The sequence below is a fragment of the Topomyia yanbarensis genome, chromosome 2, assembly GCF_030247195.1.
Source record: "Topomyia yanbarensis strain Yona2022 chromosome 2, ASM3024719v1, whole genome shotgun sequence".
NCBI lineage: Eukaryota > Metazoa > Arthropoda > Insecta > Diptera > Culicidae > Topomyia > Topomyia yanbarensis.
This window is the reverse complement of record NC_080671.1, coordinates 348,513,596-348,801,953: the sequence shown is the minus strand read 5'-3', so window position 1 is coordinate 348,801,953 and position 288,358 is coordinate 348,513,596. Positions and strand designations below refer to the sequence as shown.

Below are 288,358 nucleotides of genomic sequence, written 5' to 3'. Positions count from 1 at the left end.
ACGTTACGTCGAAGGATGAGGATAAATGATTCCCGATTTTAACAGACATTTTACGGCCTGACAAGTAAGATCGAAGCCATTGGTTGATTTTATTGAAGGCGGCCGACAGATCGGTGTATATTGCATCAGCCTGCAATCGATCCTGTAGCGAGCGAGCGATAAATGAGGTGTAGGCTACTAAATTAGTGCAAGTAGATCGCCTGGGAATGAAACCGTGTTGAGTTTCTGATATGTATCTAGAACAACAATGTGTCAAAAACTCGAGAACGATGAGCTCCAATAATTTCGATAGTGCACATAAAGATGCGATTCCTCGGTGATTGGGAACTTCGCTTTTGGATCCTTTTTTATAAACCGGAAAAACGTAAGATGATTTCCAGATGGTAGGAAACACTCCGGAACTTAACGATATATTGAAAACGACGGACAGAGGTAGGCAAAGCGACGACGAGCATTTTTTAATGATAGATGATGGGATTCCGTCAGGTCCAGGAGTGTTAGAACACTTGAGTTTTGTGCAAGCTTTTTGTACAATATCGGAAGATATCGTGAAATGAGGTCCAATACTAGTCCTACGGGGAATGTTGTCGGCTGCTGCGGAGACTTGTTGATTATTAAGAGTATCATTGGTAAAAACACTGCTGAATTGTTGGCGAAATAACTCACAGATGTCCGGCAATGAAGTCGCTTCTAAATCACCCAGCGACATAGAAGTGGGTAAACCTGACTCACGCCTCTGTTCATTAACGTAATTCCAAAACTTTTTTGGATTGTTACGAAGGTGGCTCTGAATACGATGAAGGTAGGAATTGAAGAGAGACTTATTAAGTTTCTTGTAACAATGATTTAAGAAGATTCTGATTCTTTAGCATATCGGTTCGGTATTTCGAAAACTTTTTTAGAGCTGACCTTTTGGCCAACTTAAACTTTTTTAGTGTACGATTCGACCATGGAGGATATTCACAGCCATGATTGAGTTTTTTAGGAGTAAACTGGTCGATAGCATAAATCAGTACGTTCGAAACAATTTCAGCCGCTGCGTTTGAATCAGATTGTGGCAAGATTTCATTCCAATTGATACGAGACAAGAAAAGGTGCATTCCTCGAAAATCTGTCTTGCGATAGGCATATGTCAGTTTCTCAGTGGTATCTTCGAATGTACAAGGTACACATTTTCGGAGAAAACAATGAAGAGCTGGGTGGTGTTGGCATAGTTTAACGAGATGAGCTGGAGCACGACAAACGGCAAAGTGATCGGAGAGCTTCCAAAGTAAAGATCCAAAATACAGTTGTTGTCATTAGTGACGTCACATAGTTGAACTAGCCCCGCGGTGCTGTAACCGTCGAGTAGCTGAGTGATACACGTGTTAGTTGATGAGTGTGATGAGTCTGGGTACAGAAATGATGTATTATTGCGAACCCAATTAATGCCGCTAAAGTTGAAGTAGTTGATTGTAATATATTTGCAGTGTCGACAGAAACAATAAACTTCATCAATTAAATTAAAATAAATTTAATTCAGTTAAAAATGCGGGCCCCAAAATAGACCCGGGCCCCAGGGTAGTTGCCCCCCCTGACCCCCCCTCTCGTCGGGCCTGTACCCTTCACGCGCAAGCGTAGTTTTAAACTATCTACTCCTTAGTAGAGTAAAAATAGCACTTCACTCATTGTACATTAGTCCTATCAATATTTCTGATGACTCATCATGGCATGCACATATTGTTATCGTGAAATCCTTTTTGCCTTTCTCATATAGAAAGGTTATGCAATCACTCTGAAAAACGTCAACCTAATCCCGGAGGGCCGAGTGTCATATCCCATTCGACTCAGTTCGTCGAGATCGGAAAAAGTCTGTATGTGTGTGTATGTTTTTTTTTACAATGGAGAAGACCTTTATGTCCTAGCCCAGTACACGTGCTATTGGTAGGGTCCAATCTACCACACGGGGTGCACTGGGGGCGTGTCGGACTCGAATGGTGACCAGCCATTAATACCGACTAAACTCCATTGGGCTCCGCCATCATTCCTCCCAGGAACTACCTCTCGGTATTACTTCTGGGGGGATGGCTGTACTAAATGTACTCATTCACTCTCACTCACGCGATCATACATCCTGTATGAGGCTTACTTGGGTGCTCTCTCAATCGCACTTTGATTCACTCTCAAACACTCCCACATGAGGCTGACTTTTGTGCTCACCTTTTACATTCCATGCGAGGCTGACTTGTGTGCTCACCTTACTCATTCCTTGCTAGGCTTACTTTTGTGCTCGCCCTACCCATACCATGTGAGGCTGACTTGGGTGCTCACCCTATCACCTGATTCACTCTCAATCGTGTCACTCTATTGTACCTTTGTCACTCCCCCTGGCATCCCATGTGGGACATTTTTCTTAGGCCCCACTTCTGACATACCATGCGAGGCTGACTTGTGTGCTCACCTTTTTCATTCCTTGCTAGGCTGACTTTTGTGCTAGCCTCTACCATACCTGTGAAGCTGACTTTTGTGCTCACCCTTAACATACCGTGTGAGACTGACTTGGATGCTCACCCTTTCACTCCTCTGCCACGCCATGAGACATCGATAGCTAAGTTCCAACATACTATGCTACGACCCTCCCGTCTTGGCATGAGGCAGTCCACTTATACGCCTATACACTCACTCTTCTGTCTTGCTTCGGGGTGACTGGGTTTACCCCTTACGCGGTTGCCATTCGCTGCGCCAAACCTGCCTCGGCATGAACAGACCATTCACTCCCTTTTTTGCGCTTGGCCTTTTTCGCTCCAGCTAACCAATCACTAGTTAGCCGTGCCCGTCGTCTGTTGCTCGGTTCGCCAGTACCTGTAGCCTACTGGCAATCTGGATGGTAGCAGCCGAGACTGCGTTCCACTTCTCCACCGATTGACACATCCGCTGAATAAGGGTATCAGGGGTTGTGTCCCAGCCACAGACGTCAAGCATTGCTCTTCTTTCGACGTCGAACCGATGACATACGAAAAGTATGTGTTCGGCAGTTTCATCTACACCTGGGCAGTCCGGGCAGACTGGGACCTCCGCGTGCCCGAACCTGTGGAGGTACTGACGGAAACAGCCATGGTCTGACAGGAAATGTGTCAGGTGGAAGTGAACTTCCCCATGGGGTCTTCCCACCCAGCTCAATATGCTAGGTATCAGCCGGTGGGTCCACCTACCTTTCGAGGAGTTGTCCCACTCACGCTGCCATCTAGCGACCGAGGTCACCCTGGTGCGCTCGCGGGCTCCCCTATTTCCACGTAGCTCAAAACACTCCTCATCTTCCCGAATGACCAGCCCGACTGGCATCATGCTCGCTATCACGCAGGATGCATCGTGTGATACCGTGCGGTAGGCAGATATCACTCTGAGGCACATCACGCGGTAGGTGCTCTCCAGTTTCTGTAGGTAACTGGTTACCCTCAGTGCTCTTGACCATGACGGGCCGCCGTACCTGAGGATAGATACGGCAACGCCTGCCAGTATCCTACGTCTACTGGCGCACACCTTTGAGCTGTTGGACATCATTCTCGATAGAGCCGCAACAGCAGTCGACGCTCTCTTGCATGTATAGTCGACATGGCTGCCGAAGGTCAGCTTGTCGTCTATAATGACTCCGAGAGACTTCAGACTTCGCTGTGAAGTGATCGTGACTTCTCCCACATGGATAACTGCATGTTGTGCCGACTTGCGGATGTTGACGATAACTACCTCCGTCTTATGATGAGCGTGCTCCAGGCCTCTCGCGCTCATCCATTCCTCCACCGTGCTAATCGCGTGTTCTGCGGTTAGTTCTACCTCAGGAATTGACTACCCGTAGACCTCCAAGGTTACGTCGTCGGCAAAGCCAACGATCTTGACCCCAGGAGGGAACTTCAGTCTCAGAACCCCGTCATACATGAGGTTCCATAGCATCGGGCCTAGGATCGAGCCCTGCGGGACTCCGGCGGTAATCGGAACCCTTTTCTGACCGGCATCGGTCTCGTATAGCAGTACGCGGTTCTGGAAGTAACTTTCCAAGATCCGGTACAGAGCCACCGGTAGGCTAAGCCGGTGTAACGAGAGCGCGATGGCATCCCTGCTTGCGCTATTGAATGCGTTCTTCACGTCAAGTGTCACTAACGCACAGTATCGAATACCTCGCCTTTTTCGTTGGATCGCTATCTCGGCAGTATTTATCACTGAGTTGAGAGCGTCCACTGTGGACTTACCCTTCCGAAAGCCAAACTGGTTGCTTGACAGACCGTCCGTACCTTCCGCGTACGGGGTTAGCCTGTTGAGGATGATCCTCTCAAGCAGTTTGCCAGTCGTGTCGATCAGACAGATTGGTCTGTACGCCGATGGGTCGCCTGGCGGCTTCCCGGGCTTCGACAACAGCACCAATTTCTGCCTTTTCCATCTATCGGGGAAACGGCACTCGTCAAGGCATCTCTGCATAGCTAGCCTGAATATGTTCGGGTTCGCTATGATCGCTGCCTTGAGAGCGTTGTTTGGAACTCCATCCGGCCCTGGAGCTTTGTTCATTGCTAGGGATTTAGCTACTGCGAGTAGTTCTTCATTCGTCACTGGAGCCACCATTTCGACCGTGCCCGCACTGTCTCGTAGTGCAGGTGGCCAGGGGCTTGTGGCTCGAGACGGGAAGAGTACTTCGATAATCGTTGCCAACCGGTCCGAAGACCGTTCTGGGGGTGAGGAGCCCCCTTTGGTCTTGGCCATCACAATCCGGTAGGCGTCACCCCACGGATCCGCGTTGGCACTCTCACACAGGTTGTCGAAACACGCTCTCTTGCTGCTTTTAATAGCCTTGTTAAGGGCCAATTTCGCAGCTCGAAACACTTCACGGCGGTTCTCTCTTGCATCCTCGGTGCGAGCTCTTTGCATCCTACGTCTAGCTCTGAGACAGGCTGACCGTAGAGCTGCAATCTCGGCACTCCACCAGTATACCGGGCATCTACCGTTTCTTGGCAGTGTTTTTCTCGGCATAGTGGCGTCGCACGCGCGTGATAGAACAGCTACCAGCTCATCCCCGCTTAGACTGTCGGTGTTGGCCTCCAGTCCCAGGGCCGCGGTGAAAGCTTCACTGTCGAAGTGATTGGACTTCCACCCGCGTACCTGACAGGGATCTCCCGCCCTCGGATGCTGCACACCATAGTTGATCTTAAAGCGGATTGCTAAATGATCGCTATGGGTGTAGCCTTCGTCTACCCTCCATTCCATGCCTGGAGCCAGACTCGGGCTGGCAAATGTTAGGTCAATCCACGCCTCCACTCCGTTTCTACGGAATGTACTAGCGGAGCCATTATTAGCTAGCACAGTATCGAGTTTCGCAAGCGCTTCCATTAGCGCTTGACCCCTGCTATTTGTACAGCGGCTGCCCCAATCCACTGCCCAAGCGTTAAAGTCTCCCGCTATTACTACCGGTTTCCGGCCCACTAGGTCCGACGAGAGCCTGTCGATCATCTGGTAGAACTGTTCTATTGGCCACCTTGGCGGGGCGTAGCAGCTGCAATAGAACACACCATTGATCTTGGCAATCGCCACACCCTCGGCGGAGGGGTGTATTAGCTCTTGAACCGGGAACCGTCCCGTTGTACAGATTGCCACCATTCCAGACCCGTCCGACACCCAATTGCCGTTGCCGGCAGGGATGCTGTACGGGTCTGATAAGAGGGCGACATCTGTCCTCGACTCCGAGACCGACTGCCACAGCAGCTGTTAGGCTGCTGCACAATGGTTAAGATTTAGCTGTGTGACGTTCACGGCTTCTTCTTATTTAACTCACCGTAGGGACACGAAGGTCCGCCCATAGCATGTTTATGGGCTTGCTTCTTAGCGGTGCAGATAAGGCACTTGTGTGCCTTAGTGCACCCCCGCTCTTTATGTCCCTCCTCGCCGCAGCGACGACATAGTTTGCTCCTATCTATGCCTTTGCACTCGTATGCTTTGTGGCCGGACTCAAGGCACCGATAGCACCTATCCACTGAAGGCGGCTGGGGTATACTAATAGGGCATACCGACCAGCCGATCTTCAGCTTCCCTTTCTCGGTTACCTTTTTGGCATCCGCCTTCAGTAGCCTGAGGTAGGCTACTTGGGTGCCAGAGGGTCCATCTCTCAATCGCACAGAGGCCCGCTCGATTGTGACGTCGCAATGCTCCTTAACGGCTGCGACGACGTCTTCTGCGGTCGTGAACTCGTCCAAGTGCTTGCACTGGAGAGTCGTTTCCGCACCTAGCGACCTGATTTGGGCGCCCTCATAAAGGACCTCTTGGGCCAAGGCCTTGTATACTGCACTAGATTGTGCGCCTCGCTTCAGCACCAGAAGCATCTCTCCCGTGTTGGTGCGTCTTACGCTACGCACATCCTGCCCAAGGGCCGAGAGGCTTTCGGCCGCCTTCATCGATTTTAGGACATCGGCGTATTTGTCCTTGTCGGTCTTTAACCACAAGGCTTCGCCTCTGTCCTTGGCCTTCTTCGCAGGCCGCGGTACCTCCGGTGTCGGTGCCGGCTTTTTCTTGGTGACCAGCGTCCAGGGGTTTGAGCCCCCCTGCCCCGGTCGTGCCGGGTTGCTGGTACCATCGCTCTCCACAGCGAGGTCACTCTCGCCCTCGCTTACCTCGGCCAAACGGCGTTTGGCCTTAACGGTTGCACGCCGAGTGGTGTCGGTTTTGGCACCCTCGCCTGGCGACTTCCTAGGGCGCTTCGCGTTCGATGACGTCTTGCGATTGCCCTTGCCTTTTCCCTTCGAGGGGAACTCAGTCGCCACTCCGATCGACGTGGCTGCTCCATAGAAGGTGAAGGCCACTGTCTGTGAACCTCTATCGACCTTCTCTCTTTCCTCCCTATTGGAGGCCACTGTCTGGGTTTCTCTGTCGGGCCTCTCCCGACATTCCACCCTCTTAGCATAGGCCTGCTGTTCCTGTCTTGCGACACGAACAGCTTTCCGGAGCTCCAGGAGGCTCAACTTCAACTCCTTGGCTATATTCTGCTTTGCGCTAGTGAACTCGATTATTGAATCGAGTTGCTTCGCTACTTTGCGCATCGCAGATAGTGGCCCCTCCGGTGCATTGGTAGGGCTATTTCCTACCGCTGCTGGGGAGTCACTGGTGCTTTCAGATGCAGCACTCATCGCTCCACTACTCTCCCCACGGGGGGGAGACCTCGCCAAACCACCTCTAGCGAAGGGGTTTGGCACCTCCGTCTGTTTGTTTTTATTTTTTGTTAACTCCATGTAAAGTCCCACGAGTCGCGCGAGAAATAAATGTCCGCCACGCCAGAGCTCCGCATTAGCGTGGTAAGGGACGCTTACTGTGGGGGTTGCCCAGGTACCCCACAGGCTCCGTTAACGATCGAGCATCTTTTTCACCCCCTCGATCACTCATCCCTCGGCACGGGTCGCTTCACGCCTTGGAATTGGGGTTATGCCCTACCTTGCTTTACGTGGTGATCTCGGCCCGGATCATCACAACCATCCTCCTTTACCAAGGCTTTGGACCTGTAGCTCTGGTTCTCAATAGTTCCATGTACGTATGTTATTACAGACATGCTACTATTGAGATCCGTCATTCGCTAGCGAAGTTGTGTGTGTATGTGTGTGTATGTGTGTGTATGTGTGTGTGTATGTGTGTATGTATGTGCGTATGTGTCAAATAATGTCACTCATTTTTCTCAGAGATGGCTGGACCGATTTGCCCAAACTTAGTTTCAAATGAAAGGTGCAACCTTCCCATCGGCTGCTATTGAATTTTGGATCGATCGGAATTCTGGTTCCGGAATTACGGGTTTCAGAGTGCGGCCACACAGAAATTTCTCATATAAACTATAGGAAAAATTAAAAATAGAATTTTTATTTTTGATGCTAAATGTGTTCAAGGTGCATGAAACGTCGAGATTTGATGCAAACTCGAAAAAAAATTTGACGACGATTCACTTTTTTGGATTTTGGCACATTTTTGCCTTTCTCATATAGAAAGGTAATGCAATCACTCTGAAAAACGTCAACCTAATCCCGGCCTAATTTTTTTTTCGACTCGCATAGGGTTTCTGGATTTTAACATGGGCGTAGTTGATGGATTACGGAGAGGGGTTACACCCCCCTCTACTGTTCGCTCCCCTCCTTTAAAAATATCCTTAAATCACCCCTCAGACCACCACCCCATCCAGCCCTCATACCCCTCCCTTTCAACCCCATCATCTTTAAACCACCACTATATCACAAAGCATACCAATTTAAGCTGGGGAGTCGTTCGTTCATGGGACTTTCGCCCTCTTCACATACCCACCCCCGCATGACAAAATGAGTTAGCAAGCAGATAACATTGATCTAATGCTGATTAGGCTAATGGAGTATGATATTTTTTTGTTTCAAGTGTTTCACCGTCGACACGTAGCTCATCGAACTCGTGGCTGGCATGCCATTGTGTATAAGTGCAAAGTGTACTAAGAATGTAATGGACATTTCCACGATTATGTTGAACATAAAAAGCCTCCGTGCCATAGTTTAGAGAAATGAGAAAGGCACAATTGCACCGCTAGGTGGATTGAAACAGGTTTTTCCCAACAAATTAGTCTACATACTCCCACTACTCCGAACGCACTAGAAACTCATCTCAGTTCAATTTGTGCCTGTATTTAATTGTGCGAAAATCACGTGCAAGGTGAACTGAGTCGCGTTGCCGACGTATCCTTTGCAATTGAGCAACATATAGTTCTGCACTGTGCGTGGTATCCGTCGTCCCGATTCCCAACCTTTTTTCATAATCAACAAACGCCAAAATAATATAAATTGAAACATTTCACGTGCGTTTGACTTTTATCGCGATTACTGAAACTTCAACAATTACTAAGAATGAAATAGAAATTTGTTGAACAGGGTCCCTAACAGCTGCCGCCCAGGGCGGCTGCCCCTTTTGCTCCCTCTAGCGCCGCCACTGCTTTCCTCTTTACCTAAAGGTGCATTCATATACCACGTGGACAATTTAGGGGAGGGTAGGGGTCGCGAGAACCACGCTTGTCCACGGGGACGGGGGTATGGGAAATGTCCACGTGAACATTTTTAATTTTTTTTAAAAAAAAAGGGAAACAAATTTGCATCGTCATTGGTGTGAGCGATTACCATCAAATTTTTTCAAGTTTTTGAAATAGTCAAAATGCTTATAACACCATAGTATGCATGAATGTTTGAAAATTGAAAACATCTATGGCAACTATCATAAAAAATCATAAGAAGTCACACAAAAAAAATCGCGAAAAGAATTTCTGTCTGAATTACTTGATGCAATCTTCTGTAACTTAGGCAAATCCTGGTTTTGGATTTCAAAGCTTGTGATTGAAATTACGAACCGATCAAAGCATCCATGGCTTACTTCAATTTTGTATTATTTTTATGAATATTTAAAACGTAAATATAAAAGATCACAAGTAGTCCAGAAATAAAAAAATTTCCATAGACATTTCACAGATGAGTGAAGAAGTGTATAACATTCCCAGATTGAAGATTGAACATTTTTCATCAAGTCCTTCTGCATCATAGTAGTCTGACACATTGATAAATTTTCTAAAAACTCATTTTTATGAAATAACCTGAAATTTTTTTTGAAAGTCCACGTGGACATCGTAGGGAGGGGGGTAGGGGTACAAGAATTGTCCACGCTTGTAGCTGGAGGGGAAGGAGAGAGTCAAAAACGAAGGTTTTATTGCCCACGTGGTAATTGGTTTTCACAGGATATGTCTGAGTCTTTGCTTGCGTAATGTTCTATTATCTCGGTTCCTAATACGTTCATTTAAATATCTATTCTAAAAATTGTACTTGACAGGTGATTTGCTGAACCCGTTTTGTAAATTTTTTGACGAGGTTCGGTAATGCTGGTACAATTTTGCCGAACAATCAGTCAGAATTTAACTGGATAATGTTAATGTACCGAAAAAATCAGGAGTACTGATAAATTCAGTGAAAATACTGCGGGTTTCAGCACATTATTCGAAAATTGACTGAAAATCGCTAAAAAATGAAAACTTTACCGCAATTTTTCAAACAATTTGTTGACAGCTCCGTAAAAATATCATTTTACTGTGCATGTCGTCAAAATGGCTTAGTGTGTTCAAATGGTTCACAATATTGCCTTGATGTCAAAGGGAAGTTAGGAAATTTAAAGGCCTTTTGAAAAACGTATTGTTCTTAATAGAAAAACGCGAATAACCTTTGAAAAGGCCGTAATAAAACAAAATAATTGAGTTGTTTAAATAAAATTTAAAATATCTCGAGAACTGCAACATCTCAGAATTTTTTTGTTATGAGCATAGTGATTTGAAATGGCGTTTAGAAATATTTGAAAAGAAAATGGTATTTTTCACTTCAAATAGTTTGAATTAAAAATATGTCAAAAGTTGTTGTTAGGACAACTTTTTTTGTTTCTCCATGATCCAAATACACTGAAAAACATTATTTTACATCTTTGAACCGATAAACATTAAACTGTTGACGTTTTATGATAGGGAAACATGAATAACTTTTAAAAAGGACATAATTAAACAAATTATTTCTTCCTTGGCTGGAATTTTTTGTTAAATGTAAGGGAATGTAGTCTAGGGCAAAATATGTGTGATTTCCAGCGTAGAGCAGAATGGTTATTAAGAATAGGGACATTTTTCGAGAGTTGTCCTACTGGAGCTGTAGAGCTAGGTTCTCAGAAGGGCTCCTCACACACTACAATTGGAGACGAGACGGGAAATGTCACCCACTAAACCACTGACTAATGCCAATTGCATCGGTTCAGATATGTACGGGTGTAGAGACTTCGCGATCGCGTGTATCATGGTGCGGGGCTTGAGTGATTGTATGTTAATTTGTTCGATCGCGTGTGCGCATGCGCCATGGAACGTGTTGTCCAGTAGATAGGAGGTGTTGCTTTTTTATTGGTCCAACTTAATATGTGAACCTAAGTTACTAGGACGGAGGGTAAAGATTTCCGGACGCGACCGATTCATAATCGCGCGAACACGGGCGATTGTGGCTTCGCGTTTGAGACCACGTTTATAACTTTGTAAGTAGTAAAACGTTCACCTTATTACCGGGGTGCTTGCACGATCGCGGCCGAAGTTGTGCGTGGATAATCGAGAAGGGCTTAATCGTTCGTATGTTAACGTATTTGTGGCGTGTGCTCGCATGTATGTGCTTGTCGCCAGTGCTCGCATGGTTTTTAGTCATGAAATGGTGGAATTTTTCATGAAAGATAGCAATTTTTATTTCAAATGAGTGAAAATTCTTAATTGAAAAATTATATTCAAAACTCACGTAGGGATTACGCATCTTGTACATAGAATGTGCATGCAAAATTCGAAATAAATCGGTTAAGTAGTTTTTGAATGGCAGTTAACACCGCAAATCGTGTTTTTTTTCAGAAACGTTCTACATACAAAAAGTTTCATCGCCGAGTCGCTTGTCGATAATTTTGCATGAAAAAATTACAGAATGTTGTAATAATGGTGCATTATAATACACAAAAGTGTTGGTCAATCCGCTTCACCAAAAATTAAAAAAAAAAATCACAAAAAAAGTGTTTTTTCTACTACTGAAAACCTTACCTCCCCCTCTTTAAGCTGTGGAATAATGTTTGCAAGCACAGCCAACAGAAAAAGTCAATCCACGGCGGTCCACCTTTCAGGCAGGCCAGGGTGGACAGGCTATTGGCTGACCATTGGTTTGAGCTGGTGCAGAGAATAAAAAAACACAAAACATGAAAAAGGCCCATAAATTTCGCGTTCTCCTCGATGTACCACTATCGAGGAGTAATGCAATAACCATCCAATTACCTGGCAGTGATTAAACTGAAGCATAAATATGTTTAATGATGTTTGCTATATCGTCAACCTAATGAAGGAAATTAAGCCCAAATCCTTAAATTTGGATCAATAACGTCGAAGGAGGGATTTGTGGACATTAAAAGCCCTTGCATATGGTATTGTTATTTCAATGATGAATATCCCTAAAAGTGAGAAATATATCTATCAACTTTCCTGCAAGTGTAGACTGCCCAGAAAAATGATGAATTTTTGAAAACTCAATCGGCCCACCCCTGAGTTGATTCCTAGTCCCACCAGGAGTACTTGCACCAAATTTAAAGCAAATCGGTCAACTATAATTACCGGACCAATGAAGTTTGTATGGGATTTTTCAACACTTTACATGGAGAAAACCCAACCGCTCGCATTTTCGCCGCTAGGTGGCACTGTATGCATCGTTTTATCACTGTAAGTGAAAATAAGAAAGGTAATTTAATTGTCTAAAACTTTGTCGAAGACTGCTATTAAATCCGGATTTGTTAAAAGAAGTTATTAAACTTTTAACGAAGTGATGTCTGAGTCAGTTTTGCATGGGACTTAGCAGTGCATGGTTGTGTATCAGTACTCGAGTCCCGCGAACTATACATTTTTGTGAAATAATGGTTAGATTTAGCTGAATAGTATGTTTACAAGGATTGTGGTAAATAATACGAGTTATAATTTGGTTAGAAAATTTTAGTTCCACCTGTGACCGCATAGAGGGCGCCACCACTAACTTTTCATTGAAGAGAGATAGAGTATCAAGATGTTCGGAAGAAATACTGAAATATACCTGTTCTATAACTCTGTAGAAGACACTAAATTTCTATCTCTCTCCGTTGAAAAGTTAATGTTGGCGTCCTCTATGCGGTAATATGTGGTACTAAAATTTTCCAATCAAAGCATGACTCGTATTATTTACTATAATTCTGCTGAACATACCATTGAGCTAAACCTAACGATTATTTCACAAAAATGTTTAGTTCGTGTGAATCGAGTACTGATACACAACCATGCACTGCTAGGCCCCATGCAAAACTGACTCAGACATCACTTCGTTAAAAGTTTAATAACTTCTTTTAACAAAGCCGGATTTACTATCAGTCTTCGACAAAGTTGTAGACTGAAGGAATAATTCTTCACAGTTACCTTTTTCAACACAGTTTTATTATAATCACCTCGAATAGTATGACTAGTTTTAATTTTCCACAGAGGCTGACTTCCGCGCGCGCCTGCTACGCGCGAACACTAACTGACTTATCACGACTGCCCCTTTTCGATTTGACACAAAAGACTTTTATCATGTCATCTTTGTAGACTTTACTCTGAGAGAGTCTCAGACCTAAACAAAACATTCTTTCCACGCTCGCGAGAGTAAAGACCCCGGTGGATGAATCAGTAGTTCATTATGACTCATACTCGGAGGCCTTTACTTTCTATAATAGCGTCGCCGTCTGCTGCTAGCAGCAACAAACTGTGTTTAATTAAACAAAGTGTTTATTCGTTTTCCGTAAGCATATGGCTTGGAAAGCGCGAGTGCATCAAAATATCAGCTTAGCTTAAGGCTGTAGCTGGTGATGTAACCCAGGAAATTAGCTTCCAAGGTGCACCACTTGGAGAAATTTTCCAGGGTTGATGCTGGCCGAAAACTATGGGCGCTGCATGCCCCCTTACTTACTGAGCTTGATGTTGCCTCGGAGAGACGCATCATCAAGACGATTGCGCGGGTCATTAGAAAAATTTGTGTCAAAAAGTCTTTTGTGTCCTAACTCCTAAGATTGCCATTACAAAAATCATATTTGTTATTACTTTTGTCAAAACCAAATATTTACAATTTTCTTATTTGACATTTTCTTAACATCCTAACTTTACGATGGTCCTAGTGTGCACCCCTGCTGTCCTTCTTGCGGCTCGTCCAATGCTTTCACCGGTGTTTTCACCAGTGTCTAAAATTATCTTTCTTATTTTCACTTACAGTGATAATACGATGCATACAGTGCCACCTAGCGGCGAAATTGCGAGCTGGTGGGTTTTCTCCATGTAAATTGTCGAAAAATCTCATACAAACTTCAGGCACGTTGGTCCGGTAGTTAGACTTGTCCGATTTGCTTCAAATTTGGTGCAAGTACTCCTGGTGGGACTAGGAATCGACTCAGAGGTGGGCCGATAGGGGTAATTTTTTTCCTGTCACTCTAGTGTACATGTATATTGAAATTATATCCTCGGTCAACAACTTTGCTGAAGATACACATTCCAATCGCAAGTGAGAATTGAGATTTTATAGCACGCTACAAGTGCACAAGTTTATGATTGGCTATAAAACTACCATAAAACCTCAATTATTACTAAGGATTTTACAACAATGGCTTATCTTGTGTATTTTCCAAGAAAATTTGGCAATTTTTGAAAAATAAAGTGTTTCAAACGAAACGGAAACGGCTGAGTTTACGTCAATAATCATTAATCACGAAAATCACGTAAGCTATGATTTTCATGATTAATTCTCCTATAAATGAGATTTTCATACTATTTTTTTTTGGAACGAAATAAGCTAACGTAATCGACTAATATGTAATCACATTTTCTTTTTTACATTTTAACGAGATTCAATTAGCCAGAGATTACTAAGTAGAGTAAGTTATGAAAATATCTAAGCCATAGTACTCAAGTGAGAGCAAGTATGTGAAGTATACAGATCGGAAAACTGAAAGTGGCAAGGTCACTAGAAACAGACTTAAAATCCTACATACTAATCTTTTGTTTTCTGCTGGCAGGAGTCGAGCTTAGGCAGCATTACTACGAATCACTCAAGTCTACCAACATGGCTCACGGCAAATACAGGCTTGTCCCTCTTTACCATGACAACGATTCGGTTTTATGGTAAAGCTGTATTGTTATATTCAAGAAGTTATGTTGAATAAAATGTTTTAAGGGGTCACTACAAACAAAAAAATCCGATTCTAACGAACTAGAGAAAAACGTTTTTGTTTTATTTTCCGAGAAACAATGTGCGGTCTTAGCACACTCAAGTTGGGCTTTTGTCGCACAATTTTGGTGTGATGGGGGTTTGAAACCCCAAACACCCCCTTCCCCTGGCTACACCTCTTCTATGGCCAAATTTTTTAGATCACACCTGATATTCTAATCGATGGCGAGGTTGACCTCGATTAACTGGAACGATACAAAAAGGTTCGCTACACAGTATTTATGAGAAACAGAGACAACGGCAGGAGAGGTAGATTATCTAAAGATGAGAGAGACTAAAGAAATGTGACCACCTATTTTCAAGAAAGATGTCTTTTAACTAACTATGCGCCACTCTCTACTAGAGTGACAGGAAAAAAATGACCCCTATCGGCCCACCCCTGAGTCGATTCCTAGTCCCACCAGGAGTACTTGCACCAAATTTGAAGCAAATCGGACAGGTCTAACTACCAAACCAACATGCCTGAAGTTTGTATGGGATTTTTCAACAATTTACATGGAGAAACCCCACTAGCGCGCATTTTCACCGCTAGGTGACACTGTATGCATCGTATTATCACTGTAAGTGAAAATAAGAAAGATAATTTAATTGTCTACAACTTTGTCGAAGACTGCTAGTAAATTCGGCGTTGCTAAAAGAAGTTATTAAACTTTTAACGAAGTGATGTTTGAGTCAGTTTTGCATGGGGCCTAACAGTGCATGGTTGTGTATCAGTACTCGATTCACACGAACTAAACATTTTTGTGAAATAATCGTTTGGTTTAGCTCAATGATATGTTCAGACGAATTATACTAATTAATACGAGTCATGCTTTGATTAGAAAATTTTAGTTCCACATGTTACCGCATAGAGGGCGCCAACACTAACTTTTCAACGAAGAGAGATAGAAACTTGGTGTCTTCTACAAAGTTGTAGAACAGGCATTTTTGAGTATTTTTTCCGAACATCTTGATACTCTATCTCTCTTCTATGAAAAGTTAGTGGTGGCGCCCTTTATGCGGTCACAGGTGGAACTAAAATTTTATAACCAAAGCATAACTCGTATTATTTACTACAATTCTTGTAAGCATACTATTCAGCTAAATCTAACCATTATTTCACAAAAATGTATAGTTTGCGGAACTCGAGCACTGATACACAACCATGCAGGGCCGTCGAGAGCCTCGCCGGGCCCCGGGGTTCGAAGTACTGACGGGCCGTACCATGTATGACTTCTTATTTCAACATCGATTAGAGGAACTATACAAATGCAACCGTTTCAATTAAACTATTTTTTATGAAAATTGTTTATTTGATACGATTCAATGCGTTAGCTTACCAGAGTCGTCAGTATTTTAAATAAGTAATAGATGAAAAAAATAAAAATAATAAAGGAATATTTGTTTGTGGCTGGCCATTAGAATGACTTGCGTCCGATTTTCCATTGCAATTGGAAACCTTTTTTGCGACATTGCCATACAGTCCATATCGCCATCGTTCATGCTCCCTTGACGCACGTTAATGCTACCATCGTTAATGCTGCTCAGAATCCGAGCTTAGAAAAATTGACATCCCTTCGTGAGCTTGAAAGAGAAATAAAATTCTATTTATGCCCGCCGTGATGAATCGAAGGTTTGTTTGTTTTCTTCGTCCGTCCGCTCTGAGATCATCAAGCAAAAGTGCACCAGATATAGATTATGCAGTTCAGTTATGCTCGAAAATGTAAAAGAACTTCTGCCTTCAAACTGTCCACATAATAACAAATGAATGCTTTGGTTTGTGAATGAATTTATATTTCCTCTGCACTCAACCATTCGATTCTGCATAAAATTTCAGTCAGTTTGGAAGTGAATGAATGAGAGAAGCATTGAAACTGAATATTGAATTCAGCAAATTAATCAGAAATAGGCAACTGAATGTAAAATTTCGCACCACTGATGCTGCCTTGTTTCTTATTGTTGGTACATGTTGATGATTTTGAGGCACTGGATGCAGCTATTGCAGTTGTCACTATGACCTGAACGAATTTTCTTTATTGGTTTCTGAACATGGTAAAATCGGTTTTGGAATCAGTTGTTACATTTGCGCTAACATTCAGAGAGAAAACATTCCGAATGCGATGAATGGGATCCAACAGCAAAGTCTGCTGTTAGAAAGACTGAGACAGAGAGTTGTGAGAGAAAGAGTTTCAACTTTTGGTGAATACTAATAGGTAGAATAAGTATCTAGTTCAATTCCCACATTTTTCTGCATCAAATGTGTACACTGGAACCTCTATTTACGAACCAAGCCAAGGGTTCGTAAATTGAATTAGTTCGTTTTTTGGGATTTAGATCGTAAAAAATTCGCTTCCCATTCTTATCAAAATTCGTTGGTTGAGCAACATTATCGATAATCCTAACAATATGGGTATTTCCGGAACGGGCTTGACAAGTACATGATGAAAATGGATATTTGGCACCTTTTTGAAATCCAGGATGGAGACTTTCGATTGAACAATAATCTCGATAACCCTAACAATTTGGGAATTTTTGAAACAGGCTTAATGAGTAGATGATAGAAATGGTACCTTGGAGCTATTTCAAACAATATCTGTATAAACTATGAGGGTATTTTTAAGCGGGTTTGCCGAGTAGATGAGCGATGCCTTTTTGAAGGCCAATATAGCGTCTTCTGGTGCAGAGAAGTTTTCTATAATCATATCATCCGCATCACAAATCAATATACCTATATCTATTCTATGATTATCTTTTTTCGAAAATGTCAATATTTTAGGTTATAGAGATGTCTTAACTGGAATTCGCCATCTTGGTTTTCAAAGTGGCTTCATTCATTGATTTTCGTCATCTACTCGTCAACCCCATTCCGAAAATATCCAACTTTTATTAGTAACATTAGCTAAGAATATGATAAATTGTAAACAACTTCATACTGTACACTTTGACAAACACTTGCGATAAATGAAACCAGAATGGTTCTATTGCACTGTTAAATGAATCTAATTGGGTTACGTTCACGTACTTCAGAAAACCATTGGAACGATTGGAACGTAGTTATTATTATTGAGAGGGAAAAAGCCGCGGGAGTGGATTTTCAAAAGCTCCTTCTCCCGTAGGCACAAAACCTCTATCTTTTAGGTATCAACATTTAACAAACAAACCAAATGATACAATGACTAACACTAAACACTGCTTAAAATAAACACTTCTTAAACTCTATCTTACATAGGTAAAGTATTAACATTAACATAAAAAATTGGCTAACACTATCAGGTTTGGGAAAGGGTGCGCGAAAACAATTTTTTTAAAGAAGTGCGAGACAAATTGAAGTCTACACATGCTACTGACGGGTTCATTTTTGCCATAATTAGTACGAGACACTGGAAGACGGACAAAAGAGTAGGAACGAAGGTTTCGGAGGCGAATATCAATGTTGAGAAGACGGAGTAAATCAGGGCAGTCAATGCGAGACAATAAAAGATCAGAGACAAAAGACGCTTTGGTCACATTGCGGCGCAAAGACAGTGTTTCAAGACCAAAGAGGTTGCAACGATCTTCGTATCTGGGCAGATTGTAGGGATCGCTCCAAGGCAGGTGGCGCAGCGCAAAACGCACAAATTTACGCTCAATACTCTCGATGCGTTGAATGTTGTTCTTGTAGAAAGGAGCCCAAACAACGGCGGCGTATTCCAGTGTGGAACGAACGAGCGAGCAGTACAACGTTTTTAAGCACTGTACGTTAGTGAAATGCTTAGTAACCCTAAAAATAACTCCTAGATTACGCGAAGCCTTAGACGAGATAAAAGCAATGTGATCCTTAAATGTAAGCTTTGAATCCACAAGAACCACTAAATCTTTCACTGTAGTTTCTCTTTTTAATTTGTTTTGCAAGATAGTGTAGTCGAATGTTACGATGGAGCGTTTTCGTGCAAACGTAATCACAGAACACTTCGAGGCATTCAAAACCATCCTGCTAGTCATGCACCAATTAGCGAAAATGTCTAACTGAGATTGCAAAAATAAAGCATCAGAGTAACTTTTAACTATATGGAATAACTTATAATCATTGGCATAAGACACCTTGAAGCACTTAATCAATGAATCCAGATCGTTTATGTATAGAAGGAAAATATAAGGGCCGATATGGCTGCCTTGAGGTACGCCGGACGTTACGTCGAAGGATGAGGATAAATGATTCCCGATTTTAACAGACATTTTACGGCCTGACAAGTAAGATCGAAGCCATTGGTTGATTTTATTGAAGGCGGCCGACAGATCGGTGTATATTGCATCAGCCTACAATCGATCCTGTAGCGAGCGAGCGATAAATGAGGTGTAGGCTACTAAATTAGTGCAAGTAGATCGCCTGGGAATGAAACCGTGTTGAGTTTCTGAGATGTATCTAGAACAACAATGTGTCAAAAACTCGAGAACGATGAGCTCCAATAATTTCGATAGTGCACATAAAGATGCGATTCCTCGGTAATTGGGAACTTCGCTTTTGGATCCTTTTTTATAAACCGGAAAAACGTAAGATGATTTCCAGATGGTAGGAAACACTCCGGAACTTAACGACATATTGAAAACGACGGACAGAGGTAGGTAAAGCGACGACGAGCATTTTTTAATGATAGATGATGGGATTCCGTTAGGTCCAGGAGTGTTAGAACACTTGAGTTTTGTGCAAGCTTTTTGTACAATATCGGAAGATATCGTGAAATGAGGTCCAATACTAGTCCTACGGGGAATGTTGTCGGTTGCTGCGGAGACTTGTTGATTATTAAGAGTATCATTGGTAAAAACACTGCTGAATTGTTGGCGAAATAACTCACAGATGTCCGGCAATGAAGTCGCTTCTAAATCACCCAGCGATATAGAAGTGGGTAAACCTGACTCACGCCTCTGTTCATTAACGTAATTCCAAAACTTTTTTGGATTGTTACGAAGGTGGCTCTGAATACGATGAAGGTAGGAATTGAAGAGAGACTTATTAAGTCTCTTGTAACAATGATTTAAGAAGATTCTGATTCTTTAGCATATCGGTTCGGTATTTCGAAAACTTTTTTAGAGCTGACCTTTTGGCCGATTTAAACTTTTTTAGTGTACGATTCGACCATGGAGGATATTCACAGCCATGATTGAGTTTTTTAGGAGTAAACTGGTCGATAGCATAAATCAGTACGTTCGAAACAATTTCAGCCGCTGCGTTTGCATCAGATTGTGGCAAGATTTCATTCCTCGAAAATCTGTCTTGCGATAGGCATATGTCAGTTTCTCAGTGGTATCTTCGAATGTACAAGGTACACATTTTCGGAGAAAACAATGAAGAGCAGGGTGGTGTTGGCATAGTTTAACGAGAGGAGCTGGAGCACGACAAACGGAAAAGTGATCGGAGAGCTCCTGGCTTCCAAAGCAAAGATCCAAAATACAGTTGTTGTCATTAGTGACGTCACATAGTTGAACTAGCCCCGCGGTGCTGTAACCGTCGAGTAGCTGAGTGATACACGTGTTATTTGATGAGTGTGATGAGTCTGGGTACAGAAATGATGCATTATTGCGAACCCAATTAATGCCGCTAAAGTTGAAGTAGTTGATTGTAATATATTTGCAGTGTCGACAGAAACAATAAACTTCATCAATTAAATTAAAATAAATTTAATTCAGTTAAAAATGCGGGCCCCCAAAACAGACCCGGGCCCCAGGGTAGTTGCCCCCCCTGACCCCCCCTCTCGTCGGGCCTGCAACCATGCACTGCTAAGCCCCATGCAAAACTGACTCAGACATCACTTCGTTAAAAGTTTAATAACTTCTTTTAACAAAGCCGGATTTACTAGCAGTCTTCGACAATGTTGTAGACAATTAAATTATCTTTCTTATTTTCACTTACAGTGATAATACGATGCATATAGTGCCACCTAGTGACGAAAATACGAACTAGTGAGTGTTCTCCATGTAAATTGTTGAGAAATCCCATACAAACTTCAGGCACGTTGGTCCGGTAGTTAGACTTGTCCGATTTGCTTCAAATTTGGGGCAAGTACTCTTGGTGGGACTAGGAATCGACTCAGGGGTGGGCCGATTGAGTTTTCAAAAATTCATCATTTTTCTGGGCAGTCTACTCTCTACATATGAGTTCCAAAACCAAAATACCACACTCTACCCTACGCCTCCTAAAGTGCGGACTGTTTGTTATCTGTTCCGGGGCGCTTGTTTTCACTTCGAACTGGACAGGCGCACTCGATATAAAACGATACGTGGATGTCGGACATGCAAGGCCACATTTCTGCTGAGACTGCGACCGGCGAACGGCTCATAATGCGCTAACGGTAGGCAGTCCGGACTATCTGTTAACTAACAGGTTGAGTAAGGCTGAGGTAGCAATAGCGTGTTTGTCGGCAGTTTACACACTCTCAGCGACACCGATTATGGGCTTCCCTCGGTTTAGCTGTTCAATGCTTCGCTCAGTGATTATTGGTTTGTCCCTACAAAGCGGAGTTCCAAAATTGTCGAAAGTAGCACTCAGTTACTGCAATCTGAGACGACCGCAACGCTGGGCGATTTCTGGTAATCGATCGACTTCGTTAATCTCCGTAACAGTAATGCATCGCCCCAAGCATCAATAACAATAATTTAGTGGTTAAATTTACTGAAATAACAAGCCTCGAGAAAAGATCGTAATCAGACTGAAAAAGTACGGTCAAAGTTGAATTAACATACAGCTCGGCGGCACCGTCTGACAGGGCGCCACAATTTCACGCTGCATCCATCGAATGGGGGGCGACCAAAACGGTAAGGATCAGACCGGTCAGCAGTGCCAGATGCTGTAAATAAACGCGCCCAAGTTGACCTCTCCGTGCACAGCATAAATAACTGACATGGGGGGCAGATTGGTGCCCAAATTAAGCGTCAAATTGGTAGGTAGCTTATCGGCCTTTAGGTTTGCCGGATAATCAAGAGTTTATTTAATTCGATGTCGCTTGAAATGGGAGCCGATTTAGGTCAAAAGTAATCTCGAAAATTGACCCTTTCGATTGCTATCTGCAGAAAAATAAATAGAGTGAATAAAACGATCATGCACAATGTTTACGGTTGCTTTAAACTTGGAGGTAAGTTTTCCCTGGAAAATAAAAGGCGAGTCTAGCAGATAATTTATTATTTATATATAACCTATTTGTATATAACCTAAATGCATACCTGGTACACACATTTGGAGAACATGACATCGCTGAAGTTGTTTGCGGAGTAGTGAAAAGGTGTTTGTACCTTTTAAAAAGGAGGTTGCGAGAATCGCACTGACTAACTAACTCTGACTAGACAACGTTTATAAGTAGCCGGTAGAGAGCAAGTAAGTATATATGGTCGGTGTTAAGTCAGACCGGACTAAGTGACATTGTATTGATTTCTAGAAAAACGAGTTTAAAGTTTTAATCGTAGCATCCTTTACATGATAATTCGAAAATAATGTTTGCCATAGTTCATGCTTATTGTAACATATTACAATTCTGGCAACAGTGGAATGTAGCCGAAGAAATTCTTTATCCAGTTCTATTATTATCTCACTTTTTGATATTTTACGACTTAGTCCGGTCTGACTTAACACCGACCATATGTAGATGCAATGTTTGCCAGGGCCGGCGAAACACTTCTTTCCCGAGTGGGTAGTAAGATTCGGAGTGATTTCTACTAGCAGTGACGGAAGTTCAGACATAGTGTATGTAAGTGAAAGTTAAAATTTCCAGATAATACCTGGTGGCTATTTGGAAATACACTTTGTTAACGGGCTATGTGACCGACGGCTCGGCGAAAATGTGTTTGTTGATTACTGATACTACAAATGTTCCACAGCAAAGTGCCAATCACTCTATTCTTTTAAATTTCGTTGCATCAATTTTCTGTTTCCTCTGATAAAACCTTTGCGCGGGTACTGCAGCCCGCATGAGAGTGTTGACTAATGGGAAGGTATCTCCGACAATAGACGGCCCCTCTGGCTATTAAATTCATCTAATACAACAGGCCCCTGGAAGGTCTACTTCCGGATCAAATATAACCCATTTAACATCATCGATATATCGCGTAAACCAACTAAATAACACTCGGCAGTGTACGAAAAAGTATCTTGTCTACGTACCCGCCTAGAAAGTAGAGATTGGTGGTGTAGTCTCCGACAGGGGCCTTAATTGCAAAATATGGAGTTGGCTCCTTCCAGAACCCTTTGCTTCAGTGATTAAAGGTCAGACGAAACGAGATCCGGCGCAAACAACAGTGGACCACTTCGTGGTGGGTAGAGAGCACTCAGAATTGTACGCGAAAAGGTCCTATAAGGACTTTTTGAATGACGGATCGCCCGATTTTTTCCGAATATACGCAACGTTAGAAACGCAAATGAAAAACTTAATGAATGCTGAAAACGCTGGTATTGGAATCGGTTTGTCGACGGATTAACGAGAGAAATAATGTTTCATCCGGTGGCTAGGTCCTACGTTGTGTACTCTATTCAACAGTTGATCGGAAGACACGGAACCAAGAATCCTTTTTCGGTGACAACAGCTTTCCAAATAGATCTACACTCAATCAATTTTTCGCGATGAAATGATAATACTTTATTTAAACGTAATTATTGCTCTTTGAACGCACAAATTTACCTGACAGCCAAGATGCTCGCGCTAAGCATTTTAGTGCGCATATCAATGTAGCGTTCGTTAGATGATGAGAGCTATGCATCGCTTCTATTTAAATATTATTATGGGTGTCCGACTATTAGTGAGAAGGCCGGTATTATTTTATTATTCCATCCTTTCTCAAAATCACCCAAATTTTCTCTAACTTAATTAAAAAAAATGAATTTAAATCATTGATTTTTTATCCTTCTCTTTAATATGAGCTGTTCTTTCAAATTATATACTATGCATTTTACGACTTCTTTTACTAACTTTTACTAAAAATCATTCTCTTTATTCCGATTAGGTTAGTTAAAGCGGAAAACTTATTTTACATGCCAGTAAATAAGACGCCAAATTTTTTTTAAGCGGTTTACATACATGAACAAAAACGCTGTCGGGTCAAATATTTCGCCAGAAACACGCAAATTCATTTGTCTACTTTTTGAATTTTCTACCGCTTGCAGCGAAGCCAGTGTAATACGGCTTTGCCGCACAGCCGAGGCCAAGGATCCGAAGCAGCGTAAAGCTGCTGATGATCCGCCGGACGAGGTTGCCACCGACCCGCCGTCGGAAACGGTAGCCTCTCGCAAGCAAACCTGTGATCCACTCGTTTGCTCGGATTATTCAAACATATGGGCTATCAAGTAGTTTAAGTCCTAGGCGTCAATCTTATTTTTTATCCCATGCAGTCAGTAAATATGTAGCGAGAAATGGGTTATAAATATGCTAAACATAATAATTATAAGTTTAAAAAAAACTAAAAAAATCACCTTTCATTGAAAACTGATAATTCTTTTTATTGCCAACAACTTCATCTATAACTCGGCCGTAATACCTTTACGGTAATAAGGAAAAATTGCTTTAATAGCAAGACGTTTCATGCTAAAACGGTCCCAACAAAAAATTCCCCAAACGGCAATACCAACACATTCAAATCTCTGCGTCGCACTCATGTTTCATCAATTCTTATTCAATAAATATTAACGCGTCGGATAGTCTGGAAGTGTGTAGCACTTCACTTGTCATTGTATTGCGCATCAAGCGAAGTGAACATAATGGGGATAAAGACGAGGTTCGATTTTTTCTACATGATACATTTCGTATTTGAAGATCGGCTCACAATCGGCTAGCTTCAAAACACAGTCAGAAAAAAAACGACTCGGAGTAGTGGTGGGGTACTTCAGCCGGTGTTAAATTGAAATTTCTTTTCTATCACGGACGTTAACAGCAAGTAGCGACTGCACAAAACATGAACAGTCCTTCCCGTCATGTGCGGGAAGCAAGACCTATGGTTTGGATCCACGTATCCGAACCGAGGGTCCGGATCCAGACACTTGTCTGGATCTAAGCACCAAGTCTGGGCCTGGTTGAGGTCCGGACTTGGAAAGGGGAAAAAGGGATGGGCTAGATCCGGGTACTGGTTCAGATCCGGATCTGGGTACTGGTCAGGATCCGGTTACTGGTCCAGATCCGGGAACTGGTCCGGATTTGGAAACTGGTCCAGATCCGAGAACTGGTCCGGATCGGGAAATGTGCCGCATCTGGCAACTAGGCCGGATCCGGAAACAGTCTAAAATTTTTATTTCGCTATCCAACCTACCCAGTAAAAAATCCGTAATTCCGTCTGGTTTCTGCCAATATTGGGCCAGATTCCAGCCTGAATTTGGTTGGATATCCGCCAGGATTCCGGTTGGTTTGACTCGGTACTAATACTATCATAGAAATCGATCGAATTATCCTACCTGCGAACAGATCCGAGGTTGACACATACTGAAAAAGCATTTGTTTGTGTGATGCACATACATGAACAGCAACCGAAATTCGTCATTCCACCGTTTACTACCTTTGCGGGAATATGAATTTAATACCGCAAAGCACAATTGCGTGGTCTGTTACCGAGAAGACAAAAGAATCTTACCCAAAAGTAATAGAAACATACCCGTCGGATTTTGGGTGTAATGACCATTCAGACTTTTGCCTTCGGATGAATGCACAATGGAAGTTCAGAAATCCCAAAGGCACAAACAAGCCTTGGTTCAAGGGGATGGATATGGTTCGTGACTTCATTCGGATGATATCTCGGGTCAAGTCCAGTCATTATACGTTGGATGAGCATCTCTGGTGTTGTGGGATCGTGGAGAGTGCTCTCTGCGCGTATGGTGACGATTATCGCAACATTAAACATGTTGTCTGGTCGTGCGCCTAGTGCCCCTTGCGCCAGTTCTCCGTTAAACGAATTCCTTCGGCATCGTTACAGTCCGAGATGTGCTAGCTATCCTCGATCTCCCTATATGTCTCTCATATACAGATTTTTAAACACGAAAGATAACCAAATTGAGTTATCTCTTCTCATTTGATTGATATACTAACAACTACGTGGAAATCTGGTCCCAAAACAGTTTACAGCGGGTCCAAGAAGAGCAGTCGGCGATAAACAACAAATTGTATGTCTCGTCTTGGAAAATATTTCTACCTGCATCCTTTAGCCCGAATAAAAAGCACTAATTTTCTTGCTGCATATTGATGTGAATTCCTTGTTTTAAGATGTAGATGTGTCAAAATATATTCCCCTTAGTATTACTAAAAATAAGTTTAAATTAAAAAAAAAATCCTGATTATTATACCACATTTTCGAAAAATTTAAATAGTAAGCCAAAATAAATTTGTATCTCAATAAAAAATGCAATAATTATGCATCGAGAATTTCAGACGCATGCATTTAGTACGCAAGACAAGTATAATTTTAGGTTTTAGTTTATTCCAAACATTCGAGTGGGTATTTCCCCTCTCGGTTATTTTCCAGTGGGTAGTACTACCCATACTACCCACGGTATCCGCCGGCACTGATGTGTGCTAAGAATTTAATGTAACAATATAATACATTCCCACAGTAATATGGATTTGGCTTGATGGGGAAAACATAACCTCTTACCACACACCCTTTGCTACGCCCCTGGATCAAAAACGAAAATATAGGGTTTAGTTTGACGATTTTCAGAGTGATGGCATAACCGTTCTATGTGAGAAACGTAAAACATCGCGAAACATCTAAATGTTCTAACTATTCTCAATCAATATAACCTCCGAAGAGAGAGTTATAAGAAATGTTTCGTCAAACTGCTAGGTGGAGTAGAAGCGGTTTGCATAAGGAGAATACTTTTTGATAACCGCACTTAGCCTTCTAAATAGCAATCGAGTAAAATCGCGTTTTTAAACTTTATTCCAGTGTACACTATGCATTTCACCTGCTGTGATATTCGGGTGTACCCGATTAGGCATAAATACGTTAGGCATACGGACGTTTGGCATACGTACGTTAGACATAATGGACGTTAAGTATAAAGCCGTTAGACATACATACTGTTAGACATAAAGACATTAGGCACAATGGACGTTACGCATAATGGACGATTGGCATAATGGACGAGAGGCATAAATTACCACTTTGAAGTATCACTTAACGGAACTTAAGCGACCTTTGGTGGTTAGAGCATGAATGTTTTGACTTGTTTTTAAGTTCTGCCAGATCTTCAACAACGTTTATCATCTTCACCCAACGAGAGGTGGTTTGAACAGACCTTCGAGTCATTGAGTGAAACATTAAACAATTTAAAAAAGTTTTGAAATAAATAGAATAAATTAAATGGATTCAAACTAACAAATTCATGTTCATGATCAATAAAATTAATAAAACGAAAAAACTGAATAAAATGAATGAACTGGAAAAAATACTAAAATAATAAAATAATAAAGCCAATCAAATTTAAAAATTAACAAAATTAATAAAAGGAGTAAAATGAACAAAATGAATAAAATGAGTAAAACTAGTTAAATAAAAAAATGCATAAAACGAATAAAATGAATGAAATGAAGAAAGTGAATGGAATAAAGTGAATCACATGAATACAATGAATAAAAGGAACAAAGTGAACACAAATAAAATAAATAAAATAAATAAAATAAATAAAATAAATAAAATAAATAAAATAAATAAAATAAATAAAATAAATAAAATAAATAAAATAAATAAAATAAATAAAATAAATAAATGAAACAAATAAACTAAATAAAATAAAATAAGCATAAAAATAATATAGATTAAATTATTAAAATCTATAAAATGAAGGAAATAAACATTGGTAAAATAGTAAAATCAAAAAAGAATAAAAATAAACAGAATAAATTGTATTCAATGATTAAAATGAAAAACTAAGCGATTTTAAACCATGAGATGTTTATGCGAAGAAATCTAACCTCAAAGTTATAGCTGTTCGAAAACTTTGTTGCTTATAAACACTATAGACAAGCAGGGGTTAATAAAACCAGTAATAGAATGAATAAAATAACCAAAATGAAAGAAAATGATCAAGTCAATAAAAAGAAAAACGGACGTCCGTATCCTACATCAAACGAATCATGTCGCAATAGTAGAATCTATTACGAATGACACCTGGAGAAATTTTTTCACCGGCATTCCCAACGGCGTTCGTATTGTGAGGATGCGAGTGACTAAACCAATACCTTCTTACATGACTAACGAATGCAAATCACCGAAGGAAGGCGTGACCTATAAGCAAACAACGCTAATCACATATCCCGGGCAGACCCCAACATGCCAATTCTCTAACCATACAGCCCACTACGGAAAAACATGCGCCGAAGCATCTCGTCAAAACTCATCTACTACAGCCAACTCTAACAAGCAGCCACCGACACCTTCAGATTACCCAAAAACAACGATCCAATTAACTAATAATGCAGGTACAACGACCACGACAACCGTTCCCATACCAACAACTAGCATCGCCAATAAAGAAGCAAATACCGATGAAAACGGATTTACAGCAGCGACCCGTAAGAACAAGAAACAAATAAGAACCTCTGATCGTGAACAGCAAGAAAGCAGTACCGACGATGACATGGGCAGGAACGATAACGCGGGAGAAGGCAGACTGAATGACCCCCAAGCGGCTTCACCGCCAAGGAAAAGGATCTCACCACGCAGCAGCAAACTGCGTCAACGAGGTCTGGCATACCCACATTCTTAGATTTTTTTTAAATTTTTACTTGTTGTAAAAAAAAAATAAAAGACCCACGGCTCAGTTGTGCTAACGCATTGAGCCATTTCAAATAAATCATTAGATAAAAAAAGAATAAAAAGCGATATAAAAAGTTATAAAATTAACAGAATAAATTAATTTGTGTCAAATAAATTATTTGGATGAAATGAATAAACTGAATGACTGAAAAAATAGTCAGATTATGAAAATTAAAATGCTGTATAAAATGTATGAACTGGAAAAAATGATTGAAATGCATAAAATGAGAACAGTAAATAAAATAAGTAAAATGACTTATACAGGGTGTTTGGTTCATGGTTAAGAACCTCTCGGGGGTGATAGACTGATATTTGGAGAAAAAAATTGTTCTACACATACCATCAAAACTCAACCGATACAGAGTTATTCAACTTTTCGTGTAAAAAACTTATTTGTTTTAAAATATCTCTCACTTTAAAAGTATACTTTGTATTTCAAATCTTTTTATTCCATTCGAAAGGTGAGAAAATTTCCTATTGAATGGTGTTCTCATATCTTTTTATTAATTAGTTATAATTGCCTTTTAGCTACAAAGTAGTTAAAAGTTAGTGATTTTGAGGAGATTTTTGCTAATTTTCTCGAAATAATGCAGTATGATTATAGCAATATACATTATCCAAAAGTTAGGTTTTTGGACGATTTATAATTTGTTCTTGGACATCATATTCTTATCTTTTCTCATTTCTTTGTAATTTCATTACTATACTTTTCCTGTAACCGACTTGCAAGTGCTTAAAAGACTCTAATCTAAAAAATATGCTTTATATAGTTATTTACAAGATTTCATTGGAAAGCTGAGAAAATGTCCTATCAGTGGATGTACAAATATCCTTTAGTTAAGGATACTAAATGATTTTTTACTAACGAAATTACTCAAAATTTGCGTTTTTGGAGTGTTTTGTAATTATTCTAAGATTAATCCACAAAATTTATCGTTACTATTGTTCATCCCTTGCCCTTTAATGTTCTCTATAACTTTTTATTTGAAACTTTGTCTATACCTCTTTTCATTTTGCTGCTATTTAATAATTAACACAACATGACCTGATCACAATTGTAGTGGGTTCGAAATCGTTATTTTTGCATATGAAACGATGTGATAAAAACGATTTTGCGTCGAAACTAAAAGAAATAATTGAATGGAGTTAAAGAAAGAACTGTAGAACTTGCTGAGATGCATTATTTCCATGGTAATAATGGTGATGTTTATTATTTACGATTTTAAGAAAATTAACGAAAATACTAATAGTAGCACTAACTTTAAACTAATTTACTTCTAAAAGAATACTAAACTCACTTAACTGAAAGGTATTAATACATTTTTCTCTGCAAAATTTTCCTGGCTTTCGAATGAAAAGAAGCAAAGGTACAATAAGTGCCATATTTTTTCAATTAGAGCTAGTATTAGTGAAAATGATATAAAAATATCCAAGTTCAATAACCCAAACACATGAAAACAAAAAAAAGATAAGTGTATCATGTCAAAGAACGAATTATGCATCTCTTGAAGGCTAACAATCTGAATTATTAAAATGATGATGTTAACTATTAAGATTTTCGAGAAATAAATAAAAAATCGTTAAAAATTGTTAAATTTTAAATAAATTACTTTGAAAAGGTTACTTAACCTCATTATCTGAGACATACGAGGATATCATTCAATGGGAAATTTTTTCACCTATCCAATGAACCCAAAAGATATGAAATACAAAGTATACTTTTTGAGTTACAGGTATTTTAAGATAACTAAGTTTTTAACACAAAAAGTTCAATAACTTAGTAACGGTTGAGATTTGATGGTATGTGTAGAACGATTTTTTTCTCCAGATATGACAGTCAATCACCCCTCGAGAGGTTCTGAACTATAAACCAAACACCCTGTATGAATCAAATGCACGAAATGAATAAACTGATCAGATTTAATCCAAAGGACGAAACGAACAAAATAGATGAAATGAACTCAAATGAACAAAGTAAATAAAAAGAATGCTGAATTAAATAAATCCATCAAATGAATATACTGAAAAAAATGTATATAGTATAGAGAACGAAATTAAAAAAAGGACTTAAATCAAGTAAACGAATAAAATGAATTGTACAAATTTGAGAACCATTATTTTAGAAAGTTCTGAAATGTTTGGTAAAATCCCTTTTCACCTTTTCGTTTTTTTCTTTTCTCGACGATGTCGTTTAAGATTATCTGGTATTTTCATTTTATTTATAGACATCAATTACTTATCAGGGAATAGGAGCGTTCAATTTGTTTTGCATTACAAAAAAAATTCAGGGTGTCTTTGGGAGACTTTTTTTCGAATCTAATTTGTGGATTTTTTTTTTGACTTTGATCCGTTATTTTTTATACAAGGTCATACCAATACAGTAAATATGCATATTCATAAATATCATCTCAAAACAGGTAATTATAGTTTTCAGATGACATATTTGAATATATGTTTCATTCAAAATTCAATAGAAATACGAAATGTTAAAAAACGCACGTGGAATGTATGCTTTCAAAAATTTTTATCTTCAAGCATCCGTATTACCCATTTGAGTCGAATATTTTTCTATCATACGCAATGGTTTTCTTGATTATAGTATATATAAACACTTAGTATAGAATTAAATTGAGTTGATATAGTTTTCGGTCACATGTCTTCCCATAGTGCAACGTTTCGATGGCAAATCCCTTCCTCTTCAGGGAAAAGCAGGGTTTGAACATAAATTAGTTAGTTTTCTCCTAATACAAACATTTTGCAAATTGTCGCAGGACTACAAATATTTTGTTTCCCAGGTAAGATGTAATTTTAAATTTGTTTCCGTGATTGGCTTTGTTGTATTCAAAAATGCAGAAACTATTTATAGGGAAAAATGCAGACGAAATAGTTTTGTCTTCATAAACCTTGGGCATTAAAAATATTTCAGATTAGTAGAAGATTTTATGACACAACTCAGAAATGGCTACAGAAATATCAAGATAGATATGACTCGTGACAGTTGCCACGAACACGAAGAGTAAGAGATAGAGAAGGGGTGTGTGAGGAATGGTAACTAATAATTAATGCCATAAATTTATTTCTATTTATTATAAGGGAACATGGGGAAACTTGACCAAGCGCGAGATTCAACAATTATAAATAACTTGTTCTATTTGGTTGTTAAAATCTTTAAAAAAATATTTTTTATAATTTTTTCGATACCATAAGGTAATTTTTAAAGGTTGGAGTGAAAATCCTATCCACATAGAAAATATTCCGTAAATATTGCGTTAAATGAGTACGTTTTTATCACACTTTGTATGGACATAATCTACTAATTAATTTGTTTTAGAACTCATATACCATGTTAATCCTTATGAAGTAGTGAATTGATTTTACATTAGTCGGAATATTGGAATAGTTATTTATAAAATTAGGACAACATTGAACGTAAGAACTAATGTTGGGGAGACTTGACCAAGATTTTATGGGGAGACTTGACCAAGTGACAATAAGCTGAAGAAATAAGGTAACCCCTAAGTAACGAATTTTTTTACGAACTAACTAAAATTAATATTTCCCGGTTTGGTTCATATATAAAGGTTTTAGTATAATTTTATTCTCAGAATATTTATAGTTGAATATCAACTAAAAAATTCAACAGAAAAAGAATATTGAAAAAATTGATTTCTTTTGAATTTTAAATTCTTTAACCACTCTCCACATACCTATCGCATAAATGCCTTCGCAAAAATACAACCCATCCAAAGATTTTCAGCTCAATTGCCCACTGAATGTCTACCCACAACCTGGTGCTGGTTCGATCAGCCGATATATCACCGCGGCGACGCCGCACTAAATTTGTATCTTTAACGATTCGTTAATTACGCCTCTCAGAGGTCTAATTTAAATTCGCACCCTCCCATTTTTTTAATGATGACCCAGCTCCGTGCGGCGACTGTAGAGGCTGCCAAATTTACGATTGCATCGCGATCAAAACAACGCCAAACAGATTTTAATGGTGAACTGATTTGCTTCGATATTTTCGCCCTGCTCAGTCCAGTTCGCCCTTACACCGCCGATCGTCAATTTATGCCCGCAAGGACTTTCGTCCTTCCTATGCAAATTTGTGGATCATGTTCCACCCCTTAAAGTTATTTTTCTTTGGAAGTCTTACACATATACATAAATATTAAATATGGCGAAATCAATCCCTATAGTTATACGACGAAAAAATGCGAAAACAAACAACCCGGCCCTCATGGGCTAAATGAGCGACCCAGCAATTTAATGTCGACCGACGGCGGCGGCAGCAGCTGCTACAATTTATCGCTTCTTAATAATCGTCGCAACTGGCCCCAAAAAGAAACCAAATCGCAATATGGCACCCCCGGGAGATAGTGCAGACTGCCGGACCAGAGTTGCATCCGTTGCGGACCGACCGTAGAGCAATTAGCGTTTCACTGGAATTCCTCCGGAGACATGCCAAGCATCCGTGGACTGCTGTTTGTTCGTTTGGAAAAACATTTAATAAGCACTACCGCCGTGGAATTGGAGCAGCGCTGAGCGTGATAATGGGCCTCGAGAAGGTGGAATGCAACGCGGCGCCAAGAGCTAACTGTTGCGTGGGTACGACTTTTCGGCGATAGCTGATTGTTTTATTGCCGTCTGGCGATCAGTATGGGTGTTGGAAGTCAGCATTGAAAAGTTAGGGTCATATCGAACTATCGTTTGGTTAATCGACGGTGCAGTTCAATGACTTGCTGGGTAGCAATGCACTTTCCAAGACCCATTGATATGTTACCGCTGTCGTCACAAACTTGAAGATCGGTTTGTTAATAATTATTTTTGTTTTGTGCATCTGTGTCTTTCAGAACGTTTCTCGTCCAAATAGTTGACGTACATTTCGCCTCAATCAAACTAATGTGTGGGGTATAATAGCTAACAGATGAAAGTAATTTCTGAACTAGACGATCAAACTATTTATGATTGAGCAATTAATTTGTTCATCAACCGCTCCATCTGCCACGCTACAAATATGAAATTATGCTGTTGAGTGTTAGTTGACCCAACACCCATGGCTCTCCAATTAGATTCAACAATGCTTCTCGAAAATCGATTCCTTTTCAAAGTGCTGGACGTAGGTTGTCGATTTGTGCGTGTGCTGTCAAGCGATGATTGAGTTCGATTATATTGCAGCGATGCCCCAATGTTAGACTGATTAATTCAATTATCGAAGGACGTAATGACGATGATTGGCGTGAGAAATATAACTCACTTTATCTTTCATTTATGAGCTGGTGTCATGTGATGCTAGAATATTCACGGAGAAACTATTTTATCTGCTAGTTCGATGTTGAGCACCAAGTTCAAGATAAGAAGAGGCTAAATGGCAGAACAAGTGAGAGTACACTGTAATACATCAAGTTCTTTTTTCATTTTTTATTTCGACTAATACGTAGTCACATTTTCTTTTTTTACTTTTTAACGACATTCAATTAGCAAGAGATTAGATTAGGAATCAGGAATCAGATTATATTGACTTCAATGGCACATTCCCCGTATGTAGTCGGCGATTTATGCCTAATATACAGATTGGAAAACTAGAAGTGACAGGGTCGTTAGAAACAAGCCTAAAATCTTACGGACTAATATTTTGTCTTCTGATAGCAGGAGTCGAGCTAACGCAGCATTACTACGAATCTACAAATATGTCTCACCGCAAAAACAGACTTTTCCTTCTTTACCATGGGAACTGACTAAATCGAGTTCTCTTAACATTTTTTTGTAATTTCTTTCTAACTCTTTCGGCCAAATGGCCAATGACCCAGCACCATCTATTTTCGGAGTGATTGCATAACCTTTCCATATAAGAAAGGCAAAAAAGCTTCAAGCGATTTCATGTGTGTTCTCATGCTTTCACTCAGAAACTAGAACTCCGATTCAAATAAAATTCGACAACAGTAAATAAGGATACTACACCTTTCATTTGAGCGAAGGAAAATAAAAGTCGCAAAGGCAGAAACGAAATATTAAAATGTAAAAGGCGGATATAAACTACAAGCGAAAATATCGAACTGATATGCTTCAGCATAAGAAACGTTATAAGTTCTCCCCCGAAAAAATCGGCGATGATGAACCTGCAGTATAAAAACTAGTTATTTGCAGCATAATGAACCACTGTGACAGAAATGGGTTTCCTCTCATAATCGGCAGTGATGCAAATTCCCACCACATAATCCTTTTTGAACAGCTCAGATATCAAATTGAGAGGCACCGAATCGATGAAACTCTTCAGTAGTATAAATCTGCATATACTTAGAGGTATATTAGATATACTAGATATAACTCTCTGCTCTGACGGTATTACGCATGAGTTGGCAAACTGGCTCGTACCAAACGAGCTCGAACCATCATTTTCTGATCATAAGTAAATCGTCTTTCATCACTCAATCCTCTCGCTAGAGATCGACACATATCGTAATCAGAAATCTACGAACTGCGACATGTCATACCAAGAGGCTTGTCCGCTGCGAGTTATGCGGGTTTCTAGATGCACCCGTTGGTGGAATACCGAACTTGTTAGACTCAATAAGATATGTGAAAGGTGCTTGGAATCATGACACAGAGACGAACTGGAGGTATTTAAGTTGGCTCGTAAAGGAAACAAAAATACCCTTCGACCCTCTGCGCGAAGCGATTGGAAAAGCCTCTGCATAATGTCCAAAGTCCCAATGAGATTAGTAGTAGAAGTAGTACTCAACTGTCTTGTTGACACACGTACTTTCCAGGTTATACGAAGCCATTACCGATGACTGCCCCTGAGTTCATTCCAGGTAGTTCTGATTCTTGGACATTTGCTCGTAGAATTGTGACAACCGAATCTAGCAAATGAGCGATTAAAGGTTTTGCTCTGTATAAGTCTCCTGGAAAAGATCGAATCATTCCAATTCTACTTCAAAGAGGATATCAACACTTCAGGCATATTTTGAAGAAAGTTCTAACTTGTAGTCTTGCAACAGAATACATTCTATTAGCGTGGCGCGAAAGAATTGTAAAATTCGTCTATCCTTCTCAAATCGATCACAGTACATTCGGGATGTTAGTTTCTCTATGTTACATAATGTAGTCTACAACATTGCAAATTTTTTTTCGCGAAAGCAATCATACTTAAGGGTTTATCTTGATATTGAAAGTGCTTTTGACAACGTGTCTTTCGAATCGATTTTGAAAGCAGCACGAGGCCATGGAGTATCTTTATATATCACGAACTGGATACACGGAATGCTTAGCAATCGACATCTGTGCTCATCGTCAACACAAGTAGAGATAAGGAAACTGAGTGTCTGCGAATGTCCTTAAGGTGGTGTGCTGTCACCATATTTATGGAACCTTGTCGCCGATGGCTTGTTGAGGAAACTAAATGAGCTTGGTTTTGCGACATCATTGATGATTATCATTGTGATTAATCGGTTTTCGGTGATACATTATCATGAATATTTATGAACATAATTCATTGGATCTTCCGAAAGGTAAAAACAAAAAAAAATCGGTAATATACTGTATTACGATCTCCTTTCTAGTATTTGATCAAAGAAATTAGCCAGTGTAATTTTTTACATAATGACAACTTAAATATTTTTCGATTTGAAATCTTGGCCTTATGATCTCTATGACAGAAAATACATAACGCCGAGATAAGTGCTTCGATCAATCACTGAAAAACCTGTTTTAATCCAACTAATGGGGCAATTGTGCCTTTCTCATTTGTCGAAACTACGATTCCATGGCTGGGCATGTTTAATATAATGGTGGAAATGTATATTACATACATAGAAATTTTAAACTAGTAATAATTTCAAAGTAGCAACCCCTTACTGCATACTCCTACCTAAGCTTACACAAGCCAAAAAAAATTTTGGCCCTTTTGGCGGGGATAGGGTTGACGATTTTTAGAGCGATTGCATAACCTTTCTATATGAGAAAGAAAAAAATGTTATTAAATTTTCAGACGAAACGTTCTGAGACGTTTACGAAAATGCAAATGATTTTTAATACTCTTCCTGCATACAACTCCTATAACAAATATTTTCACTATTCGCGCAAACAAGTTTTGAAAAATATTCAATCATAACAACTATTTCATTTTTCAATATTAGAACAAATCCCTCTTAGTAATATTTCTGGGGGAAAACGTAACATTTAAATCATCTTCAGCAAACGATTTTCTTATAACATTCTTTACAACTTTGTCGAAAAAATTAAATTTGTATGACGAAACAAAAGCTTAATTCCCACATTATCGGCAATGAATTACACTGTTCAACACAAGATCGGCACGAAAAAAATGGCAAAAGTTGAGGTCTCAGGAAAGCCCTGGTGAAAAAAATTTTGAAAAAAATTGGAACGGGGCTTCACAGTTTAAAACCAGAGCTACTTCTACCATACACATACTTGTTGTTCCACCGAATGTTTCCAAAGTGGTCAATTTGGGTTTGATTAGACATCAGTGAGCTAACAGGGCATCATTATCACTATAAATCTAAGCTTTTTTTATTTTGATTATAGAGCTTTTATAATCTTAGGGCCATTTGCCTCTTTTCGAATTAAAGAAATTTCTTTTGGAAAAATCTCTAACCCTATGTGCGGGTTTGGGAATCGAACCCTGGTAAGCTGCGTACAAGGCAATCGATTTACCAACTACGCTGTGCCCGCCCCCTGTATCTAAGCAATTTAAAGCATATTTTTTTTAAGTTTTGCAACTTTTAAAGAACATTCTGATACCAATTTACATGGGAAATTCATGCGTGATCGCTCTCTTCTGCCCCTAACTTCGTAACCGGAAGTCAGAGAATCAGATCGATTAGTTTTTGGTTGATTGTTCAATGCAAACGCAACAAAAACAGACTTTCAAAAAAATACTTAAAAAATCACGAAAAACCATTAATACTTACTCCTTAATATTTGATTTTGATTTAGTAAAAACTACAAGGGGCAGCCCTATGGGGTTGCACGAACTGTAGACGTAGGACTATACTACTTAATGTAAAATATTTATTTTCTTAGTACTTAGTGTGTGGGAAAAAACACCCGGACCGGTGAAGAAAAATCAAATTTTAGACAATATAATCACATCTCATGTATAGAACAAGCTTTCTAGTTGCTCTCAAACAGATCCTAAAAGTTCAAACACCCATGGATAACCCCAAGTTTGTAGATGTGTTTCGATGCCGCAGGATTGTAAAATGGTTAATATTACGTCATGAAAACTCAATTCTTCCGTGACAATTTTTTTTTTGCCTGCAAAATGCCCTGTGTGTATGCAAAGCTCATGATTTGTTGGAATATTAGCATTGATCGGAAAATACTTTCCAACGCTGCGCATTGCATACATACAGGACATTTTGCAGGCCACCAGAAGCTGTTCATTTTACCACCGCCACATGTTCATTTTACCCACTCGCTATAAACATCTCATTTTTGGACATGTTTAGAAATCAAGAATCATGTTTGAAAAAATGTGTTTATGACGAAGTATTTTTACCAGATATGTACAAAACATGTCTAACAACAAACATAAGGAGATTGTAATATCTCATTCACTTATTAGTTAGAAAATAATGACTTTGCTTAACGTGTTCATTTTACCGCCAGTTCCCCTACCTACCAACACATTCGCACCAAACATTGAACCCAAGCGTACAATGCAAAATGAGTCAACGCTGATGATGATGGGTAGAGCGAAAGAGACAACTAGTACCACCACGACACTATTAGCGCATTTCACCAAAATTCCACGCGGCCTTTCCCGATTGAAAGGAACGGCCGCGCTTAGCCCATCTGTCATAATATCGTGATATTGCATAGCGAAGGGCTGAATGATAACACATTTTGTTCCAAAAACAGCCCTGCGTTATACAACACTTTGTGCAGGTTGATTATACCAGTTGCAAGTGGGGCCAAATTCACCAAGTTCCGTAAAATTCCTTTTAATTTACAGAATTGATAAAATTGCTTAGATGAGCTAAACTAATTAATCAAATCCTGTTTTAAAACTGCCCTTGCGTTTAAACCAAAATCGAAAGCTTATTACTACCACTACATTACTTAATTTCAAGCGCAAATAGCAAATACATGTGCTAGTTAAACCAAAAATTTACTGGCAATATTAAAGCGGAATTTAGGAAGCAGTTGGAGCGGTCGCCTGTTGGACGACACAGACTAGCGTCCCTCCACAGCCAGTGTAACGGACTTCTAGCTCAGCTACACTGGCTGTAAAGAACACAGCGCAGTGATCTGCTTCACCAGCCGTTCAACAGGGAACTGAGCGTGTCTGGCCAAGTCCGTTCTTTAAATAGTCGATGATGACGTCATTCTTAGAAGCGTTGCGCGCTAGGTACACCAATCTGTCGTACAGGGCTTGGGAAGCGCTGTCTTCTGTGTGTAAATGCGCGATATTTTGACAAGGTTGTATATTATTTAATTTTTTAATGCCATGATATCAAAAATCTTTGGGTTTATCTATTGGAACCTATTCTTAGAAGTATTTCGGGGCGATTTGTGCAAAAAATTTGAAAATTTATCGTGAGATGGTTGAATTATATGCGTTTAAAATTGGACCACTTTTCGTTACATACCATTTTTGTAGAATTTGCAGAGTGCACCCCCATATCGAAAACAAAGACGTAGTCCTACGTCAAAAAGTAACAATTTTAATAACTTACATGAGAAACAATCCGCCAGTTACAACAATTTGAATGCGTCTAAACTAAATAAATAAATGTGAAACCATTTGTGGAATAGCAGTTATCACACAAAATGTTAAACAAGCTTCTCTAGTGTATGTGTATCTATGTATACGACCTATCTCCAACCGACAGGCAGTATTCTTACAAAAGGAATTTATTTATTTATTTGGGAACGGTTCAGAATGAATGATACTCCTTGTGCATCTGTCCGTAGAGTAAATTTTCGACCCAATAAGAAATACGAAAAGTGTTCTACTGCCCAGATCGCAGCGAGAGCCTCTCTTTGGTTTTGGGCGTACTTCTTTTCAGTGGTGGTTAACGATGGTGGTTAAGTGATGCGAAGCTTATTATTCTCGATGATCCAGTTCTCTCCTCTTGGACTAAAACTGCACCCAGTGCGATAGCGGAAGCGTCGGTGTATAAAATCGTTTTATCACTCTCACAGAAGAATCCGAGAGTAACACAGTTCTGTAGAATTTGCTTTTTGATCGTTTGAAATGCTCGACTTTGCTCACACCCCCCTGTCCATGATTTAGTAGTTGTGATGGCCCACAGGGGGCTGGTGATCTCAGCGAAGTTCTTTACGTGTGCGCTTATGAAGGAAACCAAACCTAGAAAACTTCGCAGCTCAGAAATGGTTGTTGGTTCTCGGAATTGCCGGATGCTTCAAATTTTCTCTTCATCTACATGAAAGCCTTGTTCGTCAAGCTGGTGGCCGAGAAATTACAGCTGCGTTTTATCATATTCGCACTTACTTGTATTCAATGTTAGGTTGTTGGATCGTAGTATGTGTAGTATGTGTGATTTCGTGTAGCTCTTGCAGATTTTTTCCAAAGATAAGAATGTCACCGATATAGATGATAACATTTTCGACATCTTTAAGAATTCGAGTCATCTCTCGATGAAAAATTTCCGGTGCACAATTCACCCCGAACATTAACCTTGTAAAGCGGTACATGCCACTTTCTGTGAGGAAAGTTGTAAGGTCCCGGGACTCGTTGTTAAGTTCGAGGTGATAGAAAGCGTTGCTCAAGTCTAGTTTTGCAAAGTATTTGGAGCCATGAAGCTTCACTTTCATTTCTTCCAATAGGGGCAAGCGGAAATATTCGCGGTTGATAGCCTTGTTTGGAGCCCTCATGTTGACTACCAAAAGGAAATCATCTTTGCCTTTTGCAGCAGCGGACATTCCGCTTATCCAGCTGGGTGCCGATGTAACCTTTTCGATAGTTCCACGCTTTTCCATGTCTTCTAATCTCGATCTTGCAGCTTCACGATAGGCCGCAGGTACGTTATAGTAGGCGTTCTTGACTGGAGGTACTGTATTATCGACACTGGATTTCACTTTTACTTTCGGCATTTTTGGGAATTCCGCCACCTTCAGTGCAACTTCCATATTATTAAGGTTTAGTCCTACTTGTAGTAGTCCCATGTCGCTCGCCGTGGATCGACCGAGGAGCAATCTCAGTCCTCTTGGAACAACATGGAAGATCGCATTAACTAGTGATTTGCACCCTGGCACTATAACCTCCGCTTCCACTAGGCATTCCACAACCATGGGTGATGGTGCGCCGTATGCATGCAATCCTTTTGAGTTAGTGCTATCAAGAATCTTGATCTTCGCGATACCTGATTTTAAATCCTTTTTCAGATGGATCCAATCCTCCCCACCGATGACGTTGGCATCTCGACCAGGAATTGGATAGGGCTAGATGCTCCTAACCGGCAGTTGACCAGTACGTCTGCTACAGAGAGTGTGCACACTGTCTACAATAGGAGAAACGGAATTTTCTATGTGAAAAGCAAAATAAAAAATATATTTACGAGATACATTTAGAACAAAAATGTTACAGCGAACAAAATAAAATCTTGTTATACCTGATTATCGTCTAATTCATTTTCTCGTTTAGAAGGCTCATCCTTCGTCGTTCCAAGTTGCCATATAATTGTTTTACGACGCGCGACTGCATAGTGTCCAAACTCTTGACATGAGTTACACTTTCTCATCAACGCCGGGCAAGGGTAGTTTACGTGAGGGAATCAGTTGCATCTTGCGCAACGGTTTCGACGACCACGATCCTTCAGCTAACGTCGATAGTTTTGTTCATCATCGTGTGGTCGCTTGGCTGGTTTTCGATTATTCCGATTATTGGTCCATGCACGTTTTTTGTTGTCTCGTTGATCTTGCGATTATGGGCGGCCATGGTATACTGCACATACTTCTGACGAATCCGTGATCGCTACTTCGGCTTGGTATGCTTCGTCACGAGTCGCAGCCTGTACGATGTATTGCGTTACGTACCCGTATGTACGAGCGGCTTTCACTAACTCCTTGTTCCTCAGGCCTTTCAAGAGCTGTGCTCGAACGAACCTTTCTTGATCTGCTGGACTGTACTCGCACAAGCGGACTTTGCCCATTAAACGAGCATGAAATGCAATTGCCGACTCAGACTTTTCCTGTCTCATGTTTGAGAATGCCTCGTGCTCAGCCGCTGAATCAGTCATCGACTGAAGATAGTTTTTGATGTTGTTTACGAAGGTATTGTAACAATTTGCATCGGTTAGACTTGGTTTTAAGTTCGCTGCTCTGATGATCTCTTGTAATTCTTCGCCAACCGATAAGAATAAGAGTTGTGACCTTCGGACTGGATCGTTAGCGTTATTGAGGGTAGCAGCAATCTCGAAATTCTCGATATAGCGGTTCCACGCCTCCCACATTTTGTTAGCTGCTACATCATTTGGGAAAGGTTCAATACTGTCCCAGCGGATGCTTGGCGCGACGGTGTCGGATGTGTGGGTGAGGACGGTTGGGGCTCTCCAACCCTAGTCGTTGTCCTTGGTCGAGTTCGAGGTTTGAAAGAAATTCATTGCTTTCGTGATATCAGCCAGTACATTTTCCATTCTCTGGAGACGGTCATTGGTGCTGGTCGGTTTAGGGCTGCTTATAGTGTCGACGGGGGCTTCGCTACTATTGCTACTGGTCGCTCGGCAAGAACTCACTAGTTCATCAACCGAATTAACACCGCTGGTGGACTCATATTGGTCGCGTTGGTGACTACTGTCGTCAGCCTCATCGCTCGAAAAAACTACTGTTTTCCACTCCAGAAACTTCGTCAGGGAGCTGGTCACTCGTAACTTCCTGAGTACGTTCTTCATCACTGTTCTCACACGCAGGTTTCCGTCACTCGCCAATTTTTTAAAAACTTTGTCGCTATCTGGAATGTGGGATATATTCGGAACATGTAAAACAATATTCGCAATTCAATCGGGTGGTATTTATAAACTACAATTGTTACCATAAAAGATCTATCAACTAAAAAAAATGTTGCAATGGTCAAAGAACTACGTTCTGTTCCATTATTGACTGCCTAAATATTTTAAGTAAATTTCCGCGAACGTTTTGTTCCGCTAGTACAGTGTGGTCTTACTGTGCCACTTGGATTGAATGACCATTTTGTTTTGCAGACGTCCCGTTCCACCGGAACACTGTGGTCTTACTGTGCCACTGAATACAAGTACATTTTTCGTTTTTCACTTTCACATGAATAACTTGGTCCTTGCAATTGCTTATTTCAATTAGAACACTAGAACATCAACGTACTTCTTCACCAAGCAACTAACTAATTTTATCTTACTAATTTGCCACCTTAAATTTAGGGAGTGGGGTTCACTTTAAGCTCCTGATTGATTCCTCTTGCTTTTGTAATCTAAGCCAGGTATTTGGATATGGAAATAATTTTGAGAGACTGGCAGGATCGCCAATATGGTTTTCTACGCCATGAGGAATCAATCAGTGCGCCGATTACACATCTTACCTCTTCAGCGTCAAGGATCCAAAAGCCGCGAATAATGGCGGTATGCTGCTTTCTCGGCGGATGTCGCTGAGTGTTGACTCAATTATGTCGACGCCAAACAGTGTACATGCGGTTTAATAATTGGGTTGCTGCTACACTATCTTATGCGGAAATTAGACACCACACACCAACGACACCGAAGATCGCCACCCCTTCATCGGTTCCAGTCCAGAACGGGAGTTCGACAGTAGGAGAATAAGGTGGTGAAGCAACAAAAAAGGTCAGATAGAATTAAGAAGTGAAAAGAGGAAGAGATAGAAGAAAGAGTTTGTGAAAGTGAGGAGAATAAAAGTAGAATTTGCATCAACTAATCGGGCATTTCCTTGCTACCCGCGAAACTCCAGGATAAGCGTGCCGACCCTGAGGTCTTTGTTTCAGAGAGTCTCAGCAGTGCTCACGGTTAGGGCTGGCCGACACTTACACAGAACTGGAACGTACTAGTTTGCCTTTGATATGTGCAAAGAATACTATGTGTAATTGTACTATCGCATTATGTTTTGTACTGCGTTTTTCCCATATGTGATATATATCTACAGGTAAGCGGTATCCGATCTTGTAACCGAACATTGATTCTCTCATCGTCCATTTATATGAAGATCTTAATTACAGCATTGTCACACACAACCATTAAAATTTAATGGCTTTAAATCATTCAAAACCAATGATTTCGCCTGATCCAATTTGATGAACGCTACGAGCGCAGAATACCTGAGGTGGTAGAACTCAATGAAAGTGGCCATCGTAAATATAGCCGCCATTTTCACCTTCAGAAAATGTTCCTCATCACAAATACTCGGTCTTATGCGAATCACGACTAATTACAGTATTTGGTCGGTGCACCACTTCTTGCTTCTGCGACTCACTCATCTCGACAGATTATTAGGGTATAGTATAGTAGGAGTTTCCTTTGTTCTACACTACAAGCTAAAGTCGCTGATAATAATGTTTTTGAAATTTATTTTCGAAACATGTTGGGGGGCTTTAGCCACCTAGCCTACCCTCTAGCTACGTGCCTGCTACGGAGTGTATACCCAATAATTAATATATTTCCACCCAATGCTAAATTGTTACCCTGACGGGTTACAATATGCACAGGATATTTTTTAGTTTTATTACTAAGACATTTTAGCCCCAAAAATTGAAAGATAACTCAAACGGTTCAGAACTGACTTTTTTTTATTTTTGTTAATAGTAATTTAAGAAATTATTTCGATTTTTTTGTTATTATTGATCCATATTAACCGTACAGTTAATCCCAGTACTAGAAGACATTTCGCTTTCCTGTTTCTGTAAAAGAAAAATGAAAAATGTGGCTAGCCATTTGAATAATTATTTCCGAATTTTATCCGCATTGCTTAGATTATAAAGTACTTCATTGATAGACTTCTAAAGTAGCAATTTTTGCCCATCTGTCAACGATGTTTTCTATCCAGTAATATAAAATAATCTCCAAAATCCTCTCACATGAAATATTTAAGAAATTAGAAATCGCAGAGGGGTAAATTTACGATTTAACAACCTTAAACATTATTTTATATTTCTCCTTAGTGGAAAAAAATGGTAGAAACTGAATTTTCTCCATTAAGGAAAAAAATCTTTAAAACCATTTTTGCGCGTGAAGAGCACAAACCCGTAACTAAATTTGTTATGGAATTTGCGTTTCAGCTTCGTCTCACCAGAATCTGTCACTAAATTAGTGACAGAAGTAAGCTAGTGCCGGATTGACACTAGTTCCAATCCAGCTCTCGCTTTTTCCTGTCACTAAGTTAGTGTTGAATTCTGATGAGACGAATTCGAAACGCAAATTCCCTAACAAATTTGACTACAATTAAACTACTGGTATAAATTAAGGTTTTAAACAAAATTCTTTGTAAGCTGGAATACCTCAAATTGTGGTATCCTTCCAAAAAAGGAATAGTTTGAAACTAAACCTTGAATAATATTTCCTAAATTATTCTATTCTCCCGTTAAAGTTAGATTAAAACGTTACCAACCGAATCATCAAATCGGGTTACGGCATCGCGTGTAGCAATTTGTAGTAAATTGATCGACTTCGCATGTATGCCCAACTCAATTAGGCTTCTGTTACTCATTCGTAAAAAGGCGTTGCCTGCTTGGGCTATGAACATGCACTATTAGGATAGGACAGACTCTGCCAAACAGTCGGGTAGAGAAGACCCGGCAAGTGAAATGCAGTACGGGTGGCAAGGTGGAGAAAAAAACGAGCTTCGAAAAGAAACACGTAAAATAGTAATAATTGCAATCGCGAACAGATCTCACGAATGCGCTATGTGAGTTTTGTTTTTTTTTGTTCCCCTCATGTCTATAGATTCCGGTAGACCGGCGATGGTGGAAGATGGATGCGGTCACGCGAATAGAGGTGGAATCTTGCGGGCAAGTATCGGGACTTCGTGCGGGTGTGGCCTGCTGTGTGGCCCCGCGGCCAGCGATCTGCCCGGCCGGCGCTCTCGGTCAGCGAATTACAAGAAGCCGAGTTAAGATATAAATCAAATCTGATGTCAATTCATGTTCTTACAATTATTAATATAATTCAATTTAGAAAACGATTTACTTGGACGGTTGACCGGACGGTTGATTCGTTTCGTGTGTTTCGAAAGGGCAGATGCGGTGTACCTTAATGGCCAATTTGCATGAATGTGCACAATTAAAGCAGTACATGCCGCATGTTGCCTTAATTGACAGATACGTGCGTTTTATTTAAACGATTCATCACGGTTTGGACTTATTGACTTATGGGCAGTTGTGTTGCCGCATAGATTAAGGTGCTCGCCGTGGGATGGTATGAAGAAAGTGCCCCGTCATGTGCGGCCTTCATTGAGCAATTCGATGCGGAATGGACAATATCATTAACCGCCCTAAACCGCAACACTGTTGTCAGCTGTGAAATGGAACTCTTCATGGTCAACTCGTTTTCTTTTTTCCATATCGACTTAATGGTATTGGTAGTTTGTGATACGCTGATACGTAATATTTACACACTTAACGCAAATTTAACCGTGTCACCAATAGCGAACAATTAGCTTAAAATTCGTAAAATTTTGTTGCAATTGAATTTCCTCCTCATTTGTATTATTTTACAAGCTCGTTAAAATTCCATTATAGCTGTCGGCAGCCATCGCGTCCACTCGATTTTTATCGATTTATATGTTACACCATTTTCCAGGCACTTGCCGAACTGTGCGATGCAAACCCCGTTGCCTTCTCCCTTATCAATAGCTCATTATAATCGGCGAAAACATGGTCCCGAAGCAGAACCAACATGGGCGAAGCGTGAAAACACGACGCAAGAAATCCGATTACCTATACATACCCCTAACGATCTCTAATGGCCTTTCGATCGGACGCATAACCACGGAGTTTATATGTACATGTTGGCTTATTGGATCTTATCATAATCACTTATCATGCAATATATGCATTGCCCTCATCCCGCAAAGTCTGCAAAGCTGTTAACTAAAACTGATGCAATTAAGCAGCACCTTCTCGAGGGGAGTAAGCCAGCAGTGTAGAGAACAACGTGTACTAAGTATGGCTAATTGAGTGGAATAATGGTTTTAATGATATGTCCATTACTGTATATATACCTAGCTTCACAGTGCCAGTGCGACGATGCACGATGCCGGCCAGTATTGAACGATCGAAAGATGTCCAACTGTTAGCTACTGATCAGTAAGCTGATCCCCGATAGCGAGTGTCTATGACAGCGTACACCTAGGCTTCGGGGGAAGTTTATCAAGTCATTGGCACCTCCGAACACACACACATGACATTAATGGTGTCAGTTTTGCTTACGTGATATCATAACCTGATTCGATTAACATGAGAATGTTGATAGGCGAATGAATTGTTATCATTTTTAGCAAAGTAATTTTTGATACATTTTCAATTTTGCGAATCCTTTTTTTCGGTGAATTAATCTGCTAAGTATTGTAAAGATATTGAAAGAACTAAAGCAGACATATTCAACAGTGATAGATATTCGAAAGGTCGTTCAGATAAGTTCACAATTGTGATATTCTGTCTAAAGCAAGCAAATGACGCGGTGTATGAAGGACTACCGCGTCTAAATATCAGCTTACAAAGTTGAGATCGATGGTGGGGTCACCGATTCGAAATTGTGCGTGGATCTACTGAAGCAAGGGGCTGACGGTTTCAAGGTCCCTTTGCTTTTTGGATGAAAATGGCACTGGATGGGACAAAACTCTTATCGGGTGAACTTTGGTGTTTAATTATGTCTTCTTCAACAAGAATCGCCTGCCTGTTCGGCTGTTGTACCGAGTATTGTGAGGATGACTCTTGCATGAAGAATGCTGAACAATAGGTATGAGGCCTATTATGAGAGAGTCCATATGATCTAGGATGCTAGGAATTTAGAGCGTTCCATTTAAAGACGAGCTCAGCACTCTTGCATAAAAAATGAAAAGAGCTAAACCACTCACCACGACAAATCATTATGCTCTTTTGGAAGAGTATCAATCTGATGCTCCCCAGGTGGGGATCAGTCGAGTAAAACAGCGTTTGGAGTAAGAGCCGGACTCAGTTTATCCTCGAGCAAAAATTGCATTAATTTTGCAACACTTTGGTGTTTACAGTCCCCTTTTTTACGGTGTTCACTTGAAAATGGTACTTATTTCATGATTTATCCTCACAAAAATTAAAAAGCCCGTCATGATTTCAGCGCTCCTCTGAGACTGGCACCGAAGGCTACGGTTCTGGCTGTTCCACCGGGGAAGAATAGAAATGTTAGTTCGACACTTGCTGTTGATAGAGACCGAGACTATACCTCTGCATCTCCACGAGCAAGACACTAAAGGAACTGAAAAGAGTGGGAGACATTCTAGCAAAGTCCACGCATTTAAATCCAATTTTGTAGTACTACTTATTCAAAATTGAATTATTACACAGAAAAACCGCGAAATGGTGCTACATCTAGAAGCTTAAATAATCAAATTAGAAGTACTTATGATCAGATAACAACGTTTCGCGCTGGTTGGATGCGAGACAGTTTGCCAACTCATGCGTAATACTGTCAGAGCAGAAAGTTACATCTAATACCTCTTTTCTGCCAGATCGTGCAAATGTTGAGCGATTTCCTGTATTAAGAGCACACACTTCGAAATAATTATTTTTACGCGTAACCTATTTCTTGAAGCATATAAAATATCGAACAAGTAATTCTATGCTTAGAAAAATGCACATAACTGGAACATATTTTGACATACAAATAAAAATTTTCATTTCATGCTTTAAAGAGTCTCCTTCAAATTTTCGATTTGTGCAAAAAGTTCGCATGAACTCAAATGTAAATTACTCGAGCAACATAAAACTCAACGAAGAGGCTCCCCAAGAACAACAAAGTATCATGGCTGCCATTAAGTATTCTTTTTCAAGCGAAGACAAACATGCAAAAGTATGTCCGTGGATTTTATTCGCAAAAATTGTGCTATCGGCTTCGCCGAGGTTGAGTCATTTCTTTTACCTTCGCGAGTGCATAAGATCACATTTCCGAGGGACAGCCATTTATCTGTCCATACCAATGCCGTACTAGGAAACCATTCGCTACCCCCAACAGCCTGCGGATCCATTTTATGTATTTCCACAGACTTGAAATTGCAAGCAACGCTGTCCATCATAATCCTTCATCTTCATTAGAAAATTTAGGACATTCGCAGGATTATTCAGATTTGTAGATTTCAGAAATAGCACACGCAGGACCAATAGCGGAACTTATTAATTCGTATCAACTTATTTTTGGAAGTCTGTTTCTAAAACTTCTCTCGAAAAATCACGTCACTGACACGGCGATACAGGAAGTTGTGGAAGCATTTTCCGAAGCTCTTTCCACGCAGAAAAAACTAATTAATCAGAGGTTTGACACAGCCATGGAAGAACTCGACTTTCCCGATGCTAAAAAAGCACACATCAGCAAACATAATGTGCGACGAAAGTATTTTTGGCCGAAGTTTCGGATCTGGTGGAACATTTCGTTCAGCATATACAAGAAAAAAGTTTTGTAGAGAACACTTTTCATTTGTTGCTCCAGATAAAAAAAAATTGCAAATGAATAATGACCATAAGAAATGTTTTTACTATTATGTTCCTGTTCTACAAAAATTATCAGCTCTCCTAAAAGATAAATACATTTATGACGCTATTATTCGAGAAAAATCTGATATTCCTGATTATTTGGTGGATTATACAGATGGACTAAAATTCAAAAACAGCAAATTCTTCAAACACTTCACATTTTTTTATATCAAGACGCAGCAGAAGTTGTAGCCAATGTTATCGGGAACTGGTGTTATTATGCAAAACAAGAAGATTTCCGAAGATTTTTCATTTTTTGAAGCCAACCAAATCTTCCGAAGATTAGTTGCAGATTTGAAGAGCCTAGAAACGGAAGGTATAGTTATTTCCAATAACGGCGTAGATGAGAAGACTTTTGGATCCATAATAACTCTCAACGATAATTTAGAGGCTCATCAATTGGCAGGACTTCCTGAAAGTTTCTCCAGAAGCTCTTACTTCTGTCGAGCTTACTATATTCAACAGCAGCAGTTTCAAAATGACTAGCTGTGCCGGGCAGAACTCAGGACTACCGAAACGTATGAAGACGACCTCCGCGAATGTCAGAGAATATATATATATATATATATATATATATATATATATATATATATATATATATATATATATATATATATATATATATATATATATATATATATATATATATATATATATATATATATATATATATATATATATATATATATATATATATATATATATATATATATATATATATAAATATATATATATATATATATATATATATATACATATATATATATATATATATATATATATATATATATATATATATATATATATATATATATATATATATATATATATATATATATATATATATATATATATATATATATATATATATATATATATATATATATATATATATATATATATATATATATATATATATACAGGGTGTTTGGTTCATGGTTAAGAACCTCTCGAGGGATGATTGACTGTCATATTTGGAGAAAAAAATCGTTCTACACATACCATTAAATCTCAACCGTTACTAAGTTATTGAACTTTTTGTGTTAAAAACTTAATTGTCTTAAAATAACTCTAACTCAAAAAATATACTTTGTATTTCAAATCTTCTAGATCCATTGGATAGGTGAGAAAATTTTCCACTGAAAAATGTCCTCAAATGTTTCAGCTAATGAGGTTAAGTAAACTTTTCACAGTAATTTTTTAAAATTTAACAATTTTGATCGATTTTTCGTTCACTTCGCGAAATTCTTAATAGTTAACATCACTATTTTAATAATTCAAATTGTTAGTCTTGAACAGTTGTATAATTTGTTCTTTGACATGATACACTTATGTTGTCTTGTTTTCATGTGTTTGGGTTATTGAGCTTGGATATTTTTATCTCATATTCACTAATACTAGCTCTTATTGAAAAAATATGGCACTTATTGTACCTTTTTTATTTTTATTAGAAAGCCAGGAAAATTTTGCAGAGAAAAATGTTTTAATACCTTACAGTTAAGTGAATTTAGTATTCTTTTAGAAGTTAATTAGTTTAAAGTTAGTGTTATTATTTGCATTTTCGTTATTTTATTAAAATAGTAAATAATAAACTTCACCATTATTATCATGGAATTAATGCATCTCAAAAAGTTCTACAATTCTTCCTTTGACTCCATTCAATTATCTCTTTTAGTTTCGAAGCAAAATCATTTTTATCTTCTCGTTTCATATGCAAAACAACAATTTCGAACCCACTGCATTTGTGATGAGGCCATGCTGTGTTAACTATTAAATTGCAGCGAAATGAAAAGCGATAGGGATAAAGTGTCAAATAACAAGTTGTAGAGAATATCAAGGGGCATCAAATGAACAATAGTGACGATAAATTTAGTTGATTAATAATTAGAATAATTACAAAAATCACCAAAAAACGCAAATTTTGAGTTATTTTACTAGTAAAAAGTCATGTAGTACACTTAACTAAAAGATATCTGTACATACATCGAAAGGAAATTTTCTCAGCTTTCCAATGAAGCCCTGATAAAAGCGATATAAAGCATATTTTTTAGATTAGAGTCATTTAAGAACTTGCAAGTCAATTAAAGGAAAAGTTTAGAAGTCAAATTACAAGGAAACGAGAAGAGATAGGAGTATTATGCTGAAGAACAAATTATGAATCGTCCTCAAACCCAACTTTTGGATAATAAATATTGCTATAATCATAATTCATTATTTTGAGAAAATTAACAAAAACCTCATCAAAAACACTAACTTTTAACTACTTTACAACTAAAAGGTAGCTTAAACTAATTATCTGAGAGATATGAGAACATTATTCAATAGAAAATTTTTTCACCTTTCCAATGGCACTAAAAGATTTGAAATACGAGGTATACTCTTTGAGTTAGAGGTATTTTAAGATAAACCAGTTTGTTACACAAAAAGTTCAATAACTCTGTAACGGTTGAGATTTGATGGTATGTGTAGAACGATTTTTTGCTCCAATTATGACAGTAAATCACCCCTCGAGAGATTCTTACTCATGAACCAAACACCCTATATATGATTGTATAGTAGCTAGTTTTCTTATAACTGTTAACTAACAATTGAGTAGGCTCAAAGCTGTAAGGAATAAATTTTATTATTTCATTTTGGTTTAAATTTTATATCCCTACATTTTAGTCTCCAAATTCACTTTCCTATCGACATCAACTCTATCGATAACAATTCCAATTTAAGATCTGAAAGTCAACATAGTTATTAATATTCAAACCTTAATTTAATTTTAATTTACTTTTCTATTCACGTGTATACCTTTCAATGCTATCTTTCTTACATTTCTAACTTCTTCTTTCTCCTATACGTAACCAATAACCATAGTGACTTTTCGTTTCATCTTCCTTCATTTCACAGCAGGGTTACCATATTCACAGATTTTTCTGTAATGTCACAGATTTTTTTCATAATTTTTGATCACAGATTCTTTTTCACAGATGACATATTTTTGCCATTTTGATGAAAATTTCACAGATTTTCACAGATTTTTGTAATTCTACTGTGATTTTTCACAGATTTTTTAGAAATTTATCACAGATTTCCACAGATTTTTTTCCATTTTTAGTCATCACAGATGGTAAAAAGATTTTTTTGACCGAAACACAGATTTCAATGTGGCATCCCTGTTTCACAGTGAGAGCCCGAGTAAAATAGATTCCCCTAATACCAACGTTTTCCTCAGTAATCACAATCATAACACTGCAAAAACATGAAAAATATGTTACATGTTTGCGTTTCGGCTTCGCCTCATCAGAAACTGATACTAACTTTTTGTCGGAATAGATTAGCGCCGGCTTGACGCAACTCCTTAAAAACTAAAACACACTTTGTGTTTCAATCGAACGACTGATCAAACGTGATGTCCCGTCCGAGCAGAAGTTCTGTTTATGCCGAATTGAATAATATTCATTTTTTTTAAATCATTCAAAATTACCTTTTGAAAAAGAAGCGGGGCAAAATGCACTACAACAACGGGACATAATGCACCGCAACAACGCACAGTGTCGCCTTGCCGGACAAAACCTCAAAATTTTATTTTAGATTTTCCGTGATTTAACATTTTTCTCTGTTTCTTAGCAGGTTGAATAGAGTTTTCTCAAAATATTAAGTCCCGAAGACGAGAGTTCAATTTTTTACAGAACTTCAAAGGTGTAATAGTTGATGAATTCTGAGGAAAACTATTTTCAAACCTAAGTTATCCAAATGATTATATCTTTTTAGTTAAGATTTCGATTGGGGTCAAACTGATTTCATTTGAAAGGTTATTTGCTGAACTTATAGCTGCCATTCGATTTAGTCGATACAAGTCTTTCTTCTCGCTCAGACATGAAAAACAAATAATAAATCGAGCAATAGTTTAAAGTTATAATGTTCAAAGTGGCTGTAATTTTTTTGGAAACGGTTCGGAAAGATCGCTTGTTGTTCATTATACTTAAAAATTAGTGTGCTTTCCGAAAATGAATATCTTATTTTGCTCTTTTCTGCCCCGAGGTATGAAAAAGGTGATTTTCATGATACGTCTACTACCCAGGGTTCGCAATATAATTTATAGATGTGTCTTATCATTATCAACAATTGAAAAAATGTGTTTTCTGCTAAAAAAATCACCGAACATAATTTTTTGAAAATGAATTTTCGGAAATAGTGCACTTTATATTCGTAAATGTTGAATTTTCGAACCACCCTAAGTGCCAAAATTTTGAGGATTTAAAAAACAAAAAAATAAACATCAAATATGAATTCAGCGTCACAAAATTACCCTAATGTGAAGTTTTCATCAAATTCGGGCCACTTTTGAGGTTTTGTCCGACTTTTATATGGAAGGTGATCACTGTGCAACGGGGCAGAATCCTCGGTGAACAAGCAAATAGTTTTGTTTTCTGACGGGATATCACAAAAGTGTGCCATTAAATAGCCTTAGGTTATGCAATTAGTATGTTTTCAGAACGATTTTTTTTTGTTTTCGATTAAAAAATCATCAAAATCACAGAAGAGGGCATTTTGCCCCCAATGGAGCAGAGATATAAATTTTAAAAAAGCGAGGTTGGTAAGTTTTTCATATATAGTGCGACAGAATAATGAGCTACGGTATAAATAGAACTGAAATGCACTGATATAATAGTAAAACAGCATTTATAAGAGCTGAAAATCCTTATTGCATGAGCCACAATAATTACATCAGAAGAGCACGTTGATGTACGATTATCAAACTTTTGCAGCGTATCTTTACTATGGCAGACTTCCGACTGGTGTTACCCTTTTCTATAAATTTTCAGCAGTTTTCGATATAAGCAAGGGGTGCATTTTGTCCCGGGGGTGCGCTTTACCCCATCTTCCCCTATACCTATAAGTCGTGTGTGAACTCTTATAGAAATCGGTGATCTTTTGTAGATTTTGATGTTTCCTTGGCAATAAGATCTCTCGAGTGATTTTTTTAATAAAATGTAAATAACAAAATTGAATAGAGATTACCACCTCAGCTGTTCAAGGAAATGAGAGTTGCTATCAATGTTCTTCAAGAACAGGCTGAAATATCATCTATTATGAACAACTAAACGAACATAATACACGGTGTGTTTGGTAGAACAATTTTATTCGAAAAAAAATCGGCATTGTTAAAACTTCAGCCTGTGACAGAATGGGCTTTTCTCTTTCATTTGAAAGTAAAATTAAAATTTTCTGTCCGGGGCTCCAGAACAACTTTTTTTTCGAGCAAAAAAACTGGTTTTTCAATGAAACTGGTTCGCATTTTTGCCCTTAGGTAGTTTAGTACTTTAGACATTCAAATATTACCAAAATTGAAAATCTGATGGACAATTTCATTGTGTACAACTTTGTAGAAAACTACATTGCGATCTAAAATCGCCAGAGAAGGCTATTAAATTTTTATCAAAGTTTCTAGATTCGCACGGGGTCTATTGGTTAAGAAGCTTTATTCCAAAAACATTTTTATTTGTAAAAAAATGGATTGCCTTATTTTAACAGTGTGCTCAGAAGAACCTGAATGCTAACAAAGTCCCACCTTTAAGCGTAAAAACATAATTCCAGATTCCACCGCTTTATGCGCACCAATGATATTTTAGGAGCACGGAAATATAGAGAAGAGTAGGGGAAGATGAGGCAAAACGCACCCCCTAAGGAAATATGATCATAACTAAGCTATAGAACATCAATTGGGAGAATTTAATTAATGATATCGTTTAGCCAACATTCTCCTATGTAATCAAAATCATAACGCTTTGCAAAATATTCAAAACCATGAAAATAATTCAATTCTTCAAAATCATTAAAAATAACCTTTTGAAAAATAAACGGGGCAAAACGCACCTGAGCGGGGGCAAAATGCACTACAACAACGGGGTAGAATGCGCCGCAACAACGGGGCAGAATGCTCGGCGAACAAGCAAGTAGTTTTGTTTTCTGACGAGATTTCACAAAAGTGTGCCATTAAATATTTTCAGAACGATTTTTCTGCTTTCGATTAAAAAACAGCAATATCAGAGAAAAGGGCATTTTGCCCCCGATGGAGCTGAGATATAAATTTAGAAAAAAGTGAATTATTTAGTAGATTTTTCATATATAGTGCGACAGAATAATGAACAACAGTATAAATAGAACTGGAATGCTCAAATATAATAGTAAAACAGTATTTATAAGAGCGGAAAATCCTTATTGCACGAGCCACAATAATTACATGAGAAGAGTACGTTATTGTTACATTTCTTATAAAAGAAATGTATAGAATTCGCTCAAACCTTCAAGATTTTTTCCGAGGCCCGGAGGGCCGAGTCTTATATACCAATCGGCTCAGCTCGACGATTTGGGACAATGTCTGTGTGTGTGTGTGTGTGTCTGTGTGTGTGTATGTAACGGACAAATTCTCATTCGTGTTTCTCAGCAATGGCTGAACCGATCTTATCCAAACCAATTTTAAATGAAAGAACTAAAAAACAGTATGAACGCTATTAATTTGTTTTTGATTCTGATGTTTAGTTTCCAAGATATGAATGTTTGAATGCGAAAAAATGGCATTTTTTGCAGTTTTTTTGAATTATCTGTCGAAATAGACAATATAGATTAACAATTTATATGTTTTTGGACAGCTTTAACGAATACCTTTCGAACAAGCCATAGATTGTTGAAATCGGACTATTATCAAAAGAGATATTTAACATTAAATGCAGACGAAAGATTTTTATCATTTCCCATTGCCAGAAATATGACCAAAAACATGTAATCTATTATTAACGCCAAAACGGCTTATTTTAGGTCAATAGTATCTTCGGAGAATATAATGGAGGCAATATGCCCTTTCTTTTGGTGTTGTGCTTTTGCAGATTAATCCTCCTATGAGTGAGATATTTTCATAAATTTTCTTGGAAGTGATTATATCGAAATGATGCCTTCAGCAAATTTGTAGCTCTTACTTTTTCGAATAACTTTAGTGAAGACTTCAAATATCTATTTTGAATACTTTAAAAGTTATGGCTTGTTGTTTGTGGATTACTCTTTGTCGCCTATTTTTTTGTTCATAGTAATATGTAATGCATTGAAATAAGCCAAACATTATTACGATAAAACGAATTTTGTATTTCATTTTTCTATCTACAACCGCTAGAAATAATCACCGAACACTTCCAAGTTGTCTGGAAGGAACTTGATAACTTATCAGTGCAAAAATGTTCATTTGTACGAACCTTCTGACTGCAATTTTTCAAACTTATAACCATCGGATCGATCTGAAACATATCGGAAAATGAAAGCGAAGTAAATAACTCCAAGAAACGGCGTAGCCAAGAGAAGCTTTTGGGGTTTAACACCATACAACGCCCCCCCCCCCCCCTCCACCACACCAAAAAAAATTGGATTGAACTTGAAAATTTATTGATGCTGACTGATTTAATTCAATATTACAATAACAAATATCTGATCCGTAGATTGATAACCTGCTGTTGTAAACTTCATGAGGACTTTTGATAAATTGTCGTTATGGGATCCTGATATGTAACTGATCTATTGGTCTTGATTTCACAATTGTCTAATAGCATCAATATCAAATTCCTGCCTGAAAACATTCCAATAGAAAATTCCAGAGTTCTGTAATCAATGATAATCCTCAGATTTATTTTCAAATCGAGCTCGTTTTTGTAGAGATGTACTGTAATAAGGGTCTTTATTTAATAGGAAGCGAAGTTAAAATTGACTTAATGTCTATGAAACATAGAACTGCTCACCAAAAAAATGCATAACTTTCAACATTTGCTAAAAATATTTTTGCCTTTCTCATTCACTCTAAAATTCGTCAATCTAATCCCGACCGGGAGGGCCGAGTGTCATATGCCAATCGACTCAGTTCGTCGATATCGGAAAATGTCTGTTTGTGTATGTATGTGTGTGTATGTGGAAAAAACCTATGTTAATCAGTGATGGCAGGATCGATGTTCACAACTGAAATGAAAAATTTTCAGAATCAAATTTGTATTTTTGATGCCAAATGACTTTATAATGCATGAAACATTGAGATTTGATGTAAACTCGAAAAAAAAATGTTTGACAAAAATTGACTTTTTTGGACTTTGAGACATTTTTGCCTTTCTCATATAGAAAGGTTATGCAATCACTCTAAAAATCGTCAATCATACCGGCCCGGAGGGAGTATGCAGTGAGGGGTTGCTACTTTAAAATTAAAACTAGTTTAAAATTTCTTAACAAGTTGAAAATTTTCGGCAGGACCCGGACCTTCCGGATCTTTCTCCATGATCCGCCGCTAGTTTTAAGCGATGTTTCAGTATCACATAGTATCTCAAGATCGTGGCTGTCGATCCATTGTACGTATGTGCAAATCGTACTGAGCATGTAATATTCATTTCCACCATTGTATTGAACATAACCAGCCATGGAATCGTAGTCTGGACAAATGAGAAAAGCACAATTGCACCACTAGGTGGATTAAAACAGGTTTTTATTTTGGGAATGCGTCGAGTTGAGACGAAAACGTAATATGATTAATAACGAGGATAACACTTTCCGAATGTAGAGAGAAATTTATGAAAAATGACGATTTCCATTCGACTCTAGCAGGTCCTGATCGATTTTGATGAACATTTGATTTTTGTTGTATGACCAATTATATGTATAGGTCAAATGTTCAAAAACAGTAATTTAAGGTCAAGATAACATCATTTTGAAACCGCCAATTTCAGAGGTTTAGTATCTTCGATGAGTTTTACAAACGTTAAACAGCGCATCATTTGATAAAATAATTTTGACGGTATACCATCCAAGAAGTATTTATGGTGAATTTTCTCAGGTTAATATTCATGACTACAATAAAGTCTCAACAAATTCGCTAAAGACACGAACTCTGTTACTATTTTCTGAAAAATAATTCTGCATAAATTTAAAACTTCAAAAATTACGGTTTCGGAATTATGCCGTTTGGACAGTAAGATCGATTTTCACCAAACCCCCACCAATTGTAAAATTGGTATTGTAAAAAAAACGTAAGGGCGATACTTCAATGCTGATAGGTGGGACCGAAAAAGTAAACAATCGCCAAAGGGGCGATACTATCATTTTGTCAATTTCAATAGCAAACACAAATTTTAATTTAATAATTTCAAATACTTCATGAAGTTTTGGGTTTCGATCACTGAATCATGCAATCTAGGATGTTAACACAATAGTTCTTAAATAGGAAATAAAACCAAGTCTGGAAATATTCACTGTTGATTTTCGTTGAATGGTATTACTGCTAGTATCGCTTTTTTCAAGAAAAAGCGTTGATTTCTTAGTTCTCAGTCGCGTTAGAAATTTGAGTAAAGTATAAATTTCAAATCGATTCAAAGAAAAATTCGATTTTTTTGGCTCAGTACAATATACATAACCCCTTTAGGAAAATTCAGTTTTCCCACCACAATGCATTGATTGAGGAATTTAGACATTTTATTAACAGAGCATTAGCAATAATTCGTTTGTATGTCTATTTTATGGGGCATTTTTTCGCTATCCCATTGATTTGGTTTGAGATTTCTAGCACTGATGCTGTCATATGCTGATTTGAACGATTCTCTGAGTCCTGCCACTATCCCATGTAGTATGTGTTATCAAAAACATCGCGAAGCATCATGTTCTAAATGTTCTCAAACGATATAATATCCGAAGAGTTATAAGAAATGTCTCATCACACTGTTAGGTGGATTAAAAGCGTTTTTTTTATTCATTTCTCGCGCTGCTATTGATGAACGGTTATCAAACTTTGATAGTGTATTTAGACTATGGCGTACTTCCGACTGGTGTTACCGTTTTCTAGAAATTTTTAACTGTTTTCCATATAAGCAAAGGATGCATTTTGCCCCGGGGTGCGTTTTACCCCATCTTCCCCTACATAAAATTTGAACGAAATTAAAACTCTTTTGAAAGATGCTGGGTAATGCGGGAAAATGAAACAGTTTTTTTCTGTCACAGATATATTTGTTTCTTCTTTTTTATTTCTTCACTCATTCTGTAGTATGCTTGATGTAATCTTGAATCAACCTTTTTGCTCGTTAGCATCTTGTGGGATATATTTGGTCTAAGCTTTAACTTTATATTTGATCAACCTCGATGAAATATTCAGTCATTCGATTTGATTTCGATTGAGAATCCTGATTGATAGTTTCATGAAGGATAGAAAATTAGTTCGATGAGATTTATGTTCAAGTTTGTTAACTTTTGGGAACCGCTATACATTGGACAGAAATCGCAATAGTAAATGAGAAGTAAAGGTTTTGTCTATTGTACGAAGATAGCGATCTATCAATCTAAAAGTAGATATAGAAAGTATCACCTTTACCCGAAAGACGTGTTGCTGTTAATGTCTCCAGATTCTGAAATGAACTGGCACCTCTGTCTTCTTGATATGTTGTCTTTGCTCTTATCCCATGTTATGAGGGAAATCTTCAACAAACAGACTTGTATTACTTTGAGAATTTACTGAATGTGTGGTCCAGCCTGATATTTTCTTGTTCGTTTTCTGTTATGATCCGTGTACAACGAATAACGACTCCGGAATTTCTTCTTAAAGGAAATTATGAAACATGGTTTTCTTCTTTTTTCTAAAATTGTGTGAAGTGTGCTCGATTTGGAAATGAAATTTCAGGACAAACAAAAATCTGCATCTATAAATTCTGATGAAATGAAGATAACAAACATGGATCCAAAACTCGGAGAGCTTTTTTCTCTTTCAATCATCTTTCTTTTAATGTTGATAAGGACAAACAGGATTCTCAACCCAAAATTGCAATAAAATCCGTCGTTTATTACAATGACTCGAACCGTTTACTTTAGTTAATTCAAATATAAAGCTTTGAATTTAAGGCAATTTTATTTTACCAGGCAGGATAGGATCAGGAAGAAGGGTCATTCTAGTTTACATTAGCTATCCGCTAGAGCGAGAATAGTAATGAAAAAGGCATGATAAAATCCGCTACTACATTAATCAACATCTTGAAAAGGTATAAGATTATCGAATAAATTTGGTCAACCCCTTTCCACACCTCCTTGTTCATAAAGAGTCATTTTCGCCCAAGACGCGGAGAAATCTGAAAATATATTTTTCTGCTAAGAATGGGACTTTGCATACTTTGAAATTTATCTGAATTTACTGTTCATTTAAACCCAACATATTTTTGTAAGTCCTTGTTAATCGATTTCTTAATCCATAGGCCCCGCGCATACCTAAAAACTGAAAAATTTTTAATAACTTTCTCGGATGATTTTATATCGATTTATAGCATTCTACGAAGTTGTAGACAGTGGGATTGTTCATCAGATTCTCACTTTTAGTATTTCTTGAATGTCTATAGTACCTAGTAGTAGCAAAAATGCGAATTAATTTCATTAAAAAACTTAAGTTGTCAATCAATAAACTTTAAAGTTGTTCTAGACCCCCCGACAGAATATTTTAATTTTACTTTCAAATGAAAGGGAAAAGTCCATTCTTTCATATCCCGAAGTTTTACAGATGCCGAATTTTTTCGAATAAAGTTGTTCGACAAAGACACCGTGAATAAGGTATTGAAGTTTTTTGACCTGACAGTTTTTATATAAAGTTTATGTAGCTTTTGCGTTGATTTGATATACATAGAAAAATAATGTGAATCTAAAATAAATCGGTTATGCGCATATCAGTTCAATTTATTCGTAGTGTCAATAGTGTTGTTACTCTACCAAGCTGTCGAAATATAAGAAAGGAATCCCATTGGAACCTCATAAATTATTTCTACGAACTTCGGATATTAATGTATACGACAACTGCAAAGAAAGTGAAATTATGTTATTCATGTTTATGTTATGTTATTTACTCGCCATGTCAAAGTTGTATTGTATGTTCAGGTAACTAGCGACTAAATATACCGAACAAAAAGTTTTTTTACTCAATTGTATTTGTGGTATGTGGAGTCCCTTTATGTAGCTGATTTCCAAGTAAATTAGTGCAAAACATTCCTTGGGCAATTGGCTTTCATCGACAAAAAAATTTGGTTGAATCTTTATTGTATCGATGGAGATACGTATTTTTCGAAGATATGTAAAGTGGACAGTTGTGAACCACCATTAGTAGGAAATTGTGAACCATAGGGGAATTATGGTTAAAACCGACACCTTAAGCTTAACAATTTTTCTAAGTTGCCACCAAACCAATAAAATTATAGTTTTTATGCAGAATTCTTCTTCAGAAAATTCTTAACAAGACTTAATTTTTTCAGCGCTTCAAAAAATTAATTTCATTAAAAATTATTGGTTGTAAAACTTGGAAAACAAAGTGACTTTTTGTAGGCACTGCGGGTAAAACCGACAGCCTATAGGGGTAAGATCGACACCCCCTTTAATTTATTTTCTCTCCACTTTATTAAAATCTTTATGTTTATTAAACATGAGATATATGCGTGAATAATAAAGTGTGAGTATGTATGATGCTAATATGTGCTTTTTATTGCTTCATCATGTAGTGAGGGGAAGAAAGTTCGAAAGCGTAGTACTATAAATAAGAGTATTTTATGCTATAGGATTATTTATTGATATGAGTATTTCCAAATAATCCTTGCGCACATCATTGCAACCTCCAGTGTCACTTTATTTCGTAAGAGAAGATTTGCAAGCGTTCTACATTCTGCTAATTGGATTCATTCACTTATAAGTGACACACACACACTTCGTAGTAAAACTATCTTTTTCAGATTTGATTTTTCGGACCCTGATCATCAACGATCTATTGGGGTATATATAAGATCATTGTCTCATTGTGATAAAGTTCGTCTATGACAAACCAAGAGAACACTAGAAATTCGGTTTGATGAGCTTTTTGCAGAAATAGCAACAGCTTCGATAGAATCAGATAAGCAAAAATTCCAATTTTCGATTTTTAAAGAGACTTACAAGAAATAAACACAATAAGAGTATTTCTGTGCATTTCTGTTGATACTATAGTGTTCTAATAGGCTAATTGAAGTGTCACAAAGATCCCCAGTATTTTGAAATGAATCGCAAATATACACAACCATCTTAACAGCGTGTCGGTTTTACCCTAACCATAGGGTGTCGGTTTTACCCCAACAGCGCACATTTTTTTATAAAAGCGATTAAAAATATTGAATTTCTCAAACTCGTCTTCAATGCACCTAGTTGATCATAGGACAGGCCGATAATAATAGGTAGTGAAAAATGTGGTGATTTGAAAAGCTTTTGTTCGGTTAAAACCTTAAAATCTACCAACGAAATTTAACATCCAGATGAGTATGAACGCTGCTGTCGTATGTTTTGTTTATTTTTATTACATTCGGCGTACTAACATAAATCCAATTTTTCTTCAAATGCTCTAAATAAACGTACTAATAATAATGTATCATTATGAAATGAATAAAAAATTGATTTCTAGGAAATGTTGTGGGGTGTCGGTTTTACCCACAGTGTCGGTTTTTCCCACAATTCCCCTACATTTCACTGGGTTATAGTTTTTTCAAAGAACAGTATCATAATTCGAAAATCATGGATGAATCATGCATATTATGATCGGATATTAATGTATACGACAACTGCAAGGAAAGTGAAATTATGTTATTGATGCTAATAACTCGCCATGTCGAAGTTGTATAGGTACTTCTTATTTATTGTCTAACGAAATCAGCACCCTCGAACAGGAAATGAATGGTAAAATATATACGTCGTCATTACTTGTGACACTTCAAATTACCGGCTGTCGTTCTGATATCTTTTTAAAATATTGTGAGCGACTCTACTAAGAATGTGTGATTATAACTCGGGGAAAAAGTGTTCTGCTTCAATTCTACCATACTATAAAAAACTGAAATGAACTTTAATGTAATGCAACAGAAAGTGAAGAATTTAAAGTTCAATGCAGTTTAAGTCGAATTAAAGCGGAATGCTTTATTCCAATATCTATTTAAACTAAGTCGTTTTTTTTGTCTTAGATTTAGATTCAATAGAAAAACATACATTACGTGTTCGAAATAGTTGGCGCTAATTTTCTGTAGTGCTACGCATAACAGCAATACCCAAATTTGGAGACATAATTTTAAGCCTTCACTAGATGGATTTTTGCTCATCGCAGCCCATAGCCTAAGCTTTAGTCAGGTGATTTGACATGTCGATGGTCAAAGGAGCGAATCTTTGTTAAACTCAGAGAATCAGCCCACTAATAGGATTTTCACTCAACAGATGCTACTAATGGACGATAAAGGGGTGTCTCCAATGGAATGTATGGAAAATATTGAAGGTGGGTATCTTTCTTCTTATTGAAATCTTAGATAACGGTCTAATTTTCCGTGGAAAATAAACTAATTGATGGTGAGAGTGTTGAATTTTTGAAGTTTAATAATCGAATTAGATAATAATCACTAAAGGGAGAAGGGGTGGGTTGCTACTCTAATCTTCCGGCCATCACATCGCTTGACTTGATATACTTAGTATGTATAACAAACATAAAGATGTGGCATAAGGTGGCAAAAGTGCACAAAAATCCTGTCAATCCTATTTTTCATTGGATTGTCTACTCTAAAGATATCATCAAGGGGCCATTCACAAATAATGTCGCGTATTGATAGTTGGGGAAGAGGGTCACGTAACATGAATTACCAAGATGAAAACATAGACTGAATTTGAGACGCACTAGTGTAATAACTGGAAGAATAGTTGCACGCAAATAAGTGTTCGTGGACATTACGGCTAGAAGCGCTCTCTGATTTACTTAGTAGTCGATTGATCCGCTTCAGACCTAGGAGACCCAAGACGAGATCAGGAACAAGACAAAAGCTGAGATCAGGATGAAGACACGCGTTGTAAGGAGCATGATATATTGGACTAGATAAAATAGAGGACTTGAAGTTACACACTACGAGTCAAACAGGCGCAAAACTTAATCCTCCCGAGGACGGTTGTTTACTTGGCAGTTCGATTTTGCAAATCTTTCGCAGGACGCAGGACGGACCGAGATCCCCTTAGCTATAATGCCATTTTTGACTGCTAATTAATCCTTTCATGTCTAACTTTTTTTCTAGTGCATGTAGGGTTTCAAAACTATTTTTCGTTGAAAACGGTGGGATCAAGAAACCCGAAAACCCTTTTTTCATAAAAATAGGTGCTTCCCTTGCAGTGCTAGAAACTGCTCTATTTTTACCTTACAATGCTCAATACAATTCGATGGAAATATTTACAATAGTGAAATTGTGCGGAAAACGTAGCCAAAGACAGTCTAAATTGATAAGTTTTATCAGTTTTCAATAATATTGCATCAGAACAAAGATATTTGTAAAATTCATTTTCCGTCGTCAACGTAACTGTCCCTGGTAGCACTGCTCCATCGGAATCCAATCAAACTATTTGCAATAACTTCAGTTCTAGGGCTGATCTTTGTAACCGTTATTGCTTAAATGAAAGGCAATAGTCACATTTATTAGCCTTACTTGCTTTTGTGAGCAAATGTTGCCTCAATCAAATGTTATAGCTGTTTAAAAACGTTGTTGTCCACAAACAACATGGTCATGAAGGGGTTAAAACAGTCAAGCATACTATGTGCTAATACACTATTTTGTAGAAAAACTGAAGAGCGCTACACCATTCACCATAACAAAATAATGTCATCTCTTGGCTCAGGAAAAGTGCGACTGTGATATCCCCTTGTTTCTGCACCTAAAAACTATAGACAGATGAGGTTCCTTGAAAAGGCTGACAGCTTGAGGAAATACTGATACAAAATCTAAGAAAACCTGATGGTGATTATTCTAGATGAAACGAGAAATTTCTGGCGTTTCCAAAAACACCAAAAATCTTGCCTTCTGTTTAAGAAAAAATACTATATACTTTTCTATATAAAAATCCAGTTGACAAATCTTCTATTGCGATTAGAACTGTGAACATAGTTAAAACATGTTAAGATATATCTGAGGAACAACCTTTGATGATATGTGGCCATGTAGGGCGTATTAAATCAGGGTGTAAGTGATCTTACTATGAAAACATTGCAAAAACACGATTTTTGATTGGAGATACCTCTAAATCATGTCCAAGTTAAGTCATTTTTGACGAAAGTTTTTAAATTCACACCTAGAACAAAAATATTAGCTGATCCATGTATATTTCAAAACTTTTTCAAAATGTGTAGAGGTCTAATGAAGCTATATCCAGGGAGTAAAGAAGAATATTTTAAGAGCTTTATTTAAAAGATATTAAAAGGAAATGTCAATGCCCCCGTTTTATTAGGCTAAAATTCACCAAGAGGCTGATAAAAACGGGTTTTCACTGTGTATAACTAATAGAACTTTCACATGTGGCGGAAAATATTACCTAACATAATAGTTTTCTTGCTCTGAATCAGATTCTCAAAAATGTATCCTTCTTGAAAAATGAACAAAATCATTCTTTCCAGCAACTTTATTTTTCCTCCTGTTGTTCCATTTGGCCTTATGTCCTTCGGCCTAATATCCCTCGGGCTAATTGCTATTCGGCCCAAAGACCATTCGAACTATTGACCTTCGACCTAACGACCCAGCATTACTCTACTAAACGGCCATTCGGCCTAGCAACGCCTTGGTGGGCAACTCGCAACACCTTTAGCGAGCGGTGAAAGCGAACATCGACAGCGACAAGTGGTCCGATTATGATCAGATAGATGTCTTTCAGAGATACTCATTTTATATGTTAATTAATGTTGCATAATCAATGCGCAATAGTTGTATTTCACAGGATGGTGATGGGGACAGAGGACCTCGGGAACATGCCCCTGAGCGTCTAATGTGTTATTTTACTAGCTTCCTTCTGCTGCTATGTACTGACCAAATGGATGGGCAATGGCTGTCCCATTACTTAGCGAGCTGGCTCAGTAGCTTCCAGGCGCAGACCAGATCGAATCGTGGTGCAAGCATCCCAGAGAAAGAAAGAGTGGTAACCTGTGATAATAACTACTTCTGGCGGTAAAATTGTTCAGTTGCCATGAATAATGTGAAACAAGTTCCTTCATGTTTTTGCATAAATGTATATAAGCCTCTTATCGTGGAAATTCAATCGGGAGATACAGCAATCAGCACCAACCGGACAAGCAGTAAAATCGATCACCCGGTACAGATTGTTACTTTGAATCCTATCTATGCGTTCGTTGGTCGAATTCCAACGTGTTCCAGTTGTGTTCCGATAGCCGAAGAATTGAAAAAGCAAGGTATATGGACTGGATTGTCGAATTGAAAAAAAAATCTGCTTCCGGTCAATTTCAGCCTAGGACTACGGTAGTTAATAGAAAACTAACTGAGTGAGCCCACCAATTTGAAGCGCTGACAAATGAGAATAGGTGCTGGCTATAATCGTTGGTAGAAGGTTTATTTGAGTAAAGATCAGTACTTTGCGGTTGTATTTTTCGATTATGAGATCTTATCTTTTCAATCTATGACATCAATATAACGAATCCAAAAAATTTTAAATATGCCTATTCAAAACCAATCCTGAATTTTTATGCTTTCCCTACCGGAATGAAAACTCTGAAGAATCACCGATGGAAGCAATCATTCAACCCAAGTCAGTTAGTACATATGTTATCGGCGAAAATTTCTTTCGGAAACCTGAGCACCTTCTCGCGCGCACATTTCAGGTCAACCTGTACTCGTCATAAAACATGCCAACGAATGCTTACGCCTCTGGGGGCAGTTATTTATTTTTCGCGATATCAACAATTTATCGTGAGTGCTAATGCGGTGGCGGCGGCGACGATGTCCATTGTCGGTAATCAAATCCTTTCATTCGATTTCGGTTGGTCATCGTGAGTGGTTTGCCGGTTATTACTCGGAACGTTTCCAGCCCTTCTTTCCTGGTGAAGTATTATTTCCGAAAGACGGACCGAAAGTGCAAGGAATAACATTGTTAAAAAGCAACCTTTTTTCTGAATAATATTGCACATCATTCAGTTTAATTTAAATCCCTAAATGCTCAATGAAAACTACAAGCTCAAAATAACAGTATTCTTTCATTCGCAGGGCTTTCATCATCAGCTGTAACGGATTGGCAATTTTTGAACAAAACTCTTACTATTCTCTACCGCATAACACTAACTCTAGCCTCTGCCGTAGACTGATATCATATTTATCGATTTCAGCAAGGAAAGTGCAAGTTCAATCCACATTTTGCCATCGCCAGCATCAGTGATTGGGCCATCATGCCGAAGAATGAGGAGGCGCTGGCATTTGCCGTGTGGAAGATCGGTCCAATTGCGGTCAGTTTGAACGCAGCTCCGAAGTCGTTTCAGCTCTACACGTAAGTGATATGTACATTTGCAACAACTTCGTCTGTATTACTTAATAGCTTGTTCTAAGGCATATTTTCCTAATCACCCGTGGCCGTATTTTACCGATTTTATGATTGAAAATAGTTTCTAAAACGTTTTTAACCCTCCGGAAGTCGCGCCAATGGCCCACTGCAAGAGCAGCCGCTGGTGCACTAAGACGATTTCGCTAGATTTTCAGAGCGGCGTGCACTCAGTGCACTAGCGTGACTTCCGGAAGGTTAATACACTTAAGGGTGTAAACAACTGGGAAAGTAAGAGAGGTGTATAGAGAGTTTCTCATGTTCAGGCAGTGGCGTAGCCAGAAACTCGGTCAGAAGGAGGATTGATGAAAAACGTTTATTTCTCTAAAATTTAGTATATGTTGGAAAAATTATTGAAAATTTAGAAACATAAGAAGTCTAACAGATGCCATTCCTGTTTACAAATAAGAAGAATCTACATGGAACAGTTTTCCAATATCCATAGATTATTTTCTTCTGTAATATGTCAATGAAGTCAAAAAATGTGCACTTTCGAAGTGGAATAAATGTTCGAAAAGCTTTCCAACGGTCAAGATTACATAATTTCGAAACCATCAACTTTGAAGATTTTTAAAGACTGTTTTACAGCGATTTTTTTAGGAAAAACGCTTTTAATCCACCTAACAGTGTGATGAGACATTTCTTATAACTCTTATCACTCTCTTCGGATATTATATCGTTTGAGAACATTTAGAACTTGATGCTTCGCGATGTTTTTGATAACACATACTACATGGGATAGTGGCAGGACTCAGAGAATCGCTCAAATTAGCATAGGACAACATCAGTGCTAGAAATCTCAAACCAAATCAATGGGAAAGCGACAAAATTGTCCATAAAATAGACATATAAACGAATTATTGCTAATGCTCTGTTAATAAAATATTTAAATTCATCAATCAATGCATTGTGGTGGGAAAACTGAATTTTCCTAAAGGGGTTATATATTGTACTGAGCCAAAAAAATCGAAAAAAATTTTGAATCGATTTAAAGTTTATACTTTACTCAAATTTTCAACGCGACTGAGAACTAAGAAATCAACGCTTTTTCTTGAAAAGGGCGATACTAGCAGTGATACCATTCAAAGAAAATCAACAGTGAATATTTCCATACTTGGTTTTATTTCCTATTTAAGAACTATTGTGTTTTTTTACGTCCTAGATTGCATGATTCAGTGATCGAAACCCAAAACTTCATAAAGTATTTGAAATTATTAAATTAAAATTTGTTTTTGCTATTGAAATTGACAAAATGATAGTATCGCCCCTTTGGCGATTGTTTACTTTTTCGGTCCCACCTATCAGCATTGAAGTATCGCCCTTACGTTTTTTTTACAATAAGCACCGTTTTACATCACCGATTTCGTCCGGGTTTTTTCAATAGCGATCATTGTTACTATTTACAGCTGGTATCAGCTTGATAATCCTAAAAAATACGAAAAAACAGTTTCGCCTCTAAACTGCTAGCAAAAAAAGCATCGCCCTGTTTGTTTGCATGGAGCGTGGAGGGCGAAACTTTAAATAAACAAACAAAAATACAGTTTCGCCCGTTGTATTTTTTGCTGTAGTATAGGAAAGCAATATCGTAGAATCCAAATTTTTAGGTTAATTTGTTGCGTTTCAAAGCCCTCATTCGCATGTATAAAAAAGCCTTATGTTTACATTTGTAAGTATCGCCCTTTTCACAAAAAAACGTTGAAATGAAATCGCAGCTCCTGATATCACGCTATCTCTGAAGTGCATGCGTGCATAGTTCCAAATTTTACTTCGACATCGACTTTTTCTAAAGGTGACTTCCCAGTAGTATCCTTGATTTGAATTATTATCGCTAATCCTAATGCCAAAGAACAAATAAAAAAACTCACGAAAACGAACCGTTTGGGAAAATCATCATCATTACTGGAATTTCCATTTTCACGAAACTTTTCGATAACCTTCCGTCACTTGCGTTAATGCACTGGGTGCACAGTGCTCTGAAAATCTAGCGAAATCGTCTTAGGGCACCAGCGGGTCTAATTCAGAGCTATCTGCGCGGCGAGTTAAATCTGTAGAGAATACTAAAAATTAATTTCTATTCCATAATTTTCAGTTCAGCAATTCGAGAGATCGTGCTCACCGCAAGCCATGAAAAATAGACTACGTTGTGAAGTGATGGTCACTATTTATTAAAAAATCACGGTTAAATAAAAAATAAAACTATTAAAAAATTTCAAATAGTTTATAATTTTCACAAACTTATTAGGAAAAATTGTTTAATAAGCTTTCGTAATATTGTGTAGGAAAAAGCTGAAAATTTCAGCAATTTCTCTATCTGCAACAAATAAACCCTTAAGTATATCAATTAATTGGTATACGAATTGGAATAGGTTCGCCAAATTTTGGAAGAAGTCTATAAAATAACCCCTTGAAAACTACCTAAAAATTGTTGTAGTTCGATGCAATAAAAAAATCTCCAAAAAAGAAATGTACCTATTAATGTGAAATACAGCGAATAATACATACAATAAAGATTCATTTTTATCAGTCTCATGGTGTATTTTAGGCTGACAAAATGGGGACATAGACCAAATCGGGCTTTTTTTTTTCTTTATAATAAACTGAAGTTGTAAAAATATTCTTCCCGTCCCTTGATGTAGTCTGATAACTATTTCTGAATATGATGAACTTTTTATTTTCGCATATTTCGCATATCTTCATGATAAGGAAAACATGCTCAAGAAATTCGTCTTTAAAGTTTATACTTTACTCAAATTTTCAACGCGACTGAGAACTAAGAAATCAACGCTTTTCCTTGAAAAGGGCGATACTAGCAGTGATACCATTCAAAGAAAATCAACAGTGAATATTTCCATACTTGGTTTTATTTCCTATTTAAGAACTATTGTGTTTTTTTACATCCTAGATTGCATGATTCAGTGATCGAAACCCAAAACTTCATAAAGTATTTGAAATTATTAAATTAAAATTTGTTTTTGCTATTGAAATTGACAAAATGATAGTATACTCGCCAATACTCGAATTCAGTCTTATTCGTCTGCTAGAGCTCATCAAACATATGTTCATATTTGGCTGATAAAATCGGGATTTCAATGTGTTATAATAGATATTCAGCATTCGAAGTTTCTTTTGAACGAGTGTAGAACGACTTTGTTTCTACTTATATGAAATCAGCGGCGTAGCCAGAAATTCGGTTTGGTGAAAATCGATCATTCTGTCCAAACGGCATAATTCCGAAACCGTAATTTTTGAAGTTTTAAAATTATGCAGAATTCATTTTTCAGAAAATAGTAACAGAGTTCGTATCTTTGGCGAATTTGTTGAGACTTTATTGTAGTCATGAATATTAACCTGAGAAAATTCACCATAAATACTTCTTGGACGATATACCGTCAAAATTATTTTATCAAATGATGCTCTTTTTGACGTTTGTAAAACTCATCGAAGATACTAACCCTCCGAAATTGGCGGTTTCAAAATGATGCTATCTTGACCTTAAATTACTGTTTTTAAACATTTGACCTATACATATAATTGGTCATACTACAAAAATCAAATGCTCATCAAAATCGATCAGAACCTGCTAGAATCGAATGGAAATCGTCATTTTTCATAAATTTCTCTCTACATTCGGAAAGTGTTATCCTCGTTATTAATCATATTACGTTTTCGTCTTAACTCGACGCATTCCCAAAATAAAAACCTGTTTTAATCCACCTAGGGGTGCAATTGTGCTTGTCTCATTTGTCCAGACTACGATTCCAATACAATGTTCAATACAATGGTGGAAATGAATATTACATGTTCAGTACGATTTGCACATACATACAATGGATCGACAGCCACGATCTTGAGATACTATGTGATACTGAAACATCGCTTAAAACCAGCGGCGGATCATGGAGAAAGATCCGGGAGGTCCAGGTCCTGCCGAAAATTTTCAACTTGTTAAGAAATTTTAAACTAGTTTTGATTTTAAAGTAGCAACCCCTCACTGCATACTCCCTCCGGGCCGGTATGATTGACGATTTTTGGAGTGATTGCATAACGTTTCTATATGAGAATGGCAAAAATTTACCAAAGTCAATTTTTGTCAAACATCTCAATATTTCATGCATTTTAAAGTCATTTGTCATCAAAAATACAAATTTGATTTTGAAAATTTTTCATTTCAGTTTATATCGGAATTTACTGTGTGATTGCACTCTTCAACTCGTAACTCCGGAACCAATAAAAAATTCAATAGCAGCCGATGGGAAGGTGTTGTATGGTGTTAAACTCCAAAACCTTCTCTTGGCTACGCCGTTGCTTGGAGTTATTTATTTCGCTTTTCATTTTCCGATATGTTTCAGATCGATCCGATGGTTGTAATTTAGAAAAATTGCAGTCAGAAGGTTCGCACAAATGAACATTTTTGTACTGATAAGTTATCAAGTTCCTTCCAGACAATTTGGAAGTGTTCGGTGATTATTTCTAGCAGTTGTAGATAGTAAAATGAAATACAAAATTCGTTTTATCGAAATAATGTTTAGCTTATTTCAATGGATTATTACTATATTGAACAATAAATAGGCGACAAAGAGTAATCAACAAACAACAAGCCATAACTTTTAAAGTATTCAAAATAGATATTTGAAGTCTTCAGTAAAGTTATTCGCAAAAGTAAGAGCTACAAATTTGCTGAAGACATCATTTCGATATAACCACTTCCAAGAAAATTTGTGAAAATATCTCACTCATAGGGGGATTAATCAGCAAAAGCACAATACCAAAAGAAGAGGCATATTACCTCCATTAAATTCTCCGAAGATACTATTGACCTAAAATAAGCCGTTTTGGCGCTAATAATAGATTACATGTTTTTGGTCATATTTCTGGCAATGGGAACTGATAAAAATCTTTCGTCCGCATTTAATGTTAAATATCTCTTTTGATAATAGTCCGATTTCAACAATCTATAGCTTGTTCGAAAGGTCTAAAAACATATAAATTGTTAATCTCTATTGTCAATTTCGGCAGATAATTTAAAAAAACTGCAAAAAACGCCATTTTTACGCATTCAAACATTCATATTTTGGAAACTAAACATCAGAATCAAAAAAAATTAATAGCATTCATACTGTTTTTTAGTTCTTTCATTTAAAATTGGTTTAGATAAGATCGGTTCAGCCATTGCTGAGAAACACGAATGAGAATTTGTCTGTTACATACACACACAGACACACAATTATACACACCGACATTGTCCCAAATCGTCGAGCTGAGTCGATTGGTATATAAGACTCGGCCCTCCGGGCCTCGGAAAAAATCTTTGAAAGTTTGAGCGAATTCTATACATTTCTTTTATAAGAAATGTAAAATTATGTACGTTATATCGAGGAAAAATGTATATTATATCGAATGACGCTATATCGAGGGTACGTTGTATCGAAGATTACCTGTACCTACAATCCTGCAAATTAATGGACAGATAGAAAAACCTTTGATATCAACTATCGTATTTGGTTAAAACTAACATGACCGAAAACATTATTGTACAGTTACTACAACCAAAGTACACACTATTCGAAACAAAAATATGTGACATTGCATTCAATTGTATATTGTTCCCAGACCCGATGAGAGGGGGAGGCAGCCAGGGCAATTGCCCTGGGGCCCGGGTCGTATTTGGGGGCCCGCGTTTTGACCTGGAAGAAGGAGTGAAGACCCGTTTTTATCAGCCCCTTGACGAATTTTAAGCTGATAAAATAGGGACATTGATAAAAACGGGGCACATATTTTTCTGTCATTTTAATAAACCGAAGCTCTTATAATATTTGGTTCTTAGATATAGCCTCGCAACCTTTTCTGATTATTTTCTTTAAGTTCCTCTTAACGGGGTCTGACAGCGCAAAATTTAAAAAAATGACATTTTTATTTTTGCATTTTTGGATCTCTAAGATAAGAAATATATGCCCAAGAAAGGATTTACTCGAATTCAACTTGCTTCGTCTGCTAGAGCCCATCAAACTACCAACTATCAATTTTCATTTGAAGCTGATAAAATCGGGTCAAAAAGCTGATAAAATCGTGGGTAGATAAAATCAGGGGTAGATAAAATCTGGTCTCCACTGTAGTAATTTCTTTATAATCATTCGCTTTATTAAATTGTTATATGATAAAAGTATAAAAAATGCAAACTTTTTGCCTTTCTCAATAGAAAGGTATTGCAATTGCTCTGAAAACCGACTTTTTAACGGAGGCCCGGAGGGCCGAGTGACATATACCATTCGATTCAGTTCGTCGAGTTCGGCAAATGTCTGTGTGTATGTATGTGTGTGTGTATGTATGTGTGTGTGTGTATGTGCGTCTGTGTGTGTGTACGCGAACACAATCTCACTCACTTTTCTCAGAGATGGATGAACCGATTTTTACAAACTTAGTCCCAAATGAAAGGTGCAACGTTCCCATAGGCTGCTATTGAATTTCTAATGGATCCGACTTCCGGTTCCGGAATTACAGGGTGATGAGTACGATCACGCAGAAAACGTCGATTTTAAGAAATTCTGCAATGAATGTATAATGGTGAAAATTTTTCCAAAATGTGACCACAACTGCTTCGATTTGTAGTACTAGGTCATTAACAGCCATTCAAAGTCTCTTTGGTCACATTGGCCACCATCATCGGTTCCGGAAGCCCCGGCGGAAGTATCCAAATTCAGAGTAACAGTCACATCGGTTTCTCGGAGATGGCTAGACCGATTCAACAAAACTTAGTCTCAAATGAAAGATGTTGCGTCCCCGTAAATGGCTATTAAATTTTGTCCCCAACCGACTTCCGGTTCCGGAGTTACTGGTTGTGGCGTGCGATCACATAGCAAATTGTGATTCAAACCGATACTCCGATGAAAGCAAAAAAGGTAAAAATTTCGCTAAAATGTCTCTCAAATAACTTAACTTTGCAGTTCTAGGTCACCGACGGCCAAACAAACTTTCGTTGACTACATTGACCACCATAGACGGTTCCGGAAGTGCCCGGGAAAAGCGGCCATCTTTCAAAATTTACGAACTCACATCAGTTTCCCTGAAACGGTTGGGCCGATTTTCACAAACTTAGTCCCAAATGATAGCTATAGTCTATAAAATTTCGTACGGATCGCTTATATGGGTCCGGAAATATAGACTAAATCGTCCGGTCACATATGAAATTCCCATATAAGCCGGAACTCAAATTTTTTTCCAAAGGGAGGACCCCATGAAATTTCAGAAATCGAATTCGTATTTTTGATTCCAAACATCTTTAAAATGCATGAAACGTCGAGATTTTATGTTATATCGAAAAAAAATTTTTTTATAAAAATCGACTTTTTGAGACTGCCGATTTCGCACCTTTTTTCAGTTCAATATTACCGTGGCTGTTTTTTCTTTTTCAAAATTTTAGAACTCGAATAATGATTTATTTTCCTGTATATGGTTGTCATGTGATGTATAATAATAAAATGTAATATATGCATTTAAAAGTTTTTAATGAATATAAACAACGCACACATTCTCGTGATTCATGATTGAGAAAGGCACAATTGCACCGCTAGGTGGATTAAAATAGGTTTTTTGATAGTTGACATTTGTTAAAACTAACGTTTTTGAAGGATTTGCCTACTTTGTGTACAAGTTAAAAAAACGAGTTTTATTGCTTGAATTGATGGAATACACTACAAAATATTGTGAAGCAAATTCAAAGTATTTTCAAAGAAAGTAATAGAGCGTCAAACAAAAATGCGAGCGTACGGACAAACGCATCCGTCCTCTTCTACGTTCGCTTCTTTGCTGGTGGTGCCGGTTGTTGGCTTAGAGACACTGGTCGTCAGTGATGGCATTTCACCCTAGTGATGCACTGGCGCGCAAGTGTGATGCCTACACAGAGGATACAATGATCACACACCACAGAAAAAAGCAGAACGCTCTTTCTTTCGGAGCTGTAAAGACCGATTTCAAGTGTGCGCTGGTGTTGAGGTAGTTGGGTGCGAGATAACCGTGCTCTCTTGCTCTTTAAATTCTCTGTGGCACGCTCAGATAAAGTCACCACCGCGCGCGCCCCAGAGTCGCTGTGGTGTATTCACTGGCGTGGTTTCACTGGCGTGTGATCTTTGGTTTGTTTTCGTCTTACAAGCGGCATTGCGAGATTGATTTGATTTGCACAGGTTGTTGCATTGTGTTGTGTGGATGGTGGTGGCTTATTTCAAGCTTATATTATTTTCTACTGAAGATTTCATACAAGTTGCTTGGTAAAGCGAACGAGCTTATAAAGTATTGTTACACTACCTGCAAAACTAAAAGTACTCGGTCCTCGGAGCAAATTGGGAAAACTTTTTACGTATCATCGTATAGAGAGTTTTATAATGACCAGAGACACCTGATATGCAAACTCGTGTTATAAGTATTAATAGTTTTATTATAACTTAATCCTACAAGTTTAAAACGAAATCTTAGATTTCGTCGACAGGCTTGACATATTCAGTAAAATTAGGTATACGCTTGTGACGATAATTAATTTACATACAACATCACAATTGAGCGTACACCCGTTATTCATTTGTTTATTTGTCTATTATTTTGCGTGGAAATCGTTTAAACAGCAGGCGAAAGCGAATGTTTCAAGAGCATGGGAGCTAGGACCGGGATTCTGCGCGTCAATGAACGAAATAAATTGGCTCAGTTTCGGGGTCAAGAAAAAAGGCCACTAGTGTTCACGCTTATTTTAAATGAACAATGAATCTTGTGTTCCATAAAAGGATGTTATAAATGGGTCAGCAGCAACAATGTTTATTATACGTATTCTAGATTTTTGCGTCAGTTAGTATTTTAGACTGTAATTATAATGCACGGATTCATTGCACGTAATATCAAGAGCAAAACAAAGTATTAGGTATCTGGTAGTATCTGTCGGAATCTCTGTCAATCTCTATGAAATTTTCGTATTTTCAAGTAACAAGTAAGGTGTTTCCTCAAGTTTAAACAAGCGATTTTTATGTGATAAATTATTCCTCATTATAACTTTCTTGAATGAGGTGTTTTATCAAAAAGGTAGTGTTGGGAAAATATCAAAATATCAATGTTCACAACAGAATCTTTTCATCGCCGATTTTCTAATAAAAAGTTCACTTATATAAAATATCACTACGGAAAAAATCGTCAGTGAACTTCAAGAGTGCCGATGTTTGGGAACATTATTCGGTTCAAGCAAATATCGGAAGAAGAAAAGATCGCTTGCGAACGTTTATGTCAACGAAAATATAGAAAAAAGTTCGCCTTATGAAAACATCTTGCACGATCTTCGAACAGGGGATTTCCGAGGGATTTCCAAAGATTTCAAAAACCTGTAGATAAACATGATATAAAAAAAACTACGTTCTATAATATTACGGCGATAGCTCAATAGGATAAAGCGTCAGGCTACTTTAGTGTCAACGAAGCTTTCTTCAGAAGCCATCGTGTAAAAAAAAATCATCAATCGACAGAATTAAAATGGGAAAGAATTAAAATGGTGCTTGAATGGTATGTTGTCAAAATATATATATGGAAAAAAGCAAATTCTGGTATGGTGGCCGGTTCTTAACAACCCGTTGTTTGCATGACCGAGTATGAAAGTTATATATAGTTGAGCTAATGTATCTATAGTTGCATGTCCCATAGGAGCCGTAATTAGCAATGGTTATATTAATGATGCATGGTAGTGGTAATGGTACAAGAAGTTTCACATACATAAATTGGTTAATAAACAATCTTAACATTTTTTTTATCATTTTTGGGATTAAATGCTTTCGTTTAATATATTGACATCGCCCATAGAACTTTTCATCGATTTTTTAGCAGAATTTTCACTCAAATATTCTAGTTCTCTGCACACATACCAAAGATACGTTGAACAATTTCCCATATTTGCAATTAAAATTCTAGGGCAGTTCATAAGACACGTAGAACAACTTTCAACATTCTGCTTTTATTGCACTATATTATTAGTCTAACTAATGCTATCGTTGTAATGCAGTACAAGTGTAGATTTTCAAAAAAATTATATTAGAATTAGAACGAAATATTTTTTGTATCGCTTCGTCGCTCGAGAATAGCCAAAAAAGCGTAAAATATTTGGCTTTTACTGACCCAAGCATGACTAAAATGCGACTCACACCTTAAGTGCGGAACTATTAAACTATTATGTATTTACTTTGTTAGCATTACTAGAGCATTCGAAATTGATAAATTTTGAATGGAATATGTTGAGGATAATTAGTATTGTCTGATATAATATTACTAAATATCCATAAAAACTTATTTCATCAGGAATCAAATCCTATATTTCTGTTTATCAAAAAATTTGAATCACCTAATTGGACTAAGAATAAAAATCACGGAAGTGTACTCGATTCGAAGTGTATGCATGAATACTTACAGGTGAATTGATTAATATATGTATAGAATACGAAGTTTACGTTAATTTTTGGGATAAACGTAGATCGTATTCCTTTTTCGGATCGAAATGAAAACAAAAGCACATCCTCACGTCACGAAATCAACTATAGGTTCAAGGTTTACACAAGAAGATTTTTATTCGGTGAGGTCATAATCATCCTCTGATACATAAACTTAATATTAAAAGTTTTACAAATTATAAAATTACGGTAAACAGATAAACGTTCTTTGGAACAATTTAGTATGTACTGCAAAGACGGTGGATTTGCCATTTTGAACTTCTTTGCTATACTCGTACCTGAACATGTTAGGTTTTAATTTTAATTCTCTCTCTTATTATTCCATCGCATGGAAATTCGAGAGAAAACCAGCTAATTTATTTAAATGATGGCACAGAAGGAAAATGCCGTCAAAAGATTCCAGAACTAATTATTGAGGGGTTACACCACTATAGAGCACGGAAAATAGGCATATTTCGGGAATTTATCTTGACGCAATAATGAGATGAATCGAGATCTTGTTTAACTTTCCGGCAGTGCACGCTGCTCTGAAAATCTAGCGAACCCGTCTTAAAGCATCAGCGGCTGCTCGTTCAGTGGGCCATAAGCGCGACTTCCAGAGGGTTAATGAGATATATAACATTACTTCATTGCAAAAAAATGATTTATTCGAGTAATTTCGTCACAAGATGGCGGCTGTGCAGCACTTTCCCGTCGGGGAGTTTTTTTTTTTGGAAGGGGTCTACGGCCGGAACTCTATGTCCCGTAATTTTTGATCCAGAGCCAAAAACCAAAGCTTTTTAAACTTCTTAGAACGACAGCAAGCAGCATACGTAAGATTTTTTCTATGCCTTGATTTTACATTTTTTAGTCAAAAACGCTGAAAATGTGTTAAAAATCGACACAAAATTTGCTTATTAAAAATTATGCAATGAAAAAATTAAATCCCACGTACATCGCTGGAGAAAGTAATCTTGAACATGCTGTAAAAATTTTAGGCTGATCAAAAATCATTTGTTCGAGTTACATTTCCGGCCATTTTTTGGAATATCATTTTCAGCATCCTAAAGCACCAGTAAACAAAATTCAACCAATAAATAAAAATTAAATGTTTTAAAAAATCTACAGTGCTGTAACCCCTTGAAAGCACTGTACCGGTCAAATAGAAGCGCTTCTAATTGGCACGCCATTATTTTTAGTAACGCGCTACAGAAAAAACAAGCAACAATGTGAATTCTCGTGAACGTTATCTTGTTTTATGTGGACTTTATCTCGGAAAAGTTGGACATCGGATAAGCCTCTTCTCGCGTGAGTGAGAGAGAATTACAATGCCTGCGTATGATAATAATCGATAACGTGTGTAATACCAGGACATTACTTGTAATGGTTCACTTTACTTTTTGGCGTCGCCAAATTCGCAATCAAAATAAGTTAACTTACCATTGAGTTATTCAGTCGAACAAAAAATAGGCCGTTCCTAATGTGGATGTACAAATCCCGTCTTACATCTGATACACGATTAATCTGATACTACAGATCATTATAAAACTTTGTTTATACCAGCCGATACATTGATACGTAAAACGTTTTCCTTGTTTGCCCCTAGGCTCGAATACTTCAGGTTTCCCACGGTAGTGTAACAACACTCTATAAACTCGCAAACTTTACCAAGCAACTATGCAATCTTCAGTAGAAAATCATATAAGCTTGAAATAAGCCACCGCCATCCACACAACACAACGCAACAACCTGTGCAAATTTAATTAATCTCACCCGCAATGCCGCTTGTAAGACGAAAACAAACCAAAGATCACACGCCAGTGAATACACGCCAGTGAAACCACGCCAGTGAATACACCACAGCGACTCTGGGGCGCGCGGTGGCGAATTTATCTGAGCGCGCCACAGAGAATTTCAAGAGCTCTTCTCCACACTCTAGATCGTTCCAGTGTTGGGTGTATGAAAATTTACCTCTGCCATCAACGTGCGCTTACACATATCAAATACGGTGGTGTATATGAACGAAAGAGAAGCGCTCTCGTTTTGCTTGCCAGAGTGTGGGGAGTAATTTCAATTTCTCTTTACTGCACAGAGGATAGGGACATCACTGCTGGTCGTGATTGTTTTTGAGTGAATATTTGTTCGTGTCAGATCCATAGATATTGGTTTTGTAGCCGTTTGTAGTTTAGCATAAGATAACGGTGTGCTGTTTGCGGTTATAATAGGTGGGCTGTTCTTAGTTGGTTTTTCACAAAGTTTTCCGTGGCTCTGTGTCTTTTTGTAGAATTCGCGTATAGGAATCTATCATGGTTGCATAACCAGTATTATCTGATGAAACGTCCCATTTTCGGTTGATCCGCATAAAATGGTTACGTATGAAAAAGTTGGATTTTGCCGTGCATCTATAGCGGGACGATTTTTAGTTTCTACTCTGGGCGAGATGAGAAGGTAGACTGACCTTAATTAACCGGCGATTAAAATGGATAATTGTTGTATTTATATAGCACGTTCGGTGATTTTGGCCTCGGCCAAGTAACCACGAAGCATTATGTAATGGCTTTAGATATGTTCTAAATTTTCATACAAAACATCTGCTTTACGGCTTCATAGTTCTATAGAGATCATTAAAGCACACTTAGTGTGCCAGAATAGAGCTAGTTCAGAAGCACCTTAATGGCTGTCAATATTAATATAGAGCCGTTTAAAAATAACTTTTTCTTCTTTATCGATAGAGCAACAGAAAATATAAACTTTCGATAACACACTCATCCTTCCGCTCTTCTTTCGTTTCATGTGCCGACTATTTAAATTGACGATTTAGTACCTATAGAAATGGGGTATACACGTTTGATCACTGATCTGTGCGAAGATTTGCTTGTATATTCGGTTTATTCCAATCTCTACCTAGACGTTTAGTTGATTTTTTTTTCGAAGAATCGTGCAGAATTTGCATTTTGAATTTACGTTTTTTACGTATTTTTTACAGACACAAAATGAGAGTGAACGGAGATTTTGATAAAATAGTGCAGTTACGCCAATCGTAGTCCAATTCTAAATGTATGTCTAATTTAAACGTTAATTACAACGAGTGGGTCTAACAGCCCTACTGATAAATTATAGTGTGACAGCTAGATTGTTTATCATGAACAAAACGACAACAGAACACACAAAAATTCTCGTTCCTTGAAAAAGGTCCAATAAGGACCGAAACGTTGGAGAAAGAGAGCAACGAGTGTTCTTGAAACTGAAACGCCGATCTTCAAATCATAAATTGTCACAATAACAGTCGAAAGTACACTAATTTGCGTTTATTGCATTATCATTTATTACAGGAATGCATACGACTTTAGGTGATTATTGGAATGCATAGGTATATTTGTTATTGTTCGGTGTCTCAAAGCACTATAAGAAGATTACTTATTTGCACTTAAACATTTCTATAAAATTTCATAGCATTTATCTTAAAAAGCTTTTTAGTGCGATGTATATGTTCTGTATGTCGATATAGTGCTAGATTTAATGCTTCAAATTTTAGGTGCATTGAAGCATTCAAAATACTTGTATATGGCTAGTTAGCAATAAGAATGATAACTTAGGCTGTGAACCATTTGGTGAAATTTTTAACTTTTAGTTAAAATCTGACACTTCGAAAGTTATTTGCAAAATAACCCTACTCTGGAGCATGGTTAAAATTGACAGAGCGATAGTTAAATTTGACAGCTCGATGGTTAAAATGTTGCCCATGATGCATAATAAAAAGGTGGAAACATTTTCTGTACCTAATTGAGGTTGTCAATATGTTTCAATACAAAATTAAGGGATAAAGATGGAAACGATAACGTGTTGTGTTAAGATTTGTTTGGGTTATTTCATGATGTGGATGTTTACTTTTCGAGGCTATGACTGTCATACTTAATGTAATAAGAAAAGAACTAATTTTCAAAATATCGACAAATGTTCACACCTCTACCATCTTGTGGTTATCGCAGCTGTCAATTCTAAATAACTATCCATATGTTGACTTTTGAAACGGTTCGCTCCTCGGTTAAATTTTTCCATTCAAGAGAAAATAACTTTCGAACTGTCAAATTTTAACTAAAGGTTAAAAAAATCGCCAAATGGTTCACAGCCTTAGAGTCAATCTAGAGCTTTAAATTAGTGCTTATGGTTACTTGGATGATCAAACGCGTATATCACATTGAGACGAGGTTTTCGACTACGGATGGAATCCCATCCCAGACACTAAATCGTTAATTTAATCAGTCGGCTTGTCAAACAAAAGAAAGAAAAGAAAAGAAGAAGGGTACGAAAGGGAATTTTTTCTTTTGCTGTGTCGATAAAGAAGCGAAATTATTTTAAAAAAAACAGCTCTATTTTAACATTGCTGATAACCATTAAGGTGCTTCTGAATTAGCTCTATTCTGGCACATTATTTCGTCTTTTCCGACACTAAGTGTACTTTAATGAGCTTTATATAATTTTAAAGCCGCAAAGAATATGTTTTGTATGCGAATATAGAACATAGGGGAAGATGGGGTAAAACGCACCCCCGGGGCAAAATGCATCCCTTGCTTATATCGAAAACAGCTGAAAATTTCTAGAAAACGGTAACACCAGTCGGAAGTCAGCCATAGTAAACATACTTTGTCAAAGTTTGATAACCGTACATCAATAGCAGCTCGAGAAATAAATAAAAAACAATTACGTGCTCTTCTCATGTAATTATTGTGGCTCGTACAACAAGGATTTTTCGCTCTTATAAATACTGTTTTACTATTATATTTGAGCATTCCAGTTCTTTTTATACCGCTGTTCATTATTCTGTCGCACTACATATGAAAAATCTACAAAATAATTCACTTTTTGCTAAATTTATATCTCAGCTCCATCGGAGGCAAAATGCCCTCTTCTTTGTTTTTTCTGATTTTTAATCGAAAGCAGAAAAATCGTTCTGAAAACCTACCAATTGCATAACCTAACCCAAGTAGCAGTTCTAGTTTTATAGCTATACTACAAGTGCAATCTAAGTTTTAAGTGAGCCTTCAAGAGTACCATAAAACTTTAATTGTTACTAGGGAAGGCTATTTAATGGCACGCTTTTGTGAAATCTTGTCAGAAAACAAAACTACTTGCTTGTTCGCCGAGCATTATGCCCCGTTGTTGCAGTGCATTCTACCCCGTTGTTGTAGGGCATTATGCCCCGTTGTTGTGGTGCATTTTGCCCCCGCACAGGAGCGTTTTGCCCCGCTTATTTTTCAAAAGGTGATTTTTATTGATTTTGAAGAATTGAATTATTTTCATGTTTTTGAATATTTTGCAAAGCGTTATGATTTTGATTACAGAGGAAAATGTTGGCTAAACGATATCATTAATAAAATTCTCCCAATTGATGTTCTATAGCTTAGTTATGAGCATATTTCTTTAGGGGGTGCGTTTTACCCCATCTTCCCCTATCTAAAGCCATTAAATAATGCTTCGTGGTCTCTTGGGTATATTCCTTACCACTAACCTTACCGCTTCCCCAATCCTTTCCTCCAGGAAAATCATGAAAAGATGATTCATGGCAAGTCACAAATCTCCGATCAACATGCGGAACGTGCTATTTGAGTTAGAGGCTACTGATTTCTATTTCCTGAGTACCCGCAAATTGAAAAACTCGTAGCTAATAGGAACAGGAAGCTGTCGAAATTCACCTGTCTGACACGCTATCTGTGGATGTGGCAATTTGAGTCAACCAAAGACTAATAGAAACTACGGACTCACGAGTTTCTCATGGCTGAAGAGGTACTAACTCATACTAAATTAGAGGGCTCAGGTTGTAAAGGGCCCGGCAGTAATACAAGCCTTGGGGCCCGACGCGGCTGTCGACGGCCCTGTGTTCCTTCCACTTCTAAATTTGATTGATAAAGTTTTTTTTACATTCTTTCATTTCTTTCAACATACCTTTCTTTTTTCATTGCAGAGCCGGAATCTACGACGATGCGGTGTCCTGTGACAGCACAAAGGTCAACCATGCAATGCTGCTGATAGGCTACACGCCCACCTATTGGATACTGAAAAATTGGTGGGGCGGTTGGGGCGAAGGTGGCTTCATGAAACTGGCTCGCGGCAAAAACATGTGCGGTATCAGTAACTTTGCCGCGTACGTCACTATCAAATAAAACAAACGACAAAAATGACAATAATCTTGTCTCTCCACTCTTGCCGAATATGATACCCTTATTCACTATACTGCTGGTGCATACATTCATACAAAGTTGTGGATCGTCGATCGATGGGCTCTCTAATTGGTTGTCGAGCCGCTTGTCAATTCGTATAAATATGCCGCCGCTTAAAACACTCTCATTTCCCCGTTTTCCTGGCAGTAATTAATGCGGTTGCGTCTCGCTGTTGGGAAATCAAGTTGACATTACCTCCAACAAGGCGATCAACGCATCAGTCAGAATTTCGGGGCAAGTTATTCGACTACTCTTCGGTTCAGATAAATGCATGGCAGATAAAGTGCGTCATCCGACGGGAAGGTATAAATTAAAATCTTATCCATCATTTGGACCTTCGTCGGCTCCGACGGACCACCGCCAAAGAGAATGTCTTTCGGTTGGACGGGTTACAGTCTTGAAAGCCATAACGGTGCGGTGCATTGGACCGTGCGTCGCACTTACTTAGGCCGCGGTAGAAGTGATAAGTTCACGCATTCGGCTTACTGGACGGTTGTCACCCGAGACCCATTTTACGATAACGCGGCAATCCACATTTAAAAGGAGGGAAGAAAAAAAAACATTCACAACTTCGCGATATCTTGCCAATCTGATTTGTAGCAGTCGAAGTGGGATCAGTATCACGCGATACAAGGCCACCTCGAAGGAGGTAAATTGAAAGTGATAGTTTCGCGTGTAGTTACAACACAAACCGTCCGGATTCGGGCCCATATTTAGATTCACGCTAGTGATTTGCTTTAGTCTACAGTTTTCTACCTTTGGCTGATCCTAATTCGAAACATATATCACGTCAGGTTGAAGTCTAGCTTCGTACACTCCTTTCCCATGCTGAGTTGCAATCGTAAATGTTATCGTTTTGTTTAGATCCGTATCGTTTTGATTCATGGCTGCGTGCGTTCGGAGTTTATCGCACTTTTGGCAGTTTAAAGCATACTGGTGGTGCTACTTTCTATCATATGTAAAAGGATTAGAAAATCATAAAGTCATACCATTTGTATAAGTATGGTAACATAGTAATAGTTACTAGTGCTTGGGGAATTTTTTCAGGATGAATTCTATTTTATTCAATAAGTAACTTTGATTAAATCCCGTTTTTATTTGATGTTATCTACTTATTCATGAATTTAAAACAACTTTATCGTTTTCAACCTGTTTTAATACAACTCAAACCGTATCTGTCCCGAAAATCGATTGTCCAATCAACGCATATTAATGTACAAATCAATCTGATCAAAAAGATACACTAGAAATTGCTGGAGAAGTTCAACATCAAAACCCAGTAAACTATCAATCGTATATGAATGTAGAAAACAACTCGTTAAAATGTCTACAAAAAATCAAAATCGTTATGGCAGTCCATTTTAGTCCGTAGAAATTGATATATTATCGCATATTACTAGTAGGGAGCCCTGGGCACTGCTGAGCTAATGGGCTCCTATAATTGAATAGGTATAAACTGCTGCAGAGTAGGATGATAAAAAAAATAATCCCCAGCATTCAGCCATTCCTACTCCATGCCACGATATGGGGATCAAAACTGGCTGATGTCCAAAAGGGACTAACCCACATCTTTTCTGAAAATACTTCACAAAATTATGAAAGATTATTCATGGATTCATGAACTAGTTCATGATTCATAGTACATAATTTACGATATATTTTGTGTGCTTGTAATATTTAAAATATATTTCTTATCATTTTCAATTTCATGCAACATGATAATGAAATGACATTTGGGGTGGAATCATTGTTGTTCCATGCACTTTTTCATGAAATGTTCAGCTGCTAGCGGCCAGTAATAGATACGAGCAGTAGATATAAGAAAACGTTTAGGGCCTCGAACATCGTTATTCATTTGTTAAAATTCAGTGTGGTGTCGTGACAGAAAACAAAAACTGCGTTGAGCACCACAAATCGAGTTGGTGACATACTTCACATAATAAAACTGCTGATATCTTGAACATGAGTCACATTACGCCGCCTGTCAAATTGAAAAGTAAGCTCTTTTATAAAATATCAGGATAACGTGAACAAAAACTACGAAAATCGTGACTAAGATCTTGAAATCATGAACATAAACCACACAAAAATGTCAAAAATTGTAACTAAGATCCTGAAATCAAGAACATAAATTAACATAAATCTCTACTCGCGACTAAAATATCACGACAACGTAAATAGAAATCACGAAAATCATGACAGTTTCTGAAATCATGAACATAAATCACATTACTCGTGATCAGGGCCGTCGAGAGCCGCGTCACGCCCCAAGGCTTGTATTACTGCCAGGCCCTTGTAACCTAAGCCTTCTAGTTCAGTATGTGAGTCCGTGGTTTCCATTAGTCTCCGGTTGACTCATATTGCCACATCCACATATAGCGTGCCAGACATGCGAATTTCGATAGCCTCTTATTCCGTGGTATGAAAATCAAGTAAAATAGCCATAGCTACGAGTTTTTCAATTTGTGGGTATTTAGGAATCAGGAATCAGTAGCATCTAGCTCAAATGGTAGGTTCCCCATGTTGATCGGAGATTTGTACCTTGTCATGAATCATCTTTTCACGATTTCCCTGATGGGAAGGATTGAGGAAGTGTTAAGGTTAGGGGTACGGAATATACCCAAGTGACCACGAAGCATTATTCAATGGCTTTAGAAAGTTGTAAATTCGCATACTAAACATATTCTTTACGGCTTCATAGTTCTATAGAGATCATTAAAGCACACTTATACTGATTTCGGTTTTAGATCAGAGTCGCCCTAGGTTCGCTCTAATATTTACAAAATCCATACAAAAGTGACAGCTCAGAGCGAACCTAGAGCGACTCGGCTCTAAAAACGAAATCAGCATTAGTGATCAAAAAGGCGAATCAGTGTGCCAGAATAGAACTAGTTCAGTGTTAAAAAAAAACTTCCCTTCTTTATCGACACAACAAAAGAAAAAATTAACTTTCAATAAAGTACGCACCCTTCCTCTCTTCTTTCGTTTGACATGCCCACTATTTAAATTGACGATTAAGTGCCTATAGAAATGGGATTCGATCTGCAGTCGAAAACCGCGTCTCAATTTGGTATACGCGTTTGATCACTGATCTGTGAGAAGATTTGCATGTATACTTGGTTTAATCCTAAATGTTTGGTTGAAATTACGCAAACGTCTATTGTGGATTATATTTGCAATCGCATTTTTTTTTCGAAAAATCGTGCAGAATTTGCATTTTGATTTTAAGTTTATTGCATCATCATTTACTAAATTAAGGCATACGAGTTTATGTAACTATTGGAACGCATACGTATATTTGGACGGCGCCGGTGGTTGAGTGGTAAGCGTGACCGCCACTCATTCTAGTTGGCCTGGGTTCAATCCCAGCCGATGTCGTTGAGATTTTTCTGAGGTGAAAAAATCTGTGGTCCCGTCGTCCTTCAGAAGGATGGATCGATATCTAGTCCAGATAGTGGAGTCACCTCTCTGGCGTCGATAACGAAGAAGTAGAATATACTTGCGGAGTGCGCAGTAGAAAAAGCAAGTATCGGACTAATATCCCTTTCCTTTCCTTTCGCGATCTACGTTCGGGCCTGGCCGGCACCGGTATTGATCAATAAACACGTTAGAATTTCCAGGAGTTGCACATTGAAAGATGTTTTGCTACTCCTAGGCATTAATTAACTACTGATTCCCTGTGCAACTTCGGCTAGTTAGAAATGAAAATGCTAATCCCCGGAGGGATTTAGAATTTTTATTTTAACGGCGAGCGGATGTATTCCGTTTTCTGCTCGATTGATGGTCTGGAACATAATCAGCACTCTAAGTCTAACATGGTGAAATTGTAGGGTGTAAACATTGGCCATCTTTAGCTACTTTTAACAATAGATCTTAAGGAACGTCTCTAAAAGTAAACAAGACTACAGTTTGACCACAATAGGCCACTTTCTGCTTGTAATCGTCACTCATTTTTTCGACATAGTGGCTTGGAATACGATATTTATTTACATACTGTGCAGACAAAACGACACACGGATTGATTTATTTGCTGGTAGCAATGGAGCAGTTTCTAGGATTTGTTGTAAGCAAAATGAGAAGGTAGAAATTCTCGTTTAAAATTATGAAATCAAAAAGATTTTCAATTTACATAAGTTTATCCCATATTAAATCCAAAAAATTCGTTTCTAATCGTAGATTTGATACAGGTTTAATTAATAATCAATGTGATATGTCTAACGTAGGAGCCGGTTTTGATATGCTGTGAGAATATGTAGGACACGACAGCAATATAGACACAGAACGCAATAATAAGACGCAACAACTTAAACAACTGCGAGTACAGTGGGCAACGGAGTACTGCTGCTGTTGGATGAACTGAACTGATTTAATTTTTCTTATTTCGCACATTATAATTAGGTTCTTAAACACACATCTTTGGCGAGGCTTCCTATAAAAATACAAAAATGCAAAAATTATGCATTTAATCACCGGTTAATTAAGGTCAGTCTACCTTCTCATCTCGTCCAGAGTAGAAACTAAAAATCGTTCCGCTATAGATACACGGCAAAAACGACTGCAGACGAATTGTGTTGCTATTGGTTTTTGGAAATATCCTGTAAGACCAGCTACTCGGGAAGTGAAATAATTACGAAATGTGCAGATTGTGCTAAATCTAGGAGAAGTTAACGCCCTGCAAACGTACCATCAGGGATGCCAAAGGTACTGGTAAACTACATTTTTTTTCGGTATATTTACATTTGCACAAGCCGTATAGCCCTCTACAGCGACGCATCGCTACAGCTCTTGCCAGAACGGTAGCCAAACTGAGTACATTTTCCTGTAGAGCAGTAGAATACATTTTTGTTTTGCTTGCTCGGTGAGAGTGTGGCGTAGTAAAGTTTGTTCTCTCGCTTTGTACACTTTTCACTGCGTAGTCAAAGGGAGAGGCCCGCACACGAAAGCGATAATGCCGGTCGTGGCGTAAACGAATCGCATTTATTGCCGTAGTTTGTTATTGAAAATATTGAATAGATTAAAAATATTAAAAAGTGTAAAATAAGGAAAGAGAAGCTGTACCGCTCGCGTCTGGTGGCTGTACTGGGGGCAGTATTTCTTTGTCATGCTACCGCTTTGTTTACAGACTGCCGTACAGCGCTGGGCGTCCTGCAATAGCAAACGACGGCACTTCAAAAGAGAAATGAGAATGTAGACAGAAAAAATACAGCCGCAGAAAAGGTAGGCATTTTGCATCCTTGCGTACCATATCAAACAATCAACACAGTCGTTTGTTTCGCGGAACAACGTGCAGAACACCAACGAAGGCTGCCACGTTAACAACATCATCTCCGCAAGGCTCTAGAGAGATGTGCTTACACGAATTATCTCCATACGCCCCTGACATCGTGATTAACAAATATATGTCAAGATACGTCTCAAGATAGTGGCTTCCATAAGAGCTGTAACTTCGGGTGTTCCAAACGTTGTTATGGTGGTGAGAATGCTTCCGTAAAAACCAACTTTTTCATACGCAACCATTTTATGCGAATCAACCGAAAATGAAACGTTTCATCAGACAATACTGGTTATGCAACCATGGTAGATTCCTATGCGCGAATTCTAGAAAAAGATACTGCACAACAGAAAACTTTGTGCAAAAGCAGCTTAGAAAAGCCCACCTACTATAAGCGTAAACAGCACGCCGTTATCTTATGCCAAACCACAAAAGCCTACAAAATCAATATCTACGGATCTGACAGGAACAAATATTCAATCAGCAACAACCACACCCAGTGTCTCCAAGCCAACAACCGGCACAATCAGCAAAGAAGCGAACGTAGAAGAGGACGGATGCGTTTGTCCGTGCCCTCGCATTTCTGTTTGACGCTTTCTTCGAAAATACTTTGAATTGGCTTCTCAATATTTTGTAGTGTATCCCGTCGAGACAAGCATAAAACTCGTTTTATAAACTTGTACACAAATTAGACAACTCCCTTGAGAACGTTTGTTTTATCAAATGTCAACTATCAAATAAAGTTTTCATTTTTCTACGCTTTCATCAAATATCAATTTAATAAGGTGAATTATTACAAAGAAATTACTATTTGGGACTACATAGTCGACAGTCAAACGATGTTCATGATTTCAGGAGTTTATTCGCGATTTTTGTGATTTCTCATCACGTTACCGTGCTATTTTATTCATGAGTTTTCTATCGGATTTTTCTGTCGGACTGCACGGTGGCTCAAAACAGCGTTTTGAGGTACTTAATTAATTGGAGTCAAAACTGTCCATATTAGCGATTTAACATATTCTACGGTGTGTGTGTGTGTGTGTATGTAAAAAGCGCCATCTTTTGGCAATATTACTTTTTATTAAAATTGATCATAGTAGGCTACAGAAAATTTAACTTTTGAACCGAAAGAGATAGCGCTTGGCTGTCTTCGACAAAGTTGTAGAGGAGAGTATTTTTGTAAATTTTGCAGACGACATGCTGTCTCTGTCACTCATAGTAATCGAGTTATGAGAAGTTCTCTATGGTGAACTGCTTTATTTCCTATTTTTACTTATAACTTTTGTATTTCTGATTTTTCGCATTATCAATGTTCTAAGGTATTTTTTATCATCACAAAACACACAACTTTTCCGAAGAAACCAGATAGCTGTGAATGCTGTGTAAAGACTTATAGCTGGTTTTGATTTAATTTTGGCCTGTTTTCGAACCCGTGTAACTTCACTATCGGCAAAAATTGTAATTATACTAGCAATTATTATAATAGGACAGGGTTTCACCTACAAAACGAAGGTAAAATTGTTTGTCCATAATAACCCGTTCAAAAGTTATATACTTTTGAAAACTTTATGTCTGGCCGTTTTGAAGTCGAGCGTATGGCTCACTGAACGAGTAGTGGTGTTCAAAGACGCTTTCGCTTGATTTCCTGAGTGACGCGCACTCTGTGTACTAGCGCGTCTGCCGGAAGGTTAACACTGATTTTGAATGATTTTCGAATGGGTGATATACAATTTCATCTCGGTCCGATTTACCGCATGAATTTTAGTTTCAGGATATGGATAAAGAAGTAAAAGATACACATTTTCCAAATAATTGCTGCCTTAACCTGCTGGATATTTTCAAATATTTCAGACTGTGGTGAAGGCAGCAATTTTATGCATCATCTTTTTGCCCTGAAGCTAACATTCATACGATAATCTGGACCGAGATGAAATTGTATATCACCCGTTGGAAAATCATTCAAAATCAGTGTTAAACTTCCGGCAGACGCGCTAGTACACAGAGTGCGCGTCACTCAGGAAATCAAGCGAAAGCGTCTTTGAACACCAGCGCCTACTCGTTCAGTGAGCCATACGCTCGACTTCAAAACGGCCAGACATAAAGTTTTCAAAAGTGTATAACTTTTGAACGGGTGATTATGGACAAACAATATTACCTTCATTTAGTAGGTGAAACCTAGTTCTATCAGAATAATTGATGGTATAATTGCAATTTTTGTCGATAGTGAAGTTACACGGGTTCGAAAACAGGCCAAAATTAAATCAAAATCAGCTATAAGTTTTTACACAGCATTCACAGCTATCTGGTTTCTTCGGAAAAGTTGTGTGTTTTGTGATGATAAAAAATACCTTAGAATATTATTAATGCGAAAAATCAGAAATACAAAAGTTATAAGTAAAAATAGGAAATAAAGCAGTTCACCATAGAGAACTTCTCATAACACGATTACTATGAGTGACAGAGACAACATGTCTTCTGCAAAATTTATAAGAATACTCTCCTCTACAACTTTGTCGAAGACAGCCAAGCGCTATCTCTTTCGGTTCAAAAGTTAAATTTTCTGTAGCCTACTATGATCAATTTAAAAAAAAAAAAAAGTATTGCCAGAAGATGGCGCTTTTTACATACACAAACATTGTAGAATATGAGAAATCGATAATATGGACAGTTTTGACTCCAATGAATTAAGTACCTCAAAACGCTGTTTTGAGCCACTGTGGACTGGCGGGATTTACGTTCGTGATTTCAGGATCATAGTCGCGCATTTCGTAATTACTATTCACGTTACCGTCATATTTTAGTCATGAGTAGAGTGATTCATGTTCATGATCTCAGGATCTTAGTCACGATTTTTTATAGTTTTATCACGAGCAGGCCCGATGAGAGGGGGAGGCAGCCAGGGCTATTGCCCCCAAATACGATCCTGGGGCCCGGGTCGACACCCACGAACTTGAGATGATATGTGTCGACGCTGAAACACTTGAAACCAGTGACGGATCCAGAAGGAGGGTTCGAGGGTTCCGGACCCCACCAAAACTGTTCAACTTGTTAGGAAATTTTGAATTAGTTTCAATTTTGAAAAATTTTCAAACTCAAAATCATTTCAAACCAAATCTTTCACTGGTTTTTATTAAATGCGGTTATTGCGTATTAAGTAATGTGATCATTTCAAAATACAAGTTTATTCTAGAGGCACTAGGAAATTTTATTGGAGGGCTTGCTGGGAGGGGACTTGATTGGGAAAGGGTGGTTTAGTAGAAGGGTGTTATATGATATGTATTGATTGTATTAACCTACTGCTGGCCCTATTATTTACGAACAACAACGTTTTCAAAAAGCTACAGCTTTGAGGTTAGACAAGATTTCCTTACAAAAGCCAGGGCAATTGCCCCCAAATACGACGAAAAATGCAAACATCTTCAAAATATTTATCGTCTTTCCAAGTATTTTAAACATAAAAATAATTTAACAAGACTCTGTAGTTCCCTCAAAAAAAAATTGCGAGAATAGCCCTACGGCATGGGGCAAAATGAGCAGCACACAAATCTCATATGAGTTCATGCATTAAATTCCGTAAAGTTATCCAAATGTAAACGTTTTATACCTGAAGCTACTACGAGCGATGAAGAATAATATTTGCTTGAGAAAATTACTCGCAAAAATATGAATTAAGCAAAATGGAAATTTGATTCTAATAGTTACGAAAATGATGTTAAAAAACTATAAGATGAATTTCATAGGCAACTAAATGTTACTAAATCAATGGAAAATATGATTCTTAATAATTAAAAGTGAAATAAATTTGAAATTTTGTAATAAAATATAATATTTTGTGACATGACCATATTTCCCCTTAAGATTGCTCATATTGCCCCACAAGCTTTTTACCAAGCCAAAAATCGATCATTACAAAAAACGATTATTTTCAAAGATTTTTAATTTTCTTCAGCATGTTTAGTAACTGCGTGTGAAGAATATGTTTTACTGTACCAGTAAAGGGCAATTTGGGATTATTTGATTGTTTTGCTGCAGATATATTTGCCTTCAACCTTAACGTGCTCATATTGCCTTCTTTCCCCTATGTGTAAAAAATGTCTCATCTCACTGATAGGTGGATTAAATCGGTTTTTGTTTAATTTTAAAAAATATTCTAGTGTATTTGAAAAAACTGTTTGCACCTCCGTTCATCAGTTAAAAATTAGAACTTCAATACCACCGAGTCATCAGTCCCAACCAGTTGTTTCAACCGTATCGGTAAGTTGAGTGTCATTTAGTGTCTAGCTAGCGCACGGTGTGTTTGGTAGAACAATTTTATTCGAAAAAAATCGGCATCGCTAAAACTTCAGCATGTGATAGAATGGGCTTTTCTCTTTCATTCGAAAGTAAAATTAAAATATTCTGTCGGGGGCTCCAGAACTTTCTATTTTAAAGTTTTTTTGTTTGAAAACTTAGGTTTTTCAATAAAACTGGTTCACATTTTTGCTCCTAGGTAGTACTTTAGACATTCAAATATTGCCAAAAGTGAGAATCTGGTACACAATTTCATTGTGTGCAATTTTGTAGAAAACTACATCGCGATCTAAAATCGCCAGAGAAAGCTATTAAATTTTTATCGAAGTTTCTAGATTCACACGGGGCCTATTGGTTAAGACGCTTTATTTCAAAAACATTTTTATTTGTAAAAAAATAGATTGCCTTATTCTAACAATGTGCTCAGAAGAACCTGAATGCTAGCAAAGTCCCACCTTTAAGGGTAAAAACATAATTCCAGATTCCACCGTTTTATGCGGTATGATATTTTAGGAGCATGGAGATATAGAAAAGAGTAGATGAAATTTGAACGAAATTAGTATTCTTTTGATAGATGCTGGGTAATACAGCAAAATGAAACAGTTTTTTTCAGTCACATATATATTTGTTTCTTCTTTTTTATTTGTTCACTCATTCTGGAGTATGCTTGATGTAATCTTGAATCAACCTTTTTGTTCGTTAGCATCTTGTGGCCTAAACTTTTACTTTATATTTGACCAAACTCGATTAGATATTCAGTCATTTGATTTCGATTGAGAATCCTGATTGACAGTTACATGAAGGATTGAAAAATAATTCGATGAGATTTATATTCAAGTTTGTTAACTTTTGGGAATCGCTTTACATTGAACAGAAATCGCAATAGTAAATGAGAAATAAGGGTTTTGTCTATTGTACGAAGATAGCGATCTCAATATAAAAGTAGATATAGAAAGTATCACCTTTACCCGAAAGACGTGTTGCTGTTAATGTCTTCAGTTTAGGGTTGCCACCCCTCCGGGTTTGATCCGGAGACTCTGGTTTTCGGGAGTGATCTCCGGGTTTTACTTCAATTTCTCCGGGTTTGGTGGGAAGAAGCATAGGTTCATTTTTTTGGAATTAATTGATTCTTTACAAAATATTTAAAAAGTCTAAATTAACTATTACTCTGGTTCAGATTTATTTTTCCCGACTAACCCTTCGTTTCAAGGTGGCGAAGAGTTCACCAAATATTGCTAATTTCTTTCACAAAGCAATGAAAATGAAAAACAAATAAAATTTACTCGGTTACCTTCCGGAAGTCGCGCTAGTGCACTGAGTGCACGCTGCTCTGAGAATCTAGCGAAATCGTCTTAGGGGACCAGCGGATGCTCGTTCGGTAAGCCATATGCGCGACTTCCGGAGGGTTGAGGAAAGTAATATTTCGCTATGTGCTACAATTGAAATGTTGCATTCCACTAAGTCGCTAAAAACTGATAAAATTTTAATAACTTTCTCGGGTCATTTTATATCGATTTAAAGCATTCTACGAAGTTGTAGACAATGGGATTGTTCATCAGAATCTCACTTTTAGTATTTTTTGAATGTCTATAGTACCAATTAGTAGCAAAAATGCGAAAAAATTTCATTAAAAAACTTAAGTTTTCAATCAAAACACTTTAAAAGTTGTTCTAGACCCCCCGACAGAATATTTTAAATTTTACTTTCAAATGAAAGGGGAAAGTCCATTCTTTCATATCCCAAAGTTTTACAGATGCCGATTTTTTTTTGAATAAAGTTGTTCGACAAAGACACCGTGAGCGGTCAAGTCAGTTATACTAACAAAGAGAATTTGCATAAAATCCGGGGTTAATCCTTTTCATGCAAAATATGTGAATTGTTCTACTTTTTCCAAAGGAATTGCGCCGATAGGTGCACGGTACCGCATGCACTCAGATCGGCATGAAAATTTCAGTAAAGACGATATGTACCTACTCCAAGTATTTGCAATAAATTTATTTTCACTTTCTTGGCCAGCACAACATAACTGTATTAAACCAGATTTGCGCGTTAAGTGCGCAAAACTTATGACCAAAGACAGACAGATATGCGGCCCACTTTCCTTGCATGCAAGATTCCAGCATAAAGCTTTAAAGAAGCTACAAAAGCTTCGATAAACTTTTTATAGCACATATCTAACTTCTCATAACACAAACGCTGATGATCGGAGAGCTTATTCATATGTTTACCCAGCTGTTCTTGATGGCCTCACCAACCGCCCGAGGTTGAGCTGTGCTCATCTCACCACCACCATTCTGACAGTAGCCGCTCATCATATCAGTTTCATTCTTTGTGCGATTCGGGGGAAAATTCAGTGCGCTCAAGTGAAAATCGGTGAAAAAATCTGCACAAATTGCAACCTGCATGGCCGAAAACAGTGCTAGTGAGCTGAAATCGAACGGAATGAGGACGAACGGTTCCGAAAACGGCGTCAAAACGCCGTTTCTTATCGGAGTGGCCGGTGGAACTGCAAGCGGAAAGGTATAACCACGAACTTATATTTACCATAAGCTGAATGTGTTTACGACGTGATTGGCCTTGGAAAAGGGTTCCATATGCGACAAAATGTTCATTCATAGTGGGATAAATTGCCGAAAAAATAAGGTGAATGGCTTAATGTGCATTATTGATTTCAGTCTACGGTCTGCAAACGGATCATGGAACAACTCGGTCAAGCCGATATGGATCACGCACAGCGACAAGTGAGTGCAAAATTTTTCATTCTAGGTTATAAGTAAACTTTTTTACGTAATGATGACGATCGGGAGCATTGACGCTGCGTTTGTTTACTTATGACGTGCTGTATTCCGTAGGTGGTCACTATCAGCCAGGATAGCTTCTATCGGGAACTTACGGCAGCGGAGAAGGCCCGCGCCGAAAGGGGACAGTTCAACTTCGATCATCCGGATGCGTTCAACGAGAAACTGATGCTCCAAACGTTGCAAGCGGTGCTTCAGGGGCAGAAGGTGGAAATCAATGAATACGACTATCGGACGAATTCTGTTTGTCCGGATCGGAAGCTGGTCATCTATCCGGCCGATGTGGTGCTGTTCGAAGGAATACTAGTGTTTTACTTTCCGGAAATTCGGGATCTGTTCCATATGAAGCTGTTCGTGGACACGGATTCGGATACCAGACTCGCCAGAAGAGGTACGTAACTTTTACGGTTGACTATAGAGCAATAGTTGGCGAATGGAGAGCAACAAATGGGGATCACTTTCAAGCTTCACTTGACAATTACACTTAAAGCAAACAATACTGCGACGTGTTTTTCAGTTGAATAATAGAATTACAGATCAAAAATAATATTGCTCTATTTGTATTGTAGACTTCTGCTGAATAAGCTGAAAAATTGTGAGCGACAAATAATTTTACATGTTCCATAATGTAAATTATAACGTTCCTTTTATGTACATCTTGCGAGACGTAAATATTTCTAAGAGTGTAATTAAGCAATTAATTCACTGGGTCATTGCGAGATGAGGTTTTGTTCGATTTATGGATTTAATCAAGAATTGGGTCATTTCTCTGTTTTAGCTATTTTCCGATGCAGTCAAGGTTAACGATCCATAGCCAAACTTTTTTCACATTTTTTTGTAACATGAACATACCTGAAAGGCTATAATGAAGAAGCAGTTGGTATTTGAATATTATAAGAATAGCTTGCGTCCAAAAGAAGGTGGGGGGGGGGGGAAGGGGAGGAGTTGCTTCTCTAATCTTCCGGTCATCACATCGCATGCTTTGGTATACTTAGTATGTATAACAAACATGAAGATGTGACACAAGGTGCCAAGAGCGCACTAAAATCCTGTCAATCCTATTTCTCATTGGATTGTCTGCTCTAAATATATCACCAGGGGACCATTCATAAATGATGTTGGATATTGACAATAGGGAAGAGCGTCACGTAACGAGATAAAAAAAAACTAAAAATGAATTTTAAACGTATCAGCGGATCAGGGATAAAAAAAACGCACAACATTGTTTATGAAGGGCCCCCAAACAAAGAATATTCCATAACGAATATCACGTAACATCGGTGACAGAGCATTGGGATCAAGGCCAAGTCCCCCCTGGGTCGTGCAAAACTGAGAAGCAACATCAATTTAGGCACAGATAGCAGACGTCCATTTATTTTCATTTTGTTTTGTTTTGTCTTTTCATTTGTTTCTCCTGCTACGATGTATGCGGGAGAGCGGGACGGCCAAGGAAACGGAAAGCCAGTGGCCCAAACAGATCAGGAATAGGAGGGAGGACTGCGAACAGGGAAACCGACAACAGAGGAGAAATCGTTTATTTATTTATTATAGCTACGATACTAATCACAATTGTTTTGCTTTTCTTGTTTCGTTTCAGCAAACCAAAATCTATACGGACTAGCACATACGAACAGTTAGGCTTTGTAGGTTCTCATCTTGAGAAATGACAATGACACTGTACGAGATGGCGCTGGGCCTGTGGCCTTCGACTGGCATGGTCCATTCTCATTGATTCGGAAGTCTTCTTGGCTGGTTGGTAGATATGTGCTCCTACTTGCAAGTTGATCAATTCGCTTGGGTGGGGGACATGTGGATCCTACTAGTGGTCGACTCTTTTGATCGTGAGTATGAGGCTAGTTCAGGAAAGGAGTGCAGGACTGGCACCTAAGAGATAGTTAATTATTCAGGACTTGTTCTTATGATTACTAAACTCGACCAAGCACACCGGCTCTCAGAAATGATAAGCAACCCTTTCGGGTCGGTGTGGTCTATTCGAGTCGAACCAGGCGGACATTCGGTTCGAGCAAACTTTATGGTTAATAGTGGATAAATATTTCTTACGCCTTTATTGGCAGAGATTCTTTTTGCGAAATCCTAAAATACCTTCACTGGTATAGCTACTCAGGAAAATAATAATAGAAAAATTAAGGGTTTGCCTGGTCCATACTGTAATGAATATGTATATTGACTAGAACAGGGATAATCGAGTTATGTTATAAGATAGAGAAGAAACAGCACAGTTGAAGGAAAAGTATTCGCGAGTAAGGACTAATACTGCTAGTATGTTTACCGTTTCAATTAATAGTCGATTGATCTGCTTCGGAACTAGCAGACAAAAAGGAGATTAGGAAGAGACAGAAGCGGATTCAATGCAAAACGACGTTACACGCTCTGAACTTGCGCCAAATAGTTTGTATGTATGTATGAAATTCGCGGACATCACGGCTGACTGCGATCTCTAATTTACTTAACAGTCGATTGATCCGCTTCTGATCTAGGGGACCCATGAGGAGATCAGGAAGAAAATAGAAGCGGAATCAATGCGAAGTTTTAATTGCATCACTGACGACTTAGCACGCGTTGTTAGGAGCAGGATACATTGGACCAGACAAAATAGAGAACTTGACGTTACGTTAAGCTGCAGTCCCATCTGCTCGATAAAAAAAAACTAATCACAATTATTTTGCTTTTCTTGACTCGTTTCAGCAAACCAAAATCTCTTTACTATCTCTTCATTTTCTGTCTCCAACTATCCTCTATGTAATGTATCTGAAACTTGTGGGACTGGTTAACAGCCGGCGCCTGCTTGTGGAAGAAACTGGTGTGCTATACGGACTAGCACATACGAACAGTTAGGCTTTGTAGGTCCTCATCTTGACAGAGTCTAGATGGGCGGATGAACGTCTGCCAGGGTGTGGGCTGAGAAATGACAATGACAATAGCTTGCGTCCAAAAGAAGGTAACACCACGTTGTGTCTTATGGAAATTCGAGCTTTCTCGTTTGGTTTCCGAGATTTTAAGAAATAGTAGTCTATCAAGTCGCCATCTTTCGTCATAGAGTTATGTTGTTTTCGGAAAAGTTACTGTATGACACCTAGCGTTTTATTTGGTTGCATCATACTAGTTCGGAATTATTTCGCTAGGGTGGCTTATTTAATAAAGATAGATAGAAATATGGTGTCTTCGAGAAAGTTGTAGGTCCTATCATTTTAAATACTTCTACTGAAGATGCAAACTTTGAAGGTCCTGTACGTTTCCAGATAGAGCATGTTTGGGTAAAAATTAAACATACCGATTATGTTTCCAAAAATGTGCCACACTTAAAAACTTGCAGGACCTACAAAGTTAGTATCTTCAGAAGATGTACTTATAATCTACAACTCTGTCGTAGACATAGACACCATCTTTCTATCTCGTTCTATTAAAATGTTGATAACTAGCGACTGAATTCTTAACTGATATGAAATGATCAAATAAAGCACTAGATGCTATGCAGTAACTTTGCCAGACACCCTAACTCCAAAACGAAAGATAAGGAAAGGATGTGTGAAGTGTGGGTTACCCCTTTTTGGACGCCAGCCAATCATATGTGCCACAGCTTTTCTCAAAGCCTAACGTGTGTAAGATGTAGAGCAGAACACACGTGCGTGGTAGGTGTGCTACCAATTGAGAAGATGCATCGGAATAATTTGATCCGTGCGAGTTGGTAGGAAATGCTGTTACCGAATCATTTGCCTGTGCCGTGCTAGCTAACAAGTTTACCTATTCTGAAAGTTTAGCGGTGGTCAACCAACTTATCATTCCGTTTATATCACCCCAGTTACCGATAGCAACAGTAAAAATTTGAATTGCATTCGATTGCAAAATTTATGCTCGCTAGTTGAACTGTAAGCCACCAGTGATCAAATCACAGCTAATAGCTTCTTTAGCAAATAATTTTTATCGTAATTTATGGTAATCGTATTCACTACGAAATTATTACATAATCGTTGAGAATATTTCCTATCAGATCGCGCAAAAATTTGGGAAATTATATATAATAAACCCGGTGCATTAGAATTTATTTTCCAAAATACAAAATGAAAATATCAATTCAAATTCCTACAAGTATGGTTTTGTGGTCCTAATAGTGCGTGAATGGAGAACAGTGAGTCTAGTTATGTAATGTATGCAAACTAGGCTGGATGGAACTATCCAAGTCAGTCTTGGATATCACATACATTTGGAGCAGCATCAGATGTTGCTTCAAGCTGTTCTTAACTCCTATTCGGCAGTTTTTATGCTAAACTGTTGTCGAAGGGGGTCAATTGAGGTTGTCTGACGTATTCTTGATGGTTACATCATTAGCGTTTCTGCGCTAGAATCGACAGACAGCTTTAGTTGATTATAAGTTAGGGACTTATATTTAATGTGGTAAATAATGTCTTTTCGCTTCAGATAGTTGATATTCGAGCCAGTAGAACTCCTTGAGCGTCTGACATACGAGTTCCGACGAAAATTGAGGATCCGATAGAGATCCTTTCTATGAGATGGTCGACCGACGGCGTCGAAATGCCGGGAAAGATGAGCAGCGGCAAGCGAGTTTAACATGAGAGAATGAAACTACCATTGAAATGAAATCTGTAAGTAGCACTAACAAAATTCTTAATTTCAGGAACAGTACGAGATGGTGCTGGGCCTGTGGCCTTCGACTGGCATGGTCCATTCTCATTGATTCGGACGTCTTCTTGGCTGGTTGGTAGATATGTGCTCCTACTTGCAAGTTGATCAGTTCGCTTGGGTGGGGGACATGTGGATCCTACTAGTTTTCGACTCTTTTGATCGTGGGTAGAAGGCTAGTTCAGGAAAGGAGTGCAAGACTGGCACCTAAGAGATAGTTAATTATTCAGGACTTGTTCTTATGATTATTAAACTCAACCAAGCACACCGGCTCTCAGAAATTATAAGCAACCCTTTCGAGTCGGTGTGGTCTATTCGAGTCGAACCAGGCGGACATTCGGTTCGAGCAAACATTATGGGGAATAGTGGATAAATATTTATGGGCAGAGATTCTTTTTGTGAAATCCTAAAATACCTTCACAGGTCTAGCTACTCAGGATAATAATAATAGAAAAAATTGAGGGTTTGCCTGGTCCATAATGTAATGAATACATATATTGACTAGAACAGGAATAATCGAAATATGTTATAAGATAGAGATGAAACAGCATAGTTGTAGGAAAAGTATTCGCGAGTAAGGACTAATACTGCTAGTATGTTTACCGTTTCAATTAATAGTCGCTTGATCCGCTTCGGACCTAGGCGACAAAAAGGAGATTATGAAGAGACAGAAGCGGATTCAATGCGAAATTTGCCAATATGACGTTGACCCCAAGGCGATGGTAGGATGATTTTCCATAGGATGGCAGAATAGATGACACGACGTTACACGCTCTAAACTTGCGCCAAATGGTATGTATGAATGTAAGCCCGTATGTATGCTGTATGCATTAATGTGTATAGGAGCAATGTATCCCTGAGCAACATGATAGGACAGCCTCTGAGCCGCCAAAACGCTCATGGGAAGCCGGGTGCGCGGTCGTAAGTGTGACCATAAAGCACTGGTTTACAGTTAATACACATAGGTTGCAGAAGTAGGTTGTCGAGACAGCCCGATTGCACACTGATAAATAACAATAATAAGAATGGTTTTGTGGTCCTAATATGGATCGTTTGTTGTGGATGCGGTTACCTAGCACATCTCGTAGCGGATCCAATTTTGAGAGCGCTTTTCGTTGGCTACAGCTAGTGGAGAGCGTTCCTTCTACATGGTGTCTACTTCCGGAAAAAACCGGGAAAAACATGGAAAACCGGGCATTCTCAGGGAAATTAATTTTACATTAAAAAACCGGGAATCCTCTGGGAATTTTGAAAGTTGACCATGATGATATTTAAATTGTAGCAATTGTCACGAACAACGTCATCCGCAAAAGACTTTAGTCCTTCAATACCACCGAACTTTTTCTAGAATATTAACTAATCTGCACTGAATTTTGATAGAATAGAATAATTATTTCGAAAAGCGAGAAGATGTAGATTTATAAATTCATACATTTCTTCAATCAGCTATCATTTCACTTCACTTGTATCGACTGCTACAAAAAACAAATATTTGGGTTTACTTGCCAATAAAACAATCATTTAATTGAATAGTAATATTAGATTTTTCTTACATTTTAATACTGTCAGTGGGAGAGAGGAACGTCATAAGTATCCAACTGACCAAATCAAATAATAAACGAGTGGAAAAAGATTGTAATAATCAATTGCAAATGCAATTTCCGTTTACAGATTTTGTTGAAATATTCGGTAGTTTTCCACTTTATTCTGAATCTTTGGACATCAGTTAGAGTATCTACTGATATAAAAATATAGAGCACCTACACTAATGAAAATTAATATTAACAAATTTCCTTTAATGTTGGGTTACATAAAAAGTCACTTATTCGTCTGATAGCTCTGGAATGCTGGCCATGTTACATGGTGGAATAAATCCAAATGGCTGGTAGTAGTCAGTTAAGCGCTTTAGAGTGTGTTTGTTTACTTACGACACTTTACATAATTGGGATCGTACATTCGTATTATGAAAGTACACTCAGGTTTTTTCCACGAGGTTTTTTTGCACGGTATTTTGTTTACGCGGTTTTCATTTACGCGGATTTTGAAATTTACACGGCTTTCATTTACACTGATTTTGAAATTTACGCCGTTTTTCATTTACGCGGCCTGTAATCCAGCGTAAAAAACCTGAGTGTATTAAGGCTCAAGTTACCTCAAGGCTTGGTAGTATGCGTAAGAAAAATTGTGTTCAGCTTTGCCACCAGATTATTAATTTAAACCTTTTCAAAACTCTAAAAGAAGAATATCAGTCGATTTATTAGATCATCACGATTCAATTCATGCAAAATACCATTGGCTTAGCTAAATGGTGCTTTTGAAAAAGTGGCTGTGATTTTTTATCACACTACCACACCGAGCTGGGGTACGCAACACAACTGCGCAATGAAAAAACCACAGCCACTTTTTCAAAAGCACCATTTAGCTAAGCCGATGATTTTTCCAGCAGGTATTTTGCATGAATAGAATCGTGATGATCTAATAAATCGACTGATATTCTTCTTTTAGAGTTTTAAAAAGGTTTAAATAGATAATCCGGTGGCAAAGCTGAACACAAATTTTCCTACGAACACTTCCAAGCGTTCAATTCTAACACATGCTTAAAAAAATAACTTGAACCTTAAATTAACATTGCATTCAAATTTCTCCCTCCCCTAGGTTGACGGGTTTGACGGTATTGCAAACACCTTCAAGCATATTTCAGAGTCAGTTTTGAAGAAGCTCTGGCAGACAACTGCTTTAAGATGGTTATTGAATTACGCCTCGATAGTGGTGCATCGAAGAGACCGAGAGGGCTTATGGGCCTTTTTCATGTTTTGTGTTTTTTCATACTCTGCACCAGCCCAAACTAACAGTCAACCAAGAGCCTGTGCACACTGGCGTGGCCGATTGGCGAGTCGCCGTGGATTGACTTTTTCTGTGGGCTGTGTTTGCAGACATTGTTCAACAGATTAACGGCAGTCTTTGTGAGCACGACTCGCAGTGGAAGTCATTGTGTGTCGATTTATCGGTCGACCTCGTCAACGTGCACAGGCGCATTAAAAAAACAGTAGAACCCTATTAGATGAGTTGATGGGTTCATTTTCCGTTCTCCGCGTTGTCCCACTCTTGCTGCCACTAAGCCAACGAGTCCGCTCTGACTCTCCTTGCATTTCGTGTATTACTCCGCGGATAGCAGTGGCAGTGACGCATACCGCCTCCGATGATATCGCTCTGTACGCACTCACGACACGAACAGCAATTAGGCGAAACGTGCTAGTTAACTTCGTCCAGTTGCGCGTTGAGTTCAGCGCCGCAGCTCAGGCTGTTACGGCATACCTCAGTATGGAAGATGTGACACCCACCAAGAGACGTATCGTGCTGCATCTTGCTGGTCTGATGTTCGACATGATCCTTGCCAATGCGTTAGTTGTGTTCACAACCTTCTCACATACATAGGCGACGTCGCTGTTAATATCGTATGTTAAATTCCAAGTGATCATGGCCGACCCAACTTGAAGCATTGTCGTACGTTTACAACGCGGTAGTTTGGCACCTATCATTTTTAGAAATCGTTGTCTGGACTCGTAGGATTTCTTCACCAGAGGGACGCCAGCCTCAGAGGGGCGTCAGCCTCAGAGGGGCGCCAGCCTCAGAGGGGCGCTATAATCATGACCAGCTTTTGATTTTTTTTTTTTGAGGATAGATCACGGAATAAGTCAAGATAGTGTGCCACTTCCAAGTAATCAGAATATTGAAAAAGAATGTAATCACCAAAGAGTTGCAAAACTAATGCAGTTTTTGCTTAAGGGGAAACTGAGTCAGGTTCTAACCCCATCTGCTGTTTAAATTGACTGATTCCCACATGGGGATCGTCAGAGTGCTAGTCTTCCTACATAATGATTTGTCGTGGTGGGTGGCGTACTTTTTTTAAGTTTTTCTGCAAGAGTACTTACAGCGTCTTTAAAGGCAACGCTACAGGGGGGAGGGGGGGCACTGTTTGTACACGGGCCATGCGAATAGATCATATGGACTCTCCTCACAATAGCCATACCTATTTTTCAGCATTCTCAATGCAAGAGTCATCCTCATGATTATCGGTACAATCAACGGAACAGGCACATGATTCTTGTCAAAGACCAAATTAAACACGAAATATCACCCGAGACGAGTTTGAAGGGACACACAATTTTGTCCCATCCAGTGCGATTCCCATCCAAAAGCCCTCGCTCAATGAAGTAAAGGAACCTTGAAACAGTTCACCCCGTGCTTCAGTAGATTCAGGCACGATTTCGAATCTGTGACACCACCATCGATTTCAACTTTGTGAGTAGGCATGTAGACACGGCAGAATTTCATACAAACCTTGTCGCCTCTAACTGCATTTTCTTGCTTTATACAGAATATCACAATTTTAAAATTATGTGGACGAGCTTTCGGAATGGCTATCGCTGTTGAATATGTATATGTTAGTTCTTTCAAAAATTTTAGAATGCTTAGAGGATTATTTTCGATCCGAAAGAAGCTCAGATACCGACCGAGTTCAATCAATGTTGTTTTACGGGGAGTTTTTCCGGATAGTTTATTCATGCCTGGGCCAAAGGCCAGCGCAAAGTGAAAATCAGCTAAACTTTTCATGTTATTATCTATAAATGAGGAAACATCCCACGGTGTCTTTGTCGAACAATTTTATTCAAAAAAATTCGGCATCCGTAAAGAAATATGAAGGATATGAAAGAATGGACATTTCCCTTTCATTTGAAAGTAAAATTAAAATATTCTGTCGGGGGGTCTAGAACAACTTTCTATTTTAAAGTTTTTTGATTGAAAACATAAGTTTTTTAATGAAACTAATTCGCATTTTTGCCACTAATTGGCACTACAGACGTTCAAAAAATACTAAAAGTAAGAATCTGATGAACAATTTCATTGTCTACAACTTCGTAGAATGCTATAAATCGATGTCAAATCACCCGAGAAAGTTATTAAAATTTTATCAGTTTTTAGGTGTGTGCGGGGCCTATGGGTTAAGAAGTCGATTACAAAAAATGTTGAGTTTAAATGAACAGTAAATTCAGATAAATTTCAATCTATAGAAAGTCCCATTCTCAGCAGAAAAAATATATTTTCAGATTCCTCCGGGTCTTGGGCGAAAATGACACTTTATGAACTATGAGGTGTGGAAAGGTGTAGACCAAATTCATTCGATAATCGTATACCTTTTCAAGATGTTGATTAATGTAGTAACGGATTTTATCATGCCTTTTCCATTGCGAGATAGCTAATGTAAACTAGAATGACCCTTCTTCCTGATCCTATCCTGCCTGGTAAAATACGATTGGCTTAAATTCAAAGCTTTATATTTGAATAAACTAAAGTTAACAGTTCAAGTCATTGTAATAAACGACGGATTTTATTGCAAATTTGGGTTGGAAATCCTGTTTGTCCTTATCAACATTAAAAGAAAGATGATTGAAAGAGAACAAAACTCTTCGAGTTTTGGATCCATGTTTGTTATCTTTTGGGGTAAATTCATTTCATCAGAATTTATAGATATAGAGTTTTGCTTGTCCTCAAATTTTATTTCCAAATCGAACACACTTCACACAATCTTCAGAAAAAAAGAACAAAACCAAATTTCATAATTTCCTTTGAGAAGAAATTCCGAAGTCGTTACTGGTAACACGGATCACAAAAGGAAATAATATGGGATAAGAGCAAAGACAACATATCAAGAAGACAGAGTTGCCAGTTCAGTTCTGAATCTGGAGTCATTAATAGCAACACGTCTTTCGGGTAAAGGTGACACTTTCTATATCTACTTTTATATTGAGATCGCTATCTTCGTACAATAGACAAAACGTTTATTTCTCATTTACTATTGCGATTTCTGTTCAATGTACAGCGATTCTCAAAAACATAAGTCTCATCGAATTATTTTTCTATTATTCATGAAACTGTCAATCAGGATTCTCAATCGAAATAAAATTAAATGACTGAATATCTAATCGAGTTGATAAAATATAAAGTAAAGATTTAGGCCAAATATATCCCACAAGATGCTAACGAGCAAAAAAGTTGATTCAAGATTATATCAAGCATACTCCAGAATAAGTGAAGAAATAAAAAAGAAGATACAAATATATCTGTGACAGAAAAAAACGGTTTCATTTTGCTGCATTACCCAGCATCTTTCAAAAGAGTCTTAATTTCGTTCAAATTTTATCTACTCTTCTCTATATCTCCTTGCTCCTAAAATACCATTGGTGCTCATAAAACGGTGGATTCTGGATTTATATTTTTTCAGCTTAAAGGTGGGACTTTGCTAGCATTCAGGTTCCTCTGCGCACACTGTTAAAATAAAGCGATCCATTTTTTTGCAAATGAAAATGTTTTTTGAATAAAGCTTCTTTACCAATAGGCTCCGTGCGAATCTAGAAACTTTGGTAAAAATTGAATAGCTTTCTCTGGCGATTTTAGATCGCGATGTAGTTTCCTACAAAGTTTTACACAATGAAATTATCCATTAGATTCTCACTTTTGGTAATATTTGAATGTCTAAAGTACTACCAAGGTGCAAAAATGTGAAATAGTTTCATTGAAAACCCTATGTTTTCAAACAAAAAAACTTTAAAATAAAAAGTTGTTCTGGAGTCCCGACAGAATATTTTAATTTTACTTTCAAATGGAAGAGAAAAGCCGATTCTATCACATGCTGAAGTTTTGGCGATGCCGATTTTTTTCGAACAAATTTCTTCTGCCAAACACACCGTGATCCGACTGCATTGTGCCATTACTTTGACCCTTCAAATTTACGAAAGAACTTTTCTAACTGAAACACCTGCTCCTCGAATTTGTGTAACATTCCAAATACGATGTAAGTTATGTTGTTTTAACATGTTTATGTGAAATTCTTTAAATCTTTACACCTGAAGTCTTTCTTCGGGGGACTTCATATTCACCGTGGCTTATTCGCAGACAATACTGCTAGCATTGGCAAATGCTTTTGTGGTCACCGCGTTAGGAGAGCGGAACCATTTCCACGTTCATACGAAATTATTGTTTGAAAGTCGAACTAAAAAGAATGACAAAGTTCACACAAAAAACGCAAAACTGAGACTTCGCCAAGGCGCCAGAAGGTCACGCTACGGCTCTGGGTGATATTTAGAGAAGATATCTCAAATCATTTTCAATTTCATGCAACATGGTTCACGTAAACTATTTTACAAAATTTGGAGTATTATCCGTGGAATCATTTTCGTTTTATGCGTTATTTCATGAAATGTTCAGCGTACCTCTTACTGGTCACGAGCAGTAGATAAAATAAAACTATTGGGACCTCAAACATTGTCACTCATTCGATAAGGTTCAATGTGATGTTTGGACAGAAATCAAAAACTGCGCTGAGCACCACAAATCGTGTTCACACTTTTATGTTCCAGCTGATATTGTCACGTTACTCCGAGTAAAAAACTGATGGTAACCAAAAAATAACGGATCGCGATAAGGCGAAGAGAAATTACGAATACCATGATAGAACTGCTGATATCATGAACATGAGTCACATTATTCCACGTGCAAATTCGAAAGTAAGTTCCAGAATAAAAAATATCCAAGATTGTGAAAATCGTGACTAAGATCCTGAACTCATGAACACAAACCACATAAATCGTCACAAAAAGATCAAAACTCGTGAATAAGCTCATGAAATCATGAACATCGTTTGACTATCGGCTGTGTATTCCCAAATCATGAATCATAACGAGAACTAAACATGTCCAGCAATCAACAACAGTAACCCAACCAAACATTCGATTGTAACGCCTTGTATATACAGTGGAGCCCCGATTTTGTCTACCACCGATTTTATCAGTTTTTTTACCCAATTTTGTCAGCTTCATAAGAAAACTGATAGTTGGTAATTTGATACGCTCCAGCAAACGAACCAAGTTGAATTCGAGTAAATCCTTTCTTGAACATATGTTTTTATCTTAGATATCCAAAACATGTAAAAAGGTCAGATCCCCTAAAGGAAAATTTAAACTAAATAATCAGAAAGGGCTTTGAGGCTATAACTAGAAACTAAAGAAGAATATTTTAAGAGCATCGGTTTATTAAAAAGAAAAGAAAATATATGTCCCGATTTTGTCAATGAACCCGTTTTATCAGCCAAAAATTCACCAAGGGGCTGATAAAAATGGGTTTTCACTGTATTCGGGGCAAACAAGTCTTGAAAATACAAATAGTTTCATGACTACGAGGTTTATTATTCTTAATTTCAGAAACTTGGTCAGGATGAACGATTTTTTCCGCGTGGTTCGCATGCCTTATTCAAATGATCGGAAGCAAATTTACACGTATTGTCACCCAATGCCGACTTTATCCAGGCTTGGAAATGGTACAGTTGCTGCACAAATATTAATCCCTTCTTGTCTTATCGTTAAACATTAGCTGCTTCCTACAAATTTGGCGAAATAGGATGATGATAATGATACCTCTGACACCTACTTTACACATTACCACCATAGTCATTATTCGCGATAATAATCTTTCAATTTAAATTCTTCATAATCGTATTTTTTTATTTACAGTTCCAAGGGATATCAACGAAAGAGGACGTGATTTGGACCAGGTTCTGAATGCCTACATGTCATTTGTTAAGCCAGCTTTCGAAGAGTTTTGCTCGCCAGTAAGTTCAAAATGCATCAGTTGAGTGACCTAACCGAATGATAATATTTTGCCTTTTCCAGACCAAAAAGTTCGCAGATGTGATCATTCCACGCGGAGCTGATAATACAGGTATGAATATTTTTTTTATTTTTCTTTTCAACACTGTTACTTCTACTGTATCGTGAGTTGGATTCTATGAGCGAGTTGCTTTTATATAGCAAGAAGGGATGCTGTTGTTCACGAAATAGTCTGCACAAATATTTATCATAAATTGAATGCACCTGACTGAGTATTCGTTTGTTTTTATACTTTGGTTAAACTGTCGATTTGTGGTACTTCATCATAATTTCGGATTATTAGTTTTCCTAATCATTGCTCGATTCTATTCCTAACTAGTATTATATAGGGGACTTTCGCCAATCGCTTTCAATCTCTATCTATTACTATCAACTACCCTCTGCTACCGATTTGCTTTATTATGATATCATTTTTACAGTTGCGATTGACCTAATAGTACACCACATTAGCGAGATTATGCATATTAATGCCGGCAACGGAACTACCACAGGAACACAAAAAACTCACTTTGCACATGGCTTTGCAAACGATGAGACACACGCTTAGGGATGTGCTTTGCTTACATTCTCGGTTTATCTTTTTCGTTGTAGTCTTTAACAGCTGATCCTCGAAGAGGTGTCCTAAGATAATGATTTAAGTACACACGAACATCCATAAACATAGATAGTAGTGTCTAACGCACCACACGGTAGCACACAAATTGCAGCTATTATCAATCACCTGCAAGGTTTAGTTCGATAAGTTTTCTATAACGTATCAAGTATCTACCACTTACAATAGTTCAATTAAGGTTTTTGGAAAGTATTATTAAGAGATAGCAAACGGTCTCATTCATTGTTTTGCAACCCAACCGGTATTTTGGAACATTTAGTGCATTTAAACATCACATTCCCTACCCTCACAAAATTTCCGGAATAATTCTGCCAAAACAAAAAAATAATTGTAAATTTAAAGTCCCTGCTAAGAAAAATGTCAATGCTCAGTTCTAATTAGGCAAAACTTTCTGAGAAAAAATCGAATTATACTTGTAAGGAAAAAATGAGCTTAAGTATGCATACCACATCCTCTTTGGGAAATCAATAAAAAGGACGATCAAAACACGCATGGTTTCTTTTCATTTCATCCAACCAAATTCCTTTGCATCCGATAGCGTTGAGAACCCATCTCAATTAGCTATGATTCGAAAGAAAAATTATCTGAAAGAAACTCATGTGTGTTAATAATTCTACGACTTGTCCTTCCGCTTTTCGAGCGCAAATCCCCCTAAAATCGGTTCCATTAAAACATTTCAAATGCTGCTAATTTGCAAATCGACCAACAGTATTATAGTGACGATTGTTTTCTATTAGAGTTAATTCTACTGCAGCCGAAAGTTTTCTTTTTATTTTTAGTGACTGCTTTGGATTACTTTACCTTACTCCTATCACATTAACACATTGCGTGAACATTGCATTGATGCGTCCGATTTATATAGTTACCGAACTTGATTGTAGACCGCTGTCAGCCGAAATGTGTTCATTTGTTGGCTTTCATTCCAGTGGCCATCGATCTGATCGTGCAGCACATCCGCGAGTTTTTGAACAACCGAACCCGGCAAGACCACAGTCCCCATCTGGCAACCGGTGGTACCAGTGCGTTGAACCTTTCCCGTGGCCGAGGTAAGACAACAACCGTCGACAATGATCCACACTATCGGCCACACTAGACAGACAGCAAGTTAGCCTATAGCACCATCCCCATCTTGGACCGCGTTCTAGTAGAAGAATGTACGGGGCTTTTTCATGAGTGATCATCATCATGTGCGTTTTGCGTTTGTTCGTGTCGTGTCGCATTAACCGTTTCATCGTGTCGTATCGTATCGTGTTGTATCGCACTGCGACAGCGCAATGACTGACACCATAGGATTGTGAAATCACGTGTAAAATGTCATTAGGAATTTCATCTAATTGTCACCACATGTCTAGGTCTAACACATTAACGCTTCAAAACGTATAGCCGTAAGTTTAAAATGTTAGCAACTGATTCATCTAACTTTTTACATATTCAAACATATACACACATCCTCATAACTTGTTTCAATAGTTTTTTGGAATATTTAAGATTGTTTATCTTTTGTAGATTAGATGTGTTGCAAGTGTCATGTTTAAAAATTAAGTTTTTAATGGCTATGCATATCATGTTATTTTACTATTTGTTTAGTCTTTATATAAACGTAAGAACGAAGGATGTTGTTCTACAATGTAAATATTTCGACAACAATTTTGGTATTTCATCAGAATGACACTAACCTAATATCCATTATGACTAAAATATTGCTGCGTTGGAGATGAGCCGCATTGACATTCGAATTTGCATAAAAAACCAATCGTTTATAAGAGAAATTTGCAATGTTGCTCCAGATAAACTTTTAGAATTTGACGGAAAATGAGTTTTGGGTTTGGTATCGAGTAAAAGGTGGGATCTCAACGAGCCTTAAAAAAGTAATCATAAATACACCGTCAAATTTAGGGATAATTCTGTCTAACTATAGAATATGTCTTATCCGTTATTACATTGAATAACATTACCTTGAATAGTCGTATATGACTTTAAAAACCCACAAATAGTCTCTCTGTCCATTAATATTAATTAGATAACACTAGTTTACAAACTTTTAAAAATCCTTGTTTTTTTTCCTTTTTAAACGTTTCTTTAAAAACAACGGAAAATAAACAGAGAAAGAATGACAGGAACGGTGAAAAATAGAATTCACCTTTTCACTGAACATATTTAGAAAAGATATGTCCTCCAGCAGGAACCGAACTTGCGATTACCAAATCTCTAGTTAGGTGCGTTAACCACTCCGCCATCGAGGAAGTGTAACGAAGTTCTGGGATGGCCCACCTCACACCAATACACATCTTTTGTAGTGTAGATAGTTTACGAGCAGATATCTTTCACTCAAGCGAGATTCCTTCAATCTTACTTCACTTCCGTGTATGCCCATCCTTTTCTCTTGTAAATCCAAAGGCCTCTGTTTCACAAATATCTTTTCATTTATTTATTTCATATCTTCGGTATACACCGTACAGACACTTTTCAAAACTATATATTTCTTATTAATAACTTATATCTATGCATGGAAATATTAAAATCGAAGAAGTTTCGTTAAATATGAGGTATCATCATTCGAGTTGATTATGTTGTGCATATGAAGTACGGTGTCTAGGGATCTAGAACAGAGTGGGGTTACGTAGAACACGGGGAGGCGCATACAAATTAATGCCTGGAGATCTGAACTGTCGATATTACCTGATAGCAAGTCGAAAACAAAAACTCTTTGCAGGAAGATTCGGCGAGTCGCCAGAGCCTGCATACCGAGTAGCATACATCTATCGTCATAAGGAGACAATACAACTGGATCATTCCATGGAAGTGAGCGCGAATCGCACAAACATATTGGTATACGTTCTAATCGGTCACTTTCTGATCAAAGCACAGTAAAGTGCTTTTAGTGAGTAGAAATCATCCAAGCCCGCCATGTTCCGCTTTAAGAAGCCCAGCATTCCGAAAGCTTTAGCAGTTATCGCTAGGGACGTTTCGATAATAAAATACATCGATACTTAGAATCGATACTGGTATCGAATGCAAGTACTGATACTTTCGATATAATCGTAGTCGTAGTATCGATACTTGAAAGTATCGCCATTCGATTCCGCTCTTTTACCACAGACTAACAGACATAACACTATGAGTGAATTCCCACAAAAACATCGATCCGGCAATTTTCCCAGAACACTAGCTCCACCTTTTATGCACAGTCCCAAACACTCATTTGCTGATGGGTTACTACTCAGGTTTGGGAACAATTTTTCACTAGTGGTCTATCCCCCATCTGCTTGTTCATAGGTCAGTGGCGCCGTAATTTCAAATGTGGACACAGTCCCAACTACAAATATATTTAAAATGACCGTTAAAGCGGGCGAAGCATTGTTTTCGAGTGTTATGTCTGTTAGTCTGTGCTTTTACAGTAGCTTAATTCCCTGAATTAGGTTATCTGCAGACCGTTGTTTGGAAATTCAGTAGTGGGTTTTGTCAGTTAACGTTTTGCTCTGCTCCTGGGAACAGAAAAACCCATTCGACAAATATATTTTATTGATCTGATTCGTTTGATGTTGGATCCAGTCGACGATTATGTCAGACGTCGAATGTCAGAAAAGATAAACAATAAATAATTTGGCTGATCAGAAAGTCTCATGGACTGTCAAATAATGGGCAATGTTCGGAATCGATGTTTTCATCAAATGCGATTGGTGCTCCAGTTATTGTAGCAACTCAAATGTAACAACCGATTCCGCAATGGTTTAGCCTGAATAGGTTATCACATTCCACTCGGAAATAATTCCAAAATCGTTCATAATTCCGAATCGAATACTTCCAACTACTGGTTCATTCGATTCTTTTCGATATCGTGAAGATTGTATCGATATCAGTAAAGTATCGTGATTGAAGTATCGATACCAAAAAATCGAGCATCGGAAACAGAAGTATCGATTCCGTACTAGTATCGAAAATATCGCAACGTCCCTAGTTATCGCTGTGATATGGTCGGAAAAGCTCAACTTCCTATCGAAGAGCACTTCCAAGTCAAGGATCGAGTCGACGCTTTCAATTGTACTTCCGTGTAAGCTGTATTCATAATGTCCTGGAGTAAGCAAGCGTCCGAAACTAATTATTTTGCATTTATTAACGTTGACTTCCATTCCGTCAAATGTGCACCATTCTTGAATAATACAGATATCTTCTTGAAGCACTATGCCGTCAAGTGCCGAAGCGATAGTTCGGAAGATTTTGAGATCGCGTACAGCAATTTCCCAGACTTGATCCGACTACAGGTATCGTTAATAAACATAATAAATGATGACCCAAATGACTGCCTTGCGGGACACTTGTGGGTGTTCTGAATGTGCGTGTTTTTTTATACCCACGAATACCGAGCGATCGGAAAGATAAGACTACAACCAGTTTGTCAGTCAGGTGGGAAATTCTAAACGCTTCAATTTCAGGATTGCGACGTTGTGCTGTACTTTGTCGAAAGCTTTTGAAAAATCGATATAAATTGCGTCCACATGATGGCGCTTCTCGACGGCGGGAAACAGCTTAGAAGACTCTTAGACTCCGTCACAGCTATTTATTGTTCAGATGAGGCATTAATAGGTAGGTCACATTTTAGACTGTTACCGAGTGACCGTTGAAGGCGTGGAAGATTGTAGTCCCCAAAGACGAGAACAGTGTCGGTGTGTCAGCATTGTCTAAAATTGTTTGAACGGCATTAGCGTGCGCGAGATACAAATCCGGATCACTATTTGGCCTAAGATAAGCACAGCTAATATATACAGATTGATTCGGGAAGGCGATACGCACGGCGTTTTGCTCCAAGCGTTCAATTCCTGACAACCTTAGCTGCGAACCTGAGAGGTTGTTCTTTACCGCTATTAGGACGCCACCGCCTCGGCGCAGATGACTGGTTGTGGAGTTACGGTCGCAGCGGTATATTACGTAGTTCGACGAGAGTTCAGCTTTAATATGCCTTTGTGCAGCCAGGTTTCCGTTAGTACAATGACGTCGTAATCACTAGAACAAAGCGCTAGATGAATTCCCGTGTTTTCGTTCTCATTCCGCTCACGTTCTGGTAGTAAAAGGAAGAAACTGCTCGAAATGTGCAACAACAATACAGAAATACAGAAAATAAAACAGGCGATGTAACTAGTTGTGAGGAGGGCGAAGCGCAGTGGAGGTCATCGTTGCTGAGTCGGTCGCATTCGGTTTCCAAAAAACCTTTCTGGAATCCGACTTCTCTTCGAACTAACGATAAGCAATCCCAACTGGTCATGTAGACGACGTCATTTAGTCCACAGCACAACGACGAAGAGCAAAAACCGCCACATTTTACAGCATTACGACCATCAGCAAAAATTATCAGTGCAACTCTCACGAAATCCAGGCATTTTACAATATGCGGTAGTGTAAGGGTTACTAGTTTGAGTTCTCAGTAACAGATGGCGCCCCTTACACCTCACAAGCTATATCAGTTATATTTTTAGGTACGAAATTCACGTAGGTACAAGATCGAAGGGGCGCAAGAAAGAATTGATCAAAACAAACACGCACAACCAAGGATGCGAAATGCCTACGTTTTCTACGGCTGTAATTTTTCTGCCTACATTCTCCTTTCTCATGCGACGCTGCTGTCGTTCGCTAGTGCAGGACGCCCAGCGCTGTACGGCAGCCTGTAAGCAAAGTAGTAACTTTTTAATATTTTTAATTTATTCAATATTTTAATCACAAACGACGACAATGAATGCAGTTCATTTACGCCACGACCGGCATCAACGCTTTCGTGTGCGGGCCTCTCCCTTTGACTATGCAGAGAAAACTGTACAAAGCGAGAGAACAAACTTTACTACGCCACACTCTCACCGAGCAGTCGAAGTACAACTGTGTACGGAAAAGTGTACTCGGTTTGGCTACCGTTCTGGCAAGCGCAGTAGTGATGCGTAGCTGTAGCGGGCTGTACGGCTTGTGCAAATGTAAATGTACCGGAAAAATGTAGTTTATCGGTACCGTTCGCATCCCTGCACACAACTTCTCGCCTTTCTCGTTCTGGCACACGGAGATCAGGAAGGCGGATGACAACTGATAGATGCAGATGTTTATGGTTGGTGGCTCTTTCGGTTGGCAGAAGTAAAACACAGCAGCGGCGATTATGTTTATTTCTGCTGAGTGATGAACAACTTTGCTGTGCATCAGCTATGGGTGCTTACTGAATTGAGAGACGGTATGTGGTCGTATGTGCAGATGTGGATATGTTGTGCAGAATGGTAATATTTATATATATTGCGAGTGGAAGCGATGGTGGCGAGACGAACATGTACGATGATAAAAACAAAAATTTAAGAGCGCAGAAAAATAGCGTAAACAGTCACAAACAGGGTTGCCATTCTCGCAGATGTAATTTGAAATGAAGTCACCACAAATTCCCAACAGTGCCGTGATCACCGCTGCAGCCCCAATAACAACTAATGGACTTATCGACCCCCAGGAATCAGGAATCAGAATATATTGGCTTAAATGGCACGTTCCCCGTATGTAGTCGGGGATTTGTGCCTTGCCGTGTGTTTTCATCATTTCCTGAGCGGAAGGAAAGGATAAGGAGGTGTGGGGAAGTAGAATTGGAAGGGTGGGAAAAATAACAGCACAAAAACAAAAATAAACAACAGGTAAGTTAAACTCACAAGTAGTTCAACTTGCCTGCGAATAAGCCTAAAGCTCTTTACCACCTTGCATTGGATAAGAAACTTTAGTATGTCTCTGAGTTTCAGTCGTCCAAACATGGTTTCGTCTATATAAGGACGGCCGAAGACTTGAAATCGCAATTGCGCTACCACTGGACAGTTGCATATCAGATGATATGAGGTTCCGTAGTCGGATTCACAAAGATCACATGAAAAAGACTCAGCGCGCTGAATAGTTGCCATGTGATAATTGAGTTTGCAGTGACCGGTTGGTCAGCATGCCGCAGTGGAGCTTCGAAAAATGTAGGAGATTTTTCGAAATCACTGGGCACGGTTGTTCTAGAAACGCCTTTGTTTGGCGACACGTTTGTAGATTTCTCCAATAATTGCGGTGCTCGGACAAAGCCCAGGACCGTATTTTTTCCCTTATCCATTTTGTCGAAATTGGCAGCGCGGGCTCAGGACCAACGAAGTCAATCGCTGAACCTGCCCTGGCCAATTCGTCAGCCCATTCATTTCCAGTAATACCAGAACTCAGAAAGGTAGATAGTGTTGACAATGCTTAGTTATTCGATTTGGGTTCGGCACGCGATCACTAGCTTGGACCAGGATTTGTCTGAGCTAAGGGCCTTGATTGCAGCCTGACTATCGGAGCAGAAGTTTATAACTCTGCCGGACAAACTCAGTTGAAGGGCCGATTGCACCCCGCACATAATCGCAAAGATTTCTGCTTGGAATACAGTACAGTATCTACCTAGTGAGTGAGATTGTTCCAATCTCATTTCACGGCAGTAGACACCAGCACCAGCACGTCCCTCCATCGGAGAACCGTCAGCGTAACAAACCACTTGCGTTTGTTGTTGTCTTTCCATAAAGCCAGACAACCACTCCTCTTGAGAGGGAATCTTCACATGGAATGTCCTGTAAGGAAAACTACATGTGAGTGTAATATCGCTGGGAGCAAGAATATCTTCACCCCATGTAACCATTTCGTCGCTGTTGTGCTATCTTATGACAAGCGCCATTTTTATCTCGAAACTTATAAATGGTATAAAAAATTCAAGGAAGGTAATTGATGCTTCTTTCTATTCTGTGTTAAACACTCAAATTTTACAAAGATCAGTTGACTATGTTGCGAGCTTTTAGTATAAATGTAACAAAAGTCGCACTCACACGTGTCATAGATGTGTATTGATGACAAAATTTGTATAGCGTGTCATAATCGTGCATGGAAAATTTTCCATAGAAAAAAAACATCAACTATTAACTTTTATTCATATCTTTGGCTTCATTTGGTCTATAAACAATCAGTGAGATGCATTTTGAAGGAAATAAGTCAGGGAATCTAGTTATTTTTGGTTACAGTGTTGCCAAATATGCTATATTTCCAGTTAAACTTAAATTGCATTTTTTTCACAATTCGCGCATTTTTGTTTTGAAAATGATTATGCCATTGTGTTTCTGAGATAGTTTTACATATAAAAACATCTTATTCATCAAGATAATTTGAGCCAATCCCACTACACAGCCATTTGAAGCAAAAAATTAAAAATTTCTCAGCACATATCTCGCTATATCTCAGTAACCATGCAGAAAGTCGAAATTCTGTAAACGCCACCTTGTAGAGATTTTTTGGACAAGTGATGTGGCATTTCTAACTCAGTTAACCCCAAAATGGTGTTTGTCATAAGATAGCACACCAGCGACGATTTGTGACCACAATCGTGTATGACTGGTAGCAAGATCAACATGGTTACTGTTCCAAAGCCCAGTAACCTGCAGTCTGTATGCACATGATAGTGCTTCTTGTTTGAGGTGTATGTGTAATGGTTTGATATTTAGAAGTACCTCGAGAACAGCAGTCGGAGTCGTGGTGAAAGCACCAGTCAACGCCATGAGCGCCATTTTTTGCAGATGGTCTAGCTTTGACTGGACTGTCATTACCTCTCCCCTCTGCCACCACACAAGGCATCCGTATGACAGTATTGGACGTGCAATTGACGTGTAAATCCAATAGATGTATTTGGGTTTGAGACCCCAGATCTCTCAAAAAGTTCGTCTGCACTGTCCGAAGGCCATGCACGCTTTCTTGACTCTGAAATCAATGTGAGCAGACCAATTCAGTTTGGAATCCAATATAACTCCAACGTATTTGACTTGATCTGCACACAGTAGCTCAGAATCAAAGAACTGCAAGGGACGAACCCCGGTTGTTATTCGCTTCTTCGTGAAAAGAACCATTGAAGTTTTGCTTGGGTTAACTGATAGTTTAACTTGTCGACAACACTGTTCGACAGCTCTTAATGGCTGTTGCATTAAGTCAACGATTGTTCCGATGCGAAATCCAGTAATTAGTATTTGGTAATCGTCAGCAAACCCGTAGGTTGGAAATCCAAGCTCATTGAGTTTCTTCAACAAGCCGTCAGCTACCAAGTTCCATAACAAAAGTGACAGAACGCCGCCCTGAGGACAACCACAAATACTCAACTTCCGTATCTCAGCCTGTCGCAGTGACGAGCAAATTATGCGCTTACTAAGCATTGCGTCTATCCAACCCGAGATACATGCAGGTATCCCATGATTGCGCGTCGTTTCCAGAATAGACTGGAAGGACACATTGTCAAAAGCACCCTCAATATCTAGGAATACACCCGAGCTAGATTGCTTGAGCGAGAAGGCCTTCTCAATGTTGTAAACAACATCGTAAAGCAGAGTGATCGTGGACTTCCCACACTGATATGCATGTTGCATTTTCTGCAGTGGATATTCAACTAAACTAACGTTCCTGATGTGATGATCGATTATCCGTTCCAAAGCTTTCAGAAGAAAAGAACTTAAGCTGATAGGTCTACAACTCTTGGCTTCTTCATAGCTTGAGCGCCCCCCTATGGGAATAAATCTAACAGTTATTTCTCGCCATGCTTTCGGGATATATCCGGTAGCAAGACTGGAAAGCATAATCTTTTTCAAGACATGTTTAAGAATATCAAATCCATTTTGCAGTAGCACGGGAAGTATTCCATCTTTTCCGGGTGATTTGTATGGAGCAAAGCTGTCAACTGCCCACTTGGCCGACTCAGTGGAAACCAATGTGCGTGCTAACGCCCACGAGCCCGAATCACCAGAATGAGATCTGTGAACATTGTTCAGCTCCGGATCGATACAACCTGGAAAGTGTGTGTGTCGAAGAGACAATTAAGAACATCTTTTTCGTCCGTCACATAAACACCATCTCTGGTTTTTAAGGACTTCATCTGAAAATCATTCGATTTTATATAACCTGCTAGCCTCGTTCAGACTAGAGACATTAGTGCAAAGGTTTTGCCAGCCAGCCCGCTCTGCTGATCTGAGACATTTCTTATATGCACTACGAGCTGACCTGAAAGCCCTGGAGTCATCACGCTGACGCCGGTTCCAAGATCTTCCCATAACTTTCTTCATTCATTCAAGCTCAGCCCTCCACCAAGGAGCTCCCCTAGTCGATTTAACAGTACGAAGTGGACAAGCTTCTTCGTAGGATGCTAATATGAATGAGTTTGTCGTGTCCACGACGTCATCTAAGTCATCTAGTTGACTAATTGTTGGAAAATATCCATGAAATTTAGTAGTTTAGTTTTCCAAAAAGATTGGTAGATTTAGAATTACGATATGTTACCACATTGAAGGTGACATCAAAATGATCGAAAAATATATATTTATGATGGGATAGAGGCGGTTCAGTTTCATTTGGAACCTGCCAATTTCCAGCCAGCTCATGCCAAATTCTATCAGAGCAAAGTGTTATGTCTAACACCTCCTCCCTCCCAGACCTCGCAAAAGTTGGTCGGTTTCCTACATTCAGAATATGGAGATTTGTACTACTTATGTACTCCATCAGTTCAGTGTTGAGTGTACAAAAAGATAAAAGGGGTGCTTTTGAGTCGATTGCAATTGTCTGGTTCCTTTTTACTTTTGTTTCCCCCTGATTTCTGATCATCTTTCTCTCTCTATTCCATGGTTAAAAAACGAGAGAGTGTCACATACTGAAAGTATTAGATCGAACGATAATTTCAACTTACTAACAGATTCAACTAGTCGCAACATTTTAGTTGCTTTCCGATATTGTTGGTTATGCTATTCATATCATTATCGCCGCGTTGTTTTTTAAACTCACACGGTCATTTATTGGTAACTATAGAAGGCGATTAAAATGCTAATGCTGGTTACATCAATTTTATCGTGTGAAATTAACCTAAGAGCGAAAATTGAAAGCAAATATTGATAGATAGCTATAATATCAATAGACTAAAATGTGATTTAGCAGCAATTGACATCCAATTGAAAGAAATCAGTTTGTCTTCATATCTCGCCCTGAGCAGAAGCAAAAAATCGTCCCGCGCAAGTGAAACAGTCAATTCTACCTAAAAATCAATCGGTGCCTATCACACAAGCAGTCCATATAACAATAGCCTATACCTACTGTGCGATTTAATGATGAGTGACGGTGCCCAGCAAAAAGCAACACAGATGCGGCCGAACTGTGTTGCTGTTGATTTTTCAAAATGCCCCGTAAGACCAGCCATTCGGGAAGTGGAACAGTTATTAAAAGTGCAGATGGAACTCAATCTGGCTGAAGTGAAAACCCTACAAATGCATCATATCAAACATTGCGTGCTGATTTCGTTCAACAACATTAACCAAGCTGAGTCATTCGCCTCGCGAAACAACATGCAGCACACCGCCGAATGCGGCAATGTTAAATATAGCATTCCCGTATACATCGAGAACGGCGCCGTAGAAGTTAGGGTCCATGATTTGGCTACGCGTACCCCTGACGGCGCGATTAAAAAATGCTTGCGAAAATACGGAGAAGTAGACTCCGTTACACATGATACATGGAGGAATTTTTTCCCGGGCATCCCTAACGGTGTTCGTGTGGTGAGAATGCGTGTGAGCAAGCCAATTCCCTCATACTTAAGCTTCACAGTGTTAGGAAGGGACGATGCTCTCATTCAACAGACATCACTAGTCACGTACCCAGGGCAAATTCCTACGTGCCAGTTCTGCACGAAGAAGCTACACCTCGGAAAACCTTGCGTAGAAACTGTTAAGGAAAACTCAAATCCAACTGAAATCAGCACACAACCATCTTACGCTAAACCACTAACAGCTGCAAAACCAGCTTCTCCGGATCAAGAAGCAACAAACATGAATTCTACAACGATCGCGTTTAATGTCTCTAAGCCAACAACCAGTAACAACAACAATGAAGCGAAATCAGAAGAGAACGGACACACAATAGCGACCCATACGATTAAAGCACAAACCAGAACAACCGATCGTGAACAGCATGCGAGTAGCACAGATGAAGATATGGACGAGTACGACAACGAGAAAGAAGGCAGACCAAATGACCCTCAAGATTCGGCGAACAACTTTTCACCGCCAAGGAAACGAATCTCAACACGCAGCAGCAAGCTGCGTCAACAAGATGGCACGAGTAAAAAATAAATACTGTTTAATTCTTTATTTTTACATATTATAAAATATTAAAAGATGTCCGGCTCAGTTATGCTAACGCGTTGAGCCGTGTCAAATAAACAGAGAAAAAAATTGAAAGAAAGGACAAAATCACGAACGTTAGACCACTGTAGTTACTATGTACGTTTTTTTGTAGCGGCAACGTAAATAATACACTCGTGCATTTAGTTCGTGGATAAATGAATTAGAATCTCAGTTACTTGTCCACAAATTTTCATTTTACATGTTTAAAATTTCAATTGTTGAAATTGTTTAAAAAAATATCACGGCATCCCAGATTTACAGTGTTTTAAACATTCATTAAAAAACATGAAATTTAGTAACAATAAAAATGGCATTGCGTTAAAATCACGCGAAAACAAAAACTGTTTTTCTGCAAATTGAATTTTTTAGCCTAGCACGCTTGATGTTTAAATTTAAAAACTATTGATTCACATAACAAAGGTAATTCTAGCGAAAATCTGGCATTATATCCAAGTTTTGTTCAACGTGGCAAGAATTTTAGTGGTTGTCCGACAGGCCTCGGGTGAGCGACTAGCCACATCCCTGTCGTCATCATGGTTGCTGCCGGTTGGTGGTTGATTGCTTCATGTTCGCGATCAGATGTTATTCCTTGCTTGTTGCCCTTACGGGTTACGAGTGTCAATTTTCTGACTAAGCGCACTGGCTATTGATTTTGAGATACTTGACGCAGCTTTTAAGTTGTTAATATTACCTGAACAGCTGCTACATATTTGGCAACCGTTCGTAGTTCAGGTAACGGTATTGAAGACTGTAAATGGGAATTTATTTCCGTAGATGAGCTTTCCTTAACGGTTTCTGAGCAGGGTAGTCCGTAACGGTTCGTCTTTTCACAGATCTGGCACGTATTAGTTTATACTGTATTTGGAGGGAGGACCACTTCATGCTTCTGCGTCTCACTCATCTCGACAGATCACCACGGTACGAATTAAAATAACAGTTCTTCTAGTCTTCCGATAAGGCACGTCACATACTTACCACTTACCGTTCAGGCTAGAGCCTAGGTATCTCTTGCTGTATGCAGAAGCCGTCTCTACTCCACACGGTTCATTGCTGCTTGTCGCCAGCCTCGCAGTCTTCGAAGGGTCCGCAGGTCGTCCTCTATCTGGTCGATCCGCCGTGCTCGCTGTGCGCTCCGTCTTCTTGTTCCTGTAGGGTCGCCCTCAAGAATCATCTTCACCGGGTCGTCGTCCTACATTCTTACGACGTGTCCAGCCCACCGCAAACTCTTATTTTTGCAGTATGCGCGATGGATTGTTCTTCCAGCAGCTGATGCAACTCATGGTTCATTCGCCTGCGCCATGTTCCGTCTTCCATCTGTACGCAACACCTTTCGTTCGAAAACTCCAAGGGCGCGTTGGTCCTCCACGAGCATAGTCCAGGTCTCGTGGCCGTAGAGGACCACCGGTCTAATCAGCGTCTTGTAGATAATCAACTTCGTGCGGCGGCGAATTTTGTTCGACCGAAGCGTCCTCCGGAGTTCAAAGTAGGCACGATTTCCCCCGAAGATCCGTCTCTGAATTTCTCTGCTGGTATCATTGTTGACGGTTACCAGTGAGCCCAAATACACGAATTCGTCGACCATCTCGATTTCGTCACCGTCAGTCCGAACTTGGGATGGGAGGTTCACATTGCCGGCTCTAGAACCTCTTCCTTTCATGTATTTTGTCTTCGAAACGTTGATGGCAAGTCCAATCCTGCTGGCTTCAGTCTGATGTACGTTTCCGATATCGCCTCAAAGTTCCGTGCCATTATGTCAATGTAGTCGGCAAAGCCAAGAAGCTGGACGCACTTCCTGAAGATCGTGCCACTCGTCTATCCCCGCTCTCCTTATTACACCTTCTAACGAAACGTTGAACAGCAGGCATGATAGAACTCTCCTCCCTCTTCGAGATTCAAAGGGACTCGAGAGTATTCCTGATACTCGAACAACGCACATCACCCGATCCATCGTCGCTTTGACTAATCGTGTTAGCTTATCCGGAAAACCGTACTCGTGCATTATCTGCCATAGCTGATCTCAATCGATTGTGTCATATGCCGATTTGAAATCGATGAACAAATGATGTGTGGGCACGTTGTATTCGCGGCCCTGCCGATTCGCGAATATTTGGTCCGTGGTGGCGCGGGAACTCATGAATCCCTCACATAAAGGTAACAATTTTGTCGATAGCCTCGCGTTGGTTTGGGCAGAATCCGAAAGAACACTGAGTATTGTAATAGTTGTGTTTGGTGTTTGGAAATAGTATTCTTCGTCAATGTTTTCTCATCAATTTACACTCACCGGGGGTTGGCATGGCGTACTTTGTAAATCGATTGGCCTTATACGCACCCGGGTTGGAATCCAAACCCCACCCATAGATAATAGATTTTTCTAGAGACTTTCCTAACCCAAAAAAGAGACGAATGATCGTAAATAAATTTAAAATAAAAAAGATTTGCACAAAACAAACGAGAAACAAATTTGTCAGGAGTTGCCGAAATACATGTTTATCCTTAAAAAAATTTCGGTAGGGCGAGCGGTGGCTATAGGCCTCTAGCGCTCCATTCCTCTAGCTACGTATCTGCTTGAACGAATGTCGTTTTTTTCTCGCCTTTTTTTCTTCTTTTAAGTTATATAAACGAAACATGTCGAAAAGGATATACTTCAGGAAAGTGGGCCCGAAACAATTTTAATTGATGATAGGATTTAGCCACATCGTCAACGATGGATACTAAATGCAATTGTTTACAATCCAGTATCTTCACATACTGGAGTAAAGAGAATTTTTAGAACAGCAAACCCCATACTCGAGCTGATGTTCGCATATCAAACTACCATCGTTGATAAAACCGTCGATCTCAACTTCGCGGGACGGCATGTAGACATGGTACTTGTTAAAAACAATACCATTTGGCTGTGCCTGACCGAATAGCAAAGCTGAAATCTTGTCCGAGGGTATCTTTAGTGTTTCACAGTGGAAGAATACGGGAAACACGACTGAGCGTCACAGTACGAATAAATCCTGAGATATTTTCCTAAGATGGACGAAAATGTTCGATTTTAGTTTATTTAGATTAATTTTCGGGGGATTTTATGGTGAATCAATAGAAGGAACGTACTTTCCACGTCGGTCAGCAATCATAAAAAGAACGGCCATTTAAGTTGAAGCCATTTACTCAAAATTTATCAATTTGAAATTGACAGCGATGCTATACAATTTTCAGTAACCTGGGCTGTTAAACAGGCACAGCAACGCTATTGTTGTCTTTTTTTAAATTTTATCGGATTCTGTATGTTTTATTCTTTCAAGCAATCAATCGTATCGTACCATTTATATAAATTTCATCCGCAAGATACATAAAACCAAATATAAAACACACTCATTAATCATTGCAATATCATCTGTCATTTATAAATTATTCAGCTTTCCAAATTACAATTTTCACGCGTATTCGATTTACTAACACTAAATGGGCCACTAACAATCGAATCAACAAACACTACCACAATCAAGTATATCAAACAACTTTATTCGTTTCTTCCCGACACAAGCCACCTTCAAACACTAAACACGATTAGAAGCAACACCTCAACAAGTTGATGATGCCTTCTGCTAAGTTGGTTCGAAGTAATTTGCTAGTTGTTTCGCATAAAAAAACGATGCCCGGGCGATCCTCCGTCATCAAGTTTCGTAACCAGCTAACTAAGTAGTGACTAACCTACGCTAGATAATAGAGATTTAGTTTTGGAAAATTTGTTTGTAACTAGCCCCAATTGACAAAAACATATCCATCCCGAATTCGATCGAAACAAAAGTTCGACTGATGACTGCAACAATTCCCGAAAACTATAATGATAAAACTAATTTCCTTTTGATCTGAATCCCGACCATTCTAGTCCGTTACTTCGTTTTCCATTAGGATGTCTGTGCGATACCGAGAAAGTGCATTAGCATATAAAGATCCCTGTAAAACAGTTGCATCCGTTTGACAATACTAACCAGCAGCAATGTTAGCGTACCAATATACCAAAAATTAGTGCTAGTGTTATGCAAATCAAAACAAAACAAAAGTAAATGGTCGACTAATTTATTATGTTTAGAGAAAAGCGCGCTGGTAATTACCCAACTGATTAACTCTTAATTTTACATATATCTGTGAATACTCGTTTATTTCCGACACACTCAACGTACTCAAATTGCAAATATCACGCTAAATTTTTAAATTAAAATTACAAATATTCTCCGGAAGACGAGGGAACTCCTCCCGAAGCAACTGCGTCCGGTCTTCGAAGATTCTCATCAACCATCATCAATAGGAAGCTGTTTTCTGTTGTGTTCAACTACTGAATGACACGGTTAACTATCGATAAGCGATAAAACCGAAACAAATAGTCCAGCTTGGACGCACATATTCAAAACCGTAGAGAAATATAATAAGCCAATATGTAGCACAGCAATACAGAATACCGTTGAGCAACACCTAGCGATATAAAGTCGAGTGACACAGCTATAGGAACTTGATACTCAAAACCCCCAAATTGAAAACTACGGTCAGTTTAATAAACATCGGAGAGGCCTTTTGGAAGTGTAGAAGTGGTGTAGTTTATATGTTGGGTCTATTTATTACTTACTAGAAGAATGCGAGGACTTACCTAACCCGATGTTTGATATCGATTTTTAGAGATTGTCAGTATAAAAATACCAAAAAAAAAACAAAGTGAGGATTTATTTGCGGAACGGAAATTTGAAACAGTTTTAGATGTATATTTTGATTTGAAGAGTAAAATAAGCTTATACGCAAACCTGAGTCAATCAAGTTACCAATTTAATCATATCCGAAGGCTATGTTTCACTCGAACCGTATGGAATAGTTTAGACGCTGTGAACATACGACTCACTGACAGATTCCCTTTGCCAGTTCACATTCATCTTTTTCTTTTATTCCATCGTGAGGTATCCTGAACATCTTATCATGCTGAATAATGTCGGAGACATAAACGGAGTGACGAGGTTGGTCCGGGTTTGATTAAGGTTTGATGCATCAAACTAACAACGAATCGCGTTCAGAACTTACATTTTGCCTATAGCTTCGAAATGTATCACGTACCTAAAAATAACACATCCTAGCTGACCAGTTTTAGTACTGTACTATTCCAAAAGAATTACAATTTCAAAAAATACACATCCGTACAAATATTTTCGCTAACTGACTATTCCAATAATAAAGTTGCAACCGACCAACCACATACGCACCCATCTGCTGTTTAGCTATATTGCTACCTAGCATTGGTCCTTACATTGAGTTTTGCACGTTCCTAGCAGAAGTTGGGCAACGAGGAGCCAACACCCAGACAAAACATAGTAAACTGCCAGACCCAGACAAAACACACTGTAAGCTGCTCAACAAACTATCGTTACAGGCTCCGACTTCAATTTATGCTGACCTAGATCTTCGCATTTCTATAAACATGTCTAAAAGTGTAGTCTTTAAAATGCAAGAAGAAATTTACTTCGTTTTGCAATTTTGCAAAATTTTGAATTGTTCTCCGTTTCATCCAATATTGTTCATAGCTTCAGTGCAGAAAATTTTATTTCAATTCTTCAATCATGAAATAAATCTGTAAACGAACATTGAAAGTTGTAATTTGACACTGTTAAGGAGAAAAAAGTAAGAACAAAAACAGTTGCTTAGTCGTAAGTATCTTAATTGGAAGGTTGTATAATAGATACCTTAAGACACGGCTTACATATACTAGGCTAGCTCGTTAGAGTGTAAACATTTGACGAGAGCGCGTCATACAAATCGTCGGCGAAAACAATTACATGAAATTCTCGACAAACATATGATTACGGCCTAAAAACCAACTGTCAAAATCCACTTTGAATGGAAATTTTGGACAAACCGTTACACGCCAATCACAGATGTTGGTAGTAAATGAAAGAGAAAAGTTTTCTCTTTCATAAACTGTTGTGAACTGTGTTCGACTAGTAACGGTTTGTCTGGAATTTCCATTCAAAGTGGTTTTTGACAGTTGGCTTTTAGGCCGTAATCATATGTTTGTCGAGAATTCATATATTGTTTGCTGCTAACGAATGATCGGCACCTGGTAAATCACAAGGAAGCTATGCGGATGTCCAAAACCTTTGCTATGATCAGAAAATTACGGTGGGATGTTTTCTATGGCATGCATCCAAATTCCCGATTTACGCTAATGATCACATAGATGCACTGGTTATCCACTGTGTCTAGTGTAATTATGGCGTAATTTACATCAAAAATCCATTGCACACTATTTTTTCCACCGTAAGAGCTCAAATATTGTCAATTAACAACTTTCGAGAAATCCGTTTGTTTATCTCAACGATTTCTCTGACGTCACCGAAAAATGTCAATTCGCGGAATAGCAAGCCTCCTTTCTGTGAGCCGTGACCGATATACAACTAAGGCGAGCTGCTTTGTATAAGTTATTCGACAATTTTGTCGAAGATTTGCAGATCATCCCAATATCACCTACATCCATAGATGGCATATTGGAAACTGATTATTTGTTCCGAAGACATCGTGGCTTCACTATGTAAGGTGTGAAATATTTAAAAATAATTTTATGATATACCACGGCTCACGGAAACGAGGCTTGCTACTCCGCGATTTGACGGTTTTCGGTGACATCAGAGAAATCGTTGAGATAAATGGATTTCGCGAAAGTTGATAAGGGACAATATTTAAGCTCTTACGGTGGAAAAAATAATGTGCAACAGATTCTTGACATAAACTATGCCATAATTACACAAGACACAGTTGATAATCAGTGTATCTATGTGATTATTAACGAAAATTAAGAATTTTGCTGCATGCCATAGAAAACATATCTAACCGTAATTTCCTGTTTCCAGCAAAGATTTTGGACATCGCTATAACTTTCTTGTGATCAATCAGGTCCCGATTATTCGTTAGCAGCAAACAATATATGAATTTCCTCTAATTGTTTTCACCGATGATTTCTATGACGCTCGCTCGTCAAATGTTTACACTCTTACGAGCTAGCCTAGAATATGTAAGCCGTGATGATATACTATGCTATATTTTCCCCTAATGAGAAAAAAATTGGGTAAAAACCAAAAATGCTCACTTGGGCGAAAATTTTTGGTGAAACCACTCCTTGTACGTAAAGGGCACAAATCCTAACTTAACAAAGTCATGGGTGCGTTTCGACTTCGTCTCATCAGAAACCGACACTAACTTATTGTCGGAATAGATTAGCGCCGGCTTGACGCTAAATCCCTAAAAACGGAAACACACTTTGTGTTTCAATCGAACGACTGGTCAAACATGATGTCCCGTCCATTGGCCCAAATATTAAATGTCTTGAAAATACAATAAATCAAAAATCCAATTGCCCAAATCTAGTAACTACTAGGTCCGAATCTCCAGGAATTTAATTGCAAAATAAGGTCGAAAATCAATAGAGTCAAATGTCGAATAGCAAAAGATACAAAAAGGCAATGAGCATATCCAAACCCGATCAGAAACACAACAAAAACATTTCCAAACTATATCTCGCGGTGTTACTTGTTACAGTTTTCTATTATTTTAACTACTAACGAGACAAGATTTATAACACAGCTTACAACGAAAATTGTTATAATTATATCATTGCATTCCGTTATACAATAAGCTAAGCTTCTTAAGATCCTAATATGAAAAGATACAAAGATTCAAGGATTTAAAAATTCGAAGATTCAATGATTATGCAAAGTTTGAAAGAAATCGGTTAAGTAGCTTTTGAATGGCAGGTTACACCGCAAATCATGTTTTTCCTGAGACGTTCCACAAAAAGCTTCGTCACCGAGTCGCTTGTCGATATTTTTGCATGGAAAAATTACAGCATGTTATTGAAATGATACACATGATACAAAAGTTTTGATCAATTCGCTTCACCCAAAGTTTTTAAAAAATTCGTAAACGAAGTGTTTTTTTTACGCTGAAACCCTTACCCCTCTCTTAACAAATATCTTAAAAACTGCGATAATTTTTGAGATATTTGGGATATTGCTCCGACAAAAACAATTGATTCGTGAAATTATGCACTTTTTAAAAGGTATTCATGTTACCCCATCATAAAATGTAAATAATGTAATGTTTATGATTTTAAAGACGTAAAAGAAACTTTTTCAGTGTATTTATTTGTATTTTCATGGAGAAGCTTTCAATAAAAAAAGTTTTGTTAACAACAACTTTTGACATATTTTCATAATTCATACTATTCATATTTTATTTTTGAATATGATTCTAAACGCCATTTTAAATTAAAATGCTCATAACAAAAATTTTCTGACAAGTTTTTTAGAATTTGTTTTAACAACTTATATTAATTTATATTTTATATTTTGTTTTAACAACACAATTATTTTATTTTATTACGATCTCTTCATAAGTTATTCGCGTTTCACTATCAACAACAATAAGTTTTTTAAAGACTTGTAACATTTCCTGTAACTTTGCCATTGACTTCAAGACGATATTGTAAACCATTTGAAAGCTATACAAAAGCAATCGAAATATTTTTCAAGCATAGGGTATGATGATTAAACTTTGAATCATGTTGGTTTTCATATAACTTTCAACTGGTTTGCAATATCGCTTTGATGTCAATAGGAAAGTTATAGGAATGTTATAAGCCTTTTGAAAAATCTATTGTTATTTATGGAGAAACGCAAATAATTTAGTCCAATCTGACTTAACACCGACCAAATATCCTAGAAAAAGTGATGGAGAATTTTCCACTTTTTCTAGGAGGATATTTGTCTAAAGAATTTCAAAAGACGGTTTCGAGACGATTTTATGTTGACTATAAACATTCTTGTCATTGATAATAAAACAAAAATAAAAAACTCAACAAAATCGATCCTTGCCTAATGAGGAATTCCACGAGCATCCGTCCGAAAATCTCCAAAATCGTGACCGACCATCTTATATTCCGGTATAACTTTACTGGTTTTAGTGGCATGGAAGGCATTATTTTGACTTGAGCGCAACTTTTTAAAAGGGCGTAGGCGTTTCTACATGCATTAATTTCAAATTTTTTTGTACGGTTATTCTATTTTATAGAGCAAAACTATCTGAGAACGAGTTACTTTTCAATCAATTTTAGTTCGTAACTTAATGTATTCAGTCATTTTTTTATAAACAATTTGAAAATATGAATGCTCCATGAGTTTGGGTACTGATATTAGACCATTTATGAAAGAAAATCTTCAATATCTTTTTTGTGTCTATAAATAATAAAATTCACACCTTGTCGAAGACATGCATTTCCGAATTGTAAAATAAGAAGTTATTTTGAAGAAAATTTCATTCGAAAGTTTCGTAAATATCGTTTTGTAGCTCGGTATGCTGCACACATACCTTCAACACAGTTGTTTTTGATAATATTCTGAAGAACTTTTCTAAATACTCGTTGTCACTTACTATTTCTTCTCTATAAGACTTCTAGGACAATGTGTGTGTAGGTTAAGTATCTGAGTTGATTAACGCAACATTAACTCTCCGGAAGTCGCGCGAATGGCACACCGAACGAGTAGCCGCTGGTACGCTAAGACGATTTCGCTAGATTGTCAGAGCAGTGTGCACTCAGTGCACTAGCGCGACTTCCGGAAGGTTAAACAAACAAAACACAGTCCTCGCCTATGCGGCTTTTTAAACAAAATGAAAACAACAAAGCATAATAATAAATTGAGCCGATCTCACCAAATTTCCCTGGATACTCCACAACAGACACTAGTAGTACCAGTGACGATTTCCTCCGTGTATTCTGCTATAAGAGTCAACCAGAAATGCAGTTCAAATGCAGGGTCCGCGTAACGGAATGCACCGAGACTTCCACCTTCACACTGCGGCATTCCCAATATAATTAACAGGTGTAACTCCTTCGTTGAGCTGGCACTTCTTTGTGATGGACTCGTTGTTTTCAAGCACTTCCCGATTGACGAGCACGTTAATATTTTCTAGATTTTTTCACATGTACAGGAATATCTTTGTTAATGTCAAAAAATCTTCGATAATTAGCTTTGGTTCATATTTGACATTTGACATCCTTGCCAACCAGATCAGAAGTTCATTAGTTCACCGTTCGCTAATTGGGTCCTTATCCAGGAACTTTCATTCTCCTTTTGCACTGGCGACAGAATCAACGGCTGCAATGTTCCGTTTTACAACTGCATCGATTCTTCACCGTGTACACTAACTTTAAACAATAAACACTTGTTCTAGGGCACAAAATGAAGGCTGAATGGGATTGTAATTTCACACACCGAAATTTGACGCGAGAAAAAATTTCCGTCCGCACTCAGCCATAGCCTGCTTAGATCTTCAAATATCAAAAATCTTCAAATTCACCAAAAATCTTCAAATTCAAAACATATGTTCAAAGTTGCAAACATCCTAAATTGCAGCGATCCCAGATTCAAAGAAAAATCATAATATCAAATACTCCCAAAAGACCCAAAAGATTGAATATCCAAAAATCCGAAGTTTCAAAATCACCAAATTGAAAAGTAATATTCAAAAGCAGAAGAATCCGAAATTCGAAATGTCCAACCTTCCAATGACTCAAAGATTCAAAGATGCAGACAAGAGAATATCCTTGAAAATATCTGAACCCTTAAGATCCGTTGGTTGACAGATTAAGCCCAACGATTGAAAGACCTGAAAAGCCAAAGGATTCGTTTGTCTATCGATCTAGAGGTTCAAAAATTCGTAAAAGATCAAGCGTCTCTCGTTAAAAAAACGTAAACTAAAGTCTAAATCAAATTCTAAGGATCTAAGGGTTTTATAACTCAAACAAGTGATCTAAATCCATGGAAATATATTTGACTTTTATCTCTAAAAATATTCCGATCGGGGTGCTACTGCAGTAGCAATCAGATGAACTCCGCTCGACTTCCTATTTTTTTTTTGTTAAAAAAAAATCGGTCAGATAGCTTTCCGTGTTTACAAATTTCTCTACACGTTGCATTGCTTTGCCTTCGTTCTCAAATAAACTCTGTAAAATTGCGAGTCGACCAGATACACTTGGCGCATTGTGAACTCAGTTTTCTTTATCTAGATAAAAATAGGGGCGTTTAAGCTACAGTAGAGCTTTGGATTCATGGACTTGATTATCACATCTTTGCATTACATTTGAGTAATTTGTATATCTTTCTTTCGATAAAACATCTAAATTTACAGCTCCCACTTCACCAATGCAATATTTTAGCAACATATTCGCCATCATTCATGCATTAAATTGGATTGTTTACACACTCACCTGTCCCGTCTAGTGGGCCTCCATTGTAATTTCACCTGTAACCAACACAACGGCGAACCAATCCCGCCTGTCGGTGGCAGTGTTGGTGTGTCGGGTCGGTCTCAGGTGGCACCGGTGCCACCAAAACACCAAAGCTACCATAGGCTCCGACGGGCTTGACCACTACCATTCAGATTCAGTTGAGGTTGAACTTTCGGTACGTACGGACGGGGTTTTGCTGCGCTTCGGTCGGTGTCCAATCGGATTATGTTTTAAGCTTTGCCTTCATCGTGCGTCTCGTTTACTCTGTCGGCCGTCGGTCGCGTTCGAGTGAGAACAACGCTAGGTGTTCTTTTCTGTGTGTTGTGTGTGCCAGTTCGTGTATGTGAAGTGTGTTTCTTTTTGGGATCGGTGGAAAGCAGAAAAGCAACAACGGCGAAAAAAAGGTTCACGCAGGTTCTCGAGTGACCAGACCACCGTAACGTAACCTGGGGGAAAAACGGCAAATATAATTAGTGTGTTTTGTGTGTGTTATTTTTGTGACCTACACGCGGAGTCTAAATGAAGAGGTTATAGCGACTGAAAGCATCGAAAATGCGATTCAATTCTCTCTTCGCTCCCACCATTGGAGTGCTCGTACTAGGTAAGTGTGACGACGATCAAAGTGGCAACGAAGGCGGAATAGAATCTCGTCGTCGTCGTCGTCCGCGCACAAAGTGAGTCATAAATTGGAATTCCACCTCGACCGTGGAGTTATTGGTGGTGTCTGCCGGCCGGAGTAAGAGGAGGAAACCCGTAGTGGTCCGAGTCACCATCGTGCGTCGTTAACACGGTGGGCTCGACCTGGAGTTTACTTGCAGAGGAGTGAATGTTCTGTGCCTAACGGTTGTGCCCGGCTGGAATTACCGTATGTGCTCCGGTCTGGTGGAACGTGTATGTAGGTTGCTGAGGTGTGTTGGGGAATTGTGTTCGGTTCGCATTGTGTACACACAGCGAAGTTTCGCGAGATTGGGGTACTATCGCGCGGGCTGTGTCACATTCGATCGATGTGGTCGATTTTTTATGCCTCAAGTTATCGTTCACTAGAGTATGAAAGCATCATCAATTGATTTATTGGTAGCCAAACCCAACCCATAAAATCCACCAGATATATTTGCAAGAAGACAACACGGAAAGTTCCTCCATGAAAATTCATGCGAAAAAATTTGTTAGTTTTGATAAATTCATACTGTACTTTTAATCCAACTTTTTATTCCCAGAAAGACTAAATCCTTTCGGATTTTTATTTATTTATTCTGATACGACGCATCGCTTGAGGGGAGCTTCTTCTGTAAAGGGCACATTAGCAAAAACTTAAATTTAAATTTGTTTTAAGTTTTCCTTCATTCAATACTGATGTATGATTATGAATAAAGGGTGAACACGAAATTATTGCGACACCGAAAATGTCATGCCAATTTTCTTATAATGTTTAAAATCAAACCAAAATTTTAGGGTAGTTTTATACATATATTTACTTCAAAAATCAAAAGAAAAGTTAATCGATGGAGCCTTGAGTGTAAAATTGAACGCATTTTCGCTTGATGCCCTCCATCAAAGTCTTTACAGTGTCATCCGGTACCAGTTTCTCAGTTTTTTTTCCATTTTCTTAACATGTCCTTCTCGTCTTTGACTGTCTTCTTGCTCTTCCGAAGTTCCCGCTTCATCATTGCCCAGTACTGCTTCACCGGGCGCAGCTCCGGACAGTTTAGTGGATTCATGTCCTTTGGAACAAAATGGACAGAATTGGCCTCATACCACTCCAGGACACTTTTAGAATAGTGGCATGATACCAAATCTGGCCAAAATAGCGGAGCTTCGTCGTGCTGCTGCAAGAACGGTAAAAGGCGCTTCTCGAGGCACTCAGATTTGTAGATATCGCCATTTACTGTGCCCTTTGTCGCGAAAGGCGCACTCCTCAGTCCGCAAGAACAGATGGCCTGCCAAATGAGATATTTGGAGGCGAACTTCGACAGTTTCTTTTTCTTAAATTTGTCGTCCACATAGAACTTGCTCTTGCCGGTGAAAACTCCAACCCCGGAATTTGCTTAAAATCGGCTTTTATATACGTTTCGTCGTCCATCACACAGCAGCCATAGTTTGTCAGCATCTTCTCGTAGAGCTTCCGTGCCCGAGTTTTAGCGGTCGATTGTTGCCGCTCATCGCGGTTTGAGAAGTTCTGTACCTTGTATGTATGTAGTCCAGCTCTCTTCTTTGCATTCTGGACGTAGCTCTGCGACATGCCGATCTTTTTAGCCAAATCGCGGCTTGAGACGTTGGGATTTGCTTTAATCGTCCGCTACACCTTTCCCTCCGTCTTTTTGTTCTCCGGTCCCGGTTTTCTTCCAGCTCCTTTGCAGTGGTCCAACGTCAACCGCTCCTGGAACCGTTTCAACACTCTGGAGACGGTTGAATGGTGAATGTTCAACATTTTCCCCAACTGCCGGTGCGACAGGTCAGGAAATTCCAGGTATTTGGAAAGAATTTGTTCTCTCGACTCGCGTTGGTTCACCTCCATTTTCGTTGAATCGAAAAACACGACTTCGAGTTTGACAGCATGTAAACAATACACATCAATGAAAAAGTGTGCAAAATTTCGTTGATTTTTATCCAATGGTAAAAAAGTTATACCCTGTTGAATGTGTGGCAATAATTTCGTGTTCGCCCTTTAAATCTTCCCATGTATAACTTCTATTTAAGATATTATTCCTTGATCTGATTTATAGTAGTTGATTCATATGACAGTGCTCTGCGGTGGAATTTTATAAAAGAAATCTAACTTTTTTTTGAACATGTTGGACAAAATGTTGATCTCGTTGTCATTTTATTTTCTAGTGATTGGAAATAAAACAATTATTAGTACCGTAATACCGGTACTGAGCAAAAGCCAGCACCGGTATTTTTGGTATCATGCAAAAATTTTTATGAAATATATGTAGACTCTATTGGTGGACCCGTTCCCAAATATCGGTCTGCAAGGTGGCTTTTAATTATATTGAATTATCTTCCACATAAATCGTTCAGCTTACGCCTTTGTGGGGAAATGCGGTGGGACCATCATAATAATATTTCTAGAAGTTAAACATTACTACCTTCCGTTGTACTGAACGATATGAGTGTGGTCTAAGTCATGTCTGTATTTGGGTTGCGCTTAAATATTTATCTATAAAAGAACGAACAGTGATTTAATAGCTTATAATTTGAGAGTTGGTGAACTGCTTCGAATGGTGCGATTCGTAATTTTTGGTGATCCGAAAAGTCAGCAAAACTCCATAGTTAACAGGAAATAGGGAACCTTATTTTGCATAAAAGTTAGCAGCAATTTACAGCAAAGCGATATTGCCGAGAGGAAATGCGACCAACGTACATGGATTTACATTCTCATTTCGATTTAGTGTTGATAATAGGGTTTCCTACATTTACCATCTGTTGAAGTCGACGAAAGTCGCACCGCTTAGCAGTTATTGAATTCAAATGGCCTAGATCTTGAAACAAAAGGTGCAGCATCCGAAAAATACCTTCTGCTGCATTCAATTTCACTTTGAAGCGTTTCTCGAATCTTTTGAACAAAATATTCGAGTACCGGTACTTTACCGGTACTGGGAGCTTCAGTACCGCAGTACCAGTTCTCGCCAAAATGGGTCGGTATTGCGAACCCCAGTGAAATCCCGTTTGCATGAGAATGGGAATATTTTAATGCAAGTAATGCAGCACTTAAATACGCCACGCCGTGCCTAATTTTTATGTTGACGTATTTCGACAAAAGTAGATTTGACAAAAAAAAATCTTTTAACTTCTGCGTAGGACTTTGGGTAAATAAAATGAATACATGGCTATTGGACTAACTGTTGTGTTGATGAGCTAAAAAACTTGGGAAGTTGGACGTTTTCGGATCCTTTTTGTTGCAACTTTCCACTTTTGGGCCCTGCCAGAAGAAACCGGTTTAGTTCCTATGGTTAAATAGAGTCAACATCGGCACTTTGTAAAATCAGTTTTTAGATCTCCAGGTTACTCGCTCTTGGACAGCCATTCTCCAGGCTGCCGTACGTGCAACTTTTTCGATTGCATACAGTCAGTATGTCCGGAGGTTGCCCCAAAGACGAATAGCTGTTACATTACATCTCGACTGAGCATAGCTTTAGGTCTCTTCCGGCATTCACGCTACATGTCCAGCTCACTGTATTCTACTGTCACTGCCATCGTAACCAGAAATCTTTCCGGTGATAACTGAAGTTAAATGACACACTCATCAGTAGAAAAAAGCAGTATAAGTAAACACAGTGGTTACACTGGTCGCAAAAAAGACCTTCAACAGTTGCGCTACAATCGCCAATTCGCTGCACATACTGAGAGTTCCCGAGTACCTCTGTAAGATTCTGAGGAGCTACTTGCAGAACTGGTAACTGATCTACGAAACTAAGGCCGGAAAAATACATGTAACCGTAACAGCGGGCGTTTTACAGGGTTCCATACTCGGCCCAACTCTTTGGAATGCTATGTACGACGGTTTAGCGGGCGGTAATCGGCGAATCACTAGAGGAAGTAGAAGTAATCGCAACGGAGGCGATAGATGCTGGCGTTAGCTCACCACAAAACCGATATGGTTTTGATAAGCAAGCGAAAGGCAGTGTACCAGGCGAGAATTTCGGTCGGAGGGTGTATCATCAACTTAAAGCGAAGTTAGACAACTGGAAGTGATGATAGACGATCGGCTAAGCTTTAATAGCCTCATCGATCATGCATGCGGGAGGGCCGTAAAGGTGATTTCGGCACTGTCTCTGATCATGCCCACCAATTCGGCGATCAGGGGAAGTACAAAGCGACTGGCGGACGTTTTCACGGCACAGCAGACGAAGAGGACCACATCTCGGCTGAACAGCACGCTCAAGCTGATGGCCATGCGGGTGTCTAGCACTATCGAACTATCTCGTCAGAGGCAGCCTATGTGATAGCTGGAACGATTCCCTTAAACCTTCCACTCGAAGAAGATAGCGAGTGTTACAGGAATCGAGGCACGAGAGGAGTTCGTTAACAAGCCCGAGCGGATACGTTAAGCAAGTGGCAACATCAGTGGGATAACGTTGTAAACGGTAGATGTACCCATCGACTACTTCCATATCTGTCGGTGGAATGGTGAGGTGAACTTCCACATGACGCAGTTCTTGTCTGGGTAAAAATGTTTCAAGAAGTACCTATTCAGCCACGCGAGATGGCCGTTCTGCATTGCGTGCGGTGATGCAGAGTAAACTTCTGAGCACGTAGTTTTCATTTCCCCCGATTCGAGCACGAGCAAAACGAAATGTGAATCATTGTCGGTGACAATGTTAACATGAAGAGGATTGTCCAAAGAATGTGCGCGGGCAAACAAAAATGGGACGTAGTAGTTGTTCAGATCATATCAGCGTTGCAACGAAGACGGCGAGAGGAGCAACGAACAGCAATGCCGCAGTGTATGGTTTCGGGTCGTCGAGGGACCGATGAACCGGAAGATACACTCCAATCGGAATCGCCGGACCGACCTTGGTACTCGACTAGTCATTCTGCTGAAGAGAGATAAAGTAGACCAGCAGGTGCGACCGGAGTAGGCTAGGTCCACCACCGGGAACTAGACTGAGCGGATGCATCGTCCACGATAGGTCGTCGAGGCACCTATGTACCGGAAGCTATTCTACCCCCGGAATCGCAGGAATGACCTCGGCACCTAACAGGGAAATTTCTACGTTGGAGTAGGCCACTCCCACCGCCGAGGACTAGTTAGAGTATATCGTGAAGTAGCACCGGCAAATATTCGTCGGGGCGCCTATGAACTTGAAATCCACCCTCCAACGAGAGTTGCAGGATCGACCTCGGCATCTGCCCGGGTAGCATCAGCTTCGGAAGACCTTTCACTGCCGGGGAACTCTTCGTCGGAGTAGGAAAGATCCGCCGTTGGGGACTATTCCGAGTAGTCCGTAGCGAATCACCGGCTTGAATCGTCGGGGTACCAGTAAAACGGACGTCATCCTCCACCCGGAATCGCCGGACATACCTCGTCATTCTACCGAACTGCATCGAAGCAAGAGTAACGCGTCCGTCAATGGTTGCGGGAGACATACTTTCGTCGGGGAACTCTCCACCGAGACTAGCTCCACCACCGAACACGACATACCACCAGTATAGGGTCGTCGAGGTACAAGTGAACCGGAATCACCGGATCGACCACGGCATCCAACTGGCCAACGCAGAGAAGAGCGCATGAATAATACCATGCCTTGCAGGACTGATATGGCGGTTATGAGACCAGCGAACTAGATCTGGAATCCAGTGAAGTGCATAAGCACAGTTTCCCCCCGAAGTAGTCATTTAAAATGGAGTCCGGGGGATCCGGCAAATATGTGACTCCTTGGTGGAGGTTTCAGAAGTAAGGTTCGAAGTTACCTTTTCTGTTTAGAGTCCTTCACTCTGACACACAATGGACGAAATCGGTAGTATGGTCTAACTATTGAACGTGTGCTGGGTCAGCGTAAGAGCTTTACCACGAAGTAAAAAAAACATACACACACAACTTCGGCAAATTAATAATATCATCAACGAGAATGGACGTACATTGGACCTCTGCTTTGTAAGTGGCCGGGACTACGCTGGTTTTGTTCCTACCTCGATGGAAGGCAACTCCAAATCAGCATTAAGGACTGTCTATCTACACCATTCTTCGCTACATCCGGCATACCACAAGGAAACCATCTCGGTCCAGTAATATTCCTCCTCTACTTTAATGGCGTCAATTTCACATTACAAGGACTCCGCGTTTCTTTCGCCGACGACATGAAAATTTTTCAACAAGTACGGGATGAAACCGATGCCGAGCTTCTTCAGAGGGAACTGAACAGCTTTAGTACGTGGTGTGATCTAAACAGAATGGTTTTAAACCTGAGAAAATGCTCAATCGTTACGTTCATGCGGAAGCGCCATCCGACTCAGTTTAACTACCATTTCTTCGGCTCGAGTATTTCAAGACACTCTCACATCAAAGATCTCGGAGTCATCATGGATTCGGCACTAATATTCAAACCACATACGTCATACATCGTGGATAAGGCATCACGACAGCTTGGGTTCATCTTCCGAATAGCGAAAAACTTCAGGGACGTATATTGTCTTAAATCGCTTTACTGTGCGTTGGTCCGCTCAACGTTAGAATATTGTTCGGCTGTTTGGAATCCGTACTACCAGAACGGGATTGACAGAATCGAGGCTGTTCAAAGCAGGTTCATACGCTTCGCCCTTCGGCATCTCCCATGGCGAAACAGATTTCAGCTGCCGAGCTATGAAAACCGTTGCCAGCTAATACACCTCGATACACTCAGCATTCGGAGGGACCGCTCTTGAGCCTTGTTCGTCTCGGACTTACTCTCTGCCAGAGTGGATTGCCCTACAATCCTCGGACGTCTGGATCTTCAAGCAGTAGCAGGCTGACCAACGCACGAGGTTACAGCCTATTGGTAGCACTGGCGAAGCTGGACGTAAAGCTGTGCAATGAAGGTTCCGCTAGCACATTCCGTAAAGACGATCGGGAATCTATTATCGACGTAACATTCTGCAGCGCGGCGCTGATGGATGATATGAATTGGCGAGCTATTGAGCAGTACACACATAGTGATCACCAAGCCATCCACTACACCATTGGTCGGCGAAATCGTACGGTGACGCCGAGAGTGAGGACTAGCGATATAACAATGCCGAGGAAAATGGAGCCGAGGAACTACCGGCGTCCGGCGTCCTGGTGGAACGAAAGGCTAAGCATCCTCCGAGCTACTTACATAAAAGCCAGAAGTCGCGTTCAGAGAGCAAGATCTGACGCAGTCAGAGAAGAGTGTAAGGTAACATTCCGGGCGGCCAGGGCCGCTTTTAAACGTGAGATAGTGCTAAGCAAGTCCACCTGCTACAAGGAGCTGTGCAGAGAAGTAGACGCTAATCCCTGGGGCAATGCTTACCGTGTCGTTATGGCCAGGATCAATGGTCCAATGACGCCAGTCGAAATGTACGGCGACAAGCTGGAAATTATCGTGGAGGGCCTTTTCCCGAAGCACGACCCAACCGCATGGCCACCTACGCTGATGCAGATAGTGGAAATGCAGGTTTCCAACGACGAGCTCCTTATAGTCGCAAAAGGGATAAAAGCGAAGAAAGCTCCCAATGGTATCCCCAACGTGGCACTGAAGACTGCGATCCTGGCGTTTCCGGACATATTCAGGATAGTCCTACAGAAATGCCTGGACGATGGCTACTTCCCGGATAGATGGAAGATCCAGAAGCTGGTGTTGCTGCCAAAACCAGGGAAACCACCAGGAGATCCAGCATCGTATCGCCCTATATGCCTGCTGGATACTCTCGGTAAACTCCTCGAAAGAGTCATCCTCAACAGGCTGACGACCTACGCTGAAAGTTAGAACGGACTATCGCAGAGGCAGTTCGGGTTCCGGAACGGAATATCGACGGTGGACGCCATCCGCATAGTCATCGCGAACGCGGAGAAATCTTTGAAGCAAAAGAGAAGGGGTAATCGCTACTGCGCCGTGGTAACGATAGACGTGAATAACGCGTTCAACAGTGCTAGCTGGGGAGCCATCGCCTTAGCGCTGCATAGAATGCAGGTTCCGGACTATCTGTGCAAGGTTCTGAAAAGTTACTTTCAGAACCGAGTTCTGGTCTACGAAGCGAACACGGGGCAGAGGTCGATTAGGGTAACGGCGGGAGTACCTCAGGGCTCCATACTCGGTCCAACGCTCTGGAATACTATGGAGAACGGAGTGTTAACACTGGAACTGCCCAGGGGAGTGGAGATCGTCGGCTTTGCAGATGATGTTGTCCTGACGATAACGGGCGAAACCCTTGAGGAGGTGGAGATGCTGACGGCAGAGACAATAGGCATCGTGGAAACCTGGATGACTAACGTCAAGTTGCAGCTGGCTCACCACAAGACTGAGGTAGTGCTGGTCAGCAACCGTAAGCAAATCCAACGTGTCGAGATCAGCGTCGGGGGACAATCCATTCCATCGATGCGCGCGCTGAACCACCTGGGTGTGATGGTTGACGATCGGTTGAATTACAACTGCCATGTCGACTATGTATGTGAGAAGGCTGCGAGGACAACTAGCGCATTGGCAAGGATCATGCCGAATCACGGAGGGGCAAGAGGCAGCACGAGACGTCTCATGACGGGTGTCTCATCCTCAATACTGAGATATGGCGTACCGGCCTGGGCTGCTGCGCTGAACTCAAAGCGGAACCGGACGAAGTTGACAAGCACTTTTCGCCTAATGGCTGTTCGTGTCGCGAGTACGTACAGAACGATATCGTCGGAGGCGGTATGCGTAATTGCCGGGATGATTCCCATCTGCATCACTCTGGCTGAGGACGTAGAATGTTACCAGCGGAGAAATGAACGTAATGCAAGGAGACTGGTTCGAGTGGACTCGTTGGCTAAGTGGCAGCAAGAGTGGGATAACGCGGAGAAAGGAAGGTGGACCCACCGACTTATCTCAAATGTGTCTACTTGGGTACATAGGAAGTATGGAGAGGTGAACTTCCATCTGACGCAGTTTTTGTCCGGGCATGGATGCTTCCGGAAATACCTACATCGGTTTGGACACGCTTCGTCACCCCTTTGCCCGGAGTGTGTGAACGTGCAAGAGACACCGGAACACGTGGTCTTCGAATGCACCAGATTCGAAGAAGTCCGAAGGGGTAAACCTGATATAACAGTGGACAATATCGTCGAAGAGGTGTGCCGCGACGAGCATATCTGGGACGCTGTCAACAGAGTTGTTACGAGTATGCTCTCCGAGCTGCAAAGGAAGTGGCGAAGGGACCAACAAAGTTTTGGGAAAATTCCGCCGCCGGGAAACTCACCGACGGTGTAGACTGGGTCCACCGCCGGGGACCAGTTGAGTAGTACGCGATGTAGCACCAGGGTCGTCGGGGCGCCAGCGAACCGGTCGTCAGGCTTCACCGGAATCGCCGGACCGACCTCGACACTCTACCGGGTAGCTCGTGAGTAGGCTAGATCCACCGTCGGGGATTAGACCGAGTAGACCGCGTCGAATAGCCAGAAGTGGGTCGTTGGGGCGCCAGTGAACCGGAAGCTACGCTCCACCCGGAATCGCTGGAGGGACCTCAGCATCTGCTGGCTGGCCGTTGAGTAGGCTAGGTCCACCGCCGGGGACTAGATCGAGTAGACGAGGCGGGGAGCTTAATGGCTCACAGAAACGTGCATCAGTATCAGGAGTGGTCTGCCGCCGGGGAATTCACGGTAGGGTAGATTCGGCGCCGTCGATTACCCGACAGAATCGTGACGAAAAGGGGAGCTAATTGGCTCACGAAACAAACACCGGTAACAAAAGAAATTCCGTTGTCGGGGAACTCTCAATCGGAGTAGGATAAGCTGTAAAGCTGGAAGATTTTAGTAGAGCTAAATGGCTCAAGAAAGCGGGTATCGGTGTCGGGGGAAATTCCTCCGTCGGGGAACTATCGGTCGGAGTAGGATGAGTTCACCGTTGAGCACTATCCAAGCGGATCGTGATAAGGTCGAGAGCTGAATGACTCACGGAAACATGAGCTGAATGGCTCAGGGAATCAGCACCTAAACGGCTCACCACAGGGACGAGAAATAAACGGCGACGTAATGGATGGAGACAAGAATCAGGAGAGGAATCGAGAGTTAAATCAAAGCTCATAGCTCGTGCCACTCCATGAACCAAGCGAGGCTCCAAGATAGAGCAGCAGAAAGAGGTGCGACGAAAGCGCAACGAACTTCCCAACAAACAAAGTTGTTCGTATTAGCATTCACGAGAACTTTTTTGAAGACGCCGAGTTCTCAACTAAGTTGGTTGGATAAATGTATTCTCCGTTATTACGGGTATTCAAGAAATATTTGAAATCGGCTTCAACAGATTGTGGTGTTTTAAAATTTCACCACAAGCAAATTTAACCCTTTTATTTTGGCATTTTTCGCAAATATGGGGAAAAGGTCCCTAGTTTATCTCAGCACCCCTATTCATCCCACTTATTTGATCACATTAGTTAGAGTAGTGTCTGCTATCTCGATTCAACGCATTAGCTTAAATGGTAGGATGAAGAAGAATATATTGTACTCGGTTTATCACTTCGAGCATTTTAAATTTTCCAGGCCAGATTTTTTCATTGTATTACTTCAAAGATGTCGAAACCTATTTAAGTCCAATCCAGCGACAGTTGGCCAAGTTATCAACGAAATACATTGAAAACCGTTTTTATCATCCCCTGTTTTTATCAGTTTTTCGACCCGATTTTATCGAATAACCGGTATTATGAGGCTATGTCTAGGGATTAAAGAAGAATATTTTTAGAGCTTCGGTTTATTAAAAAGAAATAAACAAATATGTTTTGCCATTGTCCCCATTTTGTCAACCTAACATAAACAAAGGGGGCTGATAAAAACGGGTCTTCGCTGTAGTGTGACATCATGACTAATGCGATGAATAAGGGCTTGTCTACCCTATCTTGTTACTACAACGTTTTCATGAAATTTAAAATTTCGCAGATAATTCTCAGTATACAATTCATACTAGGAAAAAACTTGGGTGCTAATAAAAGCAATTATAAAAACCATTCAAGAAAAATATCTTTTCGAAAACTTGTTCGACATTTCAAGTTATTCAAACCCACCGTGCCAAAATTACCCTGTCATTGTTGTCGCCCTCAAATTCATTGCTCATTGTTCGCTCCGCACTCCCTCTCAATCATCTGGCAGAACCCGCAGGCGTGATGATAATAACGATGATGACGTCGATGACGATGATGGTAATGTTGGTGGCGGAGGAGTATTTCTGCTCCGCAAGCGAGGCATGAATCAAAGCGGTTCGTTCAGAAGTGAACGGATTACGAACAAGAAAAATTCAAACAAAACAGCTACGAAATGAAACCTGGCACTGGACAGACTGAGCAAGTGAGTGAAAGATCGTGTCGCGTTCTATCTGCGCTGGTAGTGGTGCTACTCGGGTTCGGATCACGATCGGTAATGCGAACACTGACAGCGGTGCCGGGTTCAGCGTGTGACACCTGACTAACTTCGAAAAATGTGCGCTCTATCAGAGTGGAAAAAACTGCGGGAGGAGAAAATTAAACGCTTGATATTAATGTGTCGGATTGAATTGTACGAGAGTAAAAGACTGCAAAAAAAAGTGCGAGGGAAGCGAAAAATCGAAATTGATTAAGCTTGATCGAGCAAGGAAAACAAATGTGTGCGGTAGTGCGTGTGTGTGTAAGTGCTGGTGGAGGTATTTAGATTTGGAAACGCAAACTGACGTGAAAATCATAACACGTCTGAACGAAGAAATAAAAGATGTGATCATGCAAGAAAGGTACCAAGCGAAGAAAGAAACTCGTAAAGAAAATAAAAATGCTAATGTACGAGTGTGAAAGAGTGACCCTAAAGAAAGTTTTCGAGAAAAGAATGCTCCGGGAAGAGGGCGAGCAGAGTGTGCAAGGAATGTTCCATCAGGTAAAGGGACCCAATCGAACACAAACGGAATTATGCGTATGGGCAAAACAGAAAAAAAACACGTGAAAATAGGTGGAGACCGTGTCAGACCGGGTCCTGGTCTTGGCCTATCATCTCAGTCTCTGTTGCTACTCATAGTAGTATGAGACGGGAGAAAAACAGGTCAGCCAATCCCAAACCACGCCAGTTTGTGTGCATAAAACGTTTGCTCTTCGATGATAGATAGGTCAAGAAAGCGGTAAGATGGGGAATCAAAAGATTTCAACGGGAAGTTGCAAAGCAGTTTTCGCCGAGGAGGGAACCCGAGGGACTTGATTTGCCTGAACGACACGGATCCTCTGGTTGGAATGGGCAAAAACTTGTCCCCTTCGAATTTTGATGGAGCTGTGAGTTCGATTGGTTGCTTCCAGTTAAAAATAGAGCATTTGAAAGAGGGTCACGATAACATCGCAAATATTTTTTACGGCTACACGTTGAACGCAAGGAAATGATAATTCCGAAACAAAGCCACCGAACCGGTTTGTAAGGTTTGTAGTTGTCATTCTGATTTTATGATGGCGAGAGAAGGAACAACACTTTTGGGAAGGAGTGGTATGGAATGCTCAACTCTATTATGCATATTATGATTTTTATACGTTCTTACCACAGCCAAGATATTATGTGTTTCTTTCAATCTCTGATAACTTGTATTTCTCTAAAGTACTGCTTTCGTGACGGCTCGAAGTTTTTCGTGTGGCAGCTCATTAAATTTGAAATAAATATTATGGCTTTCGTACTATTCAATGCAGTCCGAGCTTAATAGCATGGCGCCAAGTGTTTGTGCCAGACAATGTTGCGGTTTTAAAAAGAGAAGTTTTAGCCCTACTTTTAAAAACACTCCAAGAATTGTTCGACATGAGTACCTGATGTGACGAAGGGAACGCCCATTTCACCGCATTCACAAATTGCTTGAATAATCAGATATTTCTGGCCGATCAATAATTTATTCCCAAAGTTCCTCTCCTAAATTTTAAAGAATCTACGGACAGGAGGCATGAACAGACATTTACTTTATATTAAAGTTAATTTAACTCTAAGGAAGGGGGGTCGGTAAGCCCCTGAACTCCTGTTCCTGCTGCCCCATGTGAGTGTGTGTGTGGGGGAGGCGTGTATGATATCGCCACGTTTTCCGTCATCTCTAGTGAAATGGTTGGGATGACAATTGAGAGTGTTGGCCACTCGTCTTCCAGTTACAGTGCAATTTTTAACACGGTTTCTTCCTGATCCTGTTTTCGAAGCATTCGTTGGATATCTTGACAGCGTTGGTCACAGTCGATTTGGTAGCTTTCTGCGATTTTGCCAAATCTGAGGGGAGGATTTGGAATTTTCTTATGTCCCTTCAAAATTTTGAATGAGAAATAGAAAAATTAAATAGAGGTTACCTCTATTTCGAACACACACACATACACCTACAAAATTAAGGGTGTTCGAGTTGTTTAAAAGGCGATTTGAAAAATACGCCAAATTTACGTAAACCAATTTTGGATCGTTCCACCTCTTTGCATTATATCAAAAATTTACTCCTCAAAAGTATGCAATATCATCAACAATGTTTTATAATTTTCAAACCACTTCTGTACCACGGTAAGGGTCTAGAAGTAATTTCATAAACGAACCTCAATCCAAAGAAATTCAACAAAAACAGTCTCCTTCATCGTTTTTCCGTTTCCATGTCGCTAAAGCCAGACTCAAAACTGGTTTCTTAAATTTTTTGAGTTTTTTTTTTGTTTAATTTTTTTAATTAAATTGAAATCTCAACCTTCCAGGATGTACAGGATCGCTAGAATGAGAGACAAAAAATTCGGAATTCGGAAAACCTGAGAGATGTAACCCTGTCGTCTTCACGCATGCGTACACTGAGCTACGACCAGGGGCTCCGGGATTTTTGGAGCCCTGCACTTACGATAGATATAAAATCATTGGTTTGTGGTTTGCACTGGCGGTGTCAACAAAACTACAAAAAATAAATAGTAAATTTTGCAACGTAAAAATTTAACTATTCTTGGATATAATTCACAATTTAAATATGTCGAACACCAGCAAAATATTGTTGTAATGCCAAAAAATCACCTTCCTTTTGAAAGGGGATGGTCAGTAGAAGACAGAAATTGATTTTTGACGCCATTTCGAAAACCGAGATGGAGGCTTATTGTTCCCACAAAACAGCGAAAATCATCATCAACATAGTCAGCAAAAGATCGAAATTGATGATTGACGCCATTGTGAAAACCTAGATCACGGCTTCCGGTTACCTCAAAACAATGCAAACTATCATCAATATGGCTGTCATTTGAAAGGAAGTGGTCAGTAATAAGCAGAAACGCGTGAATCATGAAGAATTACAATTCTGCTCATATTAAAATTAATAGAATTTATTCGGACTTGGTCTTAATTTTCATTCCCACTGGGAACATAAGTTGCGATCGACATCCCATAATCTCATTCGGTTATTCTAGCGTCGTTATTGGTACGGAACGGGAATAAATTTGTATAAAATGTTCCGGACAATCAGAACTATAAATCAACCTAAAACTGCACTTTTGAGTCACGAAGGAAGTAAAATGTAAGTCACAACCGCACACATTTTTTACAACTGGTTATGACATAGTTCCTGAAATAAAAATTATGTCCATAAAGTTAGCACCACCACTTTCGAAAAAGTGAAGTATGACACATGGATTAATTGTCGCTTAATTGTCGTAAATTAGTTGTGAAATCCAAAAATTTGTAGCATTTGTTTTTTTTAAAATTTGGTATAGTAGTGCTAACTTTACAGTAAAGTTAGCACTACCACCCTAGAAAACCGCATTTTTCCAAAGTTCAAGTACTTTAATCACACGTAACATTTGTCGTAACATTTGCATACTAAAAATAATCTATATTTGTGCTCTACCTTCATCTATCTTTATCTGACTTTTTTTTCCTTTTAATATTATATCTTAAACCAGATTCCTACTAACAGTCACTATCACAATAAATTGCTTATTCTTTCATATACACTCACACTCTCTTCCATTATCAACGTACAAACGCTCGATAACTTCGCGATAACACAAACCTGGTCACAAACGTGAATCGCAAGCATCCACACATACTTACGCCCGCTATCTTACCAGCATTAAAACAGCCCGGTAATTGAGCAGATGTTTTAGTACTTATAAATTTACAAATGCGGTCTCAAGCATTAACCCGCCGCTCGCACGATCATGAATCGGTCCCGCTCGGAAGTCTCTACCCTCGATCCTAGCAGCCTAGCCTCATGCCTTCAGTTAGACTAGAAAAAAAAACTGTCGGTCATATAAACTAGACAACGCGTTCCATGGCGACATGACCGGGAACTCCAGTGAAATGGTAAAATTCACACTCTTCTAGCATCTGAACCGTACACTAAAAATCTAGTATCAGATTCACGGTCTGCACCCGACTATTCAAGAACATGCAAATGACCACCCGGTTATAGAAAATAATTTTTCACGCGAAGTTACTACCACACTATCACACGCGACAAACACGTTAACATACAAACGCTCGAGCTCTTCGGGATGATACACGCGATCGCGGAGTCCCTGCGCCCGCACATATCTGAACCGTACAATGAATATCACATTCAGAATCACGGCCCGCTGCAATTGGCCCTTAAGCAGTGTTTTAGTGGGCGACATTGCCTGTCTCGTCTGTAATTGTAGTGAGTGATTCTGACGGGGAGCCCTTCCGAGAACCTAGATCTACAGCTCCAATAGGACAACTCTCGGAAAAAACTGTTGTTTCTATCTTTTCAATTGCCAGTACATGTTTCAATTTAGAATCTTGCGATTCAAACAAGAATGAAAAATTAGAAAAAAAATATGTGATGCTATGTTTTATCATTTTCATCGAGTGTAATTAAATCTATTTACACCTGTTCAGTTATAAAGGGCGGTTAATTCTATAGTGCCCAGGAGCTCCAACTGCTCTGACATACACAAATCGTTAGTATCCGATGAAAGTGGTAGAGAGCCTCTAAGCGAATATCTCGATAAAATTTCATAAACTCTCCAGTAACATCATAAGAATTATGATGAAGGAAGTAGCTTTATTGTAAGAGATCGTATGCGAATTTTGTCAAATTTAGGTACAAGATACAAGGCATCGTGGCCTATAGCAGTCATAAACGAAGCTGTTCTTTTTTAATTGAATCAATTTTAATATCGATCGAGATATGAGTTATATCTCTTCGATTTGTGCTACCTCACCAATAATAATTATCACTCAGGCTCCGTTCAACAACAGTGCTGATCTTGCTCTGCGGAATACAACACAACGTACGCAAATTGCATTCAGCTGTCGTTATTAATCACACGTCTTACCAACGCCAGATCCATCTGGTGAATTTGATCGCACACGAAATTTTGCACATAAAAAATACCCACAAAGCGATGGCGGCGACGCGTGCTCGCCATGCCATTAACCAGATGCTCCATCGGTAAATGGTACAGGTGAAACGTTTCAAATAACCCCGCTTGAACAAAACTAGTTGGTTCGGTTGTGCTGACCACACAGCTAGTTTCCCGCGGAAGTTGATAGGTACGATCGCACGGAGTAGGTCAACGGGCAACAACATCCAGCGCAGCAACCCGACAGCAGTGGAACGTGGGAACGCTCCCGCCATCGCCATCGGTTGGCAACAGACGTCACCCAACGTTTATCATATATGCACCCATACAGTTACCGTTCGATAAATGGGTGGACATTCGCTTTATCGGACAAATGTGCTATTGAAATGACGGTGTAAAGCAGTCAGGAAACTCTCCCAAATAATAATGCTTCTTTCCGTTAATCTACTTCACTACAGGCCAGGGTTTGAAAATTTGAACAAAAACAGGTGATGTTGCGCCTACTTCAACCAGTACACGAAAAGCAAGCGTTAGGTATTGGTGTTCGAATTTCGCAATATGATCGTATGCGATTTCTTATTTATGGTTTATTTGAGTCAAATCTTGCAGGTTGCTGGGTAAAATGTTTGATGCTTTCGCCTCAAGTTACTCTTAAGCGGTTTATTTCACTCGACTCGAAGAAATTGACGTAGAACCCGGAGGCCCGGAAATCACCCTGAACAACCGGAAAGATGGCAACCCTAATAACAAAACATCAGATGTGTTACTTTTCTATCATTGTTGAGATCTAACGGTAAACTCACAGAAATTAATTTGTCAAATTTTCGTGAACCATTATCAAAAAATTATTTCGCACAATGTGTATTACTAAGGTTAACATTTTTCAAGCACAATCTTCTTTTTCGTTCAATTATCATATGTTCACCTGTTGAATTATTGCCCCAGGCACACCAAAATATGACGAAGAGTAGAACATACGGCCTTGGTGTCTCTTATCGGTTTGTATAGTACTATATGAAACCAAGCGAATCTTCAGCACCTTCCGATAAGGTAAAAGTTCCGATGACTGAACTGAGTCAACAGATAACACGTGCCCTTGATTTATTAGCTTCATTCCAATATTAGCTTGTGATGCAGGTGGTCATCAATATTATGCCGGTATGTCAGCTTTATCTAACGATCAAATATTGACGAGATTCAAACAAAAAAAACAAAGTAGCTCTGTTTCTTGTTGTTGTCATATCATAGGGATTGCAAGATAGTTGTAAGGATCTTTTGAAAAACAAGTCGTTCATTCCAGTTAACTCTAATTTTAAGATTCTGAAACATGGTAAAGTAAAAGTGATGAAGATGTATAAATAACCAAAACAAACATAAAAGTAGATAAAACACAGTTAAAATTTACGTCAAATCTATAAGTGACGTCCGTGAAAGCTGATGGAGATTAAATAGTTGAATTAACAGTTCCTTCAATCAATACCCCATTAATGTTTTGACGGCGGTGAGTGTTTTTGTTTGTCGGCAAAACCGTTTGTACCAATTGCAACAGATTTGCCATTTTTTTCGGTCAACACCGAAACGCGCGATTATGCGGGAAATTTACCACTCAAGGCAGTAAATGATACACAATCGTGTACCTACACCCGTAAACACGCTATAAAGTCTGATGCAGCAGTGCGCCCCGAGTTAACGCACCGAAACTTTTTCATTTCTCTCAATTCATGTTACATCAGCAAACATCTTAGCTATGATGATGGTGATGGTGATGATGATGGCGCGAGTTTAGATCGTTGAACCGTGAATCACTGAACAATATAAACAGAGAGATATGAAATCACCATATAACATGCTAGTTTGGTGGCGCAAAACAGGAATTCCTTCAACGTAGGCTAACATTCAATATATTCGGTATATTATGGTTCCAATTGTGTGATATTTTTTTAATATTCTACAGTCCTCTACCAACTTTTTAAAAAAAACGCGAACTACTCCTGAGAACAATTTTAACGGGTGTCCTCAGAACATTTGTTTATAAATGTCAATTATGTTGTTATGGGTTTTGAACTAATCGAACAGTTTTAAATCAGTTTAGAAATTGACTCAAAGTTTTCAAAATGAGTACCTGTAAAATGTTCGATTGCTCCGTTTAAACCGGAAAATATGGTGCTTTGATTATCCGTAATCTGTTTGCAATCGAAAGTGACATTGACAAATTATAGTGTCCAATTAGGTCATTTTTGTTTCAGTGCTCTGAGTTGTGGAATAGTATGGCACGAGGATGTATGAAAAAAAATTAATACCACAGAACCTAGCAGGCCCGATGAGAGCGGGAGGCAACCAGGGCAATTGCCCTGGGGCCCGGATCGTATTTGGGGGCCCGCGATCTTACCCGAAAGATTGGCGAAAACGTCCGGTATTCATAGAAGATCAAAAAATAGCAATAGTAATTTCTTTGTAATCATTCGCCTTAATAAATTGTTATATGATGAAAGCGTATAAAAATGAAAACTTTATTTGATAGTTGACATTTGTTAACACAAACGTTCTTAAGGGAGTTGTCTACTTTGTGTACAAGTTTGAAAAAACGCGTTATATTGCTTGAATCGACGGAATAAACTACAAAATATTGAAAAACCAATAGTGCGTCAAACAGAAATGCGAGTGCACGAACAAACACATCCGTCCTCTTCTACATTCGCTTCTTTGCTGGTGTTGCCGGTTGTTGGCTTGGAGATATTGGGCGTGATTGTTGTTGAATGAATATTTGTTCCTGTCAGATCCGTAGATATTGGTTTTGTAGCCGTTTGTGGTTTGACATAAGGTAACAGGTGTGCTGTTTACGGTTATAGCAGGTGTGCTTTTCTTAGCTGCTTTTGCACAGTTTTCCGTGGTGCAGCGTCTTTTTGTAAAATTCGAGCATAGGAATCTACCATGTATTGTCTGATGAAACGTCCCATTTTTGGTTGATCCGCATAAAATGGTTACGTATGAAAAAGTTGATTTGTACGGAAGCATTCTCACCACAAGAACAAAGTTAGGGATACCCGGGAAAAAGCGAAGTTACCGCACTTCTCCGTATCTTGACATAAATTTGTTAATCACGATGTCAGAGGCGTGTGGAGATAATTCGTGTAAGCACATCTCTCTGGAGCCCTTGCCTTTGTATACGGGGATGATGTTGTTAACGTGGCAGCTTTCGTTGGTGTGCTGCACGTTGTTCCGCAAATGTTTCTTAATGTTCCATATGGTGCATTTGCAGGGCGGTAACTTCTCCCGGATTGAGCACAATCTGCACATTTAGTAATTATTTCACTTTTCGAGTAGCTGGTCTTACAGGACTTTTCCAAAAATCAATAGCAACACAATTCTTCTGCAGTCGTTTTTGCCGTGTATCTATAGCGGAACGATTTTTAGTTTCTACTCTGGGTGAGATGAGAAGGTAGACTGATCTTAATTAACAGGTGATTAAAATGAACCTTTTTGTATTTTTGTAACACGTTAAGTTCAGTTCATCCAACAGCAGCAATACTCGGTTGCCCACTGTATTCGCAGTTGTTTGATTTGCATCTTCTTATTTCTTTCTGTATCTATATTGTTGTCGGGTCCTACATATTCTCACAGCATATCAAAACCGGTTCCTACGTTAGCCATATCACATAGTTTATTGTTTAAACCTGCATAAAATCTACGATTAGAAACGGTTTTCTTGGATTCAATAAACTTATATAAATTGTATATAAATTGAAAATATTTTTGATGTAATAATTTTGAACGAGTATTTCGAACTGCATCTGCTACCTTCTCATTTTGCTTACAACAAAAGCTAAAAAACTGATCCATTGCTACCAGCAAATAAATAAATCCGTGTATCGCTTTGTCCGCACAGTAGAAGCAAAATGTCGTATTCCAAACCACTATGGTCAATGTTTACACCCTACAATTTCACCATGTTAGACATAGCGTGTTGATTATGTTCCAGACCATCAATCAAACAGAAGTGTTTGTTTCGCGAAACAAAATATATCTGCTCACTGTTAAAATAAAAATTCCAAATTCCTCCGGGGGTTGGAAGTATTATTCCTGCTATTGTAACACCTGCATATCGTTCAGAGGCGCAGAATGCTCTGCTTTGTTTTTTGTCGTTACCCAAGTAACCATAGGTGCTAATTTTAAATTCTAGATAAGCTATAAGTTAGCATTTCCATTGCTAACTAGCCGTATACAAGTATTTTTAATGCTTCAATGTCCCTAAAATGTAAAGCATTAAATCTAGCACTATATCGACATGCAGAACATAGACATCGTGCTAAAAAGCTTTTGAAGATATATGCTATGAAGCTTTTATAGAAAACTCTAAATGCTAATATAGAATCTTCTTATAGTGCTTCGAGACACCGAACAATATCAAATATACGTATGCGTTGCAATAGTCACCTAAACTCGTATGCCTTCATGTAATAAATGATTATGCAATAAACTTAAAATGAAAATGCAAATTCTGCACGATTTTTCGAAAAAATACAATTGCAAATATAATCCACAATAGACGTTTGCGTAATTTCAATCAACATCTAGCTAAAGTTTGGATTAAACCAAGTATACATGCAATTCTTCTCACAGATCGTTGATCAAACGCGTATACCAAATTGAGACGAGGTTTTCGACTGCGGATCGAATCCCATTTCTATAGGCACTAATTCGTCAATTTAAACAGTCGGCTTATCAAACAAACGATGAGAAAGGGTGGGTGGGGATTCATGGCAAGGCACAAATCTCCGATCAATATGGGGAACGTGCCATTTGAGCTAGACGCTACTGCTTCCTGATTTATGAGTACCCGCAAATTGAAAATCTCGTAACTATGGCAATTTTACCCGATTTGGACACCACGGACTAAGAAGCTGTCGAAATTCACCTGTATCGCACGCTATTTGTGGATGTGGCAATATGAGTCAACCGGAGACTAATGGAAACCACGAACTCACGAGTTTCCTATGGCTGAAGAGGAACTAACTCATACTGAACTAGAGGGCTTCGTTTAAAAGGGCCCGGCAGTAATACAAGCCTTGGGGCCCGACGCGGCTCTCGACGGCCCTGGAACCTAGTTAGAAAAATTCGAGATTCTTCAACGAACTCCTGCGCTAAATTTGAATCAAAACTGTTGGTGCATGTTTAGCACAAATGATTCTCAGTTTGTTTGGAGTTTACTATGAGAAAATAATACATTTTCATCAAATTCATGAATATGCCGCCTGGTGCCCCTGAAAAATATATTGTATGCTACATTCTATACACATTTAATTCGGCTCGGTAATTCCCCAACAGCCGCATAATCAGCAAATTTAGAAACTGATATCTCAGCAAAAAATTGTTTACTGAGATCTCAGCTGTTGAGATTTCGGCGCAAAAGATGCGAAAAAAGCTGATTTTCGGCAGAAAAAATTATGTGTGTTGATTCAGTCAAGCAGAACAACTTTTTCTAAAGACAGTTCATAGCTATTACAACTGGCTTATGAATTATCGCAAAATTAAGGTTTTGCTGCCCTGAAAGTTTTGAAAATAGTGCTGTCTCTGGCTACAATGTGGATATGTTGTACTGCGTTCACACTAAAGAATAAAACATGTTCTAATAATTAGGCAACAAGAAAAATGTTATCAAGATAGCGTTAAAACACGTTTTAGCTCGTAGTGTGAACGTAGTATTAAAGCATTAAGATTTTTTAAAATTGAAAAATAAAAATCGTCATTGTCCTGAACACTGAGAATAGACTGCGAAACTCGTCGAAACAGAAGGTTGAACTTCTGGAACAATATTGAGGTACCAAATCTTTACTTATTATTTACACAGCCTCGTTATATTGTAAAGTTGAGAAGCAAACTTTTCATTTATTTTATTAATTATTTATTATTAATTACTAATTTTATCTAATTAGTTTCCACATAACATCCTCGAATCCCCTTCAATCTTTCAATTGGATTTGGATTTGATCAATTAAATAAGCGTCCAACTTTTCCAAAACACAAGTAAGCGAGAACACAAAAGCGAAAGCAACTACCCCCCCCCCCCCCCCCCCTTCCGAAACTCAATGAAGAGCTCACTACAGGCCCATTTGGGCAGTTACATAAAACACACGAAATTGGCCTTCCCTCTGTGGATGGCGCGGCTGTGTGCAAACGATGCTCTAATGGGCGGTCGATGGAGTGCCCGGTACCGAAAGAACCAAGTCTCACGATTTCCATCAACCACTGCCCGTGCGATTCATCATTGTTGTCTCGAGTATACTCGTATACAGAGTTTTTCCTTCGGCCTCTACGTGCCCACGGTACTCTCCAGCGTAGGTCAACAGCTTTTGTTATTTTTTCTTTCGGTGTGGTTTGTTTTCGAATCGTTTTTGTCTGGATCTTTCATCCACCAACACCATTAGCCGTATACACCACTTCGATCTAAGGTGGTTTGACTGTTGTTTTTTATAAGAAATTCCTAACCTGCTTGAAAAAATCTGCTTGATCTTTCGAGTGGCGGTTGTTTGGGAGAAATTTGCATACCGGAATTGGTGGTGTTTTTTTAAATAGCCATCCGCGAGAATGTTGATTTGCGCATTTTTCTCACATTTTTTCCCGATGTTACTTTCGAAAAGAAAAGTACAAACAACTTCGCCATTTGTTATAAATGGATAGTTTAAGCTGTGATATACAACGCCACTGTGATACTCTTTTTTGAGTAACCAATGTTACGATGAAGATGACGCCATTTAGCAACGAGCACTAGTTCTGATATGCAAATGAACACGACCTCGAAATGGCATGAAAAATGTGATACAAGTGACATTTTTACAAGATCGTCTTCAAAACAAGCCGACATAACAATAAAACCAGGCTGGTGATCTAGTAAGATTTTAGTTATTTTCGAGTTTTTTTTTGCAGCTGACTAATCCATTGTAAAACGTAAGCGTAAACTTTTTCAGCGATTTTGTTGAAAGTTTATTCAGAGCATGGGTGTAGAGGAGCTACCTCTCCGAGCATAACGCGGCATCTCTCGTTGTTGAGAGCGATCTCCAGGTATCAGGGTTCTACGTCAATTTCTTCGGGTTGGGTGAAACGAACGACAAGGTAAACTTTTTAGTGCGGAATAAAATTCTGTTAGTGTCTGTTTTCAGTGCCTCTCTCTTCAAGTCTACCCCAGGTCAGTGAAAATCTCCGGGTCAAAGTTTTACCGGAGGTTACAATCCTTTTTAGTTTAGAAGCATGTCATTACTTGCTAGGAAAGGGTGTAGAAGTGCTGACCAAGGATACAAAATGCCTACATTTTCTATGGCTGTAATTTTTCTGCCTACATTCTCCTTTCTCATACGACGCTGCTGTTGTTCGCTAGTGCAGGACGCCCAGCGCTTTACGGCAGCCTGTAAGCAAAGCAGTAGGGGAGAGTGAGGACACTTGATCCTTGGGGATATTTGATTCCCATTCCATATCGCGTAATCTAAACACAAAAAATGATCACAATATAAAAAGAAAATGACATACAGTAGGATTCCGTTTTTGGCAACAATTTTATTTTTTTCAGTTGCCAAAACCGGAACCGTGCCAAAAATGGAACCTTTTTTTTAAACTTTAATTTACGATTTCAAAATGTTTCGAGGATTTTTATTCATATGTTAAATGGAATGAGATGAAAGAAAAAATAAACAAATTCAATTTTATTCATGTTTTTATCAAATTCAGACGTCGTACGGTGTGGCAGAATGCTACTTTCGACGCTCAAAACCTCTAGCGCCTTGGGTATATATCCTGGAGGATTAGTGTCTTTAGAAAAGTATCTTAGATGGAAAGGATAATTATTTTAACAACTTTGGTTTTGATCTAGATAAGTAGAAACTGATCTAGATCAGTTCCATCTTTTGACAGAGGTGTTCTATCAAAAAACTTTCTTCGGCAAAGTTGTTTGTTTGATATTTTTAACACATGTACTGAAGACATTTATACTTTATAACTTTTGTAGATGGCGCTACATGACATTTAAAAAAATACTTGAGAAAATGAATTTTAACATTTTTTATGAAAAATATATCTAGAAATAAATGTTTTATTCCTAAATCTTCGAAAATATACCATAATAAAAAAAGCTTCAAAGTGTGATAAATGTTATCATGACATTCGCTCCTGGGATTGTTATCTTTTCTTTCGTGAATATTAATGAACAATTTTGTAAAAAAACAGCTCTTTTAAAAAATACATAAATTTTGTTCTTTATAACTCACCAATCGTCGATCTTCCAGTTGGAATTGATAGATTGAAAATCAAATTGCAATGTTTGAAGATAGTTAGATTTAAAGAAAACCTGTATAAATCACATGCAACTATCCAAACAAAAGGTATTGAAATATCAGTGCTACTGTGAAAATGTGCTCCAATAAAATTTCCAGAAATCTCTAGAACAATGCATTTGCAAGAAATTAACACATCAAAAGATAGTATAAGCAACCCTATTTTTCAAGAGCCATCATAACCCATCATAAAATCATAACAGATTAATCATTATAGATAGCCTTGTTTATTTAGCAAACGTGCTTCAATTCATTTGTGTTATTATATTGTAGGGCATTTCACAGGTAAAATTCACACATCTAAACAGTCGATACTTTGAAGACCTCAACCACAAGGACCACCCTAATTCCATTCATTTGAAAAAAAAATCGCCAAAAAAAACTAACAAATGTTCCACAGCTAAACCAAACTATTTGGGGGCCATCAGTTTTGTATTCCCAAATACGGCTTTGGGACGCACCATGGTCAGCTTTCGATATGTACTGAAAATTTAGTGCCAAGTTTTGTATTGACGTCGTAATAATCGAAAGAGAAAAAGGCTCGCAATGTTACTAAGGTTCAATTGAAAATTTTCTCCAGAACTAGTCTTATTATGCAGTGTAGCGTATTCCTCTGTACTTAAATATTAACGTGCTCTGGGTCTATAAAAATTATTCCGTCAGACACTAGTTACACTGTTACCAGTTATATTATACATAAATAATACATTTCTATACTTATTGTGATCATTAAACACAACACGTATCGTATACAATATAGTTAACCCTTAAATGCATAACACTGTTTCAAACCAACATTGCGAAAAACATCTCAAAATTATCACAGTAATGAATTGAAATTATGAGACAATTTTAACAAAATTTAAAAAAAATGATTTGCCCCTTTGAGGGTTAATATGACTTCCATGTTTGGAAATAAAGTCAAATGTGATGTCAATTGATATAAAAAACTATTTATTGCCCGGTTTTAAAAGACTTATTATGTACAACAAGAATGTTGCTAAAAACGGAACATTTGTTGCCAAAATCGGAGTGTGCCAAAATGGGAGCATGCCAAAAACGGAACGTGCCAAAAACGGAATCTTACTGTATTTGGTAGTTAACAATGTTTGAAAAACAAATCAAATGCATTGCATTTGTTTTGAAAAAGTTGTATCCTATTTTTGAAAATATGGGTTAAAATTCATCTCGAAGATCTTTTTACAACTTTTTTGAACGATTGTATGAGTTCGTTAAACTAATTATTTATGAATATTTTCAACTTCAATTACTTTATAAAGACTTTTGTCTAGAAAAAAAACATGTTTTTCAAATGAATAGAAACTCAACTTATTAAAAAAAAACTAACTTTAATTCACCTCATATAATAGGTACCTTTGATCCCTGCAACACTGGGTACTCTTGATCCCTATCACTAACTGTCACACAAACTTCCGAAATGTATAGGAATAGAAATAATCATTTACATAAAGTATCTGACAGTGTAAATTGAACTCAAATGTTTGTTTCGCGTACAATTTTTGACAAAAGTTATTGAAAGTTGGAAAAAACCATTCAAACATCACTGATTTACCGCAAATATCTGGCTTCACTTTTTACTGGTTTTAAAGCTTGTCGGGCATCTAAAAAGGTAGTCTTTTTAGTTTTTTTGTCAGGCTAGGTGGTTAGCTTAACTTTCGTTACTATTAGTCATAGTGTGCTCTGTTTGTTCAGCCCTAGTAGGCAGGGGATCACACGTTTTTACAAAAACTTCATTTTGACATGATTTTCAAAATTGTTCATATTACTAACAGGACATGTTATTCGCATTTGCGCATTATTCACAGCTCTTACAATTCGAATTGACTGCAAAATGACACTTTTTGCAATCAAAGTTTTCATTTCATAAAAAAGTTATGTGAAAAAAACAAAAGTGGGATCAAGCGTACCCACTCTCCCCTAATATGACAAAAAATACTGCCCCCAGTACAGCCACCAGATGCGAACGGTACAGCTTCTCTTTCCTTATTTTACACTTTATAATATTTTTAATCTATTTAATATTTTTAATCACAATCCACGACAAAGTGTACAATGCGAGAGAACAAACTTTATTACGCCACACTCTCACCGAGCAGTCGGAGTACAGAAGCAAAACAAAAATGTATTTTACTGCTGTACGGAAAAATGTACTCGGTTTGGCCACCGTTCTGGCAAGAGCAGTAGTGATGCGTCGCTGTAGTGGCCTGTACGGCTTGTGCAAATGCAAAGGTACCGGAAAAAATGCAGTTTACCGGTACCGTTCGCATACCTGGTGCTGATAGATGTGGGTATCAGACTAGATGAATGATTAAACGGAAAAAAATTGTAGTTCATTTCGGAAATGAAATGCTTAACAATAGCGTTATAACGATACGAATACACCCAACCGCGAGTAAAAATTATGGGCGAAAATGTTGGTTTCTTTTGTGAACTTTAGATACGGTTTCCACTATGTCATTACCCTTTCTGTTTCTACCCGTGAAACTGGTGAGAGCAACGATTCATGTTTCATTTTATCTTAATCATGATTGGTTAGAAATTAATTAATAAAATTCAAAACAGCCTTGACTCGTGAATCATTACATGGAATAATTTTGGAAAAAAACTTGCAAACCCCGAAGGGATTTAGAATTTTTATTTAAACAGTGAGCGGATATATCAATGCACTCAAGAGTATATTGAGGTAACAACACCCCCGAAGAGATATTGTCAGGGCCGCCGAACGGGGGTGGGGGTGATACGAGTTGTTTTCCCCCAGGTCTGAGTACTGAAGGGGACCCAGATTTTTAAAGGAAACTAACATTTTGACAAATACATTTTCAACAAAAAAATATTTGAGCTTGCAGTCAAAAATTCAATATCTTGAGTATGATGTAAATAGAATAGCGAAAATTCTAAACTACTGCATATTTGACATAAAATATATATTTGGACCCAATCAGAAGATCAGACCCGGGTGGCATGGCGTAGTTGGTACATCCATTACCATGTACGCAGCTAACCTGGGTTCGATTCCCAACCCCAACCTGCACACAGTAATAGAGAATTTTTTAAAGAAAATTTCCTAACCTGAATGAAGCAGCGAATGACCCTAAGGATAAAATTTCTATAATCGAAAAAATAAGATTTAAAAATTAAAATGATTTAATTTGAAGTCATGAAATTGTCTTCCTCACGGCGTTGGCCAATATGAATAAAAAGTGTTCACCACCATTTGGGTTCAGATTTACTTTACCCCACAGGACCTTCGCTTCAATGGATCAACGGATTACAGGTAAACTTCGATATAACGTACCCTCGATATAACGCACCCTCGATATAGCGTCACTCGATATAACGTACATTTTACCTCGATATAACGTACACATTTTCAAAGTAATTTTATAGTTTCAAGTTTCGATGCCAGTAGTATTTACAGTTATTTTAACAGTGTATAAAAATCATATATGGCCTACAGGGTCCCGGGTTTCATGTAAAATTGCCTTTTTATATTCTCAAACTGATATTCTCATTTTTTCCTATTGTGGCTCTACTCATTTGAACATATTAGTAAGAACAGTATTAGCTACCTCTATCCAATGCCTAGGATTGATCCAATTGTTTCTTTCGTTCACACGCAAGTTCTTTACATTTACATACAGTTTAGATAAATTGGTTATTATGCTTCAAAACTGAAACGATGTTTGCTTCGTTAATTAATATGATAGAAATTAACTTAAAAGAGAGTAAAGTTTTACTGTCTCCATACATTTACTGATCGGTTCAACCGTCTCGCTCTAGCATTTTGTTACCCATAACATAAAACATATATTAGGATATTTGCGAAATGAACGAAAAATCGATCAAAATCGTTAAATTTTAAATAAATTACTGTGAAAAGGTTACTTAACCTCATTATCTGAAACATTTGAGGACATCTTTCAATGGAAAATTTTCTCACTAATCCAATGGATCCAAAAGATTTGAAATACAAAGTATATTTTTTGAGTTAGAGCTATTTTAAGGCAACTAAGTTTTTAACACAAAAAATTTAATAACTTAGTAACGGTTGAGATTTGAAGGTATGTGTAGAACAATTTTTTTCTCCAAATATGACAGTCAATCATCTCTCGAGAGGTTCTTAACCATGAACCAAACACCTTGGTATTTGGTTTTTACAGAAACGAGAATGTCATGTTCCGGTACGCCATGAAATGTTAGAAGTGCAGGCTCAAAAATTTTATTCGCGAATAATTGGTGAGGGTGAATATGGCAGCCGTGGGTACGTTGATAAATTTATTAAAAGGCATGATATACGCCATCTCAAGATTAAGAGAGAAAAACTATCTAGTGACATACGGGTTATCGATCAATATGTTAAAGATTTCTCTCAAGAAATGCGTAGCCGGAACTTACTTCCGTGCCAGATATTCAACGCTGATGAGAGTGGCTTATGCTTCAAAACTATTGCATCATCAACCTACGTCGATAAAACTGAGTCCAGTGCACCTGGAAGAAAAGTAAATAAGGAGCGCTTAACGTTTATGCCCTGTGCAAACATGGACGGTTCTCTAAAACTTCCCCTCATGTTGATTGGCAAGTTCAAGAATCCTCGTCCTTTGAAAAAATCTCAAGGAGCTTCCTGTCTACTATACTGCCCATATAAGCATAAGAGTCCCATATGGATTTTTGTCGAAAATGAGATATCTGTTGGATTGTATTCTGTATCACCACTGAATCATAATGCACAAATCAGTTTACCAGGTTTGTTCAGAAAATATCAAAAAAAAAATACCAAAACATGGTTGTCCCATCCATAAGGCTCAATAAAAATGTAAATCTTGAACAGCGTTTTTCTCGGCTTGCTGTTTTTCAATATGGGACTCTTATGCATATATGGGCAGTATAGAGCATCCAAAAATGCATGGATGACACGATATTTGGTGGTTTTTGATCAATTTGTTCCAAAAGTTACAAACTTTTTGGAACAATCAGGCCACCCTGTGAAAGCTGTTTTGGTATTAGACAATTGGTCTGCGCATTACAGTACTGAGGAACTACAAACAAGTGATGGATCGATATTTTGTAAATTTTTACTCCCAACAATGCTGAACAGCAAGGTTGGCCACTTAACGGTCAATTTTCATTGCGTAAAATGAGACAGGACATCCTGAACAACATAGTAGGTAGAAGAACTTGAGACCGAGGAAGGTTGAGAAATATATACGTTGATAACACTCTTTTTCTTTTGATCGCAATACTAACTCCTGAAATTAAAGAAGTGGATTTTCAAAAAGTACAATGGAATGCATATTTTGAATAAACACAGTTTTTTTACATATAAAAAATCCTATACATTTCTTTTGTAAGAAATGTAAAACATCTACTTGAGAAGTTTCTATTTCGGCATACGCTCGATATACCTGGTCTGCAAAATAGCTTCCCAATAAGACTGCAAACCCACACAGAGCACCAACATATTGGAGGCTTATAACATTTAGTTCCTGAATTTTATCGAACCAAAAGTGATTAAAAAAGAGCTTAAAAGCACTTTGAGTAAATAAACTTATATTTTAAGTCAAACTGTTCATGAGAAAGGTTGTTTCACACTGCAAGTTGGATTATATTACATTTTTAGCTATACATGGTTGAAAATCGACATGGTAACATAGAATGAACAACAATTCTAAGAATTTTTTCATGCTTCGATATAACGTACAATTCGATATAACGTACGTTTTTTTCAACACAATGTACGTTATATCGAAGTTTACCTGTATATGCTCCTCACAAAGATTCTCTAAAGACACTAAAATGTAATTTCACGCTCCGCGTTTGTTTACTTTAGAGCAAAGCAAAGCTCGCTCGGGTTATCCTTCACAGCGAGATTGGCTGGTGCTTTTTTGATTCTTTGTGGATATTCGAGGAAGTGAAGTACCACACTCAACTAAATCGACAAAACTGTTCACAAATGCGAAAAAAATGCACTTAAATGCGAACGGCGCAGTGGTAAGCTCTGCCAAAATATTACAATCTGCGGTTAATTTGAAGAAAATATGATATTTTTCCTTCTGTGGCTACGAGCTACCTACGAAATAAAGCAGAGCATATTTATTGGTTTTTAAACTTTTATGAATGTTTTCGAAACCAGCATAGTGTAAAATTCGACCACAACCCTTATTTGAAATTTGATCCATGTTGCGCTTTTTGTCCCATATTTTTATTTTTACTTAGATTTATTTATAATTTGTTAAAATTTCATTCACCATTTTTTTTTCAAGTTGTGTTTTTTGTATTTCTGCAATTTTAACATTCTGCCCTTTTTATCTATTTCCATTGTTACCATATTTTTATTTTATCCATCTTTACCAACTACCTATTACTTTAATTTATGGCCAATTTTCTTTGCAATTTTTGATGGAACTCCACTTTCTTTCTTTTATTTTTTCATTTGTTTCATATTTGATAACCTGCATTTATTTTGTCAATTTTAATTTTAATCTCATTCTATCCAATTTTTAAAATTTTTTATTTGCTCCATCATACCCTTTTTCTATTTTCTTTTTTTTTTTTCTTTTTTCCATTTCTACAAGCATTTTTACTTTTTTTAATTTATCCTAAAATGTCTTATTGTCCCAATCCCGCATTTTGTTCTATGTTTTCTAGTTTTTAGCTTTCCGTTTTATGTAGTTTTATTTTTTCCTATTGCTAATTTAATATAATTTTTTTTATTTTTTACACATTTTTTAAAATCTTTTTGTTTATTATTGTTATTCTTATTTTTTCTATTTAATCTATTTTGAAAGTGTTTTTTTTTTCTGTTGGCCATTTTCCTATAGGTTTAATCAAGGATTTTTTATTCTCAGGTGATACGATTCTCAAAAACACCGATCAGCCATGTTGGTTTTAGAAACGACAGCTACCCGATCAGAATGAAATAACAAGATTATGACAGAACACAATTTCTGTAACATATTGTGTTATAAATTAGGTCTCGTTAGTAGTTAAAATATCAGAAATTTATAACAAGTAACAATGCGAGATATAATTTTGAAATATTTTTGTGATGTGTTTCTGATCGGGTAACAACATTGTTTACTAGTTCTATCCATATGTTTGCTTGGATTTCAGTGAGTAAACAAAGTTGTTCGCTGTCATTTTTCTTCCCCGCAGTCTGCTGCACGCTTACCTCACTCCTCATCTAGTTACTGCCAAAGACGAATCACCTTAGAACTATAAACACCTTGGGTTTAATATTTATTTAATTTTTTTTTATTTTTCTAGACAACATTTGATTTATCTTTTTTGTCATTAACGCGCCCTTTTTCTTCGTTTTCCATTTAGTCCGCTGTTTGAATTTATTTCAAATTTCATTTCTAATGCTTTTTGCATTCTTTAAATAATTTAATCCATTTATTCAATTCTTGTTATTTTCTCGATTTTGTGTTTCTATAGTATGTACCATTTTTCTACTTTTTTTGTTTTCCATTTTGTCCGTTTCTGTTCAATACATATCTTTCAAAATTCTTTATTTTTTTGTGTTTCCATCATTCCAATTTTCCAGTTCCAGGGTTCACCTGTTAAAACATGTTAAGATATATCTAAGGAACAACCTTTGATGATTTGTGGGCATGTAGGGCCTATTAAATCAGAGTGTAAGTGATCTTTCTATAGAAATATAATTATCGGATCGTTTAGAAACGCGGTGGAAGTATTCGGTAGGGTTTGATTTAGTAAACTAACGATTTATTGCTACTGCCTACCCGCTTATATACAAAAGTCAAGAATCGAAAAAAATATTTTACATAGGGCAAAGGTATATGGAATTGAAACAAATGATTTTTTTGATTTCGGTCTGTGCATTGAGCACAACAGACCAATAAACGATCACCACACAATGCATCTCGGTGGCTTCAGATCGCGCTTCGAGCACGGCTGATAAAGATCGATCACTCGATCGATAGCCGCTGACTGTGCATCGAGCACGACAGATGAAGAACGATCACTGCGCGAAGCCTCGTTGATATTGCAGATGGGTTGCGAGGGTGATGATTGTGGAGGTGCTACAGAAACATAGCAAAAACACGATTTTTGATTGGAGACACCTCTAAATCATGTCCAAATTAAGTCATTTTTGGCGAAAGTTTTCAAATTCACACCTAGGACAAAAATCTGAGCTGACCCATGTATGTTTCAAAACTTTCAAAATGTGGACAAGTCTACTATACATAGGTTCTTCTAGGTATGAAGAACCAAAAATTCGGATACGCAATTGCATTACTACAGGGCTGTTACATATCAAATGGTATGATACTTCGTAATCGGATTTACAAAGATCACATAAATAATACTCAGCACGCTGAATAGTAGCCATGTGATGATTGAGTTTGCAATGTCCAGTCAGTTTCCTGGCTAGAATACTGCAACAAATTCTTTGACATTTTCGGACTCACACCCTTTACTCACAATTCTTTATTTGAACGCAAGTTTGCAACCTACACCACACAAAAAAACACAAGATGCACGAGGCCGCAAGCACCATTATGAAAATGATTCTCGTGTATGTGGATGATGATGAAGTCGAGATACATCGATTTGCACCGCACACTAACTTGGAGTTCTTTAAAGGAATCATGTCGAAATAAATATCTAAATATCTAGATTAATATTCAACAGCAAAATTAACCAACCCGAATGTCGCTTATGGGAGATTCAAATCAATTATTATTTTATTCATGCTAGTTCTAAATACATCAAATTATTGAAAGGTCATTGTAAAAAATTGTAAATAGTTAAACTATCCAGTTGCGTTCAGCAGTAGTTATGTACGTTAGTATGCTAATGTCACCTTGCTGGCCGATGTTTTAAAATAGGCCTTTATATATGCTAAAAGATTAACTTAAATATATTTGTCAATAAAAGCTTTGCATAGTAGGTACCGAAATTACCGATACTTATCTTTCTTCTATACCAGCATTTCGGTACCAACAATGGGTCGGTATTCCCGAGAAAGCGAAAAGTGATTTTTTCTAGTATTTTTCGTGTTAAAATACATAGCAAGTTAAGGAACACTTATTTGCTTTCGTTTACTTTTTGTATTCCCAAAAATAAATAGACCTGGGTGTTGCTAGTGCTATGTTGGATGCGATAGCGTTTTTGGAGCATGTATCTCAAAATTGCGCTTGGTCCTCAATGGCTTAACACAGGCGCTATATCATGCGATCGTCCCAAAGATTCCAGGAATAGATAAAGGTTGACCAGAAGCTTGAAGAAAACCGGGAACAACGCACAAAAAATGAGAAAGCCCTGATTGGCCGACAAACGATCCGGTTTGAAAACATACAAGGAGCAGAACTTCCCAAACTACCAGTAGAGTGTTGCCAAAACGAAATACTCGTGTGGCGATGATGATGAGACCTACATAATGTTGGCGGGACTGGAATATTTCACAATATTTGTTTTGGCCTAATAAAAAATCAGTCGTGCAAAACTTAGTGAAAGATAAGAGGAGATATGGGAAAAGAAATTAAACGAAGTAAATAATGAAAATCGTAGTAACATTTTAGCAAGTTATAACATAGCTGGGGATCCGGATTGGCCGACGGTCCGAATTGTACCATGCCCCGCCTCCCCCTTCTTTTTAAATTATTTCCAAATGTGGGATTCAGAAAGATAATTTAATTGTCTATACACTGCGGCAGACACTGCATAGTCATCCAACTTCTTCAGGAAAAGCTAATACAGTTTTAACAAAATGCTATCTGAGATAGTTTTGCATGGTACCTATAGGCTCAATAGTCTATCCCCAACAGCTTAATTGTTTAAGATTTTAGTTAAATGATAATTTTGAAAAAATTCTAGTAGCGATGTAAATTAAGCCATCTTTGGACTCGAAAGTTTCATTTCCACATTTCACCGCTTAAGCTAACTTTTCAACGGGTAGAGGTATCAACGTTATAGAATAGACATTTTTCAGTAGCTCTGAACATGCCCATGTAATATATCTAGCCTTTGAAAAATTAGTGCAGGCGCCCTCTATGCAATGAAATGACGAATTAAAATATTACAACAAAAAGACGCATCCAATCACCACGAGCTGTTGGGCCCCGTGCAAATAACTCAGACGACACTTTCTTAAAAGTGCTTAGTTTTTCTGATTCTCACAGTTGGTAGTAATCTGATGCGATTTAGCGGTGAAAGTTTGAGCGAGTGGGACTTCTTCGTGAAATTCATCGAAAAATCCCATACAAATTGTATTACCTTCCAGCCCGACCTGCTCCGACCGGATAGGATTAGACTTGACCTGAAACCCTACATTGTTCAGGGACGTAAGATATCTATCCAGCTCCGTCAGCGGTTTGAAATTTTAATCCTTCAACACATGCATTCCTCTGCACTGGTTGCATGACACCACAGAGTAATAAACACAACACTATAAGAAAATTTCTCCAAATAAATATCCATCCGCCTATTTTTCCGAAACGCCAATTTTTCCAGAACGCTAGCTTCACCTTTTATACACGATCTCAAACACTCATTTTCAAGTGGATTATCTCTCTCGGGGACAGTTTTTCATTAGTGGTCTATCCCCCGCATACATGTCCATATGTTAGTGGCGCCATCATTGCAATTGGGACCACAGTCCCAACTCAAATGTATTTAAGACAACCATTAAAGTGGACGAAGCAATATTTTCGAGCGCTGTGTCTGTTAGTCTGTGATGACACCTTGACTTATGGCTGCACAGAAGTTAGAAGAAGGTAAAGCAATCCGCTAACCTGGCAGTTTATCTTTATAGCATGAGGTAGCTTCGTGCCAATCCGCTTAAGAACCATGGTCACATATAAATTGGTAATGGATTTCCGATGACCTCCTTCAATCAACTCGGCAATGGTTTTAATGTAATGAGTAATCGGTAACTAAAAGACAAGGCCGTTCTACTATATTTGCCGTCAGAAGCATATGACACGGATCATTAACCACAGAGGTCAAACAGTTATTTGTATATTGACAAAACTGTAGGTCAATTGATCCCGTTCTGAATTACAGTTACCTTGAAATCAAGAATCATTGAGTCCCGGTGCTTAACCCCATGTAACCACGTGAAAAGAATCAGTTTCTTACGCTAAACCTTCGATTTTGTCTAGATTGTTTTCTTAGTATTATAGCATAAACCAAAAGTTAGTAGAAATATTTACATTATTTACATCACTTCGACTTCGGGATACACACTTGTCACAATACAATCCAACACGACTAAAGCAAAAAATGATCCACTGAATGTGAACAATGTCATGTTATTTTCCCATAATATCTAGATAACCCTTTTCTTAGAAAGACCTATTTATGGAAATTTTCCCAGCCGCCAATTCCTGTCCAAAGCAATAAAGAACCACAGAGCGAACCTAATTATTATTATCATCAACTTGATTATGAACCTAGTTCATCAATCTGCCTGTTTAAGTTCACAAACCGTGTTTTTTTCGCTAGACAAGATAATTCTATCTGGCCGCATTCCACACAGGTTATAAGCCGTATCACGTCACAACGCGCGGGTGCAACAGAGTGCCCGTGCGTGTGTGTACAAAGAGATATGAAGTTGGTTCGAACGTGATAAATCCATATCACACACTCTTCCAGATATAAACGTAGGGTGATTTGCCTTTTTAATCTTATGAAGAAGGGTGCCCTACTGTTTTGATAATTACTTGATCTACTACTATAAAATAATTGGATAATAAAAAAAATCCTACAACAATGTGTTAAACAAAGATAGATATCTAGGGCTAAGTCAGCTACCTCGACCAAATGATTGGTGTGCTAACTGGAATACGAAAAAATAGGCTTAATACCATAAGCACACATTTCCACTTTGCGGCTTCTGCTTCCTATGATGCCACCTTGAATGTATTTTTTTGCCGTTGTGCCGCGGGCAGATTATATTAGCCGGAATTACGTGCGACTTGCAGTGGCACGACAGTGTTGTATTCATGTTTCCTGTCATAACTGCTGCACTGCCCGGATTCCTGAATGCGACCCTATATATTGGCAGGCAAACATTCGCATTCAGCTAATTTTACGGCCCGCGCCACCACTTGTCTATACCGTCTGGTTCTAAGCTAGCCAACTGCACGCGTTTGTAGGGGATATCAGGGTAACTTAGATATCCAAAAACTAACTTTGCTGTACGAAAACATAGTTATGAAAAGTTCAAATCAAATTGTTTCTTAAAGATGCCTTGAAAGACCAAATGTCCTCATTCCCGTTTCCTTAACTTCACCCGAACCGCCCCTACACGCGATAGTAGCAATACAGTTTCTTAACACCCAGACCGCGTTCGAACCAATGCCGGGACTGTGCTATCTGATATGTGTTTTATTTGATTTTTTTTTTCGCTTAAAAACAAAGTGGAAGCCAGTTAGACATAGCGGGAGGCTTATGGAGTGCAAAAAAAAGACTGAAAGAAAGGAAAACAAACATATCTGATTACACGCGAGATCTGAATACTATTCGGTCCCGCAGCCTGCATGGTAATGGCCAAAGAAGGATGATAGTGTCGATCAAATCATTTCGGGGCGTTTGAAACCAGTTGCAACAGGTCATGGGTTTGATTAGTGATGATATGTTGGCATGTGTATTTAGTGCAATCTTGGATCTACTGGGTGCAGAAATGATTACGATGATTTTAAAGTTAATTGAATTGATGAATTCAACCACTTTACTGTTGCATTTTTTGAATGTTTACCGAAACGACAAGTAAAATGTTTTTATCAAAACGGATGCAAAAACTTCGCAATGTTTAACGAAACCATGCTACGTTATTATGAACCAGGTGTCATCAGTAATTGTTTACATATTTCAGACATGCCAAAAACTGTAATTTGGCAAGCCATTTGTGCATTTAGTAAAATACTTAAAACTTCCTTTGACTCCGGTGCTATTTGGACGCACAAATCTATAATAAAGGATGTTTTCAAAAACGGCTTCTACTTTTCTAAACCATAAAGGAAATTATTACTTGAGACCCCACTGTAAGAAAGGTACACTGAATCAGTGCAATTCTTTAGACGAGGTAGCACTTGGGTGTACTAAAATCAGCCGTGCGCATTTGTCAATACCCACTAGGATCGGGTGAAATGAGCAGGCACTTTTATCTGCTTTGTTGTGGGCGCATTTCCACACTCATTTGTTAGCCGATAGTGTTTTTAAATGTCACTGACAGTTCCTTAGAAAATCAAAACAATAGGGTCTCTATGATTTGGTATATGCCACAAGTCTCATTAAGGTGTTTTACACTGCTTTTTGTGGCAGTAGGAGATGTTAAGCCTACTTGTCATGAGAATAAAAAAGCTAAACATATCTTAAAAATTAACTTATAAACTATAAAGAGACCTAATCTTTGCAACTACTGATTGCAACGATTTTTGTCGAATATTGCTTATAATATTGTTCGTCATAATTTCTAATGTTTCTATGTTTGCGAGTCTGTGCAAATCATTTGTTGTACTAAACCAAGGAGGACACTTAAAAATGTTTTTAAGTTTTTAAATGAATTTTGTCCTGAATCTTTTGAAGCGTTTGTTCTCCTGACAGTACATCAACTTGCCCAAAATAGCACTGCATTTAGCATTGCTGGTATAAATATTTGTTCATAAATTAATAGTTTGTTCTTTAGACAGATCCTAAAATTTCCTATGTTCTATATCATCAATATCTAAAAGAGCAACTCCAATGGAATGGCCCTCTGAGATATTTCGTCGCTGTTGTGCTAGCTTATGACACGCGTCATAGGTGTGTATAGATGATAAAATTTGTATGTCGTGTCATAATCGAAAAATTTACATTGAATAAAATCATCAATTATTAACTTTTATTCATATATTTGGCTTCATTTGGTCTATAAACAATCGGTGAGATGCATTGGTGTTTGTCATAAGATAGCACACCAGCGACGATTTAGAAGAAGCTGAAAAATTCGAGTTCGCACATTTTTTATGAACGAGCATTCCAATTTAATAAATTTTATTGATTAATCGAAGTCATTATTGAATTTTAAACCCATTACAATGTTGTTTGCACATTCACTCCCTGTTTGGAGTGCTTCAAACGTGATTGTAGAATTTAGCATTACAGTCATCAATTGCAACATTGATTACTGCAAAAAATGAGCTTCTCTTCAGTGATGATGCCTAGATCGATGGGGCAAAGGAAGCGTTTTTTGGATTTGAAATTGGAGATATGTTAGTCATCGGTGGATACCTGCCACTGAAGCATAAGTAAGATAGCGTACCATTACAGGATAATGTGACTGACATAGCAGATCCTTGAATGGGTAGACAAGTTCTATCTCTATTTTAAATCGATTAAATATGCTGTCTGATCTCGTTCAGAGCAGAACCCAAGAACCGCTTCGCTATAGCTATCAGCAGAGAGAGAGAGCAATTAATTTTACCTACCGCGTTATTGCTTATTCACTGTGAAAACAGTGTGTTTTCTCTCATTCAAGGATCTGCTATGTCAGTCACATTATACGCTATCTTACTTATGCTTCAGTGGCAGGTATCCACCGATGACTAACATATCTCCAATTTCAAATCCAAAAAACGCTTCCTTTGCCCCTTGAAGTGAAAGTGAAGTGAAGTGAAAATAGGTGAACCATCAGAGCAGAAATTGACCTAGCGAAAAAATACCATTGTGATTAGCAAGGATTCAAAATGCCTTTTCTACGGCTGTAAATTATCTGCCTATATTCTCCTTTCTCATACGACGCTGCTGTCGTTCGCTAGTGCAAGACGCCCAGCGATGTACGGCAGCCTGTAAGCAAGGCAGTAATATGACAAAAAATACTGCCCCCAGTACAGCCACCAGACGCGAGCGGTACAGCTTCTCTTTCCTTATTTTACATTTTTTTATATTTTCAATCTATTCAATATTTTTAATCACAAACGACGACAATGAATGCGGTTCATTTACGCCACGACATGTGTACAAAGTGTACAAAGCGAGACAACAAACTTTACTACGCCACACTCACCGAGCAGTCGGAGTACAGCAGCAAAACAAAAATGTAGTTTTCTGCTGTACGGAAAAGTGTACTCGGTCTGGCTACCGTTCTGGCAAGAGCAGTAGTGATGCGTCGCTGTAGCGGGCTGTACGGCTTGTGCAAATGTAAATGTACCAGAAAAAATGTAGTTTACCGGTACCGTTCGCATCCCTGGTGAATAACTTCAAACAAACTTACATTAAAACTACGGTTCGCGCGGTGGAACAGTAATTAAAAGTAAACATGGCGGTTATGGTCTACGGAAGTCTCCCAAATACAATTCCACTACATGTGGAGTACAGTTCTGATAACGTTCAATAAGTTACAATAGAGAATAAAATGCAACAATTCATCTAACATAACAACGCTCGAGTCAAAATTACATTACAACGTTCATGCCGAAATTCGCAAAAGTGATATCCGTTACCAATGTTACTTGGACATAATTTTTTTAAATACTTTAAGGGGTTATTCATGTTGAGGTCGACCAAAAGATCGATCTATCGTAAAGCTCAGGCTCTTAAGAATGTTAACTAAAATTTTTACAGAGATCGGAGCATTGGACGCAAAGTTATTGCGTTTTTCATATTGCTCCCTTATGGAGGTGTTGCTTATACTTGAAACTTTAAACACAATTATCTCGAAATCGTGTTTTTCAAAAGCGTCTTTGCGGTGACTACGATAGCCGGAAAGTTTTCAACCGATCTCAAAACTTTTTTTTGACTTGTTCCTAATTTAACTGCCGTGTCCTTGAACGATTTCATTTTTTCGTCAAAATTTTCATATTATTGTTATGAATTTTTTAATAATTTTTTTCAGGTGAAAATAGTGAATTTTTTTTTTTGGAAAAATCGTCGCCGTTTCCAAAAAGAAGAGAATTTTTTTTAATCGATCGTTCAAGGACACCACAGGTACATATACCAATGATTTTTTTTTTAGTTTGACGGTTTCTGTTGAGCTGTTGGACTGGAACCGCAGTCACGGCAAACCTCTTTGAAAAAAAGCGTTTTGCGGAAATTGCTATAGCTTCGATAATTATTAATATTATTTTATTTTCTCAAGTGGATTTTGCAAATTGGACATTGCACTACGCTAAACGTATAACAAGTGTTTCATAAAAATATGGCTACATACTATTATAAAAATTCAAACTTTTCCCTTTTTCCCGCATCTCAACATACATAACCCATTAAACGCAGTTCGTGTGGTGAGAATGCGACTGATACAGCGTATTTCTTGCTTCTTTGCCATCCTGCATAATTAATGACATAATCCATAATTAATCAACGCTGTGCACCTATGCAGGTCAGGCCGATGCGTGCCAGTTCTGTACTACGGAAAACCCTGTGCTGTTAAGAAAATCGCAAACGACTACTCAGGCAAACACTGCTTAGACTACCTATTGAATCACGACTACGCCCGACGCTTTAAAATCAACATCCAATATCGCTAGCGAAAAATAATGCCGAAGGTGGATACACAATTGTGATCTGTTAGATCAAGCACGAGTCAGCAAAATCGGACACCAAAACAATAATAGTTACGACTGCATAGACGTGTAGGTGAGTGATGGCAGACTCTCAGACCCCCAAGCTGCAGTACATAGTGCAACGAATGTTTCCCCACCGATATACAATATATTTACGCGCAAAAGTAAGCAAAACTTTATTTTAAGTAATATTTCAAAAGTTTTCTTCCATTTAATTCCACTATGTTTAACTATGAACCATAGTAGAATTAAATGGAAGAAAACCTTTGAAATATTACGTACATTCCACTAAGACCTCCGTTCGCGTATATATTGTGTTTATTTTGTGTTTATTTTGTTTTACATGTTGTAGATATATAAAAGACACACGGACCAGTCAAGCTAATTCGTTGACCCAGGACAACTATACGAAACCCTAAAAAACTATCGATGTAAATCGCTGATGCTCCATGTTACCTTGCATAGCAATGAGGCACGATGTTGCAGTAGATCAGTGTTCGGAGGGCTTGCTTTGAGTAAAGATTTGGGTGTAAAATATTGGTAGTAAAATGACATGCGAACATCACAAGCCGCTAATTCAAGAATAATGCTAAAAAGCGATTGCTGGCTTTATTACTACTTCTCAAAATTTTGACGAAGTCCATATTGATGGCTCTGTCCGAGAGAGGCTGACTCATGTATTTGAACGTATTTCTCTTTTTCCGTGAATTTTTCAATTTAGTGGAATTTATTTGTAGCATTGGTTTAAAGAAATATAAATGCTGCATTTTACTGCTTATATGAGCATAAAATTGTCTACAAACACGTAAGGTTCCTGTGAAAATTAGCGTACATCAACCATTAGTTTATTAAAAATATTCATTGAACGGTTATTGCAACAGAAAATTACCAAACCTCATCAAAGCATCCATGATTTTTAGATACTCCTTTGCTTTCCATGGAATGTAGAGGAATCACTTATTCTAAGCGCGACTATTTTATTCGATATAGAATAGATACAACCATGTAGGTCTCTCCAGAGATCTTCAATCTAGGCAACAAAAATGTCCTTTGTCTAACAATATGTACACTACCGGTCAAAAGTTTAAGTTCACCCTACAATGTTAATGTAATATTCTAAAAGCTATGGTTTTCTTCATTTATTGTTATTTATTATTATTATTATTTATAATTATTTTTCGACCCATTTCTCTACGATAGACACATAAAATATGTAGTTTTTTCACTTTTCAATAATGAGATGATAATCTTCGAATTAGGACAATTTGAATAGATATTTTTCTTCGACTGTTATTTCAATACAAAATCTTTCTACTTACCTTTTAATAAAGAAAAATATTAAAGCAATTTAGAATATAATGTTTGGAATGAGATCTCGCAGCACTAAGATGTTACACGTAGTATGTACTCGACGCATCGAAAGAATTTAATCTGTCATAACAAGTTTGTTTGTGATCTACGCGTCACCCAAAGGCGTCAAACCACCTCCTACAACAACATGATATAATCAAGACGCACGTGCTTGACAAAGTCTACTGAGAAACCCACTCAATTATGTAAAATTAAAAATAAAAAACAAGTGAACTTAAACTTTTGACCGGTAGTGTACTTGTTTTCGACCGAAATGGGGGCCCATTGACTTCGTTTCATTAGCACCAGTCTCGTTCGACAAGGTATTTTCACGGTTGCGTTTCTTTCATTGATCTTTGCATGTATTCTATTGCAAGACTACTAGGGAGAACTTTTTACAAACCTTGTTAAAAGTGTTCAAAACGTTTGAAATGAAAATAGAAAAAAATCCATGCTTTGCCCGTAAACTAATATTGAGCATAACCTTAAATCACCCGGTCGATACCTTTTTTTCACAATTATGCGAGCTAATAGCCAAGAATCAAAACCTGCTAGAAATTCTTCAGGGCCTGTCGTCTATGATGGCTCCGCACTCCACCAAGGATGACTGCTAGCAGCATGAACAATCCGAAGTGTATGAGTCTTTTTGTATACCACTGCAATGAGTAAGTTTGTTGTATCGATGACCTTATTGAAATCACTTAAACGATAATCTATTGGAAAACACCCATAGAAGTTAATTAACAGATTGATTCTCTTCTCAGTTTGTAGATTTGGGATCGAAATATGTCACGATATCTAGAAACATTTAAATAATCAAAAAAGATCCATTTTCTATCCGAAAACGAAAGTTCGAGCTTGATAAACGTGAACCAATCAGTCAACTTATGCGCAATACTGTCAGAGGAGAGAGTTAGATCTAACACGCCGTGCCTTGATCTTAATTGAGTAAGGACGGAGAGGAATGTTTGAAAATTTTCAAGTTTTCAGCTACATTCAATTTCCAATATCTTCAGAAGTTAAGTCATGTTTTTCTGAAAAAGCATGGTCCTGACACCTTGGATTTAAACTGAAATGATAACTTTTTTTATCAGAATCCCTAGAAGCTTTTGCTATTTCCGCAAAGTGCTTCTAGGGAAAACAAGAGAACATTAGAAATTCACCCTAGAAGCACTTTTGCTATTTCCGCAAAGTGCTTCTAGGGTGAATTTCTAATGTTCTCTTGTTTTGTCCAGTATAAACTGAATCGCAGTGGGAACATGATAACTTGTATATCCCAGATTTGCTTAGTGTGTCTATTGGATTTAGGAGGGGCTGGCTTTTCCTTTGTCGGTTCCCACGGTAAAGAGAGACAAGTCTGTCTTCACCAGGAGGCATGCTGGTGGACTTGAGTGATTCGTAGATATGCTGCCTAAGCTCGACCCCCATCAACAGAAGACAAAAGTTAAGCCCGTAAGGTATTAAACCTGTTCTAATGACCCTGCCACTTGTAGCTTTCCGATCTGTATACTTCACATCCTTGCTCTCACTTGAGTACCATGGCTCGAAATTTTCATAACTTTCCCTACCCAGTAATCTCTGGCTAATTGAATGTCGTTAAAATGTAAAAAATGTGGATGATTTTTTCAAACGAAAGAAGCTACTGAAATTCGCTTCGAAGTACCTGACTTGGCAGGCCATATGCAATAGTGGAAAATTTAGTGAGCCATTCGTGGCTGAAGACACCCTGAACGGTGAGGTTTACAAAACTGAGTGCCTCAAAAACAGCACAATCAAAACCCATGGTTTTGACCTGATTTGGCGGTATACCACCAATCCAAAACCGTACAGGAGTGGTATACGGATAATTCGGTGGGTTTTGTGCTGAATGTCATGAACCCACCAAACTGTTCTGAACTCCGTCCGACCGAAAACGATTGGTCCATGATGTAGTGCGAATTTCGGAAGACCAAATTGGCGACGAAGGACGAAAAGGAAATGATGAGGAAGTGGGGAAAACTGAGATAAACGTACCGGAAACGACTGTACATACTCTGATGGCGGATGTCAATCGCAAATTTCGAGCATTCCACTCAAACTCATTCTAAAATTTAACGGACATATGTTAGCGGAAATAAAATCATATACTGAGCTACTATTTCATTTCGAAAATTATATCAGATTTATCAATTAATCCAAAGTGTCGTAATAATTAACGACTCACCCGTTCCCCTTCTGAGAGCAAGTTTTGCATAGATTATCAAGATCCTAGTCAAACCAAGAACGAAAAATTCAATGTAGTGCTGAAGCATTATCATCCCTATGCAAGAAAGAAGAAAAAATTAAAATTGCACAATACCTAATTTAAAATTAGTTAGTTTTTAACATTTCGGATTTTCCTCATCAGTAACTAGCACCATCTTGGTGTCAGTTAGATGAAAAATCTAAACTAGCACCAAAATTAGCACTAGTTAGACGCTCAATCTCAAATCCAAAAAGACATACCATCTTGCATGAACTAAGAAACTAGCAGGTTCCGAGTGATATCTGTTTCGGATTCCTCGTTCTCATTAGCAAACCATACCTTCTGTGTTTGTCTTCCGAAACATCACTCGGAACCTGCTAGTTGCTTAGTTCATGCAAGACGTACTTTTGGTACTAGTTCAGATTTATCAACTAACTGGTACCAAGATGGTGCTAGATACTGATGAGGAGAATTCAAAACGCTAAAATTCAATGATCGTTCCACAAAAGAAAATTGAATAGGTAAAACCTTCACCATCATCCCATTATTTAATCGTGTTAAACTCTTGTGTTTCTTTGTTAGAACGCAATTTGATTTATTCTGTGTTACCGCGTTCATATGTTCTACTAAAATGGTCAGTTCGAAAAACGGCATCCATCAACGGAATATAGTTTTGCTCAATTTTTCTCTCGCTCCACAGTAAAAGTAATAAACAAATAAAATAAACCATTCCGTTTTATGACGAACCCAAATCAGGTAAACTCATTAGCTTCTATTCTTATGATTTAGGAAAAATTTCACGCTCACACACCAACTCAACCTTGCAGCTTGTTTCGGCTAATGTCTATACACTAGGAAACGACCAACCTGGCCAATTAAAGGCTCCGATCGAAAACAATCGAACCCAAAGACCTCCGATTTATTTATTACAAATTACCTTGAAGCGGAGCTCGCAATTGAGTTTTACGAGCTGGCGAAAGGAGGAAGCCGCCTCAATAGAAGAGTTTCGTTTTTATTTTGCCCTGCTACCGGTCACCGGGCGGTGGTGCGCGGTGTGCTAGCAATGTGATGGCTACTCACTGGCATAGTGCGGCAGCAGGTAACGTAAATAGGTGTGCTGTCCTACAACCACAGACAAAAAAGAAGTACTCGTTCTGTTTGCACGACGTGCGGGTGGAATGAGCTGGCAGCGAAGAGGTGTTTTTTTTTCGACTGTCGTAGGTCCGAAGAAATGGCCGTAACCATCATATGCTGGTTGCCATGATTGATGGTAATTACGTCAAATTTTGCTGTTGTTTTTGTCTGCTCCGAGATTGTACAGCGGCATTGCAGATACAATGTCCTAGAAAAATGTTGGTAACCGGATAATTTGGAATAGGTAGTATTACAGCACTGCTGGTTGAAGTTTCATGGTTTTTGTGGTTTATATTGTATAGTTGACAGTAAATTAAATGATCACCTTGGTAATTTGTATATTTTAATTAATATTTGAGACACAGATAAATATGATTCACTAAAACTCAGCCAAATTGGAAAAAATCAGTTGTCCCATTAAAATTATTTTTACCATGCTAAGGCCTATAATCAATGTAATGCATACAAATTGACATCAACAGCTTTGATTCGTTGTTAAGAAGCAAGATAATAACACAAATCCGATGAAACAGTGTAGTTCTCGTGTTTGAGCGCAACAAAAACTCGTATCGAGTGCCCGCATTGTTGCGCTACCATTTGACTCACTACGTCGAACGCTGCTCTAACCAACGGCTTCAAATGGATAGGGTGATAATAGAAACTTGGTAAAAATAGGCTCATCACCCTACCCACTATTCAGAAATTATAATGACAAATTGACTAGGTGTGGGTTGTCCATCAGTTGCCAACTTTTTCCAAGACCCCTCATGTAAATCAAAATTAACAAGTAAACAACTAACTGTCGGATACTAGGCAACACGAAACTACCAAACAATTGCATGTATGGGAAGACTGGGTAAAATGCATCCCCTGAGATCTTTTCCCATGCGAATTTCGTAAATGATATCATTCAACATACATATTCCTCTATAATCACAACCATAAAGTGATGCCAGTTTTGCAACTTTAAACGTGTATGTACAGAGCCGTAGTGTGGTCTGCTTGCTCCCTTGTGGGACTCTCAATCTTGCGACCGTTGCGGCATTTGTCTAACCCATCTAACCGTAATGCCATCAATATGAAGCATCAAAAACACTATAGTTTTGTGAAATTTCAAATATAAGATAGATGCAGATTTGTTTCTAATATCATTTAAAGTCAGGTGTTTAAAGGTTACGGATGCAACATTTTTCGGACGAGTTTGGGAAATAAGTTAACGCTAGGTACTTGAAGGCAACGGACAAAGGATCGTTCTGCAAGACTGGATGTGTAGATCAGTTTATTCAGCTGACGATTTATTAGGGAATTCAACCCGTTTATATTACACAACAATTCGAAGACTTTATTTGAATATTTGTTCCTTCGCCAACCGTTCGTTATATTTACTTCCGATGCTTGGAAACTGGTAAAAATACAAAAAACCAATAGAATAGAATCCACCTACATTCGTTCGTGATTGACTGTCGCTCATTTCTTGTAATTCCAGTCACAAATCTGTATATTCATAAAATCAGTTGACGCTAGGTATTTGGAGACAATGGAGGGAGCATCTATTCAGGGTGTGTAAAGTTGATCCAAAAATGGACATTAAATGCATTTTATTAAATTCGATGCAAATTTGAAGTACATTTCTAGAGTGATCTGCCCTAGTATCAAACACTGGCTTACCGTTTGAATCGTACATATGGAACTATGATCTCCTTTTGAATTAAAGACAATCCACAAAATATTCTAAAGATTTCGAAAAAACTGGCGCAGAACCACTCACAACGTTCAAATCGACGGTGCAATCACCTATTCGAGTTTGTCTACTGAAACACGGAGTTGGCTTTTTCAAGGACCCCTTGCTATTACGAGCAAAGATTTTGAATGGCAACCGCACTGGACGGGACAAAACGGTGCTTCCATGCCATGTGTACAAACAGCGTCCGAGGAATCTGAAGCATTTTCCTAACTCTTTTACAGAAATATTAAAAAGAGCTACGCCACTCACCATGACAAATCATTATGCTCTCTTGGCTGAGGAGTGTGATTCTGATGATCTCCATATGGGGACATCTTTTACAGCTCCCAAAAATTATAGGCTGATGAGATTCCTTACAAAAGCTTCAATTTTTTCTCTTGAGAGCCCGGCAAGCTCTGACACAAAGCCGATGTAAACAGTTCTTGATCTTAGAAATTTGAGATAAGTCAAGGAATTTTCGGCGCTTCCAGGAACACCAAAAATCTCATGTGACATTTCAATCAGATATTCAACTTAATGCAGAACTCGTTGATGATCGACTTTCTGATATTGCGGAACTGTTCCCGGCATCGAGTAGGCTTCAATTCTCGCGGTACACCTCACGGCTGTCTTCTCATTTACAATTAATCCAGCTTACTGCACGATGTTTGCTACAGCTTTAAGGAGAGGGGCTTCTTCATTACCCATGACCACAAATCTATCCCAATGTATGAAATAGAGTAAACAAGCGATAAAGTTTGCAATATTTTCGCTATTTTTTTAAAATAAAGCCTTTGCAGTTGAAATTTTCATGTTGTGCAACTCGAGCACGTTCGTTGTTTATTCTTTTATCCACTTTCCTTTTAAAAACAACACAATGTATTATAAATAAGTCTGGATGAGACTGACAGGACCGTAGGGTAATCTTTGGACACCTTTGGTGGAGTTTCAGTTGTGCGCTTTTTTGATGTTTACACTGGCTTTCTTTTTCAGTTAAATTTAGTTTGTCTTATTTTAACATTTATCCTCACTAATTACATAAAGCAGATCAGAATTTCAGCGCCCCCTAAGGTTAGCTCCCTTGGCGGGGGCCAACCCAGCCAGCCTCACGCTACGTCGTACGAGTTGATTCCTTACAATATGTCACTAGGTGTTGATTCTGTCCAATTTTGACCACGAACTTTAAGAAAATTCCTGATGATCCTTCGCATATAAACATTCGATAATTTATAGACCTTTCAGAGTCCCAATTACATTTAGACTTAAATTCGAAAACAAATCAGTAAATCGAGATGTTTCAACGATTTATGAGCAAATTTGGTCAAATTCAATATGCTGACAAAATCTCGTACTACATTTAACAATTCTCGAGTACTTTTTCAAATGGACGTAAGTAACAATGAGAGATTCTCTTTGAGGTCTTTCTCTTCTGTTCATTACTCGGCCATTTCAACATTTACTACTCTACTCTTTGCATAATATTGTAGTAAAAACCGTCGGCTTTCGATATGTACTGGAAAATTAGTACAAAGTGTTGTAATGACGTCGTAATAAACGAAAGAGAAAGTAAACAAAGAGAGGCTCTCAATGTTACTTACGTCCATTTGAAAAAGTACTCGAGAATTTTTTACAGTGAAGATGTACTACGACGAACTTCCTACTGTTGGTGTATTTTTCTCAAAAATAATCAGGCGCATTTTACCCCATCCACCCCTACGGACAAAATCACAACACCAACCAGCAAACTAGCCGCGATTTCTGCCCGCCAAAGCGTTTGTACTGGACAACCAAGTTTTTTGTTCGAATCGCTCAAACGCTTTCATTGTTCATAAAACTTTTCCCGGCGCATGCTACCAAGGTACCTAAATGAATTGATTTGGTCATTCTCTGTGCTAACTAACGCATGGGTTGGGCACCGAGCGAAGAGACAAAGCACAGGAAAAGGAACGTGACGCACGGCAGTTGAGAATGGTAATTTTTATTAAATTCTGCTTCTATTTTTGATTGTTCCTCGGACCGTCAATCGTTTAAAATGCTCGACCATATGGACAAGCTTTCTATGCGACCAAGGAGGGGCGTCATGCCAATGCAAGTACGTGGAACGGTTACCCGATCAGAATGGAATAACAATATTATAACAGAATGCCCTTTTCGTAACATTTTGTGTTATAAATTTGTTCAAAGTTCAAATAACAAAAAATTATAACAAGTAACAAAATGAAATATAGTTTTGAAATCTTTTTGTTATGTGTTTCTGATCGGGTTGGCTGTGACCTCCGGTAAAATGAACCGCAGGTTTAGCGCAAACCTAGTAATTTTCATTGCGGGTAGTGAGTGACTCCATGTTAACTGTCGCCAAACATACCGTCAAGTCACCAGTCACCGTGCGTTTAAGCAGATTTGTCGTGACTTCAAGCTCTATTTTCTTATCAAAATGATAATCGCTCTCATAGTCACCGTAAAAATATTTTCATAACACGTCACAATTTAGAAATAATATAAAACTATTAGCAACAAAACGAGAATTAAAAGTTGAGGACATTTGTTTGGAACATGTCATAGTCACCAGTCACCGTTCTATGCACCATTAACTGTACATGAAGGGATCTATCAACCGTGTATTTAAAATTTATATTCAACTTCATTTAGAATGTTTCAATAAAACGATAGGATTTGTGATTTTTAGGGAACTAGTTCCATAAATTTCGTGATTTTGAAACTGCACGGTGAATGGAGCACGCACGGCGACTGGCGACTTGACGGTACAACGGAATAAGATATTGTATGTGTGTGTCAGCACTTCATGATTGCATTTTTAAATATGTATAATCACACCAAAATGCCATTTTTCGAGTATTACATATGAAAGCCAATTGTAGGTCAAAACAGAAAAGCATTTAATCCACCCAAGATCGTATGCAAACCTTTCTTATGACACTAATTGTAGGATACACACATACAGATTTTGTCGTAATTCATTGAACTGAGTCGATTGCACATATGACTCAGCTGCGCTATCTATAACTTTCTATTAAAAGTGAGGTGAATACCTCGCCAAAAAACCACTTGCAGTTAGTTTTCTTAAAAAACCAACAAATTGAGTAATAATGGATTTTTAAGCTTTCAATGCTTTCAATCCATAATGCCCCTCAAAACCAATTTAATTCTAATTTCCTTAAATACTCATTTACATAAGGGGAGAAAAGTTCGTTAATTTCGTTAATTCACCCTTCTGGGAGCCTCCCAATTTACTTTACGTCATCAAGTAAACTTGACCATTGAATTTGCCTAAATATGTATTGTCTTTGCAATTGTTTCGCGGAACAGCAATTATGACAATATGTTTCCAATACTTATAAGGAAATATTGAAAGCTGCTGAAATTATTCAATTAGGTGAGTCTGAATTGTCCGTCGGCATCGATTTGACGATTATACGGTATGCGCGATGATGACGAATATCTGTTCTATATGAAATCAGATGTATATTTATTACAACAGCAATTTATTACATTTGAGGAATGCGTGTTACAACTATTTCAGTTACAATATAATTCACTAATCAGACTTGTAAGTTGTTATATTATGTGAGTCTTTCCACGCATACGGTAATGCAATACGCTGCTGTAGTCATGAATGAAAACACAAGTCGATATAAGTGGATATAATGGTTCACGAATTTTCGTACCTGAGCTATACCCACCACCACCCGCGAGCTAGCAAGTCCGCTATACGGTTGCCAAAGTTGTGTTATGTTGTTTTTTTGCTAATCTGCTAGTGGAAACATATTGCAGGTAAGCCAGCTGGGAATACACTCAGGTTTTTTTTTACGCGGGGGATACGAGCCGCGTAAATGAAAACCGCGTAAATGAAAACCGCGTAAATTTCAAAATCCGCGTAAATGAAAACCGCGTAAATTTCAAAATCCGCGTAAATGAAAACCGCGTAAATTTCAAAATCCGCGTAAATGAAAACCGCGTAAATTTCAAAATCCGCGTAAATGAAAACCGCGTAAATTTCAAAATCCGCGTAAATGAAGACCACTTAAATTTAAGAATCCGCGATAAAGGGAACCTCATTGATGGATACCGCGTAAATTCCAAAATCCGCGTAAATGAAAACCGCGTAAATTTCAAAAACCGCGTAAATGAAAACCGCGTAAATTTCAAAATCCGCGTAAATGAAAACCGCGTAAATTTCAAAATCCGCGTAAATGAAAACCGCGTAAATTTCAAAATCCGCGTAAAAAAAACCGCGTAAAAAAATACCGCGCAAAAAAAAACCGCGTAAAAAAAAACTTGAGTGTAATTGCTTGAGTATGCATATGATCTTCCCCGTTCCCTCAAACTTAACCGTTTAGAGCGCACGTGAGATATTTGGAGGTCTATTCTATTCAATTTATATACCCTTTCTGAGACTATTAGATCAAGTGGGAATCGAAGAGCAATTATCCGCTTTATCGATGGGTGTTGATTCTATCTATTTGGAACTTAGAAAGGAAGCCGCTTCTAGCCATTTAAAAAAGTTTATTGCTCCATGATGAGTTTTAGGAGCATTTTGTTTTGAATACAGTAAAGATCCGATGTTATCAGCTACCGATTTTGTCATCTTTTTGACCCGATCTTTTGGCCAGCCAGGGTTATGGGGCTATATGCTAAAGAAGAATAGTTTAAGGGCTGCGGTTTATTAAAAAAATAAACGCATATGTTTTGTCTTCATCCCCATTTTATCAACCAAAAATTCGGCAAACAGCTTATAAAGATGCGTCTTTGCTGTATTCCAACCTTTTTTTCACAAGCGAGCAAAAGACGAGACAACTGTGTAGCTTTGACCAGATTTGTGGCAGTTCCCCACACATCTATTCCAATTTTTGACTTGTTGATCTAATGTAATTGCTATTCAAACGCATTCAACATAACTGGAGAATGCCAGATCTGTTCTCCTGGTCTATTCAACAATGTGACGAATACGAATCACAACAATACTAAATGTAACATTTCGATATTTACTTATAATATTGAAGGCATACACAAAACACAAAAAAATATCTGCATTATAAGCATTATAGAGTGGCGCAAAAAAAGTTGATATGTTCTATTTAATGGTAAATTGTGCAATATTCCAAAAATCTAATGCATCTGAATTTTACCGATATCACATCTACTTTTATTTTGTTCCTTATGAATTTCACGTTCAAAAAGGAACATTTAATAAAAATAATGCTTGAAGAATACTAGAGATATATGCACGGGAAAGTGATAAAATTTAATTTGAATGATGGAATGCTCTAGAACCCCAACTTCTCGTATTCTGGCAAAGGTCGCTAAGGTTCCCTTCGATTTTTTCACACTATCGCAGCATAAAGCAGAATAGTTGGTAGGAATAGGGAATTTATGCGACCAAAAGTCCCAAAACTCTAACTATCCGTATTTCTCGAGAAACGAAAATATTTCCTTTGAGATGTTAAGAATGTTTGAACATTCTGACGTAAAATAAGAACAAAAACGACCCCTCCCCTATTTGTCACATGCCACATGTTATGGAGCACTGTATACAGTAGTAGTAGCACAAAATATCGATGTCGTTCCTTTCAATATGATGCCTATTGCTATTGCTCGCATATTAGTCAATCAATCACATATATAGGGTAAGGTGGGGCAAATCCGACCTAGTAAATGATTTTTGCTGTAAAATGCTCATTTTACATCGGATAAAGTCGTTTTATATACCAAATTAAAGGTTAGTCTAAGCAACTTTCTATATATAGCATTTTGTTCGTATCTTGTAAAAAATTTGAGATACAAGCGTTTTACGAAAACGTTCATTTTTGCTGTGGTAAAATGGTGTGGTAAACCCGACCGCCTATGTTATTGGTTGATTTAGCACAGATATTACCCAAATTTTATGGTTTTTCGATGATAAATCAATGAACGTTGTGTTATTGAGTTGGAACTTGAAGAAAATGGAATTCAATGTCAATCTTGGAATGTCAAAATGACAAGCAGTAGCACGTAAAGATATTCCCATTTGCATCGCAGCAATTGCTCGACGAATACTATATTCATCACGTTTTTGTGGCTTTCGTTTGTAATTATGAACCATCGCGCAAAAAAAATAATAAATAATAACAATAAAAATATATTTCAATTTGATAAATAAACATTTTCTTAGCAAAAAGCGGTCGGATTTACCCCACTATTTGGAGGTCGGATTTACCCCATCGCGTTATTTTTCATTACGATGCAATTAAAAAATATATGAAAAAGGTTGAACTGAATTCATCAATGCACTTTGTAGGGCTTAAATCAAAGAATTTAAATCCATTTACATTTTTTATGCATACACTTTCACAATCAGAAATATCCTGTAGTCAATGATGCACAAAAATCAAAAGTTGTAAAAACATACTTATTGTCGTTTGAGTATCTCAATGTAAACTAATAAGATGCTGTTATACCACCATTATGATTATTTTTGATTCTTCACATGACAACATTGATATTAGTTCGCGTAGTGCTTCCGATTTTCGATAACAGAGGGGGTCGGGTTTACCCAACGGTCGGATTTGCTCCACCTTACCCTACCTATTATTTTACCTTCCAATTTTTGCTCTTTAGCTATGTTTACACGATTAACTTCATGTCGCAACCCGAAGCAGCATTTTGGCAAGTTTCTATGTTAGCCAATTGATGTACAATATACGTTATACATGTGTATGCACAAACGATGGTATGAAACAGTGCAGGGCCATCAATAGGTATTCACGAAGAGCGACTAAAATGTTGCAACTGATTGTATCTTTAGAATAGTAAGTTGGGATTCACATATCATACTCATGTGAACGTGGTCTGATTGAACAGCTGACGATGCATCGTTACTCGTACTTCTTGATACTCGTTATGCAATTTACGGGTAGAGGGAATAAGAAAAACAACGACTCCAGAGCGCATCTTTTGCATACACTTGACACATGTTCTCTTTGAATTTCCTTTCGATCATTTCATTCCGGATTGAGCGTAAAGGTAATTTGGAATGAATCCTCCGTTTTCGCTATTCGTACGACTTTGATTTGTTAAGTGTAATAACTTTAAATGAAGCTAAGCCAAAGTCTAATAAATCGATTACGCTTTCAACTAAACAATACAACTTTTCAAAACTCTGAACATCTCTTTCAATCCTGATATTGATTGTAAAAAAATAAGAACTTATCATGGGTATACAACAAGTAAACCAATTACTAAGCACGTTAGTATAAATTAAAATATTCATTTAAAAAATTATATATTAAGATTTTTCTTGCGATGTTCTGCAAGAGAAGAAACTTTAGTTACTTAAGAAAAATATTGAAATCGAACATGTTTTCAGGCGTAGCAATACGCTATATTGCTACCTAAGGAAAAGAATTGCGTTGCGTTGCGTTGTGACGATGATTTTGGCGGATTGCACACTGACTTCATCATGTTTGACTGCTGATTATCTAATAAGAGTTGCTTAGGAAATGGTAATTAGGAATTCATACCAATCCGACCCATATTTTAACCTCAACAGCATGATAGCCATCATTGCCGGCCGCCCCCATCTCCATCGTTCACGGGGAAGAATAAAGGATAAGGTAGACAGGAAGTGTTGATGCTCCACCTACTTAACGGAAGGACGACTATTCATCAGACTCTTCCATAGGTGTCGCGGAGTTGGTGGTTTGGAAGGGTATAAGATCTAAGATTCGCTCCAAGCAAGCGATGCGACCTGTAAAGCATATTTTATTAGGTAGTTTAGTAAGTCTTCGAGTACACGATCACTCGAAAAAGAAGAGATCTTGTTTAGTTTTTGGTTCTTTTTAAACTCTGGGCAGCCGGCCACCGAGAGTATCCTATGTTCCCTAGACAAAAGCAATTTGAACTCCACATGGCCGACCGTGGGAGTATTGCTTAGAAAAGCAAATCTTATCTGCGTAATGTGCCAGATCACTATTTATTGCAACAGTATTTAGAAATAATTCGCTACTTCTTCTATACGACATATTTATTGGGTTGAAAACTACCGAGTGATAACACATCATACAGGCAAAGAGTTATGATAGCGCGAGATGTTATAAATCAAGGAAAGTATTTATTATTTTCCATATCGGATTGTTTGTGGAATACAAGTATACGAGCGATAATAACGAACACTGAAAATAAATATAAAGGATTGTTAACCTGATTCACGGGCTTGTTAACGGAGCTTGAAATTAGTTTCATAAAAACAGACACGGCGAATTTTCAATACGTATCATCGATACTAGTCAGATTAATGTCTTATTAGGGCTAATTTCCGACCAACTATTCATTTTTACGACAATGTTTTCTCGACTAGATCTGTTCGCACCCTCTCATTCTGCCACTATCGGCAGAAGGCTGATAGCACCCAGTCGTCGCCGATTTAAGGACCAAATGTCATCAATAAACTTAGACTCGCGTGGAGGCATGAGATAGGAAACTTGTGAGAATTTTGTTATCCCACCATTTGACGACCGCTACCTAAGGAAAAGAATTGGTTGAAAATCACATGCTCTTAACAGACTAAACTTTTACCACTAAGACACGTGTATTTTCCAAATTGCTATCAACACACTCCAAACCCGAACGGTAGAGGTGCTGTTAAAGATTAAATTAAAGAAAGTGTCCGACTTCTAATTGAAGAAAACTTCTCAATTCTTACAGATTGCATTTTTGAAATTTAGTTAGCAATAGTCCGTGAATTCTCAGACAAAGCTTTCTCTTTTCAAATATGTTGAAAAACCTAGAATATTAATTTGTCCAGCTTAATATGTTATGAAATAATTTAGGAAATCTGATCAAATCACAAAGATATTGCAAAATTATTCAAATACAAAATAGCTGAAGATCTAATTATTGCTTTGAGCAGGAACATGATGACCGTTAAATTCGTAGCTGCTACTCGGTGGCTGGATAGAACAAGCGAAATTTACAGAGAATCAACAAATGGGGCCTAAGAGCATATAATCCATCCTCAATGTGCAGGTTTCGATACTTTAAAATGCCAATAACGGCGCCGGTCACCTCCTTACTGTCATCGATGATGGAAAGGAATTTTAGTGTAGTAAACGTGGATATGGGAACCGCGTATATTTCTGCATCTATTAATGTCTACTAATTAAATTAATTTAATAATTAAATTAATTTAATAAAGTAGAATAAGTAGAAACCTATTAGTTGTAGCTTTGTGATAATCGTAGTTTTTCGTACTAGTGTTCAACTGTTATGTGCTAGTCGTATGTGTATCTATGTATGTATTCGTCTGAGTATTTGTGACAGTTGGGTCAGGGAATGGATGCAGCACTGACGTATATGATAGAATAGTGGCTAATACTTCTGGTGATCAATCTGAGCAGTTGGTTCTATTCATTGAGGAAAGTCGGGCTGGATAAATTAGGGTAAAATAAATTTACCGACGCACGTGAGTCATCCATTCCCGGCCAGCATAGCATGATGAAAGTCTAACAGCATGCAATTGTCGTTAATGCTAAATATACAACATTTGCTGCATTTAGACGAGTTTGATTGCATGTTACATATGTTTTTCTATTCTACTTCATTATTCTGTTTTTTTGTACATCTATTAGTTTGATTTTCCATTATTTATGTATACCAAAATAGTATTGTTCAATTTATACACTTCTAGTCAAGCTCTTTGCATTTTTTTCTTTATTCAGCATGTTATGATTCCTTTTACTAGTATATCTCTACTATACGCTATCTATACCCATATAGGTACAAATGCTCGTGGCCTTCGCGATAACACAGGCCTGGCCACGGGCGCGACCATGCAGTTGCAGTAATCCACATATACTTGCGCCCGCGTTTTCGCCTACATGAAAACACCCCGGTAGTTAAGTAAACGTGGCATCTTTAAACTTCCAAACGCGGTCTCAAATATTAACCCACACCTCGCGCGATCATGAAGCGGTCACGTCCGAAAGTTCATGGTGACATGACCTGGAACTCAAGTTTTCCCATAGGGAAACGGACTACCATCTGCACCATACACTAAAAATTAAGCATTAGATTCACGGTCCGCTCGCCATCAAACAAGAATACACGCTAAATCATTATAAAATCAAAATTATACACGCGAAGTCACACACGTGACAATCACGTTAATATACAAATGCTTGAGCCCTTCGCGACCATCCCCGGCACCTACACCCGCGATGATAACATCTCGGTGATAAAGTGAATGTCTCAGCTCCCATAAATTTTCAAATTCCGGATGTTTCTATCCTTGATATCAGCAGACCAGGTGCATGCCTTCAATTGCATCAATTAAAAAAAGAAAGCTCTCATATCCACTGGACACCACGTTACATCGTCGCTGTTGTGCTATCTTATGACAAACGCCATTTTGGGGTAAACTGAGTTAGATATGCCACACTACTTGTCAAAAAAATCTCTACAAAGTGGCGTTTTCAGAATTTTGACATTCTGCTTGGTTACTGAGATATAGCGAGAAACGTGCTGAAATTTTTAATTTTTTGCTTCAAATGACTGTGTCTGGGGATTGGCTCAAGTTATCTTGATGTATAAGGTGTTTTTATGAGTAAAACTATATGTGAAACACAATGGCATAATCATTTTCAAAAGAAAAATACGCAAATTGTGAGGAAAATACAGTTTAAGTTTTCAACTGGAAATTTAGCATATTTGGCAACACTGTAACCAAAAATAACTATTTTTTCTAGATTCCCTGACTCATTTCCTTTAAAATGCACCTCACCGGTTTTTTATAGACCAAATGAAGCCAAAAATATGAATGAAAGTTAATAATTGATGATTTTTTCTATGGAAAATTTTCCATGCACGATTATGACACGCCATACAAATTTTGTCATCAATACACGCTTATGACACGACACGTGAGTGCGACTTTTGTTTACGTTTATAGTAAAAACTCGCAACATAGACAACCGATCTTCGTAATATTTGAGAAATTAATACAGAATAGATAGAAGCATTAATTGCCTTCTTTGAATTGTTTGTACCATTTATAGGTTTCAAGATATTTAATCTCAAACTTTAAAAATCGTTTTTCTCGAAATGTGCAAAATGGCGCTTGTCATAAGATAGCACAACAGCGACGACATGGTGACATGACCGAGGACTCTAGTGATATGGGGTAACTCACTCTCTGTCAGAATGCGAATTGTACACCAAAAACCAACTATCAGAATGAAGGTCTGCGTGACCATCCAGGAACGCACGCGTATATAGGAAATGCCACACGGTTACAAAATCCAGTCTTGTACACGCGAAGTCACATGAACGCGAGCACACGTGACAAACACGTTAGCATACGAACGCTTAAGCCCTTCGCGATTAACAACGCACACCTACGTTTGCGATCGCGCAAACTTAGTAACATCCCGGTAATAAGGAGAACGTTATAGCATTCACGAAGTTTCAAACGCTGTCTCAAACACGAAGCTACAAACATCCGTTTTCGCGCGCTCATGAATCTGTCACGTCCTGAAACCATTACTCTCTGTCCTAAAAACTTAGGTCCATACATTCAGTGGGACCAATAAAAAAATAAAGCAAATATCCACTATACAACGCGTTCCATGGCGACGTCACTGGGCACTCTAGTGATATAGAGGATCTCCACTCTTTTAGCATCTTAGCAGTACACCAAAAAAATAAAGTATTAAATTCACGGTCCGCGCGCGATTATCCAAGAACACACGCGAATATGCGAAAGGCACACGGTTATAGAATGGAATTCATACACGCGAAGTTACATACACGTTAGCACATGCGACATACAAACGCACACGCGATCGAACACGTTAACGTACAAATGCTCGAACTCTTCGAGATGATACACGCGATCGCGAGTCCCTACGCCGGCGCATACCTGAACCGTACAATGAATGTCACATTCAGAATCACCGCCCGCTACAATTGGCCTAATGCAGTGTTTTATTGGGCGACATTGCCTGTCTCGTCTGCAAATTGTAGTATGTGATTCTAACGGGGAGCCCTTCCGAGAACCTAGCTCTACAGCTCCAGTAGGACAACTCTCGAAAAAAACGGTGGGGTCAAGAAACACGAAAAATCTTTTTCATAAAGACTACCTTACTCGCAGTGCTAGGAGCTGCACAATCTTTACCCTCCGATGCTCAACACACTTTTCTTAAAATATTTACAATAGCCCAATTCCATGGAAAACGTAGCCAAAGACAGTCCAAATTGATGTGTTTTATCAGTTTTCAATAATATTGCAACATAACGAAGATATATGAAAAATTCATTTTCCGTCATCAACGCAAACTGTAACTGGCAGCACTGCTTCATCGGAATCCAATCAAACTAATTGCAATAACTTCAGTTCTAGAGCTGATCCTTGTAACTGTTTAGTACTCAAATCAAAAGCAATAGTCACATTTATTGGCCTTACTTGTTTTTGTGAAAAAATCTTGCCTCAAACAAAAGTTATAGCTGTTTAAAAACGTTGTTGTCCACAAACAATATGGGCATGTTACCCCTTCATGCCCATATTGTTTGTGGACAACAACGTTTTTAAATAGTTATAACTTTTGTTTGAGGCAAGATTTTTTCACAAAAACAAGTAAGGCCAATAAATGTGACTATTGCTTTTGATTTGAGGTGGCAAATAAAACTTGGCATATGCCACTCGAAAGTAAATTAAGGTACTGAATACAATGAGAAAAATTAATTAAATGGATATGATTTAATGGTCCAAATGCAAATCAATGAATATGACAATAAAACTAACAACAAAACAATTGTTTTCCGTCCTGATATGACTGGCGATAACTGGTAACTGGTTTAAGATCCCTCTCGCAAATTGTCAATTCTCAACCCTCATAATTCAACAGTCACCATTACACTCAAACAAAACCATGCGTATTCCCCATGCACAATAAATGCCGTGTGAATTAGTTCCCTAGTTGGTCAAATATACAAAAAAATAAATTAGTTTTCTCAGTCCAAATAAATGTCAACTCGATTGGCATCAGCGCTCCCTTACAATAGCATCAAATCGACGAAAATTCTAAATTGCATAAAAATGTGTACTGTTGATGAACCACCCTATAAAAAGATGATAAGGGACGCGGACGAAGATAGCTGATCACCGCAGCGAATATTATTATTTTGAATGTATTCATACCCATTGTCTTTAAATCCAGCTCACTTTGAATAGTTTTGCGATCGATACGAAGTACAGTCTAACCAGTCTAATATAGCCTAAACCTTCCTTTTGGCGAAATTCGGATTTCTTTAACCACAGTATTCTTCGTTTGTTTAGTACCATTTTTATAAGCTTCGAGCGTAGTGGCAAGATACCAGATCATACCGAGCAAGAGTTGAAAGCGTTTCATCTCATTAACAATTCGCCTGCCAGATCTGAATTGTTAAGACAAATTTCGACATTCTTATCCCTCGAACGTAATCTGGAACGATTGGGCTTGACTGAACAAACTTGATGCTAAAATATTTCTGATCAGTGAGTTTAAGTAGGTATTGACGTAAGATTCGTCATTCATCACAAACGCGATTTGATGAGCAACTGCATGTAAGGTTTTTTGGGGCAGCTTTTTGTGAATACATTTCTCGGACCTATTTGGTGTATTCTACTCCTTGTAAAAATGTAGTCCAGATACTATGTATTTCCTAGTGATATCATTGACTGTCATGTTCGCTCGGCCCTTGAATTCCTCGAATAATTCAATGTTCATTGTTGCAACTCTAGTTGTAACGAAATAACAAAAATCCAAGTTTAGACATACATTTTCACAATAAATTATAGTCTTTCTTATACTTGGGAACATGTTTTTACATTTTTAGTTTTAATGACTATGTTTAGGACATGTTTTCACTAAGACCATTTCAAAACTTTAGCTTCAGTGACCATCTAAAGCCATAACGCGGATCGGAAGATTTCAGGAATTTTTTGATCATTTCTTCTAACCAACATTGCAAAATTTTATTAAACAAGCTTTTCATAAGGTTGTGCGTATTATAGAGCACTTATATGGAAATTTTAATCGCAAAATTTTCACAATCGACTCCAAAACGCTGTTTTTTCCTCACTTGCGGTGAGCATGATATCTCGTGAATCATTCGAATTTCTAATTTTTGTTTCGATTTGGTAAATGCGCACGCGAATTTTCGTACGTTAGATTATAGTTCGACGTTTATACTTTAGATAAAATGTACTCTTATCAGCTCCCAGTCAAAAAGGGCAAGTTGCTGGCTAATGGGGGGCTATTTGCCAACTCGGATGCGCTAATTGCCCTTTAATTTGCCAGCAAATTTCTGGCAATTAGGGGGCTATTTCAAATGCAACATTTGGGCGATTTGCCGCCGTCATTTTTTAGCCGCTTTACCCGCCCTTAAATCGCCCCCAAATCGCCCAGTGAACGCGCCATTTAATCGCCCTTAATTGCCCAATATGAAAATTAAAAATTTCACTTATTTTCGGATTCATTATCTACTCACATAAACTTATCACTACACTAGGTAATCACCACCAAACTATAGGATGAATCAATGGTGAAACTGGCATTGCACACCAAAACATACAATCTGGCTTTTATTAAGAGTTTAGGTCAGATATTTTGTTTCATTATATTTACACACGATTCCACAATTTCCCACATTCGTTGGCTAAATGAAGTGCACTAGACAAATAAAATACAAGCGAGAACACGCCAATCGTTTAAAAAACTATTTTAAGCTTAAGCCAAACATGAACCGCCATGTTTGAAAAACGCAAAAACAATCAAGTCCTTTTCAGCCGCCAGAAAATTTGATTAAGTGTTGAACTTGCCTTTAAATCGCATTCGCAAATTGCACTTATTTCTAGGGGCAATTAGCACAGGCGAGTTGAGTTAAACGTCAAACTGTTTAAATCGCCTGACCATGTTCGTCTGCATTTTTTTGACAGGGATACTGCAAATTAATTACATTATACCTGACTACAGCTTTGCTCAACAACAAGCACATGAATCAAACCTACACCCAAAGAACTAAACATGTCCAGCCTGAGCACAGTGTTCCATGAATCGTTCAAATTTCATAACATACCCAGCTGCCTACACTAGAGCCACATACTATGGCTTACAGCTCCAATCGCATTACGCGCGGAATCGTTTAGCAAATGACTGTGGAATCATAATAAATCAGAACACGGTCGCAAGTGCGCTTTGTATACATCCAACTTCTCTTTGGGCCATTGCATTGGTGTTGTAAGTACATACTTAGTAGAAGAAGATACTACTATTCATCAGCCACCGACATTGGATTGAAATTGTAGTGCTTCGAAGCGGAGATTGACGTGTGGCAACAAATATCAAGAATTTAGCCATCAAAAATGCACGCTTCACTGAAAGTCAACTGTTTGTTAATTTTGACCAGTAAGTCTGCCTGGCAAATCGGTACAGCGCCTGCGAAAGACACGTGCGCATTGCGCGATCGGAAGGGGATGTTCTGCTACAATGATTTATTGACCGATGAATATATTTTTTCGAATGGAAGAGTGATTCGATTGAAATAGGTAAAATTATGGCCTCATTGATTTATCATTTATCGTAAATCAAACGAGTGAATAATTCAAGTGATCAGTATTGGCACTAAAATGGATGACCGATTGTTTTTCTCTGTTTATTCCGGTTTAGGAATGTCTAAGTTAAGAACCTTGAGATTCTTGTCAATAGACATTACTCCGATGAATATTAATTCCCGGTATTCAGTCTTTGTTTATTGTATTGTCGCTTTGGTTGAGACGCTCTCTATATTTGACTGGAAGTGCGCAATTGAAAAATATTTATATATAGGGTAGGAAGCAATTATTACGGGTCTATGGATAAACAGACAAACTACGTTTGTATTCATCATAAATCAAATAAACATGCTAGGAAATATTTAGAGTCCGTAGTCAATATTTATTGAGTATGCTCAAGGTGGGAAAAATCCCAGATGTTACCTTATTTTCCCGCTAAAACCGCTGGAAGTATAAAAATATGCGTACGATGTTTGCGACAAGACTAATAATGATGAACGCACCTGATAGCACGTTCTGGCTTAGGATAAGAATGAAAACAAATGACCGTGGACCGTACCATTACCGCCGAAATTCGCATATCTTATGCCGCAAACCGGTCTAGGTTAAAATAATAATAGCAAAACTCAACCAAGCTATAAGTAGCCAGAATCAAGCAAACCACACGGGGATACGCTTCAGCTGGCAGTCCAGTCTTGGCCGTCGGTCGTTGTTTCGTAAACTTAGCCTGGCATCATCAGCTACCGCTGCCCGACACAACGATGCACTCAGCGTTGTCCAGAAGATTTACGATTACAACCACCCGTGCACCGGTCAAGTAACGGCGTGGTACTGTATGTTGCTATCTATGGATTATATCCATCGTGTACCGCCATCAGCACGTCGATCTACAACTTTGAAAATAGAGAGCGGACCATGCATGACCAGCGTGGTGAGAGTCGATACGGAATAAAACGAGCTGTGCAGCCTAGATCGTCTGAGCTTATTCAATTTATATTTTAAACGTGTTGTTTTATATACAATAATTTACTGCATAAAAAAGTTTTAAATTTTTTAATAATTGGCATAGATCACCACAAATGAGAAAATACCTACAAATGCTTCAAAGATCGTTTGGCAGAGCAGTTGAGTAAACTACGGTGGTAGTATTGCGATATTCAATTTATAAAAAAAAACTAAGTGACAATAAAAATGCATAACATTTCAGTAGCAAGAAGAACACCACCCCGAATTTATTTTGATCCTTTAATGCAGTCTTCTTTCCAGGACTCAACCAGTCCTAAAATTGATAAAATATCTTTTATTCCCAAATGACATGGCTCGCTTGTTCAAATAGTTGATTTTTTGATGCACGGCCATGGTATTCCTTCAGTCAGAAAAATGCGATAAATGTTTAAAGCATGTTCTTTTGTTTAAGATAAAACTATACAACCAGCATTATATATCTCGTTATATTTCATGTTTGAGATCTGGTTCTTACCCCCTTCTTCCTCCGGTGCTTGTAGATTTATAATTGTTAAAATTAATAAACCACGTATACGGCGAATGGATGGTACATACTTGTTCTACTTTGTCGCACAATTTCTGTTCAATTTAATCATTTTTTCTCTTTTAACGAAAACAAGTTTATTTGACAAAAGTGATGACAATATTTTCCTATAAATATAGCAACACTGCCAAACATCATTTCGCTATCCCTGCAGTAACATTGCGTACGGTGCAAAAAGTCAGAATCAATCAGGAGCTGGAACATTCTGACGTAAAATAAGAACAAAAATGACCCCTCCTCTAATATCATGTCTTTTTTAATTAATGATTTATTTGAAACGGCTCAATGCGTTAGCACAACTGAGCCGTGGGTCTTTTATTTTTTTACAATAAGTAAAAATAAAAAAATAAATTCTATGAATGTCGGTCTGCCAGATCTTGTTGGCGCTGTTTGCTGCTGCGTGTTGAGATCCTTTTTTTTTGGCAGTGAAGCCGCTTGATGGTCATTCAGTCTGCCTTATATTTTAGTATTAATAAACAAAGTTAGCAACAGTAGGACTGATTTTGTGACGTGTGAACACGCAATGCAAGCAGTACAGTTAATCCTAAAAAAGAAATGCATTAAAAAAATCGAAATTTTTCGAATGCAACCGTTTTATATTTTATACTGCCACCTAAGGACCTCGACAATATGGAAAAAAATAGTTACAGTATGTTTTATGTCATTATTTTTTGTTATGATTTTTCAAAATTCCATGATTCCATGATTCAAATTAATTCAAAAATTCCCCACTGCGGGGAGACTTGACCAAAAAAAAAACTATCACAGAAAAACTTTTGTAACTATTCAAAAATGAAATTAAAAATTCTGCAAAAAATCATTAAGACGCACAATAACTTTGCACATTATATCTCAATGACTTTTGAGGGATTGAAGGCTTTTTCAGAGATTTATGCAGTTTTAGCTGAAAACCTGGTCAAGTCTCCCCATGTTTCCCTACACTAACAATCTCTCATTCCAAACGAACAAACGTGGCCTACGCGATAACACAAACCTGGTCACAAATACGAACGCCCGTAATCTCGCCAATATTCAAACACCCCGATTGATTAGGTGAACGTTGGAACCTAAGAACCTAAGCTCGCGCAATCATGAATCGGTCACGTCCGAAAGTCTCCGCCCTTGATCCTAGCAGCCCAAATTCATGCCTTTAGTTGGACCAATAGAAAAAAAAACTAGACAAGACGTTCACGCGCGATCATTGAAGAATATGCGAACGGCCACACGCTTATAAAAATAACGTGTCCACGCGAAGTTACATACATACTATCACACGCGACAGAAACGTTCCCATACAAACGCTCGAATCCTTCGCGATCATCCACACACGACCACACCCACGATCTCGTAAAAAGAAAACACCCCGGTGATTAAATGAATGGTTTAGCACTTATAAATTAACAATCCCGGTCTCGAGAGTGAACCTCATGAATCGGTTCGGTTAAAAATCGAATGTATACAAACAAAGTCACATACACGCGACAAACAAATATAAAAATGCTTGAGTCCTTCGCGACCATGCACGCAACCTAAACCCGCGCTCTTCCAGACATTATGACATCCAGGTGATAATATTAACGTCTCAGCACTTGTAATCACTCAAACGCAGTCTCAAGCGTTAAGCTACAGTCCCCGGCATTCGCGCGATCATGGATCGGTCACGTCCGGAAATATGTAAGAACCCACTTTTTTCTAGAATCTGAACTGCACACGAAAAATTAAGAATCAGATTCACGGTCCGCGCGCGATCATTCTAGAATACACGCGAATATGCGAAAGCAAACGGCATTTATATAGAATTTATGCACGCGAAGTTACATACACGTTAGCACACGCAACATACAAAGGCACACGCGATCGAACACGTTAACGTACAAATGCTCGAGCTCTTCGCGATGATACACGCGATCGCGAGTCCCTACGCCCGCACATACCTGAACCGTACAATGAATATCACATTCAGAATCACAGCCCGCTACAATTGGCCTAAAGCAGTGTTTTAGTGGGCGACATTGCCTGTCTCGTCTGCAAATTGTAGTATGTGATTCTGACGGGGAGCCCTTCCGAGAACCTAGCTCTACAGCTCCAGTAGGACAACTCTCAAAAAAAATATTGTAGCTATAAAACGGATATAATTTCACGAATTAATTGTTTTTGTGAAACAGTACTCTAATTTCGAAGATTATAGTTTAATTTGTTTTGATTTGAAATTACAATTAGAAACATATTTTAGAATAAAATTACAAGTTTGTCTTTCAATTTGTATGAAATTTAAAAACATGTTCAGAGTTATCGTTGAAATACTTTTTTTAGCGATAGTTTCTCCATGATGCAATTACATTTAAAATGTTTTTTTGCGATTTACTTTAACATATTTTTTTGTTTTTTTTTTGGAACATGTCACAACTTGTTTTGCAATGTATATCTTTTTGGAAAAGAAGTTTTCATTCCCTATAACTTTCAGATAGTTTTGCTGTGTAAAATCAAACATCTTTTTTGGAAAATGAAAGAAACTTCTACACCCTTTAAAAAATGGCTCTTGAGTCAAAATTGGCTGTGAAAAATGTTTTGTCTTCCACGGTGGTGAAACGTGTAAAGTTTCATCGAATTCGATAAAGTCACGTTTTTAAAGTATCTCTGGAAGAATTTTCGTGGAATTCCTCTGAAATGATAGAGGGAAACTGACTTCTTATTCCGAATTTGTTTATTTTTAATTTTTTTTTTCCTGCCCGCAACCAATAATGTAGGTACATTATTATCTAAAAATTAATATCATTTTTCATCAATTTTTCTGTTAACAATATGCAATAGCGCCGTCTATCTCTATCCACCAACGACATCGGCCACGAAACTCAGTGGACTTTCAGCTTCTGCCCGAGCCAACCGGAAGCAAACGACAAAAACAGTTACGCTTATCTCCTTATGATCGCAAGTCAGTCCCATAAAGATAGGAAATCCCATAGAAAATGGGGCAAATATGCAATAATGGGTAGTTCATGAAATTTAAAAAAAAACTTTTTTAGCAAAATTGTATTATTGGGAATATAATAAGAAACAACTTTACCATTTTAAGCCCCAGAAACTTTATTTTTAAAATAATGTTTCCATGTGGAGCTGCAACGGACACTGGGACCCACCTGCCGGTGGAGAGAAGGACCAGTGTTCTTTGGAATTCGGAAGATTCACAAATCCACTCCAGAATCACGTTTTATTTAAATTACGTCTTGTACAGCGCTAGTTTTAGTTGTAAATGTTTTTTTTTTCATTTCTGTTACGCAACGCGTACTCTTTTGTTTCCTTTTTCAATTCGCAAGATTTGAATTTGCTCCATCAAAATTACTCCACAAAGGTGTATTAAAATCAACTGATAGACACATAGTCTCTTCAGTTACGTTGTTTCCTATTATATTCCCTACAACTTTGCTAAATAAAGCATTTTTTTCATGTTCTTAAACAACCAAACAAAAATTTGCTTCTCAGCTTTAGGGGGATTAATCATCAAACTAATACTTCTATAACATGGAAAATATTTTGTACACAAACCTTGCTGAAGACACTATAACTCGAAACCACTTCGATCTCGTTTTTGCTTATTTGGAAACTCAGTGCGTGATAATCAATCGAGATGAGATAGTCTCAGCAACAAAACGTGGTGTTTCGGCTAAACACGATACCATGAACTCTCGGTCTTTCCGCATAAGACAGAGCTTTTGTGATGTGGAACGTATGGTGAAGGTGAAAAGTAAGGTTTACGGAACTTTTCTTTATCCGGTTCGACCATGTCAGATATTGAGTACTGATAGCATTCAACAAATAAATCAAAGCGTAAAAAATCGTTTTGCATAACAACTTAAAACTCGTGGTTGTGTGTGTGACAATGCTAAACTCAAGATACCTAAATACATTAACGATGAGAAAATCGAAGCCGAATTACATGATCCGTCACTATTAATTTGCAAATGGGCCATTAAAAGATTCATGCCGAAGTTCGGGAAAGTGGAATTCATTACGGCAAATATACAGAGGAACTACTTCGCTCGATAACACAAGGAAGAGTAAAATAAGTATCACCGCAATCACAATTCCTTTTCCATATACATCCAAAGATAACATGTTGTGTGACGTCATGCTCGATTGGCTCCGGCATTTGACATGTCCAATTGGTTCCGCTCAGTGTTCTCCGCCTAACTATGAATAATATATATTATGGATAGGGTCAGGAATGTAGCGCTGTCACATTCGACGAAATGTTGCAGGTTGTTCTGCACAATAAAGCTTACTGCTTCGGTAAACTTATTTAACTGCAGTGCGCTCGTAGTGGGACCGTTAGTAGCTCTTAGTAACACTTCATTCTTCTGAAGTTCAATCATTGTCACTTCAAAGCTGTTGAAATTTATACTAAACTGTTTGCGTACTGGATAAGCAACAAAGCGGTAAATAGTATTGACCTCTGGCTTTACTGATAGTTGATAGGTACCTCTCCATACAAAATTGATATCAAATTATAAAAATTGATTTATATGGTTAAAACTATCAATTTTGAAATTTGATAATTTCTTTTTCTATCCTTTTTATGGTAATCTTATTTTAACGCAATGATTGTTGAAGGGTTTTTTTTTGGGGGTTTTAATGGTGACCAATCAAACCTGACAGCAGAAATAGCTCCTAAAACTAGTATAAGTCACAAATTTTTCAACAGTATGAAGCTATCTAGGTAACTAATTTGTAAGAACCTCTATGCTATATTTCTCCTTAGTGGAGAAGAATTTTGGTAAAAACTATTGTTTCTCCATTAAAGAGAAAATTGTTTGAAACCATTTTTTCGCATGAAGAGCACAAAACGTATAACTAATTTAGTTATAATATTTGCTTTGCGACTTCGTCTTGCGGGACGTCATACTTGACTATGGGTTTGCTCAGGAACACAAATTGTGTCTCCGTTTTTTGGAGCTAGCGTCACTAAGTTAGTGTCGGATTCTGATGAGACGAAACGCAAATATTATAACTTAGTTATAAGACTACTAAGACTAAGAAGATGTTGCAGAGCGTATCCATAAGAGAATTTCCAAAAGCATGTATATAAAGCCTTTGACGCAAAAATGCACCAGATGAAACCTAGTTATCTTAACACGAGTTAGATTCATAATGAATTGAAAACCATCTTTAAAATTATAAGACGAATAAATATAAATCACTGATACACTGATAATATAAATTCGTAAATATGACGAAATCAAGCATGCAATGCACGAATTCATTCGTCGTTTTCTGCAACGAAGTATTTTCGTGCATTGTAAATAGTAGGTTTCATTCATTTCAAGAATAGCCGCTTGCTGAACGAAAGCTTTCGTAAATTTTACACATTTAATGTACACTGCACGAATGTTATCGTTGATAACGACATTATTTTTCTTGAATTAAACGAAATGTTTTGTTTATTTGAATAAACGTTTGTGTATATTACGAACGATTTCATTGCTTACACGAATTAATTGCGTTCATCTTAGAAAATTTTGCGTATTTATGAGCCTGTTGTTGTTTGGGATCGATGCTTGACAACATCGATTTTTTGTTTATTTAAAAAAAATCGACGTGGCCGAATCGTACCACAATAATGTGGTACGAAGAAATGGCCGGTTGATTAACGAAAGCTTTCGTAAATTTTACTTATTTAGTTTACGTTGCACGAATGTTATCGTTGATAATTACATTATTTTTCGTGCATGAAACGAAATGTTTCGTTTATTTTAATAAAAGTTTAGGTATATTACGAACGATTTCATTGCTCACACGAATTTATTTCGTTTATCTTAGGAAAGTTTTCGTATTCATTAGCATATTAATTTTGCAATCCATAAGTTAAGATCGATGTTTAACAACGGCGATTTTTTTAACTAACTAAAAGGATCGATCTGGCAAATTTTATTTCAACCTGCTCACCTCTATTGGGGACTAGAAAGATTGTGGTGTGAAGAAATGGCCGCTTGATGAACGAAAGTTTTCGTAAATTTAACTTATTTAGTGTACAGTGCACCAATATTATCGTTGATTTGATGACAACATAACAACATAATTTTTCGTAAATGAAACAAAATGTTTTGTTTATTTTAATAAACATTTATGTATATTACGAACGATTTCGTTGGTCGCACGAATTCTTTTCGTTCATCTTAGAAAAGTTTTCTTATTTATTATCGTCTTATTTTTTTATTCGATCTTTTGGGATCGATGTTTGACAACACCGATTTTTTTTTAATTAAAGAAATAGATACGGCAAAATCGATTTTATTGTGGTATGTAGAAATGGCCGCTTGATGAACGAAAGTTTTCGTAAATTTAACGTATTTAGTGTACATTGCACGAATGTCGTCGTTGAAAACGACATTATTTTTTCGTAAATGAAACGAAATGTTTTGTTTATTTTAATAAATGTTTGTGTATATTACGAACAATCTCGTTGGTCGCACGAATTCATTTCGTATTTAATAGCATATTATTTTGACATTGCTCCTGCAGAGAAAAACTCAAACTTATTCATACAAAACCAACGAGCAGTTCGCGATGACTCAACTGAACCCGTACTGCTCCGGATTCTGGATCAAATGAAAGTGAAAGAGGTTCAGGAAATCTTCCTGAATCCGGCGGACACGGATACGGCTACTAAATAGTCGTGATGATCAACAATTATCTGACGTATAGCGACAATGACTCCATATTCTACTTCTATTGAAGCTCCTTTGACGTTGACGGTTTGACGAATGATGATCGTAAATATTACAAAGACTTTCGTATATACCAGTGAACAATTCGTTTGCCTAATGAAGCCATTTCGTAATAAGCCAACGAAAGTCGTTTCGTGGTTTTTACGAAAAACTCGTAATAAAAAATAAAAGTGTTTCAATAGAACTACGAACGATTCATTATATGTACGAAAAATTCGAATATTTTATGAAAATTTTCTGTACGAAGCTAACTGCTAGCGATTTACGAATATATTCTATCAATGTATTACATTTAAATTCTCATTTGTTCAAATGTAAATAATTTCTGCAGGAATAGTGTAAATCAGCGAATCTCAACCTGGGGTCCGCGGACCCCTAGGGGCTGTGAAGTAGTTACCAGGGGTCCGTGAAGAAGATTATTTGTCTCGGAAGGAGCTTTTATAACAGATTGAAAATAATATTTGGATAGTACACAAAATGTATGTTAAGCCGTGGGGATCCGCAACAACCCTGGATGATTACGAAGGGGTCCGAGGGATGAAAAGGGTTGAGAACCGCTGGTGTAAATGGTTAGTTTAATACAATTGTTCTATCAAATGATTTCAAAGCTACTCCAATCGGTCGTGTAGTTTCTCAGATAACGGTATTTGAAGTTCGAATGTATTAAAAATTGGTGCGAATTTAACTGAAGAAATCATCAACATTACTCGTCTCGACGACATGTTAAAAATTTATTGTCCAACTGGAAATTGTATTTTTTTTTAAATTCTAGAAAACGTCGTCCTGCTGACAATGTTCCACCAACAGTGCGCGTATTATACCGTTGTCTCATAAGTAATACGCAAAATTCTTTTCTTTTTATGTTTCTCGTACCAATACACTCTGAAGGTCTGCTTACTTACATGCTTTTATGCTAATTGGATTCAAATCACAAATCTACCGGTCTAACTAACGTGACTTGGCTTTGTTGTGGTCATTGGACGAGCGGTTGATGGAGGCTCCTCAATTACATTTAAACCCTCTCAAGCGCGTTATGTATACATTTCGAATTCCGGGGTTATTTTAATCTTTTCATTTGTTTCGATTTTTCAACTATCGCCTGATCTTATTGTATTCGGCAACTAGTACAATATGGTTCTTATGGCGTTTCGTTTTTACATTATGTTACTGCGATGTAATGAAAATAAAGAAATATAAAATTCTTGCACACAAGTTTGAATGAGAATGGCACCAACTTCACTATCGCAGTGCCCTGTGAAAAATGAAATGCCATTAGTGTCAGTAAACTATCGACTGCAAAATCTGTTGACGTCGACGCTTATGCTTCGGATCACTCTTATGTGATCCATCGTTTGTGACGCTTTATTCCAACACTAAGTTTAACATTTTTCCATGCCCTTATTATTAAATCGAAGCTCAACCTTCGTGAGAACCAGCGGCGGGTGGCATGTTGTTATGTTCCACCTGCACATAATTGTGAATTGTGATGCCACACAAGCTAAATAAGTAGTGATGTGGAAGGTCAATGTTCGTGTTCAGCTCCCATCGTTCGTACTTAATTTCAACCACACTTCTACATCACATGGATGGTAACCGGGGCAATTGCTTCTTATACACAGAAACATCGTACTACCTACATCGTGGTTGAATTACTACGTGCCTCCAATCTTATAACAATACTGATGTTTTGTGTACCGATTCATTCAACAATGCCTCCCAAGAAATGTGGGTTCATTAATGGGCAACTTTTCAACACTTCGATACTAAAGAAATGTTTACAAATACGACCATCCAAAACCCGTCACTATTTTTCATTATCAAACACGGCCAAAACTTCCCTTACAGCAGCATTTTCCCACGTGCCAACAATGAACCTACCCAAATTAATTCGCCAACCAATCAAACGCTCATCAAACCCGCCCGAAAGGAAAGACCTTTCCCGCGATACATTCGCCAAATGTGAGTGACTTCAATGCCGGCATAGGACGGTAACATGATATCAAATAATTACCGGGCGCGTCAGCGACCGCGCACAGCACCGCTGTGGGTCGTGGCCACGAAGAAAATGAACTCAATCTTGAATGGAAAGTGAAACCCCGATTGGATGAGGTAACGACGTAACGACAACGCTCCGTCACTGCCGTACGGGGCCGCCTGGGACCGTATAGACGGACAGAAAATTTTCTCATGGGAGACAATTATCCCAAAACGCGTCGCTGCGATCGCCGGACGATGGTAGCAACAGTGTGGTATGGTATGGCACGACATACAGACAGTGGAATGGAGTACTATATGGAAACGGTCCGAGAAACACTCACTGGCTGCTACGAGCTCTTGCGATAAGTATAACTTTGCACAAGGGTGGCGCATTTCGAAGGGATAATTTTACGGATCTTTAACCGGCTACAATGGGTGTCATTAGGAAATAGCTGAACAAACTTTTTAATGTTTTGCGTCTGCTCGCAGTGGATGAAGAGCGTGAGCGTGCAAATATTGAAAGGGCCATTGACTCTAGTCGGAAGCGGGAATGATTTGCGTTGCTGACAGTGCACGCGAGATTTGCCATGTCGGATTCGAATCGGCATCACTTCACAACTGACTTTTAGAAAGTTTTTGGAAAACCAAAACCCCAAACGACAAATTTTATAATGCGTGTAACGAAATTTCATACCGTGTTGCCACTTGAAAATGTACTTCAAATACGCAATACGCAAATTATTACATATAGAGAAACTAATGTATAGTGTATCCAGTTAAAGGGTGTTTGCGCGCTTCTTCACAGTCGGTAATAGTGCACACTTTAGATCAATTATAATTTGTACTATGTAATATTGGTCCGTCCTTTGAGTTGATGAGTTTGACAGACTATTTATTCCTGAACAGTAGATATAGGGTTTGCAGCCATTTGTGGTTTAGCATACAATGATTGCGTACTGTTTTTGATAGTAGTAGAGGGACTTTCCTTGCCTGATTCTGTGCAAGGTTTTGCGTGATGTAGTGTTTCACTGCAGAATTGGCATGTAGGAATCTGTCCTTGGTGCGTGACCAGCGTTCTTTGACTGAAAGTCCCATGTTCGATTGATCAGCATATAATGGTCACGTATGAAGGGATTGGTTTGATCGAACGCATTCCAGTGAAGAAATACCTCCAAATATCAGCTGCGATAGAATCCACTTCTCCGTATCTTGACATGTATTTTAATGTTTCAAAGATTTTCTTCCATTTAATTCCACTATGTTTTTATAGTTAGATGCACTTGCACTTCACTATTTAACAGATACCGGTATTTCGATTACTACTTGTAATCCTCTTCAGTGTTTGTATCAGTCTATGTCATAGACTGATACAAACACTGAAGAAGATTACAAGTAGTAATCGAAATACCGGTATCTGTTAAATAGTGAAGTGCAAGTGCATCTAACTATAAAAACATAGTGGAATTAAATGGAAGAAAATCTTTGAAACATTACGTACATTCCACCAAGACCTCCGTTCGCGTATATATGTATTTTAATTTAATCCCGATGTCAGGGGTTAAGTTATGTAAGCGAACTTCTTTAGAGCCATTATCAATGTATACGATGATGCTGTTTTTAAAGTAGTCGCATTCAGCGGTGTTTCGCGAAACGAAGATAATTAGCACTTGAAGTGGAATATGATGCAGTTGGAGGGTGTTAAAAAAGGAAAAAAAGAAGGGTGTTAACTTCTACCATATTGAGCTCCATCTGCACTTTTAATAATTGTTCCACTTCCGGAAAAGCTTGTCTTAGGACATTTTGAAAAGTCAATAGCAACACGGTTAGTCCGCACTGGGGTTTACTTTTGCTGAGTGTCGATACTCATCACTATTTCACACGGTAGGCAGAGGCAGTTTGTGCTTCTGCTCTGTACGAGTTGAAAAAGGAGACTGACATTAAAAATATTTTGAATACATAGTATCGTAACCAGAAAGTTGGTTTGGGAGGGGTTTGGTGAAAAGCATGCTCAACCATTCTACAAACCCAAAGAGTGAATTCAAAACTGCTCTTTAGTCCACCAACGATGATCTACTTCTCTAATATGTTGAGGGGACCTTCTCGAAAAACAAAAGTAAAAAATATATAACTAACCTACCGTGTCAAGTACATGTAGAAATCGGTATCGAGTGATATCGTCCGAGGTCAACACGTCTGAAGGGTAGTGCATCACAACCAGATTTGCTGACATGTCTGTATTTTAAAGGTTTATTACAGGCATGCTACCGAATTCAGACATATTCATACTTTTTAAAAAGCGCATTAACTCTTCACGCAATTTGCTCTGCGAAGGTATAATTGCACTCTGTATTCGAGCAACATAACAGAAACAATTTACATACTAAGAAAAACTCTACGCGGGAATACCCAAGTCAAAAACATCAATTCAGAAAGTCCAATGAAAAATTTGTCCACCCAGTAATATTTGCCGAATCATCAGCATTCTCTAATTCAGCGACTTATTCATGCAGTATTTTAGAAAAAAATAACAGCATCGCCAAGAAAAAAAAAACAAGAAACAAAGAAGATGATTTCAACACCGTAATCCGCAAATCGAAGAAACAAACCAACGACCTCCAAGATAGCAGTGACGATAGTATGGGCGAAAGTTACAACCGTAAAAGATTGTTGATCATTATTTGGGTTGGGTAGTTGCACAAGATATTACTAACTTTCAATCATCGAATCGATCTGAAACTTTCCGGGTAGACGCGTTGTGAAGATAACGTAATCTAAATACGAGTTTCAATAATAATGAATCTATCTAAAAGTGAGATCAAAAGCTCATTTCTCGAATAAACAAAAACAGAAAATTGTCATTTCCAGTAAAGTTAGTAAATTAAGTTACAAGAAACTTTTTCGGAGGATTCTCTACCTCGCATAGATTTTGAAATTATTAAACTATTAAATAAAATTTTAACGGAAAAGCCATTTACTTTTTTCGCTATTTGGCCTGGTTAAGAGGTTTTATACAAAGTTGAGGTTCTAAAAAATTTATCACTTATCTACTTTCGAAAATACCTGTGCAAATTATCATCCAGATTAGGTAAACGCGATATCTCGAAAACTACTACTTTTTCTTTAGTTTTTAAATTGCTCGTATTGCTAATCGTAATTGCTTTATATTCTTGTGTACTTGAACGGTTCATTTTTCATTCAAAAATTTTCAATTTGTTGCAATGAACTTTTATTTAAAATGTTGAACACCTTAAGCATCTTTTTTTTGTCAACATAGTTTTTATCGAAAAAATAATTGTTTTTGGAAAACCGAAATGTTCAAGTAAACCGCAATATTTTTCTTCATTTTTTCCCTTTTTATTTCAGTTTAGCAGTTAATCTGGGAGAGTGCTCACCGCAAGCCCCTGCGAAAAAATGTGCTTCGAGGGAGGGGCCATTTTTTTATTTTCTTCGTTAGTACTACCAACCGTCTTTCGCTTTTTCAAAAAAAAAATGTCTATTACTCTTTAAAAAAATCACGAACTTAGCTCACTTTTTCCCCTCAACTTTGTATATATCCCCTTAATACGTGACATAAGAAGAATCATGTGTCAGATTCAAATTGATTGAAAATATCACATTTAACATTTTGATGGTATATTTCTTGCAAGTAATCAAAATAAGCTATTAATTCAATGCCAATTTTTTCGTGTTCTACAGTGATATAACCTCTTAAATACGTGTGTGGAATTCGTTTGGAATTGTGTTTTTAAGCAACACTAAAGGTATACAATTTCAACAGCCGTCAAATGCAAACTACTCGACATGTTTATAAAAACACACAAAGATTGAAGTAAAGCATTTAAGGGCAGGTTCTTCATGGTTCGAACGAAAATAAGGCAAAGTTTTTGTAGAATAATTAGTCGGCTACTTTGAACGGCGTTGTATGGCGCCCATACTTGTGCAGCATACTGCAAGGTGTTTCGGTATAGAGTATATTCACAATGCCTTATATTTGCCGAGCGTCCGAAACTTATCACCTTACATTTATCAACGTTGCTGCATACCGTTCAGCAAGCACCATTCCTTTATATTGGCTGTATCGTCTTGGAGCACAGCAGAGTCGAGTACTGAGGCAATTGAACGAAAAAATTCAGATCATCAGCATAAACCCAAGCAGCATCGCTTGTTGATTAGCAGTTTCTACAACAAAACTTGTTGAAAAGAAGCGTACATAAACCAGTATTCAACTGTTTTAGCAACTGAAAAAGCGCACCAGCAAAAGTTTATCATTATGCAACAAACCGCGGCCATTACATGTTGCAAGTGTTGCTTGGGAAGTAGTTTTTCAGAGTTGATGCGGGTGCAGAGATTATTGATGAATAAGAGAAAGATCAGTGGCCCTAGGTGACTTCCTTGAGGCACACCGGTTGGCGTTACGAATGCGCTTAAGCGTGTGGTGCCGATTCTAACCAAAGCGGATCGTTGTGAGAGGTAAGAATGCAGCCATCTGGTTACCTAGTCAAGAAAATGTAATCGCTCTAGTTTTAAAACAGCAATCTTGTGGGCACCTTGTCGAATGCATTCGCGAAATCAAAATATATCGTCCACTTGTTGACACTTCTTTACAGCTGGAACTAGAAAGCTCGTGTACGTCATCAAGTTCGAAGTGGCGAAGCGTTTTTTTTTACAAGTCCGTGTTGTCGTTCGTCGATTATGTTGGAAGAAGCAGCGTACATCGCATTGTAGACAATTTTTTCCAGAACTTCAGCTAGGCAGGTCAGCAGCGAGATTCCTCTGTAGTTTTCAACATTGTTCCTATCTCCATCCTTATGAATAGGTACTGTAGCAGCTTCTTTCCATGCAATTGGGAAAATATTTTCCGGGATTGAACGCTGGAAAATAATACTTACTGGTGCAGAAAGTGCCAAGGCACAATGCTTTATAAACATAGGAGGCAAGCAATCCGGACCAGGCCCTTTCAAAGGATCAACGCTGGAAAGAGCGCTCAATGCATCGGAATCATTTACGTTAGGGAGAGGAAGGTTGATATTATGCGTTGGCAATGTTACAAGGTACTATTACGATGGATAGACAGGAGGGCTGGTCAATACATCTCGGAAATGATCTGCAAGAAGGTTCAACGACTTGGCAGCGGACTGCGAATTTCCGTCTCGAAGATAGACATTTTCTGGTACACCCCCGGAACGTTTTCTGCTGGTTATAAACGTCCAGAATGTCGAAGGATTGTTTCGAAGGCTGCGCTGAACATGGTTCAGATATTCATCGAATGCACTGTTCCGGGCTGTTTCATATTACAGTTCAGTTTGACGAAGAATAGTTTTGTTGTCGTCGGTCCTATGATGTAAATATCGCTTTCATTGTTTCCGGAGTACGTTGCGTAGGCGACCAAGCTCAGCGTAGCACCACAAAATTTTATAATCGGTTTTTCTGCTGATACGTTTTTAGGAACATTACGGCGAAGAATCTAATATATGGCATCATAGAACGCCACAACTGCCTAATCTAAGTCATTTCCAACCAGCATCTCACACGAATTGAGTGTACCAATGGCCATTGAGACTTCACCGAAGTTGCATCGAGCAAAGTCAAAGTTGAAGTCGTCGTTAATTGTATCAAAAGCTTCACCGTCAACAGAACGCATATCAAATCTTAAAACGAAAGGTTTATGGTGAGAGTCAACCTTCAGTATAGATGTGGGAGGCTCAATCAGTTCGAACACGTCCGTGTCATTAACGAAAGCTAAATCGAGGGTCATGAAAATTGAATTTTTAGGAAGGTAGCACTCATAATCGTCATCAAAAATCCACCGAAGATTATTATCACCTACAACATGTACATTGTCGCGTCTATTAGATTTGTGCAGGAGGCTTTGGACTTCAAAGGAGTGAACGTTGTACAAGTCAGGATCATTGTTCGGCCTTAGATAAATGCAGCAAATATATAACGATCAACCTTGCAGTGCAACGCGTACGACAACTTTCTCCAAACATTCACATCGAGGCATTTTTAGGATAGTCCCAGTTTGATGTTTCTTTATCGCTATGAGAACACCACCCCCGCGACGTAGATGGCTGGTAGAAGAGTTGCGATCGCATCGGTAGATTGCGAAGTTCGTCGTTAGCTCGGAGTTTAATATATCATCACGTAACCAGGTTTCGGTGAGAACGATAATGTCATAGTCGCAGGAAGTGAGCGCAAGCAAGAAAGCCTGCGTTTTTGTTATCATTCCACGAACGTTCTGGTAGTAGACGGACAGGAAATCAGGTGTTGTACGCAACGGCATGCTATGAACCAAGACGTTTCCAGGGAGTGGATTATCATTTAAAGCAAAATATTCGCCTGAGAAGGGAGTTCGGAAGACCCCCTCACGTTTATTATTCTAGACTTCGTCCGAACCTGTGTCTTGTAATAAACTGAAATCTGATTCAATCCACAAGTTATGTACCTATTTGGTTATGCAGTCTTCGACTTACAAACCACTATGTTACCTTTATCCAACGCTTCGGTTCTTGAAAAGGTCTCAAACAAACCGAAATGTCGGTTGAAGACAAAAAGGGTTGTGTAAACTTTAAAGTCCAAACACAACAAGAAACATTGAGAAGAAATATTCAAATAATTCATGTTATCCAGTATACAGGGTGATCATACGTCCTGGTTTCCCAGGACATGTCCTGGTTTGTAACTGACTGTCCTGGTGTCCTGGTTTTACTCCTCTACAACGAGGTATTCATGTCGGGCATCCGGCAGATATCCGTCAAGTTCTAGGCAGCTATCAAAATTTTTAAAATGAGGCCGTCGGATTTCTGCTATAATTCTGCCAGCTTGAACTCTAAAACGATTGCACCTGAATTTCATAACGCTTTGGGTTTAGTGCACTATGCGACTTCCGAGAGGTTAAAAAAGGAAAAAAAAAGTGAAAGAACCGGTTCTAATTATAGGACAAACCCTGGGTTCTATCTATGTCGACTAAACGATGATTCTCGGCTTACATCTTTAATCGTCCTTCAATATTACCTTTGGTGTTTTTGAAACGGCACATTACTTCTTACTTTAAAGCATCTCTAAAAACACTTCTGCACTAAATACATGTTATTGAAGTAAAGCAGAAACATCAACGGGCCCAAGTAGCTTCACTAGGCTACTCCTGATGTAGAAGTAAATGTGGGTGGCTAGCAATCTCCAAAGCGATAATTCTCGGTCTGTGAGCATGGATCAAAACACCTGTAAAAACTAGCGTACCGATACCAGTGGCACGTTTTCACTTGCAGGAAATTCGCCAACATGTTCCAGTCTTTAAAAGCAAATAAGCCTGACATTAATAAGTGTGGAATAACTTCATCGAGATCAGTTTTGAATTGGTGATTATGGAACCAATTTTTGTTCAATGCAAACAGTATTGACGATCAACGTTGATTCACGCCTGGACGTTAAAACAGCGACTAACTTACCGTATTTAACGTCCTACAGAGCAGGGAATAGGGAGTATGGAATGTCGCACTCAAACTGATATTTACACTAGCCTATCTGCAGGTTTTTCACAGATCGAGAATTATTTTTTTCGGCTGTCATTGTAGATTGGTAGCCACCCACACTTACTTCTACGTCAGGAATAGCCAGATTTGGTAAAAACTATTTTTCTCCATTAAGGAGAAAATTGTTTAAAACCATCTTTGCGCATGGCGAGCACAAAACCTATAACTAAATTGGTTATGGAATTTGCGTTTCAACTTCGTCTCATCAGAATCCGACACTAACTTAGTTAACGAATTAATCTTAAATTTTCTTGTTCCTCAATACTATTTAGGAGCAGATGTTTAGCTATGCTCATTTGTTTAAAATTGTATCTATCCCAAAGTATATACGTACTGTTCAATAAGTGTTTCGTTTTTCTATTCATATATAGTTATCTATGTCAAGTACTACTAAGCGACCAATTGAACATAAACATAAATTACTTTAATCTCCCAAAACAGCTAACTAATTTTCGTGCTGAACAGCGGTCTGAGTTAAAACTTTAAGTTCGAGAAACCAGATGTTGCCGATGATTCACCCAAGACGGCAACTGCACAGAACCACCAAAAAGCAACCAACTAAAAAATCATCCAATTTATGACCACTTTGTGATTCAGATTAAGTTTTTTTTTTGTTCTAGTCATTTTCCTCCGCCACTATTTACGACGGTAGACTGAACAAAATCAACAGCGAGACAAACCTCATTAACACCACATTTGCTCTTTCTTCCCATTTTCTTCCGTCACAGTGCTATGCTCGTCCCGGACCGCTTCGATACAGGTGGAGAAGGAGGCCTACTTCAATGGTTCATCGTACCTTAGGTTAAAGACGCCAATGACCCTATGGAGCCATTCGGCGATTAGTTTTAAGACCTGCCGAGGTAAGAGCGTACGTGTGTGTGTGTGTGTTTTGTGCCCCAATATGTAGTACATATCTTAATTCACGGCTCCCCTTCCATGTTGCTCGCAGTTTGAACCCAGCCCTCTTTTTCGTAGGTGTTCATAATTTGATAGTGTTTCTTTGTGCTAGATGCTTCCGTGCTTGCTTTATATTCGCGCGGCGAATCGGCATGATCTACCAAATGATAAACTGTTACAACACCAAGCCAGCATAGAATTGTTGATTACTTAACCATAATTAATACGAGAGCAGCGGAGCTCAGAAAGAACGGAGGTGAGCGCTAACGGTTGCGCGCAATTTGCTGGTTAGCGGTAATTTGGAAACAATCCAAAAACCCGTCTTTTTGGTTAAAGGTTTTCTTCCGCCCTTTCAGTTCAATACGGGTTCGATACTTAATTAATTCGATGCAACACTTCACTGATTTCCGTTGAAAAAAAACTATACTCCTCCACAAAAAAGGCAAAATGCTTATTGGGAGGTTTTCAGTTTTATACATTTCACCATCGATTGTGGCTTTTGTGACAAAAGTTTCACTTTGCTTTCGACAAATACAGATTGCCTGCCAGATACGATATTCCGATGCGGATTTTGGCATTACGCTTCAACCGACCCTTAAAGCATTTCAGTACTATTGCCACGGCTTAATTCGCAGTTTCGGCAAGAAACGTCAAAAAGAAACTGTTCAAAACAAAGTTAACCTTCCGGCAGTCGCGCTAGTGCACTGAGTGCACGCTGCTTTGAAAATCTAGCGAAATCGTCTTAGGGCACCAGCGGGTGCTCGTCCAGTGAGACATTTGCGCGACTTCCGGAGGGTTAATTTCAGTCCAGTGATAGAAGTGCTGCAATAATTTCATTTCATTTTTGTTTCATTTGCCCGTCAGCCTCTTTTTACTCTTTAGTGGACAAGGGCCATTTTTTGGAAGCTATTCTATTGATATCATACCTGGTTTTCATTCCGAAATCAGATCATAAACGACAAATGAATATCCTACATATCACCAGAACAGAAAAAATCCCAAATGCAAGTGGTATCGTACACAAGAGCAGAGCGTGGACCCCATTTTAAATGGCTGTAACATTACTGACAGCCATTGACCTGAAATTTGGAATGTCTAACGTGCTCGCATCGTTAAACAAAATGAGACATAAACTTTCAGGCGTTTATTAGATAGAAAGCCACGGTAATGTGTTCAACGCGATTTTCTTTCGCCGCTTTTAAAAGGTTTGAGATCATGCCCTCAATCGTGAAGCCAAAAGCCGTGGTTGTCGTTTCATTTTCGATTTCGTTTGGTTTTCTTTTTTCTTGTTCGACTTCCGACTTGATCCGCACTAAGGGCCCATCACCCACGCCAAAGAAGTGACTCCGACCCTAGATATCATCCCAAAGACATTACCTACCTTCCGAAGGAAGACGTTACCGCAGATTTTTCCCATCAGAAAATCTCAATGACCTCGGCCAGGATTGAGTCCAGGCCCACTGGGGTGAGTAGCGGTCCCTATACACTCAACCACCCGCGACGTTTCGCCTCGTGTTTCGTTTTCAGTTTTCTACTTTCTGCTTTCTGTGTTCTGTTTTTGTTTCCAGTTTTCTGTTTTCCGTTTTCTGTTTTCTATTTTCTGTTTTATGTTTCTTGTTTTGTGTTTCCTATTTTCTGTTATCTGTTTTCTGCATACAATATTCTGTTTTCTGTTTTTTGTTTTTCCTGTTTCCTGCCATCCGTTTTCCGTTTTCCATTTACCGTTATCTGTTTTCTGTTTTGGTTTTCGTTTTTTTTGTTTTTTGGTTTTTGTTGATTTTTTTATCTTTCATTTGTTAGATTTTTTAGCTTTTTCGTTTTTTATTTTGTTTTCTTTTCTTTTTCTTTTTTTCTCTTTTCTGTTTTTATTTTTTTGGTCATTTTGGTTTTATCGTTTTTTTGTGTTTTGTTTTTTCGCTATTTCGTTTTTTTAATTCTTGCTCATTATTTCTGATTCGTTTTTTTTCCTTTTTCTTGTTTTCTTTTCGTTTTTCTTTTTTTCGTTTTTTGTTTTATTCGTTTAGCTCGTTTTTTCGTCTTTACGTTTTAACGTTTCCCCGCTTTTTTGTTTTTTGGTTTTTTGTTTTGTTTTGGCGATTATTATTTTTTTTCCTGTTTTTGCCTTTTTGTATTCTGTATTTTATGTTTTTTGGGTTTTCTTGTTTTTATTCATTTTCTTTGTTTTATTCCTTTTGTTTTTCTTTTCGTTTTTTGTACTTAGTATTTTTTGGGTTTTTTCGTTTTTTTTCCATTTTGATTATTTCATTTATTCGTTTTCTTGTTCATTCGTTTTTTTTTTGAGCTTTGGATTTTTTCTGTTTTTTCTTTTTTGGGTTTTTTTCCGCTCTCTAATTTTTTTGTTTTTTCGCTTTCTTTGTTTTTTTCCATTTTACTGTTTTTTGTTTCGTTGTTTTCTTTTTTTTGTTTTTACGTTTTTTGTTGCTTGTGTTTTTTGGTTTTTCGTTTTTTCCCGTTTCTTGTTTTTAGTTATTTTAATTTTCTTGTTTCTTTAATTTTTTGATTTTTAGTTTTTACATTTTCACGTTTTTACGTTTTTACGTTTTTACGTTTTTACGTTTTCTAGTTTTTATTCATTTTCTTTGTTTTATTCCTTTTGTTTTTTCTTTTCGTTTTTTGTACTTAGTATTTTTTGGCTTTTTTTTCGTTTTTTTCCACTTTGATTATTTCATTTATTCGTTTTCTTGTTGATTCGATTTTTTTTGAGCTTTGGATTTTTTGTTTTTTTTTTTCTTTTTTGGGTTTTTTCCGCTTTCTATTTTTTTGTTTTTTCGCTTGCTTTGTTTTTTTCGCTTTACTGTTTTTTTTGCTTCGTTTTCTTTTTTTTTGTTTTTACATTTTTTTGTTGCTTGTGTTTTTGGTTTTTCGCTTTTTTCCCCGTTTTTTGTTTTTAATTATTTTAATTTTCTTGTTTCTTTAATTTTACGTTTTCACGTTTTTATGTTTTTACGTATTTACGTTTTTACATTTTTACGTTTTTACGTTTTTCCGTTTTTACGTTTTTACGTTTCTACGTTTTAAGTTTTTAAGTTCTTACGTTTTTACCTTTTTACGTTTTTTTTTTTTGTTTTTACGTTTTACGCTTTTACGTTTTTCAGTTTTAACGCCTTAACGTTTTTGCGTTCTTTCTTTTTTATGTTTTTACCTTTTTTTACGTTTTTATGTTTTCACGTTTTTACGTTTTTACATTTTTACGTTTTTTCGTTTTTAAATTTTTACGTTTTTACGTTTTTACGTTTTTACGTTTTTACGTTTTTACGTTTTTACGTTTTTACGTTTTTACGTTTTTACGTTTTTACGTTTTTACGTTTTTACGTTTTTACGTTTTCACGTTTTTATGTTTTTACGTTTTTACGTTTTTACGCTTTTACGTTTTTGCGTTTTTACGTTTTTACGATTTTATGTTTTTACGTTTTTACGTTTGCACGTTTTTACGTTTTCACGTTTTTACGTTTTTAAGTTTTAACGCCTTAATGTTTTTACGTTTTTGTGTTTTTGCGTTTTTACGTTTTTACCTTTTTGCGTTTTTGCGTTTTTACGTTTTTACGTTCTTACGTTTTTGCACGTTTACGTTTTTAAGTTTTAACGCCTTAACGTTTTTACGTTTTTGCGTTCTTACGTTTTTACGTTTCTACGTTTTTATGTTTTTAAGTTTTTACCTTTTTTACGTTTTTATGTTTTTCGTTCCCACGTTTTTTCGTTTTTACATTTTTACGTTTTTACGCTTTTAAGTTTTTACCTTTTTACATTTGAACATTTTAACGTTTAAGTGTTTGCACGTTTGATCGCTTGAACGTTTGATTGTTTAAACGTTATTTCCTTTTCGTATTCATTTTCGTTTTCTATTTTCATATTATATTTTCGATTTCTACTTTCGATTTCTACTTTCGCTTTCTATTTTTGTATTCTATTTTCGTTCTCTATTAACGTTTTCTATTTTCGTTTCCTATCATCGTTTTCTATTTTCGTTCACTATTTTCGTTAACTATTTTTGTTTTCTATTTTCGTTCTCTTTTTTCGCTTTCAATTTTTATTTTCTATTTTCGATTACTATTTTCGTTTTCTATTTTTGTTTTCGTTTTTTATTTTTGTTCTGTTTTCGTTTCCCATTTTCGTTTTCTATTTTCGTTTACTATTTTTGTTTCCTCTTTTCGTTTTCTGTTTTCATTTTCTGTTTTTGTTTCATATTTTCATTTAATATTTTCGTTTACTATTTTTGTATACTATTGTAATTTCCTCTTTTCGTGTTCCATTTTCCTTTTTTTTCGATTTTTATTTTCGTTTTCTATTTTCGTTCTCTATTTTCGCTTCCTGTTTTCGTTTTCTATTTTCGATTTCTATTTTCGTTTACTATTTTTGTTCTCTATTTTTGCTTCCTGTCTTCGTTTTCTATTTTCGTTTTCTGTTTTCGTTTACTATTTTTGTTTAGTAGTTTAATTTCCTCCTTTCGTTTTCTATCTTCATTCTATATTTTCCTTTTCTATTTTCTTTTTTTGATTTTTATTTTCTTTTACTATTTTCGTTTTACATTTTCGTTTTCTATTTTTGTTTTCTACTTTCGTTGTCTATTTTCGTTTACTATTTTTGTTCTCTATTTTCGTTTTTTTATTTTCGTTTTCTATTGACGCATTCTATTTTTGTTTTTTTTTCATTTTCTGTCTTCTTTTTCTATTTTTTATTTTCAGTTCCTATTTCCGTTTTTATTATCATTCCCGTTTACTGTGTTCAATTTTAAGTATTCGTTTTCGTTTCATTTGGATTTCATTTTATTTTCGTTTGGCTTTTGATTCGTTTCTGTTTCGTTTTCTTTCGCTTCATTTTTGTTTCATTTGCTATTTATTTTTGGTTCGTTTTTATTTAGCTCTAGATTTTTTTCTTTCATCGCTGTATCGCAATTTTCATTTCGTTTTATTTTGGAACACGTTTTCATTTCATTTTCAAGTCGTGTTCATTTTGCATTTCTTTTATATTCGTTTTGATTTAACCGACATAAAACTGACAAAATCGGAACATTGCTTCATTCCTTGCTATCTACAGCTGACAGTTATTATTACTATGTATGTTGTGTGTCATCCAATCTGCCAACTACACGAGGTCAACATAATGATCAATCATACACAAACATACTTTGAATCATAAGTAATGTTCCCAAGATACCGCTACATGCCACCGAACAGCCTACCAAGAAAGGTTCAAGCCAAATAATTAACACACTTCCGAGCTTGTAACGCACCCAATTCCATACCCACATAGTTGAACGGTAGCGGCAGCAGCAGCAGCAATAATATAGTAACAACAACGTTTGCAGCACCGAGGTGACTCATGCATGCTGGGAGCGCGGGAACTTCCCAAACACTGCACTCCCCTCTTGATCTAATGCGAACCGCGCGGGCTGGGCAGCGAAGTACGATACCAAATCTAGGTCTGCGTTGCTTCAAGGTGTACAGAATAAACGTGTTTTGTCATGACAGAGCTTTCTGTTTCTGTTTCTGTTCCGAATACAAACCCAGTTTGGTAGATTCGGACCGCGATCGCTAGGTGAGTGTTGCGACTAACATCATGGCATCATGCAACACAACCTACATGAAGCCATCAGAAACCAAGCGGCTGGAAAATGTTATTCCCGTTTACGGAATCACTGATTGTTGCAGAAGAAGCGAAACGTACAATCGATTCAACTGTAGAAGAATGATTTCGAAAGTGATAGGAAAGTGGTTAGAAAATAGGCTTTCGGAGAATAATTAAAATGTTATCTTCGATCCGACGAAAAGACTAACTCTTTATATTGCACGAATAAATCTTGTGCCCTGACTTGGAACCGTCTTGCACCAGACCGCATTGTGACCGCAACAAAAATGTTTAATGGGGCTACATATAGCTAACAATGCCAAACTATGTGTAACCGCTCTCGAGTGGAACAATATATGAACCGATTCTAGGAAAATCCGTTCATTACCAGGTAGGATCGGGTCGAAACTGGGTCAAACTGCGAGCAAAATATAATTAATGACTTCCTGCGTCTTCTAAACAATAAGCTTCTATATTTCATCGTCCCCAACATTGCACATTTTTTTTGCAGGTGGAGAAATCCTGTCTCAGCGATACGCCAGCCACGCCCTGCTGGTTTCAGTGCTGCCGGATTCGATTTCGATAGTGCTGTCGGCGCCCAACAACCAACCGCTGGAGGCGCGTGTTCCGGGTCGCTACCTGGACAACAAATGGCACACGCTTCAGTTCGTGTACCAGCTAGGCACGTTGTACTGCATCGTCGATAAGCAGTCGACAACGATCGCCAACCAAACCTTGAACTCGCAGCTGATTACGAACAAATACATTAAGGACGAAGCTGCGGTGTTGATCCTGGGAAATCACTACTCAGGCTGTTTGCTGCATGGCCCCGGGCTGGTGTTCAACCAAAGTGCAATGAACAACGAAGGGGTTGTGTTTGGTCCTTGCCCTCTTGCTCCTGGACCTTGTACGGATCACGACGTTCTGGCCGGGATTCCGAAGGATCATTGCTCAACGGATCCGTGCATGCAGCACGGAACGTGCATATCACGCTCCGAAGGGTACGAGTGTCACTGCACGTCCCGGTTCAAGGGGAAGAATTGTGAGATTGACATGGGTAATCCTTGCCAATCGCATCCGTGTCAACATGGTAGTACCTGCCAAGAAGATGTTAAGGGTGACTACAAGTGTATCTGTGTTCCCGGATATACTGGTGTTCTTTGTGAAACCGAGCTCAGCGCTCATCCTTTGTGTGAATCGAGTCCGTGTCTTAACGAAGGAATATGCCGCGTTCCGCCGGGAAAAAATACTTACGAGTGTGACTGTTTAAAGGGTTATATTGGTTCACGATGTGAGATCAATTGGGACGACTGTAAACCGAATCTTTGTTTGAACGGTGGTAAATGTGTGGACGGAGTTGACGCTTTTACCTGCGACTGCAAGGGAACCGGATACGGAGGAACCCTTTGTCAGAACAACATCGACGAATGTTCGGTGAATCCCTGTTTGAATGGGGGTACCTGCTTCGATACGTACGGGTCGTATCTTTGTGAATGTCCTACCGGTTTCACCGGTACCAACTGTCACCTCAGCATCAACGAGTGCAAATCTCAACCGTGTCAGCATGGTGGCACCTGCATCGATACACAGGAAGGCTTTGATTGCCGCTGCCTACCAGGATATTCAGGAGAGCTATGCGAAGTCGCACCTGGCTGCAGCCAGTGTCCGATCGATTCCGATTGCATTGGTGGGCAGTGCGTTTGCAAACCGGGAACAACAGGTGAGTTTTAGTAGCGCCATGCTTTGCTTTAGAACCTTTTCCACGCTCTCACCCTAGGCTAGTGAAATCTTTGGCATGACCAATTTTATGCATGTAGAAAATCGGTAAATGATTCAAAATGACAAAATGTTACTGATGTTAGTTTGTTGGATTATCTTCATAGCAATATTTTTTTCTACAGCAAGATTCAAAATTTGTATTATGATCCACAAATCGAAACTGTCTTATAATTCAAAATTATGAAATAAACTCTTCTGTGGTTTTCGAATGACGATGTAAATAGTATGCCAACTTACTAGGGCTATGTATAGAAAAATAATCTTTTTTAGACGCTTGCTCCGGATGTGACGTTGTTTCTAGCAGTCACCCTCCTGAAGAACATGCACCCAGCCACCATGGGCCACAAATAGCTTTTTTTGGTCGAAAATCCAATACTTATAAACCGTTAGTACTAGGCATTCAGTGTGTTTAGAACAAATACTCTACAATAATTGTCATTCATTTTTAAAAAATCAAAATTGGGGTGACCCTCCCGATTATTAAAATGGAATGGAAAAAGATAGGATTTTAGAACCTTCGAAAGACATTCTGAAAATGTCTCTTGACTGTCGAACTTATCTCATAACGGGTATTTTTCGGCTTATCAGTCGTGAATTAGACAGCGAAAACAATAATATTATTTTTACTTCCAACGTTTCGATGGAATTATTCGACCTTTATCAAGGATTAAAAATTTTGTTGTTGTTTTCTTGTTATATTAAAATTTGTTGAAAAAGTGAAGCGTCCTAATATTCTGTCAGCGTCAGATAGTCGTGCCGTCGTTCGCACATTTGTGCACTTCACTGTATCTGATGAAATGAGTTGAAATTAACTCTCGTTTTTGGATAAATGCTTGGGAAAAAGCGCTAAGGTTTGTCTGCTAACTCTGCTGTTGAATGTTTGATAGCAAACATTCAACAGCAGAGTTAGCAGACAAACGTTAGCGCTTTCTACCAAGAATTTACCCCAAAACGAGAGTTAATTTCAACGCAGAAACGTGCATCCTAAAGAGACTAAGATTATAGTGTGATCAATAACGTAGATGGCCACGCCCATGCAGGACAATTCTGGGACGGGAAGGAATGTTAGTGCAACACCTGTGACTATTATGACCGAGGAATTCTCTGCAGCAGTAGGTAAGGGAATGAATCAGGATATATCTTGGTAGATATTGTGATTTAACTAAGTACTCACGCGCTTTGTCTTTTCATTTTAAATCAACTTAGGTGCGCGACATTTAGTAAAAATATGAATGCCGTTCGAAGAGGCATTTTAATAATCATTTTTCCGCAGGGTATCTTTTCATGTATAGACAATGTGATCTTAGTAATATATACGAAAGTCGTTTGCAATCAATTTCAGGGAATTCGAAACGAGCAATTTGAACTCCGAACAGCCGAGCATCGGGAGTATTGCTTCTGATTAACACTTCAATGATCATTTCCTAAGTTTGCAGTACAAAGCAAGGGCACAAAAAGTATAAAAGATATGCCAAATGAATATGAAGAAATTCACTTCGAAATATTGATGAGAAGTTGGCATCTCCACTCTCCCTATCAGGTACGTTAAGGTTAAATGCCAAATTGCAAGCGACATGTTTATTATGCGTAATAAATATGATAAACACAACGACAAGGGCTCTTGTTCCATCGGCGGCCCAGAGTAAGAATGGATGGGAGAAGAGCAATACTGGAAAAGACCGACTACCATATGAGCGGTTTAAACTCGAAAGATGGATAATTTTGAAGAAAGGACTAGGAGTGCGATTTCACGAAGTTTTAGCTTCTGATACATTTTCTGACAGAGTGAAGTTCTAGAGTGTTGAAATGTTTATCACTGTTTAGAAATGCAAAAGTAGAAAGCTAGTGTCAAACCTTCAAAAGTCACTTTTGGAGATATTCGTCAATGTAGATTTGTCTGTAGACAGCTCCAGTTTTAATAAAACAAACTGGCTTATTTTTACACATCTACAGTTCGCTTGCCACTCAAAAAACTTTTTGTACAATTCAACAGCTTCATCTTAGGCCAATTCAATAAATTTCCTACATGCAAGTTTGTTTTTTTAAATACGGTTTTTAAACCAAAACTTTGAAAGTTATTCCTTGGCGTGGAAGAGCCAGTATATTAATATATGCTGTTACTTAGTGTAGGATTAGACTTTTTCCTTTACGGTTATTGTACAACCGCCAGAAGAAACCTAAAACATTGGTACACAATCGGGAACAGCGAATCAGAAAAGGTCACTATATGTCAGTTATTAACTCAATGCAGAATGGATAATGGCTATGATGCAAAACCTTAAGATCCGTTTAGGTTAAGTCTTCGGTACGGAGCAATACTTAGGAACTCCTAGCATGTTATTAGTCGCCTCTTACGACATGGGAGCAGGTTCCCAGTGGTGCTATTCTTGGCTGAAATAGTGCAAAAAGATTCTAGCCCGCCGGACACCACACGGTCTTTCTTCAATCAAGGCATTATGTAGGAAAAATTTCTAAAGGGTCCCGGCTCAGAAATCGAAAAAAATATTTCATATATTTGAAGTACAACTCTCAATCGCGTTTACTAAAATTTTCAACGCGACTGATAACTAAGAACTAAAATTACAGCTCTTGAAGCGTGATATCAAGAGCTGTAATTTTAGTTCTTAGTTTCTTTGAAAATAATATAGAAATATAAAAAAAATGATATGATAAAAAAAATGATATAATATATATTAAATCATTTGTTTTTCCTGCACTTATTTTATCACATGATTCGGAACCGCAAAATTATCGCGCTTCCATTCTGCATTGTCAGCAACTTTTGGCAATATCATAAACAAGAAAAAGATAGATCCCTGCCTACTAAGGATAAAAACGATTTTAATCCACCTAACAGTGTGATGAGACATTTCTTATAACTCTTATCACTCTCTTCGGATATTATATCGTTTGAGAACATTTAGAACTTGATGCTTCGCGATGTTTTTGATAACACATACTACATGGGATAGTGGCAGGACTCAGAGAATCGCTCAAATCAGCATAGGACAACATCAGTGCTAGAAATCTCAAACCAAATCAATGGGAAAGCGAAAAAATGGCCCATAAAATAGACATACCAACGAATTATTGTTAATGCTCTGGTAATAAAATATCTATATTGTGATGGGAAAACTGAATTTTCCTAAAGGGGTTATATATTGCACTGAGCCAAAAAATCGAATTTTTTTTTGAATCGATTTGAAGTTTATACTTTACTCAAATTTCCAACGCGACTGAGAACTAAGAAATCAACGCTTTTTCTTGAAAGGGCGATACTAGCAGTGATACCATTCAAAGAAAATCAACAGTGAATATTTCCAGACTTGGTTTTATTTCCTATTTAAGAACTATTGTGTTTTTTTTACATCCTAGATTACATGATTCAGTGATCGAAACCCAAAACTTCATAAAGTATTTGAAATTATTAAATTAAAATTTGTTTTTGCTATTGAAATTGACAAAATGATAGTATCGCTCCTTTGGCGAATGTTTACTTTTTCGGTCCCACCTATCAGCATTGAAGTATCGCCCTTACGTTTTCTTACAATAACTACCGTTCTACACCACCTATTTCGTCCGTGTTTTTTAATAGAGATCATTGTTACTATTTACAGCTGGTATCAGCTTGATAAGCCTAAAAAAAATACGAAAATAACAGTTTCGCCTCTAAACTGCTAGCAAAAAAAGTATCGCCCTGTTTGTTTGCATGGAGCGTGGAAGGCGAAACTTTAAATAAACAAACAAAAATACAGTTTCGTCCGTTGTATTTTTTGCTGTAGTTTAAGAAAGCAATATCGTAGAATCCAAATTTTTAGGTTAATTTGTTGCGTTTCAAAGCCCTCATTCGCATGTATGAAAAAGCCTTATGTTTATATTTGTAAGTATCGCCCTATTCACAAAAAAGGGTTGAAATGAAATCGCAGCTTCTGATATCACGCTATCTCTGAAGTGTATGCGTGCATAGTTCCAAATTTTACTTCGACATCGACTTTTTCTAAAGTATGGCCCAGTAGTATCCTTGATTTGAATTATTATCGCTAATCCTAATGCCAAAGAACAAATAAAAACCTCTCGAAAACTAACCGTTTGGGAAAATCATCATCATTACTGAAATTTTCATTTTCACGAATCTTTTCGATAACATTCCGTTACATGCGTTAATTCACTGGGTGCACAGTGCTCTGAAAATCTAGCGAAATCGTCTTAGGGCACCAGCGGGTCTAATTCAGAGCTATCTGCGCGGCGAGTTAAATCTGTAAAGAATACTAAAAATTAATTTCTATTCCATAATTTTCAGTTCAGCAATTCGAGAGATCGTGCTCACCGCAAGCCATGAAAAATAGACTACGTTGTGAAGCGATGGTCACTATTTATTAAAAAATCACGGTTAAATAATAAATAAAACTATTAAAAAATTTCAAATAGTTTATAATTTTCACAAACTTATTAGGAAAAATTGTTTAATAAGCTTTCGTAATATTGTGTAGGAAAAAAGCTGAAAATTTCAGTATTTTCTCTATCTGCAACATATAAACCCTTAAGTATACCAATTAATTGGTATACGAATTGGAATAGGTTCGCCAAATTTTGGAAGAATTCTATAGAATAACCCCTTGAAAACTACCTAAAAATTGTTGTAGTTCGATGCAATAAAAAAATCTCCAAAAATGAAATGTACCTATTAATGTGAAACACAGCGAATAATACATACAATAAAGACCCATTTTTATCTGTCTCATGGCGTATTTTAGGCTGACAAAATGGGGACATTGACTAAATCGGGCAATTTTTTTCTTTATAATAAACTGAAGCTGTTAAAATATTCTTCTCGTCCCTTGATAAAGTCTGATAACTATTTCTGATTATGATGAACTTTTTATTTTTGCATACTTCCATCTTCATGATAAGGAAAACATGCTCAAGAAAGGATTTACTCGAATTCAGTCTTGTTCGTCTGCTAGAGCCCATCATTCATTTTTGGCTGTTAAAATCGGGGTTTCAATGTGTTATAATAGATATTCAGCATTCGAAGAAGTTTCTTGTGAACGAGTGTAGAACGACTTTGTTTCTACTTACTTGAAATCAGCGGCGTAGCCAGAAATTCGGTTTGGTGAAAATCGATCATACTGTCCAAACGGCATAATTCCGAAACCGTAATTTTTGAAGTTTTAAAATTATTCCGAATTAATTTTTCAGGAAATAGTAACAGAGTTCGTGTCTTTAGCGAATTTGTTGAGACTTTATTGTAGTCATGAATATTAACCTGAGAAATTCACCATAAATACTTCTTGGACGATATACCATCAACATTATTTTATCAAATGATGCCCTGTTTAACGTTTGTAAAACTCATCGAAGATACTAAACCGCCGAAATTCGCGGTTTCAAAATGATGCTATCTTGACCTAAAATTACTGTTTTTAAACATTTGACCTATACATATAATTGGTCATAAAACAAAAATCAAAAGCTCATCAAAATCGAGCAGAACCTGCTAGAGTCGAATGGAAATCGTCATTTTTCATAAATTTCTCTACATTCGGAAAGTGTTATCCTCGTTATTAATCATATTACGTTTTCGTCTCAACTGGACGCATTCCCAAAATAAAAACCTGTTTCAATCCACCTAGTGGTGCAATTGTGCTTTTCTCATTTGTCCAGACTACGATTCCATGGCTGGTTACGTTCAATACAATGGTGGATATGAATATTACATGTTCAGTACGATTTGCACATACATACAATGGATCGACAGCCACGATCTTGAGATACTATGTGATACTGAAACATCGCTTGAAACCAGCGGCGGATCATGGAGAAAGATCCGGGAGGTCCAGGTACTGCCGAAATTTTTCAACTTGTTAAGTAATTTTAAACTAGTTTTAATTTTAAAGTAGCAATCCCTCACTGCATACTCCCTCCGGGCCGGTATGATTGACGATTTTTGGAGTGATTGCATAACCTTTCTATATGAGAAAGGCAAAAATGTACCAAAGTCCAAAGAAGTCAATTTTTGTCAAACATCTCAATGTTTCATGCATTTTAAAGTCATTTGGTATCAAAAATACAAATTTGATTTTGAAAATTTTTCATTTCAGTTTATATGGGAATTTGCTGTGTGATTGCACTCTTCAACTCCCAAGCAACCAGAAGTTCGGATAATACTTAAAAAGCACACTTTAAAGTTCACATAAAGTTCTTAGCGGACTTTCAAGCTGCTTAAGCTTTAATGGAACTTGAAAGCTGCTTAAACCGCTATTAGAACATAAAACGTACTGAAAAATTACTTAAAACGAGAAGCTTATGCAGCTCCCTTATACGAACTTTTGGTTGCTTGGGCTCGTAGCTCCGGAACCGGAAGTCCAATCAATAAAAAAATTCAATAGCAGCCGATGGGAAGGTTGTACCTTTCATTTGAGACTAACTTTGTTCTAATCGGTCCAGCCATCTCTGAGAAACAGAGGTCACATTTTTTACACATACACACATACATACACACAAACATTTTCCGATCTCGACGAACTCAGTCGATTGGCATATGACACTCGGCCATCCGGGTCGGGATTAGATTGACGAATTTTAGAGTGAATGAGAAAGGCAAAAACATTTTTAGCAAATGTTGAAAGTTATGCATTTTTTTGGTGAGCAATTCTATGTTTCATAGACATTAAATCAATTTTAACTTCGCTTCCTATTAAATAAAGACCCTTATTACAGTATATTTCTACAAAAAACGAGCTCAATTTGAAAATAAATCTGAGAATTATGATTGATTACAGAACTCTGTAATTTTCTATTGGAATGTTTTCAGGCAGGAATTTGATATTGATGCTATTAGATAACTATGAGATCAAGATCAATAGATCAGTTACATGTCAGGACCCCATTCCGACAATTTATCAAAAGTCCTCATGATGTTTACAACAACAGGTTATCAATCCAGGGATCAGATAATTGTTATTGTAAAATTTAATTAAATCAGTCTGCATCAATAAATTTTCAACTTCAATCCAATATTTTTTTTTGGGTGTAGTGTGGGGGGGGTTGTATGGTGTTAAACCCCAAAACCTTCTCTTGGCTACGCCGTTGCTTGGAGTTATTTATTTCGCTTTAATTTTCCGATATGTTTCAGATCGATCCGATGGTTATAAGTTAGAAAATGATGATGATGTTGTTTATTATAGAGGATTTAACCCTAAGGGTCATTCTCCTCAAAGTTAGAAAAATTGCAGTCAGAAGGTTTGCACAAATGAACATTTTTGTACTGATAAGTTATCAAGTTCCTTCCAGACAACTTGGAAGTGTTCGGTGATTATCTCTAGCGGTTGTAGATAGTAAAATGAAATACAAAATTCGTTTTATCGAAATAATGTTTAGCTTATTTCAATGGATTATTACTATATTGAAAAATAAATAGGCGACAAAGAGTAACCCACAAACAACAAGCCATAACTTTTAAAGTATTCAAAATAGATATTTGAAGTCTTCAGTAAAGTTATTCGCAAAAGTAAGAGCTACAAATTTGCTGAAGACATCATTTCGATATAATCATTTCCAAGAAATTTTTTGAAAATATCTCACTCATAGGGGGATTAATCAGCAAAAGCACAATACCGAAAGAAAGGGCATATCACCTCCATTAAATTCTCCGAAGATACTATTGACCTAAAATAAGCCGTTTTGGCGTTAATAATAAATTACATGTTTTTGGTCATATTTCTGTCAATGGAAAATGATAAAAATCTTTCGTCCGCGTTTAATGTTAAATATCTCTTTTGATAATAGTCCGATTTCAACAATCTATAGCTTGTTCGAAAGGTATTCGTTAAAGCTGTCTAAAAACATATAAATTGTTAATCTATGTTGTCAATTTCGGGAGATAATTTAAAAAAAACTGCGAAAAACGCCATTTTTACACATTCAAGCATTCATATCTTGGAAACTAAACATCAGAATCAAAAACAAATTAATAGCGTTCATACTGTTTTTTAGTTCTTTCATTTAAAGTTGGTTTGGATAAGATCGGTTCAGCCATTGCTGAGAAACACGAATGAGAATTTGTCCGTTACATACACACACACACAGACACACACACACACACACACACACAGACATTGTCCCAAATCGTCGAGCTGAGTCGATTGGTATATAAGACTCGGCCCTCCGGGCCTCGGAAAAAATCTTGAAAGTTTGAGCGAATTCTATACATTTCTTTTATAAGAAATGTAAAAGGAAGTGCGATAAACTGCTTGTCGTTGAAATGAGTGCATATTTCCACCTCTGCTCTGAACACATGGAGTATTCATGTCCTCAACAAAGTGGTTTATAAACGCACTCTCGAAAACTTTGCTGAAGACATTAAAGTCTCGAACTAAATTTGTTTGAAGAGTAAAATCTCTCATACTTCTTGGAAGATATAATTTATACAAATTAATGTGCAGTTTTATGTTGTAAACTCTCCGAAATTGGTGGTTTTGAAATGATGTGATCTTGACCTTCCCTTACTGTTTTCGAACATTTATTTTAACTATTCATATAATTGGCAACACAACAAAAATGCTAACAAACATCGATCAGGACCGGCTAGAGTTGCACGGAAAACGCCATTTTTCATTAATTTCATTCTACTTTTGGAAAGTGTTGTTCTCGTTATCAATCATATTAAGTTAACTTCCTACTTGTACGCATTCCCAAAACAAAAATATTTATAGCAAATGTTGAAATGTATGCCATGTTTCGGTGAGTAGTTCTATGTTTCACAGGCATTCAACGTATTTCAAATTCACTTCCTATTCGAAAAATTTACCCTATTTCGGTACATCCTTTCTAAAGTGAGCTCAATATATTTGGAAATTCCAGGATTATAATTACTTTCGGAACTCCGGTGGTGTACCTCATATGGCACAATGGACGTTTGACATAACTGGTTTGGCATAATGGACATTTGACATAACACCTATTGGGGGTTAAGCGGCATGTGGCATAACGAACATTTGGCATAACGGTCATTTGGCGTAATACCTATTGGGGGTTAAGGGACATTTGGCATAATTCTCATAGGGGAGTGAATCCAAAATTAACATAATCATCTTTCGTCATATATACAATGTTTTATTTCGTAATTTAGAATCAACTCAAAATATATATATATATATATATATATATATATATATATATATATATATATATATATATATATATATATATATATATATATATATATATATATATATATATATATATATATATATATATATATATATATATATATATATATATATATATATATATATATATATATATATATATATATATATATATATATATATATATATCGTGTGAATCACTCAATCTATAAGTATTTAGTTGGATCACCATAAAAACGACTAATAATAGGCACATTTACACAAATTATTCTTAATGGTTTAAAATAATGGTTAATGGTTTAATATTTCATGTAGACCATGTAGGTCAGATGAAAAATAAATAAATAAATAAATAAATAAATAAAAGGGTGGATTACGTGGTGTAAATTCTGCAAGTAAGACCTACGTTATTTGATAACTTGAATAAAGAGTAACATCTACAGTACTACAGCAGACTACAGATGAATAATTGTGTTATTTGTAAAGAAGCTAATATCAGAAAATATCATAAAAATTATTGACAACATGAAATTGTGCCTTTTCTCAGTTTTCGAAGTATATCCGACTGCTTATTAAATGTAAAATATTGAAAAGTTATAAACATGGACATTATTTTTTCTCTTTTTTAGTAATCAAAACGTTTTTCTTATGCATTTACATTTGAGTATTTTCGGCGCTATGAATTTTTCAATCGAACCCTGCGCGCGAAACATACCGCGTCACTCTTCGCTCACACACGGGTTTGGCTGTAAGAGCCTCAACACCTCTACGCGTGGAGGAACCTTTCATGCGCGCAATATGTTCTCTATTCTGTGCATATTATTAATTAAAAATTATATGAAAAGCATAGTGATTCATCCTTCTTTACGAATAGCGCAATTGTCAAGGAGTGAGTCACTTAGCACAAATCAAATTGTGCTCACAAACAAACACAAACAAGCGTGGTAGCTTGTGCCGCAATGTGCTACGATATACCACGATGTGCCTTGGTGTTCAGTTCAGTAAAACAAAAGCAATTGTTACTATGAATATTCAACTACACTTTGTTGACAGTTTTTGAGTTGTCAAAAGTGTGCCTCGTTGTGCCACACATTGTGGTAACATTGTTCTAAGCGACTCACCCCTGGCAATTATACTTCTGTGTTTTACTCTAGTAATGTACATGTTACTCTTTATTCAAGTTATCGAATTACGGAAATCCTACTTGCTAAATTTGCATCACATAATCCAAAGGACCCTTCCAACTTATTAAAAATATGTTCAAATGTGCCTATCTCTTGTCATTTTTTGGCCATCCACCTAGCTACATATAGATTGCATGATTCATACAATATGAAAAATATTTTTTCCGTCGATTTCACGTCAAATTAGCGAAATACAACATCACATATATGACAGTAGTTTTTTTTATTTCGATTATAGAGGTTTTAACCTTAAGGTCATTGGCCTCTTACGGTAGTTGATTATGATAAATTTGGCTTCACTCCCCAATAAGTAAGATGCCAAATGTCCCATCCCCCTCGATTGGCATTATGCCAACTGTCCATTATACCAAACGTCCGTTACGTCAAATATCCCTTAAGCCCCAATAAGTATTATGCCAAATGTCCATTATGCCAAGCGTTCATTATGCCAAATGTGCCTACCTCTCAATAAGCATTATGCCAAACGTCTTTATGCCAAACGTTAATTATGCCATATGGGGTACACCCATGAATGCCTCACGCATATTTGCTATAACACATGCAGATTTCAATCTATTGGCAACAATTTTCGAAAAACTGACAGCGATAAAAATAAATAAATAAATGTAAACAATACACTCTAAACTACTTCTACCCAAATTTTCAAAAGAAAATACTCAATGTGTCAACTTCTACAGCGCTTTTCCCGTGATGCAATTTGACGTGGGACACTCTTTAATAGCGTTTTTCTCGAAGCCGCGTTTTCATACTGGCGAACATGATAACTCAAAAACTAATCAACGAATCGATTTGATTTTTTTATTAGAATGCACAATATGTGTAGCTTGTCGATGAACCATAGAAAACTGAATAAAATGTTCTCCCTATTATTTTGAAGAAAAGTGAATTTTACAGTAAAATTAAGAGTTTTCGGTTTTCATGAAGCCATTTTCCGAAACTCGAACTTTTTTTTATTATTTTTGCCTTTCTCATATAGAAAGGTTATGCAATCACTCTGAAAAACGTCAACCTAATCCCGGCCCAGTTCGTCGAGATTGGAAAAAGTCTCTGTGCGTGTATGCATGTGCGTATGTGTCAAACAATCTCACTCATTTTTCTCAGAGATGGCTGGACCGATTTGCCCAAACTTAGTCTCAAATTAAAGGTGCAACCTTCCCATCGGCTGCTATTGAATTTTGGATCGATCGGAATTCTGGTTCCGGATTTACGGGTTTAAGAGTGCGGCCACACAGAAATTTCCCATATAAACTATAGGAAAAATTAAAAATAGAATTTTCATTTTTGATGCTAAATGTCTTTAAGATGCATGAAACGTCGAGATTTGCTGCAAACTCGAAAAAAAAATTGACGAAAATTGACTTTTTTTTGGATTTTGGCACATTTTTGCCCTTCTCATATGCAAGGTTATGCAATGATTCTGAAAAGCGTCAACTTAATTTTTTTTGATTGGCATAAGGATTTTATCAAGGGCGTAGTTGATGGTATACGGAAAGGGGTTACCCCCCCCCCCCTACTGTTCCCTCTTCTGCCTTTAAAATCCGCTTAAATCACCCCTCAGACCACCACCCCATCCAGCCCTCATTCCCCTCCCTCTCAACCCCATCATCTTTAAACTAACACTAGATCACAAAGCATACCAAATTAGGCTGGGGAGTCGTTCGTTCATGGGACTTTCGCCCTCCTCACACACCCACACATGATAAAATGAGATAGCAAGCACATAACATTGATCTAATGCTAATTGGGCTAATGAAGTATGATATTTTTTTGTTTCAAGTGTTTCACCGTCGACACGTAGCTCATCAAGTTCGTGGTTGGTAAGCCATTGTGTATAAGTGCAAAGTGTACTAAGAATGTAATGGACATTTCCACAATTATGTTGAGCATAAACAGCCTTCGAGCAATAGTTTAGAGAAATGAGAAAGGCACAATTGCAGGTTTTTTTAGACTAACTACAATTTTATCGAGAGTTATCGTGTTCGCCACGGCGCTCCTCGATGTGGAAATGGTTGGACGTCTACTCTTGGAACACTCGTATGTGTAGTTCTGCGTGATCGAAAATATTTTTTTTGACCACAATGAATGTATAAATAAATCTTAACATTACAAAAAAATATCCATTGTTACCATGTCTTCAAAATCGTAAACCAAAATAACCTTCGGTTTGAGCACTTTTCGCCAGACGCCCCCCTCAAAAGGATTATTACTATATTGTACAATAAATAAGTGACAAAGAGTAATCCACAAACAACAAACCATAACTTTTAAAGTATTCAAAATAGATATTTAATGTCTTCAGTAAAGTTATTCGCAAAAGTAAGAGCTATAAATTTTCTGAAGGTATCATTTCAATAAACCACTTCCAAGAAAATTTATGAAAATATATTACTCATATGGGGACTAATCAGCAAAAACACAATACCAAAAGAAAGGGCATGTTGCATCCATTAAATTTTCCGAAGATAATATTGACCTAAAATCAGCCGTTTTAGCGTTAATAATAGATTACATATTTTTGGTCTTATTTGTGTCTATGGGAAATGATAAAAATCTTTTGTGTGTATTTAATGTTAAATATTGCTTTTGATAATATTCCGATTTCACCAACCTATAGCTCGTTCGAAAGGATTTCGTATAAGCTGTCTAAAGATACATAAAGTGTTTATTTATGTTTTCAATTTCGCAAGTAATTTAAAAAAAACTGCAAAGAGCACCATTTTTACACATTAAAGCATTCATATTTTGGAAACTAAACATCAAAATCAAAAACAAATTAATATCGTTCTGTCTGGGTGATAGGTCTTTCAATTAAAATTGGTTTGGATAAAATCGGTTGAGCCATTGCTGAGAAACACGAATGAGAGTTTGTTACATACACACACAAACATTGTTCCAAATCGTCAAGCTGAGTCGATTGGTATATAAGACTCGGCCCTATGGGCCTCGGAAAAAACCTACATTTGTCGTGGCCGGTGTCTTTATTGATCATTTTATGAATAAGAAACAGTGAAACAGTACAGAGTGAAAATGATTTGCTACTCGCAAGCATGTATTTGTTTTTGGTTCAGTGTGCTCTTTCACTCGTTCGATCAATCCGAAAGTGCAACTGCGGGCAGTCTACCTAAGCCAAGGTAATATTACAGGTTTTTTACACACAGTTTAAAAATAAATGCTGAAATATTATCAAAACTTAAAAAAAGTATTTAACACTACTTAAATTGTTGCTTCAGTAAATTCATGTTTTATTTCTTATTTAAATTTGACTCATCAGAAAACTACACGGATAGTGGGGCTGATATGAATTAGGGACCGTCTACTATGCATACAATATGTCTACATTGAGTTACTATGTTGTTATGAAATAAAATAATAAACCAATTCGGTAATTATTACGCTTCGTGCCGTGTCTAATAAAAGAAAATAACAAAATCGCACCACTTGGTTACCCGATCGCCGCTAACGTTACTCATACCCAAACCGGTACACCGTTGAGTTGTGCGGAGAGAAAAAGTTAATTCTGTTTTGAAATAAAAATATTCAAACCGGAACGTACAAATGTTAAGCCTTTTGTCATTTTGAATCAAATCGACGTTTAACACCACCCCCAAGCAACCGTTTCCAATTCAAAATTTTACCCTTCCACACACAATTCGATCCATTCTTTGTAGGCTTGATTGGGCAGTGCGCAGAGCAGCACACCTCCGCCGGTACAGCTTCGCTTGTAATCGCCCAAAAATCAGCACAATCCAATGCATGCTCAAGCTATTGCTACAATGGAGCCAGCTGTGCGCTTGCCAGCAACAGCGCAACCATTAGCACCGGCACCCACAACCACCCAGCACCGCGTTACGGTAGAAATTTTACATGCATTTGTGCGAGTGGATTTACAGGTTGGAAACAACAACATATCAGACCCGACAGAAGCATGCAGTTGTGAGCCGAAATCGCGGGAGCTGTCATAACTGCGTGCTTGCCCAGAAAACTAACTCATCTTTGAAGGTCAAACGACTCTAACACTTTTCGTTTTCCCACCCACAGGTTCCCGCTGTGAATCACCAATCGCACTGCCCTACTCGGACAAGGACAAGGAATGCAACTGTCTGAATGGTGGTAGCTGTCCACCAAACAGTTCCACTTGCACCTGTCCACAGGGATATGAAGGGCAGAGGTGTGAATCCCTTGACGTCTGTACGGCGGCCAACTGTCCGGAACCGTTCCGCTGTATCGGCGGAAAGTGCCAGTGTCCGGAGAATATGAACTGTGACCATGTGTGCGCGTCATCGCCGTGTCTCCACAATGGTTCCTGCTTCACGCAAGGTCAGGATTACTTGTGTCAGTGTACGCCGGGATATGAAGGCAAACGGTGTGAAAACGATGTGGATGAGTGTAAAATTAAGGATAAGATCTGTGTGAATGGTATTTGTCAAAATACACCAGGCTCGTTTCGGTGCTTCTGTACGCCAGGTTATACTGGTCTCAATTGTGATCTCGATGTAGATGAGTGTCTTAGCCATCCGTGTAAAAATAATGCTCAGTGTTTGAATCGAGAAAATGATTACGAGTGCATTTGTCCGCCGGGATACAGCGGGAAGGAGTGCAGCACCGATATTGATGAGTGTGAAAGTAATCCGTGCTCGAAAGGATCCACCTGTATCGATAGGGTGGCCAACTTTACGTGTATGTGTATCCCCGGGATGACTGGCCGGCTGTGCGAGATCGATATTGACGATTGTGAGGTGAGTAGTCGAGCCTAGAAAATAACACTGTTCCTATAGACGAATTTCGCGCCAACTCAAACAAATGTTGGCAGCACCCTCTCAGATTTTAATGAAACTTTCTGTACATGAAAACTTTGTCACAAAAGCCACTTTGCATACTTGGTTTTTCCAAAAATGACCTAGACTGTCTTTTGAAAAGGGCCAAACTTTTTTTTACCAATTTTTTTTAAATGGCTATAGTCTAAAAACTACAAATCCTACAAAAAATATTGTAGGAGTGATTTTCACAAAATTAGTCAAACTTTCGAATAAAAATATTGAAAAAATCTTCATTGACTCCTACACTGAAAAAAATCGATTTTAAAAATTTAAAGTCGATTTACAAAAAAAAACCATTTTTGATTTGGATGAAATTTTGTTGCAAGACAGGTTATTATGTTCCTTACCTATCGTCAAAAATTCAAGTTGGGCACTTTCAAGGAAAAAAGTTATTTGAAAAAAACTTTTCCTTGTCCAAACTGATTTTTTTTCAGTGTATTTTTATCGAAAACTAAACCAATGAAAGTCCTAATCATCTCAGAACCCATTTTCCCAGCTGCTAGTTGCCTGATACATGCAAAAAGTATCAGTAACGAATTTGGTATATATTCATTACAAACTTGAATGAAGACTGGAAGACTGGAACACAGAGAACAGACGTCCATCTTCAGCATTCAATTTGTGTAAAATCTCTAACGGTTTCGAAGGTAGTTGGGATATCCAAACCAGGTGCGCTACTGTCGTTCGACAGAATTGACAGCGGTTATTCCTCTACCCAGTCAAACTAGTCTGGAACTGGTTCGGACTTCCAGCATGCATTCAAGCTCAAAGGCATCAACCGATAGAGTCGGAATCGGTTGTTTTCTTTGAGCAAGATTCCATACTGAATCCATTCAGGATTTCGAACTGGTTCAGGAATGGATTTGACGGATAGTTAGGATAGGTTGGTGTGGCGGCACTAGTGTTTATCGTATATGAATTTAAATGTTTACACACGTTTTTTAAATATTTTTGTTCGATCATGGATGTCTGTTCTCTGTGACTGGAAGATTGGAAGATCGGAAGACTGGAAGATTGGAAGACTTGAAGACTGCAGTTCATTTGTTCCTCTCAAAACTGATAAATTTTATAAAAACATTGACAGACTTTTCTAAAATTTATTTTATGTCTGATGGAGCAGCAGCACAATACAAAAATAAGAAAAACCTTGCAGGCTTGTTTACATTCCAGTCAAACTATGAGTTAAGCGCAGAATGGCATTTTGTTGCAGCATCCCATGAAAAAGGACCCTGGGATGCTATTGGTGGCACTCAAAGCGAATGGCAAAAAGAGCCAGTCTTGCTCGCGACTATGGAAATACCATAAGAAGCCCTGAGAGTTATATAATTGGGCAGTTGAACAAACTAATAAAAATAACAAAAATAATTTTCTAATACATATTCACTGAATAGTACAACAAAATGTCAGAAGAACTCTAAGAGCTGTATAATAACGCCAAAACAATATCTGGAACTCAACAATTCCACAGTTTTGTGCCTATTCCTGGGGGCAAAGTAGAGACGAAAAGGTATTCTAATTCAGAAGTAGAACCAAAAATATTTTCCTTGTATAGAAATAATACAAAATAGCATGCATGAAGACAGTTTTAAGACAAATATATTTATATAAAAATAAATAAATAATTATGTAAAATTCTGTACATAATGTTGTGGTGGTTATTTCTTTCTCTGCTTCTTCCTCAGCACTAAACAAGAAAATAAAAAAGTAATAATAGAATATTTGTTTAACGACATAAACTGTTTTCAATGGGGTTCTTGATTAAAGGCCCAAATAACCACATGCATTATAATGAAGCATTATTTTAACATCGATAATGTTCATTTGCTCTAAAACTACTTTCTTAAAGCAGTGGTACCATAACACAACATCCCAAATGTTTCAAGACATTGCCTCTTATGAGCAATGTAACAGGCATTATACACACCTTTAGAGCGACGGTTTAGTGCTTGATTGCATTGCATTTACAAATGCTTTGACGTTCTACTGCGCTACACTTGAAAAGCATATAATGCTTGAACTAAATGTTACGAAGCATTAAAATAATTTGATGTTTATGAAGAATATGTTCTAATAAAAAAATATCAACCTGAAACAACATGGAGAGAAGTGTGGCAAACGGACAATTTTCTACGAATTGGGCAAAAATATCGGAGCACTGTAGCACCTATAGCTTTTAACCAATCCTATTTCCGTGGAGTAATACATGAAATTAAACAACACGAGTATGCATCCCTATAATTTCCAACTCAGATGAAGCATACCATAGAGAAACCACTAGATGCTCATAATTTCATCTGCACAATTTGATGTCAATACTAACCATGTTTCGGAATCTTTACTAAAAATTAATCTCTGCTTCGTTTGTTGATGTTTATATTTCGCGATCCGAGAGCCACACGATAAATACTAATCTACTCAAAAAATGACAAATGTTTGCACCTCTCCTTCTATACCGACATGTCATTGCATTAACAAAGGCCATATAATGTAAAACGTTATTCATATATTGCAAATATCATTCCGTCGGCAGCTATCCTCCACAGATAAGAGTGCTAACGGCCTACCTCGTATGAAGCTGATGTCAGATGATCATGGTTCGGATCCCCTAAAATTAATTTAAAAAATCTGAAGGAATTGAAATTTTGTGGTGATGTTAATGTTGTATCTGACGAATAAGAATAAGATAAGTGGAAAAAAGGAAAACGTTCATTTTTCCATTTTAATTATTTTTATTTTGATATTATATCAGCTTTATGTTGTGTTATATAACATCGATCTGTGAAAACGAAACAAACATTATTGCAGCATCTAGTAATGCTTTTAGCAGACAAAAGTTTTATAAGAGCGTTATTAATGTAAAATAAATGCTTTCTTTGACAGTTCTTACATCAGTCGCTTAATCGCCCTTTTCCACTTTATAAAAGCATTTACAGCAATGAAGCATTTTATCGCATTCTACGAACGACTCATTTAAGACTGTTAACTTTGCATCATTTGAAGCGTCGTGGTTACTTGGGGGGTTACATAGCTTTTAGTGATAAAAATGTCAGGAAAGTTTGAATTTACGTAAAGGAATAAAGCAATGATTTCATTACATCAAACTTATAATATTTTGGTAGTACATTTTTCAGTAAAATAAACAAGCATAAGTTTATAAAAATAAATTGATAATTGGCGAAGTTATGGCTTTTTCCCCGAAACCCCTCTTTATTTAAGAGATTTGTGGTGATCACTATTGGAGACCAATAGATCATCTAAAATCTCAAAACTCAAAAAATTCCATTAGTATATGAGTATTCCTCGTACCTTAACGATTAGTTGAATAAATAATATTTTTTCGTGCATTCGAGAACGTTTTCAGTAAAAAATCGCTGTTTGTAGGTCTAAAAATTGTAATAAAAAATTCTTTTCCATGAAACAAAAATTTATGAATAAAAAAGTAATCGTGAAAGTACGAGAAAAATTAATTACTATCAATTGAAAAAAAAAAATTAAGAAAATTGATTGAGTAGTTTTTCGGCAATCGTGCTCACGGAAAACCCATTTATAGTAAAACGACATTTCGAGATAATCGAGTTTAAAATTTCAAATTACCGCTGCTCTTGGTAGACGAAGCGCGCTTGGAAACGCTGTAACTTTCGATCTATTTCTAGGATCTTTATACAAAATTGGGAAAACATTCTCATGGAGTTGTACTTTCAGATAAAGTAATAAAAAAAATCGATTTCATGAAAAATGAAAAAGTAGTTAACCACTTAATAAAAATATGCTTAGTTGCTAAATTAGACAATATCTTCTCACAAACTGAGTTTTATTGGGTTCTGAGATGATTATGACTTTCATTGGTTTAGTTTTCGATAAAAATACACTGAAAAAAAGTCAGTTTGGACAAGGAAAAGTTTTTTTCAAATAACTTTTTTCCTTGAAAGTGCCCAACTTGAATTTTTGACGGTAGCTAGGGAACATAATAATCTATCTTAAAACAAAATTTCATCCAAATCAAAAATGTTTTTTTTTGTAAATCGACTTTAAATTTTTAAAATCGATTTTTTCCAGTGTAGGAAGTGTCAATATTTTTATTCGAAAGTTTGACTAATTTTGTGAAAATCACTCCTACAATATTTTTTGTAGGATTTATCATTTTTAGACTATAGCCATTTAAAAAAAATTGGTAAAAAAAGTTTGGCCCTTTTCAAAAGACAGTCTAGATCATTTTTGGAAAAACAAAATATGCAAAGTGGCTTTTTGTGACAAAGTTATCATGTACAGAAAGTTTCATTAGAATCTGAGAGGGTGCTGCCAACTCTGAAAACGATTTGGCGCGAAATTGGTCTATAGTATCGGATGAAATAATTGATTAAGGAGAAGAAATGCTCATTCGTCTTCCAAGTGTTTTTTGAAAGTTCGTCGCTTGCATGAGAATTTATGTCGTTTACTTTTAAGCCCTTATTTATGCTACATGCGGACGGTGGGCTTTGTTCGTTACACCCAAACTGCAAACGGTATCTGAAAATTGAACCTGGTTACAACCGATGAAAATATCAGGGTCTAAAGCATCACGTTTTGAACGAGAGATAAATATTGCTTGCGTCTTATTACTATTAAATATAATGGCTTTCTCACAGGCCCATTTAGAAAATCTATTTCGATTTCGACACCCGCCGGAAGACGTATCGTGCTGCATCTTGCACCTCAGATGTTCGGCTTAATTGTTGCCAATGCGTTAGTTGTCCTCGCAGCCAACCCGCATACATAGCCGACATGGCTGTTGTAATTTAACCGATCGTCGACTGTCACACCCAGGTCATTTAGCGCACGCATCGATGGCATTGAGTGTCCGCCGATACCGATCACGACTCGCTGGATTTTTTTTTCGGTTGCTGACCAGCACTACCTCCGTCTTGTGGTGAGCTGCAACTTGGCGCCAGACATCCAGGTTTCCACGATGTCTATTGTCTCTGCCGTCACATTTCCATTTCCTCAAGTGTCTTACCGGTTATCGTCAGGATATCGTCATCTGCAAAGCCGACGATCTTAACTCCTCTGAGAAGTTTAAGTGTTAACACTCCTTTGTACATTATATTCCAGAGCGTTGGCCCTAGTATGGAGCCCTGAGATACTCCCTCCGTGACCCTAATCGACCTCTGAAAGTTCTGGTTCTGGAAGAAACTTTTCAGAACCTTGCACAGAGAGTCCAGAAGCCGAATTCTGTGCAGCGCTACGGCGATCGCCTCCCCCCCCCAGCTGGCACTTTTGAACGCGTTCTTCGCATCTACGGTTACCACGGCGCAGTAGCGATTACCCCTTGTATGTTGCTTCGATGCTTTCTCCGCGCTCGCGATGCCTGTGCAGATGGCGTCCACCGTCGATATCCTTTTCCGGAACCCGAAATGCCTCTGCAATAGTCCGTTCTCATTTTCAGCGTAAGGTCGTCAGTCTTTTGAGGATGATCCTATCCAGAAGTTTCCACCGTCTGCATCAGCGAACGATGTAGGTGGCTATGCGGTTGAGTCGCGCGTCGGGAAAAGACCCTCCACGATAATTTTCAGTTTGTCAGTGCACATTTCGATTGGCGTCATTGGCCCCTTGATCCTAGCCATAGCGACACGGTAAGCATTGCCCCAGGGGTTAGTGTCTACTTGTCTGCACAGCTCCTTGTAGCAGGATGACTTGCTTAGCATTATCTCGCGTTTAAAAGCGGCCCTGGCCGGTCGGAATGTTACCTTACACTCTTCTCTGACTACCTTAGATCTTGCTCTCTGACCGCGTCTTCTGGCTTTCAGACAGACAGCCCGGAGGGCGCTGAGCCTTTCGTTCCATCAGTACACCGGACGTTCCTAGGCTCAATTTTCCTCGGCATTGTTACATTACATGCCCTCGCTACTGTTCCCAACAGCTCATCGGCAATCGGAATTGGAGTGACGCTGTCAGCACGAAGTGCTTCAAAAAAAGTCCTTATAGAAGTCCTTTATCTTATACTTCGCCAGTCCTCACTCTCGGCGTTACAGTACAATTCCGCCGACCAATGGTGTAGTGGATCGCTTGGTGGTCACTACACCATAAGCATTAAGCCATTGCACTATATTGGCTATATATTTGAACTAATGTTGCATTGAAACTCCATTACAGCATTAACAATGCAATGAAGGTCTATATTAGCATCAGTAATGCATAACTGCACAGCCGACATATAACATTATCGCTTGCTCTATATGCGTATATAAAGCTGATATAACGCGTACATGCTTGAAGGATCTTTAAAGCATGTAAGCTTTACAAGTGCATTTAGTGCCATTATAGAGCAAATAAAAAGCCGATATAGTGCTATTGTAAAGCTGTGGGTTTATTTGTTATGCAACTCTTCTTGAAGATTATATTCGGCATATTTCATTTCAATCGAACATGTGCAATATAGTCTAGGGAGCAAACGCAGTGCACTTACCGTGAAGGACGAAGCAAGGTACCTCAGTTCAAGACTGACCAAAGGTAATTTTCGTAAAACATTCATATTATGTGAGAGCGAAAACTCATTAAGGATATTCAGTACAATGCATTAGAAGAGAGACAATTACGGTTTCAAACAGACCATCTTTTTTAAAAAAAATTCCTTTTTGCTTATCATACCGAAAGGAAACATAAGAAATGATTTCAAAACCATGGCGGACAATGACAACATCCTAAAACTATTTAATAGCATTAGTATTGCCAATATAAGGCTTTCAAAATTGACATTTGTGCGCTGGTGCTATATAATAGCATTAGTACTGCAGTACATAGTACAGGCACTATATTTCGCCTTTTCTGGCATAATATCAGCATTATATCAGTATTCAGGGCTTCACGGCTCTTTAAGACCGCTTTATATGTGGATCTAAAGCAGATATTAGGCTGCGTTATAATGCTTATTGGTTTCTTGGGTATGTCTGTACTGCTTACTAACTTGCCAATTCATGTTATCCATCAGTGAAGGACTGCACAATATTACGTCGATGATGGATTCCCGACCGTCTTTACGGAATGTGTTAGCGGAACTTTCGTTGCACAACGTTGCATCCAGCTTCGCCAGGGCTACCAACAAGCTGCAACCACTTGCGTTGGTCAGCCTGCTACCTCACTCCACGGCCCAAGCTTTAAAACAGCAAACAGGGAGCATAACAGCTACATATGAAAACACCGTTGATTCTGGCGATCACGAAGCGTTCGTGCGTGTTATCCACCACCTCTTGGACAGGGAAACTTCCCATTACTTGGATTGCCGCCATCCCTGCACTATCCACCACCCAGTTAGCGTTGACAGGAGGAACACGATACGGCACGGCAATAATTGCAACGTCGCACTTCGATTCTGTTGTTGACAGCCACAATAGTTGCTGTGCAATGTCTCAATGATTGATATTAAGTTGGGTTATCCCCATCATCATTGGTTTGCCTTCGCCTTTTTGTACTCTCTCTGGGCATAAGAAGCTTCCCGTCGTGTGGATCATTCCGCCTTCCTTTGTTAAAAGCATGTACTTCGGTTGCTTTGTGTAGTATCTAGCAACGTGTCTCTTCTCCCCACAGTTTGTTCACAGATCAAATCCGTCCGGGTCGTTACAGTTTCTTGTCTGATGGCCGAAACCCAGGCACCTAGAACAATCGTAACGAGCACACCGACCATCCAACTTTGATCTTCGACATAAGGTAACATAATTTAGGGTGCGGCTGGTGATAACCGTATGGCTGCTATCTGTGTGCCACTATACGTCTTTCTCAACCTGATTAGCATCTGCTTTTTCTACAGGTTACATTGCTCTATTAGTGCGTTCCTCACTTCGGCTTCCGTTGTGATCTCGTCCAGATTCATACACTTGGCCACCGCTTCTTGATCTCACGCTCGGTTCTCCTTCCAACGCTTCTACCACGAGTTCCCGATAGGTCGAACTATTGATCAATGGATGCTTCTTCAGCTCGAACAGTATCTCGCCTTTCTGACTGCGCCTGGTTCTTACTACTTTCTCCCCCGGCTCCTTCAGCTTGGGCTCCTCTATCACCCTTTTGAGGATCGCAGCGTACGTCACGCCGTCGTTTGCTTTGACGACTAGAGCGTCTTCCCTATACCTCTCCTGGCGCGGCCAAAGATTTTCTTTCTTCTTTTTTTCTTTTCCTCCTTTTCTTTCTGTTTTTTCTTCCTCTCTTCTACGGTTTCTGCGATTTGCCATTGACTCTGCAATTGTTGGCTGTTTCGCTGTCTTTCATCTACCTTCTTCGGTTTCTCCTCCTCTCCTGGTGTTTCCCTTACTCTTACCATAGAACGAGAATACCGGTCACCCTTCGGCGTCTCATAGTCTTTTGCTTTCGCTATCCCCGTGGTCTTCAGCGTCTTTTCGGCGTTTTCAGCTCTCTCCAGTAACGCCATCTGTTCGCATTCGACTGCTGTTACGGCGGATTTTATGCCAATCACTAGATCCTTGACAGGTTGCCTTGCTTTTCTCGAATTCATAGAATTCTTCGATTTTTTTGCATCAACTTCGTCACTTTAGTTTACCCAAACTGATGATCTTCTTGGTAATGCTTGGTTTTGGCGTGCGCACATGAAACCCTAACTGTCTGTGGCGTTCAATTGGTTTGTTGTCGCTCGTGCACGATATGGCCTTACTGGGCTGCTGTCAATGCAGCTGCTGTTGCGGTACCACCTGCTGTTGCACTTGTTCGTTTTGCTGGGTCGACGACCTCGCTAGCCCACCTTTGCCGAACCACACTTGTTCCATTAGAATTTTTTAATTTTTGTTTTTCCATGCTTTTTTGGTCCCAACTCTAAGCCGCTATCTACGCCCGTAATAAGTAGTCACCTCTATATGATCCCATGGTTACCTTTTTGAGCAGTAAAGTCACATGCAAGGGTTGACGTGGTCCTTCATGGGGTACCGCGTTCAGAGCCAGATCGGTGCTAGTCAGGAGCATTTAACTGAGCCTACTTCCACCGGCTAACCTGCCTGTTTTCGAACCTACTTGGAGACCTCCCAAAGTTTTATCGGGACGTGGGGCAGCCTTACTGTGGTTGTGGAATGGCGTGGTTGTCGGTTCGTGGATTAATATCGTTGAAATCCTTGTTCACATCCGTGTTCTGCCGCCAGTATGTCGTAATTAGGATCTCACTGCTATCGTTCCTAATGTCGACGGCTGTGCTTTCGGATTTATATGACTTTTTATAGAGGTTTGGCATAGCCCAACATAGGCTTGCCACACCAAATCCTAGCAAGACTCCCAAACTCGCAGTAAGCCTGGGGGGACCCTACTGTCCCTGTGGCCCCTAAAATGTCTGTGTGTGCATATGTGTGTATATATGCATGTGACCAACAGTTTCACATCGGTTACTCGGAGATTGCTGAATCGATTTTATCAAACATATTCTCAAATGAATTTCATTTAATTAAGACTTCCGGTTCCAGAGTTACGGGTTGAAGAGCGAAATTCCCACATAAATCGGTATCAACATGCTATCCAAAAGATGCAAATCTTCAGAGAATGTGTTCTAAATTGCTAGGATTTATAGTTTCGGGGATAGAGAAAGGGGTTAAGTTCCTACATTGAATTCCCATCTGCTTCCCAGAAATGTCTCATTTGATTCTCATGAATTTAGTCTCAAATGAACGCTACAGAATTCCCATTGCTTTGTACTAACATTCATTTGAATTGGAGTTCCGCTTCCGGAGTTATGAGTCAAATAAACCGACCACGCATGAATTTCCCATCATATTTGCGCCCACGGTTTAAAGTTCACATAGGATTTCGTATGGAAAAATTAATTTTCACTAATTCCTCCGGGAGTCGCCCATTGCCTCCTAAAAATAAATCGATATGTGGTTTTCACAGAAAATTTAACGAAAAAACCGTATCGAAAACCTCGAAATGATCTGACGCTTGTGAAAAATGTTGAAATCTATGCATTTTTTTACTTTCTCTAATTGTGTCAATATCAATGATCTAAGCTATTTGGTCACTTCACAAGAGTTCTTTTGCACACAATAAGAGAAATCTAAAAAAATTGTGTAAGATTCGACCGTTAGCGGCAGTGATCCAGAGCATCCATCGGTTTTACCCTAATAACTATTTTTCGGCAAGCTCTAGATCGTTTGATGGTCTTCGAGACTGTTTTATTTATAAATTTTCTATAAAAACCATTTAGTTTTAGGAGGCAATGGGCGTAAAAAAATCGACTTCAATTTATTCGCTTAACTTTTAGTGTTGAACCTCTACACGGCGAAAAATCCGTTCATAAATTCATGAACAAAAGGTCACGATTTCGTGAACTGAACGATTTCCGAAAACCGTGACCAAGTTCCTGAAATTAGGAATAATAAACCTCGTATTCATGAAACTAGTTCGCCCCGAATATATACATGGCGTTACATTAGAATTTTTAATTGGGTTACTGTGGCTGTTCCTTGGATATGTTTAGTTTTTGTTGTGATTCTTGTTCATGATTTGGGAATACACAGCCGACAGTCAAACGTTATTCATGATTTCAAAAGCTTTTTTACCATTCTTGTAATTTCTCATTACGTTACCGTGCTATGTTATTCATGAGTTTTCTATTGGATTTTTCAGTCAAACTAACAGGATCAAAGTTCATGATTTCAGGATCTTAGTCACGATTTTCGTAATTTCTGTTCATGTTATCGTGATATTTTATTTTAGAGCTTACTTTCAAAGAGTAATGTAACAAATGTTCATGATATCAACAGTTTTATCATGGTATTCGTAAATTCTCTTCGCCTTATCGTGATCTATTATTTTTTTGGTTACTGTCGGGTTTTTTACTCAGAATAACGTGACAATATGAACTGGATCATAAAAAGGTGACTGATTCGCGATATCTTGTTCTGTGAACTACATTACGCACACTATATGGGGTTCTCCGCGCAGATTACGTTTTCTGTTCGGACATCACAATGAACCTTATTAAATGAATAACGATTTTCGGGGTCCCAATAGTTTTTTATATCTGCTGCTCGTACCTATTACTGGTCACTAGCAGCTGGACATTTCATGAAAAAGTGCGTGGAACAAAAACGACTCCACGAATAATACTCCAAATTTTGTGAATGTTGCATGAAATTGTAAATGGTTAGGAATATCTTTTAAATATCACCAGCACGAAACAAAGATTGTAAACCATGTATTATGAATCATGAACCAGTTCACGAAAACATGAAAAAAAATCATGAATTCCTGAACTTTTTCACGAAAACGTATATAAGTTGTGAATATTATACGAAGTATCATGAACCAGTTCACGAATACATGAATAATATTTCATGATTTCGCGAACTATTTTCCGAGCACGGATATTTGATCATGGCTAATATGTTAGGAATCATGAGACAGTTCACGAATACATGAATACTATTTTATGATTTCGTCAACTTTTTCACGAAAACGTATGGTAAGTTGTGACTATTATACTAGGTATCAGAAACCAGTTCACGAATACTATTTCGTGAACTATTTCACGAGCACGGATGTTGGACTGTAACTAATATATTAGGGATCATGAACCAGTTCACGAATACATGAATAATATTTGATGATTTCGTGAACTATTTCACGAGCACGTATATTGGATCGTGGCTAATATATTAGAGATAATGATTTATTTCACGGGGATTGAATGGATTCATGAATAAAATTCCGAATTTCGTGAAATGAATAAAATTCCGAATTTTGGGAAATTGAACGTAATTATGATTTTTATTCATGGTCCTGTTTTCATAAAGTAAAAACGTGATTGTTCCAGAGTCCATAGCACTTTATTCCTGATTTTGGGAACAATTTTTTCTCCCGCAATCTCGGTGGCCATGGTGAGCTTCTTTTGTTTCAAACAGCCAAGCATTCCTCGCGCGTATTTGCTATAACATATGCAGATTTCAATCTGTCAGCAACAATTTTCAAAAAACTGCCAGCGATAAAAATACAGTATAAATAATACACTCTAAATTACTTCTACCCAAATTTTCAAGAGAAAATACCCAATGGGTCATTTTCTACAGCGTTTTTTTCCGTGATGCAATCTGATGTGGGACACCCTTTATAGCGTTTTTCTCGAAACCGCGTTTTTAAAATTGGCGAGCACGATAACTCAAGATCTAATCAACGAATTGACTTGATTTTTTGTATGAAAATGCACAATATGTGTAGCCTGTCGATGAACCACAGAAAACCGAATAAAAAAATTTCTCCCTATTATTGCGAAGAAAAAAGAACGAATTTTACAGTAAAATATGAGGTTTTTCGGTTTTAGTTAACCCATTTTCTGGAACTCGAACTTTTTCCAATTTTTTGGTTCATCGAGTAACTACAAGTCTTAGCTTTATAAATCTTGTTGAATTTTATCAAGAGTTATCGTGTTCGCCGCGGCGCTCCTCGACGGACGTGGAAATGGTTGGACGTCTACTCTTGGAACGTTCGTATGTGTGGCTCTGCGTGACTGAAAATGTTTTTTTTTCGTACACAATGAATGTATAAATAGATCTTGATATTACACAAAAGATCCATTGTTGCCTTGCCTTCAAAATCGTAAAACAAAATAACTATCGGTTTAAGCACTTTACAGCAGACGCTCTCCTTAAACTTTAAAGCTTGGGCGCAAAAATATAGTTTCAACGGTCGAGCATAGAATTTGTAGAGTTATTCCAGGACCCAAACCCAGAAAATTGCTTGGAGTAAAACTTTATTTTTTTTCGTATAACCATTTCTACAATTGCACCATTAGGTGGATGATTAAAACAGGTTTTTATTTGCCTGTTAAATGTGTGTGAACTTGCTGATGAAATAGCGGTCTTCCCGCCAAAATGTACAACAAGGAGATTTGATATCAATTGCTTCATTAGTGATTGAGTGTGTATTGAATCTATCTCCCACTAATAGGCAGTACTTTTATGCTAGATATTTGTCTGCATTTATTTATACAATACATTCAAATATATTAAAATTTTTACCACAGGAGACGGAAGATGATAGCTCTGCTGTACCTCCAACGACCCATTGATTCTTATGAGAAAGTTTAGAAATATTTGTATTGTACCTGTGTTATTTCTAGATAAAATGGTATACAACATTTAATTGTATGTTATGTTCAACACGGGTTTAAAAATGTACTTCTCTTCATGCAACATTTTGAAATTAAATTGATATATTTGTCTACAGCATTTTCCAAAATTTTACTTAGATTCACTAACGCTTCTCATCCGCTATCTCTCGTTTCAGTCTCAACCCTGCCTGAACGGTGGCCGCTGTATCGATCAACTGGGTGGATTTCTGTGTGACTGTAACCAAACCGGATACTCCGGTTCGTTTTGCCAGCTAAACATCGACGAATGTGAATCGAACCCGTGCACCAACGGTGCCGAGTGTATGGATAAAGTGAACGATTACATCTGCAAGTGCTACCCCGGGTATAGTGGTAAAAATTGCGAAGAAGACATCGACGAGTGCGAGTCCAATCCGTGTCAGTACTCGGGAAAGTGCCTGCAACGATCGAACATTACGCTGTACTATTCGAACAATAAAAATCTTCCGGCAATTTTTACGCAGCAGTTTTCATTTCAAAATGCCAGCGGGTATGAGTGCATTTGTGTACCCGGAACGATGGGCAAGAATTGTGAGGTCAATATCAATGAGTGCGACAGTAGCCCGTGTAAGAACGGGAACTGCGTCGACGGGATCGGAAACTACACGTGTGAGTGTGAACCGGGCTTCGAAGGGATACACTGTGAAACGGATATTGACGAATGCTTGAAGTATCAGCCATGTGTTCACGGAACGTGTATGGATGGCCGTAACAACTACAACTGTGACTGTGATGGGCTGTGGGGTGGGAAAAATTGCTCAGTTCGACTGACAGGGTGTGTTAATGAACCGTGCTTAAACGGTGGTGCTTGTATACCTTATCTGGAAAACGAAACGCAGCATAAGTTCAACTGTTCCTGTCGGCAAGGATTTCAGGGGAAAACATGCGATACCGTCACGACTATGTCCCTAGCTGCAAGCAGTTTGCTGATTGTGAATACTTCTAGAGATGAAGGATACGATATTCAACTGAGATTCAAGACAACTTTACCGAATGGAATTTTAGCATTCGGAAATGGAGCTACCTCGTATATTCTAGTATTAAACAATGGTCGATTAAATCTACACTCGGCGTTGCTGAATCGCTGGGAAGGAGTATTCATTGGATCCGGCTTGAACGACAGTAAATGGCAGAAGGTATTTGTGGCGATAAACTCATCCCATTTGGTTCTTTCTGCCAACGAAGAGCAAACAATCTACCCAATTAATTCGTACGAGGGTACCAACGGTAGTAATACATCCTTCCCAATAACCTATCTGGGAGGCACCACGCCAACTCTAGCTCAACCCTATCTGAAGCATATCGCTAGAGCCGTCTCCAGCTTTGTCGGTTGCATGGAAGATGTAGTTATCAATGGTCAATGGGTACTACCGGGCCAGGAGCAGGAGTTCACAACTCTACACAACATTGACACCGGATGTCCACGAACGCCACAGTGTGAACCGAACCCGTGTAACTCGAATGGCCACTGTACCGATCTGTGGCATACGTTCTCTTGCAGTTGTCAACGACCACATTTAGGTCATACCTGCAAATATAATATTACAGCAGCGACGTTTGGACATGAGAACACTACGCGGTCAGCCGTCAAAGTTATAGTTAGTGAATCTGCACGCCGAGCCATTCGATCGGTTCTGGACATCTCGATGTTCATTCGAACGCGACAAGGGTCTGGTATGGTTTTCTACCTCGGAAGTGATCCAGATATGGACAACAATCAAAACCCTGCAGATGACTCATATGTGGCTGCTTTTCTGTCCAAGGGAGAACTGCTCGTGCGAATGATATTTAACGATACTCCCGAAGGTTACACCGTTGGTGGTAATAAACTTGACAACGGCTATCTGCATTTGATTGAAGTCATTAGAAATTCAACGCTGGTACAGGTTAAACTGAACGGAACAGAATACTTCAGGAAAACACTATCCTCTTCCGGTCAGCTGAACGCACAGGTATTGTATCTGGGTGGACCTCCACCGTACGCCGATTCCATCAACAGTTTGTACAAAGATGAGCTGGAAAGGCAGTACTTCAAAGGTATCATCCAAGATGTTCAAGTTTCAAATGGATCTCATGCCATGATCGTTGAGCTATACCCATTGAACGAAGAAAGTTTAATTATACCGCCTCCATTCGGGAAGGTCACCATTGATCGCAGCTCTGTGCTCGAGGGCGTGGTTACGGACGACCTATGCCGAAATCAACCTTGCAAACATGATGCTATCTGTGCCAACACCTGGAATGATTTTGTGTAAGTATACTTCATAGACTGTATACTGTATAATTCTGATTGCAACACCTCACCTTATTGATACTAACCGACAAAAACGAATGTTTTCCCATCTCTCTACGCACGCTTACAAATACCCAAACTATTGCTTTCGCGCATACGTAACGTATACCTTTGCGGCCAAATCCAATGCCATTGTGCCTGTAAGTCGCTGCAGGTGGACGTGGAGCCACTTGAAGGATACCTTTCATAAGCTCAAGCGTATGTGGAACGATGAAAACTTTGCTAGGTAAAGTCAGCGTTGGTAGTTAGTGACCGTTGGCTTATAGGCTACACAAAAGCTAGATAATACTTGTAGAATGTGTTTTTTTGTTGCAGACGAACCACTGCAACCAGTATTTAGATCTACTGTGGTATCTGTTAGAACACATTGTAGAATATGTTAGAACACATTGTGGTCTAATGATATAGAATAATGGTGATAGTCTCACAAATCCGTTTTTTAATATTGTTGGCCACAGTTCTGATGGCAAAATGGTTATAACAGAGGATGAGTTTTCCTATTGGGATTTTTTGACGATTGAGTTCACATAAGATGGTATTTTTGATTTGTTTTTCTTGTCATTACAACTCCTCCACTCGTAATTTGCCTTATCTGCTAGTAAAGAGGCGTTAGAGATTACCCGACAACATTACGCATCAGTTGGCAAATTGGCTCGTACCCAAAAGGGCTCAAACCGTCGTTATTTGATCATAAGCATATCATCTTTTATTAATTCATTATATCGCTAGATTTCGTCACATATCGTAATCTCAAATCTACGAACTGGAACCTCTACGAAGAGGGGGCTAGATTTCATTGGTATTTTCCGACGATCGAATCTCCAAGTCAGTTCTATTAATACTGAATGCTCTTAGCAGTTATAATATAGACACAGACTGTTGAACAACAGTTTAACAGACTTCTTAATACAGACTGTTTTGTCCTTAAAAGACAAAAGGATGATCCCGAATAGGAGTTCCTGTCTTACCTTTAAAACCCCTCCTGATTTCCCCCAGCTATGGCGGACCTAACCTATGACGGCAGAAAACACCAGGAACTCGGCGGAATACTGGTTTTCGGAAGAAGAAACACTACTTAAATATTTTACTTCAAGTCGACTCAGCTACTCAGACTAGACTGACTGCTAGCTGCTGATATTTATTTCAGATCGCTATCGAGTATTGATAGCGTTATGTATCGTTATGCTTCTTCTATAGACAAGTAATTCTTACACTGAAAGAAAAGCTTTCTACTGAAACTGTTATACATTACAGCTCTTCCCTTTTTAATAGGAGTTAGTACTCTAACTAATCTATCAATTCAAAATTTAAAGACAACTTCAGATCGGCATTTGCCGGAAAAAGTAATAATTCATTGGTCTATTCTACTGACCTTTCCTATTCAAAACTTAAATTCAAATTCTATTTATAAATGAAATCTTGATCGGCCTTCGCCCTCCTCTTACGTTTTGATCGCCTTGGATCGACAATCGCCATCCTCCTACGTTTCGATTGCCTTGGACTGACAATCGCCGACTCCCCTGCATCTCCTTTTCGCTTTCTACTTTTCAAGTCGATTTCCGGGAATCCCAAAAATGGCTCATCGTCGTTTTCTTGGTCCATATTTACAGTCGGGATGCCAATCGAAACCTTAACATTTGGTCGCACGAACCTATCCGTGTCGACCGTCCTGAGTTGCGTTCGATGTGCCATAAAGGTTGCGCTTCCAACTGCAACCTGAAATGTATTAAGAGAGTACTTTTTAATAAAATTTGCTTTCAACCAACGGAACTGATTTCGGGGTTGTGGTTCTTATACCAAACCACATCTCCCGCTATCAGTTTATCCAAAGGATCGTTTTTAGTATCATTCCACATTGGATTGTTAACTTTAGCATCATTCGGGACTGTTTGTGTTAGTAAGTTTTGCTTATAATGCTTCCTTGGATGTAAAAGGTCCAATAAAGTCTTTGGTAAGTATGAGAAAATCTTCTCCGATGGAAATTTACCATCCTCCGTCATGCAGTTATTCCTATAATTAATTAAAAATATATTTATGAGGTCTTCTAATTCCAATTTCGCAAACTCTGGCTCTAATAAAAACTTCTTTAAAACCTCCTTCACTGTCCTAACTAGTCTTTCCGCCTGCCCATTACTAGGGGGATTATAAGGTGGACTTTTCAAAACTTTTATTCCTTGTTTCTCAAGAAAATCAACAAAACTATATGAATTAAAAGGCGGACCACCATCCGATACCAGCACGTCTGGTAACCCAAAACGAGCAAAGAAGGTGGTCAACTTTCTTAATACCTTAGCACAATCCGTGCCCCTTTTCATCCATTCTACTTCCACCCACTTTGAGAAGCTATCCACAATCAATAAAAAGGTATGAGATGAAAAATGAAAAAAATCTATGTGTATTCTGCTGAAAGGCTTTATAGTAGGTGTCCATTTAGACTCGATCTTAGGTTTATGTACAATTGCCATACTGTTGCAAATATCACAACTCGCCACATATTTTTCTATGTCTGAATTTATCCCGAACCAATACACCAGTCTTCTAGCTAGTTGCTTCATTTTTACCATACCTGCATGGTTGGTATGTAAGAGTTTCAAAGTTCCGCCTTGCAATTGCTGTGGTATTACTACCCTGTCTTGGTATAATAAACACTCGTCAACTATTTCCAAATCATGCTGATTAGAAAATACGTTTACAAATCGTTTACCTAGTTTTTCTGGCCAACCATTCCGCATGTACTTGATTATTTCCTGTAGGAACTCGTCATTTTTTGTCATATTAGCAATTGTTACCGCATCAATCGGAATTTCTTTCCCAAAATTTATGCTTCTTATCAAATTTTCATCCAATTCTGCAGGGACTGCTTCTTCCAATGGGAAACGCGAACAGAAATCCGCATTGCCCATTTTGGAAGAAGGCCTGTATTGAATTTCAAAATCATAAATTGACAATTCCAAAATAAATCTTTGTAACCTTGTGACATAAATCGAGTTTTTACCCGCCTTTCCAAAAATTCCCACTAATGGTTTGTGATCCGTAAAAACCGTAAACTTTTTCCCATACAGGAACTTATGAAATTTCTTTATTGTGCACACTAAAGCAAGGGCTTCTAAATGGAGAATAGGATAGTTTTTCTGTGCTGAATTCAAAGAAAAGGAAGTAAAACATATAGGCTTTTCTTCACCATCGATGTTGTGGGCCATAACTCCCCCCAGTCCATATCCTGATGCGTCTGTTACAATTATAATGGGCTTGAAAGGGTCAAAAAATTCTAAAATTCTTGCATTTATTAGCAAATTTTTGCTCTCCTGGAACGCTCTCTCACAGTTTTCATTCCAATCAAATTTTATATTAGTTTTCAACAAATTGTATAAATGGTATAAACTAGAAGACAATCTGGGTAAAAATTTATTATAGTAGTTGATCAAACCTAAAAATGATTTGAGTTCTGTCACATTTCGCGGTACATTTGCTTTCTGTATTGTCAATATTTTATCTGGGCAAGGCGATAACCCTTTGTCGCTAATAATATGTCCCAAATAAGGTAATTTCGTAACGAAAAATTTGCATTTCTCCCAGTTAACTTTTATATTTACAGAGGACAACCTCTCCAATACCAATTCCAGTTTTTTCTTGCATTCCTCAAGGTTCTTACCCGCAATCAAAACATCGTCTAAATAGCAGCAAACATTTTCAATTCCATTAAGAACTTGGTCCATTACTTGTTGAAATATTGAAGCGCTAGATGAAGCTCCCTGTGGTAATCTGTTGTATGTATATAAACCCTTTAATGTGTTTATAACCATAAATTTTCTAGATCTATTTGAAAGTGATAGTTGGGTGTAGGCCCCTTCTAGATCTAAAGAGCAAAACACTTTGCATCCCGCCAGACCAGCGAACAAATCCTGAACAGTCGGCAAAGGATACGTATTAGGGATAATCAATTTATTTACGGATACTTTGCAGTCAATTACCAGTCGTATTTCGTTATTTTTCTTCATTACTATAACCACCGGAGAAGCCCATTCACTCGTTTTCACCGGTGTTATAACTTTTTCTTTTTCCAACTTGCTCAAATATTCGGAGACTTTATCCCTCAATCTGTAGGGTACATCGTAAGCTTTTCGAAAAATAGGATTTTCGTCCTTCATAACTAGATCTGCTTCAAAACCTTTGATTGGCTTTGAGAAGTCTTTGATAAACACATTCCTAAATTTTTCTCTTAAGGCTGCAGCAATTTCGCTGCCATGACTGTCAATAACATTGTGAATTTTTTCGTTACCCGAAAAATATTGTCTCCAATCAGAGAAAAAAATATCCAACCAAGTTCGACCAAACAAAGGAATAAAATTGTTATCGCAATCCAAAACCAACAGTTTGAGTTTAGCCTGTTTACCCTTGAATTTCACACAGACATGTGCCTCCCCTTCGATTTTCAGTTTATCCCCATTAACCACAATCAATGTTTTTAAACTTTTAGAAAGCGGATTATTAATGCTTGAATAATATTGGTTTTTGCTCATAACTGAAACAGAAGAGCCACTATCCATTTCCATTTGAATAATTCTTTGTTCGATTTCTACATTGACTATGCAAGGGTTATTTATGCTATTGATAGAAGAAAGTTGCATGCAAAAAATGTCACCTGTATCGCGATCTTCCTCATCGCTCTCCGAATTATCTGCTCGCATCCTGCTAAAAATCTCGCTCAAACTCGGGTCCTGGCTGGGTCCTGCTTGCTCCCCTTCATCCACAAATCTTACCGCACCGCGCTGAGTGTTCTTAAGCTTGAAGCATTTTCTCTTAATGTGCCCTTTGACACCACAAAAATCACAAATCATTTGCGAGTAATCGGGTCGCTTTCTGTCCTCTTTATCATGCCGCACCGCTGGGTTGAATCGACTTTCCTTATTGTACGGATATTTATTTTTATAACTATATCCCAATCTACTCTTCACGTTGCTTCTCGGAGCTTCGTACCGCTGTCCATTGGCAGGGTAATTGTACTTTCTTGCTGACTCGTAAACGTTTTGAAGTTTATTGAATTGAGACCCGTAACTGTTCGCAGTATTATGGGAAGCGATTCTATCCTGGTCATTCGGTACGTGTACCGCAAAGCTCTTGGCGTTCGTATCTGCCATCTCCCAGGTTGTCAAAAACCGTTCGGTTGCTTCGAGAGATGCCATATTTTCGTTTATTAATTTTTTACGCAATGCATTATCCCGTATACCCGAAATGATTCTATCTATAATAGCGGCCTCTTTGAAGCTACCAAAAGAGCAAAACTCAGCTTGTAGCTTCAAAGCTAATACGAAATCCTCCAAAGATTCATTCGTTTGCTGTGCTCTATTATTAAATTTCAAGCGTTGTATCAAATCAGATTCTGTTTTATCAAAACGAGCTCTCAATTTCGATATAATATCCGTAAAGGTTGTTGTATTTAAATTACCATTAGGATAGATTAACTTTAACTCAGTGTACACGGCTGGCCCAGACAAGGCAATGAAATGTGCCTTTTTGTCATTCTCCGGTACCTTATTCACGATAAAGAAATAATCTAAACGTTCCGCCCATTCCGTAAAAGAACATCCTTTACGGAAAGGTTCGATCGTTATGCTCATTTGAGCCATTGAAAATCAATAAATATAGTAAAATAAAAATCAAACGAAAAAGGAAACTAATAAAAATTTCAAAAAAAATTCAATAAAAATACAACGAAATAAGTGATTTGTAATTGTAAATAATATGCACTAAGTCAAAATTTAAGAAAATAATCACCGCTCACCTTTATTACTCCCTTTGCTTTATAATAGTACCATTAGCCAGTTAGCCGCAATGCTTTATCTGTAGAGCCCGTTCAATGTGCTTCTGGAACCAGTCTCGGAAAACTGTCTTTTTGTTCACCCTTTGGCGACTTCCTATTATTGCGCTGATTGTTGAACCTTTATTTTAAATAAAAGAAAAAAACACTCTTAATAAAATGGGATATCACAAATATCGCTTTGTCTATAAAACAAAAGAATTGAGAAAACCACGCTTCTGCACAAAATGGCTTTCTTTGTTTTATTTTATGAAAAAAAATTAAAATAACTTTTTTTTTTTGTTAATTTTTTTTCAAATCACTTTTCGGTATTTTTTTTTTTTTTTTTTTTAACCACCCCACTTACGACGTTTATCAATGCACTAGATTGTGCAATCACCGAGGAGTCTGTATAGAACACGCTTTATTTCTACACAAAAGAAATGAAACAAAAGAATGTCCCTCGTGGACAAAATTTGTAGTTTTAACGTTTTTTTCTTATTTGGCTATTAAGGCCATAGAATACTAACGCACTTCTTATCTTGTTTTTCTCGTCGCCACTGTTTTGTCCTTAAAAGACAAAAGGATGATCCCGAATAGGAGTTCCTGTCTTACCTTTAAAACCCCTCCTGATTTCCCCCAGCTATGGCGGACCTAACCTATGACGGCAGAAAACACCAGGAACTCGGCGGAATACTGGTTTTCGGAAGAAGAAACACTACTTAAATATTTTACTTCAAGTCGACTCAGCTACTCAGACTAGACTGACTGCTAGCTGCTGATATTTATTTCAGATCGCTATCGAGTATTGATAGCGTTATGTATCGTTATGCTTCTTCTATAGACAAGTAATTCTTACACTGAAAGAAAAGCTTTCTACTGAAACTGTTATACATTACACAGATTTCCCAGGATGTACAGAGCCATTACCAACGACTGCCCCTACATTCTTTTCAGGTAGTTCTGATCCTTGAAAATTTACTCGTACACCGGTGACAACCGAATGGGGCTCGATACCCAACCCCGCATATAAGATTGGAGGTTTTCTAATAAGAGAACTAATCCGAAAAAAGAGGCGTATGGCGCTAAGATTAAAACCTATTTAATCAAAACAAAAAAATGGTCGCTTGAAAGTAATGCTTTGAATAAGTCCCCGGGAAAAGATGGAATCATTCCAGTTCTACTTCAACGATGATATGAACACTTCAAGCATATTTTGAAAAAAAAAAAAACTTTCTTGTCTTGCAGCAGAATCCATACCATAAGCGTGAGAGAAAATGTTTATAAAATTCATTCTCAATGGTGGTCGCGTTACCTATCAGATGACAAAGAGCTTTAAACTGATTAGTCTGACCTTCTTCCTTCTGGAATCAGTCGAACGCATAATAGACCATTACACGCTGTATGCAATGCAACACGCTATCAGCGGGGGAAAGTCTACTACCACCTTGTTACACAATGCTGTCTACAACTTTATTCGTCTTTTTCACAAAATCAATCAAATTTAGGAGTTTTTAGTGACATTGCAGCTGCCTTTGACAACGCGTCTTTTGGATCCATTTTGGAAGCAGCACGAGGTCATGGAACTAGATGCACGCATTGCTTAGCAACCGACATCTGTGCTTATAGTTGAAAAACCGACATCTGCGCTCATCGTTAGTGATTGGAAAACTGAGTGTCTGCGGATGCCCTCACCACCACTTTCATGGAACCTTATCGCCGATGGCTTGTTAAGCAAATGTGTCCTCATATTAGACTATCAGTTATTCGAAATGAAATATAATGGTGCTTTTCACGCAAAGAAGGATTACAAGTTGCAGTTCTCTGATACTGAAATGCTTGTCGCAGATCAAGTTAAATACGTTGAGGTAATTCTTGAATCAAAACTCAATTGATCTGCTCACATCGATTTCAGATCAATGCAGACGGGTCTTCTGCAAATCATGAGGACTCAAACCCAAGTACATTCATTGGATCACACAACAATTGTTAGACGCATACGGATGCGTTGTGTTGTGGCAGAGGGGATAAGTCAGAACCATCCAGCAAATCTTCAGAGGGTGGTCCTGATGGAGATAACTGGTGCGGTCATGACAACACCTACTGCTCTAGAAGCACTCTGGAACATTAAATCACTATATGTGATTCGGAAACAAGCAGCACTTTTTTGTGCATACCGTTTTAAGGTTACTGGACCCTGGTACAGTAGGCGAATAGATCGTGCCTCTGGCCACACAAGAGTGAACTGTAAGGTCCTTTTAAAACATTAAATGTGAGACTTCCTCCTCGTGCTATGGTTGTTCTGCTGTATGGAGCGACAATTTGAAGAATTCGTAGTTTGTTACACTGACGATTCCTTATTGGAGGGCCGAGCTACTGCTGGTATCTACTGTGCTGAAATGAGATTAGACCAATATAATTCGCTTGGTAGATACTACACCGTATTCCAAGCAGAAATATTCGAGATTCTGTATGGCCTTCAACATCAACCGAGAATTTACGGCAAAAGAACTTATTTATTACTCTGACAATCATGGTTGTTCTAAATGCACTTAGTTCAGCAGATACGAGATTGAAATGCAGATACGAGATTCAAATCGAAGAACTCAGCATTTCCAATACTATTTACCTTTTATAGGCATCCGTTAATTCCGTTATTACTGGAAATGTATTAGCGGACAAATTATCAAGGACAGACGCAACGACAGACGTAGTTTGCAAATTTGCGTTCAAACAAAAACTTTTCTTCCGGGTGTCAGTCCGACAATGTTACAGAATTAGTTACCTTTTTCCAAGCATAATTGCAGTATTCTAGTTTGACTGGATATTGCCAACTCAATTATCACATGGCTATAATTCAGCGTGTTGAGTATTATTCATGTGTTCTTTGTTAATTTGCCTTGTAGTAATGGAATTGCGTATCCGGATTTTAGGTTCTCCATACATAGACGAACCTGCGTACATGAAGCTAAAACTGAAGGATATGCTTTTGTATTGCCATTTTGCATTTTCCTGCCTCTTTCTTACATTTCCCTTTCCTTTCACATCGGGAAAATTATTAAACGACGTGGTTAGACACAAATCTCCGAATAACATGCCAATCGAGCCAATAAATTCTGATTGTTTTTATTTAACTTAGAGCCACTTAGAATAAGGCAGTCGTTGTCTAATAATGGTCAACTAGGGCCAATAGGTAACACTCAGTTAGAGTCTCAAGGTTTCCCGAAAAGTTTACTGCACATCCAAAGTGCTGATGTTGCCCCAGCGTAAATCAGGTGCAAGTTATATTTAATCAATTTTGGCTTTTCTCAATAGAAAGATATCCCAATTCCTCTGAAAACCGACTTATTAACCTAGGCCCTAAGGGCCGAGTATATCCATTCGATTCAGTTTGTCCAATACGGCAAATATCTGTTTTTTTATATTATAGCTTAAAAAGCTTCAAAAACCTGGCCTGTAGTGTGTGGGGCTCACGACTCACGTTCGTGCCTAACCACTAAAACACTCTTTACGCCCTTCTTCCCCACGGAACTACATCAAGGTATTACTTCGCGGGGGGCTGGTTGTGCTTTCATCGCGCCTCTTTCTTCTGCTCTATCTCGAAGTCTCACTGGCTCGACCTTTGAGCTTCACTATGTCGCCGTTTTACTCTCGTCCCCGTGAGCCGTCCTTTGAATCATTTAGCTCCTGTTTCCGTGAGTCATTCACCTCCCGGCCTTATCACGATCTAATTGGATATTCTCCGACGGTGAGCTCACCCTACTCCGATCGATTGAATTTCTTCCGACACCGATACCCGCTTCCTTGAACCATTTAGCTCCCAGATTTATCGAGATCAACTCGAATATTATCCTACTTCGACTGAGAGTTCCCCGGCAACGGAATTTCTCTCGATACCGATGTTTGTTTCGTGATCCAAGTAGCTGCCCTTTTCGTCACGATTCTGTCGAGTAGCCCACGGCGGCGAATCTAACCTACCGTGAATTTACCGACGGTATATTGCTCCCGATGCCGATGTTCATTTTCGTGAACCATTTAGCTCCCCACTTCGTCTACTCGGTCTAGTCCCCGGCGGGGAACCTAGCCCTGGAATGTAGCTTCCAGTTCACTGGCGTCTCAACAAGCCACAACTAGCTATTCGACGCGGTCTACTCGGTTTTATCTCTGGCCGGCGATTCCGGTAACGTCTGACGTCCACTGGCGCTCCGACGACCTGAACCCGGTGCCTTGTTGCGTATTACTCAACTGCCCAAGCAGCACCACTTGTTGACTAGCAGTTTCTACAACAAAATTCGTTGAAAAGAAGCGTACACAAACCATTATTCAACTGATTCAGCAACTAAAAAAGCGCACCAGCAAAAGTTTATGGTTATGCACAAACCGCGGCCATTACATGTTGCAAGTGTTGCTTGGGTGGTCCCCGGTGGTGGGCCTAGTCTACACCGACGGAGAGTTCCCTGCACGTAATTTCTCTCAAATCCCGATTTGTAGTTTAACGGCGGCTTTCTAGCCAATGGCGCTACTTTTTTGGTCCCTTCGCCACTTCCTCTGCAGCTCGGTGAGTATACTCGTATCCACTCTGTTGACAGCGTCCCAGATACGCTCGTCGTGGCACATCTCTTCGACACTTCGATTTTGCCAGTGGGCGAAACGTTCTTGTCAACTTCGACCAGTTCCGCTTTGAGTTCAGCGCTCCTCCGTGATTCGGCGTAATCCTTGCCAATGTGTTAGTTGTTCTCGCAGCCTTCTCACATGCATAGTCGACATGGCTGTAGTAATTTAACCGATCGTCGACCATCACATCCAGGTGCTTCAGCGCACGCATCGTTGGGATGGATTGTCCCCCGATGCTTATCACGACACGCTGGGTTCGTTTACGTTTGCTGACCAGTACTACTTCGGTCTTGTGGTGAGCCAACTGAAACGTGACGTCAGTCATCCAGGTTTCCACGATGCCTATTGTCTCTGCCGTCAACATCTCCACCTCCTCAAGGATCTCGCCGGTTATCGTCAGGACAACATCATCTGCAAAGCCAACGATCTGAACTCCCCTAGGCAGTTCCAGTGTTAACACTCTGTTGTACATTATATTCCAGAGCGTTGGACCGAGTATGGAGCCCTGAGGTTCTCCCGCCGTGACCCTAATCGACCTATTCCCCATATTCGTTTCGTAGACTAGTACTCGGTACTGGAAGTAACTTTTCAGAACCTTACACATATAATCCGGAACCCGCATTCTGTGCAGCGCTACGACGATCGCCCCCTCCCCCATTTGGCACTGTTGAACGCGTTCTTGACGTCGATCGTTACCACATCTTTTGATTTCTCCACGCTCTCGATGACTGTGCGGATGGCATCAATCTTCCTTTCCGGAACGTCCAGCCTCTGCGATAGTTCGCACTCACTTTCAGCGTAGGTCGTCAGCCTGTTGAGGATGACACTTTCCAGAAGTTTCCCAAGAGTATCCAGTAGGCATATAGGACGATTCGATGCTAAATCTCCTGGTTGTTTCTCTGGTTTTGGTAGCAACACCAGCCTCTGGATCTGCCGTCTATCCTGGAAGTAGTCATCGTCCACGCATTTCTGTAGGACTATCCTGAACTTGTCCGGTATTGCCAGGATCGCAGTTGTCAGTGTCCGCTCTGTGAGCTTTTTTCCGCTTTCAGCTCTTTTGCCACTATAAGGAGCTCGTCGCTGGAAACTCGATTTTCCCCACCATTTCCAAGGATGTCTAGGAAGGATATCAGCCTTCTATTAACCATGCACTCCCTGTTTTTTTTTCAATATTCGGATATTATGCCAATAGGATGGAAATCTTTTGGCGGTCGTATATCCTCGCATTTTTTGTGGAAAATAATAATGTTCTCTTGGCGAACGGCGGTACATGCCCTAGGAGTGGGTAACCGATACCATCTAGACCAACTGCATGTCCGTGAGTAAATCTGAAAGCCTGGTTTAGCTCCGTTTAGGTTCCGACCAGGGAAGGGTTTATTAAATACCTGTCTTGAGTTTCGACGGAAAGTATAAGATGAGATTACGGATTTCTCTTGCGATTAACAAAGGGTGGTTGTGCAGTGGTATCAGCGGATAACGACGAGCAGTAACTCCCCAATTCGTTAGCGATCTCCAGTGGATCTATGGGTGCAATAGTTCTATGGAAAGAGATTGCTCGCGCAACAGTTGTCAAGTCAGTATCGAGTTGTGCGGGCGCCGACAGGATGCAGCCCTGATGCCAAGGCCGATGGTTTGATAAATGTTTGCTCCGTCTGGATGATGCACATTTGTTGCCGAGTCAGAGAGAGGGGTCCAATTCTGCCCTGATGTGAGTTTCTTGCAAAGCAATACATATCGGATATGTGCGAGCTACAAGAAGATCACCAAGGCACGCAAGACCATTCAGGTTTCACTGGAGGGTAGTGAAAGCTGAATTGACTGTTGCGCGCTATGGAGCTATGAAGACTTGTAGAAGAATTGGAGTTTGGGTTGCGGAGCCGATGGTTTGTATTGCTGTTGTCCTGACGGTTGGGGTTTGGTGTTGCAGTTATTTGGTAGGTATTCTTGGTGATTAGGCTCTAGGTACTAGCTGGGTTGTTGATTTCTGTTCGGCTAGTTGACGGCAAAGTGCTGTTTGACGAGTGTTGACTGGAATAGTTTAGGGGCAGTTTCGTGATCTGGTCCTTGTCCGGGCCCGCGCCGACAGCCGCCGGGGGTGCATCGGAGGAACCCCCCAGTCAGGGCCAACGCGGGAGGGCTGTTTGCTTTGTTACGACTAGTAAATGTTGTTGCTATTGTTTGGTGATTGCCGCGTAGTTTGGTTGATTAGAGCCAAGAACAACCCGCTACTGTGCTTTGGTCGCAGGATAGTGAGACTTTTGGTTCATCTATACCATCTGGGGCTGTTGTAGCGTTGGTTTTGCGTTTTTTTTTGAGTCGATGCCGCCCGGAACATCCCCGGTTAGGGTCGACACGGGAGGGTTGATTATTTTATTCTATTTCTTGATACGATGCGTTTGAAGTCGAACAATTTATGATCAATGTGTGTTTAACTGTCAGATTACCATAAATTATTGGATTGTCACGGCAGCATATATACAAACTAATAAACTAAACCGAATCACCTTCAAGACTGGTGAACCAGAGATATTTTGTCGTAAAATGTTTTTTTCTTCTTCTGCAAGCCTTTCGTTGGAGTCCTCCCTAGGGTAGTTTATAGGTTTAACACATCCAGCAACCCTCGTTCCCTGCCTCGCCTATTTCTGGAACTTGTAATAATTCACCTTTTATCCTCTACTTAACAGGTGCACCTGCCCTCGCGGCTACAAAGGTAAACTTTGCCAGGAGATACAGTTCTGCGAGCTACAAAAGTGTCCTCAAAATGCCACTTGCCAAAACCTGGATACCGGCTACGAATGTATCTCAAACATGACCTTCCACGATGACAATGAACCGCTCAAATTCTCTTTCAATCCGGGTACTACCGATCTGCTGCACAATCCGAAGGACAACAGCAACATGGACACGATTGAGATCTCCTACAGAACCAAGTTCGGTGGAACTCTGCTGTACGTGCAGGATAGTGATATGTACTTTGAAATTTCGACCATCAGGAAGCTGGTGACCATCTCGTGGCGACTTTCGATGGACTTACCCGAACAGAACCGTTTCGAGTATGAAGATGATGACAACTACGGGTGGCACACGGTATTCATTATGGTCACTTCGAATGGTAAATTGGAAGCTGGATGGAAGGGATGGGAAACGACGTTGGATCCTCAGCCGAGCATCTCAGTTAATATTGATTATTTAGCGTTCAAACATCTGTTCTCGGGAAGACACTTCATCTACGTGGGTGGAATGCCCGCCAATGCGGGTATTGAAAATAACTCCGTAGTGAACGGTGGAATCGATAAGGGATCTACATTCAAGGGATGTCTCGGAGAAACCCGAGTCGGTGGTTACTTACTACCTTATTTCCCGCACGACGTGATATACCCGGACACGTTCCAGTTTACCGGTCCTCATTTCAATCTCAACTCTAGTCAACCAGAGGAAGGGTGTATGTTGTGCTTCCAGCAGTCCTGCAAGAACGGAGGCATATGTAGCAATCCATCTGAGAAGTACGCCTGCGATTGTCCCGCGGGTTATGAAAGTGATGACTGTTCGCAAAATATCGACGAATGTTTGACCGCCAACTGTACTAACAACTCGACTTGTATTGACGGAGTGGCCAGCTTCACCTGTCGGTGTCTTGAAGGTTACGAAGGAGATCTATGCGAATTCGAAATCGACGAATGTATGTCGAATCCGTGTCATAATGGTGGTACTTGTACCGATCTTGTGGCAGGTTACCAGTGCCAATGTACGGAGGAATACGCAGGATTACAGTGCGACACGTTTAGGTTGGTGACCTGTGAGAATCAACCGTGCAGGAATGGGTCGGTCTGCATTGATGGCTTTAGTAAGTTCCAACGGAGAATACATACAGATGAATATGCTGATCTAAATGAGTTTGTTACTTTTCAGATTCAACAACAGGTAATAATTTTACTTGTTCGTGTAAGACCGGATTTGCTGGACCACTATGCGACACCCCATTCTGCCTGCTCGAAGAATGTCGCAACGATGCAGTTTGCATCGCCAACGACGAGAACGTAAGTATTTCTCTCTTATGAACATGAGAATAGTGGATTGAAGGTTTTACTTTCGTTTCACAGGTTCCCATTTGTCGGTGTACACCCGGCTATACAGGACGTTTCTGCGAAATCGAAATAGATGAATGCGAATCGGCCCCTTGCCTAAACGGTGGTCAATGTATCGATTTTATCAACATATATCGGTGCAACTGTTCGGGTACAGGGTTCGAGGGTCTCAACTGTGAAGCGGATATTGATGAATGCTACGAGGAGCGAATAAAATGCGGAGGCCGTGGTCTGTGCATAAATACGCGGGGTTCCTTCAGGTAGCTGCGATATGTGAGCTGATGCGGTCTAGATGATATAAACATGTGTGATTCTCATTCCAGGTGTCAGTGTGACGAAGGAATGTGCGGAAAAGATTGTGCTCAAATCGATCCGTGTCGCGAGAATCCCAATACTTGTGAAAATGGCGGGATTTGCATAGAAGACTGCGACAAGGACTATCGGTATTATTGTAATTGTACCACCGGATTTACAGGAATCAACTGCTCTGAACAGGTATGTGGTGTTCTTAAGTAGGAGCTTTTTGTTCTGCTGGATCACGCTTCATCACCGCTTGAAGAGAACTGATCTGGGCAAGAAATGGACCAATTCACTGCTGAGTTGAATCTATACTTGAGCTATTAAATGCCCTGGAATGTTGCGTTGTTCGTAGATCTTAGATAAATGCTCAACTCAAATACCTGTGTTGGTCCACCTCTTTACCATTGATTGCTGTCTAGCTTCATTAGGCAAACATTACACCTTCATGTTTCATTCTTCTTTTATAGGACGGCACTATAATCACTCAAATACACTATTTGGATACGGTCTACTACTATGTCGATAAGATTGTGGGGAGTGTTATTTTCTTTTTGACCCATACATAAAAATCTTTCTCAATATCAAACATGTATATAAACTTTCAATTTCATTCTAAGAACTAACTCTATTTGCCATCATAATCTAACCTTCTTATTATAAGTGCATGACTGTGTTCCTATGTCTAACTTATTCAAGTTAGATGAGGCAGATTTTTTGGATAAGGTATTATACATTACAACTACTAAACAGTAACTGGAATCTTTACTATTTGGTTAAATCAGCACGTTGAAATCCTTGTCGTGGGAGAAATGATAAACGGAAAGTAATTAAGTAGAACGCGAGGTTTATGCTACAATTTACTTAAATAAACCGTTTATTCTCTTCCTTCACTTTGAGCAATGAGCCAATCAGTTGTTCAGAGGCTCGCCTTTTTATATTATACATTAAGAATGGCGAAACTTCATTGCCTTAAAAATAAAAATCTATTCCACTGCCCTAAAAAATCAGATGACAAAACTTTACTGCCGCTAATCTTAAAAAAGCTTTTCTTCAATCACATAAAAATGGGATCTTCTCGTGGATGGTTCGTTTTATTCGAACGACGTTATCAAAGTAGTTCCCAACTTAAACTTGCTGATAGATTAGTACACTTCGATTGCGATTACTGTCGTATAGGCAGTATTTCCCCGCTCCTAGGTTGTGGTCCGAATCACGCACCATTGATTGAAAGTTAGGTGAACCTCATAAAAATAGTGGTGGTGTCTGGCAGGCAGAGCTCTACCAAAATGCCTTTTGTAAGAATGAGATCACCGAGCACTTCTTCGGATTTACACACTGGCGGTTGTTGCTATACCAGCAAAAGTTTCAAGCTATTGTCCAAGAAATCTCCAATCCTCGATTGAGCGGATGAGACGAAACATTCTGAAGTAGCATGTGAAGGACCTATGAGGGGTCTACAGCACTAAAGACACATTATTGAAGTAGAGCTAAAACATCAACGGTCCCAAATAGCTTCCCTGGGCTATTCCTGATGTAGAAGTAAATGTGGGTGCCTGGCAATCTCCAACGACAATTACATCTCGATCTGTGAGCTAGGACCTAAACATCTGCAAAAACTACCGTTTATTCCAAATTTCTTCATTTTAGCGATTGTTTGATCGTGGTTCGTGGAAAAGCACCCCGACGCCAGTTATGATTAACGACCGAGACGAGAATCTGTTGACAGATCGTACAAGAGTAGCTGCCAGGTGGAAGGAACACTTTGAGTTGCTATTGAATGGACAACCAAGTAGAGAAGGCACAAATAGAATCAAGGTTGGAGATGATGAACAATCTGTGGATTCATCCAAACTAGATGAAATGTGAAACGTTCATCGGGACCCTGAACAACGGTAAGGCCGTTGAGAAGTGCGAAACCCTGACCGATCTATTTAAAGTCAAGTGTAACCGGCTGTACGAAGCAATCCACTGCGTGATCGGAATGATCTAGGTGGAAAAAGAAATTCCTTCGGACTGGTTGGATGGCGTCATATGCCCTATCTTCAAGAAGGGCCACAAACTTGAGTGTAATGACTATCTAAGCATAACCATTCTCAATATCGCCTATAAGGTGTTCCCTCGTGTTCTATTTAGCAATCTGCGCCGTTAGCTGATTTTTTTGTTGACGAATACCAAAGCGGGTTTGCGGTAAGCACGATCAATGGCGGCCTAAATGTTAACACTGCCACAAGTTCTGGCTAAATTCCGGGAAGACAACTGCGAACTCACCATCTTTTTGTGGAATTTAAGGCGGCATACGATTCAGCGAAACGAACTGTGGCAGAAAATGCTTGAACGTGGTTTTCCTACAAATTAATCTGATTCATCAAAATATGGCCTTGATGGGTCAAAATCCAGCTTCAAGATAGCTGAAGCAAGGCGCTGCACTCTGTAATTTATTGTTCAACATAGCGCTTGAAGGTGCGATACAAAGATCTTATGTGCAAAGGAACGAAACCATTATTACGAGATCTTACATGTTTCATGGATACGCGGACGATCGACATCATTGGCGTTGATCGCAGAGTAAAGGAAAAGAAGCCTTTTAAAAGGGAAGCTCAAGAATCGGACTGACTATAAACTCTGACGAGATAACATACATGGTAGCTATTAGAGAGTGAGGTAGGCCTAAGTCCCGTAGCCTACAGATGCGCACAAAACTTGCTCTATACAAATCGCTTATACTCCCTGTTGCTCTGGCTATAAGGCATGAGCGTATAAGGAAGCAGACTATCGAGTGATCGGTGTGTTTGAGAGAAGAATTCTGTGTTCAATACTCGGTGGCACAGTAGAAAATATAGAATGGCGCAGACCACGAGTTGTACCGGTACCCAATGCTGACATTGGAAGGCTGATAAATGGCGGCAGACTATAATGGGCTGGACATGTACGAATGCCGAAATAAAGACTAGCGAAAGTTATGATCAACACAGAACCTGGAAGAGGTTGTTGAGTTCTGGGCAAACCCTGCACTTGCTGGATGTGTACAGTTGAAAATACGTGTGCGGAGGATGGCGGCCCAAGATCGAGTAACCTGGAAATCTAAAATACATGATTCGGAGTACCAGGATAGTTCGGCCACTATGTCAATGATGATAGATCATAGTTCACTCTATCAAAAGCGGTAAATAGGTCGGTGTAAATAATATCAGTTTGAGCGCGCATAATCCCTGTTATGTAGGATATCAGATACGGCGGGTCAGTCGCTGTTCAACGACCAGAAGTGAAGCCATATTGATTGTCGATTAGATACTCATTGAATGGAGCCAAAATTTATTCCATTATTATCAATTCGAGACAAAGCTCAATAAAGTTATTCCACGATGGTTATAGTAGTCCCACTTATTTTCCTTTTTAAGGTATGGTAACATGTTTGCAGATTTCCAGCAAGATGGAAAAATGGCACTGACAAAATATGATTGAAAGATGCGAAGAAGCAGAGTTACCAAAATATCGACGCGACTTTTCAGAAACACCGAAGGAAATTCGCTGAGTCCTGAAATGGAAATCATCTGTTTCATCGACATCGATAGCTTTGACGCACAACTGAAACTGGTCCGATTGGTTCTTTTATTTCATTTTGTTTTAACCCTCCGGAAGTAGCACAGTGCACTTAATACACATCGTAATGAAATTCAGGCTAAATTGTTGCAGAGTCATAGCTGGTCGAATTATAATTCTGACAGCACAATTTTAAAAATTTTGAATGCCAAAATCTTGACGGAAAGCTGCCAAAATCTAGACGGATAGCTGCCGACTTCTTCTTAGGGGGCTCTGAACCAACCGACTATACATCCACGGTTGTAGTCACCACTACCCTCGTTCCCGTTCAAGCTCTTTGGAACTGAACAATATTAGCCAATCTATCTTCCGGCATTCGCGCTACATATACAATCAACTGAAATCTGCTGTATAATGCCAACCTTCAACATGTTTTTGTTTATCCCCTAATAATTTAGTTCCTCTATAATCTTTCAAACTCCTGATACGTCGGCTGGTGCTAGCATGCTACTGATGGATTCGTCAATTAGATGCCCCTCTGGTGTCGAATTCTTTGATGTACCGAAGGATAGCTTGAAGATTATGTGAATGGTCAGCTTCCTCGACTCCTCCAACCAAAACCTAGTCAAGTTATTCGGTAGCACATTGTAGTCCATTGTAGACGCATCGGGTCAATGATAAAATGTTTATGGCACTACTTGACATCCTGGTGAAGGCAATTGCATCGGTAAGGTCCTTGGTTGGTATTAATCAAAAGCGGCTAAAGGAAGCCTTCGTGCACCTCAACCTGCAACAATGCATTGGGTTTACGCCGAAATTGGGCAGAAACGACTACCGGTCCCGAAACAACCGCATTTGAGGCACATCATCGGCAGGGGATTGTACGAACGGAAGTAGACCGTTGATCACTTGTACTAGAAGACAAAATGACCAGTGGTATGTTGGTCGAGTTACCACCAAACAATTAAGTTATTCATCGAACATTCGTAGCCCCATGAGTCTTCAGCTCTTTCAGAAGTCGGGTTTCTTCGACGTTTTTGGTATCAGGACCATAGTTGACAACCTGTACTATATTAAGGGCTCTATGGGGAATGACCCCCACCGTTTGATCGAGTCCCTTATAAACTGATCCAGCTGCTATAAGGACTTAAAGCGTTTCTTAGATCGGGTTCTAAGCACATAGCTGAATCCTCTTGCCTCCTCTGGTGCGCTTACAAGACATCTGTAGTCGTTTCCTAGCACTGCCTGAACCGATTTCATAAGGTAAAAGGAATCAGCTGGGAGGTTTTCAGTCCTCGTTTCTAGGCTCGCTGCTGACTCTCAAATATATGGTCTGCTGATTTATTACGTGGGGGTATGGCATTGCTTGTTTGCAGATTAGCTGCACTGCCCTTAACCTCTGTGGATCAAGAGATTATAACTACTAGAGGTCGCATGCCGCTGTTAACACTGATGATTTACTATATCGCTCTTACATATGCTAGGCCCATTAGGTTGACATATATTGCCCTGGGTACACAAATGTCGAAGTAATGGGATACTAGAGCTAGAGCGAGACCCCATGTTTCAGTCTGTGAATACATGGAGACTGTAGCGCTTTGCTCCCTCCAGTAGTTATAATCTCTTTTTGTAGATCCTAGTTGTTGCACTGCAGTGTCACTATAATAGCATTGGAGGGATGAATCGCACGCGAAGAACGTGTGGGCAGATATACCACCGATTCCACTTCGATGGCGGATTCGAATTCGGTCGATGTTAATGTTGCTGATGCTGAAGACGTTGACGGGAAAGCTGAGACGTCGTGCTGTGGTATAGATGATGTAAGGGTCGACGATGAACCTAGCATGCTCGGGATAGACGATAATGCAGATCCGCTCGCAACTAAACGACGGTGTCGGTGTGCCAGAAGGTTGATTTGGTAGATTCCAGGTACCCAGTAGCATGTCGAGTGGCGAATACTGGCGAAAGGTGGCTTGATTGGCAGGTTGCTTCCGTGTCGAATCACCAGTTAGGCGACCCCGAGCTGGTTGATATGCGAATGCAGCATTCGGCGATCATCTAACCACACGTTATACATTACGTCTTCGATTTCTCGACGGCTGTACCAGGAGCCCTTTTTTAACCGATAAGACCATAAAGCTTAGCGTATACGGAATCGTTCCACCAGAAGAACCTTGGTTGAGTGTGGTCGTCGGCCGGTGACACTGGAGTTCGTATCGTTGGGGGACGCAACAACTCGACGACTTCTGGTCTGACAGAGCCCGGTTCGGTGTACTTCGGTACGTTAACAGGAATATGTCCAGTGCTTGCAGTATCGATCCTCTCCCCTCTCGAATTTTTAACGGCTAAGGGATGAAACGAAGCCTTTGTGAGGTGTTCAATGCCGGTTCAATGCAGAAATCGGCGAATTCGGTAGTCGTGAATTAGGTTCTGTTCTCGGTGACTAGTGTAACAGACGAGCAAACAAACACTGACAATGTTTATGGTCACCTCCAAGGTTATACGGGGCATTTGGGTGGAAGACAATCAGGTAATAATCGACTTCGATTAGACCGGCATTAACCACGTGGACGCCATTGAGCGATCTGTTTGGGCCACGGGGTGACGGGGTGACCTGACTACGGTCGCGCAGTCTTGGCATACCGTGACGAAGTTGACGATGTCAGCATCCAAACTAAGCCAATACAAGTAACTTCGAGCGAGGGTCATCATTATTCTAGGATGAGCACAATAGAGCTAATCGAGGTATCGCTTGCGGTGGAGAAACAAAATGGCGAACCATTCTGCAAACATGATGCACCCATCTACCACGGAGAGTGATTCCTTGGCGCTTGGAATCATTGGTTGGCGAATTCCGAAAGTTTAGAATGCGGCCAACCGCGCTGAATGTGATGGTAGTCCTTTCGGAACAGTGGGTCTGCTTGGGTGCTTTGCGCGACGACTCTGAAATTGATATGCAAAACTTTAACTGTATGAGATACTACCAACCTGATATTCTCTTCCAGGTTGAGACTGGTGATGACGTAGTCCTGGTTAATCAACCTCGAGAGAAAATCTGCGTCGCTGAACTTGTGAATGGGCACCTACTCGATGTCAAAATCATAGAGCAGCAGAAAATACGGAGCAAAGGCTGGTGGTCGATTTTCAAACAAAAATGTCATCTGAAGAGCATTTTGTGATTCGGCTGAGTGTAGCCTTGTTCAGCTTTCGTAAGTGCTCTGGAACTTGTGACTTATCGTTGCTCCGAGCCCAGTGGAAAAAGCGTCGGCTGAGACAATAATCTTCCGCTTCGGATCATGATGTGTAACAAGCAGATCCGAGGAGAGAATTTCTTTGAATTGCTCGAACGCTCTCTGGTACTTCTGAGTTCACTGGAACCTCGAATCATCCTTGATAAGATTGTCGAGCGGATATCGTAGTTTGCGCATATTGGAAATAAACTTGCCGTAGTAGTTGATGGCCCCAAAAATGTTAGCACTCCGGATCGGTTGGATGTGGCAGCTTGGATATCACTTCGATTTTGACCGGATCTGGATTTAATCCGCGACTGTCGACAATATGAACCACGTACTGCACTTATTATTTGCGAAAGGTGCACTTCCCGACTCGAATGGTGAGCCCAAAATCTTGAATTCGTTTGAGAACAACCCGTAAATTGCGATCGTGATCTTCCTCAGTTTTTCTGCCAACGTTGACGTCATCGAGGTAGCCACAGGTGCACTATAAACCGGTTAACATTGTATCGAGTAGCTGCTAGAACTGCTATCTTCACATCTAGCGGGAGGCAGTTGTAGGAGTAGAGACTACGATGCGTATTGATGGTAAGGAACCTACGTCGACTTCCATCTGCAAGAAGGCATCGGACAAATCGATCTGGATGAACCTTACAGCTATCCAGCTTGGCGAAGATATCGTCCGGCAGGAGGAGTGGTTACTGGTTTGGTTGTAGCACAGCGTTCAATCCCATGGAAGTCTCCGAAAATTCGAATGGAACCATTGGTTTTGCGGACGACGACCGGAATAGCCAGCTTCGAATATTCGACTGGGGTTATGATGTTCAACTTTTCTAGTCGTTTGAGTTCCTGCTCAAAGGCGTCGTACATCGCGTACGCAACCGGACGCTTCGGGCAGAAGACGGATCGGACATTTTCTTTCTGCTCCGACTTCACTTTAGTTTTTCTTCACAAACCGAGCTCATCGCCTAATACGTTTGAGAAAATCGACTGAAGTGCAGTTGGTGCACAGATGAACCTGACATGTGGCAACAAAAGGTGTCCATGGGCACAGACCAAAGGTTGAAACTATCGACAACATAGGAACAAATCATCCTGATGGTAACGATGATGTCAGATGCCGTGTAAAGTTGCAGTCGAATATGCGTTCCAAATAGGTCAACAGATACAAATCTACTTCGCTGCTACACGGTGTATGCGTCAACCTCTGCCACTTTGACTAAGACATCCTGTTTCTTACATCTGCCCCAAGGTTTCCGGAAATTCGCGCTGCCGCAGCATCCTTCAAGGTGTTTGGCTTGGTCGCAATCGAAGCACTTATGGTTGTCGTAACTGCAATCCCGAATGAAATAAAATGCTCCGCAAAGCCAACGGAGATAACTTGGCTTCCTGCCAGTACGAATTCATTTCATTCATTACGAAACAAAACGTTTGAAAAAAATAACAATTAAAACAAATGCACAACTCGCAGTAGGCGCGGACTATGGCCTGATGTTACCGGATGTGCATCAACTGGTTACACTTAACTGGTACCATGGGTACCAACAACTTGGCTGTAGTAACGATCAGTTAATCGTGTATAAACATATAGTTGCATTAATATGCCGATCTGTCTAGTTAGTGGTATGGGAACAATAACAGACTCAATAAACATAGTTTTCGCAACTCATATATTTGTTATACTGCATGTAATCACTAATCATGTCACTAACCACGTTTTTGATTAGCAAATTAACAATCTTGGTTACTTGCCAATGCAACCAAAGGTTCCAGCTGAACGGCAGGCATTACCGTTTCTTTTGGTTGCATGGTTAGCCACTTAACGCCAGAGCTATCGAACCCTCTTAAATCAAGCAAAACAGTTTAAAAATCACCTCTTGCGTTTGTCCTTTCTTCTCTGTACAGGCTGTGCTGGAAGCGGAAGGAACAACCGGTGCAGACATTGCTCTTATTGTGGTCCCCGTGGTGATAGGCATTCTGGCACTGGCTGGCGCGCTAATCGGTACACTACTGGTGATGGCTCGGAACAAACGGGCCACCCGCGGTACGTACAGCCCCAGTGCCCAGGAGTACTGCAACCCAAGACTGGAAATGGACAACATGCTGAAGATACCGCCCGAAGAACGACTCATCTAGTGTTTTACGAACTGCGTTCGTATTTATGTTTCCCTGTTGTACCTTTTAGTGAGTTCCGGGCTTTGTTTGTATTTTTCGTCGAGAAAAAAAATGCGCGAGAAACTCGAAAAGCCTACGGTCAGGTGTCGTTTGTTTTTGTAGATATGAAACTTTAATGATCTTGTTATGGCCACGTGGTTGCATGATTGTGAATAGACTACAGACTTTTACTCATAGTAGGAAAACCAGCTTAAATTAAATTTACTACTAATTAGCTTGTAAGGTAATATACTTAATAATATCCTGCGGATCAACTTAAAAACGAACTAGTTGTGGATTTTTGTACTTAAAATCTATAGAAAGGCAAACAACAAAGTTTTAACTAAATATAAAATAAATATTGTGATATAAATCCTACCCCTACACAGGATACGGTAAGACAAAAACAAGTATTTTAACGCAAATCGAAGCTGTCCTGACGAAAAAAAAAAAATCACGGGAGATTAGAATCTGAACATGCCCTAAAAACTAAAATCGCTTTTAATTACTGTTATCTATCAATGCGAATTCCGTCCATTAGCATGTGTGTAGAAACTATTAACACAACCAAAAACGTGACTGTTGAAAAACACCTAAATTCAAGTGCCGTATGTTTCGAAGAGCAATAATCTATATAAAAACATAGTGAAATCGGTTTCTGACTCGATTCTTTTTAAGAAGGCTAAATTATACACCGATTCATGCCTTGACAGCTTTCTTTGGCGGAAGCTGCACAAACAAAAGAAAACACCTTACTCACACCTCTCTTGCTGTAGACTGAAACTCTAAAGCGGAAATTTGATGCCTTCATTTTAACTATAGTATACTTAATTACGTAGCAGAGTAATCTGTAGGTAGCTATGAGAAAGAAAAAAAACAAGGATGCTGCGTGTTTGTAAAGTATATATTGTAAGTTATGAAGCAGATATTTTAAAACATCGTTGATAGTGTAGCGTAAAATAAAGAATTATTTAAATCCACACAATTGCGATGACTTTTATTTTATTTGCCGCTATACGCTTTCATTTCGGGTCTCATATTTCCTATGAGACATTCTAGTTATCAGTATATCTAACAATAAATTTCCCTAATTATATTGTTGGAGTCTTTTAGTGGAACAATCGAAACAAAGGATATTTATTGAAGCCCTAATTCCATCCACATTTCCTTTTATATCTATGTCGTTTTCACTAGGGTTACCTGCAAGAATAAATTTATTGGTTCGCCAGGATTCGATTCCCAACTACACACAAAAGGTTTGTAATTTTCCTAAAGAGATTTTTCTTACCCGAAAAAGAGGCAAATAATCCTAAGGTTAAAAACCTCTATAATCGAAACAAAGAAGGTAATGCTAGAGACGTAGTCGAAGTCAAGTGGATTTTATTAATGCTTCGGCTCTCGCGTGAGTGACTCCCCGAATGAGCAGACGCTGGTGCTGAAAGATTTCGATAGAGTTTCTGAATGTTTTGCACTAAATAAAACGGCGCGAGTGCTGGAGGGTTAAAACTAGTTAATATTTCAGTATTTCTAATGGAAATACGGTAAGGGACCATTCATAAATTACGTAACGCAAAAATTGCCCAAAATTGACTCCCCCTCCCCCCATGTAACAAATTGTCACAAATTTAGTTATCCCCCCCTCCCCTATTACGTAACAAATTCCTTGAAAAAATTTGTTTTTCTTCGATGAAAACATGTTACGTAACGATCTAGCTTACTCCCCCTCCCCCCTATGCCACAATATGTAACAACTTCTCGAATCCACTCCCCCCCCCCCCTAAAAGCGTTACGTAATTTATGAATGGTCCCTAATAACGGTACACGTACTTCGAATTTTCTTCTGTTGGCAAAGAAATTCTTTCAATATCGTTAAATGTCCATTTCAGGGTTACCACATGTGAATCCATATGTTTAAATGATTCTATAACATTTTCCCTAAAACCATTTCCCAGTAAATAAAATACCGAAGTTTTGTTACCATAGAAATATATTTTCCAGAAAGTACCAAATCCATGAAACCTGATTTCTAGAAAGTACCACGATCACCCAGAAAAATTTTTTGGCCGAAAATTCATTTTGTTCGACAAACTTCGTAACAATCATTTCATTTAGATTATACTTACTTAAATGCTTGTAATGATCACAATACATACGGGGAAGGCTCCTTTTGCGCTCTTTGAAAATAGGGCACCAACAAATAAATGAGTTATTATCATTCTTTCGATTGAGTGATTTGAAAAATTGAAACAAATTATAGACTGAGTAGTTCATCGAGTTTAAACGCACCTTTAGGTGACGGAACGTGCGAAGTACAGAAATCGAATAGAATTTGGAAGTGTAATGTTACCACATTGAGGGTGGCTTCAAGAAGATCGAAAATATATATTTTTGATCGGAGAGAGGTTAGTCATGACTGTCTTGCTGAAAGCAATGAAGACAGTGTTAACCCTAGTACGTTGCACTGGGGTACAAATGTACCCCACGCCTTCTTTGGAGCCGTATGAAGACGAGAATTCGGCATTTATCGACCTGGGACCCTAACCATAATTCAATTTAGAGTTCCTAGTAAGAGTAGAAAAAGGTGGTATAGCCAGTTTGCTTATAGCCTTCGTGGAAGCAGGTGTCAAAGTTGGCGTGGGGTACACTGTGCGGTATTTTCCAAAACTCGATTTTTAAACTTTCACTATTCCAAATAATTGCACTTTATCAAAAATATCGAAATTCGATTTTTTTACCGTATCTAGACCATTTTTTCAACTTGTAGAATCATTTGATTTTTTTCAAATCGGGCGAGAATTCGCAAAGTTAGAGTAATTTGTAGTGAAAAAAGTCAAAACCGAGATTTTTTCACTTTTTTTTGTTCAAACCAATGTATGTATCATTGATTCAATATATTCCGTACTTTCCCTTACACAGCTTTTTTCGCAATGAAAAAACGAAGAAAATGATGTAGGGTAGACGTGCCCTTATTCATCTCATTGGTCACAATGTCACACTATTTCGCTGATAACTAGGCTTACACTGATTGGATTGCGCTTAAATAGGTATCAACATCTTTGCTTCGTTCTTAAGAAGCAGATCAATAAAAAAAACTGGCTTGGAAAAAGTAAAATACTCGCGTTAGAGCGAAGCGAAAAGTCGAGTACAACGCACCCTTATTCATACTACTATTTTAGCTAATGCGTTGAATAGAGATAGCAGAGACTGCTCTAACTAATGTGTTCAAATAGGTGGGATGAATAGAGGTGCTAAGATGAATTAGGGCACTGTAAGCCTATTATACATTTTTTTTTGTTTTGTTTTGTTTGTCCTTGGACAGACCAAAAATGTCCCAAACTCCTCAACGGGTAACAAACAGTTGGTTCAGCCAGCGGAGACCGGACCAAGTCGCAGTAGGAAGAACCGGACCAGCCACAGCAGGTAAGTCGTCAGATATAACCAGGTAAGTCACAGGTTTTTTACGGTGAGTATAACTTTCACTTTAGGGTTTTTCTTTTAGCACAGTAAATTTAAACATTTCTATTCACTATGAAGTCGTAATTCGAATGACACTTGCCAGTTTCGTGTTTTTGACTTTTATCATATTCTTGTTTTGCTCTAATCGTTTTGATCGATTCCGATCAAAATACTCTAAAGCTTATTTACCCAATTGGAGGGTTGCGTTTACTCAAATAACTCTTATACAACACTTTTATTTGCATTTTTACCTGCGAAAATAGCGATTAAATCGTACGGTACATTTGTACCCTAGTGCAACGTTCTAGGGTTGAGTAACTTTCCACTATAGAAGTATAAGTCGAGGTAGATTCATAGTTGCTGTGCGTTTATGCTGGAGATTGATTTGTGCTATTCTAACCAGTGCAGTAAAATTTCATTTCATTCAATCGAAACTGAAAGAACGCAGTCAATCAGTCGTCTGCAGTAGCATTCACATTCATTTAACGCATCAGTTGTTAATCTGAAGCTGGGTTCATGGCACTTCACTCACCGCTGCTTTCAAGTGAGTCGCAATTCATATTCAACCTCCTTCGTTTGATCCTCTCAAATGAATAGATCAACTTTCAATTTCCCCAGTGAGCACCAGTCAAATGAGATCCGGGTAAACCTAGGACAAAAAGAGACAACTGGATTCGTATTTTTGGTTATCATGCCTTTCTTGTGCCAGATGACAGATGAGTATATGCAGCTAGCGAGGTTGGCAGTGCAGCCAATTTCTTTGTCATATTTAGATATGTTGCTATAATACACATAATAATGACCGTTTTATTGACACACATTTCGCATTTATCTGGTACTAATCAATCCAACATTTTTATCACATACTACATGTTTCTAGCAAATTTGGCCAGCATAACAGCCTATTTATCAGAATCAAATTTGCAACAAAAATATTATAGAGATGAACGTACTACCAAATAACATTTTTCATTGCAACCAGTTTCAATAAGCTGTTATTAGTAGATTCATTATTTTCGTCTGAACTCTGCAAATTTAAGAAAATTTGAAAAAGAAATATGATAGCCGCAGTATGCTATCATAATTGTACGAAGCTGTCAAATTCATTGCTAAAATCAAATATGTAATTCAGCTATTTATTTGCACCTCTACCAATAGTTCCCTGTGTACAATTCCGATGACATGGTGAAGAGGTAAAACATTTCCACACTGGTAATATAGGAACACATTACGAGCACAGTCTATAGTCTACGAGAATCTTTTTTTTCAGAAAGAATTCGAAAAGGTTCTGCTCGATATGAATGCTATAAATAGGTCATATCGAAGGTGGGTTTATTGATTTGAGGTAACCAAAAGGTGCCATATTGGATTGATTGATTGCAAAATGTCCTCAATCATCAGTTTCCGTCATCTAGTGACCATCATTGCAAAAGCGATATAGATATATATTGATCATGGTTTTTACTGTGGTGGTTACCCGAAACCGCCATCTTTGTTTTCAAAATGGCCTAAATTCATAAATTACGGTATTTTATGATTATTTTAAATGATACCCATATTGATAGTTGTTTTCACAGTTTCTTGGTCACTATAGGCCGCAATCTTGGATTTCAAAATGGCCTAACCTCCTTTCAAATGGTATCCATGTTGCCCTCATCTCTGATTTAAAAATGACTTTAACCATCGAGCTTGAGCTTGAGCTTGACCTTGTACGACCACCCGTAGCTGCTACTCCGTTATCGATCTAGACTAGCTGAAGTTGCACAGGGAATCAGTAGTAGTGCTTGGGATTAGGGAAACATCTTTCAATGTGCAACTCCTGGTAATCCTAAAGTGTTTATTGAACAAAACCGGCGCCGGCCTGGCCCGAACGTAGATCGCAGAAGGAACGTTAGTCCGATACTTGCTTTTGCTAGGCAACGGCTTTACTTCCCTTCCGAAGGAAGATTTTACACCTCAGAAAAATCTCAGCGACCTCGGCTGGGATTGCACCCAGACTAACTGGGATGGGTGGCTGTCACGCTTACCACTCAACCAACTACGCCTTCATTTAAAATGACTAACCATCGATTTCCGTTATCTATCATCTTGGACCTTTAACGAGTTCGCCCGTTTACACCTAAGACAAGATAAAGCAACTAGTAATACGATTTCTGTATATTTCTGTATTTTGGTAGTACGTCCATCTCTATTTCAAAGTTTGTGGCAAATTTGATTCTGATGAATAGGCTGTTATGCTGACCAAATTTGCTAGAAACATGTAGTATATGATAAAAATCTTGGATTGATTAGTTCCAGATATATTTTGGCGAAATGTGAGTTAATAAAACAGTCATTATTATGTGTATTATAGCAACATATCTAAATATGACAAAGAAATTGGCTGCACTGCCAACCTCGCTAGTTGCATACAGTCATCTGTCAACAATTATTCACCAGGGTACAAGAAAGGAAAGAAAACTCTCCAAGAAGAAGAGAATGAAAGGTTCGGAACATTTGTCATTTTTGAGTAAATTTGTTTTATGTTTGTTAAGCAGAAAAGCCCACTACGTCATTTGTTTTATTCTTTTCTTTTTCATATTCTCCTGATTTATCAGCTTCATCGAAAAAAAATACAACCTTACTCATACAGAGAAAAAATGCTCGTACCTGTATCCGTCTTGAGTTGCCTCGTCTTATCATAGCCTTTACCCTATATTATTTATTATCTTGGTCGGAGTTATTTTTATGTCAGTGAGTGTTCCTTCATATTCATTTGTGAGTGGTTCATTGGAATGGTTCACTTCCATTAGCTGAGACCGTGCTAATGTGAGGTTGGTGTTCAATAGAAACTAAACAGGCAAAAACGTCAAATGACTAGAACCTGTTATTCAATTGACAGTGAACTTTGAGTGACTCAAACGAAGACGGCAGCCGAACTCAACTGATATAGTGGTGGTATGTTTACAGTGAAAGGCTCGAAGTTTCACTTGAAACGATTATTTTCGTTTGAAATTGATATTTTACCGCACTGATTCTAACCATTGCTTTGTTGCAACTTGGGGACGCCAAGAATGTTGGGATTTTAACGCTTGTAGCAAGCCATATCAGGTTTAAATGGGACACGATTATTTGATTCCCACGATTTGCGAAGAAAATAATGGTCCACTGTGTCAGAGATACGCATAACACAGTAAGGGAAAACCCCAAAATGCTCCGTGCGCTACTGGCACTGGCATCCTGGGCACGGAACTACACCTTGTTTTAGAACTCCTGCTTTCAGTCGCCTCCTACGACAATCTCACCTCACTCTACGTGACTTTTCTCACCCAAATCTGAAGAGTCACTTCGGGTGACGTGAGACGCCCATTTAACCGCAATCGAGTCGACTCTAAGAATCGAGTGGAAAAAGTCACGTAAAGTAAGGTAAGTTTAGTCAACTCACGTTACACACCGCGCAGAATAAGGCCAAGTGGCTCAATTCTTCCTTGGATACCGCACGGCGTCTTTTTTCAATGGAGAATACAATTTACGTACTAACCCAGTACACGTGCTATTAGTAGATGCCAAGCTACCACACGGGGTGTACTGGAGTGTCGGACTCTCATGGTTCCCCCGAGGGACTACCTCTCGGTATTGCTTCTGGGGGGATGGTTGCACTTGATGTACTCACTCACTCTCGCTTGCGCGTTCATACATCCTGTATGAGGCTTACTTGGGTGTTCTCTCTCTCGCACCTTAATTCACTCTCTAACACTCCACCTGAGGCTTACTTTTGTTCTCACCTTTTTCGTACCTTGCGAGGCTGACTTGTGTGCTCACCTTTTTCATACCGTGCTAGGCTTACTTTTAGCTCGCCTCTAACATAGGGAACTTCAGTCTCAGAACCCCATCATACATGAGGTTCCATAGCACCGGGCCTAGGATCGAGCCCTGCGGGACTCCGGCGGTAATCGGAACCCTTTTCTGCTCGGCAGTATAGCAGTACGCGGCTCTAGAAGTAGCTTTCCAGGATCCGGTACAGACCCACCGGTAGGCTAAGCCGGTGTAACGAGAGCGCGATGGCATCCCAGCTTGCGCTGTTGAATGCGTTCTTCACGTCATGTGTCACTAACGCACAGTATCGAATGCCTCGCCTTTTCTCGTTGGATCGATATCTCGGCAGTTTTTATCACTGAGTTGAGAGCGTCCACTGTGGACTTACCCTTCCGAAAGCCAAACTGGTTGCTTGACAGACCGTCCGTACCTTCCGCGTACAGGGTTAGCCTGTTGAGGATGATCCTCTCAAACAATTTGCCAGTCGTGTCGATCAGACAGATTGGTCTGTACGCCGATGGGTCGCCTGGCGGTTTCCCAGGCTTCGGCATCAGCACCAATTTCTGCCTTTTCCATCTATCGGGGAAGCGGCACTCGTCAAGGCATCTCTGCATAGCTAGCCTGAACACGTTCGGATTCGCTATGATCGCTGCCTTGAGAGCGCTGTTTGGAACTCCATCCGGCCCTGGAGCTTTGTTCATTGCTAGGGAATTAGCCACTGCGAGTAGTTCTTCATTCGTCACCGGAGCCACCATTTCGGCCGTGCCCGCACTGTCTCGTAGTGCAGGTGGCCAGAGGCTTGTGGCTCGAGATGCCTACAGAATCGTGATGGTCTTGGAATTCGCGTTGGCACTCTCGCACAGGTTGTCGAAACACGCTCTCTTGCTGCTTTTAATGGCCTTGTTAAGGGCCAATTTCGCAGCTCGAAAACCTTCACAGCGGTTCTCTCTTGCATCCTCGGTGCGGGCTCTTTGTATCCTACGTCTAGCTCTGAGGCAGGCTAATCGTAGAGCTGCAATCTCGGCACTCCACCAGTATACCGGGCATCTGCCGTTTCTTGGCAGGGTTTTCCTCGGCATAGTGGCGTCGCACGCGCGTGTTAGAACGGCTACCAGCGCATCCCCGCTTAGACTGTCGGTGTTGGCCTCCAGTCCCAGGGCCGCGGTGAAAGCTTCGCTGTCGAAGTGATTGGACTTCCACCCGCGTACCTGACAGGGATCTCCCGCCCTCGGATGCTGCACACCATAGTTGATCCTAGAGCGGATTGCTAAATGATCGCTATGGGTGTAGCCCTCGTCTACCCTCCATTTCATGCCTGGAAGCAGAATCGGGCTGGCAAATGTTACGTCAATCCATGCCTCCACCCCGTTTCTACGGAACGTGCCAGCGGAGCCATTATTGGCTAACACAGTGTCGAGTTTCGCAAGCGCCTCCAGTAGCGCTTGGCCCCTGCTATTTGTACAGCGGCTGCCCCACTCTACTACTCAAGCGTTAAAGTCTCCCGCTATGACTACCGGTTTCCGACCCACTAGGTCGGACGAGAGCCTGTCGATCATCTGGTTGAACTGTTTTATGGGCCACTTTGGTGGAGCGTAGCAGCTGCAATAGAACACACCATTGATCTTGGCAATCGCAACACCCTCGGCGGAGGAGTGTATTACCTCTTGAACCGGGAATCGTCCCGTTGTACAGATTGCCGCCATCCCAGACCCGTCCGACACACAATTGCCGTTGTCGGCAGGGATGTTGTACGGGTCGGATAAGAGGGCGGCATCTGTCCTCGACTCAGAGACCGACTGCCACAACAGCTGTTGGGCAGCTACACAATGGTTAAGATTTAGCTGTGTGACGTTCACGGCTTCTTCTTATTTGCCTCACCGAAGGGACACGAAGGTCCATCCATAGCATGGTTACGGGCTTGCTTCTTAGCGGTGCAGATAAGGCATTTATGCGCCTTAGTGCAGCCCGCTCCTTATGCCTCTGATTGCCGCAGCGACGACATAGTTTGCTCCTGTCTGTACCCTTACATTCGTACGACTTATGGCCGGACTCCAGGCACCGATAGCACCTGGCGGCCGGGGTATGCTAACTGGACATACTGACCAGCCGATCTTCAGTTTTCCTTTCTCGGTAACCGCACGGTGTCTGGGTAGGTTCGTCTGTACACATTGCAATTTGATAATCGAAACCCAGCCAAACTTCACCGAACTATGCAAAACATAGAAAAAATCCGAAATTTACCGCAACTAGTACTTTTGGGGATCGTAAGGTACTATTCTTTCAATCGGGTTGACCTCCCCTCGACGCCAGGATGTTGTCGCTTGTCAAATTAGAATTAAAGACCTTCGCATTGCTTTCACCTACATTATCCCTAAAGACGTTCTTCCAATCCGTGGTGAGACAAAAAGGGCTTAGAAATATACGCGGAGAAGACCACCGCGTATAAGGTCTTCCGGAAGAACAGGTTTACCCACTAACTATCGACTATACTGCCGTTCTACGCATATCCGTCCCATGTGCTATGGGATTCCCTATACACATGGAACAATTGTGCGTAGAGCGGCAGTACACACTTAGTTAAGCTCGGAATTTCCCGCACAGCCGAGTAATCAGTAAATGTTTATACTGATAGCTCGGCAAAATCCTATTCGTTTGCTGATTTTCAGCGAAATATTTCCCAAATGTCAGCAAACAATTGTAGCTTTTACTGAGATCTCAGTGAAAAACGGCTTTGCCGAGTGCTCGGCTGTTCAAATCTCGGCAAAAGTTGCAACAAATGCTGAGATTCGGCAGAAAAAAATAAGTGTGTATACGTGGCGTTA

General features: G+C 38.7%; 3 protein-coding genes across 9 annotated transcripts; all 3 read left to right on the top strand.

The window, feature by feature from the left end:
* The first annotated feature begins 67,068 nt into the window (after nucleotides 1–67,068).
* On the top strand, nucleotides 67,069–84,227 carry LOC131681426 (cathepsin K-like). Of its 2 annotated transcripts, XM_058962208.1 has the most exons (3): nucleotides 67,069–67,129; nucleotides 67,293–67,569; nucleotides 84,028–84,227. In XM_058962208.1, the coding sequence occupies exons 2-3, from the start codon at nucleotides 67,472–67,474 to the stop codon at nucleotides 84,224–84,226; spliced, it is 297 nt and encodes a 98-aa protein (XP_058818191.1). In that variant the 5' UTR covers nucleotides 67,069–67,129; nucleotides 67,293–67,471; the 3' UTR covers nucleotide 84,227. The 2 variants fall into 2 exon arrangements, with proteins under 2 accessions (XP_058818191.1, XP_058818190.1); XM_058962207.1 differs by having other exon boundaries at nucleotides 67,082–67,569.
* An 11,899-nt stretch (nucleotides 84,228–96,126) lies between these two features.
* LOC131684187 (uridine-cytidine kinase) lies at nucleotides 96,127–127,632 on the top strand. 4 transcript variants are annotated; one of them, XM_058966841.1, is made up of 7 exons: nucleotides 96,127–96,365; nucleotides 96,521–96,586; nucleotides 96,698–97,034; nucleotides 109,870–109,967; nucleotides 110,029–110,077; nucleotides 111,565–111,684; nucleotides 127,075–127,632. In XM_058966841.1, the coding sequence occupies exons 1-7, from the start codon at nucleotides 96,249–96,251 to the stop codon at nucleotides 127,170–127,172; spliced, it is 885 nt and encodes a 294-aa protein (XP_058822824.1). In that variant the 5' UTR covers nucleotides 96,127–96,248; the 3' UTR covers nucleotides 127,173–127,632. The 4 variants fall into 4 exon arrangements, with proteins under 4 accessions (XP_058822824.1, XP_058822827.1, XP_058822825.1 ...); XM_058966842.1 differs by having other exon boundaries at nucleotides 96,128–96,365; nucleotides 126,722–127,632; XM_058966843.1 differs by having other exon boundaries at nucleotides 96,128–96,365; nucleotides 126,377–127,632.
* A 6,667-nt stretch (nucleotides 127,633–134,299) lies between these two features.
* LOC131684186 (protein crumbs) lies at nucleotides 134,300–279,261 on the top strand. Of its 3 annotated transcripts, XM_058966838.1 has the most exons (12): nucleotides 134,300–134,753; nucleotides 216,457–216,588; nucleotides 222,723–223,931; nucleotides 238,013–238,234; nucleotides 238,383–239,080; nucleotides 252,407–254,520; nucleotides 254,717–254,788; nucleotides 267,658–268,817; nucleotides 268,883–269,010; nucleotides 269,074–269,318; nucleotides 269,382–269,553; nucleotides 278,037–279,261. In XM_058966838.1, exons 1-12 carry the CDS (start codon nucleotides 134,705–134,707, stop codon nucleotides 278,265–278,267), a joined length of 6,432 nt encoding a protein of 2,143 aa, XP_058822821.1. In that variant the 5' UTR covers nucleotides 134,300–134,704; the 3' UTR covers nucleotides 278,268–279,261. The 3 variants fall into 3 exon arrangements, with proteins under 3 accessions (XP_058822821.1, XP_058822823.1, XP_058822822.1); XM_058966840.1 differs by lacking the exon at nucleotides 238,013–238,234 and having other exon boundaries at nucleotides 254,708–254,788; XM_058966839.1 differs by lacking the exon at nucleotides 254,717–254,788.
* Nucleotides 279,262–288,358: the final 9,097 nt, after the last annotated feature.

Bases quoted from the DNA above. Each gene is read 5' to 3' on its own strand.
- LOC131681426 (XM_058962208.1), top strand. From the start codon at position 67,472: ATGCCGAAGAATGAGGAGGCGCTGGCATTTGCCGTGTGGAAGATCGGT. The intron at 67,570-84,027 runs GTAAGTGATATG...TTTTCATTGCAG, and splicing joins AAGTCGTTTCAGCTCTACAC to AGCCGGAATCTACGACGATG.
- LOC131684187 (XM_058966841.1), top strand. From the start codon at position 96,249: ATGGCCGAAAACAGTGCTAGTGAGCTGAAATCGAACGGAATGAGGACG. The intron at 97,035-109,869 runs GTACGTAACTTT...TTTTATTTACAG, and splicing joins TACCAGACTCGCCAGAAGAG to TTCCAAGGGATATCAACGAA. The intron at 109,968-110,028 runs GTAAGTTCAAAA...TGCCTTTTCCAG, and splicing joins TCGAAGAGTTTTGCTCGCCA to ACCAAAAAGTTCGCAGATGT.
- LOC131684186 (XM_058966838.1), top strand. From the start codon at position 134,705: ATGCGATTCAATTCTCTCTTCGCTCCCACCATTGGAGTGCTCGTACTA. The intron at 223,932-238,012 runs GTGAGTTTTAGT...CATTCTTTGTAG, and splicing joins TTGCAAACCGGGAACAACAG to GCTTGATTGGGCAGTGCGCA. The intron at 269,011-269,073 runs GTAAGTATTTCT...TTCGTTTCACAG, and splicing joins GCATCGCCAACGACGAGAAC to GTTCCCATTTGTCGGTGTAC.